Source organism: Lithobates pipiens, unplaced genomic scaffold (genome assembly GCF_037356315.1).
Source record: "Lithobates pipiens isolate NorthernLeopardFrog02 unplaced genomic scaffold, aLitPip1_a1.2 Scaffold_30, whole genome shotgun sequence".
NCBI lineage: Eukaryota > Metazoa > Chordata > Amphibia > Anura > Ranidae > Lithobates > Lithobates pipiens.
In genome coordinates this window covers 132,912,198-133,165,987 of record NW_027507791.1, presented here as the reverse complement: position 1 = coordinate 133,165,987, position 253,790 = coordinate 132,912,198, and the positions used below count along the sequence as shown (strand labels likewise).

At 43.0% G+C, this 253,790-nt stretch overlaps 1 protein-coding gene across 1 annotated transcript; it reads right to left on the bottom strand.

The window, feature by feature from the left end:
• Nucleotides 1-11,714: 11,714 nt before the first annotated feature.
• Nucleotides 11,715-166,185, bottom strand: BAHD1 (bromo adjacent homology domain containing 1). Its single transcript, XM_077464884.1, has 7 exons — nucleotides 166,027-166,185; nucleotides 102,104-103,731; nucleotides 42,553-42,929; nucleotides 38,062-38,221; nucleotides 32,462-32,538; nucleotides 17,907-17,998; nucleotides 11,715-13,187 (listed from the first exon to the last, which is right to left on the bottom strand). The coding sequence occupies exons 2-7, from the start codon at nucleotides 103,617-103,619 to the stop codon at nucleotides 12,998-13,000; spliced, it is 2,412 nt and encodes an 803-aa protein (XP_077321010.1). The 5' UTR covers nucleotides 103,620-103,731; nucleotides 166,027-166,185; the 3' UTR covers nucleotides 11,715-12,997.
• Nucleotides 166,186-253,790: the final 87,605 nt, after the last annotated feature.

The following is a 253,790-nucleotide window of genomic DNA, read 5'->3' as shown; positions in this document are numbered from 1 at the left end:
TGGCTTTTGTAAGCACGTTCCTTTTTTTTCTATCTATGACCCTATTTGATAGATTGCTACATTTTGATAAAACTACCGATTGGATTTATTGTGTAAGAATTAGCTTTGTGGTAACAGATAGGTGAAATTTATATGGGGATAATTTTTCTGTGTGCTTTCAATTTTGGAAGCATGGGATACACCCATGGGGCAACACCCACCTGTGTTTGGCAATGTGTAACATACTACAAACACCTCCCTCATTTAAACCAGACAGCCTGAGGAAGAGCAGGGATGTTCATAATTATATACAGTAGCTGCTGTTGCTGATTTACATGATTTGATAATACCCGATGATTTGAAGATAAAGTAAAGCTATTGTAATTGGAGAACGTATCCCTTTATCATCTTTTAAACAGATATTGGTGGAAGACAGGGAGTCCACCCTGACATTGTTCCAGCCAAAAAAACAGGATAAAGAAAAGGCAGTAACCCACTCAAAGTTTTGAGATGTGTGTATATTATATATATATATATATATATATATATATATATATATATATATATATATATATATATATATATATATATATATATATATATATATTATATTTCTCACACACATATACATACACACTCACACCTATATATACACAGGTATAGTTTTCAAATTTGCAGATGTACTGTACGATTTCTCCACTTGGCTAAGTTTGAAGTTCATGTTCGACTGTACGGACATTTTTTCCACATGTCCAACTTTTACAGCTCACGTTGGCACCTGCACTATAGGGTGAGATTTTTTTTTTCCAGAGACAGAGCTGGTTAGGATAAAGGAAGAAGCCTCCCCCAAACTATTATCCCAACCCTAGGCCCTGGGTCTGAATGGCACACTAAACACCACAATATTGCTCATTACGGTTGACGCAATCTAGCTCCCACTGCGTGCCAACATACAGTTCAGCACTTTTCTGCCTCCACTTTCTAACGCTGGTGTCCCATCCGGGATGCTACGGCAGCCCTGACAAACCCAGAAGTGCCCAGAATACCACAGAACCTCGTTGGGGAAAGGCTGGTTCACACAAAGGGAGGCTTTAGGTAAATAACCAAAGTTAATTGAATATGTATGTGTTTGTATGAATGCGAGTTGGGGACCTTAGATTATAAGATCCTTGAGGGCAGGGACTGATGTGAATGTACAATACACCCGTATATGTAAAGTGCTAAATTGACAGCGCTAAATAAGTACCTGCATTTGTGTGTGTGTATGCGTTTTTTAATTTATATATATATATATATATATATATATATATATATATATATATATATATATATATATATATATATATATACCCCCTTATGGGGAGAATTTTGTTGCCATGATCGGTCTGGCGACAGGGTCCCTTTAAGGGAACCTCTTTTTGTAGTCATGGAAAACGTGCCACAGTCTGACGAGGTTGACAACTATATGAATTGTTAGAAAGCCAACATTCACACCTGTACAAACCTCGATAGAATCGAAACACAAAATATATAAAGGATCATTTCCAAGAATAATACAACCAATGAAATGTTTTTTTTTTTTATTTTAAAGAATTAATTCTAATATATTTTTTCACAGAAGATTATAGGGAATGTTTTCCATTCCATCTGTAAACATTGAAATACAGATCTGGGAGACTGAAAAAAGTGCATTTTACAAAATCATCAACTAAAATAGATTTTACATGTATTCAGTATTTCCCCACCATTTTTAAATCTAACAACTGCATTTTCAGTTTCAAAAAGTTCTAATAGTTTACTGGATAAGCAAATAAAAAAAAAAAAAAAAAAACACAAGAAAAACCAAATCATTGATCTAAGACAAATCTAAACGATTCACAACATGCTGCTTGAAGGAGTGACAGAACTCGAATTCAGCAGTCATTGGCTTGTAACAACTCTTATGTGTACGTTCTGCAGTGAAAACATGCATTGGGTTCACATGAGTGACATTTGTACAAGGAAAGAAAAAAGAAAAAAAAAAAAAAAAAAAAAAACACCCTTAGCAAAAAATCATTGTATAGATGCAGTAATTCAGAACTGGCCAATGCAATTAACATCTTTCTAAACAGACTATGCATAGTAAATATATTTCAAGCCTACTGTAACAAATCCTAAAATACATCCGAGGTGGAGTTAACAAGAGCTGAAGACTGCTTACATATATTTGTCAGGCTTTTCATGTTTTGTAATGTTAAATCCAGCAGCCTCTTGGTTGTTATGATGGCTGCAAATCTATATGATTTGTATTTAAAGCTGAAATGCAGACAGATATAAAAGACAAATTGATTGCAGCTCTGTATACACCAATACATCTTTTTGTTGTTGTAATTACCTGGAATTTATATTGCCATCAGCCTCTTACAGTTCCCTGTACAGCAGAAAAAACACAGAGCCATTCAGTTGTTTTGCAGTACAAGGGAACGTACTGATAGGAGAAGACAGCAGAGTGACACAAATGGGGTCATCAGACTACGTATTATCCTTTCACTGTCCAGTCACAGGGTGGTGAAGGATAAAGACCTGAAAGTATTACTGAACTACAGCTGAGAAAATTTGGATCTCACCTCCTGCCAGGCTGGGCTGTTTTCTGTGCAGATCCAAGGCCTGGATGGACCAAAAAAAAATTATAATAATAATAATAATAATCTTTTGGCAAGTAAAACCGTTCCCTTGTATGCATTTCATCTGAGTAATTATCGGTTTGCCTGGAGTTCAGCTTTAAACATACCATGCCAAGAGCAATAGTGTACCAATCACAATTGCTTTCATTCCACAATGTAAAATATTGAAGGTTATCTGGTTGTATTTGGTTACTGACCATCAGTCTTTTTACACAATGCTATTGACTGCTTTCTACAGAGTAATTCATTGGTTGGGTCAAGATCTTCATAATGCATAAGCCCATTTTAAATAGACCAGCAATACTAGACCCATTATTATGACCTTGTATTAGACAACTGTAGAGTATGTTGGCCAAATTACCAACCATAAATATATTGCGTCTCTCCAGGTTTATGGAATGCATAAATTCTGCTCTCTACATAGCGATCTTTAGGTTTTTGCTATAGTTCTCTATACCTCAGTTAAACAAGATTTAACCTAGTATATACAATTTATCTAAATCACAGGTTGTGGTAAATATTTCATTTTCCCAATTCCATTCTCTCTGTATAATACAGTATAGGATTAGTTTAGCTTTTATACATAAACATAAGTCCAAGTACAACAGAAATGGGTGTCATTTGGTTTTAATAATGCAGTTAAGTGTGGCAGAGAAAAAAAAAAAAACAGATAAGAGGATTTGAAGTATTTTGCTTGGTAATTTTTAAAAACGCAGATTGTTACGGCCACAAAGTGAAGAGGCAGTCTAAATATGCAAGCAAAAAATTTTTAAATGGTTTTGTGATTTGCGATTTAGTAGAAATGTAATGGCTTTACCACCGTTACTTTGCAATTGGCGGACTGCTAAGAGGGTCCAGAAACCTGGATTCTCAGAGCTGTGTGATTTTTTTTTTTTTTTAACGTTGCTCAGCTTTCACCAACGACTACTTTAGGTCATCTTGGATGGTTAGTGAACCAAGTCCAGAACTCATGAAGAAAGAACATGGAAGCTGCCACCACTGATCAACCCCCCCCCCCCCCCAATCTGAAAATGCCATTTGCTCAACTACTGAACCTATTCTAATATTTTCAGTCATTGACCAAGAATGATATGAAATGACCTGTAACTAACTTGTATGTGTAAAGCCCAATTTCAGGTTACAAACTAATTAACAAATCCCTTTCCTACTACAACGTTTTGTATTAAAGGAAAAAAATAAAATAAAAACCCTATTACTTGGTAAGTACCAGAAAAGTACTCAAAAGTGTTAGTCAAGTGACTGCTGCCAGTGTAGAAATATACCATCCTTTAGTGGCCAGTGGGCTGACTGGTACAGTCACAAAGGATTGAGGTGTGGTATGGTGTGGTGCTGTGGGGTTTCAAACCCAAAACATGCATTTCTGTTTTGCAGGTGTAAGAAACTAGGCCAATCTTCCAGAATGAGCATTTCTTGGTGGACTGATTAGAGCCAGTCACACAACCAGAAATGCCCTTGCCAGACAGCATTATGACAGCACCTTTCATAGTTCAAATAACTACATATAGTATGACCATGACTCACTGGACACTAAGGGAGTGTTGGGGAGGAAGGCTATTGAACAGGACAGACGGTGGAAGACAGTGCAGGGGAGAAGGTTATTATTGCAGTAAGGTCTGTTCTATCAGCAAGAGTCAAAGAAATTCAACTATTTAAAAGTGCAGAAGCTGGAATTGGGCCTTATAGCGTTCTAATGTTTCCAATCAGTCTCAAGAGTTTTCATTTTTCTGAAAAGAGGTCAACAATAGCAGCACTTATATTTCTCTAAAGACAGGTGAGAGATTATATATTTTTTTTTGTTTTTTCCTCTCATTATAATAGGTGAATAAAAACTTCATTATAATACTGACTTTGTAAAAAGGTGGTGTTTCTGAATCCACAATGTTAGATGCCAGATACAAGATATATTGATATATAAATGAAACAGCATTTGCATGAGGAAAATCTATTTGGTCTACAACAGAAATTCTGTTCAATGATTAAAATGGTTTCCCCAAAAATAGTTTAAAGGAAATAAAGACAATCTGTATTGACTATACAATAAAAGTGTCACAATATCTAATCCACATGTTATGCTGCCAGCAAAAGGTGATTGCAAAAATTAAAAGGTTGGTTTTATAAAGGCAGTACCAATCCAACAGTTATGGAACTTACTCTTTATATATAGCTTTATTAGCCAAAGAATAAAGAACAGTGTGGACTCCTGTCTGCAAGATGGAAGTGTCAATTTGTAGAATATATGAACTTATTTTCATTAAAAAAAAATGAATACTATAACATTTTTCCAAATGGAAGTAACCTCATGCCGGTGTGAAAATATTACATATTACCCCTGTGGCCCATTTTCCAAGATTGTTAAAGCCCTTGTGCTGTGCATTTCTAACTCCAACTAACCATTTATCAAGAGTACCATTTATGACGCAGAAGCAGAACACTGGCACTCCATTACACCAGACTGTTACTAGTTTTAAACAAATGGACTTCTCTAGTCACCTTGTTTGTGTGGATTTGAGGAATCTTTTTTTTTCATGTTGGCTGAATGAAAAAAAGTGTCAGCTTAAAGAGTAAGTTCAGCTGTAGGAACATGTTTCACCCATATTTAGAGTGTATTATGTAATATGTTACTATGCCGCAGCCCCCCCCCCCCCCTCAACTCCTCAGTTCCCCCATACCATCAGGCAGGGGTTCCACTCCTCAGCAGCTGTCATATTTTGAAATAGACTGTGCAGAGCTTTTTTTTTTTTACACACAGCCGCGTAATTTATTCAGAGAGATCTGTGCATGAATAAACTACAAGTCTCGTCTCGCACCGTGGCAGACAGCTTGTAGTTCTCAATGGATTGTGACCATGCTGATCAGTGAACTCAGTCCATTTACTTTTCCTGCAGATCTGAAATGGTAAAGGCCCAGAGCAGTAGGAAGAATATGCAGGAGCCTAACATTGCACCTGTGATCCACTGATTGCAGGTGCAATACTTTGCGGGCTTCTAAAAAAAAAAAAAATAATAATAATAATATCATAAATGCACTTTTTTTACCTCAAACCTGCATTTTTTTTTTTTTTTAAAAGAACTTACCCTTTAAAACTGATCAAAAATGAAAAAGGTGGGAAGTTTATTTCACCTTTAATAAATGCTATTCTAAATTTCAGATTACATGTTCATAGGAAAGCTTTCTGCATACAGATAGAGGCCTAAGTGACTGCTTCAAAAATTAAACTTCTAAAATCAGATATCTCTGCAAAGAAGAAATGCTTACCTCTCCCCGCTGCTTATACTGCTGAACACTGCTCCAGTGAAGAGGAATTGTCCCCTGATGGCCCTAAAGAAACTGATCATTCTAGAAGGGTCGATCTCCTGTGTCCCCCACCTACACTCAGTGGGTGCTCCAGATGACCTTCACATGCCAGTGAACTAGTGGCTGTAGAGATTAGCAGAAGGAACCACAGAGTGCAGTGGGGGGACACAAGATTGACACTCCCATAACAAAGGGCTTCTAAAAAGATGTTTTCTCTTTACTGGAGCAGTGTTCAGCCACACGAACAGTGAGCAAGGTGGGAGATGGGGGACACTGGGTGAAGTATGTGGATTATTCTTCGCCGAAACATCTGCTTTTTGGAGTATACTTTTTGGGACAGCAGTTTTAACATCCATTCTACCTACACATAATAGTTGGCTTTGTACATCTCATGGACCCCAGAAATGCCCACTAGAATTTACACCACTGTGGTGTTCATCAAAGTCCAATCGATGAGTCCAGCTCCCCAGATGGATTCTTTGTAATATAATTACACAACTGGTATAACTGACTGGTATAAAAATAATTCTATATTCCAGCTGCAAAAAGCATTTTCTTTTTTATATTAAATGCTATAAATCATTCTAATGGATCCTCCAGGAGTTACAAGAATTGGCTGCGTACACAATTCGCTTCAAACTGAATGCACTTGGCTTTAAAGAAGGCTTGGAGGCTGAGGAGCTCATAAAATAACCTTGAAACAGGTCACAGTAGCAAGGAGATGAGGGTAATATTTTACACACCTGACTCACCTATTCAAAACTATGGGTGTACTTCTACTTGATCAAGCAGATTTCATCCCAACCTACATTTTATTTTTTTTGGTTAATAAAAACCATCACAACATGGGCTAAGTTTGAACAATGATTACGTTGAAATGGCTTATGCACCATTCAAAAAAAAAAAAAAAAAGTGTTGCCTAAGTAGCCATGTATTATTACACTTAACACATATTACCAACAGAAAAAAAATGTTTACACATATTTTGTTTAAATTAAGCTAATGAAAGCAAGTAAACAATTTTTCCTACATTAGTGGGACAAACCCATCAAGTGCTGTTTTTGGAGATGGAAAACAATAATATGTACTGCATTTAATGTCTTATGGAACCCTTTAAGATTGTAGTACATAGGGCAATTTAGTGCCGTAATAACTGATATATAAATCACACACATAGGTTGGACTTAATGGACTTGTGTCTTTTTTCAACCTCACCTACTATGTAATAAAGTGCCCCAACCAAAAACATTTTAGTGTTGTAAGCCCAGAGTTAGAAAATATCAACACTTTCTATACTGATACTTTCACTGCAGGTCTTAAGGTTTTGCAGATTTACAACCTAAACAAAACATGTTTCATATTTTTTTAGCCTTCCCCAATCCAACAAGAACTCGCTGTTCTGTAAAAAAAATGAAATGCACACCTGTGCAAGTTCACAATTTGAAAACATTCTGACCATTTGATGGGATGAAAAGTAAAATCTAGGAAAGATCTAATAAAAAAGCTGAAACAATGCAGAGATAAAAAATTACTGAAATGAAGCAATATACAGACTTCACAAAATCGCCCTCCTTTCACACTGGGGCGGTGCGGGCATCGGCGGTAAAGCGGTGCTTTACCATAGTTTTAGCGGCGGTATGCAGCCGCTAGCGGGGCAGTTTTAACCCCCGCTAGCGGCCGAAAAAGGGTTAAAACCACCCACAAAGCGCTGCTTCAGCGGCGCTTTGCCAGCGGTATAGCCGCGCTGCCCCATTGATTTCAATGGGTAGGAGCGTTTTAGGAGCGGTGAATACACCGCTCCTTCACTGCTCCAAAGATGCGCACCGCTACGGCTTTCACACTTGAGTGAAAGGGGCCGGTTTTTTTCAGGCGCTACACAGGCGCTACTTTTAGCGCTGTAGCGCCTGAAAACCGCCTTAGTGTGAAAGGGGCTTTAGAGCTGTTTTTCCAAGCCAGTTATGAAAACTTAGCGTGGATTCAAAAACTGTTTATTTCAGCATAAAATAGGCTGTAATGTTCTTCCTTGAATGCAAAAAAAAAAAAAAAAACGCAAATGTAATGTCAATGTAAAAAACTGGCTCGAGGCATACGAGACTGTTCCTTAAACTTACACCGATTTCATAGTCTGGAAATAGTTTGAAAGCAACAAGGCCAGAAATCACCACTCTTTTTTGGGGTAGAGAGTGATTATGGAACGTGATGTGGAGATCCTCTACAGAATTTCTTCCTTTGCCTGTCAAACCTGTACATCAGCTCCACTGATTTCACAGGTACAGAGATAGTAGAAGCAAGAGGGAGGGAAAGAAGACTGAGGAATTTCACAGAAACAAGTACTCGTGGTCAGCTCTATAGGCAGATAGAGATACCTGCACCAGTCTCCCTAATCAAGCTCTACATAAAACTGAAGGAAATGTGGTTTAGTTTTTAAAATACCGATATGACATCACTGCTACCTGTATTCTAAAGTAAACATCCCCATACTGCAAAATGTAAACCCTACAGCTTGTAGCTTCTCTTATGAACAGTTGGTGGCGCATCTTGCTACACCAACATGAAATTTACCAAATCCTCTGTAAAATTAAGAGCAGTTAATCTTTTTGCAACAGAAAACAAAAACTCAGCCTAATCATACAAAGGCTTTATGGGCAAGACCCGATTAAAAAAAAAAAAAAAAAAAAAAAAAAAAGATACAGGCCAGTGGACTGATGTACAATAAACAGTACAGAAAGTCAATAGTTTTCTGTGATAGAATTTAACTTACATCCAACATAAACATTCACTAGTTTAGCTTTTGGTATGCATGGAATGTCTTTTTAGGTAAACTGTACCAGGAGATTGATGGAGGCTGCCATTTGCAGAGCTATTTTTCATTTGGGTAGCTGTCATAATAGGTAGACATGTTAATCGACATACTTGCTCTAAGTTTAAGACTCGGAAAATAATGAAGCTGTTGGGTCAGCATACCAGTCACAGAACACTCAGGTCAGCAATGGCTGCCTCCATACTTTGGTACAGGTTTGTACTACAGGGTATATGTATAGAGCTCAACACCAAAAGCTGCAACAATTTCAGATAAAGCAAAGTCTGATGGGTGTGTTTTGAGCTTTGTACAACAACGAACACTCTTTAACATGGACCTTCAGTAAAATACATGGTCAGCTTAGTTGAAAAATCTACCTGTAAGAAAAAAAATATATATATATTTGATTATGTACTTGGCTTACTCCCTTCCTCTGCCCTCAGTGCCCTGACAAGGGTGATGTCATATGCTGAAACCTTTAGGTTCGTAACAGAGTTACATCTGTATTGTATACTGACTGAGAAAGGCTAAAACAGGCTCCATTTATTATTCGGTATAGGAGCATCTTCATCCATTAGGGTCAAATAAAGTAAAAATCCATGCAGGAAAAAAAAAAAAAACAAGATAGTACTTAGAAATAGAATGTGTTAATGAGTTTTTCCCTATGCCTTTAGAAACCTCCTCAGGAAATGTTCATTTATTGCTGGTTGATAGAATAAAACACTAAAGCCTGGTATACACCATTCTTTTTTTTGTTCAACCCATCAGGTTGTGGAGGAGCTCACTGTAGTAACTATGATGTTCTCAGCTATATCCCCACTAAACTATTGTGTTCTGACAAGGGGACATGCCTAATTGGCTGCTGGCTCTTTCATTGGACAGGCTGCTGTACACACTGGCCAAATGTCGGCCAGTTTCTGTTGGACCGGCCAATACCGTATGATATTCGAGTCATGTATATCAGCCTTAAGTGCTCTCCCATGTGGTACTTGTGAAAGAAACTGGGAGAGCGTTTCAATACACAGTTTGCAGGGGATCTGTGACTACCTCAAAATCCTCAACAGGGAAAATGTACAGAAAACTAAAATATGGCAGAATTTGGCTAAAAGAGCCAGTGACAACAGGAATAAGGTAGTGGTAATTGCTGAGGCAAGCTCTGAGGGTATCATTCTGTGATATATATATATATATATATATATATATATTATACCAAATACGGCCACAGAGATCCCAATCGTGGGTACCAACCCCAAATGTATGCAAAGCACTATACACTAGGGAAATGGGGAATGGTGAGGAGCACCAGGGTTTTAGGATACCCAATAACAGGTAAGAGTAGACACAAAATTGGCATAAAAAACAATTTTGTGTCTACACTTACCGGTTACTTTTTGGGTATCATAAAACCCCAGTGTGCCTCACCATTCCCCTAGTGGATAGTTTTTTTATTGAATGCATAAATCAAAAATATAAAGTCATGGTGACAGCTTCCACAAATATACCTTCACAGGCTCACTTGACGTCATCTTGGATGGAGTTAAATGCCAATATCTCAGCTGACTGGTCTAAATTTGATCACAGCCCTCCAGTCCTGAATTATTAAACAATGCAAACGAATATCACAGTATTAAACAGGCTATATATATATATATATATATATATATATATATATATATATATATATATATATATATATATATATATATTTATTTATTTATTTAAAAAAAAAAAAAAAGTTCTGCCAGGTGGCTCAGTCAGTAATAATGTCTTATAAGTATAGAACTCTTTGGTACTGTCAAAATATCCAAAATTTCTCTGGGAGCACAGAATTATTAAAGCGTGTTTCTGAAAACTCTTTCCTACGGCCCTGGTTTTTGTGTTCCAAATTTGGCTTGGCTAAAACTGAAAATGCAGATCTCCAATTTAAACTAGTGATTACAGAATCTAGAGTATGGATACAGTGTTATTTATTCATTAGTGCAAGCTACAGAGTTCATCTACCAGCAATCTCATTTCATGTTCCCTGGTATAAATGTCCTTTGGTTTTTTTTTTTGTTTGTTTTTTTTTGTTCTTTTTTGTGGGTTTGTTTTTTTTGTTTCACTCATTAAAATTGAACAGCTGTCTTTCTGATAAATAAAAGTATATCTAGATTGTATACACATAAGGCAAATGGCAAATTGAGCAATCAGGTAGCAGATTTTTTTTACAATGCAAGTCATATCATTAGTCTCTTGTAATGGCCAAGGAAGGTGACATCTTTCTTTCAGAAGGCCAAGTCAGTAAACTTTGATAAAACACTACCTTGAAAATAAAGCATCCTTCAAGTCATTATTGGTTTAAAGTACTCTTTTCCCTGAAAGGGCTAAACGCTGCTACTGATCACCTCTGTGCAGTGGAGTGTTATGATCCTTTTTAGGTAATTACCCGGCAAGTTTGCCTACGCACAGAGCAGTTCATTACCAGGGTTCTTCCACTGTGAGAAAGGCTCATTCAATGTGAAAATGAAATGTAGGATTAAAACGAAGTCTATGGGTGTTACAAAAAAATATTATATCCCCGGTATAGCAAAATAGAAAATCTCACCACCCACCCCTGGCCTTTTGCGGTTTCTAGTTATTCTGTAGCTATGAGGGCCTGACAGACAAAATTCTGTCCATTACAATAGTGAAAGAATACCATTATGTCAGCACACAGCTTCACTGAAGATACACACGGATGCTCTAGCTTTGGGTAAAGGGAGTGGTATGGGTAGAGGATACACCCCTTTTGTTACATTGAAGGGATAGAGGTCAATCAAAGAATGTTTCTATTATCCAATCAATGCCTTTAATTTGAACTTGTAAAAATGTGTACAGACTTGGAGCAACCTAATGTGGGCTGAGCCAATCATAAAGGGTAAAGTGGACTATGAATTCACTAGGAACCAATAAGAATGAAGAGACATGTTACGGCTGTGTACAGAATAACATACCCTATATCTGTTATGACAGGTTTTCAAAACTTTTGTTTCAGCTAAAGAAATAACTGCCACTATTATGTTCTGCATTTATATCCACTGTAAATCTTGCAGCTGAGTTGCACCTGAAAATAATGAACAATTTGCTGAAAAGTAATTTCCATTTTCTGTGACTGTATGCATCTTGTGGCAGGAAACGCAAGCTGAGCAATGAAAATGTCATCTGGTTCCTGTTAAACCAACATTTGCCATGTAGGTGACCCTGTCATCAACCTTCCTGCCCAACATTTGACTGAAAAATGTAAGGAGTAAAGCAGGAATTATCAGCCTAACAGTGGCTGCATCCAGTAAGATGCAGCTACTGTTTAGGTAATATTCTGACAGCCATTGGTGCCAGCTGTTAGAATACGATAGCCGCAACAGGAGATTCGTCCATTCACATTGTATAGAGTTGAAAAAAACGCGTTAAGAATATCTAATACTGTATGGCCGGCTTAAACCAGCCAACCACAGCCAAAAGAATAGGAGAGCTTTAAACTGCTCCACAAGTCAGAAGGAAGCAAGGTACATTTTATATTGAGGAACCCTTTAAATAATCCATTGCAGACAATACTCAAAGTAATTAAAATAGCAATATATAACTAAAATTGACTTGGGTTCTAGTAGTAACTAAAACATATATGGTGGTAAATTGATCACTTCATTGCTGGGGTGTGCTATAAATTAATAAAAGGGCAGCAGGAATGCTTTATAAGCAACATATACTTCTCAACACAAATGAGGAGAGTCCGCACAAATTAAAAACAAAACCTGTATAAATGTGCAGAACTAATGTCACTTCTATGTGGATTTAATGGGACCTGTGTGACATATTAAGGCATTTGAACCAAACTAAGTCCAGTCATGCACTAACGCATCTCTACACAACCTTGCACACATGGTTCCTGTCCTGATTTACTGGCTTATTTTTCCCCAATATATATATATAATATATATATACTTTAATATATTTATATATATTTATATGTTACATATATATTTTCTCATTTTCTTTTTAATTACTGCTCATCTCTAACGAAGTGCTGTGCTTTCAAATGCTGAGTACTGAAACCAGTGTCTGTTCCTGAATCCAGAGCCAAGTGGCTACTACAAGACGTTCCCATCTCCCCTCTGTGCTTGGGGTGTTGCTGGGATGTTGTCTGAAAGAGTCTTGGGCTGTAAAGGCCTCGCAATCTGACGACAATTTTGCATGTAGACGCATTCACCTGAAGCTCAAGTTTATATTATTGTGGGTTCTTCAGGATTCGACCATGTCTGAAATCGTACACATGTCGGCAAAGGAATACTAACTCGGAGTCGGTGCTGTCTGGAACCCTGCGATGTATGGGGGTGCAATACTCTTCTGAGGGCGGGACAATCAAGGCTTTCCTGTTCGGACAGCCCTCCCTTCGACGCTTTACCAAGGCACAAAATCTATGGGGGAGGGGGGAAACAGAAGTCGTGAATTAGTATATGTACACACACACATAGTTATTACATAAAAAACGATTGAGTATATATACACACACAAATATTTATTACATTTATAATGCATACATACACGCTACTGCGCAAAAAAGTTTAGGTAGGTAGGGAAAAAAAAAAATGCCGTAGTTCAAGACTGCTTTCAGAATTAGAAGTGTTAATAATTTTCATCAATTAAAATGGAAACCTAGAGCATTTTGCACCCCCCCCCCCCCCCGCCACTTTAAAATGTAAAAAACACCCCCCAATGTCTTTGTCACTACTGTGTACCCCTCTCAACAACGGCACCTCTGGGCCCCTTTACATTACACAACACCCCCTACAGCTCTGGACCCCTTTAAACAGCCCCCCACTCCCCCCTTTCTGGAGCCCTGCATGTTACACATTGCCCTTAGGTGCCCCCCCCCCCCCACATATTACACATTGCCCCTTTCTACCTTACAGGGGCATGCATGCAGAGCTGGAGACACAGCAGCGCTAAACAGAGGGCGAGAACTGCTAGAGTTAATTTTTTATATTAACCACTTCAGCTCCGAGCCTCTTTTGGATACTTGCTTACAATTTAAAATAGGATTTATTTATTTTTCCCTCAGTCGGCAGCCAAGCAGCCACAGGAGAGGACACGATCATCTCTGCCTCTACCGGCGGGTCTGGTAAGCGGTGGAGACAACCAGCACACAGCGAGAGGGGGTTGGTACCTCTTCCGCAATGATAAAAGTGATCTCGTGGGGAATCCACCCGAAGACCACTTTTATCTTCACGAGAAACGCACGCCGCTCCCAAAAATACTGGGGTTATGGCAGCTAGCTTCTGCCATAACCCCTGTATTTAGTGCCAAAATATCGACATAGGTGCATGGCGAATTACGTGAAGTGGTTAACCAGCTGACTGGTTGCTAGGACAACCTAGCAACCAATCACCTGCTGGTTAACTTAAAAAGCAGAGTGAAGCCGGCGGACGGCCCTGGGTGTCAGTCACCCAGGTACGGTCTGCACTCGGGCACCCTGTCGCAGCTCACCTCTCCCTGCCCTGGCTGTCACAGCGCCGCAACCGGTGCCTGGCACTCCGCTGTCACCGCTTCACTCACATGGGGGGGTTGACATCCCCCCCATATGTGGCACCCGGTGTGGACAACAACCCCCCCCTTTGGTATGCCACTGACAGACACTCACATGAAGTACACGCGTGAGTACGGACATACCCCAGAGTGTACATAAAGTGTCTCACAAATATGGACAGTGGCGTCGCAGTACTGGGACCCCTTGAGTCACCCCTATTCCCTCTGGTGCATACTTCTGCTGAACAAACTTCTGGTAAACTGGTGCAGCCTATGAGAGCCAGCTTCATGGAACGACGGAGGACACCACAGGCTTGTCTCCCAGCCCTGTTCCTTCACAGAGATCTCCCTCAGAGCCCATGGAGTGGAATGCTTTAGCTCCCATTAGCAGCAGCACAGAGCCAAAGCAACAAGAAACAAAGTGCTGGGAGGGCAGCCGGCCACAGCACTCTATGCTTTCTCACAAACTACAACAGCCAGGTGGGCACAAGTGCCAAAGCCAGACCATGCTAGCCGGAATCTACATCAACCTGACCCTGCGCCATGGTAATAGTGAGCGAGACCACCCCACCTCCCCAGGGGCCATCCCATCCCTCTGGGGACAGAGAGCATCCCACTTCCCCTGGGGACAATGACTACCCCATCCCCCCTGGGGACAGGGACCTCGGGGAGCCAAGACTACAACATATCCAATTTTGGGATCGGACAGGTTGCCTAGGTAACCAATTATGCCTGTAAATGACTACTGTAATGCAGTACATACATTGAAAAGTGAAAAAAAAGATATTGCTTCACTTTAAGTATATTTTCGTTTTACATACATGCTCTGGTCTCATTGTGTACTGAAAAGTCGGGTATGCCTGTATGTTAACAAACAGGGCTCTGGGGGGGGGGAACCATCACTTCCTGGACTCCTTCATGTTCTTAGAGGAGTTTACATTTGAAAAAAATAAATTAAAAAAAAAACATTTTTAAAAAAGTCAGCAGCTACAAATACTGCAGCTGCTGACTTTTAATAAATCAGACACTTACCTGTTTCAGGGTCCAGCGATGCGGGGGGTGGTGGTCGAAGCTCCGCTCGTCCCCCCCCCTCCGCTTGTCGGCGCCGGCATTGCAACTGCGGGCACCCGGCTGTGGCTTCACAGCTGGGCACCCACTGCACATGTGCGAGCGACAGTGATTGACCGCTCAGTCATCTGGGACCTGTCACGTGTACCAGATAACTGACAGGAGGGAGCAGAGCTGAGCCCTTCCTGTGCCAAGGGGAAGTGATGTCAACCAGTCGAGGCACTGAAGGAGGCAGACTACGAGGGACCCCCCTAGCAACAGGCATTTAGAGGTAAGGTAATACTTTTTTTTTTTTAGGAATTGAATTTTTTTTTGTGTGTGCGCACCACCATTGGGTGTATGTTTGGGATCTTTGGCTGCACAATAAACGTTGGGCACACCTCCCTAATGGTATGGCAGGATGAAAAAAAATTTGCCTGACTAATTCTTCAACTCCATTTGCAGACTTCCAAACTTTCAAGGAACCCTCAACATGCTTCACGGCTGACTACAAACACTCATTGTATCGGTCTCCATCCCTTTGGTGAACAAACTACCTCCTGCCAAGTCAAATAATTCAAATTTTGACTTATCAGCCTAGAGCACTTTCTGCCATTTTTCTGCGCCTCAGTTCCTACGCTTTCATGCATAGTTGAATTGCTTAGCTTTGTTTCCACGTCGAAAGTATGACTTTTTGCTGCATTTCTTCCATGAAGACCACTGCTTGTGTACCTGGATTCCCTTGGTTTCCACCAGGTCTGTGGTGATGGCACCGCTGGGCATTTTTCGACGAATGAAGGGAACCAAGGTTGCACCGATACCACTTTAAGACCGAGAGGGGATATGATAGCGATGTACAAATACCATACTGGTGGCCCTAGCATAGGGGAAAAACTTTTCACATGCGACCATTCACTAAAATTAGAAGAGAAGTGGTTTAACCATAAACTGCATAGAGGGTTTTTACTCTGAGTGGCAAGGATGTGGAATTCTCTTCCACAAGTGGTGGTATCAGCAGGGGGCATTGATTGATTAAAAAACGATTAGATGGGCACCTTAACTGTCACAACATACAGGGATATGCAATGTACTATTAACAAGCACATTCACATACCACAGGTGGAACTGGATGGACTGAGGTCTTTTTTCAACTTGCCAACTATGTAACATCATCCTCTCCGTCATAAGACAGCGATTGGACCACTTGAATCATCAGATATACACTTTCATACGTTAAAGCTGTGGGTATGTTGCGCTGGCTAAGCTAGAGAGGTAGGAGGGGCTGGGGAGCAGTGTAGAGATATGAATCAGTGGGTTGGGGGCCTAACAGAGCAAAGTGACAATGTTTCTTTAATGCGCATGCGGTAATGCACTGCAACACACCAAGTTTGGGAGCACCGTCTAGGAGCAGCGTCACATGCACCATATGGTAGTGGACGATATACCCACTATGCAATACATCGGAGCACATGCTGTGCATTGTGGTGCACTGAATTAAAAAAAAAAAAAAAGGTCATGTGCATTATTGGGTGTGTTCAAAATTAATGCATTAACAGGCTTCTGGTGTTATGTAATGTATGCACTGCACTATGTGTATGCAATGTGTGGTTGAGTGTAACGTGTTTGTTGGGGAAAGTGGGAGTTTGTTTTGTTTTCCCCCATTATGATTGCGTGATGACAGTGTATACACCAGGCGAGACAAATCATCTTTTGGGAAATACTGTATCTGAGGTATAAACAGAACCCATATGAGCTAGAGAAATAGATTGAGGATAGATCATCTACTTGGCTGCAACTTTGAGCACTTTTGAAATAATTTAGAAATGAAAGCGATCAGTGTGTATACTTAGCATTCTGAAGGTATGCTGAAAATGAGACTGGCAGGAAGACAGAACACCAGTCTGTTGACTGGTGAGGAGGGAAGAGCAGAAGGCAGAGACCCGGTTGGGGGGGACAGAAGGCGGGGGCCGGGGGATCAGAGGGCAACAGAAGGCGGGGGCCGGGGGATCAGAGGGCAACAGAAGGCGGGGCCGGGGGATGGAATGCAATGGAAATGGAAAACATCAAAAGACAGATGAAAGATTCTTAACATAATTAGATGCAGGGCTTTTGGTTTGGTGGATAAATCGGCAACAAAGATTTGCCACAGGGATAGCTTAAGGAGCATAAACATTTTGGTGTCTAGTTGCAATATGGAGACTCTGGGGTATTTTCCTGGACATTGGTCAGGAGGTGGTAAAAGTTTGATGGAACATATACTGCTTTAACCTACCTCAATGTGTAACTTGATACTGCATTTGCATTTGAGTGATTTGGAGGTTTTACAGGTGTAACAATATATCATTTACAGTTTAATAATAAAGAGCCTATAGTTTTACTTGTAAAACAGTCAAATATATGTAACAATATACTTACTATTTATACACACAGTTTAATAAATGAGTAATAAAGATCCTATAGTTAATTTAATTTGTAATAGTTTACTTTGAATTAGAATAATTGCTTACAAGTGAAAGATCTCCTGTTTGGAAGGAAACAATGTATGGGGGATGAGCACTCCCTACCTGCAGTACTCTGCAAATGTCAGGACGTAGCACTTCTCTTCGATACAGGCAATACTGTTTTCATCCTGATGACGGGAGGCAAAGATCTCATTCTATGAGGAGAACAAAATGAAGTGGGTTCTTTTTGTTACCTTCATACATTCATAAACAACTGTACAGTGAGGGGAAAAAAGTATTTGATCCCCTGCTAATGTACGTTTGCCCACTGACAAAGAAATAATCAGTCTAACTTTAACAGTAGGTTTATTTTAACAGCGAGACAGAACAAAGATATCCAGAAAGACGCATTTCAAAAGATATAAATTGATTTGCATTTTAATGAGTGAAACAAGTATTTGATCTCCAACATATCAGCAAGATTTCTGGCTCCCAGGTGTATTCTATATAGGTAACGAGCTGAGATAAGCAGCCCTTAAAGGGAGTGCTCCTAATCTCAGCTTGTTACCTGTATAAAAGACACCTGTCCACAGAAGCAATCAGATTTCAATCTCTCCACTATGGCGAAAACCAACGAGCTGTTCAAGAATATCAGGGACAAGATTTTAGACCTACACAAGGCTGGAATGGGCTACAAGACCATCGCCAAGCAGCTTAGTGAGAGGGTGACACCTATGGTGCAATTATTTGCAAGTGGAAGAAACACAAAATAAGTCAATCTTCCTCAGTCTACATGCAAGATCTCACCACATGTAGTTTCAATGATCAGGAGAATGGTGAGAAATCACCTTAGAACTACACGGGAGAATCTCGTCAATGATCTCAAGGCAGCTGAAACCAAAGTCACCAAGAAAACATTTGGCAACACACTACTCCATGAGGCCGGGTTCACACTATAGCGATGCGGGAACGCCGCGAATCCGCGGCGTTTACCCGCATCGCACACCTCCCGCCGGCAGTTCACACTGCCCTATGCGGACGGCTGGGAGTGTCAATGTTATGTTGATGACACCCCCAGATCCGTCGGCATATCGCAGTGCGATCTGCCGACTCGCACAGGAATCGGATCGCATGGTGTGAACCCCCATGCGATCCGATTCTGTTGCGGACCCAAAAAAGGGTCCCGTGCGAGTTTGCTGCGGGAGCGCTGCGAATTCAGCCATACTATCTGTATGGCTGAACTCGCATCGCTACGGAGATCGGATGTGATTTGCTGTGCGAATCACATCCGGATCTCCCCCCGCAGCGGTGTGAACCGGGCCTGAAGGAATGAAATCCTGCAGCACCCGCAAGTTGCCCCGGCTCAAGAGAGGACACATACAGGCCCGTCTGAAGTTTGCTAATGAACATCTTAATGATTCAGAGGAAAATTGGGTGAAAGTGTTGTGGTCAGATGAGAGCAAAAATCAATCTCAACTCGCTGTGTTTGGAAGAGGGGGAATGCTGCCTATGACCCCAAGAAAACCATCCCCACCATCAAACATGGAGGTGGAAACCATTATGCTTTGGGGATGTTGTTCTGCTAAGGGGACAGGACAACTTCACCACATCAAAAGGGACAATCGACAAGGCCATGTGCTGTCAAATCTTGGCTGAGAAATCCCTTCCCTGGGCATTGAAAATGGGTTGTGGATGGGTGTTCCAGTATAACAACGACCCAAAACACACAGCCAAGGCAACAAAGGAGTGGCTCAAGAAGCAGCACATTGAGGTCCTGGAGTGGCCGAGCCAGTCTCCAGACCTTAATCCCATAGAAAATATGTGGAGGGAGCTGAAGATTCAAGTTACCAAACATCAGCCTCAAAACCTTAATGACTTGGAGAGGATGTGCAAAGAGGAGTGAGAAAAAATCCCTCCTGAGATGTGTGCAAACTTTGTGGCCAACTACAAGAAAAGTCTGACCTCTGATTGCCAACAAGGGTTTTGCCACCAAGTACTAAGTCATGTTTTGTGAAGGGGTGAAATACTTATTTCAGTCATTAAAATGCAAATCAATTTATAAAACTTTTGAAATGAGTTTTCCTGGATATTTTTGTTGTTTTTCTGTCTCACTGTTAAAATAAACCTACCCTTAAAATTATAGGCTGATCATTTCAGTCAGTGTGCAAATGTACAAAATGAACAGGGGCTCAAACACGTTTTTCCCCTCTCACTGTATACACAAGTAAAACATGCTAATTTAGTGCACGCAGTTTACACAGACAAGCACCTTTACAAGAAGCAAATACAATAAATCCAGTTGGGAGCAGTGACTAGAACTATGGCATATAAACAGCAGGGGTGTAGGGTAAATTAAAAGCATCTACATGGGAAATCATTAAAAACAAAACCATATGCAAAATGCAGAAAAAAAAAATGATATATATGACATGAGAATGTGCATAATAATTACAGACATACCCCGCTTTATGTACACTCGCAAATATGGACACATTGGCGTTTATGGGAAATCTTGGTTGGCTTCACACGACACTGCTCCCGAAACATAAGTGACAAGGATACATAACTTGGGGTGCACCAAGAGGGGACCCCGAACATCTGATTTGAAATCAAAATCTGAATCTGATTTTGGGGTCGGCCAGCTCGCCTAGGTAATCAGTTATGCCTGTAAATGACTATTGAAATGTAGTATATGCACTGAGAAGTGAAAAAATGATTGCTTCACTTTAAGTACATTTTTGTTTTTTCATACATGCTCTGGTCCCATTGTGCACTTAAAAGTGGGGTATGCCTGTAAATTATTTCTAATGTTTGTATACTCAGTTATCACATTAGCTTCTCCGATTACACATTAGGGAGGAAAGCTTATGACTTTTTCAGAATATAATACAAGTTATTTTCATTTAGTTTGCATTAAAGTAGAGCTGCATGATTAATCGTTAAAGAATCAAGATCACGATTCAACCCTCCTCTGGATCTTAAAAGCATTTCCTCAATTCAATGCAGAGCCATTCTCTGCTTACTGCTGACCGCTGTCTCAAAAAGCAAAAACAAAACAAAAAAAAACCTGGCAGCCTACCAAGTTTATCACAACATCGCTTAAGCTTAGGCTTAGGTGGAGTTAAAGCGGGAGTCCGCCGGGACTCCGTGTTTTTTTTTTTTTTTAAAAGCCAGCAGCTACAAATACTGCAGCTGCTGACTTTTAAAATAGTGAAACTTACCTGTCCAGCGCGCCCGCGATGTTGGCACCCGAAGCCGATCTCTAGATCGTCTCTCGGGTGCTGCCGCCGCCATCTTGGGTATGGGAATCAGGAAATGGAGCCTTTCGGCTTCATTTCCCGGTTCCCTACTGCGCATGCGCGAGTCGCGCTGCGCAATAAGGACGGTCCCCGCTGCTTCTGGGATCTCTGTGTTTCCCAGCAGGCAGCGGGGCACTTGCGGAAAGGGGCGAGCACTTGCGGAAAGGGGCGTAATCTACGCCCCTTTCCGCAGAGAGCTATCCCGGAAGTGGGTGCCGATACCTGTACTGTACAGGTATCTGCACCCCCCTCCCCCCTGAAAGGTGCCAATTGTGGCGCCGGAGGGGGGGGGGAGGGTTCCGATGAGGGGAAGGTCCACTTTAGGGTGGACCTCCGCTTTAAAGAGAAACATCATACATTTTCGTTTTTAGCTCAAAGGAATGAACCATTTTAGTGGCGCTTTTCGGCTGCTGGTGGGTGCTTTTAACCCCCACTAGCTGGCAAAAAGGGGTTAATAGCACTTTGCAGGGGGCCTCAGTAGTGCTGGCCATTGATTTCAATGGCAGGGGTGTTTTAGGAGCAATGTATTCATAACTCCCGCAATGCCTCTAGGCTTTCACACTGGAGAGGCAGGGGAGCCTTTAGCTAAACCTTTTTCTGACACTTGTTGCTTATAAGTTAAAATCTTTTTTTTTTGCTAGAAAATTACTTAGAACCGCAAACACTAAAAGGCTAAAATTGTGGTTGCAATATTTTATGTCACATTATTTGCGCAGCAATCTTTTAAACACAATTTTGGAAAAAATACTTTAACCACTTTAGCCCCAGAAGGATTTACCCCCTTAATGAACAGGGCATTTTTTGCAATACGGCACTGAGTCGCTTTAACTGACAATCGTGCAACATTGTACCCAAACAAAAATTATGTCCTTTATTTTCCCACAAATAGAGCTTTCTTTTGGTGGTATTTGATCACCTCTGCAGTTTTTATTTTTTGCGCTATCAAAAAAAAAAAAAAAAAAAGTCAATTTTGAAATAACATTTTTTTTTTACTTTTTGCTATAATATCCAAAAAAAGTAAAACAAAAAAACAAAAACAATTTTTTCATCAGTTTAGGCCAATAAGTCTTCTACATTTTTTTTTAACCAAAAATATCGCAAAAAGCAAATATATTGATTAATTTGCGCAAAACGTATAGATTCTACAAAATAGGGGATAGATTTATGGCATTTTTATTATTATTTTTTCTTTTAGTAATAGCAGTGCTCAGTGATTTTTAGCGGATCTGCGACATTGTGGTGGACAGATCAGACACTTGACACTTTTTTGGTACCAGTGACATTTATACAGTGATCAGTGCTATAAAAGTGCATGGATTACTGTATAAATGACACTGCCAGGGAAGAGGTTAACACTAGGGAGCGATTCAGGGATTAAATATGTTCCCTGGGAGGTGTTTAACTGTGGGGGGAGTGGACTGACAGGGAGTACAGGGAGATCGCTGTTCCTAATCACTAGACTCCTGACAGAACGGGGATCTGTTTGTTTACATTGACAGATCCCTGTTCTGGCTCTCTGTGGATCCATCGCGGGTGGGCGGCAGACATCATGGCCATGCGCATCGGCTCTAGCGATATGCGCTCGCCTACTGTAACTATTACACAAAGCGACGTACACCTAAGGAGATTCTCGCAATAGAGCCGACCTGCTGCAGTATAACTACAACGGCTGGTCAGAAAGTGGTTAAAACAGTAAAGTTAGCCCGATTTTTTTGTATAAATGTGAAAGATGTTATACCGCGAGAATCGTGATCTTTATTCTAAGCAAAAAAATGTGACTTATTTTAGCCAGAATCATGCAGCTCTACATTAAAGGTATGCAGATAACTTTTGGTGTCAATGAAGCAAATTTCAGTTATGTTGCATTAAAATGTAGAGAAGAGAGAGACAATAACCACGTCATCAGCTTTGCAAGTTTAAAGTGGGAAAGAAATTTGGATATAATAAAAAAAAAAAAAAAAAAAAAAAAAAAAAGATATGCACAATGGAAACACCCAAAGAATTGAAATAAAGGGTCTCTCAATTCAGATGAATTGAGGCAACTAAAAGGCAGACACGTGTGAATACAGCATGCTGTACAGATGCAGCATAGGGATAATAAAACATGGCGGTTGAAGGACCGACAGTCTCACATTTACAAGGAGATAGAGGACTTAAACCCAGATCACATCTGCAGTCACAACACAAACAGAAACTACTTGGTTAAACGACAACTGTACCTTTATTGTTGTCCTTTAATCAGTTCTCTTCATAATAAAAACCAGAACGTGCCTTATGGAAAGCAGCTCCCAGTACAAACACTGGCTAGACACACATTTAACCCTTTGAATGCCCTAGATGTTTAAGCCCTTCCCAGTCAGTGTCATTAGTGCAGTGTCGGTACATATTTTTAGACTGATGAAGAGTGTTTTTCCTTGAAATGAGTAAGCCATTTTTGGATCCTGGATGGCATCTGCTTGGCGTTGGACTACTCTAGGTCCCACAATTTATTGCCCCATGAGATGACATTACGCTGTACATCTGACTGTATGCGAGTAGGTTTTTAAATTTTACTTAAAGTACCCCCTGGGATAATGCACTAGGCTGGTGAGCCCTCTTGTTTTTTCACAGTGGTTACCCCAGTCACTAGAGGTCAGCAGTGCCTGGCACTTTCCTTGGCCTTTTAAGAAATGAGGCACATGTGAAAACGGACCTTAGCCCACCAGTTATGCACAAGAAGTGTGGTATTATTCTAAGTGCATATTTTTAGCAATGATCACTACTGTAAATTAGGGTTACTGGTTCCCATAAAGTGTCAAATTGCCCACCATACTATTGCAGTCCCTCTACAAGCCGCTGAGAGAGTGTGAGCGTTATATCTCTATCTATATAAACATAAACACACTCAAACTAATCATTATACACTTAATATATAGCAAAATGCATATTGGCCTAAATTTATGAAGGCTGACTGTTATCGAATAGATTTTATAGCAGAAAGTAATATCGTTTTTTTCAAAATGTTGGCATTTTTTAGTTTCTAGTGAAAAATAAAAAATAAAAAAATAAAAACCCAGTGGTAATCAAATATCACAAAAAGAAAGCTCTATTTGGTATCCGTTTATGAAGCAGTGGAAAATACCTACTACTCCATTCACAGATGAGATCAGATCTCACTCCTGTGAGTGCCAGTTTATGAAGCGGTGTACATCGCTTCTCCTTTTGTATAGTGAAGCGATCTACAGACGCTTCAACAAATGGACAATGCTCCCCGATACTGGAATCCTGTGAGACTTAACGAGATTACAGTACCAGAAATTCACCAAAACAACGAGGTGTCGATTTATTAACCACTTCACCCCTGGACCATTTTGCTGAAAGACCAGACTATTCGGCACTGCGTCGCTTTAACTGACAATTGCGCGGTCATGCAACGTGGCTCCCAAACAAAATTGACATTCTTTTTTTCCCCACAAGTAGAGCTTTCTTTTCGTGGTATTTGATCACCCCTGCGGTTTTTATTTTTTGCACTATAAACAAAAATAGAGCGACAATTATTTTTTTACTTTTTGTTATAATAAATATCCCCAATATATAAAAAACGTTTTTTTCCCTCAGTTTAGGCTGATACGTATTCTTATACATATTTTTGGTAGAAAAAAAAATAAAATAAATCGCAATAAGCGATTGATTGGTTTGCGCAAAAGTTATAGCGTTTACAAAATAGGGGATAGTTTTATGGCATTTTTATTAATTTTTTTGTTTACTAGTAATGGCGGCGATCAGCGATTTTTATTATGACTGCGACATTATGGCGGACACATCGGACATTTTTCACACATTTTTGGGACCATTGTCATTTATACAGCAATCATTGCTATATAAATGCAGTGATTCATGTGTAAATGACACTAACAGTGAAGGGGTTAAGTGTTCCTAGGGGTGTGTTACTAACTGTAGGGGGCTGAGCTTTCATTTAGTAAACACTGATCTCTGCTCCAATCACATGGAGCAGAGATCAGCGTCACTAGTTGCTAGGCAGAACGGGGAGATGCTGTTTACAAAGGCATCTCTCCGTTCAGCCACCCCGTTAGACGATCACGGGTATGCCCGCGGCAATTGAGTCCGGCCACCGGCGCGCTCGTGATAGCAGTGCAGCAAATTTAAAAGGACATACAGGTACGCCCATTTGCCTGCCCGTGCCATTCTGCCGACGTACACCGGTCGGGAACCGGTTAACCACCTCGCGCCCGCCCTATAGCCGAATGACGGCCGTAGAGCAGGCGCGTTCGTCCGGGAGGCCGTCCCTGGACGTCCTAATGTTTATTTCCGCAATGCGCGCTGCCGCGGGCGCACATCGCGGAAGTTCTGTGTTCGCCGTGTCCCCCGGGGACAGGCACACATATCGCTGTAAACGGCCAATCACAGCGGCCGTTTACAGCGTGATCGGCGTGTCCAATGGGAGATGATCTCCCTCCTCACACAGACCGTGTTCTGCCTTGAGTTGATAAAAAAAAAAAAAAGTGCCACCCGCCCCCAGCAGTGCCACCTGTCATCAGTGCCACCTGTCATCAGTGCCACCTGTCATCAGTGCCACCTGTCATCAGTGCCACCTGTCATCAGTGCCACGTATTAGTGCCACGTGTCTTCAGTGCCACGTGTCTTCAGTGCCATCTGTCATCAGTGCCACGTGTAAGTGTCATCATTGCTACGTATCAGTGCCATCTGTCATCAGTGTCATGTGTCATTGTCCTGGTGCTTCAAAAGTGTAATAAATAGTCAACAAGTTAGATGTGTAATTTATGTTCCTAGAACACATGATGGCGCTACCTGCATGTTGGGCCTCTCTATGTGGCCAGGCTGTGAAAAAGTCCCACACATGTGGTATTGTAATACTCAGGAGGAGTAGCAGAATTTTTTGGGGGGGTGTCATTTGTGGTATACACATGCCATGTGAGAGAAATAACCTATTACAATGACAATTTTGTGGAGAAAAAAAAAAAATAAAAATCTTAATTTTGCAAAGAATTGTGGGAAAAAAATGACAACATCAAAAAGCTCACTATGCCTCTTACTAAATACCTTGGAATGTCTACTTTCCAAAAAGGGGTCATTTAGGGGGTATTTGTACTTTCCTGGCTTGTTCGGGTCGCAAGAAATGAGATAGGCCACCAGTACATCAGATGTGATCAATTTTGTGCGATTCGCACCACAGCTTGTAGACTCTCTAACTTTCACAAAGACCAAATAATATCCACTAATTTGGGTTATTTTTACCAAAGATATGTAGCAGTATAAATTGTGGCCAAAATTTATGAAGAAAAATTTATAATTTGCATAATTCTGTCACAGAAACAAAGAAATATGCGTTTTTTTTCAAAATTTTCGGTCTTTCTTCATTTATAGTGCTAAAAATAAAAACCCCAGAGGTGATCAAATACCACCAAAAGAAAGCTCTATTTGTGGTAAAAAAAGGACAAAAAGTTCATTTGGGTACCGTGTTGCATGACTGAGTAATTGTCAAAGTGTGAGAGCACCAAAAGCTGAAAATTGGTCTGGGCAGGAAGGGTGTTTAAGTGCCCAGTAAGCAAGTGGTTAAGCAGTGATATTATCACTGCTCAGTATACGGACAGACAGCCCACTTAATGTTAATAAAATAGTCCCTCGACATTTTTGAGTAAATTTTATATATATATATATATATATATATATATATATATATATATATATATATATATATATATATATATATATATATATATATATATATATATATATATATATACACACACACACACACATACACACACACACACACACACATAAAATGACAGGGGGCCATGGTTACTGTCTTGGGGGGTCTGATCGAGGTGGAAGGAAGTTGATAATCTTCTTTATCGTACATCACAGGACACAGTAATAACTGTATTAGGAACTTCAGGAAGTTCAATTCCCCATACCAGGAGTACCTCTGTTTTTTTCCCCCAGTGTCTTAGGTGTTGGTCACGTGGAAAGATGTGCTATGCTGAGCTTCACTGAACTATTCCTTACTGGGGCAAGCCATATAACCGGATCCATTCAAAGTGTCTTTTCTAGGCCCAATTGAATGGTACCCGGGCCTTGTGTCCGAAACAAGGTTTTGCTTGTAACGCTTCTTTTTAGAGAGCTGGACTCCGGGATCCAGTATTTGTTTTCTTCAGCCATATTCCTGACAGGGTGCTTTTTACAGGGCCAGGGCTGTGGATCCCCCAATATAAAGGTGGCCCCAGTCCCTGAAGGTTTTTTAACGGTGCCCACCTTGAGAGGTGAAGATTGGGTCTGTTATCACAGAACCCTGTAGCTGGATAAGGTAAGGGAGACTAAGGAATTTTTTTAATTATTGTGGGTTTTCTCCTTTAAAGTAAAATGTTGCTATGCCTATAGTCACCACCAGGGACTGTAAAGAGCACGTACCTGTTCCATGCTTGTCAGTGTCGGCTCTGTGTACAAGCTTCACGCTTTCTCCGGCCCAGGCTCAAAGTAAAGTTGTGGGGGGGTTTCTCCTAGGAATGTCCCCCAACCTGGATAGCTTTCCTCCGCTCACGTGGGAAACCATTCTATTTTAAAATAGATGGGGGGGCACGATGGGTGGATGAAGGGCGGGGCTTAGCGGCGCTGGCGTGCTTCAGTGTCCACAACGTGGGCTGCATAGCTATAAAATGCGCCTCTTTCAGCTGCATACAGCTAGGAGGGACACAGAGCGGATGGGTGGCATGTGAGTGGGTGACACGGGCATTTCCAGGCACATTTACTTAAAGCATCAGGCTGAGTTTAATAGCAGCGGCAGTTGCTGGACTATTGCTCAGTCGTGGGTGCCTTTTTTGGTGGTACCTCTGCATTTGTGCTCAGCACTATGACCAGAGGAGGTGGTTCAAATGCCACAAAGACCAAGGACACAAAGGTGTCGCCCTCAGGTCCTAAGGACCCTCCCTCTGCAACACCATCCCGTTCTAAGGAGGCTGGTAAATGTAAGCCATCAGGGTCATCAGGGGCTGCAATTGCTTCCGACACTTCAGCCCCTGTCTATATAACTGAGCAGGTTTTCTCCTCAGCTACGAGTGGTTTAGAGGAAAGATTAGTGGCTTTAATCACATCTTCACAGAGTGGAAGAAAATGCATTAGGTCCCCTTCTACCACCCAGGATCCTCAAACCGAGGAACTGTGGGAGGGGGGAAGATTAAATCACCCTCAGGGGACCGTGAACAGGCTGATGATTCCTCTGCCGAGGAATCAAGTAGTTGAAGAGCCAACTTCCCGTTTGGGTTCATTAAAGCTTCTGCAAGCCTTGTGTGCCTTTCCTGTCAATTCAGTACTAGAAAAGCTTATGTATTCCGAGTGGAATCACCCAGATAAGCACTTTTTTCTTCCTAAAAAGTTTTCAATGCTTTATCCTATCAAGGAAAAATATACTAAGATGTGGAGTATACCAGCAATTGACGCTGCTATATCCTCTGAATAAAAGTTTGACTTGTCCGGTTGACAATGCGCAAATGCTTAGGGATTCAACTGATAAATTGGAATTCCTGTTAAAAACAAACATTTTCTCCCTGGCAAGTTCAGTGGCTCAACCTGCAGTGCCCGCAATTGTAGTATGTCAGTCCTTGAGAGACCATTTGAAACAGGTACTCAAGTGTTCCCTGAACAGCAGGCCCAGGAATTAGCTGAGCTGCCAGCAGATTTGTGCTTTGCAATTGACACAATGAAATTCTATTCTTCAAACTGCTCACGTTACACTTGGGTTGGTACATATGTGCAGAATCTTATGGTTAAAAAGTTGGTCAGCCGAACCACCATGCAAAAAGCTCTTTGTTGGTTTCCCTTTCCGTGGTGAAAAGCTGTTTGGGGAGGATTTGGACAAATATAGCCAAATAAAATAAATAAATATCAAGTGGGAAAAGTACCCTTTTGCCAGGTTAAGAAAAAGAGTAAAAACGCCCCTCATCTAAACGGGCTCTTTCTCCAGTGCCAGGGGCATCAGCCTCCAGGCAGTCGCGACTGCCTCCACCATCAGGTTTAAGAGGTAAACCTCAGGATCAACCCCAGGGACATAAGAAGTCCTGGGGGAGGAAACCCCACAAGACAGAACGCTAAAGCCTCTTTATGGAGCGGTGCCCCTTCTGCAGTTCTCAAAGGTCTGGCAGGAAGAATTTCGGGACAGATGGGTGGTCTCCACAGTAGCTCTATGGTACAAACTAGAGTTCCAAGAATTCCCGTCTCCTCAAGTCAAAATGTCCACAAAGATCCAGAGAAAAAGTAGTTTCTTTCTAGCGTTAGACCGACTTGTCGCAAAAAGCGATCATGGTGGTTCCTGTGGAAGAGCAGGGGTCAGTCCCCGGGTTACAAACAAAATTGTATGCAAGGTGGAACAGGTAAGTTTAAGTGTGGCATATTTGAGGTTACCGGTTTTATACACTGATAGAACCGCTGCAAATTAATTCATTTTAATTTTGAATGAAAACTGGCTTGATTAGTATACCACACTATGAACTTTGCTTTTGGTCTTTCCTGTGATATTCCCTGGAGCAACAGAAGGCAGATATAGTGGTTTGGAGAGTGAATTTGAAAGGAGGAGGTAGGTGCCTGGGAATGTTGCATTACTTCATGTCTGATACAGTGCCTGGAAAAAGTATTCATACCCATTGAAATGTTCCCTATTTTGTCATGTTACAACCAAAAACAAATGTATTTTATTGGGATTTTATGTAAAAGACCAACACAAAGTGGAAGGAAACATTTTTCAAAATTCTTTACAAATATCTGAAATGTGTCGTGTGCATTTGTATTCGGCCCCCCTGAATCAATACTTTGTGGAACCCCTTTCGCTGCAATTACAAGTCTTTTTTGGGGATGTCTCTAGCTTTCTACATCTAGAGAGAGTGACATTTTTGCCCATTCTTTGCAAAATAGCTCAAGCTTTGTCAGATTGGATTGAGAGAATCTGAACAACAATTTTCAAGTCTTGCCACAAATTCTAAATGTAATTTAAGTGTGGACTTTGACTGGGCCATTGTAACACATGAATAATTCTCAAAATATAAAAAGGCACCAACCCTGTGCAAAAAAAATGTGTGACAGCTGCCCCTTTAAGGGCTCCTTCACAGGGACATCTCCGTGTATGGAGCCCGCTCTGCTCAGTGGGGGATCGCTCCCTCGATCCCCGCTGAGCAGGCAGATGACAGGTCTGTCTCTGCACACTTTGAATGGACAGACCTGTCAGAGCACCGCTGTGCCATATGGGGGAATCGGATGAAGACAGACCATAGAGTCCGTTTTCATTCGATCGGAGCAGGTTGGATGTCAGCAGACATGTCACCACTGACATCCATTGTTCATTAAAGGTCTATGGAGAGTCCGTTCAGGTCCGCCTCAAAAAAAAACTGACAGGCGGACCTGAACGGATCACCCATGTGAAAGAGGCCTAAGTGTGAACCACACTAATGAATTAAACCAAAAAATATGAAGTAGGCGCTATTATAAACTACATGCATCTTTGGACTTGTATGTACTATGACAACTTCTGCAAACTGTGATAATCAAAATGCAATAAATTATTCCAAAAAACAACAGATCCTGTGAATAAAATCAGTTATTATATTCATGATGGGTTTGTGCATATAGTTGATTTAAACAAACTAAAGTCCTTATTGTGCTTTGTCCACATTCAAATCTGCATCCACAGTGCATCTTTGTATAATTCCAAGATAAATGTGCTCCACCAACAATAATGCCAAGATGGAATTCCCGGTTGACGCCTCTCCAACTCACAAACGCTCCTTCCCCTCAGCGGGATGTACATAAATCACCCATAAAGTAACACGATCGTGCAACACAGTTTTATTTAAAAACTTCCACTTAAAACCCTTCCCCAAATGTATGAGTTTACATGTCAGGGTGCCCAGACCAGCACTAGCTTGACCAACAAAAATATATGAAAGGACAGTGCCATCCCCACAACATAATACTGCCACCACGTTTCGCAGTGGGTATGGTGTGTTCAGGGTGATGTGCAGTGTTCGCTTTCCAACACACATAGCATTTTGCTTTTAAGCCAAAAAGTTCAACTCTGGTCTCATCTGACCAGAGCACCTACTTCCACGTATGCTGTGTTCCCCACATGGCTTCTCGCAAACTGTCTTCTTATGGCTTTCTTTCAACAATGACTTTCTTCTTTCCACTCTTCCATAAAGGCCAGATTTGTGGAGTGCATGACTAAAAGTTGCCCTGTGGATCTCTACAGCTCCTCCAGAGTTATCATGGGCCTCTTGGCCACTTCTCTGATTAATTCTCTCCTTCCCGGTCTGCGGTTGTGCCATACTCTTTCCCATTTTCAGATGATGGAATGAACAGTGTTCCGCGAGATGTACAAAGCTTGGGATATTTTTTATAATCCAACCCTGCTTTATACTTCTCTACAACGTTATGCCTGACCTGTCTGGTGTGTTCATTGGCCTTCATGATGCCGTTTGTTCACCAAGGTCCTCTAACAAACTTCTGAGGGTTTTACAGAAGCTGTAATGAGTAGCTATAATGAGTTTCAATTACACACAGGTGGACTCTATTTGCTAATTAGGTGATTCTGAATGCAATTGCTTCCACTAGATTTTAGTTTGGGGTACCAGAGTAGAGGGGGCTGAATACAAATGCATGCCATACTTTTCAGATATTTGTAAAAAAAAAAATCTGAAAACCATTTATCATGTTTCGTCCATATCACAGATATATGCCACTTTGTGTTGGTCTATTACATAAAATCCCCATAAAACACATTTGCTTTTTTGGTTTGGCAACATGACAAAATGTGGAAAATTTCAAGGGGTATGAATACTTTTTCAAAGCACTGTATGACACACTAATATTCAAGGGTCTGAGTATCTGGTGAGAGAGTATTCGCATGTTGGAAAGAAGATTGATGGGATGAGTTACTTGCACCTTTCTCCATGTCACTGGTGATTAGTGCTGTTGCACATTAACTTCATGTAAGCATATCATTTTGCAAATTTTATTGCAATAATTACTACACTATGGTTTTGGTCTCAAACTTTTTTTTTTTTTTTAAACATTTCCTGGAGCTACCTGGGACATGGATGTTTAGAAGGTGGACTCACCCACTGACTTCTCAGGGTCTTATTTGACTAGTCTAATTTTTATGTGGTGTACTGCATGAATAAAAGTCACATATTGCATAGAGTTGTGAATATTTTGTAATTGGGCACTAATTTATGGACACAATCAAATCTCAAAAATAACGTATCCACAAACAGTATGTACATGCACCCCCCCCCCCCCCCCAAAAAAAAAAAAAAACAAGAGAAACTGTGTAAAGCTATAGAAGCCAGCATCTACAGTATTTATTCCAATTACCTGGTGCATACTGGGGTTACGTCCTCCCTGAGTGTGCTCTGGCCTGTAGTACCAAAAGAGACTCATCATCAGCTCACCTGGTAGGAGAATATGAAAACATTAAGGCCAATTCACAGAAGCATCTTAAATCTGTCCCTGCCTTCATTTATATGCATCACTAAATAATGGACATCATTCATAAGTTATAATAATCAATAAATCACCCGCTCTGGATATAGTGTCACCTAGTGTTTGGCTTGTTGCTGCTGTTCATGATAAAGGGCAAACATATGTAAAAAATGGTTGAGATGTTTGATCATGCATAAGTTCATCACTTTATATTGTTGTATATATTCTTTAGCAATATCATTTATCACTTTATTTATATTTAGATACATAATCTGTTTATGTGCTGCACTTTTTGAGGTTTATTTTCTCTGTGCCTGCTATCGGAAGTATAGTGTTCAGCAGCTGTGTGTTTTATTTACCACCAACGAGGATATTGCCTTATAATATACATACAAAGTATCTCAAGCAGCTACTCCCGTTTAAACAGACCTTACATGAAACAAATACAATTTAGCAGTATAATTGACATTGCTTCCTCAGCTAGTTAAACTCGTAAAATTATTTTTGGTCTCATGTGCAGACTATGGCACAATGCAGTGTACCTAAATGCAGCTCGGCAAAGGTCTACACCTAACAGAAGTCTGCCACATTCAATAGGATTGCGAACATAGGCAAAGAGCTGCTACGTGTGCCCGAAGTCTCCTAGGATTTCAAAGACTACAAAGGATATATAAAAAATAGAAAGGAAAAAAAAAAAAAAGTCACCTTGTGTAGTCTGAGGTAACTGAAACATGACAGCTCCAGAACACGCTCCTCCAAGAATAGTAAAACATATAGCAGTGCTAGAAATTCTGGTATGTAATTTTATTAAAGGGAATGAGTAGTACTTTTGTACATACAACAATCAGCCATAATATGAACATCCATAACCCATTGAAGCATGGACGCCACTAGACCTCTGAAGGTATGCTGTGGTATCTGGCACCAAGTAGCAGATCCTTTAAGTAATTTAAGTTGTGAGGTCGGGCCTCCATGGATCAAACTTTTTTCCAGCACATGCTACAAATGCTCGAATGGACAGAGCTGGAAAATTTGGAGGCCAAGTTAACACCTCAAACTAGTTGTGTTCTTCAAACCATTTTAGCATTCATCATACCAGGCCACTTTCTTCTATTGCTCAGTGGTCCAGTTCTGATTCTTACGTGCCCACTGTAGGTGCTTTTGGCTGTGGACACAGATCAGCGTGGTCACCCTGACCAGTTTTCAGCCACACAGCTCCATATGCAACAAACTGTGATGAACCGTGTTTGTGTCACCCTTCAATCAAAATCAGCATTAACTATTTCAGAAATTTGAGCTACAATAGCTCTTCTATTGAATTGGACTACAGGAGCCAGCTTTCACTTCCCAAGTGCATAAATGAGCTTCGGCCACAAAAGACCTTGTCGCAGGTTCACCCGTTTTCCTTTCTTGGATCACATTTAGTAGGTCCTGACCACTGCAGACTGTGACCATCTCACAAGAGCTGCAGTTTTGGAGTTTTGCTCTGACCCAGCCATCTATCCATTACAATTTGGCACTGGTCAAACACGCTCAAATACTTACTCTTGCCCATTTTTTCTGCTTTCAACACTAATTTCTGGGACATGTTCACCTGCTGCCTAACATATACCACCCACTTTCAGATGACATTATAATGGCATAATCAGTGTTATTCACCTTTATCCGTCAGTGGTCATAAAATCATAAAATATTATACAATACCCTTTTTAGTTACTTTTTATGTATTTATTTTTGCTGGTAATTTTAGCTAAGTGCATATTTGCAAATGAACATACTGCATTCTTGCTTTCAGCCAGCAGGGGAAGCAGTAAGCTGCTTTTTACATGTGGCTCTCTGTCTATATATTGTACACAGCCTGTTTGGAGGCTTTGTATGTCAAGCTGCATGTTTACACAGATTAAGGCCTCATTCAAACAAGTGACTACACACTGGACCATTCGTTGTTTTGTGCAGCCAAGAACATCATCTCTGGACGCAAAACAATATTACAAGGCCATTAAGTAGTGGATGTGTATGGAATATTTTTGGAGAATAAGGAAAGTATTTAGCATCCCTTTAATCAAAATCAAATGAAGCGTCAGATAACTAAATAAAATGCAATGGTAAGACAGGGTCCATGTTAACGATGACTTGATAAGCTATACCATGTGCAGGTTAACAAAGTTGATTTGGAAAATAAGGCCTGCTGTTGGCAGAAGTTTAAGCAACCTTCACCAATGGCAAAAAGAATGTAGCACTATCTCCGCAAAAGACAAAAAATTAAGTTTATGGTAAAGGACCATTTCTATACTGAATTCTTAAGGACTGGACATGTAGATTCTATATGTTCTTATAGGTATACTTCAAAAATATCCTTCTACAAATTCCTCTGCTCTGATCCGACTTTGTTAGGCCACGGCTACGCTCATTCCCCATACTCCCACTGTATGTAGGAATGCGGTCACCCTCTCTTGCTTGCTCATGAGATGGACTATGGAATTTGTAGTGCATAAATGTGCACAGCACCCCTTGCCCAAAAGCACCCTACCCCCCCCCCATGTTAAGGGCATGCGGCCTGGTATGGTTCAGAAGGGGCTCGCTCGTCCCCTCCCTTTCCTGCCTGGCTGCATGCTCTGATAAGGGTCTGGTATTTATTTATTTTGGGGGGGGGGGGGGGGGACTCCATGGCATTTAAAAAAAAAAAAAAAAAAAAGTTTTGCGACAGCAACGGACATATGGAACAGCCATGTGAAAAAGGGGCCTAAAAGGGACCTAACAATGTTAACTGCTTCAGCCCCAGAAGATTTTACACCCTTTCCTGACCAGAGCACTTTTTGCGATTCAGCACTGTGCTCTTGTGCTCGCAATTGCTTTAACTGGCAATTGCGGTCTTGTGATGTTGCACCCAAAACAAAATTGATGTCCTTTTTTTCCCACCACAAATAGAGCTTTCTTTTGGTGGTATTTGATCACCTCTGCGTTTTTTATTCTTTGCGCTATAAACAAAAAATATATATATATATAGACAATATTTTTAACCTTTTGCTGTAATAAATATCCCCCAAAAATATATTTAAAAAAATTAAAACAGGCTGAAATGTATTGTTCTACATATATTTGGTATTAAAAAAATAAAATCGCAATAAGCATATATTGATTGTCTTGCGCAAAAATTATATTGTCTACAAAATAGGGGATAGTTTTATGGCATTTTTATTATAATTATATACAGTACAGACCAAAAGTTTGGACACACCTTCTCATTCAAAGAGTTTTCTTTATTTTCATGACTATGAAAATTGTAGATTCACACTGAAGGCATTAAAACTATGAATTAACACATGTGGAATTATATACTGAACAAAAAAGTGTGAAACAACTGAAAATATGTCTTATATTCTCGGGTCTTCAAAGTAGCCGCCTTTTGCTTTGATTACTGCTCCGCACACTCTTGCCATTCTGTCGATGAGCTTCAAGAGGTAGTCATCTGAAATGGTTTTCACTTCACAGGTGTGCCCTGTCAGGTTTAATAAGTGGGATTTCAAGTCTTATAAATGGGGTTGGGACCATCAGTTGTGTTGTGCAGGAGGTGGATACAGTACACAGCTGATAGTCCTACTGAATAGACTGTTAGAATTTGTATTATGGCAAGAAAAAAGCAGCTAAGTAAAGAAAAACGAGTGGCCATCATTACTTTAAGAAATGAAGGTCAGTCAGTCCGAACAATTGGGAAAACGTTGAAAGTGTCCCCAAGTGCAGTGGCAAAAACCATCAAGCGCTACAAAGAAACTGTCTCACATGAGGACCGCCCCAGGAAAGGAAGACCAAGAGTCACCTCTGCTGAGGACGATAAGTTCATCCGAGTCACCAGCCTCAGAAATCGCAGGTTAACAGCAGCTCAGATTAGAGAACAGGTCAATGCCACACAGAGTTCTAGCAGCAGACACATCTCTAGAACAACTGTTAAGAGGAGACTGTGTGAATCAGGCCTTCATAGTAAAATAGACTTGTTTGGGCTAAAGAACCCAAGGAATGGACATTAGACCAGTGGAAATCTGTGCTTTGGTCTGATGAGTACAAGTTTGAGATCTTTGGTTCCAACCACCGTGTCTTTGTGCGACGCAGAAGAGGTGAACGGATGGACTCTACATGCCTGGTTCCCACCGTGAAGCATGGAGGAGGAGGTGTGATGGTGTGGGGGTGCTTTGCTGGTGACACTGTTGGGGATTTATTCAAAATTGAAGGCATACTGAACCAGCATGGCTACCACAGCATCTTGCAGCGGCATGCTATTCCATCCGGTTTGCGTTTAGTTGGACCACCATTTATTTTTCAACAGGACAATGACCCCAAACACACCTCCAGGCTGTGTAAGGGCTATTTGACCAAGAAGGAGAGTGATGGGGTGCTGTGCCAGATGACCTGGCTTTCATAGTCACCGGACCTGAACCCAATCGAGATGGTTTGGGGTGAGCTGGACCGCAGAGTGAAGGCAAAAGGGCCAACGAGTGCTAAGCATCTCTGGGAACTCCTTCAAGACTGTTGGAAAGCCATTTCAGGTGACGACCTCTTGAAGCTCATCAACAGAATGGCAAGAGTGTGCGGAGCAGTAATCAAAGCAAAAGGCGGCTACTTTGAAGACCCTAGAATACAAGACATATTTTCAGTTGTTTCACACTTTTTTATATAATTCCACGTGTGTTAATTCATAGTTTTGATGCCTTCAGAGTGAATCTACAATTTTCATAGTCGTGAAAATAAAGAAAACTCTTTGAATGAGAAGGTGTGTCCAAACTTTTGGTCTGTACTGTATATATTTTTTTTTTTACTAGTAAATGGCGGTAATCTGCGATTTTTAAATAGGCACTGACATTATGGCAGACAGATCGGATAATTTTGACACATTTGAGACCATTACACAGTGATCAGTGCTATAAAAATGCATTGATTACTGTAAAAATGTCACTGGCAGGGAAGGGGTTAATACTAGGGGGCGATCAAGGGGTTGTGTTCCCTGGTGTGTGTTCTAACCTAAGGGGGGAGGGGATTGTGTAGGGGAGGTGACAGATCGCTGTTCATACTCTGAATGAACAGACAATCTGCCTCTTCTCCCTTCAGAGAATGGAAAACTGTTTACACACACACACAGATCCTGGTGCTCCGTGTGTCAGCAGCCATTGCGGGAGCCCCGGCTGTGAGAGTGACCGCCAGGCACTCGCATCGGCTCCCCTAGTGGCCACAGGGCAAAGCGACATAACCTTGTTTCATTCTGGCGCAGTACAACTGCAGCGGCTGGGCTAGGTGGTTAATAACTTAAAATAGTGAGCATGGACACGTAGAACATAAATTAAGCTTCTATGAGCAGAAAAAAATGCTAATAAAAGCTTTTAAGAGCTTAAAAAAACGCTAGTGTGAATGGAGCCTAAATCTACCACAAAGCAACATGTGCAAAGCATATGTTCATGTGTACCCCGATGTTGGCAACAAACAGAATAGAAGTTTACTGATACCGGTTTTTGGTTCTTCCCAGAGAGCAGATATCTTGGCCACATATGGCATGGATTTTTTCCTTGGACCGGACTTCAGAAGGACAGTGTCTCGGACTCTTATAATCTCTCCATTTCTCTCCACAGCTTGGTAACTTCTCCGGAGAGCAGGCTCAGGCTCATTCTGTGAAAATAAAAACACACACTTATGAAAAGTGCTCTCTGTTCAGTAGGGTCTCAGTTAGGAATCTACCAGCAATCTTTAAATGTCCTCTAAACTTTAAGAGTTGCTGGGGTATTATTATTATTATTATTATTATACTGGATTTATATTGTGCAGCTCTTTACAATATAAAAACGGAGACCGTACTGTTACAATACAATATAATACAAGAGGGTTAAGAGGGCCCTGCTCATGAGAGCTCAAAATTTAATAGGGTGGGGAAAGTGGCACAAAATGGATGAGCTGTAGAAAGATGTAAAACTTCAGTTGTTAATTGGAAGCTGGATAAGGTTCCCTCAACCCTGAAGAGTTTTCATTGGATTGTATAAGATAAGTCCCTCCCGCCAGCTTTATGGAAAGGTAGAAGGGACACTGGATAAAACTGGCCTTACAATCTAATGGGCAATTCATTACTGCTCTAATAGCTTATGGGCAATTATTTTCTTTTTACTCTCGAATAATGTGCTCAGCTCTAAGTAGTAAAGGAATGTCAGGAAATATTGAGCTGCAAATCAGTGGCGGCTGGTGAAGTTTTTGGATGGGGGGGCGCCAGACCCCGCCCATCATGACCCCGCCCACCATTTTGGCCCCTCCCACTTCTCATAAAACACGCCCCTTATGTAATCTGAAAAAAATTTTGACGTGGGTTCCCCCTCCGAGAGCATACCAGGCCCTTAGGTCTGGTATGGATTCCAAGGGGAACCCCCTACGCCGAAAAAACGGCGTGGGGTTCCCCCCCAGATCCACACCAGACCCTTATCCGAGCACGCTACCCAGCCGGCCAGGAAAGGGGGGTGGGGACGAGCGGGCGCCCCCCCCTCCTGAGCCGTACCAGGCCGCGTGCCCTCAACATGGGGGGGGTGCCTTGGGGGAGGGGGGCGTGCGGCCCCCCCACCCCAAAGCACCTTGTCCCCATGTTGATGAGGACAAGGGCCTCTTCCCGACAACCCTGGCCGTTGGTTGTCGGGGTCTGCGGGCGGGGGGCTTATCGGAATCCGGGAGCCCCCTTTAATAAGGGGGCCCCCGGATACCGGCCCCCCACCCTATGTGAATGAGTATGGGGTACAATGTACCCCTACCCATTCACCTGTGAAAAAAAGTAAAAAAAAAAAAAAACACAACACAGGGTTAAAATATTTTATTGCACAGCTCCGGGGGTCTTCCGTCTTCGGGGGTCTTCTCGCCGGACTCCTCCGCTATCTTCTTGTAGCTCTTTTACTAGCGGAGGAGCCCGGCATTCTTCCTCGCCGCCGGCCTCTTCTCCCGACTTCGGGGGTCTTGTCCCCCTCTTCGGTTCTTCTGCCGGGCCACCGCGCCTTCTTATAGCTCTTTTACAGGCGGTGGCCCGGTCTTCTTCTTCTTCTTCTTCTTCGACGATCTCCCTGGCCGGAATGCCAGGGACGCGCTGTGCTGCCACTTATATAGGGACAATGGGGCGGTGTCACATGGGTTGGTCACATGGGTTGATGTCACATGGCGACTGTGACATCAACCCATGTGACCAACCCATGTGACATCAACCCATGTGACACCGCCCCATTGTCCCTATATAAGTGGCAGCACAGCGCGTCCCTGGCATTCCGGCCAGGGAGATCGTCGAGGCAACATCTCCTGAAGAAGGAGAAGAAGAAGAAGAAGAAGAAGGAGAAGGAGAAGGAGAAGGAGAAGGAGAAGGAGAAGGAGAAGGAGAAGGAGAAGGAGAAGGAGAAGGAGAAGGAGAAGGAGAAGGAGAAGAAGAAGGAGAAGAAGAAGAACAACAACAACGGGCGGCGGCAGCGGCAGCAGAAGACCGGGCCACCGCCTGTAAAAGAGCTATAAGAAGGCGCGGTGGCCCGGCAGAAGAACCGAAGAGGGGGACAAGACCCCCGAAGTCGGGAGAAGAGGCCGGCGGCGAGGAAGAAAGCCGGACTCCTCCGCTAGTAAAAGAGCTACAAGAAGATAGCGGAGGAGTCCGGCGAGAAGACCCCCGAAGACGGAAGACCCCCGGAGCTGTGCAATAAAATATTTTAACCCTGTGTTGTGTTTTTTTTTTGTACTTTTTTTCACAGGTGAATGGGTAGGGGTACATTGTACCCCATACTCATTCACATAGGGTGGGGGGCCGGTATCCGGGGGCCCCCTTATTAAAGGGGGCTCCCGGATTCCGATAAGCCCCCCGCCCGCAGACCCCGACAACCAACGGCCAGGGTTGTCGGGAAGAGGCCCTTGTCCTCATCAACATGGGGACAAGGTGCTTTGGGGTGGGGGGGCCGCACGCCCCCCCTCCCCCAAGGCACCCCCCCATGTTGAGGGCACGCGGCCTGGTACGGCTCAGGAGGGGGGGGGCCGCCCGCTCGTCCCCACCCCCTTTCCTGGCCGGCAGGGTAGCGTGCTCGGATAAGGGTCTGGTGTGGATCTGGGGGGGACCCCCATGCCGTTTTTTCGGCGTAGGGGGTTTCCCTTGGAATCCATACCAGACCTAAGGGCCTGGTATGCTCTCGGAGGGGGAACCCACGTCAAATTTTTTTTCAGAAATTTGGCGTGGAGTTCCCCCTTCAGAGCTCATTCTCTGATTGGCCACGGCAAAAGTCGCCTGGCCTGGGGAAACCTTTCTGGCTGTGAAAGCTTTTTGCATTCATTCAGCTAAATGCACGAACATTCTCCACAAAGTAGAGGCTAGAAAGCCTTTATGCGGTGACTCACCTCTCACTGTCTGGCAGCTCCGCTCGGGCTAAGGAACGGAGCTGCCTACGTCACTTCCGGGTTTCGTGAAGCAGCCGAAAGCCGGAAGTGACTGCCTGTCTAAGAGTGACAATGCTCCCGCCCGTAGAATCACAGTGATTTTACGGGCGGAAGCTAGTCGGCGTTCTGCTGTGCGCCGCAAGGCGGGTTTTTAACCCGCAAATGAAGCGCCATGAATGCAATCTTGTGATTGCATGGACGTGGCGCTTCTCATAGTGCACTGTGACCGGCGCCACAGTACACTATGTTAAATTGTTAAATGACATTTTTTTTTTTTAAATGACTTAAAGGGCCCGTTTTTTTTTTTTACTTTTTTTTTTACACCTAGGGAGAGGGGGGGCGGCGCCCGGGCGCCCCCTATGGGCGGGCCGCCACTGCTGCAAATACTGACTTATTTCTAAGGGAAAAGCTCCAAGGCCATCAGCCTTGCCTTTGCATCACTACTACTACTAGTGATTCACCTGTAACAAGGATGATCACTTCAACTATCCTAATATGTGTTATAGTCACGCCTGTTCTGGGTTACCAGCATAGCAAGCAGCGAAGCAACATAAAAAAACACACACACACACACACACACACACACACACACACACACACACACACACAGTGTACCTTCAAAATTTGAGTCACAGATGACAAAACAACTTTTATAGATAACCTGTCACCAGACCCTTCAAGGAAAAGCTCACTAAGATTATCTGTGCATTTAAAGTGATACAAGGGATACATTTGTTAAAATAAAGTTATACTTAACTACTCTGTACAATGATCTTGCACAGAAAGATCCCTTATCTCTTCTTCTGGAATTTCCCCATGGGCGAGGTCAACTCTTTGCTACTCTGCTTGCCTCCTAAACAAGCTGCGCATTAAGGAGGCACCTGCATGTGCATGCTCTCTATCCAGGCTATGTGCATCCATACGCACAACACACCGGTAAGCCACGCTCCCTTGCCTCCTCTCACGAGTTTGACTGACAGCAGGGGATGCTTATGGCTCTGTTGCCCTCTGTCTCCTGTGAGACCAGGGAATGAGGGGAGCAGTGCTGCTGCAGAGACCATGCTGGAGCCGTGACATAAGTCAGGTGTTTAGGAAAGAGGGTGAATGGGGTAATTGCCGAGAGTGTGCTCACTGCGCGCTCCCAGCACAGAGACCAAGCTGTCAACAACCGCTCCTGTTCTCCACTAATAATCGGTAGCCAGTGGGATTGGCTTCATGAACATGTGACTACTGTGATAGTCTATCACAGTAGTCAGATGATTGCACAGAGAGTGAGCTGCCAAAGACAATTCTCGGTCTCCACCAACAATCGGTAGCCAGTGATGGCCAATCACAATGGCCACGCGATCGCCAATTTTTTTTTTCTGCTCATCGCTCACCCCCATCCCCTTTCTGCTCATCGCTCACCCCCATCCCCTTTCGGGTGTATTAAAGGGGACACCAAGGTTGGTGGACAGGTGTAATTATGATACAGTGGTGGTACAGTAACAATTATGGTACAGTAAAACATTTATATGGGAAAAATATTTAAGGATTTATACCATATTGATTTACAGCAACTGAATACTTACTACCACATAGACTGCTTTCTCACAAGCTGTACCCAAAGGCATCCAGCCATTTGTGGCTCTTCTCCTGCTGATCCTCTGCTGTTTGGGGTGGTTGTGGCTTTTGCTTGTCTTACTGTCAGCTGCATGCACACACCCCGGTGTATTTCGGACTCCCGACTTGGACCCACTTGGGGGCTTGGAGCTCTGCGGACACTCACGAGCAGTTTTCAGCATGGCCATTGTCTGAGGTTCTGAGTTGGGGGTCTGCAGGTAGGGGACAGGCTCAGCAGCAGGTGGAACGCTGGGAACAGGGCATCCTGAGTGTGGGTGAGCAGGAGACACTGGGTGACCTGCTGTGGGGATTGTTATGCTGAGCTGGTCCAGTGATTTGTATCCCTCTAAGAAGCAGGAAATAAAGGACACTGATTAATGGCAGTGATAGTTTGAAGATTTTCTTTTACCTAACACACAAGCAAGAAGATCTTTGTTCTAAATTAAACAATTATTTTACAATCATAACCAGTTCTTACTTTTACCCTGGTAGCTTACTCAATTAGATATGTTGTGTTGGGTCCAATCCTCCACCACATGATGGGAGCCGATACAGAAAGCAAAATAGAAAAAGCTATTACTCCATAGGATCCTTTTTTGTTGAGTTTTGTGGGTTCGCTCAGCTATGACATGCTGCATATGAAACGTGTAGCAATATTAAAACACAAATACAAAAAATGGCTGTAAAACTCAGACATGAAATATAAACAAAGCATATTACTCTTTAGTGTGTACTTGACTCAGTCCAGAGCACTGAATGCCATTTCTCTCTGCAACCTCATTCCCCTGCTACAGTGGCATGAAAAAGTATTCATACCCATTGAAATTTTCCACATTTTGTCATGTTACAAACAAAACTGTAAACGTATTTTATTGGAGTTATATGTGATAGACCAACACAAAGTGGCACAAATTGGGAAGGAAAATTATAAATGGTTTTCAGATATTTTACAAATATGTGAAAAGTGTGAGGTGCATTTGTATTCAGCCCCACCGAGTCAATACTTTGTAGAACCGCCTTTCACTGAAATTACAGCTGCAAGTGTTTTTGGGTATGTCTCTAATGCCCTGTATACACGACCTGAAAAATCAGACAGTCCATTTTTTTGGCATACCAATTTATAGAGAACCTGAAGAGTTTACTAAAGTCACGAAAATTTTCGAACGACAGAATAAAAAATGGGAAGGGATGTCCTGTGTTGTAGTGTATTTTTATTGTATTTTTGGATGACAACTCTACGGATTCAACTAAAATCGTATGATCTGGTATTGTACGAGAAACATTTTCGTGCATGTCCGATAAAATAACAGACGAACTGTCGTGATCGGCTCTCGAAAGCTCTGTACTAATGATCTGATTATCGTACAATCTTGTCGAAAGCGGTATTTTTCCATCCGATTTTCAGATCGGGTGTATGGGCCATAACAGCTTTGCACATCTAGAGCGACATTTTTGCTCATTCTTTGCAAAATAGCTCAAGCTCTGTCAGATTGCATGGAGTGTGTCTGAACAGCAATTTTCAAGTCTTGCCACAGATTCTCAAATTCGATTTAGGTCTGGACTTCGACTGGACCATTCTAACACGAATATGCTTTGAACTAAACCATCCCATTGTAGCCCTCACTGTATGTTTAGTGTCGTGGTCCTGCTGGAAGGTGAAGCTACGTCTTTTACAGACTAACAGGTTTTCTTCTAAGATTGCCCTGAATTTGGCTCTAGCCATCTTTCCATCAACTCTGACCAGCTACCCTGTCCCTGCTGAAGAAAAGCACCCCCACAACATGATGCTGACACCACCATGGGGATGGTGTGTTCAGGGTGATGTGCAGTGTTAGTCCTCACCCTTCCAGGGGAAAATAGATAAAAACAAAAATAAAAACCACAGGCACAAAAATACCCCTATCTCGCAGGTATGTCCCTGTGAATTTACCGCCATGCCATCGCGTGCGCCGGTCAGGACCCCCGTGAGTCCGACCGCGGGCCCCACAGACTCGATCACCACGGGAACACCCGCGATCATCTCATGGGGAGGAAGAACGGGGAGATGCCAATATAAACATCTCCCTGTTCTGCCTAGCAACAAGTGACACTGATCTCCGACACTGGAGCAGAAATCAGTGATCTCTAAAACACAGCCACACCCCCACAGTTAGAAACACGCCCCTAGGACACACTTAACCCGTACACTGCCACCTCCTGGTTAACCTCTTCACTGCCATTTACACAGGAATCCATGCATTTGTATAGCACAGATTGCTGTATAGATGACAATGGTCCCAAAAATGTATCAAAAATGTCCGATGTGTCCGCCATAATGTCGCAGTCACAAAAAATAAATAATCGCTGATCACCGCCATTACTAGTAAATAAAAAAAAATTAATAAAAATGCTATAAAACTATCCCCCATTTTGTAAACGCTATAACTTTTGCGCCAACCAATAATCGCTTATTGCGATTTTGTTTACCAAAAATATGTAGAAGAATACTTATCGGCCTAAACCGAGAAACTAATTTTTTATATATTTTTTGGGGATATTTATTATAGCAAAAAGTAAAAAATAATGAGTTTCTTTCAAAATTGATGCATTTTTTGTTTATAGCGCAAAAATAAAAAACCGCAGTGGTGATCAAATACCACCAAAAGAAAGCTGTATTTGTGGGGGAAAAAATACATTGATTTTGGTTGGGAGCCAAGTCGCACGACTGCGCAATTGTCAGTTAAAGCGACGCAGTGCCAAATCACAAAAAGTGCTCTGGTCTTAAGCCAGCAAAATGGCCCAGGGCTTAAGTAATTTTTGACCATCCCACATTTCCATATAGCGCTTAGATTTAAAAAAAAAAAAAATTCCCTTATCTTGCCCAGATGGCAAGGTACTTTCTCCAAGGAGTGCTCCCCCTTATGCATGGTTTCTTCAATGGCTCTAACCCACTCTACCTTTGCAATCCATTCCCCCCCATGCTCGGGATATCTCATGTTCTCCAATACCTCGATATCAGGCTATTGGCCATGTTTAATAAATGCGGAACTAGAGTGTTCCTATATTGAGCTGCTGTTATTTCTGTGTCCTGGAACAAACAGCACCATGGATCTGCTTTTTTGTGTTCACCTGTAATTTGATAGATTGCCTTAATAATCCCCTCCCAGGAAGGCTGTACCTTTGTACAGTCCCACCACAGATGCAAAGGTCTCCAAATCACCGCACCCTCTCCAATAAGGGTGCACCGAATGGGTTTTTTGGTGGCAAAACCGATACTGAAAATAAAAAATACTACGCAGAAAACCGAAACCGATACCAAAAATGACTTTTTAAAAAAATATTTTCATACAGGAGATGGCCAGAGACTGCGGACACACTACAGGGGAGATGGCCAGAGACTGCGGACACGCTACAGGAGAGATGGCCAGAGACTGCGGACACGCTACAGGAGAGATGGCCAGAGACTGCGGACACGCTACAGGAGAGATGGCCAGAGACTGCGGACACGCTACAGGAGAGATGGCCAGAGACTGCGGACACGCTACAGGAGAGATGGCCAGAGACTGCGGACACGCTACAGGAGAGATGGCCAGAGACTGCGGACACGCTACAGGAGAGATGGCCAGAGACTGCGGACACGCTACAGGAGAGATGGCCAGAGACTGCGGACACGCTACAGGAGAGATGGCCAGAGACTGCGGACACGCTACAGGAGAGATGGCCAGAGACTGCGGACACGCTACAGGAGAGATGGCCAGAGACTGCGGACACGCTACAGGAGAGATGGCCAGAGACTGCGGACACGCTACAGGAGAGATGGCCAGAGACTGCGGACACGCTACAGGAGAGATGGCCAGAGACTGCGGACACGCTACAGGAGAGATGGCCAGAGACTGCGGACACGCTACAGGAGAGATGGCCAGAGACTGCGGACACGCTACAGGAGAGATGGCCAGAGACTGCGGACACGCTACAGGAGAGATGGCCAGAGACTGCGGACACGCTACAGGAGAGATGGCCAGAGACTGCGGACACGCTACAGGAGAGATGGCCAGAGACTGCGGACACGCTACAGGAGAGATGGCCAGAGACTGCAGACACGCTACAGGAGAGATGGCCAGAGACTGCAGACACGCTACAGGAGAGATGGCCAGAGACTGCAGACACGCTACAGGAGAGATGGCCAGAGACTGCAGACACGCTACAGGAGAGATGGCCAGAGACTGAAGACACGCTACAGGAGAGATGGCCAGAGACTGCAGACACGCTACAGGAGAGATGGCCAGAGACTGCTGACACGCTACAGGAGAGATGGCCAGAGACTGCAGGCACGCTACAGGAGAGATGGCCAGAGACTGCAGGCACGCTACAGGAGAGATGGCCAGAGACTGCAGGCACGCTACAGGAGAGATGGCCAGAGACTGCAGGCACGCTACAGGAGAGATGGCCAGAGACTGCAGGCACGGTACAGGAGAGATGGCCAGAGACTGCAGGCACGCTACAGGAGAGATGGCCAGAGACTGCAGGCACGGTACAGGAGATGGCCAGAGACTGCAGGCACGGTACAGGAGATGGCCAGAGACTGCAGGCACGGTACAGGAGATGGCCAGAGACTGCAGGCACGGTACAGGAGATGGCCAGAGACTGCAGGCACGGTACAGGAGATGGCCAGAGACTGCAGGCACGGTACAGGAGATGGCCAGAGACTGCAGGCACGGTACAGGAGATGGCCAGAGACTGCAGGCACGGTACAGGAGATGGCCAGAGACTGCAGGCACGGTACAGGAGATGGCCAGAGACTGCAGGCACGGTACAGGAGATGGCCAGAGACTGCAGGCACGGTACAGGAGATGGCCAGAGACTGCAGGCACGGTACAGGAGATGGCCAGAGACTGCAGGCACGGTACAGGAGATGGCCAGAGACTGCAGGCACGGTACAGGAGATGGCCAGAGACTGCAGGCACGGTACAGGAGATGGCCAGAGACTGCAGGCACGGTACAGGAGATGGCCAGAGACTGCAGGCACGGTACAGGAGATGGCCAGAGACTGCAGGCACGGTACAGGAGATGGCCAGAGACTGCAGGCATGGTACAGGAGATCAAAGCAGCCTCACCAGTTACCCTCAGATGCAACCTGCCTGATAAAAATACATGCACAGCGTTTTCCATGTATTCCAATGGCTTTAGTTCACACCATGCAGTCAGTATCCGGTGTGGAAACTGACTGCATGGTGTGAACTAGAGCCATTGGAATACATGGAAAACACTGTGCATGCATTTTGTGCAAAAAAAAAAAAAAAAACACACGGAACTGCATCTGGTGTGAACTGGCCCCAAGCAAGCTGCAAGCTACCTGGTTCCGTTCCAACAGACTTCTATTGGGAATGATCATATCGTTACCTCTACTAGCAATAACCTTTCCCCATTCTATCACATGGCGATAAAAACCTAGCTGGGTCAAAATCAAGATTATTATTTTTTTATATGGTCAATAAAAGGGAGTACAGCCTTTGTCCTGTGACCTAGTTTTATGTAGCATGGCTACATTCACACAAGTGGCCAGAGGTGGATAGTTTCAGAGGCAAACAAATGACTCTTTTGGATGCAGCAGCACTGTGAGCACAAAAAACTTGTAGTTTAGCTGCGGAAAAAACTCTGCAATGCTTGCCCTGGGCACACTCTTTCCCCCTCATGCAGCTTGCCAGTGTCTGAATGCAGCCTTACCCATGCCCGGATCAGAGCGGTGATCTCCGTGTGTCACGGAGCTGTGCATTAAATTGCCCGGGCGGCTGCAGTAACAATGTCAGGCTGATTCAATGTCCCGCCATTGGATCAGTGTACCGTCTGTCACAGGAGGCGGGACATTGTTACTGCAGCCGCCCAGGCAATTCAATGCACAGCTCCGTGACACACGGAGATCACCGCACTGTCGGGCAGGAGGAGGGAGGAAAGGAGGAGGGAGGACTAGGGACGAGCCAGGAAAACACCCCTGCAATGGGCGGCACCAGGGGGCGGAGGCCCACCCAGGCCCCGCGCCCATTTTCGGCCCCATTATCGGCAAGATTTTCCTTTCGCCAATTTGCCGAAAAACACCATTTTCGCCCGATATGTTTCGGCGGCCGAAATTTCGGTGCATCCCTAGTTAAAAGTCCCTGACCCTTTCAGATGTGAACGTGTCCCATAGGAAACCATGTAAATGAACTGTAGTGCATTTCTGCAAAAAGCACCAACACATAGATGTGAACCAGGTCTAACGTTTAGTACATAATGGAGTTAAAAAAAAACAAAAAAACTTAGCCTTTTATAGTAGAAAAAAGCAAAAAATCCCTACTATAAGGGGTTCATTTTTTTACTGTAGAACAGTGAAATCAATATTTACAGTAGCGATTATTTGCTCTTTGTACTATAAAGGGCTCATTTTGGTCTTAACACCATTAGGTTACTGGCCGATTAATCGATTATGAAAATAGTAATCAATTAATTTCATAATCGATTAGTTGTTTCAGAAAAAAAAAAAAATAAATTATATATATATATATATATATATAACGCCATTACAAAACGACATTGGGGAGAAGATTCCTGGTCTAGTACCCTTAAAATAATTCCGGGGGGGTAGTTCTCCACTTACTATGATTCTTGCAGTCGGGTGGAAATAAAACACTGAGATCCATTGCATCATCTTATTGCCAATACCTAGATGTTTTAAAGTTTCTAGCATGAAGCTCCAGTCTACTCTGTCAAAGGCCTTTTCGGCATCTATTGACAGAAGTACGACTGTATCCTCTTTTTCACCTATTTGATCACAAATCGTGATTTGAGGCAGTCGGCCCAAATCCTATCTGATTGTTATGAATCCATCTTGTAATAATGGTTTTAAACTTTCTGCTATTATTTCGGCAAATATTTTTGTATCAGTATTTAATAATGATATTGCTCTATAACTCGTAGCAGCAGTGGGGTCCTTTCCCTCCTTTAAGATAAGGGTTATATGAGATAGCAATGACTCCTCCCATAGGTTCACCCCCTCCCCGAATGAGTTCAGGTATATCACGCAACAGAGGGACTAATCGTTTTTGAAATATTTTGTAATACGGTATTGGAGTACCCATCAGGGCACAAGCTCTTCCCTAGCGCCAATTTATTGCCCATAGCACCTCCCTTTGTGTGATTGGATCCTCAAGCGTTTCTAGCTCCTCTTTGGGCACCATTGGGAGGTCCAGTCCCTGAAGGTACTCCTGTATCCCAAGTCCACCATTAAAACTTCCCCCCCCCCCGGCCTGCCTCTCTCTAACATTGTACAGCTGGCTGTTTCTCTCTCTCTCTAGCCATCCATCCCCCTCACTGCTCTTGCCAGCCATTTTCCTGGTTTGTTCCCCCATTGATACCTCTCTTTTGTAACTATATGAAATTAAGGTTTTGTCTCTTGTTGCAAGAGATGCCAACTCATCCTTTTTCTCAATTCCTGCTTCTCCAGGGTAACTTTAGGTCTTTGTTGCCAACTCCTGGATTTCCCTACGAGGGGAATTTACCCCCTTTTTCTTTTGAGTTCTTATACCCATTAGTACCCCCCTTATAAAGGCCTTGTGGGATTCCCACAAATTTCTGGTGATCATTGATACAGAAGAACTCTGAGCTCCTGTTCCATCTCTTCAATTACCTTACGGTCCTGTATAAGAGTCATTTTGTTTCTTTTTTTTCCTTCCAATTCACAATTATGTGCCACTTTATGTTGGTCTATCACATAAAATGGTTGTAGCATGACAAAATGTGGAACATTTCTTTCAAGGGGTATGAATAATTTTTCAAGGCACTGTATTTGAATGAGCCACTTCTGACAGGTTTTCTTGACACCAAGAGAAAAAAAGGTGACAGGGCCCTCTCCAGCACACAGCCTGCAATTGACAGGTTCAGTTCTGTTCCTGTGTAAAGCGGGATGTGACCCTTTCCTCCAATCAGCTCCCACTGAGTTCTGCAGAGTGCAACTTTAGTTCCCCTCCTCGTGCTTTCTGAAAACTTATATAAGCTGTATAAATTCTGCAATTTTGAAGGATTGTAGAGAAGAGTGCCGCAGATAAATAGGTGCAACTTATGTCAGAGGGTTGGTTTAATCTCTGTGGGAGGCCAATCACATCACTGGGTATATGTAAGGGTTTACAGCCATTTTAAATTGTGGGTTACCGATAACTAGACAGGGCAGGTCCTTTTTCCCTTTATTTTATCCTGGTGATTCTGCCAGTAAGTTATTTTTCAACAGTCCAAGCCGTTCTGACAAAGTGTCAGAGAGTTGGGATAAAATAACACTATAACGGCCAGCTTTGGTCTACGTAAAATGATTATTCCCAAAATGAAACAAAAAGCACAAAAACAGTCTGCTGTAGCTGCCTATACAATGCTAGCAGGAAGAAAAAAAAGCAAGCCTAAAAAAATAAAAATGAATGCAGCCACATCTAAGGATTGGTAAGCTGCAATACAGTACATTTTGTTTTTGGGTTTGATACTGCTTTATGTTGGAACTCTGGGATAAGCAATCATTGTCTAAATGCAAGAGGCATGCATATTCCTACTTGGTGTGCTTTTTCTTCTAAATTTGTGCAGCAATCCATTCGAACTGTGTATGGGCAGTCTGAATGTACCAAGTTGATTGATCAACTTGGGTATAGCCAGCCTGTCAGATTCTACTTGCAATTATTGCTTGCGATTGGTACAGCCACTAGCAATAAGTACAGTCTTCTCCTTGCCAGCCGGAAGAATAAAAATAAATCAGGAGGGATTCCCACACCCACTTATAGGTTGGACTTGATGAACTTGTGTCTTTTTTTTCAACCTCAACTACTATGTACTATGCAACACTGTGTTGATGGGGGAATCTAACTTCTTTCCTGCAACCCATGGTTACAGGAAAGGAAAATTTGCACTATGACTGGCATTTGCCTCCTGTGCAGGAGCTTCCCTGTAATAAAGACCAGTCCCTGCTGCTCCCTCTCCTTATGCAAGATGATGGTCTTGCCTTCACCCCCTTCTATAGTTTTCTGCAGGCAGCCTGTAGTGGGGGTTGGGCTTGCTGGGTTCCTTCCGCAGCTCTGCTCGCTGCACAGATTGTGTGGCACAGTGATGTCACTGCTACTTTTACAAAGAAATGTCTGGGTTAGCAAAGACATTTTGGTGCACACCAAGTGGATTTTTTATTGTGGTTATAGAGGAATATATTTGAAAGAAACCATTTGTCTGTAGAGTTCAGCTTTAAATCCCTGTGCCCATACAACAAAGACATGGTGCCACCAAAGTTTCACAGAGATATTTTTCCAAATCAGGGATGGTCCCTCGAAATCAGGGACAGTTGGGAGTTATGCAGACAGAACTGGCTGCCCGAGCAGGGCCTGCTTTCCCTTGGGGTTTTGGAATGGAGGAAGAGGCAGTGGCTGGCCCAGCCATAGTCCATTTGGAGAACCAGTAAGTACTTTAGCATGGAGCTTAGCTTAACAAGGGGAGCAAAGAACCAAAGTCTATTTTTTTAACTTTACATCTGCTTTATGTTTACAATCACCGTGTACCAAATGTTTAGGTCTTCATTTATGTACCACGATTCCTGACTATTGCTGTTCATCTTGGAGTCTTGGCTTTTTAACCTCTTCCCCACTGGCGCAGGACGATGTACGTCGGCAGAATGGCATGGACAGGCACATGGGCGTACAGGTACGTCGCTTTAAATGTGCCGCCGCGCCATTGCGCGTGCTGGTTGGGACCTCCGTGCGTCTGATCGCGGGTCCCGTGGACTCAATCGCCGCGGGGATACCAGTGATCGTCTCATGGGGAGGAAGAACGGGGAGATGCTATAGTAAACAAGCATCTCCCCGTTCTGCCTAGCAATAGTGACACTGATCTCTGCTCCCTGCGATTGGCGCAGAGATCAGTGATGGGTAAAACACAGCCACGCCCCCCCCCCCACAGTTAGCAACATGCCCCTAGCACACACTTAACCCCTACACTGTCACCTCCTGGCTAACCCCTTCACTGCCATTTACACAGGAATCAGTGCATTTGTATAGCCCTGATTGCTGTATAAATGACAATGGTCCCAAAAATGTTCGATGTGTGCCATAATGTCACAGTCACACACAAAAAAAAAAAAAAAAAAAAAAAAAAAAAAAAAAAAAAAACGCTGATCGCCACCATTGCTAGTAAAAAAAAATAAAAAAAATGCCATAAAACGATTCCCCTATTTTGTACACACTATAACTTTTGTGAAAACCAATCAATCGCTTATTGTGATTTTTTTTTACCAAAAATATGTAGAATAATACGTATTGGCCTAAATTGAGGGGAAAAAAATTTTTTTATATATTTTTGGGGGATATAGCAAAAAGTAAAAAATAATGCGTTTTCATAATTATCGCTTTTTTTTTGTTTATAGCGCAAAAAATAAAAGCCACAGGGGTGATCAAATACCACTAAAAGAAAGCTCTATTTGTGGGGGGGGGAAAAAAAAAAAAAAAAGACGTCAATTTTGCTTGGGAGCCACGACGCAATTGTCAGTTAAATTGACGGACTGACGCAGTGCTGAATTGCAAAAAGCCAGCAAAACAGTCCAGTCTGAAAATGGTTAAACGTATCCTGGAAATTTCATTGTGCTCATGTGGAATTCTCCATAACAAACATGGAGAATAGGAACCCTTCATACAGACCTCACCACCAGGTTTCCAAGGAATACTTTGCCCAATGGTTTAGAGGTGTACGTGGAAGCAGGATGATGCTCAGTGGGCTTCTCTGACATTAGTCCCCCAGCTAACAGATTTCCTGACCCGTGCTTAGTCATCATCTGATAACCAGTGACAGGAACATCTAGCTATAAACATCCTATTGGGAGGACAGCTTTATATTTTACACCACAAACATTCTCCCAAAGAGCTTAATGGCTTGTTTTCTGTCAGCAAAGTGAATGGTCTGAGTATTACCATTGATTATCATGCTGTGTGGGAGTTCACAATCATACTGTGAAGGCAAATCACAATCACAGCGAGGCTGGATAGATCACTCATTTATCACCCAAGCCCACAATAAAACTGCCTGTAAAAGGCTGGGTCATGTGAAAACCACATTTGTTAACTTGCCATAGATCACCAAAGTGAAATTTTCTCAATCAGCTGCAGATCCCTTTTGCATTTAGCCAAGAGGCTTCTTAAAACTGCATTAAGACCGAATTTCACATCAATTTCTGCCTCCTCTCAGCACTCTGCTCATTGCTGGGCTTGTGACTGGCTTCCAGCTGCCTACTGGCTGCTTCATATGCCCATAAACAGTCACTCGGTAGTAATATAGTACAATCAAGAGGATTCTATACAACGTTAAAATAAAAACTTATGATAAAAAATACATAAATTAGCAGTAGTATTGTCACTACAAAAACTTTACCATCAAACACCATTATTATTATTCTTAATATTAAAGCTGAACTTCAGGCAGATGTAAAGTGACTAGGGTTGTCCCGATACTGAGCACTTGCCCAAGTACTTGTACTCAAGTAAATGCCCCCGATGCTTCACCCGATACCTGGACAGTCAGCAGTGATCGGTGCGTGGGGGAGTTACAAGCTTCTCCCCCCACGGCTTTCAGCTGCTTTAGTGAAATCTATTGCCGTTTGTAACTCTCACACACAATCACCGCATCCCTCCACACCCCCTCCGTTCTTCCTCCATGTCCCCCTCCGTCCTTCCTCACAGCCCCCCTCCGTCCTTCCTCCTATGCGGACGCCGCCCCCCGTTCCCCATACGTGGACGCCCCCCCCAGTTACTCCCACGCGGACGTCCCCCTCCGTGGCCCCCTCCATTCTTCCTCCACGACCCCCTACATTCTGTTCTCCCTCTCCATTGTCCTCCTCCTTCCTTTTCTGTATGAACAGTCAGTGATCACGGACTCTGTCCATTCACATAACTGAAATATTGTAACCTTCTGCGATTACGATTTCTCAGCTTATGACTGGAGAAGAGTCGCTGTCTTCTCTCCATTAATTTTCAGTGCAGCTGAGGCTGCAGAGAAAGGAACTGGGAAATCTCTATCCTTGGTCTCTTTCTCTGACTCAAGGAGGAGATATCAGGGGTCTGTTAAGACCAGGGCTGATAAAAATTAAAAAACAAAAAGTATTGCAATAAAAAAAAAAAAGTATCGTAATCGGTATTGGTGAGTACTTGGGGGGGAGTGTATCGGTACTTTTACTCGGTCTTAAAGTGGTATCGGGACAACCCTAAAAGAGGCACCAATTAATGGAGCTTATTCATTACATAAGTAAATGTTTAATTCATTGAATATAAAATTTAATTTAAAATGTAAACTATATGTAAAACTTTACTCAAGTATTTTAAAATGCAAGAAAGTACAAGTACTTGAGCTGTTTCAGCCTTTTGCAGTCCCTGTATAGCAGAGCCGACAGATAAGTATCTCTTTTCAGCCCTGGTCCACACTACAAACTGCATATATAATATATAATATGCATATATAATATATAATATAGTGCGATTTGAGACATGCATACAGAAATGTTGGCACTGCATGGTCATTTTGTACCATGTGATACAGTACCAGCAAACGCACTTTAAGATTGCAATGACACCCACAGCAGATCTCAAGGGCAGTGCAATTTGAATGCAGTGCAGGAAATGCACAAGGATTGCCTGTTAACATCTGCCCCCTCCACAGAGAAGAATGGCCCTTCCGATCGGATCCCCCTGAAAAACTGTCAGGTGGACCCAATCGGAACGTCCATGTGTGAAAGGGGCCTAACTTTTTGTAAGTAATACAGGTGGGGCAACACTTGGGCCCCTTTCACACTTGTGTGACTTGTCCTGCAAAGTCGCATGACAAGTTGTACCTCCACGATTTCCAATGAGTACCATTAAGATCTGTGCGACTTCAAAGTAGTCCCACAAACTTTGATGTCCATAGACCTCAAGATTACAAAGGCATTGCTTCAAGTTGCACGACTTTCAGGTCGTACAAGCGTGAAAGGGACCTTAAATAGCTACTGTAATTAATATCAGCTGAAGCACTTCAGCAGCCTTGGGCACTGCATTATAACTTGATTGTATGGAATCTCAGCAGGGCCTTGTAAATAAAACTGCTCTGGCCAAACCACACCTTAGCACCATAACCATGCGAGATCACTCAACTCTTAGCCAAGCTTTGTAGTGTCCCTTAAAATTTCACTCAATTTGAGCTTAAAGCGGAGGTCCACCCTAAAATGGACCTTCCGCTCATCGGATTCCTCCCCCCCCTCCGGCGCCACAATTGGCACCTTTCAGGGGGGAGGGGGGTGCAGTTACCTGGATAATCCAGGTAACTGCACCCACTTCCGGGCTAGCTCTCTGCGGAAAGGGGCGTACACTACGCCCCTTTTCCGCAAGTGCCCGCCCCCTTCCGTAAGTGCCCCGCTGCCTGCTGGGAAACACACAGATCCCAGAGGCAGCGGGGACCGTCCTCATTGCGCAGCGCGGCTCGCGCATGCGCAGTAGGGAACCGGGAAATGAAGCCGAAAAGGCTCCATTTCCTGATTCCCATACCCAAGATGGCGGCGGCAGCACTCGAGTGTCGATCCAGAGATCGGCTTCGGGTGCCGACATCGTGGGCGCGCTGGACAGGTAAGTGTCACTATTTTAAAAGTCAGCAGCTGCAGTATTTGTAGCTGCTGACTTTAAAAAAAAAAAAAAAAAAAAAAACACGGAGTCCCGGCGGACTCCCGCTTTAAATGTAAAGCCCCAAATACCCCTAATGGAATTGTTAGCAGGGTGGCCCAGCAACTAACTTGAAACATTGTGACTATTGCTTACTTCTTAGATCAAAGGGAAATAACTTCTTGTGTAAACAAATAATCTGGGCAGTCAGCCAAGCTTTCAAATATGCGTAAATGCTGGAAGTTTAACCACTTAAAGTCTAAAACCTTTTTCTGACACTTCTTAAGTTAAAATCAATATTTTTTGCTCGAAAATTACTTGGAACCCCCAAACATACATATTATGAATATATATATATATATATATATATATATATATATATATATATATATATATATATATATATATATATATATATATATATATATATATATATATATATATATATATACATATACATATACATATACATATACATATACATATATATATATATATATATATATATATATATACACACACACACACACACACACACACACACACACACACATATATATACACGCACGCACGCACATACATACATACATACGTGTGCAGAGCCGGTGCTTCCACTAGGCGAACTAGGCAGCCGCCTAGGGCGCGCTGCTGCCTAGCAAGGGTGAAAGGCAGCTCGGATGGATCATGGCTCACTTATGTGGTTCGCCTGCCCAGCAGCAGCCGGCGCGGCTCCGCCGGAATAGTGCTGCTGACTGTGTGTCATTTACACTGTGCAGGCCTGGACCGTGGCGGCGCAGCAGGCACAGCGGGAGCAGTGAGATGCGAGTGCCCGGGAGGGAGAAGAGCTCCCTGACCACCAGAGAGGTAAGGACAAACAGCATCAGCAACCCGACGCGGCAGCGTCCACCAAGAGACTAGATTCCTCAAAACCTCCTCTCCGGTCTCCACTTCCAGCTCCGTCAGAGGTCGAATGGCGAGCGGATCGGGCCCTCCCCCCATTTATCATCCTCCCCCTCTCATATCCCCAATCGCCCCCTCCCTCCCTCTCATATCCCCAATCGCCCCCTCCCTCCCATATCCCCAAAGCCCCCCACCCTCCCTCATGTAGATAGTATATGGGCAAATAACGTATACTTTTTTTTGGGGGGGGGGGGGGCGCAAGTAGCTGGTCTTGCCTAGGGTGCAAAATAGTGTGTGAGTGTTCCAAGTAATTTTCTAGCAAAAATACTTGGAACCCCCAAACAGATATACACTTTTTTATATATATATATATATATATATATATATATATATATATATATATATATATATATATATATATATATATATATATATATACACACACACACACACACACACACACACACACACACTTATATTCAGAGACCCTAGGGAATAAAATGGCAATTGCTGCAATATTTTATGTCGCACTGTATTTGCCCAGCAGTCTTTCAAATGCAATTCTTTGGGAAAAAATACACTTCAATAAATAAAAAAATAAAAAACAAAAAACAGTAAAGTTAGCACAAATTTTTTTTGTTTTAATGTGAAAGATGATACGCCGCGAGAATCGTGATCTCCTAAGCAAAAAAAAAAAAAAAAAATCGTGATTCTCATTTTAGCCAGAATCGTGCAGCTCTACTAGCTGGACAATAATAAAGCACCGCTAAATATAGTGGCGCTTTATCACTGATACCCCAGTGCCTCAGTGTAAAAGTGCCCTTAAGGTTGGCCAGAAACCTCCCTTTGAATGCCCGCTGGACAAGAGAGCAGTCAGCCCGATTGCTTTTTGATTTTATTGTAGTTTGCCAACATTCTTGATTCCGTACAACATGTTATACCCGTCTCATCTCCTGAAAAAAGGAACTCTTCCTGAAACATATGGAGATTCATCCTTATGACTATGTACAGACTGACAAAGTTGCCATTTGTTGGCAGCTCCTATTGGTATAGCATGGACAAGAAGGGTTTCCCTTACCATGCACTGTAACATGTTATACTTCTACGTCACGACTATTTTTTGTCATAATTTTATTGATTTATGGCTTTTGAAAACTTTTGTAATAAAAGATGTGTAATGGTGTATAACTACTGCGCTACCGTTTGTGCTCTAATATTACATATACACAAATGTAAAGTGTAAGTTCCCCTTTACAGAAAATCTGCCCCCCCCCCACGCTGTATCCTGGAAAACTAATCTGACTGGAGAGAAGTGAGCTGATATTACTGCACATCCATGTATACTACATTATTGTAGTGAGGGCAAGGAAAGCACTGAGGTGATTGGGGAAGAGTCAAAGATTTTTGTAAAGAAGTAATCAAGTTTACTTCATGTTTTATGAACTGCAATACCTTTGTTTTCATTACTGCATCATTATTCACGATTTATAATTTAGTACATGTATACACCGATGGTGATACAATGATTCATTTGGGGACATACCAAACTGCATATTGGGATGATCAGATTATTGGCTGCAATGCTTACAAATCTCACTAGGTGTCAGTGTACTTGTTACACACACATGGTAATGACTCAAAATATGTAATTCTTTCTTGCAGTGCTTGATGCCATGTTGCAAGAAGCAGTTCCTAATTTTAACTGTCCACCTGCTGATTTATATACAGGCAGCTGTACAATATTAGTAATTATTTTTCTACATGGGGATTATGGGTAGAATATCATGGATACACATCCTATGTAATGCATTTGACCGGTTTCTTACAGGAATGAGAGGGTATTAGGATTGCATATTCCAGGGAGCATATTTAACCCATTTCTGATTAATAGAATACTGGCCATTTATTTTTCTACATGGGGATTATAGGGGCAATATAGTTACACCAAATTCCAAAAGGAACATTTAACCTATTTCTGACAAAAATATTCATATGATAATTTTCTACATGGGGATTATTGGGGGAATATCTTGGTTACACATTCCAAGGCGCATATTTAGACTATTGATAATAAAAATGTGTATAAATATTTTTCTACATGGGGATTATGGGCGGAATATCATGGCTAAACATGCCTAGGAATGAGAGTTGGACGAACATTTGAATTTGTGTGGTCCCACTGAGCGCCCCACAATGCACTGCGTGCTGTGCATAGCTGGTTGTTGAGGGTGACGGGAAGCCAACCTTCTTCGTCCTTAACAATGGATGATTATCAGCTGTCAACTAACTTCCCTGCTGACAGCTGAATGAAGGGGGAAAAAAACAAAAAAAAAAAAAAAAAAAAAAAACACAACATTGCCAGCAAGTGAAAAAAAGTGGCATGGTGGCCATGCAAAGTTTTTTTTTTTTTTGAATGGCGTGTGGTTCTCCCCAAACCAGACCCTTATCCAAGCATGCAGCCTAGCAATCATACCAGGCCACATGCCCTCAACATGGAGGGGGGGGGGGGGGGTGCTTTAGGTCAGATGGGGACAAGGGTCTCTTTCCGACCATCCTGGGCAGTAGTTGTGAGGGTCTGCAGGCAGGGGCTTATACCCATAATGTTTTCAGAAAGAGATTCCATATGTAGAAAAATAATTATACCCATGTTCTTATCAGAAACAGGTGAAACGCATTACATAGGACATGTATCCATAATATCCCACCCATTATCCCCATGTAGATAAATAACTATACCCATGTTCTCATCAGAAATAGGTCACCTGTGTTCCTAGGCATGATTAGCCCTGATATTCCACCTATAATTCCCATGTAGAAAAATTAAATGCATATTCTTATCAGAAATAGAAATGCTACATATGTTCCTTGTTAAGTGTAGTAGAGCTGCACGATTAATCGTAATAAGATTGCGATCTCGATTCACCCCCCCCCCCCACGATCTCCAGGCTGGTGACCTGCGATTTTGATATTCCCGCCAGTTCCACATAACCAGCGGCGCCATGTAACACTGACGTCAGCAACCGGAACTGATGTCAATCAACAGAGAGCGTGATGCGGAGCAGTGCACACACTGATGGAGTGGAAGTCGTGATGCCTGGGCGGTGGCCGGAAAACGAACACAGCACAGCAGTGAGTGCGCACTGTGTGCACGCCGCGGATCTGATTTCCAATTCCAACACGTGAGTGAGCTTCCTCCTTCCTTCCACCACATGTATTGTATTGTGAGCCTGTGTGTGAGTGATTGAGCCGAGCAAGGAATGGATCACTGTCCCTTATTATGATTATTATTACCACAGCAGCACAGTCACACTCACTGTCACAGTGACATTCTGAGTCAGCTATGCTACCCAATGCCCATATTATGATTATTACCACGGCAAACACAGTAAAGTGACAGTCTGAGTCAGCTACCCTACCCCACATTATGAATATTACCAGAGTCAGCTAGTTGCGACCCAGAGGATCAGTCTGGGGGTAGCTGACTGACTGTGCTAATATTTATAATATAGGTAGCTGACTCAGACTGTCACTGTGACTGACTATGGTAATATTCATAAAATGGGTACTACTAGGCTAGCTGGCTCAGACTGTGGTAATATTCATAATATATTAAGGGACAGTGGTTATTGCCAGTATTTTAAGTCCACGCCTCACATGCCCCTCTTTAATAGCCTAGCCTGTCCGACTGTCATCTGCAATCGGTTTGGGGCCCAGCCATGACAGCACCAGGTTGTGTGACTAAAAAACAAAAAAAACACAAAACAAAAAAAAACAAAAAACAAACACGGTTTGTTGCCTTTTAAATGTCAGTGCAATAGTGCATGCATGTGCAATGTGCATATAGCTAGCTGCAACTTAAGACAGTGTTTTCAAACTAAGGCAAATGACCTCATGGTCTCAATTTGTTTTCTCTAGGTACATATAACATTGTCAGATTTGTCTGCTTCGGTCCACCACATCACACCTAGTTGAATTTAAACGGAAAGAGAGAGCTGCAGCAGCACCTTAGCAATTTGGAGAATATACACATGACTCTTTAGCCCAGATGGGGTCTTCTGTATCAGCACAATCACTGGTGGTGCCTGCCTGCAGTGAGCGGTCGTAGAAAAATGACTGAGGCAGAGGCCGGTGCAGACAATGCAGACAGTGCAGAGGCTGCCGCAGGCACAGACTCGGAGGCAGAGCAATGCGCAAGTGAGTCTGATAAAATAAAAAACCCAGATGTTTTTGTTCCAAAAAGGGGAGCTTATTATTTCGGATTCAAACCAGATGATGACACTCAGCAAACCATCTACTGCAAGCAATGTTTAGCTGCCGTTTGTGCACCAAAGGGTAACACCACCAATCTGTTTAATCACCTGAAACTTAATCATACAAGAATATGAGACCGTAGGGAAAAAGAAAACTGCTTAATCACAAAGTACCTGCAAGCATACGAAACAAACGTCAACTAAAGGAACATTATTTAATGCAACACCGTACCAAACAAACTCTCAGGCGCAAAGAAATAACAGAAGCAATATCACATATCACCTGGCTAAAGACATGGCTCCCATGACCACTGTTGAAAAAAGAGGGGTTTAAAAAACTCATTCAAACCCTTGATAAGCGCTTTCAAGTGCCCTCTCGTGCTTTTTTCACATGTTGCAATCCCTGGTCTATACGTCAAATGTCGTTAAGAGTTGCAACGGAATTGGGAGATGTACTTAATTTTGCAGCAACTTCAGATTTATGGTCCAGCAGAGCAATGGGACCATGAGTTTAACAATCCATTTCATTATTGATTTTGAGATGACAAGTCGGTGCCTACAAACTGGGTTTTTCCCTGAGGACCACACTGGTGAAGCTTTGGCGCAGGGATTAATGGATGCTCTCATCAACTGGAAATTGGAGGAGAAGAATCTTGTGTGCATCACCACAGACAACGGAAGCAACATTTTAAAGGCCATATCCATAAATCACAGGACACGATTGCAATGTTTTGGCCATAGGCTTCATCTCGCAATAGAGAATGCAATGAAGGACCCACAAATTGCGCGTGCTATGGTTTTGTGCAAAAAGCTTGTCGGGTGTTTTAGCTATAGTTGGAGGAGGAAGAGGGAGCTTTCTGAGGCACAAAAACAATTCTGTTTACCAGACCACAAGCTCAAGACAGAGAGTGCCCAAAAAGGTGGGGATCTAGGCAGGCTATAGTGAGGAGGATACTTGAGCAGCAAGCTGCCATCACCCATGTCCTCTCTTCTGACCGCAAGGCTAGACACCTCTTGCCAACATGGCAAGACCTAGAGATCCTGGAGGCTGTGGACAAGACTCTCACCCCACTGGCAGACTTCAGATGCTCTTTCAGTAGAGTAGTATGTCAGTGTCTCTTCTGTGATACCTGCTCTACACCTATTTCAGTCTTCTGTTTTGGCTGTTAAGGAAGATGACTCTGATCTTATTTGCACAATGAAATCAAAGATAAGGTATCTATAAAATATCAGGACCAAAAAACACAAGACCTTCTCGACATAGCCACAACCCTTGATCCCAGGTTTAAGATGACTTACGTTAATGAAGATAACAAAACTGCTGTCCAGAACAGACTAAAAAAGAGGCAATGTCAAAGCTAACAACAGTTAAGGAAAGCCCCCTACAACTCCTAGTGGTCAATGTCATGCCAAGAAGGCTCGAAAGAGCTTGGGTAGATTTTTCAAATCAGCAAGTGAAGGGGCACCAGATCCAGCCTCAGGCTCACATCAACAACAACCTGAAAGCTTGTCCTTGGAGCTACACTCTTATCAGTTCTTAGGCAACACTGACCGTGAAGATGATCCGTTAGTCTGGTGGAAGACTCACAAGGAGCAGTATCCGAGATTGTCTGCACTGGCCAGAAAATACCTTTGCATTACTGCAACCAGTTCCCCTTCTGAAAGGGTTTTTATAACAGGGGGCAACATTGTCACTTGTCGCCGTTCTGCACTGAAGCCACAAAATGTGGATAGGCTCGTGTTTCTAGCTAAAAATCTTTAAATCTGTTATCTTTATCAAACATTACAATTACATTCAAAAACATTCAGGTAGCATCATGAGGACACAAACACATTCAAAAAACATTCAGGTAGGTAGTATCATCATGATGCTACCTGAATGTTTTTGAATGTAATTGTAATTTCTTTCACATTGTTTTTCATTACATTCATTGTCATTTCTTTAAAATTTGTTTGATTGAAGTCAGAGTACTATGGCTTGTTTTAGAACAAAGGACTGTTTCCCAATCCCCCTTGGATGGGACTTTTAAGGCCACAAACACTGAAGTGCATTAGAAAAATTGATTTATTTTTATATAAAAAGATAGATCATACAACAATGATGATGATGGTTAAAAGGCATAAACCACTAGATGTGGTATAATACATGTGACAAACAAATTATGCTTTTTAACCATTGATCATTCTGTGATCTATCTAATGTAAAATAAATCAAATGTCTAATGCACTTCAGTGTTTGTTTGTTGCCTTAGTCCAATCCGAGGGGGAGTCACAGTCCTTTGTATGTTCTATACAATCCAGGGATGTGGCCACTACATGCAAAATAACATTCATGTGTTATCCAATGTTATAGTGATGATCTCCCTTTTCTGTATGGCTTATTTTATTGCCATTTGGTTTGATAACCTAATGTTCTCAGAGATTGTAAATTTTTCAAATAAAACAGTTTGAGAAATCGTGTTCTTCATTCTAAGCAAAAGAATTGTGATTCTCATTTTTCCCAGAATCGTGCAGCTCTAAAGTGTAGCCATGAAACTGCACCCATAATCCCCATGCAGAAAAATTATATGCATTTTCTCATCAGAAATGGATAAATACACATTCGACAGCACACCATGGATCTCGAAATTTAGTCCAAAGCTCTTATTGCAGAAAGGTCACATCACAACAGAATAAGTGCATAGTTTCAGAGCCACGCAGCAACTCTTCATCAGGCATGTGAAGGGGTCCAAATGTGGCTCCGAAACATTTATTCTGTTGTGACGTGATCTTTCTGCAATAAAACCTTTGGACTGAAATTCGAGATCCATAGTGTATTGGCGAACATGGTATTTATCTGTGATATATCCAGTGTCCAGCTGGTAGTTGCTGCAGCACCCATCACAGATGAACCTTTAATCCAGGAACATGTGCGATGATGGGAATATGAACAAAAAAAAAAATAAAAAAATATCAGAAACAGGTCAACTGTGTTCTTAGCCATGTTTAGCCATGATATTTCACCCATAATACCCATGTAGAAAAACTATACCAATATTTTCATAAGAAATTGGTTATGCTCCTTGGAATGTGTAGCCATGACATTCCCTCATAATCCCCATGTGGAAAAATATATATGCATATTACTATAAGAAATAGGTTAAAATAAGTTCCTTGAAATGTATGCATAATGCATATTCCCCATGTAGAAAAATTATACCCATGTCCTTATCAGTAACAGAGCAACTGTGTTCTTAGGCTTGTTTAGCCATGATATTCTACCCATAATAACCATGTAGAAAAATTATACATATTTTTATCAGAAATAGGTTAAATATACTCCTTGAAATGTGTAGCCATGGATATTCCACCCATAATCCCAATGTGGAAAAAATTAAATTGTATGCATATTACTATCAGTAACAGGTCAACTGTGTTCCTTGGAATGTGTCGTTATTAATCCCCCCCCCCCAATCCCCATGTAGAAAAATAAGTATACCCATATTCCGATCATAAACAGGTAAAATGCATTATATAGGATGTGTATCCATGATATTGAACCCATAACCCCCATGTGGAAAAATAATGATATGCATATAAGTAGGGATGCACCGAAATTTCGGCCGCCGAAACATATTAGCCGAAAATGGCCCTTTCGGCAAAAAGCCGAAAGAGAATTTCCGCCGATGCTGGTGCCGAAAATGGGGCGGGGCCTGCAGGGCTTGGTCCCGCCCCTAGTGCCGCCCGTCACAGGGATGTCATTCTGTCTTTAGCTCTCCTCCTCCCCCCCTCCCTCCTCACCCATGCTGCAGTCAGCCTGTGGGGTCTCGCTCTAAAGTCCCCCTCTCCACAGCGATGGCTGCATATGTCTCCTCAGCCGATGTGTAAATCAGCTATGCAGGAGCTGGCCACGCTGTTTACTGTGAAAGTGAAAGCAAATGAGAGGCGTCTAGCAGTGTGTGCTGTGCTCTCTGCCTCCCCCTAGAGTGCAGTATCCAGCATGGAGATTAATGTACAGAGCTGCAGCTGCCAATAAAAATATATATGTGTGCGCTATGTGTGCGCTATGTGTGCGCGTGTTATATGTGATAGAGATAGAGAGCAGGCTACATGGCGGGCACAGTGAGGCTGCATTGATCTCCTGTAGCATGTCCCCAGTCTCTGACCATCTCCTGTAGCATGTCCCCAGTCTCTGACCATCTCCTGTATAAAAATATTTATTTAAATATAGTCAATTTTGGTATCGGTGTTGTTTCAGTATCAGTTTCGGTTTTCGGGATCAAGGAAGATTTATTTTCGGTATTGGTTTCGGCACCAAAAAACCCCCTCGGCATGTGTATGTAACCATGATATTCCACCCAGAACTCCCCTATGTAGAAAAAAATATTATATGCATATACTTATCAGAAACAGGTTAAATATGTGCCTTAAGTGTAACCATGATAATCCCCATGTAGAAAAACAATTATACCCATATTCTTATCAGAAACAGCTCAAAAGCATTACATAGGATGCGTAGCCAGGATATCCCACCCATAATCCCCATGTACAAAAAGAATTACACATTTTTAAATCAGATTATTATATCGGAAAACATAGCCATGATATTCCACCCATAATACCCATGTAGGAAAATTATACCCATGTTTTCAGAAACAGGTTAGTTAAATATGTTCCTTGTCAAGTATAATCACAATATTCCCCCCATAATCCCCATGTAGAAAAATAATTAGGGGTGCCGAAATCGAAAACAAACTGAAAATGACAGGTTTAAAAAAAAAAAAAATGTATTTTTAAATTGTAGTCTATTTGACTTTTAATAACAGCAACTTAAATATGAATTTTAGGCCATTATTGGCACCTTTAGTGCAAGAAAGGTCAAGAAAAATGCAGTCTGCAGTCTCTAACCATCTCTTGCAGGGTGGCGCCAAAACACTTAAGCATCACCGTTCCTCAGCCTCTACGATGCTAAAGTCTGTCCAAATACAGAGCTGCAAATGCACCCATACTTTCTGCAGGCCTCTCCGCCCCTTTCAGGAAAGAACAGACTCTCCCGGGCACAGGTCCCTGACAGGCTGGATCAGAAATTGAGAGCTCCAGTATAGGTGGGCAGAGCAGGTAGAAAACACTACACTGCAGCCACAATCACCGATTCCTGCTCAGCACACAGAGCTTTCCTCTTTCCTCAGGCAGACAGAAGATAACCGACTGTTTTTTTCCTCCTGCGAGTCCAGACCTGTTGCTCCTTCCACACTGCGCAATGTGGTGTAAACCCATGCCAACCCTTGTAGTGCACGTTTACTAAAGTGAAAGTAAAATGTTTATGAATAGTTTAGAAATATACTGGGACTCTTCAGGCTCTACGTATATGCATTGCACATACAAACTTATCCTAATGAAAATCATGCCTTTTAAAGCGGAGTTCCACCCTAAAGTGGAACCTCCGCTGATCGGAACCCTCCCCCCCCCCCCGGTGTCACAATTGGCACCTTTCAGGGGGGAGGGGGGGTGGAGATACCTGTCAAAGACAGGTATTTACACCCACTTCCGGGCATAGACTCCCGTGGGAGTCTACGCCATTTCCTGTCCTGCCGCGCTGTCTGCTGGGACACACACGGGTCTCAGAGACAGCGAGGAGAATTCCCATTGCGCTGCGCCACTCGCGCATGCGCAGTAGGGAACCGGGAAGTGAAGCCGATTCGCTTTACTTCCTGATTCCCTCACCTAGAATGGTGGCGGCAGCAGCCGAGGCCCGAGCGGTCGATCGGCCTCGGCTGCCGGCATTGCTGGAACCCGGGACAGGTGAGTGTCCATTTATTAAAAGTCAGCAGCTGTAGTATTTATAGCTGCTGGCTTTTAAATATTTTTTTTTGTGGAATCCCTCTTTAATAAAATATAGTGTGTACAGTTGTGCTCAAAAGTTTACATATCCTGGCAGAATTTATGATTTCTTGGCTATTTTTCAGAGAATATGAATGATAATAAAAGGCTTCAGCCAAATACTAACTATGAGTGAAAAGTTTGTGTTTATCAACTGTGTTTACTCTTTTTAAATCATAATGACAACCGAAACTACCCGAATGACCCTGATAAAAAAAAGTTTACATACCCAAGTTCTTAAAGCGGGAGTCCACCGGGACTCTTTTTTTTTTTTTTTTTAAAGCCAGCAGCTACAAATACTGCAGCTGCTGACTTTTAAATAGTGACACTTACCTGTCCAGCGCGCCCGCGATGTCGGCACCCGAAGCCGATCGCTCGCTCGGCTGCCGGGTCCCGCCGCCATCTTGGGTATGGGAATCCGGAAATGGAGCCTTTCGGCTTCATTTCCCGGTTCCCTACTGCGCATGCGCGAGCCGCGCGGCGCAATCCGGACGGTCCCCGCTGCCTCTGGGAGCTGTGCGTTTCCCAGCAGGCAGCGGGGCACTTGCTGAAGGGGGCGGGCGCTGCGGAACGTACGCCCCGTTCCGCAGAGAGCTAGCCCGGAAGTGGGTGCAGTTACCTGGATTATCCAGGTAACTGCACCCCCCTCCCCCCTGAAAGGTGCCGATTGTGGCGCCGGAGGGGGGGGATTCCGATGAGTGGAGGTCCATTTTAGGGTGGACCTCCGCTTTAATACCGTGCATTGCCCCCTTTAACATCAATGACCACATGAAGTCTTTTGTGACATTTGTGGATGAAGCTCTATCTTCTCAGATGGTAAAGCTGCCCATTCCTCTTGGCAAAAAGCCTCAAATTTCTGTAAATTGTTGGGCTGTCTTTCATGAACTGTGCGTTTGCGATCTCCCCAGAGTGGCTCAATGATATTGAGGTCAGGAGACTGAGATGGCCACTCCAGAACCTTCACTTTATTCTTCTGTAGCCAATGACAGGTGAACTTGGTCTTGTGTTTTGGATTAGTGTCACGTTGGAATTTTCAAGTATGTCCCATGCGCAGCTTCCTGGCTGATGAATGCAAATGTTTCTCCAGTATTTTTTGATAATCTACTGCATTCATCTTGCCATCAATTTTGACCAAATGTCCTGTGCCTTTGTAGCTCACACATCCCCAAAACATTGGCAATCCACCTGTGTACCACAGTAGGAATGGTGTACCTTTCATCATAGGCCTTGTTGACGCCTCTCCAAATAAAGCGTTTATGGATTTGGCCAAAAGGCTACATTTTCATCTCATCACTCCAAATGACTTTGTGCTAGAAGATTTGAGGCTAGTCTCTATGGCAAACAGCACATTGTATGCAGGATACTTTGTGGCATTTGTGTAGTAATGGCTTTCTTCTGGCGACTCAACCATGCAGCCCATCTTTCTTCAAGTACCTCCTTATTGTGCATCTTGAAACAGCCACACCACATGTTTTCAGAGAGTCCTGTATTTTACCTGAAGTTATTTGTGGGTTTTTCTTCTTCTCCCGAAACAATTTTCCTGGCAGTTGTGGCTGAAATTTTAGTTTGTCTACCTGACCGTGGTTTGGTCACAACAGAACCCCTCATTTTCCACTTCTTGGTTAGAGTTTGGCATTCTCAATTCCTTGGATATCTTTATATCCCTTTCCTGTTTTTACAGTTCAACTACCTTTTCCTGCAGGTCCTTTGACAATTCTTTTGCTTTCCCCATGACTCAGAATCCAGAAACCAGGGCTCGACAAACCCCAGGCGCCAGGTCGCCAATGCGACCAGAAATCGCAACCTGGCGCCTAATCTGCCACCAGCCCACTCACTATTGATGCCCCAGACATGCAGCAGCATTAACACTGACTGCCGTCGTCCTCCCTCCTCCACACTCAGCGGCGCTGCGCTAAGTGTGTGAAACTGACAAGCAATGGAGAGAGGAGGATCTGTCAGAATTCAGCTTGATGTCGGGGGTGGGCGGGACCCAGCCGGCGTGGGCGGGACCTGGCAGCTATCAAACACCAGCCAATGCAATCTGGGCAGGCCGCTATGTGTATGTGGCCCGCCCCTTTTCTTAAGCAGCCCAATCATTGGCCGGTGTTTGATGGCTGCCGAGTCCCGCACACCCGGCCGGGTCCCGCCCATTCCGACATTAAGCTCAATTCTGACAGCTCCTCTATTGCATTTCAGTAACAGAGTGCTCCGTGTGAAACCTGCCAGTGCCACCTGCCAGTACTAACCAGTGCCACCGCCAATCAGTGCCACCTGCCAGTGCCACCACCAATCAGTGCCACCTGCTAGTGCCACCAATCAATACCACCTGCAACCACCAACCAGTGCCACCTGCCACTACCAATCAGTACCACCTACCAGTGCCACCTGCCAGTGCCACCGTCAGTCCCGAGTGTCACCGTCAATCAGTGCCACCTGCCACCCCTAATCAGTGCCACCTGCCAGTGACAACTAGTGCCACCGCCAACCAGGGCCACCTTTGGGGGCAATTAGAATGGACATCTGTGCATGAACTCGCACAGATGTCTGTCAAATCAACCCTGAAGTCCGCCTGCTTTGCTGGTTTGAAATTGTGCATGTTCAGCTGAAATTGCACAATTTCTAACCCACAGCGGTATGACCCTCGTCTTACACTTTTTGGGGACGAGTGACACAAATACAGTGATCAGTGCTAACAATTATGCGCCATCACTGAACTAATGACACTGGGAAGGGGATAGCACATCAGGGGCAATCAAATGGTTAACTGTGTGCCTATCTAGCGTGTGTACTATGGGAGGTGGTTTTATCCTGTGTTCCCGCTTTGCAGGAACACAGGATCCATGCCTTCCCTACTGAGAGAACTGCAATATGCCTTGTTTACATAGGCAGATTGGCAGTCTGCCTGTATAACATGACTGGCAAGTGCCAGCAGACAGCAGAGTCCGCAGTACCAGCTGATCGGCTCCCACTGTGTATAATCAAGCGTGCCCCCTACCCGGAAGAGCTGGATCACGTACGTATACACATGATCCAGCGTACAGCTGCTGGCCTGTAGCAGAAAAAGTGCTATAGGGCGGACAGCAAGTGGTTAAAAACGGGCTTCAGAATTCATTTTCTTCAGCAACGAAGTCTTGCTTGATGAGCATTCATCCAGTACATGGTTGAGTTCTCTTTGAAACAATAGTACATGCTAATTCCAGGTCTTTCTGAAACTCTCCACAAGCAGTCATTGGCTCTTGGACAACTTCTTATAATTCTTTTCACTCCTCCTCCTGTCAGAAACTTTGTGGCGAGATGTTCTTTCACCTTTTCTGGATTATGGCCCCAACAGAGTTCACTGGAACATTCAGAAATCCTTCTGTAACCAATGCCATTGGTAAGTTTTGCAACAATAAGGTTGCAAAGGCCTTGAGAGATCTTTGCCTTTAACCATCACGAGATGTGTGACACGTTGGTAACGAGACGCCTTTTCATGGACCATCAGTTGAAACTGAACCAGCTGATATATTTTCACAGACAAGGGGCAGGATTGCTTATTACCAATAGATTTCAGCCGGTGTCTTGGTTTTCCACGTCTTTTTGAACCTCCCTTTCTTCAGGCGTTCAATACTTTTTCCCTGTGGAATTAAATTTTATTATACATGACTTAATCTCCGAACGTATCCGTTTTTGTTTCTTTGTATGTATAGATTGCATGGGTTCTTACGGACGTGGTGAAAATTTCATGTCAATAGCACCTTAATAAATTACCTAGAAAAATGGTGACATGTTGAATACTTATTTTACCCGCTGTATTAAGATTAGTATGGAGTTCCTTAAACTGCCATAACATTTTACACACTGCAGATAAAAAAAAATGCCTGAAGTTATTACTGTATTTATTGGCATATAACACACCTTTTCTCCCTTGGGTGCAAATAGTGTGTGCGTGTTACATGCCGATACTGCAATTTGGGCTGCCTAGGAGGGAAGGACAAGAGCTGTCAGATTACATACAGCAAGAATCTCCCGTTTACTCAGTGGCCTCTGTAATAGGAAGTCACGTCTACTGGGCCAGCATTGGACCAGTGTTCTGTCTATCACAGAAGCTGGTCCAGGAGGCGGGACTTTGTATAAAAAGAGGCCGCCAAGTAAACAGAAGATTCTCGCTGTATGTAATCTAACGTCGCTCGTCCTGCCCCCCTCCCTGTCCCCTCCAAGGCAGCAGTAATCCAAGGAGAGGCTGCAGATGGGCATTAATCTGGCTGCATTCATGGCAATGGTGAGGCTGCAGATGGGCGCTGATAAAGCTGCATTGATGGGCAATTGTGAGGCTGCAGATGGCACTGACCCTTCTTTTGCTTCAAAGTTCTTTATATAAAATGTATTTTTTTCCTGAAACTTCCCTCTTAAAATGAAGGTGCATGTTATACACATGTGCGTGTTATAGGCCTATAAATGCGGTATTTAAGAAACCTGATTCTGATAAAATTTCAAATGACTATAAATCGTACAAGTTACATATTGACCAAATGCAAAAAGGCTCATTTTTATTATGAAGAATCCACTTAAATGCATGGGTTTCACGCATATCATGTACACAGGTATGAATCCAGTCTTAAAGAATATTCACCAAATATACTTTTAATACATTTATAATATTTGTTGATTTTCTCGAGATTTATACCATGCATTGCCAACCCTTGGCCTCCTGAAGCTCTCAGTCTGTATCTAGTGACTCAAGAGGGATCACCGGTACCTCAAACGAAGAATTTAAAGCATCAAATTTTACTAATTCCCCATAAAACAATCTTAACCGCTTGTCGACCAGCGTGCGCCAATTTACGTCGGTAGAATGGCACTATTGGGTAAAAGGGCGTACAGGTACGTCCCCTTTAAGAAGTGGCACTGCGGTCACACGTCCGCCGCATTCTCCGTGACCGCAGGTCCCGGTGACTCGATGTCCGCCAGCGGTGCCCGCGACCATGTCACAGAAAGGTAGAACGGGGAGATCCTTTTGTAAACAATGCATTTTCCCATTCTGCCCAGTGACGGGACAGAGACCACCGCTCTGTCATTGAAAACAGTGATCGCTGTCATGTGTTTTGTAGCCCCCCCCCCCCCCCCGTTAAAATCACTCCCTAGGACACACTTAACCCCTTAATCGCCCCCTAGTGGTTAACTCCTTCACTGCCATTTACACTGTAATCAATGCATTTTTATAGCACTGATCGCTGTAGAAATGACAATGGTCCCAAAATAGCGTCAAAAGTGTCCGATCTGTCCGTCATAATGTCAGTCACGATAATGGTGGCGATCTGCGATTTTTAATAATAAAAAAAAAAAACAAATGAATAAGAATGCCATAAATCTATTTCCTATTTTGTAGACGCTATAAATTTTGCACAAACCAATCAATATATGCTTATTGCAATTTTTATTTTTTTTTTACCAAAAATATGTAGAAGAATACACATCGGCCTAAACTGCTGACATTTTTTTTTTATACTGTTGGGGGGATATTTAGGATAGCAAAAAGTCAAAAATATTCCTTTCAAAATTGTCGCTTTTTTGGTTTATAGTGCAAAAAATAAAAACCGCAGAGGCGATCAAATGGCACCAAAAGAAAGCTATTTGTGGGGGGGGGGGGGGAGGGGGGACGTCAATTTTGTTTAGGTAAAACGTCGCACGACCGCACAATTGTCAGTTAAATGACAGTGCCGAACTGCAAAAAGTGCTCTGGTCGGGAAGGGGGTAAAAGCTTAAAATCTACCAGGGCTGAAGCCATTAACATGAATCATATACAAATGCAGCACCAGCATTTCATACACACAAATTACATTTTGTCAACATGGCTCATAATATACGAATTCAGAACAGGGATAGGGAAATCACTTTGTAACAAGCTGTAATTTCATTCATAAGTAATAAACTATTTTTCATTTTTTGGCTAAACCCGCCTAAATTTCTCATTCTAGTGCTACTGTTCCAACTGCAAATATAGAAATGCTAAATTGTCTTCCCTTTTATGGACAATTTATCTTTCACCATTACATCTGTAAACATGAATTATGTATTAGCATCCCCATGTTTGCTAAACAATCACCAGCAGATGGTGAGCCTAATCAAAAAAGCAGCTGTCTGTGCAGGTTCAAAACAATTGCCATAGGCTCATAATTGGCAAAGACCAGTCTGACCAATCTGGCCTGTTTGTATGGGCAGAACAAGCAGTGGTTGCCTCCCAGAACAAATGCGCTGCTGTGCTGTTTGGACAGAAAATCAGAGAATGCATACTGTATAGACATTACATGGTGTTCAGAGAACAGCTTACATATACTGTATGTCTCCATTAAGTTAGATGTGCACAAGCTCTGGGCACCCTTAGGCCTCATGTACTCGGCTGCTGGTAAACGGACACTCAGAGGCAGTATTGGATGCTTTTTTTCAGCTGCCAAAAAAACTCATCCAATGTTATCTTATGTGTACATGTACACAGGTTTGTTTAATGTCTTTTTAGGCAGTTGCCTTTATAAACTCTTATTTGAAGGAAAAAAATTAGTTCAGACACTGAAGTTTCCGCGTTTCAGATGCCAAATGCGGCTAAACGTAGTAACTTGTGTAGGGCTGCAACTAACGATTATTTTCATAACCAATTAGTTGGCCGATTATTGTTTCGATTAATTTTTTTTTTTTTAAGTGGGACAAATTGAAGTTCATTTTCAACAACAGTGACGGGAAAATTTGGAAATAGAAAACTGATTGGTCAAAGGAATTCTCAGACAATGCATGTGGTTTTTCATTCAGCAATTACATAAATTTTAAAAACAGAATGTTAAAAACAAGTGAAACTTCCAAACGACATTCTTTCATTCAGCGAATGTACAAAGATTTTTCATCTGAATACTCTCATCTGAAAATTGATCCGTGTGGCCAGCATACGGCTCGGTACATACCTACGCAGTTTGCTTTTGATCAGTTTCTGCAGTGCTTTTTGCTGCGCGTTTGATTTCTGCACACGTGATTTTACTGCAGTTTGCGTTTTTGCATTTTTTTTGGCAGATTAAAAAACACAAATTGCTTCAAAAATGCATTACATGCTTTTCTGCAGCTTCTCCATTGAAGTATATTGAACCAAAGAAGCACCGCTTTGCGTTTAAAAGTCCCAGACCGTTTACAAATACGCAGCGGCTGAAAAAAGCAGATATGAACGTGTCCCATAGGAAACCATGTAAATGAACTGTAGTGCGTTTCTGCAAAAAGCACCAATAAACATATAGATGTGAACCAGGTCTAAGACATTTAGTAACATAATGGGGTTAAAAAGACTAAAATTAACCCTTTATAGTTAAAAAAATAAAAATAATCACTACTTTAAGGGGTTAATTTTTTACCATAGAACTGTGAAAGTAATTTACAGTAGTGATTATTTGCTCTTTTTGTACTATAAAGTGCTCATTTTAGTTTTTTTTTACCCCATTATGTTACTGGCCGATTAATAGATTATGAAAATAGTAATCGTTTAATTTCATAATCAGTTAGTTGTCAATGAATCGATTCGTTGTTTCAGCCCCAAACTTGTGTTTAGCCGCGTTTCATTTACAGACATTTTTCATTTATGACTAGTTAAAAAAAATATATATATTTTTCAAATGCTTCTAAAAACGCAAACACGGCTAAAACACGACATGTAAAGTGGCAAAACGGACGTTTTAAACATGGGTTACTATCAGTCAAGTTAAATCATTCAGGAGAGGTTGTAAAACATCCCGCGTACATTGAGCCTTATTTATAAGACCCGGCTGTCTCCAATTGGGGACCAGTCAGCATGGTACTGATCATGTGATCACTGTTTGTTATATTAGCCTTAAATAAGCAATCCGAATAGGGGATGTATTAAACCTTAAAATATATTTATAATATTAATATAGAATTTTACACATACAGGCATACCCCACTTTTAAAGTGCACAATGGGGTTTACTTTCTAAAGCTGGAAAGTGCAAAAATCAGGCTCCCTTCTGCATAGAAACCAATGAGCTTCTAACCTCGGCTTGTGCAATTAAGCTTTGGTTATAAAACCTGGAAGCTCATTGGTTTCTATGCAGAAGTGAGCCTGATTTTTCACTTTCCAACTTTAGTAAATAAACCCCACTGTGTACTTAAAAGTGGGGTATGCCTGTATTAAAAGGCCAGTATGGTGGCATGAATTTATGGGAGGAGCCCGGTGGGCATTTAAACTAGCCGATCGCCCTTGCTCTGTCGGTTCCAGTGCGCGATACTACACGTCGCTGGGCCGGTTCTTCCCAGCTCACCTCGTGTTCGTGAGTCTGTTTGATTACATAAGTCTTGCAGCTTCCTCATACGTGCTCTTCATCGGCGGTTCTTGCTCGCTGTTGCAGGTAGTTTGTACCTTTTCGTTCATACGCAATGTTACGATTCGTTAGGTTTCTTAACCTGCATCCCTTTTGTGCTTAGCTACCCCCAATTTGTTGTCGGTCATGTCCCCACATCATTGTACAGCACACCAATATGTAGCAGTTCGTACCATACCCTACAATTCATCATTCAGATCATTTTCTGACTGATTCGGATCACGTCGGCGGCAGCATGTATCATAATCCAAATCGAACCTAGTCGTGTCAGAAGCACAAAAGTTTGCATCACTCGCATCCCACGCTCCAATTTGTAGCGGTTCGTACCATACCCTATGTTTAATAAGGAGTCTTGCTGCACTTCTAGTATATAGTAGGTGAGGGTGAAAAAAAAAAAAAAAAAAGACAAGTCCAAACTATGTGTGATTATATGTCAGTATTACATTGTATATACCTGTATGTTGTGGTCGTTCAGGTACTTATCCATCAATGCCCCTCGCTGAGACCACTGCCTGTGGAAGGGAATTCCACATCCTTGCTGTTCTTACAGTAAAGAACCCTCTAGGCAGTTTAAGGTTAAAACTCTTTTCTTCTAATTTTAATGAGTGGCCACAAGTCTCGTTGGGCTCCCTTTTGCGAAAGAGTTTTATCCCTATTTTGGGGTCACCAGTATGGTATTTGTATATTGAAATCATATCCCCTCTCAAGTGCCTCTTCTCCAGAGAATAAGTTCAGTGCTCACAACCTTTCCTCATAACTAATATCCTCCAGACCCTTTATTAGCTTTGTTGCCCTTCTTTGTACTCGCTCCATTTGCAGTACATCCTTCCTGAGAACTGGTGCCCAGAACTGGACAGCATACGCCAGGTGTGGCCGGACCAGTGTCTCGTAGAGCGGGAGAATTTTCATTTTATCTCTGGAGTTGATCCCTTTTTTAATGCATGCCAATATTCTGTTTGCTTTGTTAGCAGCAGCTTGGTATTGCATGCCATTGCTGAGCCAATCTACTAGGACCAGCAAGTCCTTTTCCATCCTACATTCCCCCAGAGGTTCTCCCCCCAGTGTATATATTGCATTCCTATTTTTGCCACCCAAATGCATTAGTTTACATTTTTCTACATTGAACCTCATTTGCTCACCCCTACTGCAGGGGTTCTTGGTCAGCAGAGTTTGATCCTAACCAGGACCTCACTACTAGAGCGTCAGTCAGGTGCATAGTTCGCGGGTTTCTCCATCACACACACCCTTTCTCTATACTGTTTACTTTACATACATCATTGGACATGCTCTCCAGGCATTAGTTTCTGTCACATATGTCTATACATGACACCCTTTTCGAATGGTGACCCTTCATCTCGCAGACCAGGTCGCTTAACAGTAGGCTTGCTGACAGTGAAAGTGTTAGCAGGCCAAGCATACGTCACACACTACAGAAAGCAACATTCCTACGTAGGCCATACAAGACTTCAATTCCACGCTCCAGTACGCCCTGGGGTTCTGGTCTTCAAGTTTGTGCTCGCCACAAACAGGCACCCAAGCTATCGGTTATCTGGCCAGTCACCTCCTGGCCTACCCCGCACTCTTCTGAAGTTTCTAAATGCTCATTCTACATAGTTCTGCCACAAAACAACACTGTCAGCTCCTGTTTATGCCCATCATTCTTTTTTCCTATTCTTCCCCCCCCCCCCCCCTTTTTTCCCTCCTCTTTAAGTTTACTCTTTACCACTACACTCTCTATCCTATGGCTAGGACTCCTTAACATGAGCAACCCCGCCTAGCCGGAGCCATGCCACAGGCTGGCAACAAGCACGTAACTCCTGCCCCTTTGCAGGCTCAGAGCGCAGCAGCGTACAGTCCCTCAGGGGGGACCATCCCCAAATGCATTTCTGAGCTGAGAAGCAGGGATATTCCGTTTCCCGCTATGACCAGGAAGGCAGAGCTGTTCTGGCCCAGCGTCAGACATCCCTACATCTCCAGGGCCATTTCCCAGCTGCATACTCTGGACTCCTCCTAAACCGCAACAGTTTGGACATCCAGACCACACTTTGGAAAGTTCGCCCACCCTCGACCGATCTTGGTCCCGATGACAGCTTCTTCTGTATGTATACCAGGGGGGAAATCTCAGTGCTTGTCAAGTGGAAGCTTTCAGCCACCGCGTTCGCACTGACCTTCGGGATTGTTCAGAGACATCCTTTTGTTCAGCCTCCCCCAGCAGGAAGGAAGAGCTGGACTTATACCTTCATGCAGCATTACATCTTGCTTACAAATATGGTGCTTTTGCCTTCTACAACTGCATTCGGTCTATCTCAGCCTAAGCAGCGGTAGGGCTTGCCCAGCTCCCGATCAGTACTGACTAGAGCGTCAACAACAAGCAAACTGGTTTGTTGTCACTTTGCTGGTCTTCGTTCCCCACTCTGTGCAATTTGCCAATCTTCCACCCAAACAATAAATTGGTGCTCTCAGGCAGCCACAAGATGCCACTTCATAGTTTGCGACTTGTCTGCGCCTCATTTCTCACATATCTCTAGTCTGAAGTCCCTGAACCCTGCCGAGGAAGTTTCTCTCAAATACGCATCAGTCGACCTGGCCACCCAGTCCATCAAGATAGGCACCGATGCCTGGCTATCCAAAGCGGATATCTCAGACACATTCTAGCTCCTGCCTATTGAGCCACCCCTCTGGCGGTGGCACGGCATGAAGCGGATGGATTCCTACTATTTTGCAACAAAATTATCTTTGGGTTTAAAGACAGCCCCTGGTGGTTTGGCATCTTCATCCAATCCCTCACTTGGATCCCATCACACCAGGCCCAGTGCCACAGGGTTATCCATCTCGGCAACTTTTTGCTAGATATACCCCGGATAGATCTAGACAAGCTAATAGTGGTCTTCAACAATCTCAATGTGCCACTGCCTATAGACAAACACAAAGTGGAAGGCCCAGCACATTCCATCACCTCCTTAGGCATTGTCCTGGACACGCAGGAAATGCAGGCTAGCCTGCCTGCTGACAAACTAGCCTGCGTTAGGTCGGTCATTTGCGATTTTACCCGGTCACAGGACTGTATTAAAAAAAATAAAAATAAAAATAAATAAAAAAAGGACAGCTGCAGTCCTTGATAGGGATCCTCAATTTTGCGATGAGGATTAATTCACAGGTGCGGTCACTCATCTCACAGCTCTTGGTCTCTTGCCCGAGTACAGGACCCCGACCAAGTCCTCAGACTAGACCCAGCAGCCATAGCAGACTTAACTATGTGGAATGAGTTACTCAGCAACTATCAGTATCAGCCCAGTCATCACAAGTAGTCACAGAAGCTGCAGCCTCCACAGGCTTTGCTGCTATGCTATTTTTGGCCACCACTGGTTCACCAGTCCCTGGCCCCCAGAAATCTGCTTGATTCCAGGTTTCACTCAATCCTCGTCTTTGTTCAAACTGTGCCCCATCGTGGCAGCAGCCCAAGTCTGGGGCCATACTTGGACAGGTCAGACAGTTCTCTTCACCAGAGACAACCAGGCAACCTACGGCTGACATGATTAATAAAATGGTAGATCCAAGGAGCTCCCCGTCATGTTCTTCCTGCAAAGGCTGGTGCAATTATCACTACATCAATTTAACATTTACTGAGAGCATATCCCTGGCAAGTGCAATGCCGCAGCAGATGCACTGTTTTGCTTCAATTTTGTCTCATTCTTCCAGTAGGAATCCGGAGCCGACCCATCATCCACTCTTATTGCACCTTGGTCTCAAGTAACAATGGGTTGAAGGCACATCTTACTAATGTAACCCGGCTCATCAACCTCTCGCTGTTTAGCAGCACACTTAAGGCTTACTGCATGGTCTGGAACACCTACTGCAGGTTCCCAGACGCTTGTCCCGGAACCACAGCATAACACGTCACTCACATCCTAGCCTTCATATCTTATTGTCATACACAGCTGGCTCTCACTCATAATACTATCAGGCTGTACCTAGCCGGTATTCAGCATTTCCTGTCCTTACAGAATCCCGGAGAGCCATGTGTGCTCACAGCCCATACAGTGAAAGCCCTGCTGCATGGAATTCAGAAGCAACAGCCTGCTACCAACAGCAAACGCTTACCCATCACAAGCGCTATATTCAGGGGCATGTCTGAAATCCTTACATGCTACCCTTTGGGCTCTTGCCCAGCCTGGTCATCCAGGGGGCCATCTACCTAGCCTTTCTTTGACTTCCTACGACCTAGCGAGCTCACCTCTAGTAGTATCAGTAATCAGGTATTGTACAGATACCTGCTGACTCACTTTCCAAACTAGGGCTGCAACTAACGATTATTTTCATAATCGATTAATCGGCTGATTATTTTTTCGATTAATCGGATAAAAAATAAATAAATAAAAACTGAAAAAAGGGGAGAAATATACACACACGTTCCCCCCCCCCCAGTAAAGATGACACATTACTCCCCTCTCACATGGTGTCACTGTCCCACCTAATCTGAGTGCTCCCCTCCCCCCCCCCCCTTCGGTGTCTCAGGTTTTCTCACCCCTTCATGGTGACAGCGGCTCCTCCTCTGTGTGCTGGGGTGGTGTGGGGCAGAGTCTCAGTCCGGATACACCACACGCGACTGGGCCAACTCCTCCGAATGGAGCGAGGGGCACCCCGAAGCCGGGAGATGGATGCACGCATGTGCAGAGCACAACCTCCAATCACGGTAGCGCTGGAAAGCGGCCCGGCAAGGGCTTGCCGCACCTGCGCTATGCGGCGGGTCTATCGGAAGGCTGCTGGGTAGAGGGGGAGGAGGAGCCGAAAGCAGCGCAGGCGCGTTGCTGGCGGGACGTCAGCTGGGTGGAGAATGCAAGCAGGCATAGCTGCGTGCTCATGGACGTGGCGCATGCGTAGGACACGGGAGGATACACAGGATTCTAACGGACCGGCAGGGGGGGGGGGGACGGACGGAGGTGCGGACTAGGGGTGCAACAGATCAAAAAACTCACGGATCGGATCGTTCCTCGGATCAGAGTCACGGATCGGATCAATTTTCGAATCAGGAAAAATAAAAAATAAAATAAAAAATAAAAAAACACCATCCCCGCCCCCCACAGCCACATTTTATTTAACCACTTTCAGACCGGACCATTTTGCTGGTCAATGACCAGAGGTCTTTTTACAATTTGGCACTGCGCTGCTTTAACTGGTAATTGCACGGTCATGCAATGTTGTACCCAAACAAAATTTGCGTCCTTTTTTTCCCACAAATAGAGCTTTCTTTTAAAGGTATTTGACTGACTCTGCGATTTTTATTTTTTGCGATATAAACGTAAAAAGACCGCAAATTTTGAAAAAAAATGATATTTTCTACTTTTTGTTATTAGAAAAATCCAATAAACTCAATTTTAGTCAAACATTTAGGCCAAAATGTATTCAGCCACATGTCTTTGGTAAAAAAAAAGTCAATAACTGTATATTTATTGGTTTGCGCAAAAGTTGTCACATCTACAAACTAAGGTACGTTTTCTGGAATTTACGCAGCTTTTAGTTTATGACTGCCTATCTCATTTCTTGAGGTGCTAAAATGGCAGGGCAGTACAAAACCCCCCCAAATGACCCCATTTTGGAAAGTAGACACCCTAAGGAAATTGATAAGAGGCATGTTGAGCCCATTGAATATTTTATTTTTTTGCCTCAAGCGATTGAATAATGACAAAAAAAAAAAACCATACCACATACATATGTGGGACTTTTTGGGAGCCTAGCCGCGTACAGGGCACCGAAAACCAAGCACCGCCTTCAGGCATTCTAAGGGCGTAAATTTTTGATTTCACTCCTCACTACCTATTAGTTTTGAAGGCCATAAAATGCCAAGATGGCACAAAACCCCCACAAATGACCCCATTTTAGAAAGTAGACACCCCAAGCTATTTGCTGAGAGGCATGTTGAGTCCATGGAATATTTTATATTTTGCCACAAGTTGCGGGAATATTACAAACTTTTTTTTTTTCACAAAGTTGTCACTAAATGATATATTGCTCACACATGCTATGGGCATATGTGAAATGACACCCCAAAATAAATTCTGCTGCTTCTCCTGAGTACGGGGATACCACATGTGTGGGACTTTTTGGGAGCCTAGCCGCGTACGGGGCCCCGAAAACCAAGCACCGCCTTCAGGATTTCTAAGGGTGTAAATTTTTGATTTCACTCCTCACTACCTATCGCAGTTTTGAAGGCCATAAAATGCCAAGATGGCACAACCCCCCCCCAAATGACCCCATTTTGGAACGTAGACACCCCTAAATTTAGGGGTACACTAGTGAGACTCGCAGGTAAAAAAGCACCTAGGCTGTCAGCGACTGTATCAAAACGCTACAAAAAAAACTGTTAGCGATCGCAGGGATCAGGCCTGACTCTGCGAATGCTGCAGTTATGTGTGTTGCGTTTTGTAAGTGACAGTGATCGATCGATACTGCACTTGGGTGGGCTGGGCTTGGCGGAGGGGCTAAACGCAGGTGCTAGCAGGTATCTGGGCTGATCCCGCTAACAATGCGTTTTGGGAAACCTAAACTGCTGGCGACGCTAATATAGATCTGATCAGATACTATATTACTAAGGGAGGTGTATGCTTTGCGCGTAGGTGTTAGCGGTACTGGCACTAACCCGACGCTGCCTGGGGCGACGCAGACCTTATCTGACCCTCAAACTTATATCATCCGCCGGGTGATCAGGGGGTTAAACCTTTATTAGGTAATAAATGGCGGGTGCCCTGAAACTATAAAAAAAATAACTAACCAACCAGCGTCACCTGTAACAGTTATATGGTGATCACTGGTGAAAGGGTTAACTAGGGGGCAATCAGGGGGCTTTATGCGGTAGTATATGGGGGTCCCTGGCGCTATAAAAAGCTGCGGCGAACCTAAATACCTACCTGCCTAACTAGCATCACCTGTGACACTAATACAGCGATCAGAAAAACGATCGCTTATTAGGCTGGGTTCACACTGGAGTGATGCGGGAACGCCACGAATCCGCGGCGGGTTCCCGCATCACACTGCCCTATGCGAACTGCTGGGAGTGTCAGTGAAAGGTTAATGACACCCCCAGATCAGTTCGCATATCGCAGTGCGATCTGCAAACTCGGACAGGAATCGGATCGCATGGTGTGAACACCCATGTGATCCGATTCTGCTGCGGACCAAAAAAAGGGTCCCGTGCGAGTTTGCGGTGGGTGCGATGCGAATTCAGCCATACTATCTGTATGGCTGAACTCGCATCGCACAGAGATCGGATGTGATTTGCACTGCAGTGCGGTGCGAATCACATCCGTTCTCATAAACCGATGCAATGTGAACCCAGCCTTAGTGACCCGCGGGAAGGCAGGGACGTACAGGTACACCCATATGCCTGCCCGTGCCATTCTGTCGACGTACATCGTCGTGCGGCGGTCGGCAACTGGTTAATTAAAACAAGGTATAACACTATCTCCCCCACAATAAAATGCAGCTTATTACAAGCATAAAAACATAGCATATCACTGATTTGCGCCAAGCTCACCACCGATCAAAGTTCCTCCAAACAGACCGCCGTGATGAGTCCCGGGATGCCTATTGGCGCAAATCATCAGTGATATCCTATGTTTTTATGCTTGTAATAAGCTGCATTTTATTGGGGGGGGGGGGGGGGGGGGGGAGAGATAGTGTTGTACCTTTTATATAAATCAACAATGTGGCTGTGCCGAGCAAGTGGAAAGGCTTAGATAGTAGTTAGTTATTATCTAATCCTATCTAATAGATAGTAGTTATTAGGTTAGATTAGGTAATAAATGTAGTGGTACCTGCATAAAAGAAGTTTTGAATGAGGGCAGGCAAGGCATCCAGCGTGACTCCTCCAAAATTCCTTCACTTGGGCTGGCACAGGCTGAACAACGCGCTGGGGGCGACGTCAGTGCGCAGCTCGCCGCCGGGTGTACCAAGATGGCCACCAGCTCTGGAGCTTAAGAAAGGCCGCGGCCCGCTCCGCGGATCTCATGGTGCGGACCAACTAATCGATAATGAAAATCATTGACGATTTTCATTATCAATTATTATCGATAATAATCGATTAATCGTTTCAGCCCTATCCCAAAACATTATGTCCTTCATCTTACAGTCTCCAAAACACAACAAATCGGACCCAGAGAAGCCTGGTGCCCAGTAATGATCTTTGACTGTCTCCTCTCTCACATACCCAGCCAGCCTCCAACCCCTTACTGCCTTTTCCGGTCAACCCCCTGACTGGCAGTCAGTTTATCAAACATGTCAGGGTGCTACTGCTCAACTAAGGCCTAGACCCCAGGCGGTATTCTGGACATTCCTTCTGGATCGGCACAGCCTCAACACGAAGTACCAGACCATGTGATCAAGAAGCTAGGCAGATGGAAGTCCGCCTGCTTCGCCAGATATATTTTCAACCTTCAAGTGGAGATGGCCATAGCTTTCTCCAAGCTTACCAGTCTCTGACCATTTCCTATTACCGTATATACTCGAGTATAGGCCGACCCGAGTATAAGCCGAGGCCCCCAATTTACCCCCAAAAAACTGGGAAACCTATTGACTCGTGTATAAGCCGAGGGTGAGATATGCCTGTCCATCCCTGTGTGTGTGTGTCCATCCATCCATCCATCCCTGTGTGTGTGTGTGTGTCCATCCATCCCTGTGTGTGTGTGTGTCCATCCATCCATCCATCCATCCCTGTGTGTGTGTCCATCCATCCATCCATCCCTGTGTGTGTGTGTGTCCATCCATCCATCCATCCCTGTGTGTGTGTGTGTCCATCCATCCATCCATCCCTGTGTGTGTGTGTGTCCATCCATCCATCCATCCCTGTGTGTGTGTCCATCCATCCATCCATCCCTGTGTGTGTGTGTGTGTGTGTGTGTGTGGCCTTGTGTGTCCAGCCTACCTGTGTCCCCGTCCCGAGCCGAGCCGAGCCTCCGTCCGGTCCCGTCCCAGGATCACCGCTCTTCGTCGGCGCCCATTCCCCTGTTCAAATGCCGCGCCTCCCTGTCTGTGATAGGCGGAACACAATTTCCCAGCAGTCTGTGTTCCGCCTATCACGGCCATCCTTTCATCCTCGTCCGTAGTACGAGGATGAGACGATGTCCGTGATAGGCGGAACACAGGCTGCTGGGAAATTCAGTGTTCCGCCTATCACAGGCGAAGGCGGAGCCGGAGGCGCGGCTTTTGAATTATAGAATGGCCGCTGTCTGTCTGCTCGACACGCTGATCGAGCAGGCAGACAGCGATGACTCGAGTATAAGCCGAGGGGGGCACTTTCAGCCTCAAAAAAGAGGCTGAAAATCTCGGCTTATACTCGAGTATATACGGTATGTCTGCAGTCCATATCGTTTGTATAAAAATATATTTTTTAAAGTAATTTTCGGTATCTGTTCTGGCACCAAAAACCCATTAGTTGCACCCCTAGAAGGCATTATAGGGCAGGTTTATATATAGCACCGATGAAAAGCACCATTATCAGCGTGATTTATTTCGGCAAATTGCGGTGGCCGAGATGTCAATGCATCCCTAGCTTTTACCAAACGTTATTCATTGTTATTGCATACAGTAGAGAGAAAAAAAAAAAAAAAAAAGTACTTTTTAGACATATAAATATGAAACACATAATTAAATATTTTATGCTCAACTCGGGCACAATAAGGTGGCGATGGGAAAAAAGGCACCTTCACACTACTGCATCACATGCATTGTGCTTGTTAGCCCCATATGATGGCTTTCAATTTAAATAGCAACCTGATTCACCTTGTCAACAGACATGTTGTGCAAAGCAGCATAACACATAGCAACATACAAATGCAATGCATTTGCATTTGGTGCATACTGGTGCGTTAGGCAATCCAAATAGGCCGTCTTAACGCAACTCCCAATAATGTGTGGCATAATTTGCGTTTGTGTTGTTTATATCAATGTAACCCAAAAGCAGGAATGAGCTCCAAGTGTAGTCTGCAGGAAAGCATAAGGGTAGGGCAGGGTTTCTTTATTATAAAGCCCAGCATGCTCAGCAAACAGTGCCATCTAAAGGTCCTCAATGTTTATTTGTAAAATAAATCAATCTATCCACACACACACAGCATTTCACAAAGGTGAACACACCACCCCTCACAGTTTTGTTAATATATGATAGCTTTTCATGTGACAACACTGAAGAAATGACACTTGTCTACAATGTAAAGTAGTGAGTGTACAGCTTGTATAACAGAGTAAATTTTCTGCCCCCTCAAAATAACTCAACACACAGCCATTAATGTCTAAACCACTGGCAACAAAAGTGAGTACACCCCTAAGTGAAATTGTTAAACTTGGGTCCAAAATGCCAATATTTTGTGTGGCCACCATTAATTTCCAGCACTGCCTTAACCTTCTTGGCCAATGAATTCACCAGAGCTTCACATGCTGCCACTGGAGCCCTCTTCAACTCCTCCATGAAGACATTATGGAGCTGGTGGATGTCAGAGACCTTGCGCTCCGCCACCTTCTGTTTGAGGATGCCCCACAGATGATCAATAGGGTTTAGGTCTGGTGACATGCTTGGCCAGTCCACCACCTTTACCCTCAGCTTCTTTAGGAAGGCAGTGGTCATCTTGGAGGTGTGTTTGGGGTCGTTATTTTGGAATACTGCCCTGCGGCCAAGTCTCTGAAGGGAGGGGATCATGCTCTGCTTCAGTAGGTCACTGTACATGTTGGCATTCATGATTCCCTCAATGAACTGTAGCTCCCCAGTGGTGGCAATACTCATGAAGACCCAGACCATGACACTCCCACCACCATGCTTGACTGTAAGCAAGACACACTTGTCTTTGTACTCCTCACCTGGTTGCCACCACACACTCTTGACACCATCTGAACCAAATAAGTTTATCTTGGTCTCAGACCACAAGACATGGTTCAAGAAACCCATGTGCTTGTCCTCAGTAAACTGTTTGCGGGCTTTCTTGGGCAATATTTAGAGAAGAGGCTTCCTACTGGGAAAACAGCCATGCAGACCAATTTGATGCAGTGTGTGGTCTGAGGACTGACATGCTGACCACCCCCCCCCCCCACCCCTTCCCCCTCTGCAGCAATGCTGGCAGAACTCATACGTCTAGTTCCCAAAGACAACCTCTGGATATGACGCTGAGCACGTGTACTCAACTTCTTTGCTCAAACATGGCGAGGCCTGTTCTGAGTGGAACCTGTCCTGTTAAACCGCTGTATTGTCTTGGCCACCATGTTGTAACTCAGTTTCAGGGTCTTGGCAAACCTCTTATAGCCTAGGCTATCATGTACAGAAGCAATTCTTTTTTTCAGATCCTCAGAGAGTTCTTTGCCATGAGGTGCCATGTTGAATATCCAGTGACCAGTAAGAGTGAGAGCGATAACACCGCATGTAAACACACCTGCTCCCCATTCACATCTGAGATCTTGTAACACTAACGAGCCAGTTATTTTGAGGATGTAGAAAATTTACACTGTTATGCAAGCTGTAAACTCACTACTTTACATTGTATCAAAGTGCAATTTCTTCAGTGCTGTCACATGAAAAGAAAATATTTACACACACACACACACACACACACTTTATAAAAAATTATATATTTATATAAACAAACACACACACACACTTTTTTTTAAATAGGCACCAAAAATGATACATTTTTCCTTTTGGATAAAGGGTTAGAACTGTCAATTCCTTTGTATTGTGGTCTGTGTTCCTGCTGCAAAGATCTACCCTCTCTGGCCACGCCGGTGACCATTGTCAGAAAGACAAGAAAGTGATGGGGCATCCAGAATTTTATATTAGTTTTTTCTTCATTTTGCTGCTACAGTTTACCAAAGTCACAACTTCATTATTTCTCATTTTTACTATACATTTTTCTTAAAGAAATGTACACTTTGCCATTGTGTTGTCTACACTAAACATTTAAACTCTAAAAGCCTGGAGGGGGAAAAAAAAAAAAAAAAAAAAAAAAAAAAAAAGAGAAACAAGATCACCTATCTCCATGAATGCCAAAAAGAAAAGGATTCATATGTTTGGGTGGAGGTGTCAGGTAGGAGAATTTTTTAGTTGAATAGCCAATTATCCTCCGATGCTCCTGTTGTGAAGGAGCTTTCACCTTTTTGTGGACACTTCTTTAGACTGCTGCATTTCCCACCAGGCTTCTGTGGAACCCTGGGATTCCAGCTGATGTAGATGGGGGTTTCTGGAGTAATGAGCAATGGTGGGCTAATCTCCTACCTACAATGACCACCAATACAAGGAGGCCGTTTTCCACTAACTACCAAAGTAAAGGATCACTTCTACATTGTTCGAAGACACCATATTTTCTTTTCTGCTGTTTTTTCATTTTAAAAAAAATGCAGAAAATAACTAGTAACAAAAAACAGTCTACACTGGGGAACAAATATGCGAGGTATGCCACATTAATCATTTTTATTTAAGACTTTAAAGTTGATCATACTACTGCACTGTGAGCGTGCATTTTATTTTATTTTGTTTTTAAAAGGGTTCCCCGAGTCCCTGAAAAATAATTTCATGGGTTTCTTAGGGTGGTAAAAGGTTGAGAAAGACTGCATAGAACAGCCTAAAGATGGTTATGGTTGCACCCATATTGCAAATATATGAGGGAAAAAAAAAAAAAGGTACAATTTTTGGGCATAACATTGTAACCCGAGGGCAATGGATCACAGGTGCAATGCTCCGGCTCCTGCAGACTCTTCCTCCAGCTTAGGTCCACACCAAGGTATACACCTTAAGTTACGGGGCTGGAGGAAGCATCAATGGACCACAGGTTTGGTCACCATACTTGTGCTTCAATGGGAACCCTGCCACTCACCCACCGAAGTGGCAGATAGGACTGTAGCTTTTTTTTAATTTTTATTAATGGTGCGGTTGTGTAGGTGAGGCCACGTACAGGTGCAATAAATTCAAACATGGCAGCAGCTGGTGGGAAGAAAGCAACTCCCAATAATGTGCGGCATAATGTGTATGCAAAATTGGTGCAACAGCTCCAGGATGGATACCGCTGTGACATGTGAGCAGGTTGCCCTTCTGGAAGCTCGCATTAGAGATCAGGAGAAGCAAGAAGCAACACTCAGCAGAAAGGACAACCTTGAAAGGGGTCCTCTGCTCGCTGAGCAGGTGGTCAGTATGGTTGATGTGGAGGGTGGAGGGGCAAGTCAGGAGTATCAGATAGGAAGATGGGTTAATGTAATGTAGTTAGAGGGAGTGCAAGGGGCTCGCAGAAAAGCAAGGCCATTCCTGTATTTGTGCATCAAAACAAATTTGCCAAGTTGGGTGAAGATGGCAAAACACAGAGGTGGCAGCCCTAGATGTCACGGCTACCCCTAACAACCGGGAGAACAACCCATCTAGTAGAGGTGGTGAGGGGAGTGCAGGTAGGCCTAGACAGTTGGTGGTTATAGGGCATTCTATAATCAGAAGGACCGAATAATTTGTCGCCAGGATCGCCTCAATCGAATGGTTTGCCGTCTCCCTGGTGCTAGGGTTCGGCATATGGTGGACTGGGTGGATAAATTACTGGGAGGGGCTGGGCATGACCTAGCTGTCTTGGCCCACGTTGGAACCAATGACGAAATACATGGAAGGTGAAGGCTGCAGGCCAATGACCAGACCACTTTTTTCGATTCGGCACTGCGTCGCTTTAACTGACAATTGCACGGTTGTGCGACGTGGCTCCCAAACAAAATTGGCGTCCTTTTTTTCCCAAAAATAGAGCTTTCATTTGGTGGTATTTGATCACCCCTGCAGTTTTTATTTTTTGCACTATAAAACAAAAAAGGAGCGACAATTTAGAAAAAAGAAAAAAAAAATTTTTATTTTTACTTTTTGCTATAATAAATATCCCCCAAAAATATATATATAAAAAAAAAATTTCCCCTCAGTTTAAGCTGATACGTATTAAAAAATAAATAAATAAAAAACCCAATTGATTGGTTTGCGCAAAATTTATAGCGTTTACAAAATAGGGGATAGTTTTATGGCATTTTTATGAATTTTTTTTTTTTTTACTAGTAATGGCAGCGATCAGCGATTTTTATTGTGACATTATGGCGGACACATCGGACATTTTTGGGACCATTGTCATTTATACAGCAATCAGTGCACTGATTCCTGTGTAAATTACACTGGCAGTGAAGGGGTTAACCAGGGGGTGGCAGTGTAGGGGTTAAGTGTGTCCTAGGGGCGTGTTACTAACTGTGGGGGGCTGGGCTGTGTTCTAGTGAACACTGATCTCTGCTCCAATCACAGGAAGCAGAGATCAGAGTCACTTGTTGCTAGGCAGAACGGGGAGATGCTGTTTACAATGGCATCTTCCTGTTCTTGGGTATCCCCGCGGCGATCAACTCCACGGGACCCACGACTGGACTCACAGGGGTCCCTACCAGCACGCGCGTGCCCCGCCGGCAGCACGCTCACGATGGCAGGGCGGGAGATTCAACTGGACGTATCTGTACTCCAGTTTGCCTGCCCTTGCCATTCTGCCGATGTGCCTAGTCGTGCACTGGTCAGGAACTGGTTAAGAATCAATTTAAAGAACTAGGCTACAAGTTGAAGGGAAGGCCCTCCAAGGTGATATTCTCTGAAATATTGCCTGTGCCATGCAAGGCAGGGGGTGATTAGAGAGCTGAATGCATGGCTAAAGACCTGGTGTAGGGAGAAGGAATTTGGGTTTCTAGAGCATTGGGCTGACTTTTCATTGGGGTGCAACCTATATGCTAAAGACGGTTTGCACTTGAATGGAAGGGGGTCTGCTGTGCTAGGGGAGAGGATTATGGGAAGGCTGGAGTATTTAAACTGGGGGGGGGGCAGAATTACATCGGGCAGACGGGTCAGTTAGGGGTCAGACATTAATGGGGGGTGGAATGGGGATAGATGGGGGGGGGGAGGTTATGGCAGGTGACAAGAAATTTCCCCATGTTGCAAACAACCATTGGAAACTATAGTGTCATTTGTACTACTAAAAATGTATATGAAAAACACCAGAGCAAAATGTAATAATGCATTAAAGTGTTTGTACACCAATGCCAGAAGTCTGCCAAGAAAAACAGGTGAGTTGGAAGCTCTGGATTATGAGGATAGCTATGACGCAATCGGTATTGCTAAAACTTGGCTTCAATCCTCACGTGACTGGGCTATTAATATTCCTGGCTATGCACGCTTTCGAAGACAGGGTAAAAAGGAAAGATGGCAGGGGTCTGTCTCTATGTGAGAAGTGATCTCAAAGCAAGTGTGAAAGAGGACTTGGTTGATGGAGAGTGTAATGAGTCTGAAGCATTATGGGTGGAACTGCATATAGATGGACCAAATTCAAAGTTAATCATTGGAGCTTTTTATAGACCACCCAATGAGGAGGTGGAGACTCAGCTCCTTGCACAGATAGAAAGGGCTGCAAAGGCCGGGCCAGTAATAATAATGGGATATTTTAACTACCCCGAAAAATACTGGAGTAATGGCACTGCTGGGACAGTTAAAGGGCAAAAAATTATAAGACTATTACAGGACAGTTTTATAGTCCAGTTTATTGAGGCCCCAACTAACAATGAAGCTCTCTTTGACCTGGTAATCTCAAACCATGCAGAGCTTATTACTAATGTCCACATAAAGGAACATCTGGGTAGCAGTGATCATAACATGATTTCATTTGATGTTAGCGCTAAACAAGAAATACATTTAACTTCAAGAGAGAACATTTTCCAAGGATGAGGGCTGCTCTCCAGGATTTTGACTGGGTGGGAATATTTGCATTGATAAACACAGAACAGAAATGTGAATTCTTCAAAAAGACTGTTTGGCAGCTCTCTGCAAAGTATATTCCCATGGGCAGTGAGTTTAAAAGGCTAAAAAAACAAAACCCATGTGGCTCACGGCCAACGTTAAAGCTATAACCTATAAGAGAAAAGCTTTTACAAAAATAAAAATGAAGGAAGGAAAAGTAGTGTTGTTTATATGTAACAAAGAATTTCACAGAATATGTAAAAAGGAAATTATGGAAGCAAAAATTCTAAACGAACGACAGATTGCAAAAGATAGGACAAACCCCAAAAATGTTTCAAATATATTAATAGTAAAAAGGGTCAAGTCTGAGCATGTAGGTCCTTTACAAAATAATCTGGAGTGGGTGACTGGGGACAAAAAGAAGGCTAATTTATTAAATACTTTCTTCAGCTCTGTATACAAAATAGAGGTCGACCGATATATCGGCCGGTATTTGCCGTTTTTTAATTAATCGGCATCGGCCGATTGTGCTGATAAAAAGCCGATTTAGAACTACAGCGGGACTTTGAAATGACTTCTGTAATAGAGTCTGGGCAGGCTGCCAAGAAAAGAACAGAATGATACAATGTTTACACTTCAATGAATGAACTAATCTCTGTGTGTAGAAGTTCTCAGTTTAACCATTTAAAGACTAAATCTTTTCTGACACTTGTTGCTTACAAGTAAAAATCCTGTATTTTCTGCCAGAAAATCACTTAGACCCCCCAAAAATTATATATATATTTTTAGCAGAGATCCTAGGGAATAAAATAGCGGTTGTTGCAATATTTTATGTCACACGGCATTTGCACAGAGGTCTTTCAAATGCATTTTTTTGTGAAAAAAAATACATTTAAAAAAAAAAAAAAACAGTAAAGTTAGCCCATTTTTTTTTCGGCCAAAAGTTTTGACTACGTTTTTATTTAATATATAGGTTTTTTTTTTTTTATCTAAATCATACATACAAGTAAACTGATTGGAGGTTTGTTTTGTTTAATAAATGTTTAAATGTAAGACATTTTCTGTATCACTTATGAAGGCTGCTTTCACACTGGAGCAGGCAGGTGTTTACAGTAAAACGCAAGTTTTAGCAGCTCTTTACCATCATTTTAGCGGTGCTATTTGGCTGCTAGTGGGGCACATATAACCCAGCTAGCGGCCAAGGAAGAGGGTAAATGCGCCCGTGAAGCACCGCTGCCAAATCGCATTGCATGCGCTTCGGCAGTTGTGCCCATTCATATCAATGGGCAGGAGTGGTGGAGGAGCGGTATACACCACTCCAAACGTGCTGCTTGCAGGACTTTTTTTTTTTTTTTTTAAGATCCTGCCAGCGCATCTCCTCAGTGTGAGAACACACTGTCTTTCACACAGACTGCAGGGGAGCCATTTTGCAGGCACTTTACAGGCGCTATTTAGCCCAAAAGCGCCTGAAAAACAGCCCAGTGGGAAAGGTGTGTTCGATTTTATGAGATCAAGGGGGATTAAAAAAATAAAAATAAATAAATAAAAAAAATTTATAAAAAAGGAAAAAAATAAATAAAAATCGGCCTAACATATCGGCATCATATATCGGCTATCGGCCGCCATGATTTCTGAATATCGGCATCGGCCAGAGAAAAACCCATATCGGTCGACCTCTAATACAAAAGAGCACGACACCGGCCCCAAATGATCCACAGTGAAATATTTAGACAAAATAAAAAGGTGGATAAAGCACCTGGACCTGATGGCATTTACCCATGGATCCTAAAAGAATTGAGCTTTGTAATTTGTATCTAATAGCCATTGTATATAATTTTTAGGGATTCATTAATGATGGTAATAGTACCACTGGATTGGCGTAGGGCGAACATGGCACTAAAAAACTAACTAAAAAGGGATCAAAGTCTTTACCAAGTAACTATAGACCTGTTAGTTTAACTTCTATAGTTGGGAAGATACTGGAGAGTTTAATAAAAAAAGACCACTAGTTCTTTCTGGGGAAAAAAACATTTTAAAAGCGGAGGTCCACCCTAAAGTGGACCTTCCGCTCATCGGAACCCTCCCCCCCTCCGGTGCCACAATCGGCACCTTTCAGGGGGGAGGGGGGTGCAGTTATCTGGATAATCCAGGTAACTGCACCCACTTCCGGGATAGCTCTCTGCGGAAAGGGGTGTAACTTACGCCCCTTTCCGCAAGTGCCCGCCCCTTCCCGCAAGTGCCCCGCTGCCTGCTGGGAAACACACAGATCCCAGAGGCAGCGGGGAGCGTCCTTATTGCGCAGCGCGATTCGCGCGTGCGCAGTAGGGAACCGGGAAATTAAGCCGAAAGGCTCCATTTCCTGATTCCCATACCCAAGATGGCGGCGGCAGGACCCGACAGGCGACCTAGAGATCGGCTTCGGGTGCCGACATCGCGGGCGCGCTGGACAGGTAAGTGTCACTATTTTAAAAGTCAGCAGCTGCAGTATTTGTAGCTGCTGGCTTTAAAAAAAAAAAAAAAAAAAAAAAAAAAAAAAAAAAAAAACGCGGAGTCCCAGTGGACTCCCGCTTTAAGCAACGGACATCATGGATTCATGAAAGACAGAAGTTGTCAAACAAACCTGATTTCTTTTTATGAAGAAGTAAAACCATGGACAGAGGGGTGATAGTGGACGTGATCTACTTGGATTTTGCAAAAGCATTCAACACAGTTCCTCACACACGGCTCATGTATAAGGTAAAGTCTACTGGTTTGGAAATATCAGTTTGTAAATGGATAGAAAATTGGCTAAAAGACAGAATTCACAGGAGTAGTGGTTAATGATTCTTACTCGGAATGGTCTAAGGTTATTAGTGGTGTACCCCAAGGTTCAGTGCTGGGACCCTTACTTTTTAATATCTTTATAAATGATATTGGGTCTGGGATCAAAAGTAACATTTCCGTCTTTGCAGATGACACCAAGATATGCAGTGGAATAACCTCCTTACAGGATGTCCGACCTTAACGCTCTGTCTAATTGGGCGACTATGTGGCAGATGAGGTTTAAATGTTGAGAAATGTAAAGTTATGCACTTGGGGGACTAAGAATATGCATGCATCATACATGCTAAGGGGGGGGGGGGGGGGGGGTAGAACTGGGGGAATCCATAGTGGAGAAGGATCTGGGGGTTTTGGTAAATCATAAGCTCAATAATAGCGTGCAATGCCAAGCTGCGGTTTCCAAAGCGAGCAAAGTCCTTTCTTGTATTAAGAAAGGTATGGACTCCAGAGAGAGATATATAATTTTGCCCCTGTACAAATTAGTAAGAACTCATCTTGAATATGCAGTTCAGTTTTGGGCACCAGTTCTCAAAAAGGATATTGGGGAACTGGAGAAAGTGCAGAGAAGGGCAACTAAACTGATAAGAGGCATGGAGCAAATCAGCTATGAGGAAAGATTAGAGGAACTGAATTTATTCACTCTTGATAAGGAGAATAAGGGGGGGATATGATCAACATGTTCAAATATATAAGGGGTCCATATAGTTGTTGAGTTATTCTCTTTACAGTCAACCCAGAGGACACGGGGGCACTCTTTACGTCTAGAGGAAAAGAGATTTTATCTTCAAATTACAGAAAGGTTTCTTCACAGTAAAATCTGTGAAAATGTGGAATAGACTCCCTGCAGAGGTTGTTCTGGCCAGCTCAGTGGATTGCTTTAAGGCCTGGATACTTTCCTAAATGTACATAATATAACTGGGTACTAACATTTATAGGCAAAGTTTATCCAAGGAAAATCCGACTGCCTCTTGGGGGGGGGGGTTGGTCAATCAGGAAGGAATTTTTTTTCCTCTGCTGTAGCAAATTGGATCATGCTCTGCTGCACTTTTTTGCCTTCCTCTGGATCAACTGTGGGTATAAAATTGGCTATATAGGATTATACGATATTTATTGTTTTAAGGTTGAACTGGATGGACTAGTGTCTTTTTTCAACCTGACTATGTAACCTCCAGGTTCTATATGTGAGTGGGGGGGGCAGTAGTTTGAGGGTGGGGGCTGTGGACACTGACTATGTTTCATGTTACACCCTAAAATGTGGGAATTCCACTTTTAAAAGGTAAAAAAAAAAAAAAAAAAGTTTTTTTTCAAATATACAAGTGATCGGCTAATGGCAAATAAAGTTATTTTTATATGAATGATGCCTTATACATTTTATACTAAATATTTCCATTCCTTCTTGCTCTTTGGGCCCTCTTATCTTGGTGTAATCTATCAGACTGTTCAAACTGAAAAAAGTCAACATACTGGAATTACATAAACTGGTCACATCAGAAATCTCATTAAAGCCTAAACTGGGAGAAACTTATTACATGGATTTGGCTTATATTGTCAGATAAAAGCCCACTATACACCATTTCACATTGTTCGGTTTATTGAAATTATTTTAAGATATTGTAAGACCCCCCCCACATTGAGGGCATGTGGCCCGATATGGTTCAGGAGGGGGGTGGGAGGTGCTCGCTCATGACTACTTTTTATTTTTTTTCCCCTTTGTTGTATTGCCAGCAAGGGCTTGAAGCCATGAGTCAATTTAAGTCAGGGTGGATAAAAATCAATGATTTTTTTAAAAAAAATCAGATTTTTAAATCAAATTTATTTTAACTAAAATGCTTTTGGAGAAAAAAAAAAAAAAATCTAAAAATAGTTTTCTATTTAAAGATACATTAATAATTTTGTTTATTCAGCATGAAATGGAGCTTAGTTATGCATGAGGCTGTATGCAATATTTACATTTTTGGTCCATGAATCTAAACTCTCCAAGCTGAGATAACATGCAATGCATTGAGGCAGTCACACAATTTCACAGTAACCAGGAGATAAAACAAAGTTCAGGAATATTCCTTTAACCCATTGTTTTGCAAATCTATGTACACTACAAACTGTACGATAGAATATAGCCGTTTTACTAACCTCACAGCTTACTATTCTTAAATAGGAAACCTTAATATAACTACCAACAAGAATAAGTCCTTACACTTAACCACTTAAGACCCGGACCAATTGTCAGCCTAAGGACCAGAGGTCTTTAAAAATTCGCACTGCACTGCTTTAACTGGTAATTGTGCGGTCATGCAATGTTGTACCCAAACAAAATTTATGTCCTTTTCTTCCCACAAATAGAGCTTTCTTTTGATGGTAATCGATTGCCTCTGCGATTTTTATTTTTTACGATATAAAAAGGAAAAAGACTAAAAATTTTGAAAAAAATATATATATATTTTCTACTTTATGTTATAAGAAAAATCGAATAAACTAAATTTTAGTCATACATTTAGACAAAAATGTATTCAGTCTTTAGTAAAAAAAAAAAAAAAAAAAAAAAAGTCAATAAGTGTATATTTATTGGTTTGTGCAAAAGTTATAGCATCTACAAACTAGAGTACATTTTCTGGAATTTACACAGCTTTTAATTTATGACTGCCCATCTCATTTCTTGAGGTGCTAAAATGGCAGGGCAGTACAATCCCCCCCCCCCCCCCCCAAATGACCCCATTTTGGAAAGTAGACACCCCAAGGAAATTGCTGAGGGGCATGTTGAGCCCATTGAATATTTTTTTTGTCCCAATTCAATAACGACACACAAAAAAAAAAAAAAAGTTTACAAAAAAGTTGTCACTAAATGATATATTGCTCACACATGCCATAGTTATATGTGGAATTGCACCCCAAAATATATTCTGCTGCTTCTCCTGAGTACGGTGATACCACATATGTGGGACTTTTTGGGAGTCTAGCCACGTACGGCACCCCGAAAACCAATCATTGCCTTCAGGATTTCTAAGGGTGCAAATTTTTGATTTCACTCCTCACTACCTATCAGTTTCGAAGGCCATAAAATGCCAAAATAGCACAAAACCCCCCCAATTGACCCCATTTTGGAAAGTAGACACCCCAAGCTATTTACTGAGAGGCATGTTGAGCCCATAAAATGTTTTATATTTTGCCACAAGTTGCGGGAATATTACAAAACTTTTTTTTTTTTGTGTTGCACAAAGTTGTCACTAAATGATATATTGCTCACACATGCTATGGGCATAAGTGAAATTACACCCCAAAATAAATTCTGCTGCTTCTTCCGAGTACGGGGATACCACATGTGGGGGACTTTTTGGGAGCCTAGCCACGTACGGAACCCCGAAAAACCAAGCACCGCCTTCAGGATTTAAATATAAAACGCTACCAAAAAAAAAAAAAAAAAAAAACGTAGCAATCGCAGGGATCAGGCCTGACTCTGCGAACACTGCAGTTATGTGTTTAGTGTTTTGTAAGTGACAGTGATCGATCGATACTGCACTAGGGTGGGCTGGGCGGAGGGGCAAAATGCAGGTGCTGGCAGGTATCTGGGCTGATCCCGCTAACAATGCATTTTTTTGGAACCCTAAACTCCTGAGGACGCTAGTATAGATCTGATCAGATATTGATCTGTTCAGATACTATACCACTACGGGAGGTGTATGCTTTGCGCGTGGGTGTTAGCGGTACTGGCACTAACCTAGCACTGCCTGGGGCGATGCAGACCCTACAACCTAATTGATATCACCCACCGGGTGATCAGGGGGTTAAACCTTTATTGGGTAATAAATGGTGGGTGCCCTGGTGCTATAAAAAGCAAACTAACCAGAGTCACCCGTAACACTTATACGGTGATCACTGGTGAAAGGGTTAACTAGGGGCAATCAGGGGGTTAAAATCTTTATTAGGTAGTATATGGGGGTCCCTGAAGCTATATAAAAACCTGACAGGGAACCTAAATAACTAACTGGCTATCCATAATCACCAGTGACATTTATACGGTGATCGGGGTGAAAGGGTTACCTGGGAGCAATCAGGGGTTAAAAGCTTTATTAGGTAGTATAGAGGGGATGGGCAGAAACCAACAGACATCCCCTCATCCCGGAACGCTCCTGAATCTAAACGGACCGCCGCAGCCAGCTTGTGCCCGTACATGCCATTCTGCTGACGTACAATTACATGCGGCGGTCCTTAAGTGGTTAATGAGCACCTGTCATTTCAGATCCATTATAGCAGTGCCAGTTAGCGGAAATCCACTCATCTGCTGCCACCACATCCCTCACCTTGTTGTGTCATTGCTGCATCACCAGCTGTCCCACTAAAGCGAATGGGACTGTCAGTGAGTCAACAGCGGGTCAGAGGAGGAGCCACCACCATGGGACAGAGAAGACAGTTGCTCTTTAAAAATTATGATTTAAATCAAGCCTTTTTACTAGCGATTTAAATCAAATCCATCCCTATTTAAATGTCAATTTTTTTTTTTTTACTAAGGCCAGTTTTGCTGCAGCAGGTTCTATGCCCCACTTTACAGGCATATTAAGGGTACTCTATTTCAATTTTATATTTGTTTTATTTGTATTTAAAAATTTTCATTTTTATTGGTTCACTTTAAACATCATTAAACTCACTGCTCAGTCAAAAAAAAAAAAATAATAATTATGGGCTCCCATATCTTTTTTATGGCCAATAACATGCGTATATGGCTTCAAAATTGTGACTTGATTTTTCATGTTCGCATCCCATAGACTTTAATAGGGTTCTGAACCGGGTCCAAACTTTGGGAATTTAGGTGCAAACTGAACTGGTGGGGGGAGTTTGGTCCATCACTACCCCAGTAGGAAAAGCTTCTGACCAGAATGGGGGAATACAATGCCAATTGGTCTTGTGCAGCACCTGAGAAATAAGCTACTGAATGGGCTGCTCTGCAGACACAGATGTTGCAACCAGTCCTGCTGGAGCAGAGGACTGCATACGCTTGCAGGCTACACTGGGGAGACTACCAAAATCTATATACCTGGCCTGTCATCCAGTCAGCAGACTGTAGCAAAAGCAAAGAAAAAAAAAAAAAAAACACAACACACACCAGCCTGTTCAGTTACAAAAAAGGCAATCTAAAGCCCCATACACACGATCAGACTTTGTACAACAACATTTCCCATGGATTTTGTACAAAGGGTGTTGGCCATAAGTTTGTATTGCATACACACAGACTTTTTAGGCAACAAACATTAACGTAGTGACATTTCAACATACTGACGACACTTCAAAAGAGGACATTCAATTACTCCAGCGCCACCTTTGGTCAACTTCTGTATTGTTGTCTGATCTTTTGCATTGGTTCTGAGCATGCGCGTTTGTACTTTGTACAAAAGTCCAATGGTTTTGTGTACACGCGATCGGACTTTGCTCCATCGGACTTATTTTGTCAAAAAGTTTGTCCGTTCGCACAGCTGACAAAAGTCCGATGAAAACCAAAAAAGGTTGTCCGATGGAGCGTACACATGGTCGGATGTTGCTCCAAAACTGCTAATTTGCATGTTTGTTGTCAAAAAGTCAGATGTGTATGGGCCTTAAGATTACATTCAGAAAGACATAGACCCTTCATGCTAGTAAAAAAAAAAAAAAAAAAAAAAAAAATTGGTGGAGGGAATCTATTGTTTGTACCTAGCTTTCTACTCCTGCAGGTGGTGCTATAACCCATTGGTCAAAACCTAGAGATCCTGCTGTGTCTTTCAACGAATGGAAGAGAAAACTGCATTTAACTCGGGCTCCATGCACAATGAGCTTTAAAAAAAAAAAAAAAAAAAAAAAAAAAAAGTCTGTTCTCTTGGGAGTAAAAAACTCACAGCATTTTTTGTACAACATTTGGATGAGTTTTAAATTTTTACTGCCAGTAAGCTCCAATCAGAAAACATGAACCAGAAGGGTTTTTCCTTGCCTCTAAACGTTGAGCTCAAAATATGCCTGTAGAGGTCCTACTGTGCATGGACACATAGGATAATATTGAGTAGCTTCTACGGGCAGAAAACAAAACTCCTGTAGAAGCAATGTTTTTTAAGCCATGTGTGCATGGAGCCTAACAGTTCAGAACTATGTAGGGTGAATGAATAAGGCCTATTTTACACAACAGACATCTGTCCCTAACCATTCTGTGTGCGGCTACACGTTAACAGCTGCTGCTAATCGCATGATCTGGTCATTCCAGCAACAAGAATTCGGCAATTCTTGCAGCAGGAACCTAGCGGCTGCATGACATAAATGGCCGTGTGAGGGAGGCCTTAGAGAAACCGGCATTTTTTTGTGATGAATTCAAGATCTGAAAGAGAGCCTAGCCTTACCTTCCTTTACATTTGTTTATTCCTGAGAGACTTACCCTTGTCTTCTGTCTGGTTGATAATGATTTTACCAAAACAAGAGATATAATGCTTTTCTGCTCTATCCAAAACGTAGAAAAAAAAAAAAAAAAAAAAAAAAAAGTTTCAAGTTTTCTTTAATAAATTAATCAACATTTACGGTATTCATTGAGACACACACACACACACACACACACACACACACACACACACACACACACACACACACACGATACAGACCATTGTTACCATATTTCTCAAAATGATGGTTGCCACTGCATACACAGAATGCCAATGAGAAGTGAATGGAAATGTGCAGTTTAATGGTTCTTGCTATGGGAATTTAGATGCTTGGAAGACTGGTGAATTTTGATGTCTCTCCAACAATTGGTATATACAGCAGTACAATGTGTGCAATCATACTAAAAAGGAGTGTAACAAAACAAATGTTTGGTATAATTTTAAACTGAAATAAAAAAATTAAGCGGAAATAAAAAAAATTAAAAAAATCTGCAAGCAAAAGCACCGAAAAATCAAAATATTTGAAATGCTTACTTGCAGTGTTTTTTCTTTAACCATATACATTTTTATGCAGCTGCAATGTGCCCTTGAACTTACTAGAATATTTGACTACTCCAAGAAGAGTAGTTTGTGGGGGAGCAGCAAAAGTGAAGACTATTGAGACTAGAGTGTCACTTGAACGATAAGCTCTAAATCTGCTGGTATCACATCCAATATGGGAGCACCCAACAGCAGTCTTGGGACTTTTGGAGCACATACAACCTTACAGAAAGATCTTTGTTTAAATTAATGGTCTTCTGACTGGGGCTCTGATCTTAATGGAGTCACATGATTGGTTGCAAACACCACCTCCCACTATTGCACGTTGTTGCAGCTTTTACTGCAAACACAATGAGATGAGATAACTAAAGCTGGGTGCACACAGGTGGAAATTTGTATGCTTTAGCACAGTCTGGCCAAATTTCGATCGGTGTGTAGCCCTATTAGTAACTATAAGCTTCTATTGGAGTAGGACTGCTGGGAAACCTTGTTTAATCAGAAGCTGCAGCGCTGACCACCGTATTCTGACATTGAGCAATCCCCACCATCAGAATACAATGTCCAGGTGGGGAGGGGGATTCCTGCATCCATCTTGGTTGTGTGGATGCAAGAATCTGTTAGTTCTTTCATACAAGCCACAGGCTGAACAAAAGAAACGGTGCGCATATCCAGTTTAAAAACACATCCTTTGCTCTCCACAGATTTATCAGTGCTAATCTATCCATAACCAGAGTAGAGTAGAAAGCCTAAGTCCTTTAATAAAATGTACAGAATTCAAATGTAATCGGAGACATGATATAAATAAGTCTTGGGTTTTCATACACTCCGGAAATACATTTTTCAGTACCCAAATGGTTGTATGCCATAACAAGAGCTGGGGATATTCCCCTACATAAGACACCTAAGCCAAGTCACCCTTTCAAACCAGGATGCCATTTGTTAAAGGACCAGATAAAAGACCAAACATTTAATCACTATAGGGAAAAAGACATCACAGAAAAAAAGTTTTAAAATGAGCACATACCTGCTGTTAAAGGCTTTTTGTATAGATAGCTATTATGTCCTGTGTGAGTGTTGAAAACCCTGCCAAAAGGCAGCCGTACTACTCCACAAAGGCTATCTGTATTAGTCCCGGTGTCTTCTCCATAGGAAAAGCGAGAGTTGCACCATGGAAGATGCTCAAACATTGCACTGGGGTGTAAAGAGCTCTGCGACACCAAGAGTTCTTCGCAGTGCTCTGGCTGTGACAACACTTCGTCTTTAGGGTACGTGGAAAAATCTGAATACCCATTATAAGGTAATCCACTTTGGCCATAAGAAATGTAGGTTCCATCCAATGAAGAAGCTAAATCTGGTGAGCCATAAAAGCAGACACAATCTGTGTGGCTACCTGGAACTGGCAAGTGATGAAGTTGCTGTACTGGAAAAGAAGGCTGCTGGAAGTCTTGTTTGGGAGTGGGAGACTTTTCACCTGGCCTTCCATACTCAGGCTTCATGGAAGCTTGTCCTCCCATTAATAAAGGCAGTCTGTGGTACAAAGGTACTGAGCCATCATTGCAGCTGGAAGACTGTTCCACATGAACACTCTCCTTTTTACCCAATGACCTTGTAGACTCTCGATGCTCTGGTTTCAGAAATCCAGTCTGATTAGATCCCCCTTGTAAGCTATGGTAGTCCTCTGTCTTCCTATGTAGTAAGTCTTTCTTAGGCTTGACACAATTCTTTTTGCGAGACCTTTTTGATTTTAGTTTGGACTTTGAGCAATTGCTGGAAGACTGTCCATCGTCTCCACAGGACTTGCTCCTTTGTTTCAAAGGATGACCTTTTTCATTTGTGAGCTTCAAAAAAGCCACCGCATTCAAACTTGCCAGTCTTTTTGGAGCAGGAGAATAAGATACTTCATTATCATCTCTCTTTAAAGTATCATCAAACACATCGTCCGATGATGCTGACCTGTTGTTACGAGCTAAGCATTTCTGTTTGCTCTTTTTACCAAGAGGTGCATTGTCTGCCCTTTTTGGGGAAGTCCAGTGTACAGTGGCTTTGCAGTTCTCAACAGGTTTGTTTAGATCTTTGTTAACTTTCCTGGAAGAATTATCCCTCATATCCCTCTCAAAAAGTAAATTATTTACTGCTTCAGCATTGAGAGAAGCTAGCCGTCGTTTGCGGGGTTCTTGGAAGTCCATTTTGGAAATAGATCCAGCAGATAGCCCCGTGAAAAGTTTCTCTTTTGGACTTATCCTTCGAGATTCTGAGGGCAAACCAGTATGAACTTTAAGAGTTCCAAATTCATCCACCCAGCAAGAAATATTTGGTGCTGTTCCACCCTGACTGTCCATCATACGAGAGCCAGTCACATCCTCCAGTCTGGTGAGAACAACACTGCAGGTTTTCTTTTTCATGTTTGGCGAGAGCTGTCCATGAAGGTGGTATGACTTTCTAGAGTCCTGGTTAAGCATTCCTCTATTCTGAATACGTCCATGGCAGTTTAAATCCTTCAAAAAAGTTTGCCCTTTGTAACCAGTCTGTGTTCTATCCATTGTGAAGCTGTACAAGTCTCACACTTTGGCCTGCAGAAGCAACACAGCGTTTCTGTTAAACTTCATAGAAACGATAATGCTCCTGGTTAAGCATGGTGGTTACTGCGTGTACCTGCAGACAAAAACATGAAATTGGTTAAAAGTCATCCAAACACAAAATGCTAATAAAATGCTTAGAGCTAGCTATTCTTTTACCATTTCTTCAACAACTGTAGCTTTTTTTTTTTTTTTTTTTGCTTTCTGATCAGTGATCAGCTTAATGCAAGAAAATGTATAAATTGTTAAGGTTTTAAAAACCTTGTTTCAGTTTATAAATTGCCATTATATGTGTACATAGCAGTAGTCATATGTGTCCATTACATATGCGGTCTCTGCTTCCTGCTTAGTAATGTCATGAGATGACCCTCACTCCTACAGCCAGTTTTAGCAAGACAGCATTATTTCTACGTGGTCAGTCACATGACCTGCCACCCTGCCTGTTTCAACACTTGTTTCCTCTCTGATGATGGCCAACAGGGTCTGCCTGTCCATACTATTCCTAAAGCTAAGCAATGCCTTTACAATTCCAATAAATAAAACTCTAAACAGCTAGCAAGTAAAAATCGTGATATGAAGTAAACTGTGGATAGAAATCTTTCCATAAAGGAAGAAAGGGTCCACCGCCTACTGGACATCAGCAAAAAAACAAAAATGTCCTGTAGAGTGTGGGAAGGTTAAAGGGATACATCCAAAGAGAGGTGTCAGGGTCCACTCACCTAAAAAGTATCAACCTATAACCCCAGGCTCTATGAATAACCAGCCTGAATCATGCACTAAAAGATTAAGATAAAAAAAAAAAAAAAATTACTTTCAGGTGCTACAATAAATATAATAAATCAATAAACTAAAAGGCACTATTGTTTCTCTTTAGATGAGCACAGGTATCTGCCAAGTTAAAACACTAGTACTGTACTATGGAATAACATGCAAAATCATGATGTACTCTAGATCAAGATCAGAAAAATTGTCAAATAAAAAGAAAGAAAAAGAAAATAAATAAATGAAAATATCAATGGAGGAAAGACGTGTCTTGAGTAGAGCGTCTCCTCTCTAACTTTACTGCCTAGTGAGTATGACAAAAGCATAAATGCATGTACAAAAACTTTTCAATTACTAAAGACCCAAAAAAGTCCATGCAAAATGCTTTGGGTTCTGAAAGTATCACCATTGGTATTAGATGCATAAAAGGTATCCCATTACGTTAGTACTTTGTGGTCTGCCCAGTTAGTCTAGGAGTTAGAACGTGGTGTTTTGAAAAGAGTGAGTGTGTGTGTGTGTGTGTGTGTGTTGGTCTGTGGCAGCTGCTATCCACGCTACAGTGCTCCAGTTCCACCAGTCCTCCTCCTCTTCCGTGTTGTGAATTCCCTGGAAAGTCAGCGAGACTAATTCGAGAATCACAGGGCATTCTGTACACACCCTGCTGGGCCTGCTATCCCAACCTTTATCTCTAGTCACAAAACCCTGGTCCTGTGTCACAGTGTGTCCTGTCATTTTGTGCCTGACCATTTTATGTCAGCAGTACAATACTACACAATAGTGACATTCTAGTATACACAAGGATCCTGGAGTATGGTCCATCAGCTGTGTAGTAATCTAAAGTGCACATCTAGTGCCAAATATTTGGGAAAGCAGTGTCAACCAAGAACTGATAATACAGTTTAGATAACAAAACATGATATAATTAAATCGGGCTGATTAAAATAAATTTAGGTTTACTCTGCTGATAGCTGACAAATTTCTGCATAACAAAGCCACCGATGTGCCTTAATGATATCTGGACACAAAAGATAGATGCATAGAAGGCAAGATAGATGATCACCTCTGCCAATGTACAAAGTCAGCCAAGTGGCATTAGTCTGGAAAACAGTACAGAATTTATCTGACGGTCTAATGTTTTTAAGAAGTCCTGAGCTAGGATAAGCAGTACATTTTCTTCTATATGGAAATAAAGTTCTGAGTCAAGAGAAGGCATACATCTTATAGTAGATGGGTCCAACATGCTGAGCCAAGACCAGCAGCACATTTTAATTGTTTTGGGCACAAAGTCCTGAGCTAAGACACGCAATGTATCTTATTGTATATGGGAACCAAGTCTTAAACTAGGAGAAGCAGCACATTTTACTGTATATGGGCACCAAGTCTCAAGCTAAGACAAGCAGCACATCTAGGTGTATACAGGCGCTATACGGCCAACGCTCATTAAATAGGACAGAAGTCTACCAAGACTACGATGTGACAAGGACAGATTTCAGCAACAATATCAGATTTGTTAGGGTCAGCAATCAGCCTGTAAAAGTTGCAGTTTGTCTTTTTTTTTAGGCAATTAACATGTTTTGTTTATACTTTTGTTCATGACTGTTTAAAAAGGGGGGGGGGGGGGGACCAGGAACAAAACGGATGTACAGTGCCTTGAAGAAGTATTCATACCCCTTGAATTTTTCCACATTTCGTCATTTTACAACCAAAAAAGTATATGTATTTTATTGGGATGTTATGTGATAGACCAATACAAAGTGGTACATAATTGTGAAGTGGAAAGAAAATAACTGATGTCTAGTGGAACCAATTGCCTTAAGAAGTCACCTAATTAGTCAATAGAGTCCAACTGTGTGTAATTTAATCTCAGTATAAACACAGCCATTTTGTCAAGCCCCTTTCACACTGAGGCGGTTTTCAGGTGCTACAGTGCTAAAAATAGCGCCTGTGTATCACCTGAAAAACTGACCCCTTTCACTCCAGTGTCAAAGCCGGAGGGCTTTCACAATGGAGCGGTGTGCTAGCAGGACGATGAAAAAAAGTCCAGCTAGCTGCATCTTTGAAGCGGTGTATTCACCGCTCCTACCCATTGAAATCAATGGGGCAGCAGCGCTTTGCGGGCAGTTTTAACCCTTTTTCGGCCACTAGCGGGGGTTAAAACTGCCCCGCTAGCGTCCGCATACCGCCGCTAAAATGACGGTAAAGCTCCTCTAAAAATACCGACGCCAGCGTGTGAAAGGGGCCTTAAAGAACCTTAGTGAGCAAACTGCATCATGAAGACCAAGGAACACACCTTTGAAGATTCTTTGTATATATGTTGACTAAAAGTAATTTTATATACTTATTTGTGTCACAGGGTATGCCTAAAAAGTCCCACCTATTGTAAGGGGAAAAATATGTGAGACAAATTTGCTTGGAATCTAGAAGGCAGCTAAAAAAAAAAAAAAAAAAAAAGTTAGGAGCCAGGTTTTTTTTTTTTTTTGGTCGTAAATAAAAAAGGCTTTATTTTCAATATAAAAATTAAGCTCCATCTTAAATTTACACAGAAAGAAAACTAACGAATGTGATTACTTTTATTTGCTGCCTTGTACGGACACAAAACCGCCATATCCCCACTAAGGGTCCGATCAGGTCCGCCTGAAAAACTGACAGGGGAACCTGATCAGACAGCCCGTGTGAAAGGGGCCTTTTTAACCCCATATCTCATATTTAAGAGGACCTGTCATGCTTTTTTCTATTACAAGCGATTTTTACATTCCTTGTAACAGGAATAAAAAGTTAACTTTTTTTTTCAAAAGAACAGTGAAAAAATAAAAAATAAAAGTTAAAATAAGAAAAAAAAATTTAAATGTGCCCTGTCCCGTCGAGCTCGCGCAACATTTTCACAATCTAAAAAAAAAAAAAAAAAAAAAAATTGGGATAACCGTTGTCTTTTTTGATTTTTTTAAAAAGTATTTTTTTACCAAAAAAGTGCTCTTGTAAGTCCACTGCGCAAATACGGTGTGACAAAAAGTATTGCAATCACCGCTATTTTATTCTCTAGGGCAGTGATGGCGAACCTTGGCACTCCAGATGTTTTGAAACTGCATTTCCCATGATGCTCAACTATACTGCAGAGTGCACGAGCATCATGGGAAATGTAGTTTCAAAACATCTGGGGTGCCAAGGTTTGCCATCACTGCTCTAGGGTGTTAGAATTAAAAATATATATAACGTTTGGGGGTTCTAAGTAAAGGGAAGGAGATGGGCGGGCAGTGAACAGGCAGGGGAAGCTCCATTAGCATTGCCGGATGTCATACCAACGGCCACCACAAGAGGGTGCCAGATTCCAGAAGGAACCCTAGGACTGCAGAAGGCCGCAAAGCCACAGCCGGCGCGGCCCAACACGATTGTGCCGGGGGGGGGGGGGTGCACAGAGACAGGATACCCCAGCTGTGCCGCGTTGCTTATTCTAGTCACAAATCCAAATGGCGCCCAGGGTTTGTCGAGCCCTGCTCTAAGGATTACTGGCTCCACCCATTAATTGTCTTAATTGACTGCAGGCAATTATCCAAAAAAGGGGGATTAGCTACACTGCATATAGGGTGATCCATATGTATGCCACCATTTCTCGCACACCTTATGGTGATAATAAGTACATGTATGCACACACTCGTGCATGCACATAAACACAATTCAAACACACCATGAAATTCAAAAACATTAAATACAAAAAATAAAAATGATAATCTAGGTATGTGAAAAAAAAGACACCAAAAGGAGGAAAAGAGAAAGAGAAAGAGGAGGCTCTGGGGAGAGGCATTCTTAATGCAAGTGCCACCTTAGGTTTAACCCCTGAGGCGATCTAGTTTTCAATCTAAAGATCCACCATGCTTCTCTCCCCATCACCTCCTCTGGGCGAGTGAGAACAACCGTTCCTCTAAAAACAGAAAGAGGAGAGATCGCCCTGATGACATTCCCTAAAGTGACGTGTTGCATTTGAAATATTTCTAGGGTTTGGATTATTTGTGTCACAATGTTCCCCTATACGGGCTCTCAAAGGACGTGTGGTACAGCCTACAAATTGGAGGCTGCATGAAATACAGGTGATCAGGTAAAATACATAATTTGTGTCACAGTTGATGTATTGCTGTATAGTAAACTCCATATGTAGTTGTGGCAACAAATGTTTTACCCTGGAGCATACAAGTTACAGTACCTACAGGTTTTTACATTACCAAAATAAATGATGTTTCAAGGTATGAACATTTTATACATAGTTACATTTGACCAGCTTGAACCATTGTAACTATGTATATACCATTCCTGCTCAGTACCCCTTGAAGCTGGAAATCACTGAAGTAGACACCACTGTTCCAAAACTTGCTTCCGGATCCAATGTTGAGCAACCAGCTGCAGCATTATTCTGAACACAGGAAGTTTGGTGCCCATTCTGAGCGGCTATTCAGAGAATGCTTTGTATTTTCTGAAGGAATAAAAGCTCTTTGATTGGATGAGGGTAAGAGCATGAAGTCACCACCCCACCTCATCCAATCAGAGAATGCTAGGTTGGTATATACAGTTACATTGGTCCAATATAACTCAGTATGAAATATTCATACCTAGAATTCTTCAACCACTTGACCTCTGGAAGATTTCTCCCCCCCCCCTCCTTCACGACCAGGCCATTGTTTGCAATATTACACTGTTATTTTAATGGATAATTACCGGGTACACAAATAAAATGCCTCTTTTGGTGGTATTTGATCACCTCAAAAAAAAAAAAAAAAAAAAAAAAAAAAAAAGAAGGATAGATTATATATATATATATATATATATATATATATATATATATATATATATATATATATATATATATATATATATATATATATAGATAGATAGATAGATAGATAGATAGATAGATAGATAGATAGATAGATAGATAGATAGATAGATAGATAGATAGAGAGATAGAGAGAGAGATAGATAGATGGATGAGAGATCCAATACAGAGTATCGGTATTCATGAAAATGCACAGATACATGAAACCGGTACTTTCAGGCTCCTTTTTTTGAGCCATCAATGGGTCTCCCCTGTTGACAGCTGAAGTGTTAACCGCTTGCAGACCAGCCTCCGCAGTAAAACTGCAGCAGGTTGGCTCACCCGCCGCGAGCTCCGCGAGTCTGACTGCGGATTCCGCAATCGTCTCACGGAGAGGAAGAACGGGGAAATGCTAATGTAAACAAGCATTTCCCCGTTCTGCCCAATGACACTGATCACAGCTCGCTGTAATCGGGAGCAGTGATCTGTGTCGTGTCACACATAGCATAGCCCAGCCCAGCCCAGCCCAGCCCAGCCCACCCCCCCCCACAGTTGGAATCGCCCTCTAGGACACACTTAGCCCCTTGCAGTGCCTGGTTAACTCCTTCACTGCCAGTCACATTTACACAGTAATCAGTGCATTTTTAAGTCGCACTGATCGCTATGTGAATGGTCCCAAAATAGCATCAAAAGTGTCCCGCCATAATGTTGCAGTCACAGAAAAAACAAAACAAAAACACAACAAAAACCACACACTGATCGCCGCTATGACTAGTAATAAAAAAAATAATTATAAAAATGCCATAAAACTATCCTCTATTTTGTAGATGCTATAACTTTTGCGCAAACCAATCAATAAACTTATTGCAGTTTTTTTTTTTTTTGCCAAAAATATGTAGAATACGTACCGGCCTAAACGGAGGGAAAAATAATTTTTTATATATTTTTTTGGAGATATTTATTATAGCAAAAAGTAAAAAAAAAAAAAAAAAAAAAAAAGAAGTGCTCTCTCTTTCAAAATTATCAAGTTTTTTGTTTATAGCACAAAAAATAAAAACCACAGAGGTGATCAAATACCACCAAAAGAAAGCTCTATTTGTGGGGGACCTCAATTTTGTTTGGGAGCCATGTCGCACGACTACGCAATTGTCAGTTAAAGCAATGAAGTGCTGAATTGCAAAAGTGCTTTTTTTTTTTTATTTAAAGCGCCCCTGTCCCCGTGAGCTTGCACACAGAAGAGAACGCATACGCAAGTCCCGCCCACATATGAAAACTGTTCAAACCACACATGTGAGGTATCGCCGCAAACATTAGAGCAAGAGCAATAATTCTAGCTCTAGACCTCCTCTGTAACCCAAAACATGTAACCAGTAAAAAAAAAAAAAAAAAAAATTAAAGCATCGCCTATGGGGATTTTTAAATACCAAGGTTTGGCGCCATTCCACGAGCGCGTGCAATTTTGAAGCGTGACATGTTGGGTATCTATTTACTCGGCGTATCCTCCTCTTTCACATTATGCAAAAAAAATTGGGCTAACTTTACTTTTTTTTCAGAAAAAAAAACGTGTTCGAAAAATTGCTGCGCAAATACCGTGCGAGATAAAAAGTTGCCACGACCGCCATTGTATTCTCTAGGGTCTTTGCAAATTTTTATATATATATATATATATATATATATATATATATATATATATATATATATATATATATATATATATATATATATATATATATATAATGTTTGGGGGTTCTATGTAATTTTCTAGCAAAAAAAAAAAAAAAAAAAAATAGGAATTTTACATGTAGGAGAGATATGTCAGAATTGGCCTGGGCGCGAAGTGGTTAAAGAAGTCCAGTAATTGGAGCTGAAGAGAGAAAAAAATAAATAAAAATAAAGCAGCCTCAGTGTTTATTAAAAAGAAAATGAAATATTGTTTTCTTTTTGAATCTGTCTCTTCATCTGCAGATCAAAGAGATACTCTGTTTAACCCCTTATAAAACCTTACTCTAATCAGCGTAAATTAACCCCTCATTTCTCTCCATTTAATTTTCCTGCTTTATTTATTTTTTTCACGTCTATTTTAAATGATAAACAATTAAGATCCACCCTGTTAAACCCATTGTAAAAAAAAAAAAAAAAAAAAAAAAATTATATAGAACCGATATAAAGTTGAGCTCAAAAGTTTGCATGGCAGAAAATGTTGGCATTAGTATTGAAAATATGACTGATCATGCCAAAAAAACTGTCTTTTATTTAAGGATAGTGATCACATGAAGCCACTTTTAAAATCACATATGTTTTTAAAAAAGATCCAAAAAACTAACAGAAATCGCCCAAATGGCGCTGTGATCTATGGCTGCAACTAACGATTATTTTCATAATCGATTAAATCGGATAAAAAAAAAACTGAAAAAAAAGGGGAGAAATATATACATACACACACACACACACACACACACGTCCCCCCCAGTATAGATGACACATTCCTCCCCTCTGGAGGTGGGTCACTGCCCCACCTCCTCTCAGTGCTCCCCCCCCCGGAGTCTCGGGTTTTCTCACCTCTTCATGCTGACAGCGGCTCCTCCTCGGTGTGCCGGGGTGGTGTGGGGCGGCGTCTCAGTCCGGACCCGCCACACGTGACTCGCCCGACTCATCCGAATGGAGCGAAGGGCACCCCGAAGCCGGGAGATGGATGCACGCATGTGCAGAGCACAACCTCCAATCACGGCAGCGCTGGAAAGCGGCCCGGCGAGGGCTTGCCACGCCTGTGCTCTGCGGCGGGTCTATCGGAAGGCTGCTGGGTAGAGGGGGGAGGAGGAGCCAAAAGCAGCGCAGGCAATTGCTTTTCACTTTGTGGAAATTTAGAGCCTAGGATTTATAGGATTTTGCAAAGACTTGTTTAATTGTGGTGAAAATAAAAAGGTTAAAGTGACACTAAAGGATAAACATTTTTTTTTTAAAAAAAAGGTTATATTTAGCCACTTTGTGCCACGATGAAGCACAGAAAGGTTTCCACACTTCCTCCTCTGGAAATCTTTTGCTTACGCTGTCTGCTCCTCCCACCTTCGGGTGTCTCCTTAGCAAGCGGGATACTAAGCAGGTACTAATGCATTTGCATTCCCAAGCCAGGCTGCGTGTGTTCATAAGACACAAACAGTGCTGGTAAGCCACGTCTCTGCTCCCTCTTCAAATAAGTTGGATTCACACCTATGGCATTTTTAGTGCTTTTTACATTTTGCAGATTTGCACTACAGTCCATTTAACATGGTTTCCTATGGAACACGTTCTGTATTGCAAATCTGCAAAATGCAGTAAAAATGCCATAGGTGTGAATCCAGCCTGACGAAGGCAAGCATAGGAGGAGGTAACAAGGCAGCTAGAGAGCAGGAGCATAAGCATAACAAAAATACCCTGTGCAGCTCTAGCATAAAACAATTTCTAGCAAGTGCTTATATTTCTCAATAGCTTAAGGTTTAAATGATGTGTAGCTTTGATATGAAATCATTTGCAGCCTAAATCTTCATACTCTGGTTTACAGTGCTGACATCAATGTTAAATACAATGATAATTCTCTCATCCAATTTCTCATTAGCATTACAGTATGCAGCATGCCACACTGGGGGTGACGATTAATCGTTTCAGCCCTACCCTGATCAAAAGTTTACCCTCGAATGTTTGTAAAAAAATGTTTACATGACACAGAAGGTGGCACACACCAGGTTAAAATGGCAATTAAAGTATTTTTTTCTCACATGTGTGGCTTTTTAAATCACATAGTGTTTGTATATAGTCAATGAGTTTGTTATTCCTCACATATATGCCCTAATCAGGCTAGACACTGAGCCATGAGGAGGTAGAAAAGAAAAAAAGTCAAGTCAAAAGACCTGCGTAACAAAGTAATGGAACTTTATAAAAAAGGATATAAAAAGATACCCAAAGCCTTAAATATGGAAGTCAGTATGGTTTAACCCCTTATTAAGAAGTGGAAAATTAGGGGCTCTTTTAAAGCCAAGCCAAGTTCAGGTAGACCAAGAAAGATTGTATCGCCAGTTGTGGCTGCAAAGAAAAACCCACAGGTAACCACAGGAGAAATACAAGCTGCTCTCCAAAAAGATGGTGTGGTTGTTTTTAAGGCGCACAATTCAACAAATACTTGAACAAAAAAGAGCTGCATGGTTGAGCTGCCAGAAGGAAGTCTTTACTGCGCCAATGCCACAAAAAGCCAATGGGGCATGTCACGGTATTGTTGGGCATATTCTAATCAGCCTTTTTGTGGAACTTGTGCAGTAAAGGCTTCTTTCTGGCAACTTGATCAAGCAGCTCTTTTTTGTTTAAGTATCATCGTATTGTGCTCCTAACCACACCATCTTTTTCCAGAGCAGCCTGCATTTCTCCTGAGGTTACCTATGGGTTTTTCTTTGTATTCTGAACAATTCTTGTGGCAGAAACCTTTCCTGATCTACCTGACCTTAGCATCAAGAGATCCCCATATTTTTCACTTCTTAATGGATTAAACAGTACTGACTGGCATATGCAAGGCTTTGGATATCTTTTTATATCCTCTCTAATGTTTGTAAAGTTTCATTACCTTGTTATGCAGGTCTTTTGACTGTTCTTTTCTACTGACCATGGCTTAGTATCTAGCCTGCTTAGCGCATCCATGTGAGATCTAACACTCGACGATTTATACCCACACTCTAATTGCGATTTAAAAGGCCACAAATGTGGGAAATAAACATTTGGTAGCCATTTTAACCTGTGTCTGTACCAAGGGCAAGCATTCCAGGGTATGTAACCTTTTCATCAGGGCCATTTGGGCGATTTCTGTTGTCATTATGATTTTAAAAGAAGTCAAAAAACTATGTGATAAAAAAAATGGCTTCATGCGATCACTATCCTTGAAGACTTTTTGGCATAATTTTCAATATAAATGCCAAAATTTCTTCCAGGGTGTGCAAACTTTTGAGCACAACTGTACATTATAGATCAATAGTCAATGAAACTGGAGGTTTCCATTTTAAAGCTGAAGCAATGCCACTTATGTCCACTAGAGGCCACAAGACAACTTCTCAAGTAGTAGCAGGGCAGAGTAAATACAACGTAAATTTGTTAAACAAATATATTTTGTGTCTTATAGAAAAACAAAAAATATATGATGACAAGAGAGAACCTGCCATGAAGCTAAATGCTTGTATTAGAATGCTGAACTAGATGACAAACTTTACCAGTCTTAGAAGCCACAAGCTAGCCCACCAGCGGGAATGTTTAACTCTTTAACCACTTCAGCTCCGGACCAATAAACACCTTAAAATGGAAGTAAACCCTTCCAAACAACTTTGACCTACAGGTAAGCCTAGATTAAGGCTTACCTGTAGGTCCAAGTAATATCTCCTAAACCTATATGGTTTAGGAGATATTTGCCCGAAAATGGGCACCGCTGTCTACGGCGCATGCGCCGTAGACAGCGGCGCGCAGGCGCACTAAATGCGGCAAGTCCAAGAATGGATTTGCCAAATTTGTCTACTCCCGTGCGCATGCGCGGGAGTGACGTCATCGCGGCTCCGGCGAATGGCAGCGTCGGAGCTCCGAGACGCGACTCCCGTGCGCATGCGCGGGAGTGACGTCATCGCGGCTTCTCCGCTGTCATTCGTCGGAGCTGCGAGAGACGCCACAACCAAGATGGATGCGGCGGACTACAGGTGACAGCGGCGACTTCGCTGGCTCCTGTGTCAGGTAAGTGACACATAATGAGCTACTATGCGATGCATAGTAGTCCATTATGCTTTACCTTTGCAGGGAAAAAAAAGAGGAAGTAAACCCATCAGGGTTTACTTCCTCTTTAAGGACCAGAGGTCTTTTTGCAATTTCGCACTGCGCTGCTTTAACTGGTAATTGCGCGGTCATGCAATATTGCACCCAAACGAAATTTGCGTCCTTTTCTTCCCACAAATAGAGCTTTCTTTTGATGGTATTTGATTGCCTCTGCGATTTATTTTTTTTGCGATATAAATGGAAAAAGAGCGAAAATTTTGAAAAAAAAAGATATTTTCTTCTTTTTGTTATAAGAAAAATCGAATAAACTAAATTTTAGTCATACATTGAGGGCAAAATTTATTCAGCCACATGTCTTTAGTAAAAAAAAATGTCAATAAGCGTATATTTTTTGGTTTGCGCAAACGTTATAGCGTCTACAAACTAGAGTACATTTTCTGGAATTTACACAGCTTTTAATTTATGACTGCCGATCTCATTTCTTGAGGTGCTAAAATGGCAGGGCAGTACAAATCCCCCCCAAATGACCCCATTTTGGAAAGTAGACACAAGGAAATTGCTGATGGGTATGTTGAGCCCATTGAATATTTATTTTTTTTGTCCTAAGGGATTGAATAATGACAAAAAAAAAAAAAAAAAAAAGATATATTGCTCACACATGCCATGGTTATATGTGGAATTGCACCCCAAAATATATTCCGCTACTTCTCCCGAGTATGGGGATACCACGTGTGTGGGACTTTTTGGGAGTCTAGTCGCGCACGGCGCCCCGAAAACCAATCACCACCTTCGGGATTTCTAAGGGTGCAAATTTTTGATTTAACTCCTCACTACCTATCACAGTTTCGAAGGCCATAAAATGCCAAAATAGCACAAAACCCCCCAAAATGACCCCATTTTGGAAAGTAGACACCCCAAGCTATTTACTGAGAGGCATGTTGAGTCCATGGAATATTTTATATTTTGCCACAAGTTGCGGGAATATTACAAACTTTTTTTTTTTTTGCACAAAGTTGTCACTAAATGATATATTGCTCACACATGCTATGGGCAGAAGTCAAATTACACCCCAAAATAAATTCTGCTGCTTCTCCCGAGTACGGGGATACCACATGTGGGGGACTTTTTGGGAGCCTAGCCACGTACGGGACCCCGAAAACCAAGCACTGCCTACCGGATTTGAATATAAAATGCTATAAAAAACAAACTAACCAGAGTCACCCGTAACACTTATACGGTGATCAGTGGTGAAAGGGTTAACTAGGGGCAATCAGGGGGTTCAAATTTTTATTAGGTAGTATATGGGGGTCCCTGGCGCTATATAAAAACCTGACGGGGAACCTAAATAACTAACTGGCTAACCAGCGTCACCAGTGACACTTATACTGTGATCGCTGGTGAAAGGGGGTGAAAGGGTTAACTAGCAGCAATCAGGGGGTTAAAACCATTATTGGGTAGTATATCGGGGTACCTAGCGCTATAAAAACCTGGCGGTGAACCTAAAAAAATAACTAGCTACCTAGCGACTGTAGCGACACTAATGCAGCGATCAGAAAAACGATCGCTTAATGACACTGGCAAAAGGGGGTGAAAGGGTTAACTAGCGGCAATCAGGGGGTTAAAACCATTATTGGGTAGTATATCGGGGTACCTAGCGCTATAAAAACCTGGCGGAGAACCTAAAAAAATAACTAGCTACCTAGCGACTGTAGCGACACTAATGCAGCGATCAGAAAAACGATTGCTTAGTGACACTGGCAAAAGGGGGTGAAAGGGTTAACTAGCGGCAATCTGGGGGTTAAAACCATTATTGGGTAGTATATCGGGGTACCTAGCGATATAAAAACCTGGCGGTGAACCTAAAAAAATAACTAGCTACCTAGCGACACATGCAGCGATCAGAAAAATGATCGCTTAGTGACACTGGCAAAAGGGGGTGAAAGGGTTAACTCTAGGGGCAATCAGGGGGTTAAATCTTTATTGGGGGGTGATAGGGGGCTACCCTGGACCTAACACTAACTGTCCTGACAGTTTTTACTGTCACAACTGACACTGAATGCATTGATCAGTAAAGAAATGATCAATGCAATCAGTGACACTGTGACTGGGGGGGGAGGGGGGGATCGGGGGGCGATCGGGGGGGGGGGGGATCGGGGGGGGTTTGTGTGCCTGTGTGTACCTACATGTCAGTGTAGTGTTGGTGCACACTTACTTTTACTCTTCTCCTCGTAGTCCGGTCAAAAAGACCGCCCCGAGGAGAATGACATCACTTCCTCCTTCCTGTGTAAACAATACACAGGGGAGGAAGCTTCTCATTGGCCAGGAGCGATCCAGAGGGGGTGGCCGAAAACCAACGGCCATCCCCTCATCACGGAGCGCTCCTGGACCGAATCGGACCGCCGTAAACAGCGGGAGGGGGTCCGATCGGACCCCCCACCCGCTGGAAGGCAATCACGTAGATGTACGTGATTGTGCCTGCCTGTGCCATTGTGCTGATGTACAATGGCAATACGGCGGTCCTTAAGTGGTTAAGAAGGACCACTTAAGAGACAAGCCCAATCCTTGCATCGAATGCACTCCTGAGCAGCACACATTCACCGTTCATAGGGATTAAACTCTTAAGAGCATTTTGTTAGCCCAAAGAGGTCATTTGTATGTCGCTAAAACCAGTCTTACTAAATTTTAGGGTGTAGTCTATCCGGTTTGTGTGATTACTTTAAAAGGGCAAGTTTACCTTTGTACACCTTTTTTCCCCCTTCTAAAAATTGCAGCTCCCCTATGCACTAGGGGTGCAATGGATCAAAAAACTCACGGATCGGATCGCTCCTCGGATCAGAGTCAGGGATCGGATAATTTTTCGGGTTAAGCAAAATAATTAAGTTTGCAAAAACCTGTAAAAATTCCACCATATAGTCTCCACTGTAATATTGGCTGAGCACGGCAGGGTATCACAGAGTATTGGCAGGGTATGGAGGGATGGCTGAGCATGGATGCATGGGACTGTTTACATGTTACATGTTTACAAGTGATCGCTCTGTCAAATCACATTGTAAATGGCTGCTGGGTGTACCAAGATGTCCGCCATTCCGGAGTCTTTCCTAAGGCTGAGGCAGCAGAGGTTGACCCGTTCGGATCACAGATTGGTGACGATCCGTTGCACCCCTACTATGCACCAACATAGCATTTGTTGTGTACCTTTTTTGCAAAATAATCAAATATTTCCATTAAAATCTAGAGTCACTTTTCTTGTCCAAATCCACATTTTCATTAGTAAGGTCTTCTTCCTTACAGACTGTAGGCCATGACACAGGAAGGCGTTGACAAGCTGATCTCATTAGCACACACTCTGCATCATCCACCCATCCATTCCCAGGTGCAAGTTTTTTTAAATGAAATGCCAGCAATCAGTGATAACCGTCTCACTAAATACAGGCTGCATAGTGTATGGCCATCTTTACACAAGTACATAGGAGGGAGTGGACCAAAACACTCAGCTGTCAGTCCCCATTAACAACTCTGCATAGCGGGAACTTGCATTCCCAAATGTGCACCCCCCCCCCCTTTGGTGGAGTGTTTTGGAGCAATTTCCTTCATTACACATCGGGGAGTCCATCCACCTTAATGGGCTGCCCCTACACACAGCAAACTCCCCAAAGAAGTTTCAGAACTTTGTTTAAAGCGGGAGTAAACCCACTGACATTTTTCTTTTTTTTTTTAGACCTGCAAGGGAAAAGGCATAATGAGCTACTAGTATGCACCGCATATTAGCTCATTATGAAATACTTACCTTAGAACGCGACCCCATTTCGCCCGATCCACTCCAAGGGAGCTGACCTGTTCCCTCAGCGTGTCTTCCAGATATCGCAGCTCTGTGAGTGGCCTGAGTCGCAATATCGTCACTAACGCGCATGTGCATGGGAGATTTCTTTCCGGCAAGGTCCAGCGTCTGCTGGGCTTTCAGCCAAAAATCCCGTGTGCATGCGCCGCTGTAATCAGCGGCTTATTGCGAGGGGAATATCTCCTAAACCATACAGGTTTAGGAGATATTTTTTTTAACTACAGGTAAGCCTTATTATAGGCTTACCTGTAGGTAAAAGTAAAAAACAAAAAAAAACAACACACAAACACTACACAACCGCTTTAAGAGTGGAGTTTGATGCGTTTACTGTGATTTTTGGTGCAGCACATTTCTGAAATGCAAGGAAACGCACAGATGTGAATGGAGCCTCATTGTTCTTGTGTTAACCCATCAATTTCACATCTAGCATAGTGGGAGTACACATATTGTGTCTTGTTTTTCCTGTGACCCGCATAGGGCAGCCCACTGATTTCAAATGGCTGCACTACATGGGACATTTAGGCATTTTGTGGGTTGCGCTTTTTTTTTTTTTTTTTTTTCCAACTGCGTTTTGCCCCTCGCTTTTTCACATGGTGCAACTAGTAATTTTAGGTGTATAAACATGGCCCATACACTATACCAGTGATGGCGAACCTTGGCACCCCAGATGTTTTGGAACTACATTTCCCATGATGCTCAAATACACTGTAGAGTGCATGAGCATCATGGGAAATGTAGTTCCAAAACATCTGGGGTGCCAAGGTTCGCCATCACTGCACTATACAATCTAACTATATATTGTGCATTTCATTTCAAAAAAACTTGCACCTGGGAATGGATGGGTGGATGGGTGGATGATGCAGGGTGTGTGCTAATGAGATCAGTTGGTCAACGCCTTGTGTCATGACCTACAGTCTGTAAGGAAGAAAGACATTACTAATGGAAACAAGAAAGACTATATTGTATAGTTAATGTATTTTTCATATACATTTTTTTCTTTTGCAAAAAGTACATGAATGCTATATTGGTGCATAGGGGAGCTGGAATTTAGAAAAGTGAACTTCCACTTTAAGGAAAGTAGATCATAATGAGCTAGTATATTATGCATACCAACTCATTATGCTTTTGTCTTGCAGGTTTTTTTTTCCCCATATGGGTTTACAACCACTTTAAAGAGGGAGTCCGCCGTTTTTTTTTTTTTTTTTGTTTGTTTTTTTAAAGCCAGCAGCTACAAATACTGCAGCTGCTGACTTTTAAAATAATGACACTTACCCACCCAGCGTGCCCGCGATGTCGGCACCCGAAGCCGATCTCTTGATCGCCTCTCGGGTGCTGCTGCCGCCATCTTGGGTATGGGAATCAGGAAGTGGAGCCTTGCGGCTTCATTTCCCGGTTCCCTACTGTGCATGCGCGAGTCGCGCTGCGCAATAAGGATGGTCCCCGCTGTCTCTGAGATCCGTGTGTTTCCCAGCAGACAGCGGGGGACCTTCGGAAAGGGGCGTAGATTCTGCAGAAAGGGGCGTGGCTTCTGCAGAATCTACGCCGGAAGTTGGTGCAGATACCTGCACCCCCCTCCCCCCTGAAAGGTGCCAATTGCGGCGCCGGGGGGGGGAGGGTTACAATGAGGGGAAGCTCCACTTTAAAGAACACCAGTCCAATGATCGTGATACCATAATATCGCATTATGAGGGTGTAGATTTAATTATCAGGAAACAATATGACTGCAGGTACACTTTCCGGGCACCTCTGCTTTAAGGTAGTTGTAAACTCTCACATACACCCACTAAAGGGACTATCCTCAGGTGATGCACAGAAATAAAACAAATACTCCTACATAAGTTGTGTCTGTTTGTCTGCAGTCTTCCATTGTCTACATCCACTTAATTTATAAGCTTTTCTGAGAGTCCAGAAAAAAGGGGGCAGGGAGCTGAAGTTACACTCTGCAGAGCACCGCTCCTCCACACAGTGGTGACCTCTTCAGTGCTATGCAGAGAAAACTCAAACACATTATGCTGCATTCATTTTATGAATACAATGTAAATTGTGAAGTATTTACTGTGAGGTCCTGCAGAGCAGACAGCGAAGTACGCTTCACTTAAATTTACGCTTTACTATACGTGGGGTCCATACCCTCAGTTTATTTTAAAATTGCTGTCATGACTTCTACAAAATTACAAGTTAGGTTGTTTCTAAAATCACATAAATCATAGAAAATATTCTCTATGAAAATCAAATGCCGTTATTACAGCTAAATAAATGCAATTGTATTCCAATACAAAAACGCAAATCTACATAGTCAGGTTGAAAAAAATAAATAAATGACAAGTCCATCTAGTTCAACTAACCTACTCACAGATTAAAGTGGAGGTCCACCTTCAGGAAGATATTCCAAAAGTTCCCATATGCATATACTTCATTCCCTGAATAGTACATACCAGTGCTCCTCCTGTGGTAAATGGTGTACTTTCTCCTATTACAGATGGAGATGAGGGGCATCTCTATAAAAACACTAGACTCATTTCCCTCCATTCTGTCCTGAGCTCAGCTAAAGACTCCAATGTAAAAATGCATATAAAAGCAAAGGAGAAGGCCTTCAAAAAAATACAAGGTTGAGGGATCATCAGCATTCAGACTTTATAAGGAATGCAACAAGAAATGTAAGGGTGCAATAAGGACGGCTAAGATAGAACATGAAAGGCCCATAGCGGAGGAGAGCAAAAAAAAATAGAAAATCCCAAGAAATACAGTACTTTAAGTATGTAAACAAGAAAGAAAGAAAGAAAGAAAGAAAGAAAGAAAGAAAGAAAGAAAGAAAGAAAGAAAGAAAGAAAGAAAGAAAGAAAGAAAGAAAGAAAGAAAGAAAGAAAGAAAGAAAGAAAGAAAGAAAGAAAGAAAGAAAGAAAGAAAGAAAGAAAGAAAGAAAGAAAGAAAGAAAGAAAGAAAGAAAGAAAGAAAGAAAGAAAGAAAGAAAGAAAGAAAGAAAGAAAGAAAGAACCATATTGGCCCCATAAAGAATGAGGAAGGACATATGGTTACAAAGGATAAGGAGATGGCGTAGGTATTGAATTTATTCTTCTCAGTCTTCACGAGGGAAACGAGGGGGCTTCAGTAACCAAAACTGCAGTGTTTATCCTCATGACACATCACAGGAAGCACCTCCATGGCTAACAGAGGACAGAATTAAAATAAGACTTGGGAAACTTAACATTAATAAATGACCAAGACTGGATGGCTTTCACCCGAGGGTAATAACAGAACTCAGTCAAGTAATTGCCAGACCATTGTTCCCATTTTTTACTGACACTCTGGAATGGTACCAGCTGATTGAAAAAAGCCAATGTAGCACCAATATTTAAAAAGGGCCAAAAATACATCCCTGGGAATTACAGACCAGTTAGCCTAACATCAATATTATGTAAACTCTTGGGGTGGGAGGGGGGGGGGGGGTGAGAAGGTACTATATACACACACACACACGAGATTTTAGTAATGAAAACTGTATCATTAGCAGTAATCAGCATGGATTCATGAAGAATCGTTCTTGCCAAACCAATCAATTAACCTTATATGAGGAGGTGAGTTGCCATCTAGATGAAGGAAGGCCCGTGGACGTGGTGTATCTGGATTTTGCAAAAGCATTTGACAGTTCCCCATAAACGTTTACTGTACAAAATAAGGTCCGTTGGCATGGACCATAGGGTGAGTATATGGAATGAAAGCTGGCTGCAAGGGCGAGTTCAGAGGGTGGTGATAAATGGGGAATACTCGGAATGGTCAGGTGGAAATTGGGGTCCCCCAGGCTTCTGTGCTGAGATCAATCCTATTTAAATTTGTTCGTAAACGACTGATGGGGCAAACAGTTCACTCTCTGTATTTGCAGACAATACTAAGCAGGGCAATAACTTCTCCGCAGGATGTGGAAACCTTGCAAGATGATCCGAACAAATTAATGAGGTGGGCAACTACATGGCAAATGAGGCTCAATGTGATCAAATACCACCGAAAGAAAGCTATTTGTGGGGGAAAAAAAAAAAAGGACATGAATTTTATTTGGGTACAGCGTTGCACGTACACGCAATTGTCAGTTAAACAATGCAGTGCCGTAATACAAAAAAATGGCCTGGTCACGAAGGGGGTAAAACCTTCCAGAGCTGAAGTTGTTAATGTATCCAAAGTGAAAAAAAAAAAAAAAAAAAAAAAAAAAAAAAAAATTACAAAACAACATGTTGCCTTCGTTCTACTTTAAACATCTTTTTAGGCCAAGATATGCTTTACAATGCAAGTCTAGGTGTTAGCCAACTTATGGACAGCAATGCAATGTGTGGCTGGCATCTCATTTCAGGAGAACGACTGCAGAACCACCAAAAGCTGCTAGTCTGCAAATCTCTAGGATTTAAATTTTTAGAGAAACAAAAAACAAAAGTTGCAATTATGAAAATATGTAATACGTTTGAAACACTCAAAAATTAAATGGAGGTCTGGAAAACTGTTGGAGATGTAGAAAAATCAATGTAGTCATCCATGCTATATACCGTGCTAGCGTACCCTCTGTATACTGAACACAGGGACCTTGCTTGGCACCACCTCCAGTTAGAAAATACCAGCCCACTGTAATGCACCCAATCAGAGAATTCACTGAAAAAAATTAATTTACTAAATGAATCGAGCGGACGAGCCCCTGTATTCAGTGTGCAGAGGGAAAGCTGCTGGAGCAGCACCTAGAAGATCACGTCTAGCACTAACTGTAGCATCGGCTCAGTGATTTGCAGCATCCCCAGCAACTCGAGGGATATCAGACTTGGCTGTATAACAGCCTGGAGCGTGATTAGAACTCCTGTCTACAAGCCACCGTATATAAAGAGCGCTGGTAGACAAGTGGTTAAATGGAATCTGTTATTAACCTCTTAATGCTGGTGGGCCAGTAGGGGGGCTCCTGTGACACAGCGATTGGCTGCAAGGTGCTGATGTCACTGGGAGCCTGTCCTACCAGAAGGTGGGTGCAAAGGCAGACACACCCTGCTGCCACATATAGCAGTCACAAACTGAATAAAATTATTATGTTTGGGGGGGTTCCACTCAAAACCCCGTATCCAAGACTATAAAGCAGGCCATACACCCATCGAAATTCATTTGGTTCAGCAGGGACTGGCCAAACTTCAATCAGCATGTGGCCAGCTTCACAGAAGTCGATTGTTTGAGAATTTTTCCAACGTGTCCTTTCAACAGAAGTCGGTCAATCAGCAGCTGCCTAATTGGTGTATCCCGACAGCAATGGGTTCCTCTGCCGGAATACAATGGATGGTGAAGATTCCTCCATACACCTTGTCTGTATGAATGGTGGAATTCTTTTTTCCCCCCCATTTAATCAGCAGGCTGAAAACTAACAGGGTATTGCCAGCTAAGGCACTTAATAAAGTCCATTTGCTTACAAAGCCACAAGGCAGACAACCTGGAAATAGTTGTATTTATACTAATTATGTTTCTCATGCTTTGCTCAACTTTACTACAAGCATTTCATCAATAGCAGAGAAGTCTCCCTTTGACAGCACATTGCAGCCAAGAGGAACTTATTGATCCACCTTCTTCAGCCACAACAATTACACACCATGGAGCTCCCCTGGGAATTAAAGAGCAACTGAACACATCCATCGGAAACATTCCTCGGGGCTCATTCACATCCCAAAGCTGAATTAACCCTTTAGATTCATGTGGGTTGCAGTTTTTTCTGGTTAACTGGAGTCAGTAAATGGCTAATGAAATGCAGCATCAGTGCAGTACAAGGCAGCACACTGGTGGGAATAAGCCCCACTGACTGGTTGCAATTTTAGAACACCGGAAAATACCTTTATTATGAAGGAGCCCTCAGTGACTGATTCACACCTCAGGAATGTGATACCTCTCAAGTCACCAACAAGAGAGCAATAGTACAAAACCTAAACTATCTCAAGTATGTCATTTTGTATACACATAAGATCTAAATTCACATCGTATATGTTATACGCATTGAACATCTGCGCACAGATCTAAAGACAAAACCTAGGAACATTACAAAGCGGTTTCATACATAGAACTTGCTGGACCCCTTCACACTGCAATCCAAGGAAACCATTGTTTGTGTACTTGCTGTGACTGGCATCAATCAGGTACCGAATATCACACATCACAGCACATAGCGTGAATAAGCCCTACAGAGCTTCGGTCACAAGAAAAAAAAAACATGAGATGCAGTCTGAATGCCATTCATTTTTCCCAGTCCAGCCATAATTTAGTTGCATTACCTAGTCATCCGGCCAGCAAGTCAGTTATTGTTCAAATTCATTTGTGTTTACCACTGACAAGGGTGCTTTCAGTGATCAGCGTTTATGTGAAAACTTTATCCCCAAACAAAAAAAAGCAAAAGGATTTTATATGCAAGTATGACGTAAAAATCCCATTTTCGTTTTCATACATTATGGGACACAGAGTCAGGTTAATATTCATTAGCTACTGGGATGTCCCAGAGCAATAGCCTTGAGGGGACGGAGACACCCTGCTAAACAATAGCCAACAGAACATTTACAGCAGCCCACAGTACGTTGCAGGCCGAAAGCTGAATCCTTGGCTGCTCCAACATCCACTTGATAAAATTTTAAACGTATGCACATTCTTGGTCTTGGGCCCTTAAAAAAAGACCCAGTACTGGTGCTAGGACCTTTTGCGAACCCCCAGGGAGCTGTAGCAAGCCCAAAGGGTAGAGCCACAAACTGAAAATGACATTCCTCTACTGTAAAAACATAGGAACCTCCGATGAGGCTGAAAAGATATAAAGAATGCATACTTGCATGTACCTATCGATGGAGGCTAAAAAGTCTCCCTTCTGGAGTGAGTTACTACTAGGGGTGCAACGGATCAAAAAAAAAAAAAAAAAAAAAAAACTCACGGATCGGATCAGAGTCATGGATCGGATGATTTTTCGGATCAGCAAATAATAATTTAATTTGCAAAAACCTGTGAAAATTCCACCACCATATAGTCCCCACTGTAATATCCACAATCTCTCCCACTGTAATATTGGCTGAGTATTGGCAGGGTATCGCAGAGTATTGCTAGAGTATTGGGGTACTGCAGAGTATTGCTACAGTATTGGGGTACTGCAGAGTATAGGCAGGGTATTGCTGGGTACTGCAAGGTATGGAGGGATGGCTGCTTCCATCTCAGGATCTCTCCCCTCCACAGTACAGGTTAGTACAGAGAGGGGAGAGAGGAACCGGTGTCATGCAAACACTGTAAACAGCCTGGGGGTAGAAAGATGGCCGCCGCTTCGGAGCTAGGCCGAAGCCGCGGCCTTTCCTAAGGCAGAGACCGTGGAGCACTCCGCGGATCGCGGCATGTGCCGATCCGAGCTGGGTGACCCGTTTGGATCACGGATCGGTGACGATCCGTTGCACCCCTAGTTACTACTGAGTGGACAGACTCCATCCGAAAGGACCTTAGGTCCAAAATGGGCCTCGTGTCCCCATTTGGTTTCTGAACCATAAACAGGTACGAGTAAAACTCTGTGCCCCTTTCAAATACAGGAACCTCTACAGTCACTCTTTGATGCACTAGATGATGTAGTGCCTGAAGCAATACGTTTCTTTTTGGAGGATCTGGGGGAACGCAGGATCTTAAAAACCTCTGGAGATATAATTGAGGTGACCTGAATTGTTATTTTCCAAATGTCCACAAAGTGCAGCAGCCCTCCCCCCACCTAAAGGAGTGGGGGCATCCCCTCAAAAGGAGGGCTTGGTGCTGGGTTTAGAAGAATTTTGGTCTCAGGGCCTTTTCTGGCCCTGGACTTGCAGCCTGCCCCTGGCCCTAGCGCCCTGTTGGCGGCAGAACTGCCCCGACACAGACATTTGAGGCAGCAGTCCCTGGGTTTTTAATCGAGGGACATTTGGTGCTTTTCTTCACAGGAAGTAGAGAACTCTTCCCTCCAGAAATCTTTTGGATAGATTTGTCCAAGTGATCACCGAATAAACGTTCCCCATGAAACGGGAAACCTGCCAATAACTTTTTACAAGGAAGCTCGGCTAACCAGTTCTTAAGCCATAAAAGTCTGCGCATATGTACAGACAAGAGTGCCAGGCGAGAAACCTGCTGTATTGAATCCTTTAAAGCATCAACCGCAAAACACAGTGCTCGAGGAATATTTGTCTTACTTTCAGGCAGATCATCCTCCCAGTTAAGCTTATCCGGCCGTTTGACCTGATCTTTTACGGACTGGCAAATATCAATTGCTGCAACAGCCGGCTGAATAGCCGGACTGACCAAAGAAACGGAAGCCTTTAATAACTCCAATTTCTTGTCAACAGGGTCCGTCAAGCCCTTTGCGTCATCTACCAGACAAGTTACCTTCTTGTTTAAGGAAGAGACTGCTGCATCTACGGCTGGCATGCTCCATGGGATATAAAAGGGAAACCCTTTAGGAGGCAAAAAAGGTCCTGTCAGGATGTTCCCAATCAGCATACATCACCTATTCCAATAGGGGGGTGTAGTGGGAAAGTCTGTGCGACCTGAAAAGGTCTCAGAGTTCCCAAAGAGGACCGGGGGGGGGGGGGGGGGGGGTGACGGCGGCTCAGTCACCTCTGCAAGAGACAACTTAAAAAAGGCAGAACAAACCATTTCGGGCCAAAAGCCTCAGAGTCTGAAAGGCAGATATCGACTGGATATCTTCTTGTCCAGATTGCTTGGAAGCAGCACTCCACGAATCCTGAGCCTTCAGCTCTTCCCCATCCTCAACCCATTCCTGCTCCAACCTAGGAGACTCCAGGGAGGGGGGGAGATCTGTCACGCTTTCTGCCACCCTGCATAATGGAGGTAATCATGCTGGCAATCCTGTGCTCTAACCCGGCTAGGGCCGAGGACAGTTCATCCTTAGTGATAAAGAGTGAAGCAGCAGCATTGACTGTAGACCATATAGGCGCATCGGCTCAGATTGCCCGGGAGCCTCTGGTCTTTCACGGGATACAACACTAAGGATATGACTAGGTTCATCAGGAACTACTGACATAGGTGTGCCTTTCCCTATGGTCTTAGTCCTACTCCTCTTTTTGGAAGACATTCAATGCCACAAATGATTACTTGGGTGTAGTTAAAACACCCCAGAAGGGAGACCCTTTAATATGGCTCCCCAAGCCCCTATGCAACAATCCTGCTAAGTACTTTTAGCCTGCCAAGCAACACCTGGTGACTCACTTGACCCGGGTAGGGAAAAATGAACCACTGCAAGTGTCTGTTCAGAGGCTGGTCTGCCTTCTTGAAGCACCACATGCTTGGCCTGCACAGCTTAAATAAGCTGGGTGTGCGCGCGGTCCCGGCGAGTGGGTGTGACTGTGCTCACGTACGACGCAAATCTTCGTGTGCTCAAATTAAGGCTATGGTGCATGTTTAATCGAACACGAAAATTTTAATCAGTAACAGCACTACAAAAAAAAAACACAAATTGCTGCAAAAAGCACATTACATGCTTTTCTGCAGGTTCTCCATTGAAATATATTGAGCCAAAACATCCTTGACCCTTTCCAAATATGCAGTGGCTGAAAAAAAGCATAGATGTGAACGTGTCCCATACAAAACCATGTAAATGAACTAATGCATTTCTGCAAAAAAAAAAAAAAAAAAAAAAAAATCACCAAAACACACATGGATGTTAACCAGGTCTAAGACGTCTAGAAACATAATGGGGTTAAAAAAAAAAAAAAATTGGTCCTTTATAGTACAAAAAATAAATAGTTAATCACTACTGTAATGGGTTAATTTTTTTTACTGTAGAAGTGTGAAAGTAATATTTACAGTAGCAATTTGCTCTTTTTGTACTATACAGGGCTGATTTTGTTTTTTTTTACCCCATTATGTTAGTGGCCGATAATCGATTAGTTGTTTCAGCCCTAGCTGAATATTATCAATTATGGTATTTTGCATCAGATTGGCGGCACAGAGATAATTTGTTCATAAACACAAATATTTTAATCGATCAGATTACTACATTACATGGTGGAAACAGATGAGATCAATGAGTTACAATCCTATTCTAAATTTCGTTATCTTTGATGTGAGAGAGAGCGAGAGAGACTATAATATAGATTACAATGCAACATCCTGCATATTTTCTACAGTGTACAACCACGTGGTTGTTTCTGCATGGCACTGTGTGCATGGTGTGGCACACGCCCAGCTGATTAATGGAGTTTAAAGCTCAGTTTCGACTGCAACTCTGGACACAAAGTCACATGACAAATCACAGCCCATTGATTTCAATGGCAAACATTCCAATCTATGTGCCTTTACTACTGATGCGACTTTGAGCCAGAGTGTAAAGTTGGATCAAAGCTGCAATCAAAGTCGCACTAGTGGAAATGTAGTCTAAGGCTAAAGTGCAAATTTGAGACAACTTTACACTCGCTGGATCAAAGCGTTGCAGGTACCTTTTCAAAGACTCTGATCTTTCAAAGTCGCATAGATGGCAAAGGGTACCATTCAAATCAATGGGCTGGGACTTGTCAGTAAAGGGTGCGGTGCGCTTGAAGCATGTTTGTAGTGTGTTCCCTGCATTTGTGGTGTGTTTATTTTTTTTATTTTTTTATGCTTGAACTGCAATGCAATGATGTGCCCTATGCCCATAGGATTACCTTGATTTTGGGCTGTCTATGCAGTTGGAGTGCAGTTAAAAATGCATACAACTGCATTCAGCGTGAATGAGCCCTTAGACTTCTGTCACTACATAACAGCGACCTCTTGTTGCTTCTTACAGCAAAGATTCTGTGCCATGGGACATAGTTAAGAAGTCTCTTGGCCATGGACTGCTCATCTAACATGACCCTTAGAGTCATCACTGCCAAATGAGCTGCTGACAGCAGCTCTGCATTATTGGCCATGCATGTATTGATTTGCGATCTATCTAGGTGAACCCATTTGGGGACTTGAATGTCAAACTGATGGTAGGTCCCTGCAGATACATGCACAGGCTTGCACCCTTAGCCCTTGTACACACGGTCGGAGAATCTGTTTGAATGAGTCTTATCGGACCGTGTCGTCAGATAATCCGACTGTGTGTGGTATGCATCGGACTGATTCCGTCCGAATCTCCGTCCGACCCAATTTTCCAACATGTTGGAAATATTTCCCGACCAACTGGGCCGGACGGACCTAATCCGATCATGTGTAGAGCATTTTCATCAGACCAAGTGCCACGCATGCTCAGATCAAATTCCTACATCAAAGCTATTGGCTACTAGCCTGAATGTAGTCCCATCGTAACGAAATTACGTCATCACGTTCTGAAAGATCGGATTTTTCACCAACTTGGCCTGACCGTGTGTATGCAACAGTTTCGGACACAATCCGTCGGACTAAATCCGATGGATTTGGTTGGCAAAATCTCTGACCGTGTGTACGTGGGCTGAGGGCTCATGCAAAGTGCTGCTCCTACATGCTTTTGAGCTCATTATGAAAGGAACCTCTATAATTATAGAACAACCCTGGGAACATTTAAATTATCCCTTGCAGTGGGGCTGTGCCAGCACTGCAGGGGTTAATGGCTCCTTTTGTCTAGGGGAGACACCATTTTACTTACCTAGCAGATGGCACTCCCCCACACTTCAGTAGAACGTTCCTCAGCCAATGCACAGATCTGGACCCTGCTTTGGCCCTGATGACATCAGGACCCTAGACTGCTGAAGCTTGGGGGGGGGGGGGGGTTTGGGACAAGAAAGTGCAGGGGACTGGTCTAGCTGTGGGGAGGAGCAGAGCATTGGGTAAGACCCTAGACCAAAATGAGCAATTAAGGGTAGCCTTTAAAAATGAACCCCAGCGAACGAATTCCAATTTTAACATATTTGTCATTTTATTTAGCCAGTGAATGTGACTGTCACACCAGTCACAGTACTAAGCAAAAAAATGTGACACTACTATTTACAGCCTGCAGCTTTCTTTGTTAAATTCCCAGCTCCAGCCTGCTTGAGGTCCTGGTGAGGTCCTCCCTGTGATCCTCTTATGTGAACGTGTAAGGACAGAAGTATAGGATCTGACAATGTTGGCTTTTTTTGATAAAGGTGTAAATGCCAGAGCAGTCGTCCCGGTTCCACTTAAAGTAGCCGTCACCTGCGTAAAAAGATGCAATGCAGGAACTGCATAAGAATTTATACTCCCCTATACAGTCAATCCATTTCTCTGATCTTCCATCTAAAGAATTTTTATATTTGACATTTCCAGGCATTTCTTATGATTATGCCCCTCAACATGCACTGTACATTACTACCATGTGTATCTGTGGTCTCATGGCACACAGGACAGACATCCCCAGGAGTCTGCTGGATATGAAGAGGCTGTTGCTCTGTAGGGTAAAACAGACTGCAGGAACAGGCAGTGGCACAGGGGAGTATAAAGCTATTAGCCATGCAGATCCTGCTTTGTTAAACCAAGCTACAGGAGCTTTAGGGCTCATTTACATGAGTGGTGCACTCTGACGTGGATCACTTTTCAGAGTGCATTTGATGGGTAGTGAAAAGGCTAAACGTCTCTGTGGTGCAGCCCTATAGACCTGGATTATTCTCATCTGGTAGTAGCAACACCTGATGAAAGTGGCATGCTGGGGCTGCATGTCTGTTCAGGCAGTGGTTCGAGGGCAGAAAAAAATAAATAAATAAAAAATTGTGGCTCAACCTCCTGGTCCCCAGCTGTACACATGAGCAAATACTTAATGAGTCAATCACCGAGTCAATCAAGACTCCTGTTCTGAATGCTTGTTAAAAGGACAGTGCCCACTAGATAATGGAGCCTGCAAGGTAAAAGCATAATGTGCCAATATGCATCTCATACTAGCAGATTATGCAAAATTTACCTTAAAAATTAAGCTCTTCCAGCGCCGAGATGTCAGTGCTGCAGGCGGTCTCATCTTCACCGAGCTTGCTTCCCAGGTTTGCAGACTCTGGCTCTGTGACTGGCCAGAGCCACAATGACATCACTCCAGTGCATGCTCGCGGGAGCCAACATTCACAACACAGGACTCAGAATGCATGCGCCAGGGATATCACTGGCTTCATGTACACTAAATATCTCCTAAATGGTGCATATTTACACTACCTATAGGTAAGCCTCATTATAAGCCTACCTACTGGTAAAAGTTTATGTCCACTTTATAAATGAATGAACTGTAAATAAAGCATCACCTATTGATAATTTTGGGCATCTTAAAACATCACTGTTTATGGCCGCACACAGTTTTGCAGCTTGACATGCAGCTTGACATGCAGCTTGACATGCAGCTTGACATGCAGTTTTGCAGTTTTGCAGCTTGCAGCTTGAAGGGGCTGGATGAGCCAGCCCCTTCCATCTGGGCAGATCTTATCTGGAGGGCCCATAGAGTTGAGCGGGCTGTGTGTGTCAGCTCTGCATATGCAGAATGCACTTGGACCTGTCATCCGCCCGCTCGTTGTGGCCCGTGACTAGTTACCAAGTTGCTTACATGGCCTTCGCTCTTCAAAAGTTTGGACACCCCTGGTTTAGGATATTCTAACCAGCAAAATACTAACTATAAATATCAATACTGTCAATTGTGCAAAGCCTTTGACAAGGATCTGCCTGGACTCTCAACATCATTCTGCACAATAAAACACAATACATACGGCACATTAAGAAGGCAGTTTAATAGAATTCGACAAACTTCTTTGCAAAGGAAAAATAACATTCCAGAAATCCAAGTCAGTTACACAGAAAAACATTTTGGACCGGTCCTTTCAGGATAGTACTTTCTCCTCTCCACAATAAAGTAACAAATATTAAAAAGGAAACTCCCAATAGGCTTAAAAGGCAAAAAGAACAATGATAAAAAAGGAGGGAGTCTCCTCTGCATATTAATGTTTATGAAAAGGAACTGGAATGTTTCTGAAATTCCACCATGACTACTACTGCCATTGATTTTGTCTGACAGAAAAGGAAAGAGAAACTGAAATCTGAACTCCAAGCCAGCAGCTAAACACCATTAGTATATACACAGTATACGGCATGTGACTCTAAAGAGTCTATTCAGCCAGTCATAAGATCCAGATACCCTGCGAGACAGCAGTCCCAGGTCCCCATTTTGTTTGCTGCACCACAAAGTCCTCTGTAGTTATAGGGTCTGGTTTATAGCCCCACAACTACTCCATACTCCCCCATAGTAATCCCTTGCTTCTCCTTCCATAGGTGCCACCAGTGGATTTGTGACCATCTCCAATGACGCAGTAGAGCCAAGCACTGTTACATGTCTGAGGGGACACCAGCCAGTGTGCGGTATTTTGTAGTGGCGGACACTGGAGGAGAAGCATTGGGGAGAGCTGGGAAAGGGAGAATAAAATGGTCAGGCGGTGGGCTAAAGGCCCCTTTCACACTGCTGTGACTTGAAAGTCGTGTGATTTTGAAGCGATTCCAGGGAATGCCTGTAAACTTCAGGTCTATGGGCCTCAACTCACATCAAAGTCAGACCAAAAGTAGTACAGGGACTGCTTTGAAGTGGCACAGATATGAATGGTTATCATTGGGACTCATGGGGTAAGACTTGTCATGCGACTGATGTCCAAAGTCGCAGGAAAAGTCACACAAGTGTGAAATGGGCCTTAAGGCTGGATTCACACCTATGCATTTTGCACTACAGAACGTGTTCCATAGGAAACCATGTTAAATGGACTATAGTGGAAATCTTAAAAATGCAAAAAGCACTAAAACTGCATAGGTGTGAATCAAGCCCAAGAACCCATCACTTTGCCCCGAATGGGTTAGGTAACAGGGTCTCTTAGGCAGTATTCCCAGGTCCTGTACACATCCTAGCTTGCCGATCGGACAGTGAAGGAACATTGTTTTGTAACAGTGCAAGTGGAATTATTCGTTATATGAATATTTCATTTCTCAAAGCATTCTGAATATGTTGTCATGCTCACCAAATATAAAACAGTACAAGAAAAAAAAAAAAAAAAAAAGGGGGGAAGGAAGGAGTACATTCCTAAAACAGTGACCCTCATTACATTATCTTGAGAATGATGAGGATCACTGGTTTAGGAAGGTACTCCTTCCTTCCTTTTTCTTTTTGACAGAAGAACTTGTGGCCCTACAATTCCAAGCACTATGAAGACATTGGGGGGTTATTTACGAAAGGCAAATCCACTTTGCACTGCAAGTGCACTTGGAAGTTGGAAGCTAAGGGGTAGATCTGAAATGAAGGGAAGCGCTGCTGATTTTATTATCCAATCACGTGGAAGCTAAAATATTGTTTATTTTTCTTGCATGTCCCCCTTGGATCTACAGCAACTTTACTTGCAAGTGCACAGTGGATTTGCCTTTAGTAATTAACCCCCATTAACTTATTAGTCAGGTTGAAACAAGACATAAGTCCATCTAATTCAACCAATACAAAGAAAAGAGAAAAAAAAAAAACACACACACACACACACCACACACACACCACACACACACCACACACACCACACACAGTTGATCCAGAGGAAGGCAAAAAGCCAGAGCAAAGCATTCTCCAATTTGCTACAACTGGCAAAAAAAATCTGTCCTGATTCCAAGTGGCTCAACCATGGTTAAAAAAATAAATAAAAATTGTTAATTTATCATAATCTTATTCAGGTTGGTATAAACCAAATGTACTAGTAGGTCAAGTAAGTGTCACCATTTAAAAATTAACCATCTTGCAGGCAATTCAGAAGGGTCAGTGTCAAAAGGAGAAGGCAAACGCTTTTTTGGTCATCATACCTCCCGTAGAGATCACAGAAGTGCACTTAGTTCTGCATTCCCATGACCCATATTCAGCCAACCGTGGGCTAAAGTCCACTGCCAGCTGATGTCACAGCTTTGGAGAGACCCCGACTTTAATTACAGGATCCATCCAGATGCCTGGACCGGCAGCTGGCAACAGCCTCCCAACATGCCACTGAGAGCCTGGTGGTGGTGGAGGACACATCCAAATGCTGCACCCACCTAGTGTGAAATTGAAATAAAAAAATTATATATAGATATACATACATACACACACACTGGAGACAGAAAGTATTCAGACCCCCTTACATTTTTTACTTTGTTATAGTGCAGCCATTTGCTAAAATCATTAAAGTTCATTTTTTGCTCAATGCACAGCACCCCATATTGACAGAAAAACACAGAATTTTACATTTTTGCAGATTTATTAAAAAAGAAAAACTGAAATATCACATGGTCCCAAGTATTCAGACCCTTTGCTGTGACACTCATATATATAACTCAGGTGCTGTCCATTTCCTCTGATCGTCCTTGAGATGGTTCTACACCTTCGAGTCCAGCTGTGTTTGATTATACCGATTGGACTCGATTAGGAAAGCCACACACCTCTCTATACAAGACCTTCCAGCTCACAGTGCATGTCAGAGCAAATGAGAATCATGAGGTCAAAGGAACTGCCTGAAGAGCTCAGAGACAGAATTGTGGCAAGGCAGAGATCTGGCCAAGGTTACAAAAAAATTCTGCTGCACTCAAGGCTCCTAAGAGCACAGTGGCCTCCATAATCCTTAAATGGAAGATGTTTGGGAGGACCAGAACCCTTCCTAGAGCTGGACGTCCGGCCAAACTGAGCTATCGGGGGGAGAAGAGCCTTGGTGAGAGAGGTAAAGAAGAACCCAAATATCACTGTGGCTGAGCTCCAGAGATGCAGTTGGGAGAAAGTTGTAGAAAGTCAACCGTCACTGCAGCTCTCCAACAGTCGGGGTTTTATGGCAGAGTGGCCCGACGGAAGCCTCTCCTCAGTGTAGGACACATGAAAGACCGCAAGGAGTTTGCAAAAATACACACACCTGAAGGACTCCAAGATGGTGAGAAATAAGATTCTCTGTTCTGATGATACCAAGATAGATCTTGTTGGCCTTAATTCTAAGTGGTATGTGTGGAGGAAACCAGGCACTGCTCATCACCTGTCCAATACAGTCCCAACAGTAAAGCATGGTGGTGGCAGCATCATGCTGTGGGGGTGTTTTTCAACTGCAGGGAGACGACAACTGGTTGCAATCGAGGGAAAGATTAATGCGGTCATGCACAGGGATATCCTGGATGAAAACCTTCTCCAGAGTGCTCAGGACCTCAGACTGGGCCGAAGATTTACCTTCCAACAAGATAATGACCCTAAGCACACAGCTAAAATAACGAAGGAGTGGCTTCACAACAACTCCGTGACTTTTCTTGAATGGCCCAGCCAGAGTCCTGACTTAAACCCAATTGAGCATCTCTGGAGTGACCTAAAAATGGCTGTCCACCATGTTTACCATCCAACCTGACAGAACTGGAGAGGATCTGCAAGGAGGAATGGCAGAGGATCCCCAAATCCAGGTATGAAAAACTTGTTGCATCTTTCCCAAAAAGACTCCTGGCTGTATTAGATCAAAAGGGTGCTTCTACTAAATACTGAGCAAAGGGTCTGAATACTTAGGACCATGTGATACTTCAGGTTTTTCTTTTTTAATAAATCTGCAAAAATGTCAACAATTCTGTGTTTTTCTGTCAATATGGGGTGCTGTGTGCATTAATGAGGGAAAAAAAATGAACTTAAAATGATGTTAGCAAATGGCTGCAATATAACCGAGTGAAAAATTTAAGGGGGTCTGAATACTTTCTGGTGTGTGTGTGTGTGTGTGTGTGTGTGTGTAATAAATGTACACTAACATATATCCATCACAAACTTGAGCAACTGATTACTGAAAGCTTATTATTAGGTGGAAAGGTGTGATCAAGCTGAATAGAAAAGCTCCAGGAAAATGGTTTGCTCAGTCTGAATTACCCAGGTGATGACAGGTCTACTGTAAAACATCAATAAGCTCCAACCTGTGAGAACTTGAGAAAATACACAGGCCGCCATTAGCAGACTCTCCTTTTCATAATGCTGGTTGCATTGCTGTTCTGTTACTCCAATTACTTAAATACTTTGTCAGCGACATGAAACAAACATGTAACTCAGAAATTGTGTCATCTAGCTTTGTGGTCGTTTCAAGTGTGCAACGAACTATTGAGGCCAGAAACAGCCAGGCAACTAGCATTTTGAGGAGGACAACAATAATGGCAGGCTCAGTATTCCTTTCAATAAGGTAACCTGGAAGATTTTAGAACACAAGCACCACAAGGTTTCTAAAAGTATTCTGAAGCCTGCTATAAGTTTCACCCTGAACTCCAATGAAAGAAAACTGGAAGCTGTGCCCAGAAAAAGGCAGAGGGCACAGAAGGACCAGTCAGCACTACAGGCTGTGGTTCCCCTGCAGCTGAGATTGTTCTTTTAGTTTAGGTCCTCTTTAAAGTGAAAGAAAATCCTCACCTTTTTAAAAAAACAAAAAAAACAAATAAGGTTAAAAATAGAAATGAAAATGCAAGACATGCATGTATAAATAAAGAGAAAAAAAAATAAAAATTTATAATATGCAACTGATTAGTTTCATAATCAATTAGTTGCCCGATTATTCTTTCGATTAAAAAAAAAAAAAAAAAAAAAAAAGCAGATAATCACTACTGTAAGGGGTTCATTTTTTACTGTAGAACAGTGAGTAATATTTACAGTAGCGATTTGCTCTTTTTTGTACTATAAAGGGCTCATTTTATTTTTAACCCCATTATGTTACTGGCCGATCAATCGATTAGCATGGTCAGTTTCTAATAGAAAAGCAGAGGGACTGGCAGGAACAACAGGAAGCAATATAAAAAGAAAAGGTTACTTTTTCAAATAAGTACATGGTGCAGCAGGCATATATTAGGTAGGTTGTGTTTACATCATTCACATCATTGCAGTGCAGTTCAGCAGTTAAAAAGTAGAGTATGCTGCATTTTTCCCACACCGCAAACCGCAGGTACATTCTACAAATGCACTGCACCATGCCTTTTTACGCCAAGCCCAAAAACAAATTGAAAGATGCAGTGCAAAATGCATGCAAACCACACGTCAAGCGCATGTCAAAAACGCGCATGAAACATGCTTCAAATGCATGCAGTAAAAAAAAAAAAAAACACAGTTTTGTGCAGTTTTTGATGTGAATGGGCCATAAAGCTGCTGGAGACTTGTTAAATGAATTTGGAATCACCAGCCTGAAGAATCAGGTTCAATAGGCATTTGCAACTAAAACTAAAGCCTGGTACACGCCAACAGTTTTGTTTTCGTTTTTTACGTTCAACCCAGCGGGCGAAACCGGGGAAAAAAAAAAAAAAAAAAAACAACAAAAAAAGAATCAGGAGGATCCACTGTACTAACAATCTGATCTTAGTACAGCGATCTGCCCTCTGAGCTATTTTGTCCTGACAGGGGGATTGCAGCCCCCCCCCCCCGCCAGAACACACTGGTCAGCACCATATACATAGGGCAATCAACAGGCCGGTTCAAGAGAAATCAGATCACATTCGGCCCAGGTGTACGGCAGCCAGGCCAGCTTCTGTCAAAGGGGCATGATCAAAAAAGGTCTGCCGATGCCACGCATCATTTCGGCCTGCATGTAGGGCCCCCAAATGATACCCAGATTAATGATGGCTTATGGAAACATTCCTAATACTTACTGACAAAAGTGGCTTGGACATCCACCTTATTACACATTCTGAATATATTCATTAAGAAACTCAGCATTTTGGATGCATTAATATGACCAAAACCCGAACAGATTGAAACAAGCCCACAGCTGCAGTTTTATTGCCGTCTGTGCCCATGTTGGGGAGATTTATCGCTTTTAATTGTCTATTTCCTTTCAGAGCGAAAGTGAAGAAAATCCCAGGAGCAGGAATAGAGGGGAAATCTGGTGATAGCCTGGGATTCCGTCACTTTGGAGGGATTTCCAATAGCTTGGCTATGGGACAGGAAGAGAAAAAAGGGAAACCTCCCCATTGAAAAAGATGACAAAAAAAAAAAAAAAAAATCAGACATAAATAAGATGTTCTGGTGGCTTTCTGCAACTTTATAGCCAAACATGCAGCGTTTTACCACGCACGTTCTACAGATCTATAATGCCGCTACTGGTTAGAATAAAGTATTGTGGAGATAAAAATGTGCGTTGTTGCCAACAGTTACCCGGATTCTTGTTTATTTCCCCATAGATTTAAAGGAGAGATCAGTGTATTTTGATTGTTATAAATAGAATGCCAAGTGTAATCTCTCTCTAAACAATTGTTTGTTTCATGTATTTTCCCCATTTGGTGCACTCGGGCATGCACAGAAGCTACTTGAAGCTAACCCAACAGATGTCCTCTATTACACAGCAGAGGAAGCAGTAGACACGCCGAACACTTCTATTCACAGAATTTCAGCTCTTCCCTCTAATACAGGGGTGCCCAACCAGTGGCCCCCAGAGCCCTCTGATGTGACCCACGACCTCCTGATCTGGGATGGCGGGTTGTCTAACACCATCCCACAGCATCCGTGTTGTGAATGAAGCTGGCGGTAGAGGAAAGAAGTGCCTGTGGAGCAGAGCCTCACAAGCCGGTGCTTCCTGTATAGTGCCAGCTCCTGTCACAGGTGGAGCAATACCAAATGTGATCTGCCTGGGACAGCAAACGCCGGCAATACCTCCATGGAAGACAGTTATTAAAAGGTCAGTTTATTAATAAAATCACATTGTATATATGAGCATCTCTGTTCTGCAGTGGTTACTGGGCTGCTCTCAAACTGATCCGCAGGTGCAGCACAGCATTACCTGCACTAAGCCTTAAGCCGCGTACACACGGGCGGACTGTCTGTCCAACTTAGTCCGCTGAAACACATTTCGGCGGACAGTCCGCTCGTGTGTGGGCTTCAGCGGACTTTCAGCGTGCAGTCTGGCGGACTAAGTCTTTCGGAATTTCCGTAATATTGTCCGTCCAACTTTGGTTTCAGCGGACAGTCCGCTCGTGAGTAGGCAAGTTGGACAGACTAAGTATGGCGCATGCTCAGAAAGGATTTACACGGCGGAAGGTTGCATTGCTGTGTATTGGACGTCCCATTTCTAGTCCCGTCGTACGTGCTGTACACGTCATCGCGCAAGCTTTCAACGGACTGTCTGTTCATCGTGTGTGGTCAAGTCCGTTCATTCAAAAGTAGGACGGACTGTCCGTCGGATTGTCTGACGGACTTAGTTGGCCAGACAGTCCACCCGTGTGTACGCGGCTTTAGACTTCTGTTATTACCTGCGGGTTGGTGCGTATTCAGAAAGTGCAGTACACCTGCAGGATAGAATAGAAGTCTATGGCAAAATGCAGATAACCCGCAGGAAAGCCACAGGTGCACTGCACTCACAGTGCAGGTAAACAGTAACGCATCACAGTGAAAGCAGCCTTCTGCTGGCCATACACTATACGAAAAATCGCTGGAAATTCGGTCATTAGACCGTTCATTCGTTTTTTCGGCCAGTTAATGGGCACAAAATCGATAATCATTTGGACATTTTTGAGCCGAAAAAAAGCGAACGACAAGTTTGTAAATTCTATCCAGTGATGTCCACCAGTGCCTCAGCCATCCGGGACTATCCCCCCCCCCATTGGCTGAGACACACAGCAGTGACACCATTGGCTCCAGCTGCTGTCAGTCAGCCAATCCGGAGGGAGGAGGCGCAGGGCCATACTGGGGCTCTGTGTATGAATGGACACACGGAGCAGTAGCTCTGCTCAGGTGCCCCCATAGCAAGCCGCTTGCTGAAGGGGCACTCGACAAGAAGGAGGGGCCAGGAGAGCCAAAGAGGGACCCAAGAAGAGGATGTGGGCTGCCCTGCTCAAATCCACAGCACAGGCCAACAGGTAAATATAACATAACATGTTTATTATTTTTTTTATAGAAAAATACCCAAGACTTTTCAATGACTAATCTTAAAGGATATACAAGCAGGTATAATACAAGCAGGTAGTTACTGGCCTTATTTTGAAAAAGGATAGTTGCATAGCTGCAATGCTTCCCAATTCACTGACCCAAAGTACGTACACAGATCAGGAGTTCTGACTTTAGTCAAGCAAAATACTGGACAGCCAGGCAATCAGTATTTTCAAAAGACAGCCAGTAAACAACCACCTCCCTATGCATCTCACTGTGTTTCCTTTAAGTTTAACATCCAATGTACATAAAAGAAAAAAAAAAAAATCTTTAAGTCTAATCCTTTAAAAAAGGAGAACATTTACAAAATATATGTTAAAGCATAACTGAAACCTCCCATCAATTACAGCCAGGGAAACTGCCATCTTAGCCTCGGTTTCATCTGCAGTTGCCATGGTGCTGCATATGTGCGATACGAAATGAGCCAATTGAGGGCTTCATAGTTTAGCTGAGAGCACAGGAAACGGACAGTTCTTAGGCATGTCTTGAATGGAACCATTTGAGAAGACAGTCCATTGTTGGGTTTAGTACTCCAATCTGTGAGGAACACAATCTAGTTGCCATTTAACTCTATTATGTATACTACTAAATTATATTAGATGCTATGGCAGGCTAAATAAAGCCTAAAATTATTCTATCAAGCATTACTTAAAATCTACAATTTTCAAAAATAAAATGAAAACATGAAAAAGAATTTTAGGCAAAACTTTCTCTTCATTTTGGACAGAGCTTACCTTAGGTTATAATCCTTGTTGATTCTCTCTACCCCCCCCCCCCACCCTCCATCATCATCATCTGTGTCCCCATTGAAAGATTTCCTCTCTATTACATTTCTGGGGACAACCCAAAATTTGGGGATTCTCTTTTACGTTCACTTTCAATAATTATAAAACAAGACCAACAGAGAGGGTGAATCTCCTTAGACATCAATAAAAACTGACAGGGGGTTCTAATCCCTCTTTACACCATCCAAAACTTTAAGTTAAAAAAAGTCTTTAGTTCTACTTTAAGTTTAAAGGCCCCTGAAAAACATTTTTTGGAAGATGAGCTGCAAGTGGCCCGTCCCCCATATCAGCACATTATACCTGTCAATGGGTGGCAGAGGACACAGCCCGGCTCATATGGATGCATCAAAGCAGCAGCATTCCATTGTTTTGGGTGGCAGGTTTAGGAGAACAGTATAACTTTACTGCACACAAACAAAAAAACATTACCCGTTTTTGGAAAAATATAAAGATGGGGTTTCATCAAGTAGATACAGTGCCTTGAAAAAGTATTCATACCCATTGAATTTGTTCCACATTGTCATTTTACAACCAAAAATGTAAATGTATATTAGGATTTTGTATGACAGACCAACACAAAGTGGCATAGAATTGTGAAGTGGAAGAAACATGATAAGTGGTTTTCAAACTGTTTTACAAATAAATATCTGAAAGGTATGGCATGCATTTGTATTCAGCCCCCTTTACGTTGATACCCCCAACTAAAATCTAGTGGAAACAATTGCCTAATTTCTCAGAATAAAAAACAGCTGTTCTGTGAAGCCCTCAGAGGTTTGTAAGGCCTCTTTCACATGGTCGATCCATTCAGGTCCACCTGTCAGTTTTTCAGGCGGACCTGAACAGATGCTCCATAGACCTCTATGGAGTGTCGGATGTCAGCAGTGACATGTCCACTGACATCCGACCCGCTCCGATCCAAAAAAGTGCGGAGGAGGAAAAGCCTACTTTTCCATCAGTCATCGGATCGGGTGATGACAGACACTGCGGTCCATCCCTGCGGAGTATGCAGAGACGGACCTGTCATCTTCCTGCTCAGCGGGGATCGACGGAGCGATCTCCACTGAGCAAACGGATATCCACGGGGCGGATCATCACTGATCCGCCCCGTGTGAAAGGACCATTAGTGAACAAACAGTATCATGAAGGCCAAGGGACACACCAGACAGGTCAGAGAAAGTTGCGGAGTAGTTGTTTAAAGCAAGGCTAGGTTATAAAAACATATCACAAGCTTTGAACATCTCACGGAGCACTGTTCAATCCATCATTCGAAAATGGAAAGAGTATGGCAGAACTGCAAACCTACCAAGACATGGCCGCCCACCTAAACTGACAGGCTGGGCAAGAAGAGCATTAAATCAGAGAAGCAGCCAGAATGCCCATTGTAACTCTGGAGGAGCTGCAGAGATCCACAGCTCAGCTGGGAGACATTTCACTCTGGATGTACAAAGCTGGTAGAGAGACATACCCAAAAAAGACTTGCAGCTGTAATTGTAGTGAAAGGCGGTTCTACAATGTATTGACTCAGGGGGGGCTGAATACAAATGCACCCCACACTTTTCACATATTTGTAAGAAAACAATAAATAAAAAATTTGGAAAACCATTTATAATTTTCCTACTTTACAATTATGTGCCACTTTGTGTTGGTCCATCACATAAAATCCCAATAGAAAAAAAAAATGTATGTTTTTGGTTGCAACATGACAAAATGTGGAAGTTTTTTTCGTTGGGATAGGAATACTTTTTCAAGGCCCTGTAGAGACCAAATATGTTAAGACTTAAAACTGCACACACCAGTATAATGGCAACAAACTACAGTACCTATAAAATGTTTTTCATGTGCCACTTTAACTACTTAAGGACAGACTAATGTACACACACACACATCCATCGGTACTTTGAAGAGGGATATCTCGGTAACGGCAGCAGCTGCTGCCGCCACAACCAAGATATCCCTTCAGAGGAGGCGGTCCTGTATGCGATAATGGTGATCTCCGCGGCGGGTTCCCTGAGAGATCACTATTCTACAAGCAGGCGCAATTTTGAAGCGTGACATGTTGGGTATCAATTTACTCGGCGTAACATTAGCTTTCACAATATAAAAAAAATTGGGCTAATTTTACTGTGTGTTATTTTTTATTCAAAAAAGTGGATTTTTTCCCAAAAAAAAGTGCGCTTGTAAGACCGCTGTGCAAATACTGTATGAAAAAAAAAAAAAAAAGTATTACAATGACCACCATTTTATTCTCTAGGATGTTAGAATTTTTTTATATATATATATATATATTATATATATTATATATATATATATATATATATATATATATATATATATATATATATATATATATATTCTAAGTAATTTTCTAGCAAAAAAACCTGTTTTAAACATGTAAACACCAAATATGAAAAAGAGGCCTGGTCCTTAAAAGGTAAGTAAGTGCGACAGTGCCTGCGCCCCCAGCCCCCTAGCCATGCCCCCCCCCCCCCATTTTACTTTCCTCACCCCCGCCATCCTTACCACCGTTCAGCCTGGCCGCTGATTGGCTGGAGTGGATGAAAAGCAGCGCAGCCACTGGCTCGCGCTGCTGTCAATCACATCCAATTAAGCGGGGCCATGTAATACAGCAAGCGGCTATAGCCACCGGCTGTATCACGGGAGCGCGCCCGCAGGTGTTTCTCACCATGCGAAGGAGCTCGCATGAACGTGAGAAGCACCTGCAGGAGGAAGCCGAGACAGCCGCCGAGGGACCCCAGAAGAGCAGGTTCGGGGCCACTCTGTGCAAAACGAGCTGCACAGTGGAGGTAAGTATAAACATGTTTGTTTGTCATTTAAAAAAATAATCACTTTACAATCCCTTCAAATGGTTAAACCCTTTAGATTAGAGGTTATCACATATGGAGACCTAGACATGCACTCGCATTTGTATGTGTGCACTGGGGAAGAAAGGGGTGCTTTTATTTATTGCATTCACCATCTCTTTTTCACCTCCAGCTCTGACTGCAGGAGTGGTTTCTTGCAATCCTAGGCTCCAAAGAGAAAAGGAAGAGCCTGGGAACCACCATGGGTGCTACTGCCAAGGGGTTTTATATTCAGATCCCAAAAAAAGTGGTCAGGCAGCTCCTGATCTGCCCGGATCTCTTTCATCTTAAAGCCCTTCGCTGGCTGGTAAAATCCACACCAAGATTTCAGCTGCAGTAGCAGCCGCCCATGAGCTTGCTTTAACCCCCTGTTCACCACGTACCTTGGAAGAGTGCTGTATATAGCACGCGTTGTAACCAACACACGTAGATGTAAGCAGGCTCTTTTAGTTTCCCTTCAAAACACACTAAACTGCAGCACATGGATGTGAAGAAGCCACATAGGAAGTACTGGAGTTTCTAGAAACATTGCTTTCAAACCCATGTGAATAGGTCCCAAATGAGTGCTGGCTGTTAGCTCAGCATGTTACATGTGATCCCTCGTACAATGACGCCACCCCTCGTACAATAATGTAGCAGGCAAAAAGGAGAACAGAGACAAGAGCTCAATGAAAAAGTCACTTCTAGGCAGATTCCAATGCAGTAGAACACCGGCCTCCTAAGAGTGGAAGAAAACGTTTCTATCTGGAATTTGGGATTACACCTTTTGGTGAGTATTAGGAGAACCATTTATAACATCTTTATACAAGGCTAGAAAATAAATTCCAGCCAATTGGGAAAGGAAGGGCGATGTCATTGTATCCAGGCAGACTGCCTCTCTTTAGGTCTGTTGAAGTCCACCTCTCTCAAAAAAATAAAACACCCACACACCACACAAAACAAACAAAAAACACCACAAATGTGATCAAGCGTTTTCCAAATGCAATGTACATCTCCTGCAGCTCTGTGTGTAGTGATGTATGGACTTTGGGTTACGGAGCTGGGAAGACATGTCAATGGACAAGGCCTGATTGATAACTAGAAGTCCCTCTGCTATGGTGGAAGCTGCAATTTATTCACAGATATGCGAGTGAAGTCCCACACAGTCACCAGATGTACAAAGTGACAGGAACCACCGAGGAGAAGGAACCTGCCATCATGAAAGGGGGAGAGGGCTTGCCACCTTGTTACACCCTAAATATAAGTGTACCATGTTATAAAATGTGGACTTAGTCTTTAGCCTCTTGCCACCCATGTAATGCATATGGTGTCGGGTTAAAAATGTGTGAAAGTGTTTTATCTGTTGATTTTGTCAAAAATCCAAACGCTGCCCTGGGTACTCCTTAGTGCCATCTTCTTCTGTGGACTACATGAGGACAGGGTAGGGCTTTCTGTAGTCCTAACAAACCTACTATCCTATAGGCCAAGTTTAAAAGTGCTGGAAGGTGAGAATTCCGCAGTTGAGGCGCATTTTTATCGCCTGCCAATTGCCCCCCTTAAGCTGCAGCAGGGAATGGACCGGGGTGTTTACATGCAGCAGTCACACTGCTTCACGCCTACGGAAAAGTTTACCCAACATGTAGCGATCGGTGGGCAGCAAGCCACCACACATTCAAGTAAAATGGGGACCCACCACAAACTTAAAATGACAGTGAGGAAGCGTTGCATTCCTTTCTCATCACCAGTCAGTAGTCTATGTGGGATCTGAGCACACATCGGGCTTAAAGCGGAAGTAAAGCCATCAATTTAACAGTTTCAAAAAACATGTTCCCGGCATGCCAGGAATGCTAACTGTCACATTGGTTGTGCTTTCAACTAAACTGTCAAACCATCCAATGGCTGGTGTTGTAACTGATGACATGTGCAGCACTATGGCAGTTGAAAATTAAACAGAGGCCAAGATGTCAGCTTCCTTGGATGAAAAGGCTAGGCGGATTTACTTCAGAGGCAAGGGACGCACGTCTAACTCTACTTTTGGTGACATCGCTTCTCCATACATTCAGTACAATCAGTAATGTACACAGGAGAGCTTTTTTTTTTAACCAGCAGGTCCAACGGGAAAATAAAATAACTCACAAACCCCCACATCCACACAAGATATGTAGATGCAGGGATTCTCCTCGCTGCTCCATTCTCCATCCTTTCCCTCCCAGAATATACACGCCTATCGAATGATGGTTTTCCAGCAGGATCCCTCGACATGGGTACACAGAACCGCATTCAGACAATTCCTGCTGAACCGACTGATTTTTGGTTGGTGTACACCCAACTTTAGCATAGTCACTGTAGGACAGGAAGTGTGCTATTGGTAGGAACACTAGGAGAAAAGGTTATTGCAGCCAACACATCCAAGGACTGGTTAGCTACAATATATTAAAAAGGTTAGATCTTGGGTTTAGATACACTTAAAAGAACATTTGTTTTTAAAAAAAATTACATTTTTTTTGCTAGAAAATGACCCCCGAAAATACACATCTTTTTAATCAGAGACACTAAAGACTAAAATGGCAGTTGTTACAATATTTTATGTCACATTGTATTTGCACAGCGGTCTTTCAAATACAAAAAAAACCCACAATTAAAAAAACTAAAACCAGCCCAATTTTTTATAAATGTGAAAGATGTTACACCGAGTAAATAGATATCCAACATGTCATGCTTTAAAAATTGCACATGCTCGTGGAATGGTAACGAACTACGGTACTTAAAAATCTCCATAGGCGCCGCTTTAAACATTTTTACAGGTTACCGGCTTAGAGTTACAGAGAAGGTCTAGAATTATTGCTCTCACTCCAACAATTGCGGCAATACCTCACGTGTGGTTTGAACATTGTTTACATACGCAGGTGCAACTTATGTATGCGTTCACTTCTGCATGTGAGTGCAGAGGGACGGGGTGCTTTAATCTTTTGTTCACGTTTTACATTGTGGCAACATCACCCACAGCCCTATCACTGAGACCACTTTTATCTGAAAGTTGCCCACCTGCTGTAAATGATACCAAGGTTATGGCAGATAGTTGCTACTCTGCTATTTGATGTCAAAGTAATGATGTACATTTACAGTTAGGCGGTCAGCAACTGGTTAAAAGAAACCACTTTAAATACACATTGGGCCCACTCACACCACAGTGCTTTTTTTTATGCAGAAGAAGAAAAAAAAAATGGAGGTTGTATGGGTTTTAATGGCATAGTTCACACCAGTGTAGTTTCAGGAAAAAAAATAAATAAAAAAATACCAACATGCTGCATTTTTCCTGCACAGAACTGTACTGGAACATGGTAAAAAGCATTAAAAATGCATCATAAAAACAATTAAAAATGCATCTGGAATACATCCAAAAACACATTGAAAACTCATAACACAACAGAATGCATCAAAAACAAAAAAAAGTGCATGCAGAAAACGCATACGGAATTGATCTGGAGGACTTTGACGTGTAAACGGGCACTTTAGGGGTATCAAGCATTTATGTGCAAAAAAAAATAAAAAAAATAAAAAATGCAGCATGCTGTACACATGAAAGCATTACAATGGTATAAACTGGGCTCATTAACCACTTAAAGACCGCCGCATAGCAATGTACGTCGGTGCACCGACAGGCACAAGCACGTACATGTACGTGCCTGCCTTCCAGCGGGTGGGATGTCCGATCGGACCCCCTCCCGCTGGATGCGGCGGTCCGTTTCGCTGCAGGAGCGATCCAGGATTAGGGCATGACCGTTGGTTCCTGGCCATCCCCTCTCGATCGCTCCTGGCGAATGAGAAGCTTCCCCCGCTGTGTATAGTAAACACAGGCAGGGAGGAAGTGATGTCATTCTCCTCGGGGCGGTCTTTTTGACCGGACTACGAGGAGAACACAGAAAGTAAGTGTGCACCAACACTACACTGACATGTAGGTACACATAGGCACACAAATCCCCCCCCCCTATCCCCCCAGCCCCCTCCCAGTCACAGTGTCACTGATTGCAGTGATCATTTATTTACTGATCACTGCATTTAGTGCCAGTTGTGACAGTAAAAACTGTCAGGGCAGTTAGTGTTAGGTCCAGGGTAGCCCCCTACCCCCCCCCCCAATAAAGGTTTAACCCCCTGATTGCCCCTAGAGTTAACCCTTTCACCCCCTTTTGCCAGTGTCACTAAGCAATCGTTTTTCTGATCGCTGCATTAGTGTCACTGATGCCGCCAAGTAGCTAGTTATTTTTTTAGGTTCACCGTCAGGATTTTATAGCGCTTAGGTACCCCCATATACTACCCAATAATGGTTTTAACCCCCTGATTGTCCCTAGTTAACCCTTTCACCAGCGATCACCGTATAAGTGCCACTGGTGACGCTGGTTAGCCAGTTAGTTATTTAGGTTCCCCGTCAGGTTTTTATATAGCGACAGGGACCCCCATATACTACCTAATAAAAATTTGAACCCCCTGATTGCCCCTAGTTAACCCTTTCACCAGTGATCACCGTATAAGTGTTATGGGTGACTCTGGTTAGTTTGCTTTCTATAGCATCAGGGCACCCACCATTTATTACCCAATAAAGGTTTACCCCCTGATCACCCGGCGGGTGATATCAATTAGGTTTTAGGGTCAGGGTCGCGTCGCCCCAGGCAGCGCTAAGGTTAGTACCGCTAAAACCCACGCGCAAAGCATAAACCTCCTGTAGTGGTATAGAATCTGAACAGATCAACATCTGATCTGATCTATACTAGCGTCCCCAGCAGTTTAGGGTTCCAAAAAAAAAAAAAAAACGCATTGTTAGCGGGATCAGCCCAGATACCTGCTAGCACCTGCGTTTTGCCCCTCCGTCCAGCCCACCCAAGTGCAGTATCGATCGATCACTGTCACTTACAAAACACTAAACACATAACTGCAGCGTTCGCAGAGTCAGGCCTGATCCCTAACAGTTTTTTTTTGGTAGTGTTTTATATTCAAATCCGGAAGGCGGTGCTTGGTTTTTGGGGTCCCGTACATGGCTAGGCTCCAAAAAAGTCCCCCACATGTGGTATCCCCGTACTCGGGAGAAGCAGCAGAATTTATTTTGGGATGTAATTTCACTTATGCCCATAGCATGTGTGAGCAATATATCATTTAGTGACAACTTTGTGCAAAAAAAAAATAATAAAAAAAAAACAAAACTGTAAATATTCCTGCAACTTGTGGCAAAATATAAAATACTTCATGGGCTCAACATGCCTCTCAGTAAATAGCTTGGGGTGTCTACTTTCCAAAATGGGGTCATGGGGGGGGGGGTTGTGCTATTTTGCCATTTTATGGCCTTCGAAACTGTGATAGGTAGCGAGGAGTAAAATCAAAAATTTGCACCCTTACAAATCCTGAAGGCAGTGATTGGCACCCCGAAAACCATACGCAGCTAGACTCCCAAAAAATCCCACATATGTGGTATCCCCGTACTCAGAAGCAGCAGAATATATTTGGGGTGCAAGTCCACATATAACTATGGCATGTGTGAGCAATATATCATTTAGTGACAACTTTTTGTAATTTTTTTTTTTTTTTTGTGTCATTCAAATTACTTGGGACAAAAAAAAATAAAACATTTATTGGGGTCAACATGCCCCTCAGCAATTTCCTTGGGGTGTCTACTTTCCAAAATGGGGTCATTTGGGGGGAGTTTGTACTGCCCTGCCATTTTAGCACCTCAAGACATGAGGCAGTCAAATTAAAAGCTGTGTAAATTCCAGAAAATGTACTCTAGTTTGTAGACACTATAACTTTTGCGCAAACCAATAAATATACACTTATTGACATTTTTTTTTTTTTTTTACTAAAGACATGTGGCTGAATGAATTTTTCCCTAAATGTATGACTAAAATTGAGTTTATTCGATTTTTCTTATAACAAAAAAGTAGAAAATATATTTCCCCCCCCCCCCCCTCGAAATTTTTTCCCATTTATATCGCAAAAAAATAAATAAATAAATAAATCGCAGAGGCAATCAAATACCATCAAAAGAAAGCTCTATTTGTGGGAAGAAAATGACACAAATTTCGTTTGGGTACAACATTGCATGACCGCGCAATTACCAGTTAAAGCAGCGCAGTGCGAAATTGTAAAAAGACCTCTAGTCCTTAGGCTGACAATTGGTCCGGGGCTGAAGTGGTTAAAATTTATTCATTGTTCTTACAGATGCGTTTATACTGCATTTTAAAAACACATTGGACTGCATCTGAAAACAAACAAGCCCATTTTAGGAGTTCATGTACATAAAAAAATTCCAGCTTTTTTATTCATTCTCTGTAACAGTTACAAAAATCCAACAGGGATTAACACTGCAGATAAGCAAAAAACTCAAGTTTTATATGTCATTAGTGGAGTCCCTGAAAGACAAGAAAACAGCCAGGAGATGTAATTCTCCTATTGCTAGTTAGACTTCATACAGGAAAAAAGGCTACTTAAAAACCAAAAACAAACCCACGGTAAAAGCCGCATTTTTCACATGCATTTGTGTGGGTTGCCACACTTGGTGCATTCTATTGGTCCGAATATTCATTTATTCTGCCCATTAGAAACACAAAAGGCACACTTTTTCCTGCCCAAGCGCTCCTCTAAACGTGGCAAGTGATGGTTCCCATCTTTACACACCTGTAAACACCTTTATGTACACAGAGCCTAGTGATGAGGGGCATTTAAATGCAGAAGAAAAACAAACAAGCCTTTGCATACAAGCCGGAAGATCAGCATGCCAGGAAACTAGCATTTTCAGCACTTGCAGCCAATGCATTTATCAGAATACAGTTTACGTTACGTTATTTTTAGTGCTTATAATCAATGAACAGATGAAGAAGTCCCATCTACAACCAGACGGACTATGGGTCCTCAGATCACCATCAATGTGACATTTCTAGGAGGAAGCGATCCGCTTTTAATTCTCCTTTATAAATCTTGTACAGGTAAAATAAAACTATTTTACAAGGAGCCAGATGTTCAGGAGGTGAAGCTGTAGAGAATTATAGAGCATATATGACAGAACGATTCAAAAATCAATCAATATGGTTTAACACAGATAACGATCCGTATCATTTCACCCACCAATTAGAAGGGTGTCCAGGAGAATCAGCACAACTGACACTGAGCTCATCATTTAGCTGCTTTGATGATCTTACACCAATCTCCCAGCGTGAGGTCATTACCCTTCCCGTGACAGCAGATTTATTATTCAAATTCCCATCAACACCGCATTAATCAAGAAATCAGAAGGCAAATGCCCCAGGCTGACCAGGTTAGACAGCACCCCCCGGCACTTGTATAACAATGACAGCGTGAGGTTGTTTACACCTGTGCTGCTCACTTCTCAGAGCAGAGAGTTACTGTCACCTCCACAATCTCTGTTGTGGGGTTTTTCTTCCTTTTTTGACAGTCAAACATTTGAATGGGAATATTGCACTACTACTGTGAGCCTAGCCCTTGGCTCATGGTTGAAGAATTGCCCAAACAGGTTGCATTTGGCAGCAATGCTGTTTTTACCACCCCTGAGCTACAATGAAAACTAAAGCTGGCTACATAATATACAAAACCATAGAATATGGAGGTCAAACCTAAATACTTTCAAATTGTATGCAATCAGACAGGCCCTGGCACTACATAGTTGAAGGTAAATCTAAAGGAAATTGAACAAAAAAAATTGTATAACATGTAACAGTTAAACTGCTTCCAGACCAGCGCAAAACCGCGCAACTATATGTTGGCTCGCGGGTTGCGGATAACAGGCGCTCCTGCTGCACAACGGGGGGTGTCAATGCTTGGGACGAGTGTGTGTAAATATACACTTCCCTGGTCTGAGAGGAGTGACAGATCGTGTGTTCCTATTAGCTAGTCCCTCCCCCTTCAGTTAGAATCACCTCCCAGGGAACATAGTTAATCCCTTAACTGGCAGTGACATTTTTACAGTTATCAATGCATTTTTAATTGCACTGATCGCTGTATAAATGTCAAATGTTCCAAAAATGTGTCAAAAATGGCCGATGTGTCCCCCATAATGTCGCAGTCAAAAAAAAAAAAAACACAAACCAAAAAACACCCAGATTGCCGCCTTTACTAGAATACACAGCGGCCTTAACTGGCTTTTAAATGGGCTATTATAGCAAAAACTAAAATATAATGCATTTTTTTAAAATTGTCACTTTTTTTGTTTTTTAGTGCAAAAAATAAAAAACAGCAGAAGCGATCAAATACCAAAAGAAAGCTCTATTTGTGAGAAAAAAAAAAGAAGGATGCCAATTTTGTTTGGGTACAATGTCACACGACCGCGCAATTGTCAGTTAAAGCAATGCAGTGCCGAATCGCAAAAAAAGTGCTCTGGTCAGGAAGGGGGTAAAATCTTCCGGGGCTGAAGTGGTTAAGCCTTAATGCAGTATTAAACCCCAAAAATGTAATATGTTACAGCCCATCAATTGTTAGATGTGATGGCTGTATTCATTTTCTTTTTCTCCCTCTGCTTTCACCTAGTGATCTGGCCAGTAACAACTGCTCTATTAGTGAGTCTGCATTTTGAATGGAGCAACAGAGACACCTTTGGATAGACATTGTCAATCTGGGGGGAGGGGTGCGTTACATGTACTAGTAGATTTAAAATTACACTAAATCAAACTGAAACTGAACTACAGCTAACACTTTATAAGGAAATACAATATTTTTAAGCCTTGGTTCACACTATGAGCCACAAGTGAATCGCTCAGGAATCACGTGGAATGGGCTCAAATCGTAGAAGTGCAGGCAACTTTTTTGGAGCCGCACCACAACCACACTGCATGGTCATTTTGTACCATGTGATCTCCAGCGTGGGCAAATTTCTGCAATTGTGATGCTATTGGGGTGTCTTTCACTTTGTACTGACACCTGCAGCGGATCGCAAACAGTATATTTCAATGCAGTGTGGTAAAAGTGCAGGGCTCACTACATTTCCCGCACCACATAAGTGTGAACCGGGGCTAAAAGTTGACCATTGTAAGCCAGTGCTAAATGGTTTGTCTCAACCCTTTAACTGCTACATCTGCAGGACAGTTTGTTCTGTTGAAAAACAACAATTACTGACCAGATCACCAGGTGAAAAATTAAGTAAGCCTAAAAATGAAAACGAACGCAGACATCACATATAAGAATAGGTAAGCTGCAATATAATAAATATTTTCCGACTTGAGCGCATGTCGCATCATAAGTCGCACCCCATTGCAATGGACCCATTCTAATAGGAGCGACTTGAGTCGTTCCCACTTAGAAAAAATTTCCTGCACAACGTGCATGGACTTCTGTTAGGCCGGCTTCACATGGAGGCAGTTTTCAGGCTTGTTAGCGCTAGAAATAGCCTCTAAATAAAGCCTGAAAATAGCCTCTCATTTCAGTGTGTCTTCAGTCCTTACGGGACATTCGGAAAAAAAGTCCTGCAAGCCGCATCTCGGGGCAGTTTGGGAGCGCTGTATACAAGGATCTCAAAAATCCCTGCCCATTGAAATTAATGGGCAGCACTGCCAAAGCGCCTGAAAAAAAAAACGCAGAATGCGCTTTTAACCCCTTCTTCAGCTGCTAGCATGGGTTAAAAACACCCCGCTAGTGGCCAAAAAAAAACAAGCAGCGCATTAGCGGCCCCAGTGTGAAAGTAGCCTTATAGAGATCGTATGCAAGTCATGCTGAAGTCAGGCTGGGATGTTGGGAGGAAGTCATGGTAGTGTGAACTTGGCCCTAAAGGCAAAGTGATCCAACAGCTGAATAGCCGCTGATTACTTTCACAGTACAGGCAGCATGGTCCACCCCGCCCCCCCCCACCCCGCCAGGGCCTCCATTGTGGCTCCCGGGCTCTCCAGATTATATTGAGAGCCAAAGACCCACATCGGAGGGCTTCAAAATGGCAACCGGAACATCCACCCCTTGATCTCCTCTGTACAGAATTAAACCAGAAGCAACAACGATTCAGCCATTGGCTGATACAGCCAGGGAAGCATGTACCCGGGCATATCTCTGTAGCGCCTGCTACAAATGCCAACATGTGCCCATGTGAGGTATAACCATGAGTGAGAGCAATATTTCTAGCACCAGAGCTCACAGTTAGCTCTAAACAAATGAGCTGTAAAAGATTTTTTATAAATGTAGATTCTTGGGTACTGTAGTCTTTTGCAATATCACAAGACTTTCATGTAGAGCTATAGGCAAAAAAAATTTATTTTATTTATTACCTTTCTGGGGGCAACCTAAAATTTGAGATATTTTTACTTCCAATGATAAACAGGACAAATAGAAGGTGACTCTCCTAATGGGGACACAGACAGCCATAAAAACTGTCAGCTGGCCTAATCCCTCTCCACTCTATCAAAAAATAAAAGTTTTGCCTACGTTATAACTTTTAGACTTGACATGTTTCATATCTAGTTATGCGACACCACCTCATCTTTTATATTTTACCAAAAATGTAGTATTATTTTGTGCAAGTTTACGCGAAAATATATTTTATCTTGGAAATATGCTTATTACAAACGGTTGTGCAAATACTGTACAAAAAACAAAACGCTTTTAGAAAATGTATAATGCTCTGGGAGATTTAAGGAATTGTATAGCCAAAAATGCAGATGTTTACATGTGTGCAAAAAATTTAAGATCATGCTCTAGTGCCAAAGTGGGTAATACACACATTGGCAAACCACATACAAAAATGGAGCTAGCACCATTATCTACTACTATTAAATGTAACGGTCTATGTTTTCAGAAAATGTTGTTTGGTGGTTTAACTAATCTTCAGGTCTAAAATGTGCTTTTCAAAACAACTGTGCAAAAAACAAAAAAACAAACAAACAAAAACACACACATGCGAAGCTCAAACAGGGGCGTGATCATCTATGGCACATTTGTCACTGGTGGGGCAGCCCATTGTAATTAATGGGTTTCCTAACACACACACACACACACACACACTAGAGCGGTGCCTGAAGTCTCACAGCGCTAGTGTGAAAAAAAAAAAAAAAAAAAAAAAAAAAGGAGGAACTGCTTGCTACACATTTATTAGCGTTCTCAGCAAAACGAATGTAAGATGCAGGTGAACCATAAACTGAGATACATGCACAAATCACATAGAAGGGTGACTGCAGCCTTGTGGTACAGCTAAAGTTTACAAAGATTGGTCTTATTGCAAGAAAATAAACCACCTGCCCAAGTGACAAAGTTAAAGAAAACCCGTATTTTAGAGAAATATTTTAAAAAGAAAATAGAAAGTCATAACAGTCCTCCCCTCTCAGGGAAAGGTAATACATACTACTGCCGACACGCCATGAGATGACAAGCAGAGCCGTCAGCCTGGAACACCTCCATGCATGCCAAATACAGGCTCAGCCATCTAAGCTGTGTTATTTGCCAAATCATCATCATTTTTAGTGGCTTATTTTCAACACCCATTGGCTCTCATTACTGAAAATATCAACTTTTAAAAAGGGAGTCATAAAAAGGCAGAAGGTTTATCTTAATGCATTAAGAAAAAAAAAAAAATAATAATTGTGTGTAGCAGCCTCCCCAGCACCCTCCTAATTACCTACTTGAGCCCCTTCTCTCTCCAGCGATAAAGTTTAGTGAATAGAGTAGTGTATAATGCAATCAACTAAAGCTGGAAATTCCTTCAGTAGGTGTCCCTGTCAGCAATCTTCCAGCCAACATTACTTAAGCCCCCTCTCTGTCCAGCGATCTCCACAAATTGCTCAGCCGTCTGGGACTCTCCCTCCTGATTGGCCAAGACACAGCTGCGGTGCCAGTGCTTCAGTGCTGATGACATTGGCACATGCAAATACAGGGAATCTCTCCTAAACTGTTCAGGTCTAGGAGATATCCTGAGTAGCTACAGGTAAGTCTTATTATAGGCTTACCTGTAGCACACGGTGGTCTGCAATGCCGCCTACACACGATCACACCAAAGTTTGTTTGTTTAGAACGCAATGACATACGACGGGACAAGAAAAGGAAGTTCAATAGCCAGCAGCCAATAGCTGCCCATGTGTCGTATTTGGTCCGTCAGACCAGCATACAGATGAACGGTTTTCCAGATAGGAATTGATTCTGTCGGAAAGATTTAAAACATGTTCGAGATCCGTCAGAATTTTTGAAAAATAAATAAATGTCTGCTGAAGCCCCCCCCCCCCCCCCCCCCAACACACGGAATATCCAATGAAATGATTCCGTCACAAAGTCCGGTCGTGTGTACATGGCATTAGGGTTTACAACCACTTTAAGTCTCCCGTCTCAAGCCTAAGCTCCTGGCTGCTAACAGACACACAGCCTGCTCTACAACATTGGGAATGAACAAAGCAGTTGGTTTACTTTCATTTAACACTGACAGCTCCCTATGTTATGACAGATTTCTGTGTCAGTGAATGTCTCTGAGATTAAAGGGAAATCTGATCCCCTGACAGGGGTGTCCAACCTCCAGCCTACACAAAATCACAAAAAAACTTACTTAAAAATGTTGATTTTTGGAGGGGAATTTTTTGGGACAAAATGAGTTTATACTTAGAGAACAAAATACAAATACAAAATATCTGATGAGCACCTTGAAAATGCATTGAGAATTGTCACTACATCCAACCAGATATTGATGCGTTTATCAAAAAAAGTCAAATATCGCACTAGTTTTAGGTTGTTCTTTTATACTTACCTATCCCAGGGTCCAGCGACTTCAACAGCCAAAGCCGATCAATCGCTCGGCTCTCGGCAGCTGCCACCACCATCCTCAGTGAGGGAATCAGGAAGTGAAGTGTTTCGGCTTCACTTCCCTACTGCACATGTGCAAGTCCTACTATTATATTTTCGGCAGACTTGTCTTCAGATTTAACAAAACCATGCAGTGCAAGGGCCAGCCTGATTGCATACAAACTGAAATGCTAAAGCCACACACACACACACACACACACACACACACACACATTTTCTGCTGATTTTTTCCTTCAGATTTACCAAAACCATATAATATGAGGTCAAACCTTAGGAGTTTCAAGGAATTATTTTCCCCTGCTGTAGCAAATTGGATCATGCTCTGCTGGGGTTTGTTTTGCCTTCCTCTGGATCAACTGTGGGTATAGAATTGGGTATATTATATTGTATGAAATTTTATTTATTTATTGTTTTTAAGGTTGAACTGGGTGGACTTGTGTCTTTTTTTCGACCTGACTAACTATGGGGGCTTTAGGATGCCTTCACATAGAGGCATTGACAGTAAAGTGCCGCTATTTTTAGTGGCACGTTACCATCATTTTAGCGACGCTATTGGGCCGCTAGTGGGGTGCTTTTAAACCCCTGCTAGCTGCCAAAAAAGGGTTAAAACCACCAGCACTTTGGTTGCGCTGCTCCATTGATTTCAGTGGGCAGGGGCGCTACAGTGCTGAAAAGATGCTGCTTGCACAGGACAGGTCCCTCAGCTCTAAAACCCTTGCGGCACCAGAAGATTACATCAGTGAGGTGGAGGAAATCAGGGGACTGAAGATTTGAGCAGCACAGTGGCTGAGTGGTTGGCACTTCTGCCTAGCAGCACTGGGGTCGTTGGATTGAATCCCAACCACGGCACTACCTGCCTGGAGTTTGCATGTTCTCCTCTGTGCCTGCGTGGGTTTCCTCCCATACGTCAAATACTTGCTGGTAGGCTAATTGGCTCCTGTCTAAAGTTGTTCCCAACATGTGTATGAATGTGAGCTAGGGACCTTAGATTGTAATGGGGAGAGCCTTTGTGCCCATACATAAGAAGCCAGGTCGGCTCATTGACTCAGATTCTATTTTTATTGCCTAAGGCTGGGTTCACACTATCCTTGCACGTGGCTCACAGCAGGGGTCCGATGCATCCCCCCTTCACAATTTCAGGTCTGATTTCAGCCCAAATTTGTGGCTGAATTAGAACCTGAAACAGACCAAAAGAGGAACAGGACCCCTATGCAAAATTCACACCGGAGCCACAGTGGAGATATGTAAATGGACTCCATAGAGAGCCCATCAAAATCTCCCGCTACTGCAAATTGGATGCAGTGAACATGCATCCAATTCCCAATAGTGTGAAACCAGCCTCAACTGCTTTGTCCTTTTATACTGACTTAAATTTTACCTTAATATTCAATTAGTCATAAACTATATAAAAAAAATAATAAAAAAGGTAATTTAGCTGGTAGAATTTAGAGATGTATGTCCATCTACTCCTGCAATCTATTTTGTGGAGTCTCCATCTATTTACTTGCTACCCTCAGATATCAACCTGGCACACTGGGTATACAGTTAGATACTTCTGTACCAAGAGGACCGTCAAACAGTCAGATCATCACTGTAATGTCAGAAGCCGGGATGAGCATTGGTACCAATGTATTCCATAGTTTTTGTTCTGAAGCTTTCAAGAGGCAACCCAAAAACTGTAATATATTGAAGCTTACACCATTAGTAGAGGTGATGGCTGCATTGGCTTTCCCCTTTGTTTTCATCTGGTGATCTGGTTAGGGACACACACCTCCTGTATTACTGAGCCCCCACTCTGGATGAAGGAGTATAGGAGGGAGGGGAGTGGTAAATGCACTAGCAGATTTAAATACACTAACAACATTTAAGCCAAACTCCAACTTACACTTCATAATCAATTACAGGGGCTTTTTTTTTTTATCCTCTTAGGATAAAGAGAGAATTTATATATATATATATATATATATATATATATATATATATATATATATATATATATATATATATATATATATATATATATATATATATATATTTTTTTTTTTTTTTTTTTTTTTTCTCTTCTTCCTTAAAACCTATGCACATTTAACCTCCCTGGCGGTATTCTCGAGTGTGGCTTGGTGTAAAATTTCAGTACCATTAGCAGTAACCCCGAGCCACACTCAAGATTGCATCTCAGGATCCTGGTCCAGGTTACTTACCTTGTCCCGAGGATCCTGCGATGTCCCCCTGCTGTGTGCTCCGCCCAATGCCTCTGTGTGCCAGGCTCCGCTTTTGCAAGCGACGCATGGGGGCGGAGTCTGGTGGCAAACTCAAAAAGTACAAAATTCATAACACATCCAGTAATGTAATCTATAAGATTACAGTGTACTGCATCAAATCATTTCACATCAGTTCCTAGTGCTTTGTTTTATATATACTGTTCTTTCTGCCTGGAAACTTGAGATTGTCCATGGCAACCAAATGGTGTCCCTTTACATCAAAAGTGGTTTTAGACCAGCTAGAAAACAGCGATAGTAAATTAGAACACTTGTAGAATTGAGCAAAAGTGAATTATGAGGAAATTAATTGTATTATAATTTATGATTTTGTGTTTCAAAATGTATCATTCCCGGGATATCTACTAGACTCTTGTTTGGACAGATTCAAGTGTATTACAGGCCTACAATATAAAAACGCCAAATTTCTATGCAAAATATTGTACCGCTTTGAGACAAACAAATCTGACATAATCATACCGCCAAGGTGGATAAAAACAAAAGAATGTTTTCCATTTAAGATAATCATTTAGTTTATTCAGCATGAAATGGAGCTTAGTAATAGTTTCATAGTTAGTTAGGTTGAATAAAGACACCAGTCCATCCAGTTCAACCTGAGTGAGTGTCTACAATTGTCCCTTTCCCTGTACAATTCTACACCCACATTGGTCCCTATCCTAAAGGAGCCCACAATCCACGGTCCCCATTCACATACTAGGGCCAATTTTGGACAGAAGCCAATTAACCTACCTGCATGTCTTTGGATTGTAGCACAAGGCTGTATATATTGCAATATTTACAATTTTGGTAAACTCATTCAATGAATCTAAGCTCTCCAAGCTAAGATAACACGCACTGCATTGATGCATTTGCACAATTTAACAATAACCATGAGATAAAACAAAGTTCAGGAATATTCCTTTATACCATCGTTTTGCAAATCTTTGTACGCTACAAACTGTATGATACTGGATGCCCTGACAGCTTTGCTATTCTAAATAGAATCTTTAATATTTGCAAACAAAATGAAGGTTTCCTAACTACCAGAAAGAATAAGTTCTTACATTTAACCACTTAAGGACTGAGCCTCTTCTCAGATTTGGTGTTAAAAATGTTTTTTTTCCCCCAGAAAAAATTACTTAGAACACCCAAACATATTTTTTTCCTAACACCATAGATCAGTGATGGCGAACCTTGGCACTCCAGATGTTTTGGAACTACATTTCCCATGATGCTCACCTGCACTGCAGAGTGCATGAACATCATGGGAAATGTAGTTCCAAAACATCTGGAGTGCCAAGGTTCGCCATCACTGCCATAGAGAATAAAATGGCAGTCATTTCAATACTTTCTGTCACATTGAAAATTGTACCTGCTCATGAAATGGCAACAAAAATCTCCATAGGAGACATTTAAAAAAAAAAAAAAAAAAAAAAATTCTACAGGTTGTGCGTTTTGCGTTACAGAGGTCCAGGGCTAGAATTATTGCTCTCGCTTTAATGATGGCGGCGATTCCTCACATGTGGTTTGAAAACAGTTTTCTTATTTAGTCAACAGCGGTGAGAGGAGGAGCCGCTGCGGGACAGAGATGACAGTTGCTTTTTAAAAAAAGATTTAAAATCGACTTGATTTAAATCAAATCCACCCTGATATTTAAAAATAAATAAAACAAGCTGAAAAGGGAAATGGAGTGTGGATGACAGCAGTTTAATGTCATTTGATTACACAATATTAGAGGTAAAGTTGCTGACTTAATGTAGGAAAGAAAAAGTGCATGAAAAAAATATATAAATAATGAGCTAGCTGCACATCCCTTAAAGTTCTAAAGAGAATAAAAAGATGAATTCCCCTTGGGGTTTTCAGGCAGCGGCAAGAAGCAGAAATGAATATATAAAAGTATGTTTATTTTGTTTGTTCAAAGGGCATAATCGTCATCATAGATTTAAAGCGGGGTTCCACCCTAAAGTGGAACTTCCGCTGATCGGATCCCTCCCCCCCTCCGGTGTCACAATTGACACGTTTCAGGGGGGAGGGGGGGTGGAGATACTTGTCAAAGACAGGTATTTACACCCACTTCCGGTCATAGACTCCCGTGGGAGTCTATGCCTCTTCCTGTCCTGCCGCGCTGTCTGCTGGGACACACACGGGTCCCAGAGACAGCGCGGACAATTCCTATTGCGCTGTGCGACTCGCGCATGCGCAGTAGGGAACCGGGAAGTGAAGCCGATTCGCTTCACTTCCTGATTCCCTCACCTAGAATGGTGGCGGCAGCAGCCGAGCGATCGATCAGCTGTCGGCATTGCTGGAACCCGGGACAGGTGAGTGTCCATTTATTAAAAGTCAGCAGCTGTAGTATTTATAGCTGCTGGCTTTTAATATTTTTTTTGTAGGTGGAATCCCTCTTTAAAATATGGACTCTGGTACATGTTGTTACAGCATATCAATGGATAAAAGATACATGCATCACTTGATACAAAAGTAATTGCAAGAACAATTTACAAATACAGCAATTTTTCAAAAACTACAGAAAACACCCCTGCTACCCCGATGCATTTCGACCTGCAGGGTCTTCTTCGGGGGGGGGGGGGGGGGGAACAGAGCCAGAGAGGGTGATTTAATTATGTATTCTGCAAACAATCAAAGGGAAAAAAAAAAAAAAGTTGCTGACTTAGTTTAAAATAAATAAATAAATAGGTACAAGCCATAGTCACCCTGATCACGAATCTGGATCATGCATGCAAAATGGGAGTTCAGTCTTCACTGGCTGCATGCTTGTTCCTGGTAGATGAAATAGGATCAGGATGACTCCCCAAGTATTGATCTTTGGGCAAGTTGCACGCTGACAGAATTTTACACTCAGGATCTTATAAACAGAAAGCTCCCGTGTAAGGGCTGGTTTACACCATAATTGGGTGTGCAGTTCCTGCACTTTCCCCTGCAATGCAATTTTGCAGAATATTCATTTAAATGGGTTGTAAACCACCCCGAAAAATAAAGAGAAGCACGTGTATGACTTTTGAACAAAATGCACTGCACCAAATCACATGGAATTGCAGTACTAGGTGATGTGGTGCTTGCAAATGCACAGTGATCGTTACCGGCACGCAAAACGCAAATTGCAAACAAAGTACGTTCTGAATGTGGTGCGGAAAACATGCGCTGAACGCACCTTTCCCACTTCTAGAGGGAACCGGCTGAAAGATGTTTTTTAAAGGCTTTGTGTAAAACGCAGATGTAATGTTTCATTTCATTGCCTGAGTTACAATACACGCACGTAAACATTATAGACGCACAAACATGCGTATTCTGGTAGATCATAAGCTTAATAATAGCATGCAATGCTAAACTGCGGTTTCCAAAGCGAGCAAAATCCTTTGTATTGAGAGGTATGGACTCCTGAGAGAGAGATATCATTTTTCTCCTGTATAAATCATTAGTAAGAATATGCAGTTCAGTTTTGGGTACCAGTTCTCAAAAAAGGATATCGGGGAACTGGAGAAAGTGCAGAGAAGGGCAACCAAACTGAAAAGAGGGCATGGAAGAGCTCAACTATGAGGAAAGAGGAACAGAATTTATTCACTCTTGATAAAAGGAGATTAAGGGGGGATATGATCAACATGTACAAATATATAAGGGGTCCATATAGTGAACTTGGTGTTGAGTTATTCACTTTACGGTCAAGGCCGAGGAAAAGGGGGGCACTTTACTTCTAGAGGGAACAAATAAAAAAATTAAAAAAAAATAAAATAAAAAAATCACTCTCCAAATCTGGGAAGGTTTCCTCACAGTAAGAGCTGTGAAAGAGGTGGTTCTGGCCAGCTCAGTAGATTGCAAAAAAAAAAAAAAAAATTATAATAAAAAAGGTGGGGGGGGGGGGGGGAGGGGGAGGCCTGGATTCTGTCCTAAATGTACACAATATAACTGGATACGGACATTTATAGGTAAAGTTGATCCGGGAAAAATCAGGCAGGAATCATTTCCCCTGCAGTAGCAAATTGGATCATGCTTTGCTGTTTTATTTGCCTTCCTCTGGATCAACTGTGGGTAAAGGATTGTGTATAGAGCACTATTTTTTGGGGGTTTTGTTTCCCCTTTTTATTGGTTTAACTAGATGGACTTGTGTCTTGTTAACCAGACAATATAACTGTAAATGACTGCATTCAAACACATGATTTTCTATTTTTGTGTTATGGCTCTGTACTCATCACTGTATTACAGACAACAAACATCTATATCCAGATCAGTATTAATGTGGCTTTTCTACATCCATGTGAAAGAGGCCTTTAAAAAGGTCAATTACCTGGAAGAGAAGAGCTTATATACTCATCTCTCAGACAGCCCAGGTCTTCCACCTTCCCTCTGCTCCAGTACTGGAGCCTGCATCATGTCTGGAAGTGTTGGCTGCTTTTGTCCCCTGCCATGCACAGTGGTTTCATCCTTTGACCGCTATTTTATTACAGCACCCAGCAGTGACAGAGGGCTCAAAAGGAAGAAACCACAGGAAGTGGCAGGGGACAAGGACATCTCACACCCCCGGCTATTTTGCATGCTGAAGATTTTGACAGAGGCAGTGGCTCTTTCATGGAGCCAAGGTAGAAGACATGGACCGCTGGAGAGGTGGGGACTTCAGCGATTCCCTTTACAGAAAGCCAATATATAGATGCTTTTGACCCCTTGAGAAATGAGCAACGAAACGCAGTGGGCGGAGCCTTTTGACATCATCACGCACTAACAGGAAATACACCATCTCCCAGAGCCAAGTACTTGTGGATATCTCTTTATGTCTGTTAAGGGGGACATTCACCCCCAATTTGTATTTACTCAAGTGCACTGGAGCCAGTGCACCTACAAATGTGAGTGTCATTCTGAATTTTATTAAAAGGAAGAGATTTTATACAGTTCAGCACTATGTCAGTTTCTCTCATTTTATGAGCACATCATTTGAGATAAACCATACAAAGGGAAGCAAGTGTCCCAGGAACAATAGGGAAGCCAGCAGCTATACTCCTAAAAGAGAAGGCTTTTATGGACCTTTTGAACACTTTCACACTGGGGCGTTGGCAGTAAAGTGCTGATATTTTTAGCGGTACTTTATGGCCCATAGTGGGCCGCTTTAACCCCCGCTAGCAGCCGAAATGGGTTAAAAGCGCCCGCAAAGCTCAGCTGCCAATTGTTGATTTCAATGAGCATGGGTGCTTTATACACCGCTCCTAAAGCGCCACAAAAGATGCTGCCTGCAGTACTTTTTTTTTTTTTTTTTTTTTAAACATCCTGCAAGTGCACCGCTCTAGTGTGAAAGAACTCGGGCCTTCACATTGGAGTGACAGGAGAAGCTCTTTACAGGCGCCATTTTTAGTGCTATAGCGCCTCAGTACGAGAGTGGCCTTTGGGTCTTCCTATGAAGCGAGTGCCTAGTGTGACTGGTGGAGGGCACATGCTATTCAGCACTCACACAAGCTCGATATGTTTTAAGGATCGTTATCACAGATTGCTTGGCACGCTCACTTTCTGGACTTTGGTTCACATCCATTAGCTGTTCACATAGACCTTATGTCACTTGTGTCATAGCCAGTAGAGGCTTTATTATCACAGTTACTGTAACACATTCAATTGTTTATTATTCTGATCACTGAACCAGACAGTTTTTACATATATTGTGGGCTTATTTAGGGGTTAGCACCATTATTGCACCATTGCAAGTATAATAGCAGCACTTGGTATACTCCCTGTCCCTTCACAATTGTGATATTGTTATTTCACTTTGTTATACAGGTAGCACTTCACTTTTTATTGATGTTTTAGGTCACTGACAGGATCACTTCAAGAAACAGGTTAACAATGGCAGTGCCCATCCCTGGCAGGAAAGGTACATCACACTATTCTAGAAGTGCTGTGCGCTGTGTGTACATTCCCTGTACAGATATCACCGGGTTGTACATCAGGAGGAAATGAGGGCAATAAAAACAAGCAGACAACCTTCAGGGAAACTCATCTCAGCACACAGCTATGAAAACCTTCCTGACTGTAATGTGTTATTGGAATGGCAGGACCTGTCAGAGACATACAAAGGGACTGGCGGGGACGGGGGCAACAAGCAGGGACAGCACGCGGGGACTGGCGGGGATGGGGGAGCAGCACACGGGGACTGGCGGGGATGGGGGCAGTACTGGTGGGGACGGGGGCAGCACACGGAGACTGGCGGGGACGGGGGCAGTACTGGCGGGGACGGGGGCAGCACACGGAGACTGGCGGGGGCAGTACTGGCAGAGACGGGGGGGCAGCACACGGGGGGACTGGCAGAGACGGGGGGGCAGCACACTGGGGGACTGGCAGAGAGGGGGGGGGGGGGCAGCACACTGGGGGACTAGCAGGGACGGGGGGGGCAGCACACGGGGGGACTGGCAGGAACGGGGGGGGGGGGGCAGCACACGGGGGGACTGGCAGGGACGGGGGGGACTGGCAGGGACGGGGGCAGCACATGGGGACTGGCAGGGATGACGTGCGGCGGTTGCGGCAGGTACATGACGTACATGTGGATGTGCGGACTCCGCTCCTCCGCCCCTAGGGGCGCCACCTGCTCCTGTCACCATCTCCCCACCTGAGGTCCCCCCATACCCGCTCCGCTCCCCTCACCCAGCACTGCTCCCCACACACCCCGCCCCCTCCCCTCTCACCCGCGGGGGTCCCTCGTGCTGTCACCATATTCCCGCCCACGCCACTGTCACGCGCCTACCTGTCACGCAGTGAGTCCTCCGGGCACTGGTCCGGGGAGGGCGGCCGTCTGTCCGCGGGGATGAAGTGAAGGTGGGAGGGCTCCGGGTGACAGAGAAGGGAGGGTTCCCAGCCTCCGGGATCCGCTACGCCGCAGCTCGCACTGACTCTATCTTCCTGCTACGCCCCCTGCAGCCAATGGCTAACCTCCGAACAGATCCAGCCAATGGCTGAAGGGAGCTCGGCTAACTTGACCGGCCAATAGGAGTAGGACGGACGGAGGTCCTGACCAATGACGAGAACGGACCGTGCAGGTAGCCAATGATTAAGTTACCGTAGCGGAGGGCCAATTGGGAGGGCAACGGAGTGTGACAAGCAGCCAATTATAGAATGGGCTGTGGCTCTGCCTGACACGCCCAGGAGATGGGGAGCTCGCTGAGTAACCCTGTCACCAAGGAGAACATCGTAGCTCCTGTCACCTGGCCCCGCCCCTCTTCGCGTGCCAGCACACCCCAACATCCCGGCTAGGTGACCCCCGGGCACAGCGGGCTGCCCGGAATGTCACTGCCTGGCACTCAGAGCCCATTGCGGGACTCCATTCATTCCAGCTGTCAGGACTGATCTCCACCAGCGGTGTCCATTCTTAGAAAGCAGTACTGGAAATGGACCGATCACATCCACACTTCTCTCATGTAACCCTCCATGGTACAATGTACATCATCATCATCAATACTATCATCATCACCACTATCATCATCACCACCAATACTATCATCATCCTCATCATCAATACTATCATCATCATCATCATCAATACTATCATCATCATCATCATCAATACTATCATCATCACCACCAATACTACTATCATAATCACCAATACTATCATCATCATCAATACTATCACCATCAATATCATCATCACCAATATTATCATCATCATCACCAATACTATCATCATCCTCATCATCAATACTATCATCATCAATACTATCATCATCTTCATCATCAATACTATCATCATCATCAATACTATCACCATCAATATCATCATCATCAATACTATCATCATCACCAGTACTATCATCATCAATACTATCACCATCAATATCATCATCATCATCATCACCAATACTATCATCATCACCACCAATACTATCATCATCATCATCATCAATACTATCATCATCATCAATACTATCATCATCACCACCAATACTATCATCACCACCAATACTATCATCATCAATACTATCATCATCATCATCATCATCATCAATACAATCATCATTATCAATACTATCATCATCACCAATACTATCATCATCACCACCAATACTATCATCATCATCATCATCAATACTATCATCATCATAAATACTATCATCATCACCACCAATACTATCATCACCACCAATACTATCATCATCATCAATACAATCATCATTATCAATACTATCATCATCACCACCAATACTATTATCATTATCAATACTATCATCATCATCATCAATACTATCATCATAATCACCACCACCAAAACTATCATCATCAATACCATCATCATCATCACCACCACCAATACTATCATCATCATCATCACTACTATCATCATCACCACAAATACTATCATCATCATCAATATTATCATCATCATCATCACCACAAATACTATCATCATCATCAATATTATCATCATCATCATCACCACAAATAATATCATCATCATCATCAATACTATCATCATTATCAATACTATCATCATAATCACCACCACCAAAACTATCATCATCATCATCATCAATACCATCATCATCATCACCACCACCAATACCATCATCATCATCACTACTATCATCATCACCACATATACTATCATCATCATCATCACCACCAATAAGGATGAGCTCTAGCGTGTTCGCACACTCCACATGCAGAGCCTGCCAGGAAGTCGGCACAGCGCTGCACTAATCACAGGCAATAAGGCATTGATAAAGAAATGTCTCACTGCTTGTGATTAGCTCAGCGCTGTGCCGACTTCCTGGCAGGCTCTGCATGTGGAGTGTGCGAACACGCTAGAGCTCATCCCTAACCACCAATACTATCATCCTCATCACCACCAATACTATCATCCTCATCAATACTATCATCACCATCACCACCAATACTATCATCCTCATCAATACTATCATCACCATCACCACCAATACTATCATCCTCATCAATACTATCATCACCATCACCACCAATACTATCATCACCATCACCATCACCACCAATACTATCATCCTCATCAATACTATCATCGTCCTCATCATCATCAATACTATCATCTAGGGCTGAAACAACTAATCAATTCATCGACAACTAATCGATTATGAAGTGAATCGATTAATATTTTCATAACCGATTAATCGGGAGGTAACATAAAGTGGTTAAAACAATTAAAATGAGCACTTTATAGTACAAAAAGAGCAAATAATCGCTACTGTAAATATTACTACATTACTACTATTACTACATTAAAAAATGAACCCCTTAAAGTAGTGATTATCTGCCTTTCTTACTATAAAGGGTTCATTTTAGTCTTTTTAACCCCATTATGTTACTAAATGTCTTAGACCTGGTTCACATCTATATGTTTATTGGTGCTTTTTGCAGAAACGCACTACAATTCATTTACATGGTTTCCTATGGGACACATTCATATCTGTGCTTTTTTTCAGCCACTGCTTTATTTGGAAACGGTCTGGGACTTTTAAATGCAAAATGGTGCTTTATTGGTTCAATATACTTCAATGGAGAAGCTGCAGAAAAGAATGTAATGCATTTTTGAAGCAATTTTGTGTTTTTTAATCTGCCCAAAAAAATGCAAAATTGCAAATTGCAGTAAAATCACGTGTGCAGAAATCAAAACGCACAGCAAAAGGCACTGCAGAAACAGATCAAAAGCAAACTGCATAGGTATGTACCGAGCCATATGCTGGCCACACGGATCAATTTTCAGATGAGAATATTCAGACGAAAAATCTTTGTACATTCGCTGAATGAAAGAATTTTATTTGAAATTTTCACTTGTTTTTAACATTCTGTTTTTAAAATTAATGTAATTTCTGAATGAAAACCACATACATTGCCTGAAAATTTCTTTGACCAATCAGTTTTCTATTATTTCCAAATTTTCCCCTCAATGTGGTTGAAAATGAACGTCAATTTGACCCGCTTTTTTTTCTTTTTAAGGTTATTAACCGATTAATCGAAAAAAATAATCGGCCAACTAATCGATTATGAAAATAATCGTTACTTGCAGCCCTACTATCATCCTCATCATCAATACCATCATCATCTATACTATCATCATCCTCACCATCATCAATACCATCATCATCCTCAATACTATCATCATCATCAATACCATCATCATCATCAATACCATCATCATCATCCTCAATACTATCATCATCAATACCATCATCATCATACTCAATACTATCATCATCATCAATACCATCATCATCATCAATACCATCATCATCATCCTCAATACTATCATCATCAATACCATCATCATCATACTCAATACTATCATCATCATCATCAATACCATCATCATCAACACTATCTTTACCATCAATACTATCATCATCATCAATACTATCATCATCCTCATCATCATCAATACCATAATCATCCTCAATACTATCATCATCATCATCAATACTATCATCATCATCATCAATACTATCATCATCCTCATCATCAATACTATCATCATCATCAATACTATAATCATCATCATCAAAACTATTATCATCATCTATACTATTATCATCATCATCATCAATACCATCATCCTCATCATCAATACCATCATCCTCATCATCAATACTATCATCATCATCTCTATGTAATAAAGATGATCACTCAGGTTACCATACAAATACGTTCGGGATCACACAATATGTATTCATAGTGGTCACATGACTATGACATTTGTACATCCGATGTCTGCACACATAGACTACAATCTCTTCTATCCAATTCTTCACCACACAGCTTACAGTCTGATTGTACAATCTCCAGGTTTGGGTCACATCTGCGAATCTGGAGAACGTGTGTAGAAATCCACATTTCTGCACACATTTTCAGAAACGCATAAAGAGTGCACCAATCACGCTTGAGGTGCACTATTTCTTAATGGCTGCCCACAACATGTCTACCCGACGTGCGTTTTGTCCAATGACAATGCAAAGAAAAATGCCAAATGGTGTGGTACATACCTGCACAAGGCTCACCACCCAATAAGAGTGCAGGAGCTACCTTGGCACCCTATTCAAATGAAGAGTCTGCCCTATGATGTTATACAACAAAACACAAATAAAGAGAAAAACAAGTGCATAAATATGACATACAGGTGAGAATGGGGCCCAGTCACACAGGAACGCTGTGGTAAAGGCGCATTCCACGCACCGTATGTGAATATGCTGCCCTTACAAAACATACGTTGGTGCCAAATACTTGTTAATTCCTCCCCAAACACATCTCACAAACACAGCACGTTCACAGCCCCCAAACCACTTGCTACTAAAGTACAATACTGGCACAGCGAGATCTGAAAAAAATGATGCTTGCACTATTTTTTCTGCATTCTGATATATTTAGCAGCCAATTAAAATGAATGGGCTGTCAAAACGCAAACACACAGGAATGCACGCATTCAATGGACATACAGAACGTAGCTGGGGATCGAGCCCGCATGTGTTCCACCATTATCACTATATGCTTCCTATGGTGGCACATGGAGAAACCCAAAAAGGGGACTGCTTGCAAAACCCTTGCATAGAGCAGGTAAGTAAAAAAAAAAAAATCAACTTTAAAGTTACGGAAGGTTGTATAAAAGAGAGAGAAAAACACAGGCGCCTCTGAGTAAGGACTTTGGTTTGGATCACGCTCAAGCGCCAAAGATTTCTGCTGGATAGGATGCCGGCCCCATCTGGACTGGTAAGACGTGGTTGCAGCAGACAGCCTGGACGGTGACAGTGCGATCCATTGGACATTTTTGTGCCTTCACACAGACACCTCAAATGTGAGTTTTTAATGCACCCTTTTACATAAAAAATTACAGGCCTTACTCAGAGCTGCCTGTGTCTTTCTCTTTTTTACAAGTTTGGAGTGTGGCTTCCACTTCCTTTACAAGGCTTGCCCTGACACAGTGGACTGTTTCTTAGCATAGAGCTGGTTAGCTCAAAGGACTCCCTATGGACTTGTACTTCATGTAAAATATATCACAGGTTGCGACACTACCCCATGTATTTTTACGGAAGGTTGTATAATCAGTGATCAGGAACAAATCGCGAGATCGGGAGTTCTGACCTCTGACTGCATTGAATTGCCTCTGCCATTAGAAAAACATATTTTTTTCAGTGAATACAAAACATTCTCTGATTGGAAAAGGTGGTGTCAGCAAGTGGAACGAAGGGAGATGAGCAAACATCCATTCAACGATCTTCCCTCCCAGTGAATGAACACAACAGCGACATGTTATTACCTCACTTCTGGGTTCAGAACTGTCATTCCCTGATTGCTGAGCACAAACTGTGCTCCATTAGCTTCAGTGGAAGGCAGGGAAGATAATAGGGATCCAATAGACCCCTGACGTCTCATTAAAGTGAACCTGTCATTACAATGTGCTAAGGCAGGGAAGATAATAGGGATCCAATAGACCCCTGACGTCTCATTAAAGTGAACCTGTCATTACAATGTGCTATCACACAGGGCAGTGTTTTTCAACCTTCTTCAGTCAAAGCACCAGAATCTCAGGGCACACCAGTAAACAATTTAAAAAGTTTGTAACGCAAATTTCAGATTTCAGTAGTTTGTAAGGCAGAGATCTCTGCCTTACAAACTAGGGAACTATGCATCACAAACTACTGAACACTCAAATCTGCGTTACCAACTTCTACTGAAATCTGCCTTACAAAGTACTAAACTCTGAATGCAGGGTTCAGTAGTTTGTAATGCAGAGTTCACTAGTCTGTAATGCAGAGTTCTCTAGTTTGTAATGCTAAGTTCACTAGTTTGTAATACAGAGTTCACTAGTTTGTAATGAAGCGTTCACTAGTTTGCAAGGTAGAGTTTACTAGTTTGTAATGCAGAGTTTACTAGTTTGTAATGCAGAGTTTACTAGTCTGTAATGCAGAGTTCACTAGTTTGTAATGCTAAGTTCACTAGTTTGTAATGCAGAGTTCACTAGTTTGCCAGGCAGAGTTCACTAGTTTGTAATGCAGAGTTCACTAGTTTGTAATGCTAAGTTCACTAGTTTGTAATGCTAAGTTCACTAGTTTGTAATGCAGAGTTCACTAGTTTGTAATGCTAAGTTCACTAGTTTGTAATGCTAAGTTCACTAGTTTGTAATGCAGAGTTCACTAGTTTGTAATGAAGCGTTCACTAGTTTGCAAGGTAGAGTTCACTCGTTTGTAATGCTAAGGTCACTAGTTTGTAATGCAGAGTTCACTAGTTTGCCAGGCAGAGTTCACTATTTTTTAATGCAGAGTTCACTAGTTTGTAATGCTAAGTTCACTAGTTTGTAATGCAGAGTTCACTAGTTTGTAATGCAGAGTTCACTAGTTTTTAATGCTAAGTTCACTAGTTTGTAATGCAGAGTTCACTAGTCTGTAATGCAGACTAGTTTGTAATGCAGAGTTCACTAGTTTGTAAGGCAGAGTTCACTAGTTTGCCAGGCAGAGTTCACTAGTTTGTAATGCAGAGTTCACTAGTTTGTAATGCAGAGTTCACTAGTTTGTAATGCAGAGTTCACTAGTTTGTAATGCAGAGTTCACTAGTTTGCAAGGTAGAGTTCACTAGTTTGTAATGAAGCGTTCACTAGTTTGTAATGCAGAGTTTACTAGTTTGTAATGCAGAATATACTCATTTGTAAATCAGAGATCAGTAGTTTGTAAAGCAGAGTTCAGAGCTCAGTAGTTTGTAAGGCAGAGTTCAGCAGTTATGAACACAGAGTTCACAGACAAGTAGCAACCCCTATATAAATACAGTTATATTAAAAAAATACACATACACAATTCAAAGTTCAAACAAAATGTGTTAAAAATGCCTAACTGTGCAAGTTTTATCACTTCAAGATCTCCAAAAAATAAAATGCCAATCCAAAAACTGTGTAAGATGAAAAGCAATACTGCCCACAATTAGCCTTGTACTTTCAAGAGCTCAGAGGAACTCATGTGCAGCCCACTGACCAGCTCTCCACCGGTCTTCCTCTCACAAAAGAGTGTCAGAGCTGCAGAAGTGCGGCACCCTGGGTTCCCAGAAAGCACCTGTGCTCAATATTCCCAGTAAGCTGTGCAGTGCCCAACACATCCTTAGCAACTAATGATTTAATTGATTGACAAGACGCTGCACACAGTACTTGTGTAGCTTTAATGCCAGTTTTAAAAAGTGCCAGACCGACAGCGCTATAAAAATAAATGCTGCATCTGCAGGGAAGAAAGATTAATAATGCAACTGCCTGCTTTAGTTGAGGTTGTTTTTTTTTTTTTTGACTTTTGCCACAGTATCTCTGAGGTCTCTTTTTGCACCCCAGTTGAGAAAAGCTGGCATAAGGGACTATTGCCCCCCCCCCCCCCCCCGTGCAAAAATAGGAAACAGAAAAAAATGTAAAAAAGACACAAAAACATTTATAAATACCCCATCCCCATGTACATGAACATAAGAACATAAATGCATGCAGTGGGTGCAAATGACTGCCATGTGACACACATGTGAAGTACCACCAGAAATGTTGCAGCAATAATTCTAACTCTAATTTGTAAAGGCTTTTAAAGCATCACATTTGGACAATTTTGGATAAGTTTATCACATTTTGACTTGTTTGGTATCTATTTACTCTTTGCCACCTCATCTTTTCTAGTTTACCAAAAATTGGGTACTATATTGTGTTTGCGCGCACTAAGATTACCTTAAGTGTGTTTTTTTACTGAAAATTAGCATTTAAATAACTCTGTATGCAAATATCACGTATCATAAAAAAATGCAACTATGACCATTTTAATCTCCAGGGCCTTTGCTTTCAGAGAAAGGGCTTTGGCAGCAAATGGTTAAACAGAACCTGTCATCAGATAGTGTTAGAAGAAATGACATTGTTTATAAAAAATGATTGATTGTAACAATAAGGATTATAACATGACATTGTGCAGCCCCCACTTCCTTTACCTAGTGTACCTTTGCTCACTTGAGAGATTGAGGGCCCATGTGAAATCCCGTCTTCTGGTTCAGTAAGGAGTTGTCTCAAAACTCTATTACACTTTAATCTCTCCTTCTAATTTTAATAAGCTTCCATACATGATAAAATGGGAAATAGATCTAGGAAAAACCCTAGATCTCCCAGAATGGAACAAAATATGGATTGCAGCTGCCAACCGTTCAACCAGCATCGTCACCCAGGAGTTGACTCATTACTGCAGAAGACTACTCCCCCTCCTTTTATCATATGATTATATGCTTTCACAGGTGGCGCCAGGTAAAAGAAACAGGGATGTGTCACCATGCTCAATTATCTATGTAGAGGGACATAGGGAAATCATTATTACCAACATTTGTTTCTTAGGAACTATTTCATTAAATATATAGCTCATTCAGGACAGGTTCTCTTTAACCACATTTATAGGTATCTAATGGAGTCTATAACTTCCCCAGAACTGCAGAGAAACAATCTAACCATACATATGGAGTTTACCAAGATATAAAAATGTTCAACTGTGGTATACAAATGCAGTATGTTCACCAACAATACCCTAGAACAGCCATTCTAAACCAAGGTTCCATGGAACCTTAGGGTTCCCCCAGAGGTTGCTAGGGGTTCCTTGACCTGTGGCTTAATAGGGTTGACACCCCATTTGATGGTACCCACATAGTTCTGAGGTCAACGCTACTTGCCAAAGTTGGCTTTAAGAACCTAATAACATTTTTATTAGGCTGTCTGTAAAGAAGGCTGTTCTGACCAATACTGTAAGAGGGGCATTCTTCCCAGCAGCCACCAATGTAAGGTACATTCTTACCACTGACTACCAATGTAAGGAACATTCTTCTAACTAGCAACTGATGTAAGGGCCTTTATCCCCACTGACCATGTAATGTAAAGGACATTGTCCAACTAGCCACCAATGTAAGGATTATTGTCCCACTAGCCACCAATGTAAATAACTTTTACCCACTAAACACCACTGTAAGGGACATTCTTCCCACTGAGCACCAATGTAAAGGACATTCTTCCCATTAGCCATCAATGTAAAACAACATTCTTTCCAATATCCTCAAATGTAAGGAACATTTTTCAACTGGCCACCAATGTAATGGGTATTCTTCCCACCAGCCACAAATGTGAGGAACATTCTTCCCACTGACCACCAGTGTATAGGAAATTTTTCCCACTGAGCACCAAAGTAAGGAGCATTTTTCCCATAGACCACCAATGGAAAAATTATTTTGACCACAAGACACAATGTAAGGGAAAAGACAATTGAAGAGCTGCGCCAATTACACTAATTAAAATAATCAATTAATAAAAATAAAAATACCCATAAAACGATTGAAGTATTTGACCAGTTCAACTACATCTATAAGTCCATTTCCGTTAATCATCAATTGCAGATAATGACAATGCTATGGAAATATTTAATTAGCAAGGATAAGAAAATTGTGTTTTCAAAAAGCAAAAAAGTCCAAATAGAAGTCCTGATTAAAACACCATGGTGACTTCACATATGCTTTGTATGGTGAAGAAACATGCCTGACCACCAAGATACTAATGCGCTTACCAGATGGCAAAGCGTAATGAGCATATAACCTGACTAGTCAGCAGCCTGAAGCATGTGTTTATGGACCTTACAGCACACTGGATCGGAAAACCTTGCACTAAGATCAGTACTCAATTATTCCAAAGGGCAATTTCTCCAATAGTTGTTCAAAAAGAAGAGACTGATTTTCTTTCTGTCACTTCTCAGCATGACATAATGGACATTTTTCCCCCTGGCCACCAATGTAAGGGACAATCATCCTACTTACCAACAATCAAATAGTTATTGCAAGGGTTCCCTGAAATCTGAAAAATATTCCAAGGGTTCCTCTAGGGAAAAATATTTGAGAAAGGCTGCTCTAGAGTTACATATTTCATTCATACCATGATCGACTTGCCCATTACTCTTACAATCTGCACACTCTCTACTGAACTCAAATAAAATTTGTGACATTTTACAGAGAACTATTTCCAAACAATAGTACAAACATTATTAGAATTTCTATGTAACCATCAGTGGTGGCTGGTGCTCCATTTTTTGGGGGGCAGCAAACAAACCGCCCGTCACCCCAGCCCCCCTTCCTGTTCGGTTGGTCGGTCGGTCTGTCAAACCACCCCCCCATCGCTTGCCCGTCTGTCCACCAACCCTGTACTATGGTAGCTTTCCCCTGCATCTCCTCCTCCTCGGCGCCCAATACAGTTGCTTCTCCTATCAGCCAATCGGGTCTTAAGACCCGCTTCCTAATTGGCCAAGAGGAGAAGCAAATCATATAGATTAGGGGTCGGGCGCATGGATTAGGGGGGTGGCGCCCCTGCTCTCTTAATGGAGAGGCCACCACTGGTAACCATCACATGAATTAAAATCCTTAAGAAATAAATAACTTGCTGCGCTATCCGTGATATCGTGAAAAATATATATTTAAACAAAAAATAGTGAATTCCAAAAGGAAAAATCACAGTCCAATATACTTTATATAAAGATATATTAGCAAATATTGTGACAGTCCCAGTTATATGGAGGATCACCATATTGTAATATTGTGTTGAATCAAAACTTGTGACCATCACGTGGACCATTACCATCATTAGAAATGGACTGTTACCGGAACAGATAGACCCTATTACAGAGTCATTTGTATAAAAAAAACATTCCTGGGCAATGTTACACAATCCAAGCATTTACTGATACAAACAGGCGTGTCAATGACATTTAGTGAAATATAAGGATGGCACTGACTTAACATACTGGAGACTGGAAGATACTACAAGTGGCATGTGTTCAACCCCTCTATGATGGGATTAACTTTTACAGGTGGTTTGACTCTGTAAAAGCGTCTGTCGGAGTCCATTTTTAATGATGGTGATGGTCCACGTGGTGGTCACAAGTTTTGATCCAACACAATATTTGCTACACCACAGTGGTGACCCTGCATATAATTGAGCAATGATAATGAAGAAAATCTAGAGGCTAATTCTGAAGGTCCTCGCCACATCCAAAAAAAATATTTGGAAATAAGAAGATGTCCCAAGGGACAGTACGGGCAAGAGACCATAAACAGGATATTCAAAAAAATACAAAAAGTATAAAAATGTATACATTTATTAAATGTATAACAATATGGACATCTAAAAACATAAAGTGGGACTGAGATATCAATAGAGAAATATAGTTTGATCAATACTGCAGTATACAATGCAATAAATGGACTTTAAGTCAAAGAATGAATATACTGTAAATATTGCAGGAAAAACCCAATATTTACCGTGTATTCATTCTTTTCACTTAAAGCGGGATTCCACCCTAAAGTGGAACCTCCGCTGATCGGATCCCTCCCCCCCTCCGGTGTCACAATTGACACCTTTCAGGGTGGAGGGGGGTGGAGATACCTGTCAAAGACAGGTATTTACACCCACTTCCGGGCATAGACTCCCGTGGGAGTCTACGCCATTTCCTGCCCTGCCGCGCTGTCTGCTGGGACACACACGGGTCCCAGTGACAGCGCGGAGATTTCCTATTGCGCGGCGCAACTCGCGCATGCGCAGTAGGGAACCGGGAAGTGAAGCCGATTCGCTTCACTTCCTGATTCCCTCACCTAGAATGGTGGCGGCAGCAGCCGAGGGCCGAGCGATCGATCGGCCTCGGCTGCCGGCATCGCTGGAACCCGGGACAGGTGAGTGTCCATTTATTAAAAGTCAGCAGCTGTAGTATTTATAGCTGCTGGCTTTTAATATTTTTTTTTTTTGGTGGAATCCCTCTTTAAAGTCCATTTATGCATTGTATACTGCAGTTTTGATCAAACTATATTTCTCTATTGATATCTCAGTCCCACTTTATGTTTTTAGATGTCCATATTGTTATACATTTAATACATTTATACATTTTTTATACTTTTTGTATTTTTTTGATTATCCTGTTTATGGTCTCTTGCCTGTACTATCCCTTGGGGCATCTTCCTATTTCCATATCCTGCATTTAATTGGGACTGTCACAATATTTGCGCATATATCTTAATATAGTGGTCTATATGATTTTACCTTTGAACTTCACTATTATTTGTTTGAATATTTTGTTTTCACAATATCATGATTTTGCATCAAGTTATTTATTTCTTTTTGTTATACAGTTTGTCTGATTGTTTCTTGCCAGCAGCTTAATTCTGAGCCTGCCAGCACAATTTTCGAATATACTTTTTTATTACAATCCTTAAGCCTGATACACACTAGAAGTGCTTTTTCATTCAACTCAGCTGGCTGAACGAAAAAACAGATCACCATACTAACACAAGCAATGTTAGTGCGGCGGTCTTCCCTGCTGTGCCTTTGTGTTCTCAAAGACAGACTGTCCCCTCCCGTCAGAACATGCTGATCAGCGCTGGAAGCCATTGATCGGATGCTAGTTTTCCAGCATGCCTGTTCAACAGAAGCCGGTTGTGAGAAGCCAGTTGTTCCTGTTGAACTGGCCGAATTCAGATGATTTTCAGCCAGTGTATACAAGGCTTTAGTTTGTGACACAACATCCCCAAAATGTTACAGCCATTGCAAAAACTATAAGGACAGTTCAATAGTTCAACAGTTTTGCAACACTTTTCTACAGATATAGGCCCCATTAGCAAATTCTACACCTAATTTGGCTTTGTAGGTGGTTTTGATATACGTGACAGTTCTTATTTGTGATGCCTGTCACTATAGCTGTGACATATTCAAAAAGAATAATGAAGCTGGAGGTAATTAATACCAACTCTATGCAGGCATACAGAGAAAGGCCTGAGTTATCAGTAGAGGGGTGTACAGATTTGCTTCACTGGCATACTGTTTGCAGCAGACTGAGATGATGAGCTCACAGTGCCTCTCCTCACTTCTTGTCAGAGGCACTGAGCACAATGGACAGCTTGGAGTCTTGGGCCAGTGGTAAAGTACCATTGGTCCCAGCTGTCCAATAAAAATGCTGCAGTGGAAGAACGCTTCTCACCGCAGTGTCATAGAAGGGGCATGTGTCTAAAAGACAAATACTCCCTTCCAGTGCAGCCTTCTTAACTACAAGGAAATACATGTGTTTATGTGTATAAGATTTACCCACAATCCCATGTTTTTCTCACACAGTTAAGAGGGAGAATGAGAATCTGCTGCTGTTGAAAAGGCACTGTTATATTCCAGCTAGATCAGATATTATTATACTATATGTTATAACATAATAATTTATTATTTATCTATTTACTGTGAAATTACTGCTTTGAAGTTATAACTTCAAACTTCAGTAATTTGTCCGTTAAGACACCTACTTGAGTACAGATTTTGAAAATATGGTAAATAACCTTAAAAATAATATACAGTATAATAATTATTTGTATATTACTTATGGTAATTAACCCCTTGCCACCCAGGCCAATTCTGTCACTTCTCTCCTACATGTAATCATAATTTTGCTAGAAAATTACTCAGAACCCCCAAACATTATATATAATGTTTTAACACACATCCTAATGAATAAAATGGTGATCGTTGCAACTTTTTATGTTACAGTATTTGCGCAGTGTTTTTTATGTGGAAAAAAACAGTTTCATGAATATAAAAAAAAAACACTAAAGATAAGCTAATTTTCTTTGTAGAATATAAAAGATGATGTTACGCCAAGTAAATAGATACCTAACATGCCACACTTTAAAATTGCGCACACTCGTGGAATGGCGCCAACCTTCAGTACTTAAAATCTCCATAAGCGGCACTTAAATTTGTTTTACAGTTTGCATGTTTAGAGTTACAGAGGAAGTCTAGTGTTATTGCTCTCGTTCTAATGATCGCGGCTTATGTAACCTGTGTGTGTCTGGCTGATACTTGCCAATGCCCCACCAGCCACTGACCTCACCACTTGTCCGTGCCATCCACTGTCATTCACAAGGGAGGTGTACCTGATGGGGGGGCTAGTCTCTCAAAGTTCCCCACCAGGTTCCACCTATTCAACATAACTCCTTAGCCCAGTGTTTCTCAACTCCAGTCCTCAAGGCGCCCCAACAGGTCATGTTTTTAAGCTTCCCATTATTTTGCATGGGTGATTTGATCAGTTTCACTGCCTTAGTAATCACCACAGCCGTTTCATTTGAGGGAAATCCTGAAAACATGACCTGTTGGGGCGCCTTGGGGACTGGAGTTGAGAAACACTGCCTTAGCCAATGTGTCTGCGTGTGTGTGAGAGGTGCACCAGTTGTGGTGTGAACAGGGCACATAGAGAACAATTGTTTTTTATGCACCCTAGGGCAGTGACTGCTTGGGCATTGGAGGACCCTGCTCTAGGACAGGGATTTAGTACTTTTGGAAGTTGGCGAGGTATGGGGAACGATTTTTGTAACCGCAGCCTCAAGATGGACCAGGACCTACAGTTTATTTTTTACTCCAGGTTTATGTTTGGCTGCCAGACAGTCTGAATTCAGGGCAGCAGATACCCCCCTGTACGCTAGTAATGCTCGGATGTACATATCAGTGTACAGTCACTGCATATTTTAGCTTGTTATTGATTTTGACAGGCTGCTGGGGGTGTGCTGTACGTTGCCCCGGTGACTCCTGAGCAGAGAAGTATCCCTGAATAAATTTTTGATTGAAAATGTATACTTTATTTTGCTTTACCCTGAATAAATGCTGTAGCCCCCCCCCCCCCCGCCATTTGCATTACGCCTCAAAGGAAACTTTTTCAGAGGCAAGCATTCATGCTGCCATGCTGACTCACTTGCACAGATCAACTATACAGATAAGGACTTCTGACTTCTAGAATTAATTCTTGTTCCAGGTAAATGACAAAAAGTATTGAAGCAGGGGTTCAGCATAATGGCAAGTAGCATTGTTCTAAGTAGATTAGCAATGGCAGCCACATATATTACTTAGGAAATGTTTACTTGAATAGGTATAAGGAGATCATTCAATATATAAATGACATTATTACAATTCAGATGCCTATATTGTGTGTATGTATATATATATATAAGAGGGCCAGTATGGTGGCCCGTAATTATGGGAGGAGCCCGGAGGGTATATAATCAGACCACCCACAACGGTCTGTGTCGGTTCCAGTGCAAGGTACTGCACATCAAGGGGCCGACGCTTCTCAGCTCCCTCACGGTCGTCTATCCGTGCGTCCAATCGTAGGTGCACTTCGGCTTCTTCATTCGTGGTCTTCGTCGGCGGTTCCCGCTCATGGTCGCAGATAAGTAGTATCCGAATCTTTTCATATCATGTGCAAACTTGCGACTTATCATGCTTACTATCCTGCACCCCTTTCGCAAAACCTACCTCTGAGTTGTTGACACTCATGTCCCGACATTGTTCGGCACAGGCATAGTACATTCGTAAATTCTTTCTACCAAACGTATGATTCATTCATAGATCCAAGCCTTCGAGTCGCTGTTGGTCGTTCTCCAATATCACTCGCCATAGGCTTCACTGGTTATAAAGTTCACTGTTCTCATCCTTTTTTGAGATAAACAGGTATTGTTTGTATGGGTTTCTGTGGCTGATTGGGGTGTAATTAAACCCACCTGATGTCTTTCCTGCACTTGACTAGCCTGGGGGATGGGTGGTTGATAGGTGTTTGGTTTCACAGTAAGGAATGGCATACACTCTACAACCAATTCGTATCAGATACTCCTTACTGCCAATTTATATCAGATTCATCTCATACATTTTTGAGCTGATTCGTGTCAAATGCATTGCAGAGGCTGACTCTGCCAACTCACTGCATGTCCACGTAGTTGTACCTTCGAGATCGGTCGTATATCTTCATCGATTGTCCCACGCTCGGACCGCTACACACTCGCTGTCGCAGGTAGGACTTTGTTGTTACCGCTCTTCTAAACTCCAATAGTTACCTTATCATGTTCGTTTATCATGTTCGTTTTGCAAAGTCGCACTTACGCCACCATAAGTCTATGTCATCTTTCATGTATTTCATCCTTTCTACCCAACGCGGGTTTACTCGAGCCGATCACTTCACGGTCGATGCGGTCAAATCCGACATTCAAGCCCCTTACTCACCTCGCATCTACGGCCGATTCGAAATCTAGTCGCAACTTCGCTTCTATGTTTCGGATCCTCGGCAATCACAAGCCCCTTCAACCGTCATCACCATTTAGTTGATTTGAACCCAGCCATATCATCGGCAATACGGTCAGATCTGTCATACGAACCCCGTAGTCCCCTCACATCTACGGCCGATTCGAAATCTAGTCGCAACTTTGCTTCTATGTTTCGGATCCCCAGCAGTCATAAGCCCCTTCAACCGCCATCACCATTTAGTCGATTCAAACCCAGCCATATCATCTGCAACACTGACAGATCTGTCATACGAGCCCTGTAGTCACCTCGCATCTACGGCCGTTTCGAATCTAGTCGCAACTTCGCTTCTATGTTTCGGATCATTGACAATCACCAGCCCCTTCAACCACCATCACAATTCAATCAATCCGAACCCAGCCATATCCTCAGCGATACGGTCGGATCCCATATGCGAGCCTCTCAGTCGCATCTACGGAGGATTCGAGTCTAGTCGCAGCGTCGGCGCAACGATTCCAGTCCTTGCCAAACGCAACCAAGCCAAATCCTGTTGCATCACCGACTCAAATGAGTCAAATCTTTCGCAGACTATTCCATGGCCATAGCCCAGTTCAAACTAGTCACATCGACTGTACGAATTCAGCAGTACTTACATTTGACCTTCTCAGTCTATCCATACATTATCGTACACAATTCTCTCCACCAATTTGCTCAGTATTGCGCACGGTCATTCCTACATAATCACATTTCCTCTATAACCTTTCTTTCGCCTTTCAACAAAGCTGCGTTCTTGCAATCGCTGCAAGTCTTTCTGCATTTGGCTCAAAACTGCCAATCGTCTCCAGTAGCAACACTGCTGTTCACCTCATACCTACACACTTATAAATCCGCAAACATTGCTTTCACCTTTCAAATAAAGCTGCTTCCTTGCAACTGCTGCGAGCATCGATGCAATGGCTCAATACGGCCACTCATCTCTAGTAGCAAAACAGCTGCTCTCCTCATTCCTACACACTTATAATTAAATTTATAGATTCAAATAAAGCTGCTTTCTTGCAATGGCTTAATACGGCCACTCATCGTCTCCAGTAGCAACACAGCTGTTCACCTCATTCATTCATTCATTCATTCATTCTCACCTCATAATTCAATTTATAATTCAAATAAGGCCGCTTCCTTGCAATCGCTGCAAGCATTTCAGCAAATGGCTCAAACTGCCACTCATCGTCTCCAGTAGCAACACGGCTGCTCATCGTTTTCTCTGTCGCTTTCCCCTTTTAGGCCAGTTAGTACACCAGTTAGTCCACCCTGCACCAGGTTTGGACAGTATCTTCCAAAAAAAAAAAAAAAAAAAAAAAAAAACCCATTGTCGAGGGCTTGCATCTTCACCAGGGGGCCAGCTTTGCCCCAAACAGCTCTTTGCATTCCCCATTGTCAAAACGAAATTCTCATGTCACCTTACTACAGGCTCCCGGTCAACTCAGTTCTCGCCTCCAACCAGTCAACTTCACAACCAGTGCATAAAGTTAGGTGTGTAGTTCAATGGGATTCCCCCTTTCTCTTAAACACTCTTTCACTACATATTTTTACTTCACATACAGAATTTGACCTGCTCCTGAGGCGTTAGCAACTGTCACATACTTCTGTGCACTTCACTCTGTTTTCGAAGCACAAGCCTTCAACACGCAGACAAGGTCGCCTAATCTCCATACTTGCTGGCAGTGCAAGCATTAGTAGACCGAACCCACGTCAATTAACTACAGATCGCAACATTCCTACTTAGTATACCAGACTTCAGCTACCCACCCCAGTCCGCCCTGGGGCGCTCTGGTTCATTAGTCTGTGCCGAGCACAGACTGACACCCGAGCTATCGGTTACCTAGCCAGTCACCTCCTGGCTCACCTCGGTTGTTACGCATTCTTTTGAGTTTTCTAAAGTCACACTCAACAGCGCTCAAGCGCAAACCAACTGTCACTATGTCTGTCGTTCCTTGTCCTATTCTTCTTGTTTCCTTCCGCCTTTCATCTTATCTACCCAACGCAACTATCCCCTCCTACCTTTACAACTTACCTCAAACATACGCACTCCCCCTTGCTTTTAGTTGATGCCATGTCGCAGGCAGACAGTGAGGACTTTGCCTCAGCCCTGCCATCACCCCTTACGGGCTCAGCAAGCGGCGGTTTACAGTCTCACAAGAGCTTGGACCAATTAATTAAAAAATAAAAATAAAATAAGCTCATAGCAGAACGGTGTCGCAGGAGTAAATTCTACCCTGCTGCAGCCAGGAAACCAAGCCTTTAGGCTACTGTTTCCACCGCCAGTGGCAGCCCTTCCAGGCACCACTTCAGTCTATCTTCTTTGCGACTACTCAGCTGCACTCCTGGGTAACCACACTGTCAGCAGCAGTCGCCGAAGTCCAAGCAGAGTGACAGCCCTGGAGGTACGCCCAGCCGTGCCCCTACCAGCTCCAGTCACCACCGTCATTCCCGTACCTTCACTTACAGATACACCCAACTTCTGCACCATCGTCTTCCCTGCACACCTTGTCCTAGCAGGGCATCTAGGAGGACATCTTGGATGACAACGACGTTAACTTAGCATCCCTCCTCATAGCAGTACACAACTTGGCCTAGAACAAATCATATTCGCGGGGAGATGTCTCCGTCATCCTGAAGGCCAGAGACCCTTTACTTAATCGCAAGCTCACAGAGTTTGTGCGGGCCTTGGGGACAGTCAGAGATATGCTAGGCAGAGCAACCCCAACAGGAGGGTAGAATTGGACCCGTATCTGCATGCAGCAGGTCACAAGTATGCAGGGTGCCCATCCTTTGACTATCACTGCTCATTTTCAGCCAAGGTAGCAGCCAGACTCAAGGGGATCTTTTACCTCCCATCTTTTAGTGTTTCTCTTCCAGGCAAAGACCCTGACTAAATCCTTAAATTAAGATGTGCCAGCTATAGCAGATCTGCCCATGAGAGTCGATTTTCTCACAAATTGGAATGGCATGCCAATGTGTATTCCCTCAGCATCTCTCTTCATCTCAGGTAGTCATGGTCACCGCAGCCTCCACAGGTCCTCACCTCAATTTTGGCCAAATTGGGTTTATAGGGCCATAGCCGTCAGAAATCCTCTTGATTCCTGGGTTCAGTTAGTCCTCCTCTTTGTTCGACCTCTACCCCATTGTCGCAGCAGCTCTAGTCTGGTGCAACAACTGGGCAGGACAAACAGTGACGTTCGCCACAGACAACCAAGCTACAGCAAGTATTATAAATAAAGGAGGTCCTAGTAGCTGGCCATTGTGGCCTTCCTGTGCAGGCTGGTGCCACTATCCCCACAGCACCAATCTAACGTCCTATGCGTCCACATCCCAGACAAACGCAATAATCTGGCCGACGCACTACCCGTTAACTTTGCTTCGTTGTTTTTTGCAGGAACCTGGAACCGACCCGACCATGTCTCTTATCCCACACTGGTCGTAGCTAACCTCGGATTCAAACAACACTTTCACGATGCTACCTGCCTTATTAATCTTTCATTATCTCACAAGACCCTGAAGGCCTACCGGGCAGCCTAGAGGTTCTATGTCAGGTTACTAGCCTCAAACCCCAGAGCAATACCAAAAGTTCTCCATCACATCCTGGTCTTCATATTATGCCACCGCACACAGTTGGCATTGTCACACAATACCTAAGACCCCACTCAGCTGACATCCAGTATTTCATCCCCTTATGAGATCCTAACAAACCGTCTTGTTCGCCGCCCATACGGTCAAGACCATGTTGTGTGGTATTCACAGGCAATGACCCCAAATCAGTATCAAACGGCTACCCGTCACCAGCGCCATATTCCGAGACATGTCTTTCATCCTGTCACATTCCCCTTTTGGCTAAATTCAGCCTGGTCCTTCAAGCAGCCATCTACCTGGCTTTCTACAGCTTCTTACGCCCCAGTGAATACTGTCACCATCCCAGTTGTAAAGTGTTACGTAGACACCACCTCACACGCCATCAGACTTCATCTTGCTCCTCAGCGTGTCCAAAACACAATAGTCCGGTCCAGGGGTTGACATAAAACCTTTCCAAACTCTCAAAGCCTGGTGCCCCGTGTCCATCCTAGATCAATTTTTGGCCCATATGTTTGATCCCTCGCTGGACAGCCCATTACTACCGTTCTCGATTAGTACCCCAGGCAGCAACCAGTTCATTAGTCACGTCAGGTTCCTTTTGAGCACATTAGGCCAGGACCTTGGTCATTTTCTTGGACATTCTTTCGCATTGGAGCAGCATCAGCAGCCTCACGAAACGGGGTCCCAGTCCACGCGATCAAAGATGGGCAGGCGGGAATCCACCTGCTTTACTCGATACATCTCTAATCCACAAGTGGAAATGTCCTGAGCCTTCAGAAACTTTGCCCCGTAGTGTCTTGTTGTACCTAAATTAATAATTACCTCCCTACACCAAATCTTTTGCGGCCTTCTCTTGGCATATCGCCCAGCAGAGCAGGGCTCACCGCCCAGCTCACCAGGGCTTACCTTACAGCAGACCAAGGGCACAACTCAGGTCTATTTTGTGTTGTTAGTCTTGTGACGTGTTTATGTGTTCTTTCATATCTCTTACAGCGGAGGGCTCCGACCATAAATAAGAGGGCCAGTATGGTGGCCCGTAATTATGGGAGGAGCCCGGAGGGTATATAATCAGACCACCCACAACGGTCTGTGTCGGTTCCAGTGCAAGGTACCCACCCACCCATTTCCCTTCTCAGAGTACTTCACTTAAAACACGTTTCTTTACAGAAACATCCATTTACTTTCTTAAGGTATGCGGCCTTCTCTTGGCATATCGCCCAGCAGAGCAGGGCTCACCGCCCAGCTCACCAGGGCTTACCTTACAGCAGACCAAGGGCACAACTCAGGTCTATTTTGTGTTGTTAGTCTTGTGACGTGTTTATGTGTTCTTTCATATCTCTTACAGCGGAGGGCTCCGACCATAAATATATATATATATATATATATATATATATATATATATATTGCACACATTTTCATGCATACCAACCTGTCCAGCAGAAGTAACAGTGATAGAATTTGAACTGTTTTCCAGTGTCAGTGGGCGGTATATGAGGTCAAGCAGTTGGCATGGTATCAAGTACTTCTGACAAAAACTAAAAGTGGAACTAAACTCTATTATACAAAAAATAAAAAACTGCAAGAAGGCAGGCTCTTTATTGTAGAGAAAAAACATGTAATGTCTTTTCTGCAATTAAATAAACGTACGTGTGCAGCTCTGTTTCCATTTTGGCACAGTGCCTGTGTGACGGGATAACTTCACTCCTGTGTGTGTTTTGGTTTGACTTCACTTCTGAGCATGTGCCAGGATGACTTCACTTCTGAGCATGTGCCAGGATGACTTCACTTCTGCCCATGTGTCGGGATGACTTCACTTCTGCCCATGTGCCGGGGTGACTTCACTTCTGCTCATGTCCCGGAATGAATTCACTTCTGCCCATGTGCCGGGGTGACTTCACTTCTGCTCATGTCCCAGGATGAGTTCACTTCTGCCCATGTGTCGAGATGACTTCACTCCTGCGCATGTGCCAGTGTTCTGTCGAGAAGTGCCCCCCATCTAATAGTATCCCCATCGAATAGTATCCTCATCGAATAGTTTGGTATGTACTACGCATGTGCCGTACGGAACAGCACAATAGCTGATTTGCGGAACCAGGGTGCATGCGCACATCGTAGGAGGTATCTTTCGGTGAGAGATACAATTTCACAGGCACAATTTAAACCTATACAAACAGCAGGGGAGACAGTAGTTCTCAGACTGTGCATCGCTGCTGCTGAAGGGCACCTAGTGGCTGTGTTGAAGAGCTGGTTTTTATCTGTGTTGCAACCCGCCCTTTCCCACAGGCAAAACCGTCCGTTCAACACAGCAAACCCGCCCTGTAACACACCCAAAATTGGACCATCAGCACACTGTAAAGCCGGCCCACAACAGCAAGGCGCAATGTGAGAACTATGTTCTCCCCCCCGCTGTTTGTATAGGTTTCAATTGTGGCCAATTGTGGCCAATTGTGGATAGGCATTTTGTTTCTGTTTCTCCTCTTGTCCTATACCTTTATATTGTGATAATGCTCCATTTACATATTCCCGCCCCTAAGGTCCGCCCAAGTAGTTTAAATTAGTCTCATACACACACAGTCATCAGGTTGATAAAGGAACCAATGAGAAACGCGTCCCTCTTTGATGACTGCTTCCTGTTTTGCTTCCTGTTTGTGGTCCACGCTGGTTGCTGGTTATTGTCTCCTGCCGCTGACGTCACTTCCAGGATCCTCGTGTTTTGAGACTGTGATTGCGGGCTGGCCTGTCAGTTCTCTTGGAGCTCCCTGCTGTTTTTCCCGTTGGCATCCCCTGGACCTCCCTGCTACTGGATACACACAGCCTAAAGAACTGGTATATGCCCTGCATTCATGCCGGACCACCTACATGGATATTAATGATATGCTCTGCCAGTCTACATATCTTAGGCGCCTTTTCTTTGTTTTTCTGTTTCCTATTCAGAGATTGCTTCTCTCCATAAGTGCAGCCCTAAGTGTGGAAGATACCCTATTATAGACTTTCTGGTTCATAAAGACATCTGTTTTAGCTTGGTCCTGAAGTTCAGAGCGCCCTTACAAACTGTATTTCAATTGTGGCCGTGAAATGGTTTCTCCCATCGAGAGATGCCTCCTTCGATGTGCGCTTGCGCCCTGGTCACGTCACTCCAGCTGATCGGCAATTCAGCTGAAGTGTGGTTCCGTCCTGCGCATGCGCGGGCACTATTCAATGGGGGGGCACTTCTCAATAGAACACCAGGATGACTTCAATCCTGCCCATGTGCTGGTGATGACTTCAATCCTGCCCATGTCCCAGGATGACTTTACTCCTGCCCATGTGCCGGGATGTGCGATCTGCAAACTCAGATAGGAATCGGATCGCATGGTGTGAACACCCATGCGATCCGATTCTGCTGCGGACCAAAAAAAGGGTCCTGTGCGAGTTTGGGCTGTGTGCGATGCGAATTCAGCCATACTATCTGTATGGCTAAACTCGCATCGCACAGAGAACGGATGTGATTTGCACTGTAGTGCGGTGCGAATCACATCCGTTCTCATAAACCGCTGCAGTGTGAACCCAGGCTGATACACAAAAAAATCCAAGTAAAATGTATACATTCATTAAATTGTATTCGTTCCTTTAGATTTTTTTTTGTCCAGCGCAGGAATAATAGTAAAATATATGCCGTGGCCCTTGTACTGAAAAGTTTGGAGACCATGGTCTAATCCAAGGTCCAGTAAACTATATATCTTGGTTTTGGCTTTTGATAGACTTTAACTTCCGTTTTAGCTCTGCATTAGTGTGCCTCTGAACATGATTCCCTCTGTAATAAACCATGTGATTTAACAATGTACAGTAAATTGCTGCAATAACCATACATTGAATTGTAGGCATTAAGGGTTACAGAGCAGATACTACATGAATAATTTACTTTAGTCACCAATGGGTTTCAATTAGGGAAAATGTGAGCTAATGGTCCACAATTCTCGGCCAGCCGTTAAGACAGGGGACATTTAAAATTCTTCAAACTAGTTCCATGTACTCCACAAGGACACATTACAGGGACAGCGATCACAAAGCAGGAGTCCATTAGGGATAGTGAAGAGGCGTGCGGCCCCACAACACGCACGGGGCTAATGAAGCCTGCTACTGGCTGTTGATTTCCTCTGCACAGTTCATTGACTCTGTAAGTGCATTCTAAGTGTCATTATTCCTCCACCTTTACAATCACATTGATTGGATGCTTGAAATGTCTTGTTCAGGGTTTGATGGTTTAGAATGGTTTTATCAACTCAACCACCAATCAAGAAATTCCCGCATGTCCAATGTTGACGTCTCCTGTTGGCACAGAAACAATCATTTATACAGACAGAGCAGAACTGGAAAAAGAATTGTCAGGGCTCTTCTCTGTACTTGGTTGCAGGGCATGTAAGAACGCTACGATTCAAAAACTCTATCAGTTATAAAGACTCTAAACATGGATTTTATAATAGGTATAATATGTGAACACAAATATATGTAAAATCAAAATGTATTCTTCTTGACATCTTCCTTCATTACAGTGTATAAATATATAAAAAAAATCATTTTTTAATAACAAACATGTTCTACTTACCTGCTCTATGCAATGGTTTTGCACAGAACAGTCCCAATTCTCTTCTCTGATCCCCCGCTGGCACTCCTGGCTCCTCCCCCCTGCTGATTGGCCCCATAGCAGGCCGCTTGTTATGAGGGGCACTCATGCGGGCTTGCTCCTGAGCCACACTCTGTGTGCCCATTGACACACGCAGTGCAGCCCGGCCCTGGCACTGCTCCCTTCTCACTAGCTGTGATTGACAGCAGCAGAAGCTAATGGCTCAAATGAGAAGAGAGAGAATATTGATGCTGCTCTCAGGCACAGGGCTGGATCCACATTGGGCTTAGGTAAGTAAGAGGGTGCTTGAGAGTAAAGGGGGGGGGGGGGGTGAAAGCTGCACATAGAAGTTTTTTTGTGTTACCCTAATGAAAATAATGCATTAATGTAAAAAGCCTTCTGCCTTAATGCTGCGTACACACAATCGGACATTCTGACAACTAAATCCTGGATTTATTTCCTTGGGGCCCCAATCAGGTCTGGTTCTGCCACAATAAGTGAACTTGCAGGATGCAGCAGGCCAACAGTGCTGAGGTGAGGTCAGCTGAAAGGACTGCAGTGTGGTCTCTGTACGACCATGGACAAGTGACAACTAGCAGCGCCAGGGCTTACCAGGCTCAGGATTTGGTTGGCCGCAGCAGCACCACAGCTGCTGGGCTGATTGTCAGTTGTCCTGACTCTCCTGAGCTTCTCTGAGTGAACGCTAAATGTCGGAGGCTCCGCCTCCACGCTCTCCACAGCAGCGGGTTGGATGCAGTGAACTGTACTACCTTTGTAGCTGCCTGTGCTGTTCCTGCAATGTCCCTCACTAACACACACAGCATGGTGCTAGATAGGTGTGTGTGCAGCTGCAGCAGGTGAAACCATCAATAGGAGGAGACAAGGGGCTATAAAATCGGTGAGTCCACTGTCTCCCCTCAACTTGACAAATACTTGTATATGTCCTTCTCCTGTGCTGCTCTGAGTGCCGGTTCACACTATGTGGTGCGGGAACCGCATGCGAGTTTGAACAGGAATCACACTGCATTCCTGTTCAAATCACATGTGATTTTCAGCAATGCAAGTTGAGCCACTATTCTGTATGGCTCAAATTGCATCGAACCTGCACCAGAATGGTGCAGGACCTGGTTTTGGCCGTGGCAGAATCAGATCACATGGGTGTGAATTCTCCAAATCACACTGCGTTTTGTGAACCGATTTCTAGGTGTCGTTGACTTAACATACACACCTGCAGCCGTTCACATGAATGAGGTGTGATTTGCATGTAGTGCAGAATCCGCACAGAATGTCTCACGAAAAGTGTGAAATGCCACTTAGTCTCTTACACCACATTTTGCCTTGTCATGCAGTGGGACTGTGCTGGAATAGCCACCCAATATATCTGGTGTAAATATACCTTAAAGAGGATCTCCATCCAAAAGTGGAACTTCTGCTCATTTGTTTCCTCCACCCTCCGGTGGCATCTTTCGGTTGGGGGGGAGGGACAGGATACCCACTTCCAGGAGCCAGAGCTGTGGATATTGACATCACAGCTCGGCTGACCACTGAACTCCCTCTTCCTCAACTGTCGCCAGGCCAGTAGGAAAGGGGAGTGTAGCCTCGCGCACGCTCAGTAGCACTCCCAGCGTGAAGCCGTAAGGCTACACTGCCAGGTTCCCTTACCCGCAATGGCAGCGGTATGCACCCGAATTTTTGCAGTGGTGGGCGGACCTCCGCTTTAACCACTTGCTACCCACCTGTAGTTTTATTGAGGGTAAGCAGTACAGGCAGGCCAGACAACATACCTGTACATCACCACCTGTCTTCCTGGTTTTTGGGGCATGCATGCAAACTTTTTATATTGTTTGGATAATTGTGTTGATTAATTTTTGATTTATGGCATGTTTTCTTATATAAGTTCAAATCTATCAACTATTTATACTTTTATTCTTGAGACTAGGTGTGTAAAGTGGGAAAGGTTTGTAGGGGCCCCAGTGAATTACTTTGCCCAGGGGCCCCAGTGAATTACTTTGCCCAGGGGCCCCAGTGAATTACTTTGCCCAGGGCTCCCAGTGAATTACTTTGCTTAGGGGCCCCAGTGAATTACTTTGCCCAGGGCTCCCAGTGAATTACTTTGCTTAGGGGCCCCAGTGAATTACTTTGCCCAGGGCTCCCAGTGAATTACTTTGCACGGGGACCCATGATGCTGTTAAGATAGCCTGTCTGCGGTGACAGTGCGTCACTGGAGGGCTTCGTTTTCAGGCAAGTCTTTCATAATATGCTAGTATGCGATGCATACTAGCCCATTATGACACTAATTTGCAGGGATAATCTTTTATTTTTTTTAAAGGTTAAATGCATGTTAAAGTGACGCTAAGCCCTAGTTTTAAAAAAAGGGAAAATTCTATTCTAGTATATATTCTTAACTAAAACAAGTAACTTGCTGTGATCCGACTTCCTGTTAGATGGTGGTTATGTTCGTTCTCCATTGTCCCACTGTATGTTGGAAAACCCGCTCACTCCCGAGATTGGCCAGGGTTTATGGACAATGGGATTTGTAGTGTGCATTGAGCAGTGCATATGACCTCAATTAATGTGCATTTCTCGTTCTATACAAACTAAAGTTAGGGAGAGAAGGAAAGGTTTGGGAGCTCACAGAGGACATTACAAAGAGGCAGAAACACACAATAAGAAACAAATTTATGAAAAATTGATTACAGGATCATTAATTGTGGGAATCAAAACTAACAAACATTAATTCTCACCTAGATGGCCACAGCACCGATTCCAGCTGCAGCTGTCCCCTGCTGCCTCTAGACTTACAACTGAACGATCAAAGACCACTAATCACTCAGTTCTTGGCCTTCAGTGAGCAGAGAGTTGGTGACTATCAGTCATCAACTCAGCTTAAAAGAAAGAAAGGGCGCCAGATCAGAATGGGTTAATGATAACACAAGTTTAATGCAAATGCCAAAATCAGTTCCATGGAAAATTCCAGATTTCGGTGTGCAGGGTAGATGTAGTGAGCAAAGCCGGCTGACAGAGCCACAGAGCTGGTACCCACCACGGGAGACTGAAACCAGCAGCGTCTCCAGCAAACACACACCGCTGTCAAGAAACCAGGAACAAACAGAGGGGATGGGCCACAATGTATTTCCAAGGCTCTGCCTCCTTCGTCAGGCAGAAACATGGTTGCCCGAAAGAAATTCCATAGATTCCCCCATCAACATAGACAGTGTTGGAGCAGGAATCCCTCCTGCAGAGCCATTGTCCTGACATTGAGGGCGGGGAAAGCTTTCCCTACCGGGAGAAGACACAGATTTTTACTAGTGGCTATAGCAGCAACTAGCGATAATCGCAGGTAAAATCCGGCATGCTGGTTGTACCCAAATTGATCGATCAACTTGGTACATTTAGCCTGCCCATATACGGTTCGCATCTCGGGCCATTCCTGTTGAACCAACCCCACAATCGAACCATGTATGGCCTACCTAAGCCATGTTTTATAAATGCATTATAGCGTGTCAGGATTTTGGGCATTTTTTGACCATTGGAATAAATGAACACTCAAGCGTTAACCATACCTAGAATTTAGGTGCTTTTAGGCACGTTTACTCGAGTCTAGTCACATCAAGCATTTTTTCTTCTCAATTGCTCCTCTTCTGAATGCGCAGGTGATGGTTTTTTTAGACTTTAGGGAGTTGATTTACTAAAGGCAAATAGACTGTGCACTTTGCTCCAGAGCTTAGTAAATGAGATAAAGTTTCTCTTTACAAAGAATACCCATCACATGCCAGGATAATAAAAAAAGAAACAGCATTTTTGCTTGCAAATTATTTGCTCATTTACTAAGCTCTGGCACAACTGCAACTTGCAAAGTGCACAGTCTATTTGCCTTTAGTAAACCAACCCCTAAATGCTCCTCTTCTAATACGTCTGTAAATGCTCATAGGGGGTTATTTAGAAAAGGAAAATCCACTTTGCACTGCAAGTGCACTTGGAAGTGCAGCCACTTTAAATCTAAGGGGTAGATCTGAAATGAGGGGAAGCTCTGCTGATGTTATCATCCAATCATGAGCAAGCTAAAATACTGTTTTTTATTTTCCTCGCATGTCCCCCTCGGCTCTACAGTGACTTTACTTCCAAGTGCACTTTCAGTGCAAAGTGGATTTTCCTTTTATAAATTACCCCCTATGTGTGCATTGACACATAGGGGTTGATTTACTAAAGCCAAATAGACTGTGCAAAGTGCAGTTGCTCCAGAGCTTAGTAAACAAGGTAAAGTTTCACTTTACAAAGAATACCCAATCGCATGCAAGGATAAAAAGGAAAAAAAAAACAGCATTTTGCTTGCACATGACTGGATGATGGATGTCAGCAGAGCTTCTGCTCATTTACTAAGCTTTGAAGCAACTGCTCTTACAGAATCTATTTGCATTTAGTAAATCAACCCCATAAGCTAACCTAGAGGGGCATTTAGAGGCTAAAAAATCGTCAAATGCCTATAAAAGTGGAATTGTTTACATCCTGTGTGCACAAGACCTACATCTGAGGAGTGGAGAAAGAGGTGGCATACACTTACCATATTCCCTGCTCCAGCACTCTCTTCTCTCTCATACTCCAGGCTGTGGGTGGTCCCTCTGTGTCATCATGTACATTACAGTACATTGGGGGAGATTTACTAAAACTGGAGAGTGCAATATCTAGTGCAGCTCTGCATAGAAACCAATCAGCTTCCAGGTTTTATTGTCAAAGCAATTGAACTAGCTGAAGTTAGAAGCTGATTGGCTACCATGCACAGCTGCACCAGATTCTGAGTGCTCCAGTTTTAGTAAATCCCGTGCAACCATGGCTGGAAGCACTTTAGAGTGGAGGCTTTGCAGGAGCAGACACACAGATGGAGGGAGAGGCTCCATCCAGCTCCATCCATCCAGCAACTTTGGATTGGAGTTTGGGATTAAAACAGGCAGTGAGGAGGTGACATAAAGCTTCTTCACCACATGTCAAAATGACCTCTAATGAGTGATCTACCACGGATCGCACTTCAGAGGGTGACTTGTGTAAACAATCCCTAACTTCTCCCATACAGTAAGTGATATATTATACGGCCCTTGCCCTGCTAGAATTTCTTTCCCATGACATTTCTTAGTAACTGTCAGATATGCATATGTTCAGTTCCCGTCAAACCACGCAATATTAGAAAATGAAAACAAAAAAGCAGAATTCTGATCATAGGAGCCGTTGTATGAAAATGTCAAAAAACAAGAGCTGTCTGTTGCCCACTGTTCTCCCTTTTATGTTCCTGCCTAACGATATAAGCTATTTTTCCTTTATTCACTTTCATACTTGAGGCCCTTTGTTTACACACCACAAAGAGAAACTACCGAGGGAAAAACGTGCCCGATGTTATTTCAAAACCCACAGGCAGAAGAATCAGAGATGGAAGAAGAAGTACACAAAAAAAGCACAAAAAAAAAAAAAAAAGGATATCAGTGAACACTCTCACACTTATCCAATTATCACCAAAAATATACTTGGAGAGAAATTCTAAACAATATTAAATGTTCACACAATCACTGGGGGCTTCGTGTTTACAAACTGGTGAAAATGAAAGCAAGCCACAAAAACAGCACAAATAACATAAAGTAGCGTTCTCCGATGTCTGTGTATACCTTTCAGTACATTCCTTACACCCCAAATATTTTAATGCTTATAGAAAACGCACCAAAACTGCCCAATGCAATAGAGGTCTATGGCAAAGTGAAGGTAACCTTCTGGAAACCCGCGGGTATACTGTGGTGCGGTAAAACTGCACCGCATCAGTGTGAAAGCACCCTTAGGCGCACCATATACTTGGAATATTTGTTTCATTTTCTCATGATTAGTGGTGGGAAAAAAAGCACCCCTCTTAGAGAGCAGTGACCAGAAATTTTGAAGGAATAGGATGGGAAAATTTTCTCAAACGAATTTACAACTATAGATGTGTCTTTTTCTGGAGAAAACTGATATATTATAATTAAACCAGTTTAAAGTGGTTGTATGGTCAATTTTTTAACTTTTACCTACAGGAAAGCCTATAATAAGGCTTACCTGTAGGTAAAAAAAATATCTCCTAAACCTGTACGGTTTAGGAGATATTCCCCTCGGTATGCGCCGCTGACTGCAGCGGCGCATGCGCACAAGGGGGTTCTCGCCGTGAAAATCCGGCGGCGCTCGTCCGGCCGGACTGAAATCTCCCGCCTGCATGCGCGGGAGTGACGATATCGCGGCTCCGGCCACTCACAGCGCCGGAGCCGCGATACCCGGAAGAGACGCCGAGGGAGCATGTCAGCTCCCTCGGCGTGGATCGGGCCAGATGTCGGGGCCTCGTTCTAAGGTAAGTATTTCATAATGAGCTAGTATGTGGTGCATACTAGCTCATTATTCCTTTTGCTTTGCAGGTTTAAAAAAAAAATAAAAAAATTTGAGGGTTTACTACCGCTTTAATATGTCCAGGATTCCATCAAATAGAAGCTCTGGTTGAAATTTTAGGGCTTTCAAAAAAATGAAGGCAAGAAGGAATGTTTGGGCAAATGATTTTTCTATGAACATCTGAACAAAAATCTAAGACCCCTTTCACACCAAGTCGGCCCGGTCGTCAGCGGTAAAGCAGTGCTATTTCTAGCGCCGCTTTACCATTGTTTTAGCGGTACTATTCAGCCACTTGCGGGGCAGTTTTAACCCTTTGTTGCGGCCGAAAAGGGGTTAAATACGCCTGCAAAACGCCGCTGGAGCGGAAGATCGGTGGAGGAGCGGTTAATTCACCACTCCAAAGAAGCTGCTTGCAGGACTTTTTCTGATGCCCTGCCAGCGCACCACTCCAGTGTGAAAGCCCTCAGGCTTTCATACTGGAGTGCATGGAGCAGCAGTTTTGGGACAGTTTGCAGGTGCTATTTTTAACGCTATAGCGCCTGCAAAACGCTCCAGTGTGAAAGGGGTCTAACTATGTATGGCCTGCTTAACTGATTGCTGTCAGCAGTAAAGCCACTTTATATTCATTCATTATGCATACTGTAAGATCCCTTTCACACTGGGGCGGTCCCATAACAAGTAGCTTGCTATGGGGGGGTGGGCTGTCCGGACTGCTGCTCTGTGTGTCAATTCAGACACGGAGCTGTGGCTTGCCCCCCCTCCTCATTGTTAGGGCCACCGGGACCAGCAGGGATGGCCACCACTGATGACCACCAGGTATGCCACCCATGGCCACCAGGGATGCCAATGTGTGCCCATATATGATGTCAATGTGTGCCCACATATGATGCAAATCAATGCTCATCAGCAGTACCTGCCAGCGCCTCCATAGCAGTGATGTCCATTAGTGCCATCTATCAGTTTCCATCAGTGCCACTCATCAGAGTCCATCAGTGCCCATCCATGCCCATCAGTACCCACCTATCAGTGCCCATCAGTGCCACCTATCAGTGCCCATCAGTGCCACCCATAAGTACACATCAGTGCCGCCTATCAGTGCCACCCATAAGTACACATCAGTGCCGCCTTTCAGTGCCCATGTGTGGCCATCTGTGACGCCTATGAGTGCCCATCAGTGCTGCATGTCAGTGCCGCCAATGAGTGCCCATCAGTGCTGAATACCAGTGCCACCTATCAGTGCCCATCAGTGCCCATCATCAGTGCCACCTCATTGGTACCACCTCATCAGTGCCTATCAGTACCCGTCAGTGCAGCCTCATCAGGGCCCATCAGTGAAGGAGAAAACTTACTTAGTTATAACATTTTCTAACAGAAACAAAGTAAAAAAAAATGTTGGTCTTTTTTTATTTGTTTAGCAAAAAATAAAAACCTCAGAGGTGATCAAATACCACCAAAAGAAAGCTCTATTTGTGGGAACAAAATGATCAAAAAAAAGTGCCTGGTATTGACGTGGTTAAGGCATAGAATGCCTTAAGGCCCCTTTCACACTGGGGCGGGAGCGGCGACGGTGGTAAAACGGCGCCAACTTACCGTCGTTTTAGCGGCGGTATTTGGCCGCTAGCGGGCGGTTTTACCCCCCTGCTAGCAGCGAGAACACTGGAGACACAGCAGCGGATCTTTCAGGGTGCTCTGCAGGCGCTATTTTTAGTGCTGTAGAGCCTGCAACACGCCCCAGTGTGAAAGGGGTCTAAGATAAAAAAATTCTGCCTTAGGCTGGATTCACACCTATGCAGTTTTAGTGCCTTTTGCATTTTGCAGATTAGCACTATAGTTCATTTACCATGGTTTCCTATGAACACTTTTTGTAGTGCAAATCTGCAAAATGCAAAAAGCACTAAAACTGCATAGGTGTGAATCCAGCCTTAGGGCCGGTTCACACTATTGCGATGGCAGACATCGTATGTAATGCGCAGCGCACTGCTGTTCACATTACATGCGATGTCTGTGCGGGTGCGATGTCAGCCATACAGATAGTATGGCTGATATTGCACCGCATTCAGTGCAAAGACGCACAGGACCCTTTTTTCTGTTCGGACCAGAATCGGATTGCATGTGTGTTCACACATATGCGATCCGATTCATGTCCGAACTGTCAGTTTGCAGTACGATATGCAAGCTGAAATGGGGTGTCATTAACATATAATGACACTCTCCAGCAGTTCGCATATGGCAGTGTGAACTGCCGTGCGTTCTGGGTGCAATGCGGGAACCCGCAGTTGATTTGCAGGGTTCTCGCATCGCAAAAGTGTGAACCGGCCCTTACAACCACTTTACGCTTTGTCAAAAACCTGGAGGCTGATTGGCTTCTATGCACAGCTGCCCCAGATTTTGCACTCTAAAGTTTTAGTAACTCAACCGCACAATTTTGTGTGCGGTCACAAAATGCTCAGGTGTGAGGAGGGTAATAATCCTGCATTCACATCCGAGCAGACGGTATTTCTCATGATTTGGAAGTTTCTTATATTACAGATGTTTTGCTTCAGGAGTTTGTTCCCTAGGTTAAGGCAAGTGGGGGGAGAGCAGTTCTTTAGCAGAAGAGAAATTCTCGAGGTGTACAAACACGTGCGTTTACAGGCATTCCCACTGAAGTCTATGGGAACAAAATGCCTAAATACTTATAATTATAATTTTTTTTGAGTGAAGGGCGCAGAGCATAGGGCGACTTGGCATACAAGTGTGAACAGAGACAATTAGAAAGAATGGGATTCTGCATAGTCAGGTGTAGTCGGATGTAGTCGGGCACAGGGAAATGAACAGAAACCGAATAGATTTTCATTTCAGGTCTATAGAAAGTAAAGTGTTATCTGCATCTTTTCAATCCTAAATACAAAGTTACATGATGTATAAAATATGCTATAATATTATTCTCACTTCTTCGGTGTAGAGGATGGTGGAAATGATTGTCGTTCCTCAAGGAAGAATAGCTCCATGGAGAATTTCTTGGTTATTATTATTATTATTTACTATACACAATTTATATAGGTTATGGGACCAGTTCATACTGGGATCACCCCCCCTTCAGTTATAACAGAACTAGGTAGAGTTTATGGTCAGTTGAACTATAAAAACACTTTCTCAGCTCTGTAAGAACCATCTGCTCACAGTAAAAGCAATAATTGGGGATATTAAACTGAAACACATGAAAAGAATTCAAGCGCACATTGTAAGCAGCCAAAACGTCTGGGCTCCAGTACTCCCAGTCAGTGCAACTAATCAAAAGTCTACTTTCATTATAGGGGAACATGTGAAGACAGAATTATGGGCGCTGCCATTGCTGCATTGGTTGTTAAAGCTGCATGATGCTGCCATGAAGACCCTGCCTTTAATACCTAATAAGTCACACAGAGAAACAAGCATGCAGCCAGTGAAATCAGGAAATCTGAGCTTCTGCCAAGTTAAAATGTATGTAAACCCTAACAACAATGTCTATTATTTGCTCCCTTTTGGACTGTTAAATATACCATTAAAAGTGTTTTATTATATCTGTTTGATAAGTTTAAACACAAGTTGGCCATTCATCCCGCCAGAGATCCTATGAGCTGGTAAATTCCAGTACACTCTGCCTCTGGACTGTTATTGGTAAGCATTGTTTCCTGCTATCTCTGTGGACTACAAAACACCTCCCTCTGTTATAGAGACGAGGGGGAGGTGTAATTTGTTCTAACACAGTGTTATGTGGTCCTAACACACATCCTCTACTAGGGTGACAATGTTGCAGCATAATGGTCTGAGAAGACCCCAAAATACACACCAAACTCATTCATCCATGTCTTTATGGAACTTGCTTAGTGCACTGGTCCTGATAATTTGGTGGAGGTGGGGCTTGGGCTTGGACCCTTAGTTCCAGCAAAGGAAAATCCTAAAACGTCAGAATATCAATACATTTTGGACAATTTCATGCTCCCAACTTTGTGGGAATAGTTTGGTGGATGGTCCCTTCCTGTTCAAACATGACTGTGCACCAGTGCACAAAGCAAGGTCCATAGATATGGGTGAGCGAGTGTGGGGTGGAGGAACTTGACTGGCCTGCACAGAGTCTTGACCTCAACCCAACAGAACACCTTTGCGATGAATTAGTGCGGAAATTGCAAGCCAGGCCTTCTCGTCCTCAGTGCCCAACTTCACAAATACGCTTTTGAAGAATGGTCAAACATTCCCATAGACACACTCCTAAACCTTGTGGACAGCCTTCCCAGAAGAGTTGAAGCTGTTATAGCTGCAAAGAGTGGGCCAACTCAATACTGAACCCTACAGACTTAGCCCCTGTACACACGGTCGGACATTCCGATGGACAATGTCCGATAGGACCGTGTTGTCAGATAATCCGACAGTGTGTGGGCTCCTGACTGTTTCCATCCGAATCTCCGACAGACCAAGTTTTCCAGCTGGGCTATAAAAGTTTCCAACAACATGATCCGATCGGACTTTGTCCGATCATGTGTAGAGAATTCCGATCGGACAAAGTGCCACGCATGCTCAGATCAAATTCCTAGACCAAAGCTATTGGCTACTAGCCTGAACGTAGTCCCGTCCTAACGAAATAACGCCATCACGTTAAGTACGATCGGATTTTCTGACAACTTTGTCCGACTGTGTGGATGCAACAGTTTCGGACAAAATCCGACGGATTTGGTTGTCGGAATGTCTGACTGTGTGTACAAGGGCTTAGAGTGGGAGGCCATTAACCACTTGCTTACTAGGCACTTAAACACCCTTCCTGCCCAGACCAATTTTCAGCTTTCGGTGCTCTCACAATTTGAATGACAATTACTCAGTCATGCAACACTGTACCCAAATTAATTTTTTGTCCTTTTTTTCCCACAAATAGAGCTTTCTTTTGGTGGTATTTGATCACCTCTGGGGTTTTTATTTTTTGCGCTATAAATGAAAAAAGACCGAAAATTTTGAAAAAAAGCGCATATTTCTTTGTTTCTGTGACAGAATTATGCAAATTATACATTTTTCATCATAAATTTTGGCCACAATTTATACTACTACATATCTTTGGTAAAAATAACCCAAATTAGTGGATATTATTTGGCCTTTGTGAAAGTTAGAGAGTCTACAAGCTGTGGTGCGAATCGCACAAAATTGATCACATCTGATGTACTGGTGGACTATCTCGCTTCTTGTGACCCGAACAAGTCAGGAAAGTACAAATACCCCCCAAATGACCCCTTTTTGGAAAGTAGACATTCCAAGGTATTTAGTAAGAGGCATAGTGAGCTTTTTGATGTTGTAATTTTTTTCCCACAATTCTTTGCAAAATTAAGATTTTTCATTTTTTTTCTCCACAAAATTGTCATTGTAATAGGTTATTTCACGTGGCATGTGTATACCACAAATGACACCCCCCAAAAAATTCTGCTACTCCTCCTGAGTATTACAATACCACATGTGTGGGACTTTTTCACAGCCTGGCCACATAGAGAGGCCCAACATGCAGGTAGCGCCATCATGTGTTCTAGGAACATAAATTACACATCTAACTTGTTGACTATTTATTACACTTTTGAAGCACCAGGACAATGACACGTGACACTGATGACAGATGGCACTGATACGTGGCAATGATGACACTTATACGTGGCACTGATGACACGTGGCACTGATGACAGATGGCACTAATATGTGGCACTGATGACAGATGGCACTAATATGTGGCACTGATGACACGTGGCACTTATACGTGGCACTGATGACACGTGGCACTAATACGTGGCACTAATACGTGGCACTAATACGTGGCACTGATGACAGATGGCACTAATACGTGGCACTAATACGTGTCACCGATGACAGATGGCACTAATACATGGCACCGATGACGCGTGACACTGATGACAGATGGCACTGATAAGTGGCATTGATGACACGTGACACTGACAACAGATGGCACGTGACACTGACAGGTGGCACTGATGACAAATGGCACTGATACGTGGCACTGATGACAGATGGCACTAATACGTGGCACTGATGACAGATGGCACTATGTGGCACTGATGACATGTGGCACTGATGACAGATGGCACTTATACGTGGCACTGATGACAGATGGCACTGGGGGCAGGTGGCACTGGGGGCAGGTAGCACTGGGGGCAGGTAGCACTGGGGTGGATGGCACTGGGGGCAGGTAGCACTGGGGTGGATGGCACTGGGGGCAGGTAGCACTGGGGTGGATGGCACTGGGGGCAGGTAGCACTGGGGTGGATGGCACTGGGGTGGATGGCACTGGGGCGGATGGCACTGCTGGGGGAGGATGGCACTGCTGGGGGAGGATGGCACTGCTGGGGGAGGATGGCACTTTTTTTTTTTTTTTAACTCGAGGCAGAACGGCTGCCGCTGCAGCCGTTCATCTCTCCCCTCTCACACTGTCTGTGTGAGGAGGGAGAGCGGCGCTGAGAGATGATCTCATATGTTTACATATGAGATCATCTCCCATTGGACATGCCGATCACGCTGTAAACGGCCGCTGTGATTGGCCGTTTACAGCGATCTGTGTTTGCCTGTCCCCGGGGGACACGGCGAACACAGAACTTCCGCGATCCGCGCCCGCGGCGGCGTGCATTGCGGAAGTAAACATTAGGACGTCCAGGGACTGCCACCCGGACGAACGCGCCTGCTCTACGGCCGTCATTCGGCTATAGGGCGGGCGCGAGGTGGTTAAAGAGGAAGTGCAGTCTGCTCACATAATTTGTAATAAAAACATCTTTGACATTCTGAAGCTTCCCTCCAACCACTTTACATATTATTTTATATATACTGTGATTATGTACTTGCCAAATATGCTGCAGAAATTCCCCCCACTGAGTCTGGCTGCATCCATTTTAACTGTGGGTAGCTGAAGCTGCTGCCTGTTCACTTCCTGGATTTACACAGACATACAGAGGCACACCTCCAGCTCTGCAGCTCTCATTGGCTCTCTTATGACTCACCCCCCTCCCTTCCAGGCAAACTTTCACGAGAGTGAGAGGCAGAGCTGTGTATGATGTCATAAGCCTAGGCTTTTTTACCAGACAAGAAACAGGAAGTGAGCTGTATGAGGTATTTACTGACAGCAAAAAAATGTTTTGCTATCCAAGGTTAAAACAACAAGGGCAGAGGATATAATAGATGGAAAGATGAAAAAATGACTGAAGTTCTGCTTTAACCACTTCAGCCCCAGAAAGATTTACCTCCTCCTCCTTTACCCCTGACTATTACTGGGATGCCTTTAACGTTCATGTGTGTCTAAAGGCAGACGTCCCCATACTTTTGTTAATATAGTGTATGTTTTTAGCACATTCTGCTTTTAATAAACTTTCTATCGGGTAATGCACTTGGGTTTTTTGCGCCATCTTGTTTTCTTTTCCTGTCTCACAGTAATAACAGGAAGTGAGAGGAAATTCCTCTAAAGTGAGGGAATCCTTGTTTGTCACCAAAACTATCATTGGAAGATTTCCTCTCTATAAGGCCGCGTACACACGCGCGGACTGTTTGCCCAACCTTGTTCGTCAAACAGTTTCGGCAAACAGTCCGCTCAAAATTTGCATGAGCGGACTTGCCCACACACGAGCGGACTGTTTCAGCGAACTGTTTGCCAAACAGTTCGCTCAACTTTTGAAATGAACGGACTCGCCCACGTAAGGAGGAGGCAAATCCGCCCATCTCGAGCGCGTGTACAGGTAGGCGGGGCCCGCGAAGGAGACGTTGCGGGCTCCGCCGCCTGGAATGGGCTTAAAGGGGAACCCCAACGCCGAAAAAAATCGGCGTGGGGGTTCCCCCAAAGTCCACACCAGACCCTTGTCCGAGCACGCTACCCGGCCGGCCAGGAAAGGGGGGCGAGCGAGCGCGCCCCCCCCTCCTGAGCCGTACCAGGCCGCGTGCCCTCAACATGGGGGGGTGCCTTGGGGAAGGGGGGGCCGCGCGGCCCCCCCACCCCAAAGCACCTTGTCCCCATGTTCATGAGGACAAGGGCCTCTTCCCGACAACCCTGGCCGTTGGTTGTCGGGGTCTGCGGGCGGGGGGCTTATCGGAATCCGGGAGTCCCCTTTAAGAAGGGGGCCCCCGGATACCGGCCCCCCACCCTATGTGAATGAGTATGGGGTACAATGTACCCCTACCCATTCACCTGTGAAATAAAGTACAAAAAAAAACACAACACAGGGAAAAAATATTTTATTGCACAGCTCCGGGGGTCTTCCGTCTTCGGGGGTCTTCTCGCCGGACTCCTCCGCTATCTGTGTGTAGCTCTTTTACTAGCGGAGGAGTCCGGCTTTCTTCCTCCCCGCCGCCGGCCTCTTCTCCCGACTTCGGGGGTCTTGTCCCCCTCTTCGGTTCTTCTGCCGGGCCACCGCGCCTTCTTGTAGCTCTTTTGCAGGCGGTGGCCCGGTCTTCTGTCGCCGCTGCCTTCCGTTCTTCTGTCGCCGCCTTCGGTTCTTCTGCCGGGCCACCGCGCCTTCTTGTAGCTCTTTTACAGGCGGTGGCCCGGTCTTCTGTCGCCGCTGTCGCCGCTGTCGTCGCCGCCGCCGCCGCCTTCCGTTCTTGTTCTTGTTCTTCTTCTTCTTCTCCTGGAGATGTTGACTCGACGAGCTCTCCGGCCGGAATGCCAGAGCCGCGCTGTGCGGTCACTTATATAGTGACAATGGGGCGGTGTCACATGGTATGTGTCACATGGGTTGGTCACATGGGTTGATGTCACATGGGGACTATGACATCGTAAGGGGGCGGGGTCACCATGTGACCAACCCATGTGACATATACCATGTGACACCGCCCCATTGTCACTATATAAGTGGCAGCGGAGCGTGTCCCTGGCATTCCGGCCGGAGAGCTCGTCGAGTCAACATCTCCAGGAGAAGAAGAAGAACAACAAGAAGAAGAACAAGAACGGAAGGCGGCGGCGGCGGCGACGACAGCGGCGACAGAAGACCGGGCCACCGCCTGTAAAAGAGCTACAAGAAGGCGCGGTGGCCCGGCAGAAGAACCGAAGGCGGCGACAGAAGAACGGAAGGCAGCGGCGACAGAAGACCGGGCCACCGCCTGCAAAAGAGCTACAAGAAGGCGCGGTGGCCCGGCAGAAGAACCGAAGAGGGGGACAAGACCCCCGAAGTCGGGAGAAGAGGCCGGCGGCGGGGAGGAAGAAAGCCGGACTCCTCCGCTAGTAAAAGAGCTACACACAGATAGCGGAGGAGTCCGGCGAGAAGACCCCCGAAGACGGAAGACCCCCGGAGCTGTGCAATAAAATATTTTTTCCCTGTGTTGTGTTTTTTTTTGTACTTTATTTCACAGGTGAATGGGTAGGGGTACATTGTACCCCATACTCATTCACATAGGGTGGGGGGCCGGTATCCGGGGGCCCCCTTCTTAAAGGGGGCTCCCGGATTCCGATAAGCCCCCCGCCCGCAGACCCCGACAACCAACGGCCAGGGTTGTCGGGAAGAGGCCCTTGTCCTCATCAACATGGGGACAAGGTGCTTTGGGGTGGGGGGGCCGCGCGGCCCCCCCTTCCCCAAGGCACCCCCCATGTTGAGGGCACGCGGCCTGGTACGGCTCAGGAGGGGGGGGGCGCGCTCGCCCCCCTTTCCTGGCCGGCCGGGTAGCGTGCTCGGACAAGGGTCTGGTGTGGACTTTGGGGGAACCCCCACGCCGATTTTTTTCGGCGTTGGGGTTCCCCTTTAAGCCCATTCCAGGCGGCGGAGCCCGCGACGTCTCCTTCGCGGGCCCCGCCTACCTGTACACGCGCTCGAAATGGGCGGACTTTCCGAGCAGGAACAGTTTGCTCATTTCGAAAGTAGCCTACACACGGGCGGACTGTTCGCTCAAACACAGTTTCAGCGGACAGTTTTTCGGAATTTCCGAAAGACTTTGTCCGTCCAACTGTCCGCTGAAACTGTCCGCTGAAAGCCCACACACGGGCGGACTGTCCGCCCAAACACTGTTCAGCGGACAAGGTTGGGCGAACAGTCCGCCCGTGTGTACGCGGCCTTACTGTTCTGGTAAGAACCAAAATTTGGGATTTTCTTCCACTTTGATTCTTGGTGATAGCAGTCAACAGGACAAATAGAGAGGGTGACTCTCCTTAAAGGGATTGTAAAGTCAAAAGATTTTTTTATCTTAATGCATTCTTTACATTAACCACTTCGCGCCAGGCCAATTCTGACATTTCTCTCCTACATGTAAAATTCATAATTTATTTTCTAGAAAATTACATAGAACCCCCAAACATTATAATTTTTTTTAGCAAAGACCCTAGAGAACACAATGGCAGTTGTTGCAACTCTTTATCTCGCACAGTATTTGTGCAGCAATTTATCAAACACATTTTTTCAGAAAAAAAACAGTTTCATGCTTTAAAAAAAAAAAACAGTAAACTTAGCCCAATTTTTTTGCATAATGTGAAAGATGAAGATACGCCGAGTAAATAGATACCCAACATGTCACGCTTCAAAATTGCACGCGCTCGTGGAATGGCGCCAAACTTTGGTATTTAAAAATCCCCATAGGCGACGCTTTCATTTTTTTTACTGGTTACATGTTTTGCGTTACAGAGGAGGTCTAGGGCTAGAATTATTGCTCTCACTCTAACGTTCACGGCGATACCTCACATGTGTGGTTTGCACACCATTTTCATATGTGGGCGGGACTTACGTATGCGTTCGCTTCTGCGTACAAACTCACGGTGACAGGGGCGCTTTAAATTTTAAATTTTTTTATTGTTAATTTTACATACATTTTTTTAGTTTGACACTTTAAAAAAAAAATTGATTACTTTTATTCCTATTACAAGGAATGTAAACATCCCTAGTAATAGGAATATGGCATGATTGGACCTATTTACAGTGAGATATGGGGTCAATAAGACCCCGCATCTCACCTCTAGGCTGGGAAGCCTAAAATCAAAAAAACAAACAAACCGATCACGGCATCCCAGCCGAGGCGGCGCCGTTATTTGAATGCAGAGGCCGGGCGTGATGTCCTAACATTGCGCCCCTCTCCGAATGATCATAGAGACTCCGGCGACCATCTGATCTGCCGGAAATCTCTATGATCATTATCCAGGGGCCGGCGGATCCTGTGTCCGATGGAAGCGGTGAGTCACTGAAGCACTGAAGGGCGGCGGGGGGGACGTCCCCTCCCGCCGCCCGTAAGAATGATCAAGCAGCGGAACAGCCGCTATGATCATTCTTATAGTGCAGGGAATCGCTGGCTGAAAATGCCGATATCTGAATGATGTCTGTAGCCTCAGGCATCATTCAGATATAACCACGGAAAGTCAAGGCTGTCCCAGGATGTCCACCCGGCGCAAATTGGTTAAGATAAAAAGCCTTCTGTGTGAAGCAGCCCCCCTCGGCCCCCCTAACACTTACGTGTGACCCCTCTCTGTCCAGCGTTGTCCACGAGTGTCTCACCCGTATGAGATTCTCCCTCCTGATTGGCTGAGACACAGCAGCGGCTCCATTTACTCCCGCTGCTATCAATCAATGTCAGCTAGAGGTTCCAATCCTTCCCCACTCTATCCAAAAGCTAAAAAAAAATGTTTTCCTTCAGTTATACTTTGAACTCAAGGGGCTTTCAGTCTAGTCTGACCACTCTTTCTCTTCTTCATATCACTGTGTGCAGGTTTAAAGGATAAGTGGATAAGTTCACCTTTAGCAGCATGTTACATGTTACACCCATATTTAAGGTGTTACATGTAAGATGTTCCTGTGCATCCACCTACCGCTGTCAGAGCTCCCCCCTCTTAGAGCATTAGAGCAGGTGGGGGGGATCTTCTCTCCACACCTGTTGTCACTTTTTAAAAACAGCGCAGCTCCACCCACACAGCTGTCATTCTATCACAAAGATTTGTGAAGAAAAGGCAGACATACTTGTATTGTGAACTGGCTGCGAGCGTGCTGCTTAGCATGCTTGTAGTTTATTAAAATCTTCCTCCAGTTTTGTAACCTGTACAAAGATATGGGCACAAAGCTACAGGAAGACTGTGCAGGATCCTGACATTGTACCCGAGATCTGCTCTGCAGGCGCCAGTAAAACAAAATAACAAATGCACATTTTTTACCTGCAAAAATAAGTGCGCTTATTTTTTTTATTATTTTGGAAGGTCAACTTTGCCTTTAAGCCATAAAATTTTTTTAAAAATCTGGCATTCCCTGCATCCCATCCAATGTGAATGAGCATGTCCTTTTCAGCCACTAAAAGAGCACTGAGCATGTAGCAAGTATGTGATTTGCAGCACCAGTAGAAAAAAAAAACTTGTGATGCTGGAAATACCAAATTTACATAACTCCCGTCCGTCCTCCCCCATTAAGACATGTTATTGTGGTTTCTGGATTTTCCAAGGAGCTCATTTGTATATTGTGGACTCAGGAAGATAGCACAGAGACAAACATTTTCCACTACACTCTGTCTACATGTTTACAGCACGGTTATGCAAATGTATAATGCACTTTGGGCTTTATCTGTAGTCCTTGAACTGCTAGGAAGGCAATTTGCCTTGCTGTTTTCAGCAACTACCTGCCCTGGAGGATCCTCATATCTGGGAACTTGCCAGAAATAACTGGCATGTCTAGATTTTTGTTAAAGAAGAATTCTTGGTATGGATATTTTTGCATAGTTACATTGGTGCAGTTTGGACCAGTGTTACTATGTACTGTAGGTACCATACCCCTAGAATCCCCCTAGAACAGCCTTTCTCAACCTTTTCAACAACTTGAAATAGTTCTTCAGTCTCGGGGAACACCCTGCTAAAAATTAGAAATCTACAACTCATGATACATTAGTGTGATGGTCAGTGGGAAGAATGGTCCTTGCACTTGTGGTCATTGGGAAGAATTACCTCCTAACAGATAGTTAAAAAGATCGATGGTGTCAGTAGGAACTTATCTGAGGGGCAGAAATTGCCCAATGCTGAAGGAACCCCTAGCAACCTCTGGAAGAACCCTAGAGTTCCACAGAACCCTGGTTGAGAATCACTGCCCTAAAAGCTGGAAATTACTGTAGTGGGCACTGTTACTCCAGTGATTTTCACTAACTTCTGGGCCCGGTGCTGAGCCCCTGCCCAGCGGCACTGCGAACACTGAAGGCAGCTACTCTACACATTCAGAGAATGCTTTGCATTTTCTAAATGAATGCAAAGTTTTCTATGATTGTGGTGTATGACTGTGTAACACAAACAAATTCTCTAAATAAAGTGCAACAGTGTATAAAACACAAAACATATGCAATTGAAAAATATGATATAAATTTCCGCTATACAAGCGCAAATCATATGCATTTAGCGGAATGCTATTATACTGCAATCAGACTAGTTATGAATAATACATTAATAAATAATAAAGTGCAAAGTGTCCATAAATTCATAAAACATATAAAGATAGTTCTTTTTGAGCTTAATAAAATATTTCCTTCAAGGTAATAATCCACTACAGTGTAGAAGAGATAAATCCATAAAGTGCTTGTGCTCTCCTCCACCATGTGCTCTAGCCGCTCACCTCACAGGTCATAATCAGATGTTACTTCCTCTCAGGGGATAATACAAGATCTGTATAGTGTGCTGTCCCCCATATCTCCTGTTTCCTCCTGCCAGCTCCCAGAACCTCAAGTGTACTAAGAGATTGATGATGTATAAAGGAGGAAAAAAGCACAGAATCTAGTGTTCTCCTTTTAACAATCTTTATTCTCAGAAGATAAAAAAGGCTCTTTAGCAGTGCTAGCTGATAAAAACGTATCATTTGAATCCTCACATTACGAGATGGCCGTGGGATGACGTCACTCAAGCAGGCTCTGCCCCATACATGTCACGTACTGAGGAAGTCCATGCTCAGGGACGTAACGTGTATGGGGACAGAGCCTGCTTATTTGATGTCATTCCACGGCCATCTCGTTATGTGAAGATTCAAAGGATACGTGTTTAACAGCTAGCACTGCAAAAGTGCCCTGTTTGTGAGTGTATTTTTTATCTTTTAAAAATTTAAATTTGTTAAACAGAGAACACTAGATTCTGTGCTTTGTTTCCCATTTTATACATCGCAAATCTCTGAGTTCACCTGAGGTTCTGGGAGCTGGAAGGGGGAAACAAAAGATATGGGGGGACAGCACGCTATACAGATATTGTATGATCCCCTGAGGAGAACAGCTGATTATGACCCACTGGTGAAACAGGGGTCATCATGTGAGGAGAGCAGCTAGAGCACACAGGTGGAGAAGAGCACCAGCACTTTGTGGATTTTTTCTGCTGTAAGCTTCAGCTCCAAAAACACCCAGCAAGACAAATCCCATTAATTTCAACGGCCCCTGTTCACATCTGAGCGTTTTGTCATCCGAAGCAAAATGCCAGAAGCTCAAAAAAGTACCGGAGCTTTTTTTTTGGCAGATTACAAGCATTTTCTGCCTTTTGGTGACCTTTTGACGGTACAAAATTGCGGCAAAAATCGCGTAACTTTCTGCCTGAAAAAAAAAATTGCCTAGGTGTGACTAGAGCCTTAAAATTAAAGGACTATCTTTATTAAGTTTCATGAATTTATGGACACTTTGCACTTGCACTTATTTATTCACAACTAGGCCGATTGCATTATAATGGCCTGCCACTAAATGCATATGATTTGTGCTTTTATATAGAAACTTTGTATCACTTTTATCAATTGCATTTTTTTTACACTGTTTACACTTCATTTAGAGAATGTGTTTGTGATACACAGTTATACACCAAAAAATTGAAGTAGCTCTGCACTGGATTTGGGGTTAAATTTTAGCACCGGTACAATTTTCATACTTTTTACTCTGTATGCCCCCAGAATAAAATTAAAACGAAACAATCCAAATGAATTTGAAGTGCAGACTTTCAGCTTTAACCACTTCAATACAGGGCATTTATACACCCTTCCTTCCCAGACCAATTTTTAGCTTTCAGTGCTTTCACACTTTGAATGCCAATTACTCAGTCATGCAACACTGTACCCAAACAAAATTTTTATAATTTTTTTCATACAAATAGAGCTTTCTTTTGGTGGTATTTAATCACCGCTGGGTTTTTTATTTTTTGTGACATAAGTGAAAAAAATAGCGAAAATTTTGAAAAAAAACACTTTTTTTTGTTTCAATGATAAAAATTTGCAAATAGGTTATTTTTGTTCATAAATTTGGGCCAAAATTTATACCACTACATCTCTTTGGTAAAAATAACCCAAATTAGTGGATATTATTTAGTCTCTTTGAAAGTTAGAGAGTCTACAAGCTATGGTGCAAATCATTGAAATTGATCACATCTGATGCACTGACGGCCAATCTCCTTTTTTGAGGCTCTGAAATGTTAGGAAAGTACAAATACCCCCCAAATGACCCCTTTTTGAAAAGTAGACAGTCCAATGTATTTATTAAGAGGCATGGTGAGTTTTTTGAAGTTGTAATTTTTTCCCACAATTCTTGGGAAATAGAAGAATGTTTTTTTTTGTTTTTGTTTTTTACAAAATTGTCATAATAACAAGTTATTTCTCATACACAGCATATACATACTTCGAATTACACCTCAAAATACATTCTGCAACTCTTCCCGAGTATGGCGATACCACATGTGTGGGACTTTTACACAGGCTGGCCACACAGAGAGGTCCAAAATGCAGGGAGCACCGTCAGGGGTTCTAGAAGCATAAATGACACCTCTAATTTCCTAACAACCTATTACATTTGTGAAGGCCCTGGAGCACCAGGGCAGTAGAATTACCCACAAAATGACCCCATTTTGGAAAGCAAACACCCCAATGTATATTCTATGAGGCATAATGAGTCTTTTGAATGGTTCATTTTTTTCCACAAGTCTTCGGAAAACGTGGAAAGAAAATGAAAATCTTTTTTTTTTTTTACACAAAGTTGTCCATTTATAAGATATTTCTAACACATAGAATGTTATCTTCCATAGATGTCCAGTCCACCAGCTCACCAGTACATTCTTCTTTCCTCAGAATGTACCAAACTGTTAATTTGCACACAGAAAAAGCAAGGGTCCCAAAAGAGAGGCAACCCAAAAAAGTGAGGCTCACTGAGGGGCAATACACCAGAATCTGTAATCAATCCTTCTTTATTGAAAATTAATAAATATTAAATTTAATGTAATTTACACAGTACAAACTGTTAATTTGGCCACTCGGCCAACTCCTAATGTTGCTACTATCTATCTGATGGATTTATTTCATTTTTGAAGCCTTACAATGGCCTGTTTCGCTTTCATGGATATCTTCTTTGAACGCACAATGTAGGTTCACAGCAATAGATTCCAAATGCAAATACCATACTAAAGCCTCGCACACACACAATCGGATTTTCCAATGTAAAATTGACAAGGGACACCAACATAGTTGTATTTTTGATCTTAAAAACAGGATAATGGTGTTGTGGTAACTTGCCCAAAATAAAACAAAAAACATAATAATATTATTCTTGATATCACTAGAAAAAAAAGCCTTTGAAAATTTGTTTGCAATAACTCCATCAGTATCACCAGCAAAGCAGCTTCATTATTATCCCATTAAAGAAGAAGAGAATGTGTGCTGTATTTCGAGATTTCATATTCTGCCACGTCACGAATATTAATTCTCCATTACGAAAGCTAGTTTACAAGACCGACCGTTTCTGACTCGTTCTTGCTTCCAAGCATGCGTGTTGGTACTTTGGACTTTTGTCCAACAGACTTGTGTACACACGATTGGAAAATCCGACAACAGACATTTGTCCGCAGAGAATTTTAAAACCTGCCATCCAACATTTGTCCACTGAAAATCCAACAAAAATTGTCAGATGGAGCATACAAATGGGTCGGATTTTCCGTCAACAGCCCGTCATCACACATTTCCCATCGAAAAATCAGATCGCCTGTATGCGGCTTTAGAATCAACTCCAGACCTTTTACCTGCTTAATTGATGAAGAAATAACAAAGGTGTAGCCCACACCTAGCCATGAAACAGCTTTTCATTCAATTGTCCAATTACTTTTGGTCTCTTGAAAAAGGGGGCTGGCTTTTCTTAAGAGCTGTAATTCCTAAACCCTTCCTCCAATTTGGATGTATATACCCTCAAATTTAACGTGAGAGTGTGCACTATCAGCCCATATCATTATATAACTATAGCTTGAATATGTTTTGATAAATAACTTTAAAAAAAACTAGAATTGTGCCTGTGTCCAAGTACATATGGACCTAAGGCCGCGTACACACGGGCGGACTGTCTGGCCAACTAAGTCCGTCAGAAAATCCGACAGACAGTCCGTCCTACTTTTGAATGAACGGACTTGACCACACACGATGAACAGACAGTCCGCTGAAAGCTTGCACGATGACGTGTACAGCACGTACGACGGGACTAGAAATACGACGTCCAATACACTGCAAAGCAACCTTCGGCCGTGTAAATCCTTTCTGAGCATGCGCCATACTTAGTCCGTCTAACTTGCCTACTCACGAGCGGACTGTCTGCTGAAACCAAAGTTGGACGGACAATATTACGGAAATTCCGAAAGACTTAGTCCGCCAGACTGTCCGCTGAAAAAGTCAGCTGAAGCCCGCACACGAGCGGACTGTCCGCTGAAACACGTTTCAGCGGACCAAGTCCGTCAGACAGTCCGCCCGTGTGTACGCGGCCTAACTGCAATCTAATTCCCCGAAGGCCATTAGCTATTAAACCACAGCCCTTCCATTTTGACATGGTGCGCTCCGTAAAATGCTTTTAGCACCTCCCCTTGCCACCTCCTACCCTGTCTCAATTTTAGGCTCGCCAACTTTGGAAAGTTACCAGGTATGGGGATCTCTGACAACAGTTTTGCCGTGGTGACACACAGTACATTCTGGCACTGCTGTACAAAAAAAGGATTAGAGTACAAACAGAAAATGTCCAAAACAATTGGCACTGGCAGCCATCCTGCCACAGCCTGTGCTATGTAAAAGATACCCAAAAATGTGTTGGAGGCTGGTCATTAGGCAAGGACAGGTGCTGTTGTAGCAGAGACAGATAATCATGCCATTCCACTACTGAGCTAGGAATATGGAGGGGTATTTACAGGACCACTACTGAGTCTTAAATCAGAGGGTTTGATAGTTCCAAGGACTCTACATGGATGAGGTAGAGATGGGGGACAATTAAAATTTCTAGGTACGATAGACAGATGCGCCAAGGATGGGAGAATGAAATTTCCAGGTACCTTGAGCTGCTGAGACAGAGACTGAGTGAGAAAATATAGAAGAGAAAAAGGTTGGGAAAAATAGTGCATAGGTCTTTTTCCCAACTCTTATTTACTTTTTATGTATTTTTACCATTTAAACTTTTAATAAACAAGAGCATTTGTGCTATCCTCATAACTATTCAGAAAAGATTGTTTATACATAATTTTTATTGTGGGCACCCACTGCGCATGCGCAACCGGTGCCGCACAGTCATCTGGGACACGTGACAGGTCCCAGATGACTGTGCGGCGCCGAGGGGAAGTGACGTCACCAGCCCGAGCAATGAAGGAGGCAGACTACGAGGGACCCCCTAGCAACAGGCATTTAGAGGTGAGTAAAAAAAAAATTTTTTCCAATAATTTTTTATTTTTTTTGGTGGCAACACCACTTTAACTGTAAAGAGGTATGCTCCATGGCGTGCAGGATACTGGATTCTGTAAAAATCTTCACTTGACGGCTGCCCTGTCCTCTTCCTGCTGATGAACTTCTGGTACTGTAGGGGTTAACAGCTTTGGGTCTGCACTAAAGATGATCCTACAGTACATACCCTCACTTGCCCTCTCCTCCATTCAGAAAAGTGCTTTCATTGATTACACTGCCTGCAACACTGTGGGGGTTATTTACTAAAGGCAAATTCACTTTTCACTACAAGTGCACTTGGAAATGCAGTCGCTGTAGATCTGAGGGAGACATACAAGGAAAATAAAAAACAGCATTTTTGCTTGCACATGATTGGATGATAAAATCAGCAGAGCTTCTCCTCATTTCAGAGCTTCCCCTCCGACCTACAGTGACTGCACTACCAAGTGCACTTGTAGTGCAATGTGGAGTTGCATTTACTAAATCAACCCCTATCTTTGTTATCTGGTTACTAATTGGACTCTCCCCCATTCACAGATTGCGTTACAAGAAACATTCCTTGTAACGCAATTACACAATCAGAAGTTTTCTATGTGGAGCAGATATCAGGATGAGGCTTGTCTTGTAGGATCATCTTTGGTGCAACTGAGTCCAGAGACCCAAAGCTGTTAACCCCCACAGTGCCAGAAGTTCATCAGCAGAAAGAGGACAGGGCAGCGCTCAAGTGAAGATTTTTACAGAATCCAGCATTCTGCAAATTATTGGACATACTTCATTACATGTAAGTAATGTAACTAAAAGTTGTAGAGAAAAAAATATATCTTTTAGCTAAAATTCAGCTTTACCATTAATATCACAGTCATTGACTATCGTATAAAAATATTCTACAATACTGAATGGTGCACAGAACAAGCAAATTATGAACATTGGTATATTTTAATTAAACACACAGGAATAGTAACCACATATCAATTATGAAGCAAAAATGAAATAGCAGATAATTGAAATACAAAGCTTAATTCCCATCATGTATTTTGGTTTGTTAACCGAGAAGACCTTTAAATATCTACTGAAACCATTCTATAGTTGGCAATTTGTAGGGCCACAGTAGGAATGTTCCATTTACTTACCATTGTATGTAAAATTTGCACAGGGGAAGGCCCCTGAGAACATCAATAAAGTGACAGAAGTAAAGCTGATTCTCTCCAAAGACATTTTACAGAATACATACATTATTAAAACCTCATATAACAGCTAAATTATTACTGAGATTGGATAATGTCTGTTATAAATGATGCGTATGTGCTTTGTCTGCATTTAAAAGACTAGTAGGATCACCTGAACTGTGTTCATTAATACAAAATTCTCTCTGAATACTGCCACCTGATGCCGCCACTGATTGCCCATTATTGCAGAAGGCATAATGATAGCAGTATTATTATTATACGGCAAAGGTTTATTTGAATGCAAAGTACTATGAAATGCACTTACGTCTATCACTTATGTAGTTTTCCTCATCATGAAAATGCATGTTGAGTAAAGCGCCCAAAAAACTTTTCTTTCCACCTCAGTTTTTACTTTGTTTTGCATTTCTATATACAGAATCTCACAAAAGTGAGTACACCCCTCACATTTCGGAAATATTTTATTATACCTTTTCATGTAACAACACTGAAGAAATTACACTTTGCCACAATGTAAAGTAGTGAGTGTACAGCTTGTATAACAGTCTAAATATGTTCAAAATAACTCAACATACAGCCATTAATGTCTAAACCGCTGGTAATAAAAGTGAGTACACCCCTAAGTGAAAATGTCCAAATTGGGCCCAATTAGCCATTTTCCTTCCCCAGTGTCATGTGACTCGTTAGTGTTACAAGGTCTCAGGTGTGAATGGGGAGCAGGTGTGTTAAATTTGGTGTTATCGCTCTCACTCTCTCATACTGGTCACTGGAAGTCCAATATGACAACTCATGGCACAGAACTCTCTAAGGATCTGGAAAAAAGAATTGGTGCTCTACATGAATATGGCCTAGGACAGGGATATCAATCAGCGGACCTCCAGCTGTTTCAGAACTACAAATCCCATGAGGCATAGCAAGACTCTGACAGCCACAAGCATGACACCTAGAGGCAGAGGCATGATGGGACTTGTAGTTTTGCAACAGCTGGAGGTCCACTAATTATATATCCCTGGCCTAGGATATAAGAAGATTGCCAAGACCCTGAAACTGAGCTGCAGCACGGTGTCCAAGACCATACAGTGGTTTAACAGGGCAGGCTCCACTCAGAACAGGCCTAACCATGATCGACCAAAGAAGTTGAGTGCATGTGCTCCGAGTCATATCCAGAGGTTGTCTTTGGGAAATAGATGTATGAGTGCTGCCAGCATTGCTGCAGAGGTTGAAGGGGTGGGGGGTCAGCCTGTCAGTGCTCAGACCATACGCCACACACTGCATCATATTAGTCTGCATGGTTGTTGTCCCAGAAGGAAACCTTTTCAAAAGATGATGCACAAGAAAGCCCACAAACAGCTTACTGAAGACAAGCAGACTAAGGACGTGGACTACTGGAACCATGTCCTGTGGTCTGATAAGGCCAAGAAAAACTTATTTGGTTCAGATGGTGTCAAGCATGTGTAGCAGCAACCAGGTGAGGAGTACAAAGACAAGTGTGTCTTGCCTACAGTCAAGCATGGTGGTGAGAGTGTCATGGTCTGGGAATGCATGAGTGCTGCCGGCACTGGGGAGCTACAGTTCATTGAGGGAACCATGAATGCCAACATGTACTATGACATACTGAAGCAGAGCATGATCCCCCTCCCTTCAGAGACTGGGCCACAGGGCAGTGTTCCAACATGATAACAACCCCAAACACACCTCCAAGATGACCACTGCCTTGCTAAAGAAGCTGAGGGTAAAGGTGATGGACTTGCCAAGCATGTCTCCTGACCTAAACCCTATTGAGCATCTGTGGGGCATCCTCAAACGGAAGGTGGAGGAGAGCAAGGTCTCTAACATCCACCAGCTCCGTGATGTTGTCTTGGATGAGTGGAAGAGGACTCCAGTGGCAACCTGTGAAGCTCTGGTGAACTCCATGTCCAAGAAGGTTAAGGCAGTGCTGGAAAATAATGGTGGCCACATAAAATATTGACACTTTGTGCCCAATTTGGACATTTTCACTTAGGGGTGTACTCACATTTGTTGCCAGTGGTTTAGATATTAATTGCTGTGTGTTGTGTTATTTTGAGGGGACAGCAAATTGACACTGTTATACAAGCTGTACACTCACTACATTACATTGTACCAAAGTGTAGTTTCTTCAGTGTGGTCACATGAAAAGATATAATACAATATTTACAATAATGTGAGGGGTGTACTCACGTTTGTGAGATACTGTATGTGCTTTTACACATATTAAAATGGGACTAAACCCTAAACAAATAAAATCACTAGTAGGTAGCCTATTTTATTTGGCAGAAGAGACTTTGCAAATCTCTTCTACCAAAAACCATCTTTTTGCATGTTTATACATAGTGCTGTGTACACTTACGGTCCATTCCCACTGTCTGCAAGGTGCAGAGAATAGAGATAATGTAACTTCAGGGCACATCCTCATTGACCACCCAAAGGTCTTAGAGGGAAAAACAGACCCAGGTGACATGGAAGTGAAGATGGCGATGGCGGCAGAAAGATTTGACTACAGCAGGTATGAATCTGTCAGTGCTGGAGGAGAACAGCCTATGAAGTAAGTCTGTCATAATGTAGAGTTATTAAAGTAGTTGTAAACCCTTACAAACCACTTTGATCTACAGGTAAGCCTAGATTAAGGCTTACCTGTAGGTCCAAGAAATATCTCCTAAACCTATACGGTTTAGGAGATATTTACCTGAAAACAGCCACTGCTGTCTATGGCGCATGCGCCGTAGACAGCGGCGCGCAGGCGCACTGGATAAGCCGCAGGTCGCGGCGATATGCTGCGAGTGTCGGCTCCCTGCGCATGCGCGGGAGTGACGTCATCGCTGCTCCGGCGAATCACAGCGCCGGAGCAGCAAGACCCACGGAGACCCACCAAGAAGATGGACGCTCGGAACTACAGGGGACAGCAGTGACTTCGCTGGCTCCTGTGTCAGGTAAGTGACACATAATGGACTACTATGCGATGCATAGTAGCCCATTATGCTTTACCTTTGCAGGGAATCAAAGAGGAAGTAAATCCATCAGGGTTTACTTCCTTTTTAAAATTACAAAGTTAGTCTCCTGCGCTCGAGTGGTAGGTCTGGGGATGTATAGTACAGATAACGTTCTACGCCAACAGCCTTGCTGCCCTCCTCAGGACAATGGGTATCTTTAGAACTGTAAAATAATAGCAAGAGAGGGCGCACAGATCTAGCGCATTACCAAAATACATTTTATTTAAAGATAAAAACGTCAATGTTTGTACCCCTATACAAGCGATGTACATATCACAGCAAAAGCAGATGTAAGCAGTTGCCCTCTGGTCAAATATGAAGAACCAGTATTATAGGAGGACCCAGCAGCGTAAAAGCCACTGACTCGTTTTAAAGTGAGAACCCTCTTCTGCAGAGTCGCAATGATGAACCCTATTCATCATTCATGTCTCTAGGGGTTACCACCATGCTTCCAGGGGTCAGGGGCTTTATTAATTCCAAGATAATGGCTGAATATATTTTTGCTATTGTTTTTGTTAAAAAAAAAAAGATTTTTCCTTGGTATCAAATACGTTGAACATGCCACTGCAATGAAATTTAATGCTGGAATGCTACTTGTGCGAATAAGGCTAAGGCCTGGTTCACACCTAAGCAGGTTGCAGTTTGTATATTCCAGGTGCATTTTGCATTTTTTAACCACTTCAGCCCCAGAAGAATTTACCCCCTCCCTGACCAGAGCCGTTTTTGCGATTCGGCACTGTGTCGCTTTAACTGACAATTGCGCGGTTGTGTGACTTGGCTCCCAAACAAAATTTACGTCCTTTTCCTCCTACAAATATAGGTTTCTTTTGGTGGTATTTGATCACCTCTGCGTTTTTTATTTTTTCCGCTATAAACAAAATAATTGCAACAATTTTGAAAAAAATTCATTATTTTTTACTTTTAGCTATAATAAATATCCCCTAAAAATATAAAAAAAAACATTTGTTTTCCTCAGTATAAGCTGATACATCTTCTTCTACATATTTTTGGTAAAAAAAATCTCAATAAGCATTTATTCATTGGTTTGCACAAAAGTTATAGCGTCTACAAAATAGGGGATAGTTTTATGGCATTTTTATAGATTTTTTTTTTTTTTTACTAGTAATGGTGGCAATCAGACTATCATGACTGCGACATTATGGTGGACACATCGGACAATTGTGACACTTTTTTGGACCATTGGCATTAATACAGCGATTAATGCTAAAAAAATTGCATTGATTACTGTAAAAATGTCACCGGTAGTAAAGGGGTTAACCACTAGGTGGCGCTGTAGAGGTTTAGTGTGTCCTGGGGAGTGATTCTAACTGTGGGGGGAGGGGCTGTGTGTGACACGTCACTGATCAGCGCTCCTGTTTACAGGGAGAGCTTATCAGTGACAGTGTCACTAGGCAGAATGGGGAGATGCTTGTTTACATTAGCATCTCCCCATTCTCCCTCACCGTGAGACGATCATGGGTATCCCCGCGGACATCGGGTCCGCGGGACCCGTGATCGTGGTCACAGAGCTCCCAGCGGGTGCGCCCACTCCCGGGCCGCCTCTTAAAGGGCAGTGTACAGGTATGTTAATCTGCCTGTACCTGCCCTTCTGCCGCAGTATATCTGCGTGAGGTGGTTGGGAAGTGGTTAATACACATTTTTGATCCATTGATGTCTATGGAACCAAAAACCAGAAAAAAGTCCCTGGCTCTTTCCATAAAATGCACATATGTGAACATGACCCATAGGAAACCATGTTAAATGGACTTTAGTGTGTTTCTGCTAAACTGAAAATGCACAAAAAAAATGCATAGGTGTGAATGAGACCTAAAGAGACTCATGACCGAATAAAGACAGAGTATGAGTCTAATCTAAATATAAGATAAGGAAGAATGTGTAGCAACCACACAAATTTGCTGACGTGACTAAACTACTAACCACTCAAAGTATAATGAGTATGTCCATACTAAAGTATGCAGAAAGTTTAAAAAAAATATACATTTTGACAAATATTGAAAGGTTTTGGGGAGTTTCCATCCAATAGTCAATTCTTTTTCGATATAGGACTGGAGACAAGTTAATAACATCTGCTTTTAGGCCCAATCACATTTCGCATAGCGGTAATGCACATTCCCACTCCCAATCTTTCTAAGCGATTAGCATGCGTTTCTACATGGCGCATAGGACCGCTAATTCACTTGAATGGGCTGCCCTATGTGTGTTTGTTATGGCAAAGAAGCTCAAGGACCAAATTTTGGTCCTGTGCCAGGCATGTTTTAACATGAACGTTGCTCTCAAGCTCTTGCACTGCATAGTTGATGGTAGATCTAAAGTGACCAATAATCTGTGGGCCTTAACTAAAATGTAAACCGGGTAAATAAAGTGCACCTGTGTTCACTTTCAAAACATCCATTCAAGTGCACTGGGAGCTGAATAAAAACAGCATCATCTTCACTCGATGTACACTACTAAGACACATATTTCCCCTTACGTTTTGACCATGTGTTGTTGTGACAGGAAGTGGAAAATTAGAACTATTTAGCATAGTCACAGACAGAAAAAAAATGTTATAAAAGAATGTAATTTCTCCCCACTTTACCTGAAACTAAAACAAGATTTGCCTGAAGTTTAGGTTTAGAGCCTATGTGTGCAAACGTTTTGGCGCATTGATGCTCATTGTGGCAGCAGCCATTCATTTTCAATTAATTTCTAATGGGACCTCAACATGTATAAGAACATATGGTAAAACGCACATAAATTGGTGGGAAATGGGAAGCCACCCTTAAATCCCGCTAAAACCATACATTTTTTACTTAAAATGTTTGTTTCTAAGGAATATTTTTTGACTAGCTTTTTATATACATGAAATGGTAAAAAGGATTAAACCATAATTATTAAAAAAAAAAACAAGGATCTCAAAATGCATCCAGTTGAATTACTGACTGTATATGTTGAAATAAATATATTATGATAACAAAAAATTGCAAACGAAAAGGAAAAATGCTGTGACTGACCATAAAGGCACACATTTGGACTGTAAAATATAAAAAGATGTTATCTACAAGAGAGTAAAAATATGTATATATCAGTGACACAAATAGCACCCCCACTCCCAACCATACCTAATCCAACATCAGAATAAAACACAGTTTTTAGATACTGTATATTGCATCTCCTTTTATACTGTATATTGCATTGTATATTGCATATACTGTATATTGCATCTCCTTTTATACTGTATATTGCATTGTATATTGCATATACTGTATATTGCATTGTATATTGCATATACTGTATATTGCATCTCCTTTTATACTGTATATTGTATTGTATATTGCATATACTGTATATTGCATCTCCTTTTATACTGTATATTGCATTGTATATTGCATATACTGTATATTGCATCTTCTTTTATACTGTATATTGCATATACTGTATATTGCATCTCCTTTTAAACTGCATTGTATATTGCATATACTGTATATTGCATCTCCTTTTATTTATTTTCTACTTCCTGGTAAATCCAGACTGAACTACTTCAGCAGGCTGCTGACATTGAGGCGGTTCAAAGTACAGATGCCTCTGACATCTGCGTACTATGGAGAGCTTCCTCATGTATCACAATTAGAGGCATTCAGTGTCACTTTCTCTGTTCATGAACACATACCTATATTTTATCCTTTCACGCCTACCTAATGCAAGATAAATATACGGTTGTTAGACTGACCAAACTGAATGATTTAATTATACATTATGGATGCGCAAATAAATATTTTAATACCTTCACCATTGTGAGAAAGTCAGGAGCTGCGGCTCTGTCTGTAGCATGGAAAGTGACAGTCTGCTGATCCACATATTGGAGGTTTGCGTTGGGTATATGAGATGCAATGGGTGTTCCTGGTGTATTTGGGCCCATGGGTTATAATGGGGGTTATTTACGAAAGGCAAATCCACTTTGCACTGAAAGTGCAGTTGGAAGTGCAGTTGCTGTAAATCTATGGGGTAGATCTGAAATGAGTGGAAGCTCTGCTGATTTTATCATCCAATCATGTGCAAGCTAAAATGTTGGTTTTATTTTTCCTTGCATGTCCCCCTCGGATTTACAGCGACTTTACTTTCAAGTGCACTTGCAGTGCAAAGTGGATTTTCCTTTAGTAAATAACCCCCCAATGTCTGGTAAAATGCATATGGATGCACATTGTAAGTATGCATAGCTTCCAATTGTCCCTGATTTGGAGCAATGTCCCTCTGTCCCTCATTCCACCTCATTTGTCCCTCATTTTGGTCTGATCTATATAGTTGTATATAAAATGCACTTTTTGTCTTTCACAAAGTGTTTCCCAGTGCTGAACCTTTCATCCTATTTCTAAATTGTTGCATTAGTACATTTTAGAAGCCAATATAAAGCAATAGTAGTGGTAAAAAGTCCTTGTGGATTTAATTAACCTTTTTTTGGTTAATTCTGCTTTAACCACTTGACCACTGGGCACTTAAACACCCTTAATAACCAGACCAATTTTCAGCTTTCGGTGCTCTTGCATTTTGAATGACAATTACTCAGTCATGCAACACTGGACCTATATGAAATTTTTGTCCTTTTTTTCACACAAATAGAGCTTTCTTTTGGTGGTATTTAATCACCGCTGGGTTTTTTATTTTTTGTGCTATAAAAGAAAAAATACCGAAAATTCTGTAAAAAAATGAATTTTTCTTTGTTTCTGTTAGAAAATTTAGCAGATTAGTAATTTTTTCTTCATAAATTTTGTCCAAAATTTATACTACTACATATCTTTGGTAAAAATAAGTACAAATTGGTGGATATTATTTGGTCTTTGTGAAAGTTATAGAGTCCACAAGCTATGGTGCCAATATCTGAAAATTGATCACACCTGAAGTACTGACGGCCTATTTCAATTCTTGAGACCCTAACATGCCAGAAAAGTACAAATACCCCCCAAATGACCCATTTTTGGAAAGAAGACATTCCAAGGTATTTAGTAAGAGGCATGATGAGTTTTTTGAAGTTGTCATTTTTTCCCACAATTCTTTGCAAAATCAAGATTTTTTTTACTTTTTTTTTTTTCACAAAATTGTCATATTATCAGGTTATTTCTCACACACAGCATATGCATACCACAAATTACACCCCAAAACACATTCTGCTATTACTCCCGAGTACGGCGATACCACATGTGTGAGACTTTTACACAGTGTGGCCACATACAGAGGCCTAACATGCAGGGAGCGCCATCAGGTGTTCTGGAGCACCCAGGACAATTCTGACATTTCTCTTCTACATGTAAAAATCATCATTTATTTGCTAGAAAATTACATAGAACTTCAAAACTATATATATATGTTTTTTTAGCAAACACCCTGGAGAATACAATGGTGATCTTTGCAACTTTTTATCTAGCACGGTATTTGCGCAGTAATTTTTCGAATGCTTTTTTTTGGAAAAAAAACAGTTTTGTGCTTAAAAAAAAAGAAAACACAGTAAAGTTAGCCCAATTTTTGCATAATGTGAAAGATGAAGTTACGCTGAGTAAATAGATACCTAATATGTCACTCTTCAAAATTGCACACGCTCGTGGAATGGCGCCAAACGTCGCTACTTAAAAATCCCCAAAGGCGACGATTTAATTTTTTTTTCCTGGTTATATGTTTTGAGTTACAGAGGAGGTCTAGGGCTAGAATTATTGCTCTCGCTCTAACATTCGCAGCGATACCTCACATGTGTGGTTTAAACACCGTTTTCATATGTGGGCGGGACTTACGTATGTGTTCGCTTCTGCATGCGAGCACATGGGGACAGGGGCGCTTTAAAAAAAACTTTTTTTTTATTGTTCATTTTACTTTATTTATTTTAGTTTGACATTTTTTTCCCCAAAAATAATTTTTTTGATCACTTTTATTCCTATTACAAGGAATGTAAACATCCCTTGTAATAGGAATATGGCATGACAGGTCCTCTTTACAGTGAGATGTGGGGTCAATAAGACCCCACATCTCACCTCTAAGCTGGGAAGCCTGAAAAAAAAAAAAAGATTCTGGCTTTGATCGTATTAGCGATTCGGGAGGGGGGGGGGATGTCTATGGCTGGGTATTGCAGGGTATCACCAACTATGGCTGGGTATCTCAGAGTATGGCGTTGCAGAGTATTGCGTTGCAGAGCATTGCAGGGTATTGGCGGGTGTTGCAGAGCATTGCAGAGTGTTGCAGGGTATTGGCGGGTGTTGCAGAGCATTGCAGAGTGTTGCAGGGTATTGGCGGGTGTTGCAGAGCATTGCAGAGTGTTGCAGGGTATTGCAGAGCATTGCGAAGTGTTGCAGATTATTGCGGAGTGTTGCAGGGTATTGCAGAGTGTTGCAGAGTGTTGCAGAGTGTTGCAGGGTATTGCAGAGTGTTGCAGAGTGTTGCAGGGTATTGCAGGGTATTGCAGGGTATTGCAGAGTGTTGCAGAGTGTTGCAGGGTATTGCAGAGTGTTGCAGGGTGTTGCAGAGTGTTGCAGAGTGTTGCAGAGTATTGCAGAGTGTTGCAGAGTGTTGCAGAGTATTGCAGAGTGTTGCAGAGTGTTGCAGAGTATTACAGAGTGTTGCAGGGTATTGCAGAGTGTTGCAGGGTATTGCGGAGTGTTGCAGGGTATTGCGGAGTGTTGCAGGGCATTGCGGAGTGTTGCAGGGCATTGCAGAGTGTTGCAGGGCATTGCGGAGTGTTGCAGGGCATTGCGGAGTGTTGCAGGGCATTGCAGAGTGTTGCAGGGTATTGCAGAGTGTTGCAGGGTATTGCGGAGTGTTGCAGGGTATTGCAGAGTGTTGCAGGGTATTGCAGGGTATTGCAGAGTGTTGCAGAGTATTGCAGGGTATTGCAGAGTATTGCAGAGTGTTGCAGAGTATTGCAGAGTGTTGCAGGGTATTGCAGAGTGTTGCAGGGTATTGCAGGGTATTGCAGGGTATTGCAGAGTATTGCAGGGTATTGCAGAGTATTGCAGAGTATTGCAGTGTTTCAGGGTATTGCAGAGTGTTGGCAGGGAATTGAGGGGTTAATTTTCGGTGAGCAGCGATGTGGGCACTGCAAATGCAGCCCACATCGCTGCTGACACCGATCTCTTCCCCCTCCGCTGTACCGATCGGTACAGAGAGGGGGAGGGAGGAACCGGCGTCATAACATGACGCCGGTTTGTTTACAAGTGATCACTCCGTCATTTGACGGAGCGATCACGTGGTAAACGGCCGCGATGAGCGGCCGTTTACCGTGATTCGTGATGCGCCGGGTCCACTGGACCCAGCGGTCACGGATGTTCTCGTGTGCGCGCCCCAGGGGGCGCGCGAGAGCAGAATTCTGGGAATTCTCAGAGCTAAACAACCGCCCTGAAGCCGTTAATCGGCAATGGCCGGTTGTTAAGTGGTTAAGGGAGTGTGGCAGGGGGCGTGTCCTATGCCTACAAACGTTTGTTAGTAGGTGTCCCTCATTCCCAGGTATGAAGTATGAGTATGTATTGAGGTGAATGGTGCACAGTGCAACTATGTCCATGGTATGAAGTGATGAAGGTATTGGGGTGCATGCTGCAGATTTTGCAGTGTATTTGGGGTACATGCCACATTATGCTAAGTGTAATGATGTGCATTGTTGATTGTATTTGAGATGCAGGCTGGCGAGTGTGTAGGTTGCATGGTGTAGTGGACTGTGTGCATTGTGGTGTATGGGGAGATGAGTATCCTGGGGATGTATGACAATGTAAGGTGTCCTGTCTGGTTTTGACATGACCGGTCTGCATGACTGCACTTCATAAATGGACTGAAAGTCCTCTCATCCATAACATGAAAGAGTCATGCTAAGGCAAGTATTATTTTATACTAAACCAACTGCCTTCTAGATGAAGTATGAGAGTAGAGTGATGGGAGAGCAGCAAACATCCATTTCATTTCTCTTCCACTGAATGAACCAGGAATGGCAAGCATTGTGTCACTCCAGGTTCAGAGCTGTCACTCCTTGGCTGCTATGGCCAGGGAATCAGCTGATCAAGAGCAACTGATAGCCCTCTACATGATAGCAATATAGTTAAGGTCCCTTTCACACTTGTGTGACTTTTCCTGCAACTTTGGACATCAGAGTCGCATTACAAGTCGTACCCCATGATTCCCAATGATAACCATTCATATCTGTGCGATTTCAAGTTGCACAACTTCAAAGTAGTCCCTGTACTACTTTGGTTCGACTTTATTGTGAGTGACGGTCCACAGACCTCAAGTTTACACAGGCATTCCTTTAAATTGCATCACATCCGCCTCAAAATTGCGGTAATATCGCACGACTCTCAAGTGTGAAAAGGGCCTCAGTGTAGAAAAAAAGTTTAGCAAATTAAAGTAATATATACCTTATTTATTTAAACTGTAATAGCAATACAGTTAAGTGTAAAAAAAGTTAAAGTAACAAATAATAAATAAAAAACACACACAAAAAGCCTTACCTACAAAAGGCAAATCCACTTTGCACTGCAAGTGCAAACTACAAGTGCAAAGTGCACTTGGAAGTGCAGTTGCTGTGGATCCGAGAGGGACATGCAAGGGAAAAAAAACAGCATTTTAGCTTGCACATGATTGGTTAACAAAATCAGCAGAGCTTCCCCTCATTTAATTTCTACCCCTTAGATTTACAACGACTGCACTTCCAAGTGCACTCTGCACTTGTAATTTGCACTTGTAGTGCAAAGTGGATTTGCCTTGCATAAATAATGCCCACTGTCACATTTTCACAAAAAGAACAAAAATTATTTGTAGTGTTTATAACAGGAGTCTCCAAACTTTTCAAACAAAGGGCCAGTTTACTGTCCTACAGAGTTTAGGAGGGCTGGATTGAGGCCAGCAGGGGTAGAAAATGTTCCGGGCATGAAATCAGTGAGAATAAATATAGGCTCAGGGTTGGTGGTCAGTAGGAGGAGAAGTAGTGTCCCTATTAGTAGGAGGAATAATAGCCCATCATTGGTATCAGTGGAAGAAATAGTGCCCCATTGTTGGTGTCAGTGGTAGGAATAGTGCCTCATATCATTGGGAGGAATAGTCCCCCAAGGGCCGGATAAAGGCTAGCAAAAGGCCGCAGTTTGATGACCCCCTGGTCTATAACAAAAAAAAGTAGTAGTGGGAAATGTGTGTATGTAAATGTAAAATATTAGCAACATAACTGCCTTGCAAAATCTGATAACTATAACAGGATGAAGGCTGGGTCAGGTCTCTAGTGAATAACAGTACTTCAAGGGAATTTTTATGCAATGACTTTAGGGTGAATTTACTTTTGGAATGACTGCACTTACACCTCACATTTATATTTAATAGAGGCTCCTCAGTCGGTTAAGCCACACCACCTAGTATTGGGGTCCCACTTTAGTTTTTGCCCTGGGCCCCATTTTGTCTAAAACGGACCATAGATCCAGTTTACAAGAGTTGGTACTTCTTATGAAGTGGCATTATGCTTAATCCACAGCACAAGCATCTTCTGTTCAGAGAAAAAGCCATGGACGTTAAAATGTAACTGAAATCTGAAAGCTGTGCCCAAAAAATACAGGCAGCAGTCAAAAGGCTATTTGTCAGTATTGCCTGTGGTCTTCCTGCAGCTGAGCTTTCCCCATTACTGCCTTACAATGCCTTTACTACACTGTTTTTCTGTGTGGAAGTTGTTTTGTTGGTGGAAGTGGGGCTTTTCTTCCTTATTTCGGAGCCTCCAGTAAGGAGAACATTGAGCAGCATAGTAGTGACACTGCCAAATTTCACTACAAATCTCCTTTCAATAGGAGTCAGAGGCAGCAGTGCCTTGTATCTCACACTGTAGATATACAACTATGAGGCTCAAGGTACAGGGGTGCCTAGGCATATTCATATAGCAGGAATTGCACTGCTATGTCTCAAGAGGAATTTAGGACAAAAGGTGAATTTTTCAGGGCACTGCTTAGACACAACATATTAAGATGTCACCTATTACACCTCAAACCTCGAGTTCTACTCTGAGAACTACTTTCAATCTAATGTCCTAGGGCAATAATATTTTGCAGAAGAAGTAGTGAGGTGCAGCAGCCCCCTTCAAGACTAGAAAAGTGTAGCCCGATGAAGGAAACCCCTAAAACAAGCTGAACAGGTGAGGCGGCCCCCACACTGCACCCAACAGTAACTCAAACCATAGGAATACAAAAAGAAGTGCCACACCAAAATCGGAAAAAAGAAGGGTCCAAAATAATTTTTATTAGGGCTCAACACAGGAGAAAACATGGGTGGAGAAACCAGTGTCTTCAGAGACTACTCTATATAGGACCAATATTAAACTCTCCTCATGGTGGAACAACTTGACAGCAGTTGCTAAGCAGTAATGGAGCCTTCAGGATTAGTTCTGTTTCAAGTTCTGCCATGCCTTTTGGTTCTCTGGCACCAGACCATACCAGCCAGTACAGACCATAACTATAATAAACTATACATTTACTGTTTTTAACACTAAAATTGTAAAACTCAAGCCTCATACACACAATCGGATTTTCCGAGGGGGAATGTATGATGACAGGCTGTTGGTGGAAAATCCGACTGTGTGTATGCTCCATCGGACAATTGTTGTCGGATTTTCCGCCAAGAAATTTTGGCTAGCAGGTTTTCAAATTTTCTGCAAACAAATGTCTGTTGTCGGATTTTCTGAGCGTGTGTACATAAGTCCGTCGGACAAATGTCCAAAGTACAAACACGCATGCTCGGAAGAAAGGACGAGCCGGAAGCGCTCGGTCTTGTAAACTAGCGTTTGTAATGGAGATCACATTCGTGACGTGGCAAATTATAAAATCTCAAAATACAGCGCACAATTATCTTCTTCTTTAATGGGATAATAATGAAGCTGCTTTTCTGGTGATACTGATGGAGTTATTGCAAATTAATTTTCAAAGGCTTTTTTTTCTAGTGATATCAAGAATAATATTATGCTTTTTTTTTTTTTTATTTGGCCAAGTTACCACAACACTATTATCCCGTAGTTTTTAAGATTAAAGGTACAACTAGGTTGGTGTCCCTTGTCAAATTTACATTGTATTTTTTAAAATGTAACTACCTACGCCCAAACTCTCATTTGAAGTAAAACAAATAGCCAAGTATTATTCTCCACAATTTTTTATTGTGCATTAAAAAAGGAAACAAATAAAATTAGACATTATATCTGCCAATAGAACTAAACCAAAAAAGTTCATTTTATGCATCCAAAAATATAAAAAATATACCAAATCAGATCATTATTGAACCAAAAAAATTATGTCAAAGCAATAACTCCAAAGCCAATAATAAATAACACGTTATTTCCTCCGATTCTACAAAATGTCTGGCTGACGAACGGCCGTTCGGGAACCAACATTAAAAGAGCAAAATAAAAAGTGCGAAATGAAAAGTGTGAAATAAAAAGTGCGAATCAACACTCACCAAACTTCTACTAACACAAAATTAACAGAAGGCACCCAAAGGGTGGAGCTAAAGAGCTGAAAAACAACGTAGTACGTCACTACGTTTGTATTTGTTGGCCAACAATTCCTTGACGTTTGCATGCAACACAAGTTTGGGCCAACGCTTGTTTGTATGTTTGTACGAGGCTTTAGAGTGCAATAAAAACATACCAATCTCAGATTTATCACAAATTATACGTTTCTAGGCAAACCTTTGCTGATTTCTGCCCTTGAGAAAAATTGGCTTAGAAAATTAGCAATAGTGAGAAAATTTACAAAAAGTCAGAAACTATGGTGTGACTCCAAGGCTGCAGTCACAACAAAACTCTTACATTTATCAGCTTGGGTGGCTGGAGTTTAATCTATTTTCAATTATGTGTCAAGTGTTTTCCTTGAAGGTGTACACCTAACATAAAATTAACCTTTAAAATAGATTTAAGATTTGACAGAAAAACATATTGACAGAACAGAGCCCAAACCCCTCAGGGAAAAAATGTACACAAGAGATAATCTATAAAATAAGCAAACACTAGAGAAAAAGCTAATCTAGATAATTTGAGTGTTTATTTTGTAATAGAGAAGGAGGTGTCATGACATGGATTCTCCATGCTTGCCCCAGATCTGGGTTGGCCTGCTGTGTGTCTCCTAAGATCATGTTTACACAACCTGTGTGTTGTCAGGGAATTCCTCAGACACATTAGAGAATAGGTCAGTGCTCCCTTCAGGCTGGAATAACCTTAACCGTTTCCCTAATGCTTCCCATCCCTCCTAACACATGTCTACAGAAGCAAAACTAGGAATGTGCCTTCCACAGGTTAGATCTGAATGTGTCAGCGTCATCACAGCAGTGCCATATAAAAATCAGTGTCTTAGAATCGAACACACTCTACTCTATTTAAATGTCACTCCTCCAATGTTTCATCTACTGCCTGTCTGCAGCAGTTGGAAGATGTAGAGGAACAAGTCAGCTTGCGGCGGGTTTCATTTTCTCATCAAATGACAGCATCTATTTTTTTTTTTAAAACATTTGCATAGCAATTCATCAAGTGAAAATATACTTCTGTGTGAATGGGGTAAAACACAAATGTTATTAGGCTATTTTCTGTGCTGATCGAATGTTTTTCATTGATTTGAAACAAAATATACTGCATTTGGTCACTAGAAGACATATACTGTATGCTTCTTATGATACCTAGCTCCATCTAGTGGCCAAATGCGTTAATTTCTGTTTTAAATCAATTATAAACAATCAATCAGCACAGGAGATAGTCCAATAATATATTTTTTTGTTCCATTCACACTAATAGAATGCACATGCACTTTCATTGGGCAAAGAGCTATGTCATTTTTTCTTTTTTCTTTTACAAATGCACAAAAGTGTAGTTTTAAGATTTGTTTCTAGCATGGAGCACTGAGGCTGAATGTGTAAAGTTGGTTACACAAACTGACAATCTGTAAGAAAATGACCAACAGGCAGTAAACTAGTTAACTCCTATGGGCTTCTAAAGATCTAAAATTATCATTATTGCTAGAAGAGCAACATGCTAGGTAATCATTGCAATCGATCGGTTATCATTCTCTTTTCCTCTCTTCACTGATTGCGTGCTGCCTCCAAACTTCGGCTGAGTCGGGAGGAAAAGCCATAGTAAGGCAGGCAGATGGCCATGGTTGTCAGCTCTTAGTTTACTCAGAACTGATGATAATTCATGAGTTTTGTATGGTTCTCAAGTACTTGGTGATTAGAGCCATCAGCTTTCACCCATACATGATGTATAGGCGTTATGTGAATATGTGATATACCTATACTCTCAGCATTAGAATATTTCTAAAACTGATACAATATTTAGTCATAAAACCCTAAAATGTGAGATGTCAGACTAAATGAAACAAAGATCAATTATCTTCATCCACTGCCTCACAATTTAAAGCTTTGGTGATGCATTATAAGACTATTGGGGTTGTTCTATAATCTACCACACTAAAATATAACTTTTCCAGTACAAAATGGACCTTTGCTGCTCTTGGTTGCACTTGAATAGGAATGAGCCAGTGGTTCCGGCCAAGTCTAAGTGCAGATGGAACTTTGGCTGTTTGGGCAATTGGATGAAGTGGAAGATTCCACAAATCCTGCGCAGCCTGACCTGGTGTCACCCAAATGCGGGACCCCACCATTAACAGGGTATCACAAGTGCCTAAGGCTGAGAGAAGGTTTCCCCACTTCATGGTCATAGGTGATTTGCTGTACCAAGTCACAAAGTCTGGGATGAGGTGGTCGACTGGTTACTGGTCCCCCCACCATTTAGGCACATGTTACTCGATTTGGCCCATAATGATACATTGGGAAGTCACCTGGAGGCCAAGAAAACAAAGCCACGGATAAGAGACCGCTTCTTCTGGCCAGGAGTTACTGCTGCAAAAAAGGTATTGTGGTTTCTATCTAACTTGTCAGCTAACTGTTTCAGCAACGCATTTTTTAACCCCTTGGTGCCTCTGCCTATTATCAAAGTACCATTTGAGCATATTATGTTGGATCTGGTGTGCTCCTTGGTAAAATTGGCTCTGGGTCACCAGTATATCCTCGTGGCACTCAATTGTGCGACAAGGTATCCAGAGTTGGCCCCCCTAAAGTAGACCTCTTCGAAAAGCGATTGCCAGAGAATGATTTAATTATTTATGTTCTCAAGAACTGGGTTCCCTATGGAAATTCAGAAAGACCAAGGTTAAAGGTGATGGCAGACCTGTGCAAGCTATTCCAGATTAAACAGTTGCATACATCTGCCTATCACACAGAGATGGACGGGCAGGTTGAAAGATTCAATAAGACCTTAAAGGGGTTGTAAACCCTCGTGTTTTTTCACCTCAATGCATCCTATGCATTGAGGTGAAAAAACACTTGGCAGTGACCGGCCCCCCATTTTACTTACCTGAGCCCTGGAATTTCCCATGGCGGAGATGCGCTCTTCCTCTGCCCAGGTTCTCGGCTCTTGATTGGATAGATTGATAGCAGTGCAGCCATTGGCTCCAGCTGCTGTCAATCAAATCTAATGACCCACCATGCCAGGCCAAGTCTGGCATTCTGCGTCTATGGATGCCAAATGCTAAACTCAGGAGCGCACCCGCAAGGTAACACCCCCAGCAGAGTGCTTCTCCTAGGGGGTTATACAATGCGGGGAGGATCTACCAGAGCCGCCGGAGGACACCAGAACAGGATGATGGGGGCCACTCTGTGCAAAACGAACTGCACAGTGGAGGTAAGTATGACATGTTTGTTATTTAGAAAAAAAATAAACTCAAAGCTTTACAATTACTTTAAACTCTATTCTCAAAAGGGTGATATAAAGGGGTGGAAAATATTGGGACTGCCTACTTCCAGCTCTTATGTTTGCCATCAGACAGGTACATCAAGCATCTACCATGTTTTCTCTGTTTGGGTTGGTGTATGGGCAAAGACCATGGAGACTGCTTGACCTGGTAGAAGAAACCTGACAAAGCAAATCTTCTCCACATAAGACAGAGGTGGAGCATATAATGAGGGTGAGAATAGGTAAACTGTTGCCTGTGGCAAGCAAGCATTTGCAAATGAGTCACATGACACCGGGGAGGGAAAATGGCTAATTGGGCCCAATTTGGACATTTTCACTTGGGGTGTACTCATTTTGTTGCCAGTGGTTTAGACATTAATGGCTGTGCGTTGAGTTATTTTGAGGGGACAGAAAATTGACACTGTTATACAAGAAAAGATTTACCCTAATGGGGCTTTAAATGAGTTGGGCACCATTTGGCCAAAAAGCATCATACCAGTAATTGAAGTATAAAGTATATGCTTTTATTCAGGTAAAAGTCATGCATGCATTGGTATCATCAGCAATAGCCAGTTGTAAAACAACATACTTGTAAAATAGACAATGGTACATAAATGGATGATAAGCATGAAAAACACGGGTATTGGTATACCTTAAGAGTGGAAAATATGTGATACACAAGAATTTAGTGCACCCGATGTGTTTAGCGAGACCCAGCTTGCTCTTCAGGGGTTGATGCGTGTACAGATGTACCTAAGATAGAAGAATATAAATAGGTAGGTAGTATAGTATTGATGGAGTAGTTGCAGAGCATATCTTAAGTACACCTGTACATGCATCAACCCCTGAAGAGCGAGCAGGGTTTTGCGAAACGTGTTGGGTACACTAGATGCTTGTGCATCACATGTTTTCCAATCTTAGGGTATACCAATGCCCGTGTTTTACATCCTTATCATCCATTTATGTACCACTGTCTATTTTACATGTATGTTGTTTTACGAATGGCCATTGCTAATGATACCAATGTATCCATGACTTTTACCTGAATAAAGGCATATACTTTATACTTCAATTACTGGTATGATGCTTTTTGGCCAAATGGTGCCCAGCTCATTTAAAGTCCCATTAGTGAATATTTTCTTGCATATTTCAGGGATGGAAGTGGGTTACCGGTGACATCAGACCATTCCGTTTTATTGACTGTTATACAAGCCGTACACTCACTACTTTACATTGTACCAAAGTGTAATTTCTTCAGTGTTGTCACATGAAAAGATATAATAAAATATTTACAGAAATGTGAGGGGTGTACTCACTTTTGTGACATACTGTATGTACAGGACACCAGGGTTGTGTCCTGGACAGCAGACATATTTCACAATTATTTGGGTCATGGGCCCTTGAAGGAGGAAGGGGGGGGGGGAAGTGGGGGTGGCGTGGCGATTGCAGTTTGAGTACCCAGGGGTCTTTACCAATGGCAAGTCCTTGTTTGGGACCTGGAATTCGGGGGTTCCGAGGGATTTTTGGGTGAAAAAGAACATTCAATCCCTGATTACAAGGCTTTGGTCCTGAAAGGGTTAACCCTTGTGCATCAGAGTCCAGAAAAGAAAGAGAAAACAGCCATCAGCGTCTGTTAGGCAGAGGAGAACACGGCTGAGTGATCAATGGAGGCTAGCTTGTGACTGACACACGGTTTCTGAACTATGGAGACCTCCAACTTGGGACCCCTCAGGCAGATGGCAGCATTCAAAAGCCCCATTAAGGCATCAGTGTGACTAGTGGTGAGCCGACCCCTTTTTTATACCAACAATTGATAGACTATTTGTGTTTGCTTAGGATAAGCTGTTTTTCTGTTTGGCTGCTTTTATAAAGTAAAAAACTGTTTGCTTTTACCATTGTACTTGGTTGATAATATCAGGCTCCTCAAGGTTACAACATTTAGAATAGAATAGAAAATCATTTTTTACAATTTGTTTTGCATTGGTAAATGTTTCCCAGGGCAGTGCCCACCCCATGCTCTTTGTTTTACAACCCCTTACCAATTAGCCCAGACAATCAGAAAATATAAGTTTTACATTTGGATTTGGCTCCCAATTGATTTCATTAGGATTTGGAATCCAAACTTCCTTGAAGTTTGCCAAACCCTACTCGAATCAAAGCCAGGGCAGTTCAGTTAATCACTACTTACAAATAATGAAAGTTTATGTGACTCTTCATTGGATAGTCATGCATCACTATAATTAATCCATTTAAATACTCAAAACATTAAAGCTTTTGTTACCCCAACACTGCATATTCCTAATATGTGCCTGTTGTACCATGTATGAGAAAGTATACCGTTCTCTTTGTATGCTTCCTTTATGTGAGATCCCTGGTGTTCCTGCTAATCCCTCTGCTTTCTTATTAAAAACTGACCACACTAAGCAGGAGAACTCAGTTCTCTTGCTATGCTGGGAATTCAGTGTACTCTCCTCCAATGATCAGACTTATATTGACACTCCCCCACTGCACAGCCATTCACGAGGAAGCTCAGTGTGCTCCTGCTTCTCCTCCCCCCAGCTCTTATGCAGCTGAAACCAGAGGCAATGTGGTCACTTATAAAAAAGGGGAAAAAAGGGTATTTATAATATTTATTTATCTATACAATTTTTTTTTTTTGCCTTTCATTTATACTTTAAACTGAATGGTTTGTTTTACATGGTGATCATCGTTTAACCACATGCCGACCGGGCCATAGACGAAAGATGGCTACAGAGTGGTCGGCTTATTCTGGGTGGACGTCTGTGGGACGTCCTCCCTGAATCTTGCTCCCACGCGCCCCCTGGGGCATGCATCCGGCACCATCCGTGACGTCAAATGACGGAGCGATCACTTGTAAACAAACCAGCGTCAAGTCATGACACCCGTTCCTCCTTCCCCTCTCTGTACCGCTCGGTACAGTGAGAGGGGAGAGGGGGAGAGATGGCAGCAGCGCTGTGGGCTGGATGTGAAGTGCCCACAGTGCTGCTCAGTGCCAATCCTCTGACCATACTCTCCCAATACTCTGCAACACTGTGCAATACTCTGCCAATACTCTGCAACACTGTGCAATACTCTGCCAATATTCAGGAACACTGTGCAATACTCTGCAACACTGTGCAATACTCTGCCAATACTCAGGAACACTGTGCAATACTCTGCAACACTGCAATACTCTGCAATACTGCAATACTCTGCAATAATCTGCCAATACTCGTCAAATGTTCCACAGTTTGTCATGAAACATCCAGAAATTTGGAAAATGTATTTTATTGGAATTTTATGTGATAGAACAACATAAATTGGCACGTAATTGTGAAGTAGAAGGAAAATGATAAATGTTTTTTTAGAAATAAATATCTGAAAAGTGTGGCATGCATTTGTTGTATTCAGCTCCCTTTACTCTGTTACCCCAATTAAAATTGAGTTGAGCCAATTGCCTCCAGAAGTCACCTAATTAGTAAATAGAGTCCACCTGTGTGTAATTTAATCTCAGTAAAAATACAGCTGTTCTGTGAAGCCCTCAGAGATTTGTTGGAAAACCTTAGTGAACAAACAGCATCATAAAGGCCAAGGAACACAGCAGACAGGTCAGGGATAAAGTTGTGGAGAAGTTTAAAGCAGGGTTAGGTTATAAAAAAATATCCCAAGCTTTGAACATCTCATGGAGCACTGTTCAATCCATCATCCGAAAATGGAAAGAGTATGACACAACTGCAAACCTACCAATACATGGCCATCCACCTAAACTGACAGGCTGGGCAAGGAGAGCATTCATCTGAGAAGCAGTAAAGAGGTACATGGTAACGCTGTAGGAGCTGCAAAGCTCTACAGCACAGGTGGAGAATCTGTCCACACAACAACTACAGGTCATGCACTCCATAAATCTGGCCTTAATGGAAGAGTGGCAAGAAGAAAGCCATAATTGAAAGAAAGCCATAAGAAGGCCTGTTTGCAGTTTGCGAGAAGCCACGTAGAGGACACAGCAAACATGTGGAAGAAGGTGCTCTGGTCAAAATTGGGACAAGGAAGCTGGTCTGTAAGAGAAACCCAGTTAACCAGCGCACACTGGCACATTGCAGGTACATTAGCATGTGCACAAGAAGAAATATGCATTTGCGCATGCGCGTGCGCAAGCACTGGTGCCAAATAGCCTGTTTAAACCAAGCAATGACATGAACACATTGCTGAGTGGTCTTTCAGCTTGTTGCTGTTTGCCTGTGCCCTGATCTGCTTCCTGCCTACCTGTGCTTGACCTGGCTTGATCTCAATCCTCCTCTGGACTTCTGCCTGGCTACCTGTGACCCTGGCCTGTGTTTGACTTGCTGCCCAACTGTGTACCGACCACAGCTTGCACCCTGTTCCTGCTTTAGTCTCACGTTCCTGTACCTGCATTGCCTGGCTGTTGATAACCCCTTGGCTTATGTTCCGGTTACACACCTACCTACTGATCCAGCACCACAAATTTTCAGTTCCGGGTGCCTGTCTGGTGATCTACGGCCATTGGTTCCCTGTCAAGCCTCAGCTGTTGCCACCTGTTATACAGGCCCTTGTGCCACTCTTTGTCCTACATTCCCTGTCAGCTCTACCAGGGGTGTTGGACAGGAGGTGCAAGAGAAGTCCCCTCTACAGCTCGATCTCCACCAGGTACGTAACATGATCAGAGTTGATGGGAAGATGGATGAAGCCAAATACAGGGCAATCTTAGAAGAAAACCTGTTAGAGTCCGCCAAAGACTTGAGACTGGATGGAGGTTCACTTTCCAGCAGGACAACAACCCTAAACATACAGCCAGAGCTACAATGGAATGGTTTAGATCAAAGCTCCGTCAAAGTCCAGACCTAACTCCAACTGAGAATCTATGGTGTCACAGACCCTCTCCATCCAATCTGACAGAGCTTCAGCTATTTTGCAAAGAAAAATTAGCAAAAATGTCACTCTCTAGATGTACAAAGCTGGTAGAATCATCCCCAAAAAGACTTACATCTGTAACTGCAGTGAAAGGTGGTTCTACAAAGTATTGACTGAGGGGGCTGAATACAAATGCATTACACACTTTTCACATATTTAATTTTAAAAAATGTTGCAAAACATTTATCATTTTCCTTCCACTTCACAATTATATGCCACTTTGTGTTGGTCTATCACATAAAATCCCAATAAAATAAATTTATGACAACATTTTTGTCATTAAGGCTTACCTGTAGGTCCAAGAAATATCTCCCAAACCTACACGGTTTAGGAGATATTTGCCGAAAGACAGGCACCTCTGTCTACGGCACATGCGCCGTAGACAGCGGCGTGCAGGCACACTGAGCGCGCCGATGTCAACGGCGATATGCAAGTGGCGGCTCCCGTGCGCATACGCAGGAGTGATGTCATTGCGGCTTCGCCAAATAACAGCGGCGGAGCAGCGAGACCCACCGAGAAGATGGATGCTCCGGACTACAGGGGACAGCGGTGACATCTCTGGCTCCTGTGTCAGGTAAGTGACACATAATGGACTACTATGCGATGCATAGTAGCCCATTATGCTTTACCTTTGCAGGGAATCAAAGAGGAAGTAAACTCATCAGGGTTTACTTCCTCTAACTAGTTGATTTCACAAGTGTTTCCATGAGTTTCCTTCCAGTGATATGCTGCTAATTTTTTCGGCTTCTGTATTAATTGATCCTAGTATGTGAATGTAGGTAGCAACCTTGGATTGTAAGCATCCTGAGAACAGAGATTGATGTGAATGTACAACATCTAAATTGGCCCTAGTATGTATAGGTATGAATGTGAGTTTGGAACCTTTTTAAGCTCGAGGGCAGAGATTGATGTAAATGTACAATATATATGTGTAAATTGCATAAATGTGCGTACATCGTTGGCACTATATAGAGATATCTGAAATAAATAAATATGTAAAAGCGCAATGTAAATTGTCAGCTGTATATAATTACCTGTAATAAATAACACTTGGGCACTATGTACATGAATATAAGGGCTCCTTCCCACAGACGTGTCTGTGTACGAAGCCCGCTCTGCTCAGCGGGGGATCGTTCTGTCGATCCCCCGCTGAGCAGGAAGATGACAGATCTGTCTCTGCACACTTTGAAGGGACGGACCTGTCAGAGTGCCGCTCTCCTCTATGGGGGATCTGATAAAGACGGACCGCAGTGTCCGTAGTCACCCGATCCGATCCTCAGACAGATGGAAAAATAGGTTTTTCCTCCGTCACACTTTTTCGGATCGGAGCAGGTCGGATGTCAGCGGACATGTCACCGCTGACATCCGACGCTCTATAGAGGTTTACAGAGAGTCCGTTCAGGTCCGCCTAAAAAACTGAGGCCGCGTACACACGCGGGGACTGTTCGCCCAACTTTGTCCGCTGAACAGTGTTTCGGCGGACAGTCCGCCCGTGTGTGGGCTTTCAGCGGACAGTTTCAGCGAACAGTCCGCTGAACAAGGTTTTTCGGAAATTCCGAAAAACTGTCCGCTGAAACTTTGTTTCAGCGAACAGTCCCCTCGTGTGTAGGCTTGTTCGTCAAACTAAGTTCCGCGCATGCTCAGAAAGGATTTACACGCCGAAAGTTATAATGCAGTGTATAGGACGTCGTATTTTTCGTCCCGTCGTACGTGCCGTTCACGTCATCGCGCACGGTTTCAGCAAACTGTTCGTTCGTCGTGTGTGGCCATGTCCGTCCATGCTAATTTTGAGCGGACTGTTTGCCGAAACTGTTTTACGGACAAAGTTGGGCAAACAGTCCCCGCGTGTGTACGCGGCCTGACAGTCGGACCTGAAAGGATCTTCTGTGTGAAAGGGGCCTTAATGCTCAGCTAAGCCAAGCATTCAGGTTTATTCCAGTGGAGGAAACAGGGGAATTCAGCCAAGCATGGGGGTTTATTTACAGATATGAATGAATAGGGTTTCTACTTGAGATGTCTTTTAATGCAATAAAAGACATACATTTTACTGCAAGAAAACAGACAAGTGGCAACTGGCCTGGATAATGTAATGGAAAGATAATAAACTCCTGTAGCAAACAGCCATTCAGTGATATTTACATAAAGGCCAGTTCACACCATAGAAACGCAGTCCAGTTGCGTTCCAGATGCTTTTTTGCATGCGTGTTTTTGGTGCGTTCCAGTGCATTTTTGATGCAGTCCAGTGCATTTTTCCCCACGCTTTTATCTTAACCTTAATAAAGGACATGTGGGTTCCAGTGCATTTTTGGTGCATTTAGGTGCGTTCCGATGCACTCCAGTGCATTTTTTATGCTTTTTAAAGCGTTCCAGTACAACCCAGTGCAGGAAAAATGCAGAATGTTCTACTTTTTGTTCTGGAACTGTAAGCACTGGTGTGAACTATGCCATTGGAAATCATATAACCTACTTTCCAAATCGTTTTTGATGCAGAAAAAAAAACGCACTGCACTACATAAGGTGTGAACTGACCCTAATGCCGCATACACACGACCGGACTTTCTGACAGAAAAGGTCAGATGGAATCATTTCATCTGATATTCCGATCGTGTGTGGGCTTCAGCGAACTTTAAAAAAAAAAAATCTGATGGACCTAGAAACAGAACATGTTTTAAATCTATCCGACGGAATCAATTCCTATCGGGAAAACCGTTCGTCGGTATGCTAGGCCGACGGACCAAATACGACGCAAGGGCAGCTATTGGCTACTGGCTATTGAACTTCCTTTTCTAGTCCCATCGTACGTCATTGCGTTCTAAACAATCGGTGAGATCGTGTGTAGGCAAGTCCGTTCGGTCGGAACTCTGTTGGAAACTCCATCGGAAAGACCGTCAGAGTTTATTCTGATGGAAAGTCCGGTCGTGTGTTTACGCGGCATAAGACTAATATAGTGTAAATAAAACATATTGGTGTGGTACAACCGGTTTCAATAAAATTATAATGATTATTATTGATAATAATACAATAATAAAAAATGAATAAAAGCACTATATGTGCTAGATGTGAGAATCATATCCTTAAACAATTAAGTGCTAGCTCAGGGACTGCGCATTGACTTGATAGACAACAGAAGACAGGAAACTCCAAGTAATCTGATCACAGCGGAGACAAATGAGGAGGATATTACAGTCTACAGTCACAGAGGTCTGGCATCTCCGGGAACCTTTTCTGCTTCTCCTCTTGGAAATGTTGGGTTGAAAGTGGGACCCCTGTGTTAGGCTGAGGGAGAGGAGTTCATATAGTTAGTGAAAGAGTACACTGTGGAAAGGAATGATCTACAATGAGCAGTAATTACAACTAGTCACTAGATAAATGACCACTATGAGCCGCGTAATTGTTTATTTCCTCAATTTTTGAAGAAGTGAAGTTAGGAAGCTCAGTTACATCAACTCAGCACCAGAAAAATCTCTTGTACACAAGACATAGCGAGTGCAGAAAAAATACACAACAAAAAAGAAAATGCTCAAAGCTGCTACTTTGGTCATAGCGCAACTACTAAAACCACATAAATGGTTTGTAAAGTGACTTTGTTTTAGTTTTATTAAAGGCAAATCCACTTTGCACTACAAGTGCACTTGGAAGTAAAGTTGCTGTAGAGCTGAGGGGGACATGCAAGGAAAATAGAAAACAGCATTTTAGCTTGCACATGATTGGATGATAAAATCAGCAGAGCTTCCCCTCATTTCAGATCTACCCCTTAGATTTACAGCGACTGCACTTTCAGTGCACTTGTATTGCAGAGTGGATTTGCCTTTCGTAAATAACCCCCTTTGCAGTTGTAAATGCAAAATTTATTGTGTTATTTTCAACAAAGCCTGATGTTGGACGGATCGGTTTCTTCAAAGGCAAACAAAAATTGTTTTGGGGCAACTTTTTTTTTTTTGAAAGTTCTCTAATCTTAAGTTTTATATTCTCTTTCATTTGATATAAAAAAAGGTTGGTTCTGCAGAGAGCACAGCAGTAGCTTTTTGCTGTGTGATGTCTCTTTATCTCTTTAACTCTTTATATTGCCCCCCTAAAAATAGAGTTGGCAATGTAGGGGAGGAGCGGCAGTGACTCCATCGGTTACATAGTTACATAGTAGGCGAGGTTGAAAAAAGACACAATTCCATCAAGTCCAACCTATGTGTGTGATTACAGGCATACCCCACTTTTAAGCACACAATGGGGTTTATTTACTAAAGCTGGAAAGTGCAAAATCAGGTTCACTTCTGCACAGAAACCAATGAGCTTCCAGGTTTTATTAATTGAACAAGCTGGGGTTAGAAGGTTTCTATGCAGAAAGGAGTCTGATTTTGCACTTTGCAGCTTTAGTAAATAAACCCCATTGTGTACTTAAAAGTGGGGTATGCCTGTATATGTCAGTATTACATTGGAAAACTGGTTGTGTGTGTAATGTGAGCTTAAGTTTTTCAGCTCTGTCAACAACAGGCTTTTTGGAGAAAAGCAGCTGAGATTAGCCTGGTAAACAGTTAAAAAGTAACCAAGAGCTCCACTTGCTACTTAGAAAAATATTGAATATTTAATCATTAAAGGGATTCTAAAGGCAGAAGGTTTTTTTTTTTATCTTAATGCATTACGATAAAAAAAAAACCCCCACCTGGATCCAGCAATGTTGCACGAGACCCTCAGCTATCTGGGACTCTCCCTCCTCTTTGGCTAAGACACAGCAGTGGGCGCCATTGTCAATCAAAGTCAGTGAGCCAATGAGGAGAAAGTGGGGGAGGGCCCGAGCCTCGGCTCCATGCCTGAATGGACACACAGAGCAGCAGCTTGGCTTGGGTGCCCCAAAGCAAGCTTCTTGCTATAGAGGTAGGAGAGGTCAGGAGCGCCACTGAGGGACCCGAGAAGAGAAGGATTTGTACAAAGTACATGAGCTACTTGTTGGCAGATTACAGGTGTTTTTGCCCACAAAGACTTCACTAGAAACGCCTGACTTGAGCGTTTTATGAGCGTTTTCTGCTTAAATAGCAGCTCTCCACCCCTAATTTCCTCTATCTCTCCTCCCCCAGTGCTTTCTATTGGCTAAACAAAAACACCTGAAGCTGTAAAATGTTTGTAATACGTTGTGAATGGAGCCTTACAGAGTAGATTGAAACTATGTGTAGCCCGTGGTGCCTGGATGCTTTATCATACTTCTATGATAACATGATCGCTGTCTAGCTGGAGCAGTGTGCATACACATCTGGATCTGAAAAAACCTGGGGTAACCTCCTTAATCCTTAAGACAATCTTGTACCTATACTTTAAAGTATTAACAACATAAATATATTTAATATTTTTTTAATGTAAAAATATTAAAGTTGCAGTGTACCTAAACAGATTTTGCTCCCCTTTTCGTCGCTGATCACATTTTGGTAGGTTTGGTAGGTGACTCTCCCACATTTAGAAGATATCTGTGGCTGCATTGAGCACTGCAAAGTGAGAGAAAGGCAGAAGCTCACACCTTTGCTCATACTCGGAAGTCATGGGCATTTCTGGGGGCTCTGGCTGGTAAATAGGGTGGCGGGGAAGCGCACACCAGGTAACTATTTGTGAGACAAGAGGTGGTCTATAGCTTTTAATCGGTGAAAGTGACAGATTTACCTAAAAAAAGAAATATGGCCAAAGCTCCTCTCATGTAGGTCACAGAAGTGCATTAACATGTGCTCAGTAATGTCAGGATCCACCCAGATGCTTACAGGATGGTTCAGCCTCTGAGTTTGCCACTGAGACCCTGAGCCAGCAACTCCCACCCATCCTTGCCCAGCACTCCAGTGAGCGCCAGAGGGGCATCTTTGGTATTTATACCTTTATAAGACTATACAGTAAAACCTTGGATCGCAAGCATAATTTGTTCCGGAAACAGGCTTATAATCCAAAGCACTTTCCCAATAATGGAAACTCAGATGATTGGTTCCATAACCATTTATTTATTCATAGATCCTTCAGTTTATAGTCCATATAAAAAGATTATAGCAATGTGATAGGTTGTGTAACCATAAAATGTCCATCCACAAATGAAAACCTCCACAAGGGGATTAGAAGCAAAATCCAGCAGGAGCTACAGATTATAAGAGAAGAGAGGTGTAGCAATTTGGTTACATTTAATGAAGGTACAACATTTAGCAACTCCCATGATTGATGATTAGAAGGGGCACATCTAAGTATGTAGGCATGCGGGGTAATGCTGTCCACATAGACCATCCCCCACACCGCCGGCTTTTACTGCTGTCAGTCTGCAATGGTGACTGGAAAGACTACCCCGCAGTAGAGTGATCTGAAAGCAAGGCTTGAAGCGCAGTGTGGAAGGGATGACATTGATGGCAGTGCAGAGGACAGTCTATGTCAGGATTTCTCAACCAGAGTTCCATGGAACCCTAGAGTTCCTCCAGTGGTTGCTATGGGTTCCTTGAGAAATTAGCAATTTCTGCCTCTCAGATAAGTTCCAACTGCCACCATTGATCTTTTTAGGTATTTGTAAGGGGGTAATTCTTCCCAGTGTCCACAATCGTAAGGAACAATCTTCCCACTAACCATCACACCAATGTATCATGAGTTGTAGACATAGTAATTTTTAGCAGGGGTTTCCCCGAGACCAGAAAGTTATATCAAGGGTTCCTCTGTTTTGAAAAGGTTGGGAAAGGCTGCTCTATGTGGACAGCTTTACCCCGGATGCCTACAGACTTAGATGTGCCTATTTAAATCATCAACCATGTGAGTTGCTAAATGTTGTACCCTTATTAAATGTAACCATAGTGCTACACTTAGAGGCATCTTTCTTCTCTTTTATACTCAGTTGTGACATGATGCTACTTGTATATCAAGACATTGCTCGTTTTACGTCAAAATTTATAAAAAAAATGTTTTGCTTGTCTTGCAAAACACTCTCAGGCCGCGTACACACGGGCGGACTGTCTGCCGAAACTAAGTTCGTCAAACAGTCCGCTCAAACTTTTGAATGAACGAACTTGCCCACACACGGCACTTTTTGAGCGGACTAAGTTCGTCGTACTAAGTCCGCGCAACTTTTGAAATGAACGGACTCGCCCACACACGAGGACAGTCCGCTCATTTCGAGCGCGTGTCAAGGTAGGCGGGACCCGCGACGGAGACGTCGCGGGCTCCGCCGCCTGGAATGGACTTAAAGGGGAACCCCAACGCCGAAAAAAATCGGCGTGGGGGTTCCCCCAAAGTCCACAACAGACCCTTGTCCGAGCACGCTACCCGGCCGGCCAGGAAAGGGGGGCGAGCGAGCGCGCCCCCCCTCCTGAGCCGTACCAGGCCGCGTGCCCTCAACATGGGGGGTGCCTTGGGGAAGGGGGGGCCGCGCGGCCCCCCCACCCCAAAGCACCTTGTCCCCATGTTGATGAGGACAAGGGCCTCTTCCCGACAACCCTGGCCGTTGGTTGTGTGGGCCAGTCCGCTGTACTTTCGAAATGAGCGGACTGTTCCCGCCCGGAGAAAAGTCCGCTCATTTCGAGCGCGTCTCCAGGTAGGCGGGGCCCGCGAAGGAGACGTCGCGGGCTCCGCCGCCTGGTATGGACTTCAAGGGGAACCCCAACGCCGGAAAAAATCGGCGTGGGAGTCCCCCAAAGTCCACAACAGACCCTTGTCCCAGCACGCTACCCGGCCGGCCAGGAAAGGGGGGCGAGCGAGCGCGCCCCCCCTCCTGAGCCGTACCAGGCCGCGTGCCCTCAACATGGGGGGTGCCTTGGGGAAGGGGGGGCCGCGCGGCCCCCCCACCCCAAAGCACCTTGTCCCCATGTTGATGAGGACAAGGGCCTCTTCCCGACAACCCTGGCCGTTGGTTGTCGGGGTCTGCGGGCGGGGGGCTTATCGGAATCCGGGAGCCCCCTTTAATAAGGGGGCCCCCGGATACCGGCCCCCCACCCTATGTGAATGAGTATGGGGTACAATGTACCCCTGCCCATTCACCTGTAAAATAAAAGTACCCAAAAAAAAACACAACACACGAGATAAAATATTTTATTGCACAGCTCCGGGGGTCTTCCGTCTTAGGGGGTCTTCTCGCCGGACTCCTCCGCTATCTTCTTGTAGCTCTTTTGCTAGCGGAGGAGTCCGGCTTTCTTCCTCCCCGCCGCCGGCCTCTTCTCCCGACTTCGGGGGTCTTGTCCCCCTCTTCGGTTCTTCTGCCGGGCCACCGCGCCTTCTTATAGCTCTTTTACAGGCGGTGTCCCGGTCTTCTGTCGCCGCTGTCACCGTCGCCTTCCGTTCTTCTTCTTCCTCTTCTTGTTCTCCAGGAGATGTTGACACGTCGCTCTCTCCGGCCGGAATGCCAGAGCCGCGCTGCGCGGCCACTTATATAGTGACAATGGGGCGGTGTCACATGGTATATGTCACATTGGTTGGTCACATGGTGACCCCGCCCCCTTACGATGTCATAGTCCCCATGTGACATCAACCCATGTGACCAACCCATGTGACATATACCATGTGACACCGCCCCATTGTCACTATATAAGTGGCCGCGCAGCGCGGCTCTGGCATTCCGGCCGGAGAGAGCGACGTGTCAACATCTCCTGGAGAAGAAGAAGAAGAAGAAGAACGGAAGGCGACGGCGACAGCGGCGACAGAAGACCGGTACACCGCCTGCAAAAGAGCTATAAGAAGGCGCGGTGGCCCGGCAGAAGAACCGAAGAGGGGGACAAGACCCCCGAAGTCGGGAGAAGAGGCCGGCGGCGGGGAGGAAGAAAGCCGGACTCCTCCGCTAGCAAAAGAGCTACAAGAAGATAGCGGAGGAGTCCGAGTCAGAAGACCCCCGAAGACGGAAGACCCCCGGAGCTGTGCAATAAAATATTTTATCTCGTGTGTTGTGTTTTTTTTTTGGGTACTTTTATTTTACAGGTGAATGGGTAGGGGTACATTGTACCCCATACTCATTCACATAGGGTGGGGGGCCGGTATCCGGGGGCCCCCTTATTAAAGGGGGCTCCCGGATTCCGATAAGCCCCCCGCCCGCAGACCCCGACAACCAACGGCCAGGGTTGTCGGGAAGAGGCCCTTGTCCTCATCAACATGGGGACAAGGTGCTTTGGGGTGGGGGGGCCGCGCGGCCCCCCCTTCCCCAAGGCACCCCCCATGTTGAGGGCACGCGGCCTGGTACGGCTCAGGAGGGGGGGCGCGCTCGCTCGCCCCCCTTTCCTGGCCGGCCGGGTAGCGTGCTGGGACAAGGGTCTGTTGTGGACTTTGGGGGACTCCCACGCCGATTTTTTTCGGCGTTGGGGTTCCCCTTGAAGTCCATACCAGGCGGCGGAGCCCGCGACGTCTCCTTCGCGGGCCCCGCCTACCTGGAGACGCGCTCGAAATGAGCGGACTTTTCTCCGGGCGGGAACAGTCCGCTCATTTCGAAAGTACAGCGGACTGGCCCACACATGGGCGGACTGTCCGCTGAAACCAAGTTTCAGCGAACAGTTTTACGGAAATTCCGTAAGACTTTGTTCATCAAACAGTCCGCTGAAACTGTCCGCTGAAGCCCACACACGAGCGGCCCGTGTGTACGCGGCCTCAGACCAAATTACTCCCAATTCAAGGTGTTACTGTATAGCAAAATGTCAGCTATGTAAATCTCATCTAAGGCATACATCTAACCATACTGTTATATACAAATAGGCACAGTATTCTGTATGTAGCGGATGACATTTTGGACAAAATATCATAAGCATGTAAATTTAGTTTTTGCTTCAGAACAGTAGGGGCTCTGAGAGTTAATTACGTAGGTTGGCCTTGACATCAGTCTGGCCGGGCTGTGTTGGAAGTTCTGCCTGGTCATGTGAGCAGCGGGGTACACATGACAGGCCAGAACCAGGCCTGGTTGGACGTTTTGAGTATCAACCTTCTCGGAACAGATCGGTGGGAGTGCCGGGCCCCGCTGGGGAGTCTGGGAAGGGCTACTTAAGATGTGTGGGTCACGTGTTTAGAGGAGAAGAGTTTGTGAGGCCCGTGTGGTCTGTTCTGGTTCCAGGACTGGGGTAGCCACGCGAGGGGTCCCGGTCACGGGGTGTTCGAGATCCCGCAACATGTTCCTGTTAGAGGCCCCTAATAGACCTGCCTGGTCTGGGGTAGGGATCCGTCTGTTCCCGAGTCTCGGACCCGGCTGGTCCGAGGCGCAGTAACTGAGAGAGGATTCAAGGTGTCCGGGTGTGCTCTCGGCTTGGAGAGGCTACAGCTCGTTGAAGTGACCGGGGGAGGACTCTTCGGAGGAGGGCCGGCAAGTGGCATCCTGGAAAGTGCCTAGTTACTGAGTTGGGAAGGACATTGAAGAATTCAAGTTTTTCCAGTACCACTGAAGAGACAGAAAACGTTCCAGGTACTGAGGAAAAAGGTTCCTGTTCACCCCTAGTTACAACTTGTACACGTTCATAGGATTGTTTCAAGTATTTGAGTCAACGTGCTGACTGCTATGATCTCTGGCTAGAGATCTGTTCAGCCTTGAAGTACCCAGCTGCGGGTGGCTACTCTCTGGGTGGAATTAGAGACTTTGTTAAATCTGCAGTTCAAGGTGCCTGAGTTCTTCACCCATGCCCTCTGTTCCCATGAGAGACTGTGTTATTGGATGTTACCACTGCAAAATAAAACCTTTTAAAAAGGACTTTAGCCTGTCAGCGTTCAAGTCGTTGGGTATCAACCCTGGGAACCCCTAGACGTGGAAGAGCAGGCCAAGAGAAGGTAACTGGTAAGCCCAATAAGTAAAGGCCGTCCTGCAAGGGTTATGGCCGCTACATGTACAATCCCCAGTAATTCATCTGCAAGAGATAAAAATAAAAAATGGACATTGTTCACAAATACATAACGCACCACACCCAATAACCCAGCATGTCACGGACATTTAATCTTTAATATGCACATTAATAATAGTCATTCACCGACATTGACATTCCATGAATTCAATATCGTGTAATCAGTAACACCATCTGCAAACCTCCCAACTTCTGAGCTGAGAAACAAATGTGTTATCTTTGAAAAGCGATCTAGCACTACCCAAATACCAGTACAGCCCGGGGAGTGCAGAGAGATGGTACCAAGGTCCTCTGGAAATGGGAATGGGTAGAGGAAAAAGGGACCCTATGGGTAGGAGACTTGATTTGGGCACAAATCACACATGTTTACAGTTAAAATTCTTCTCTCACCCTCCCACTTGCTGTAAAGGGTTAAAACAAAAGAATGGCATTCTGATTAGGGAGAAAAACAGTTATCAAAAAAGGAATTCTCCATAGAAATGTATGAATATTTGGCCATACTGGCTAGATTCCCATGGTTTAGCCCCCTACAAATAATCCTATTCCACTTATTGCAAGTTTATAACCCTTATGGGCGTTTTTGCCGTCCCCATGGATGTCTTCGGGCACATCCAATGCTCAATACTTGTCTAGCAAATGTGGCTTCATTAGATATTATTGGTGCTCCCAAACTAGTTTCTTGACCACTTCAGCCTCGGAAGGATTTACTTCCTTCCTGACCAAGCCCCATTTTGCGATACGGCACTGCGTCGCTTTAACTGACAATTGCGCAGTCATGTGGCGTTGTACCCAAACAATATTGATGTCCTTTTTTTTCCCACAGATAGAGCTTTCTTTTGGTGGTATTTGATCACCTCTTTTTATTTTATGCGCTATAAACAAAATAAGTGCGAGCATTTAAAAAAAAAAAGCAATATTTTTAACTGTTTGCTATAATAAATATCCCCAAAAATAAATAAAGACATTTCTTCCTCAGTTTAGGCTGATATGTATACTTCTACATATTTTTGGTTAAAAAAAAATCGTAATAAGCATATATTGATTGGTTTGTGCAAAAGTTATTGCGTCTACAAAATAGGGGATAGATATATGGCATTTTTATTATAAATATTTTTTTATTGGTAATGAAGACGATTCGTGATTTTTATCATGACTGCGACATTGCAGCGGACACATCGGACACTATTTTGGGACCATTGGCATTTATACAGCGATCAGTGCTATAAGAATGCACTGATTACTGTGTAAATGTCACTGACAGGGAAGGGGTTAAACACTAGGGGGCGATAAAGGGGTTAAGTGTGTTCCCTCCGTGTGTTCTAACTGTAGGTGGGATGGACTCACTAGAACAGTGATGGCGAACCTTGGCACCCCAGATGTTTTAGAACTACATTTCCCATGATGCTCATGCACTCTGCAGTGTAGTTGAGCATCATGGGAAATGTAGTTCCAAAACATCTGGGGTGCTAATGTTCGCCATCACTGCACTAGAACATACAGATCACTGCTCCTGATGACATGTCACTAGGCAGAACAGGGAAATGCCTTTTTACAAAGGCATCTCCCTGTTTTGTCTCTCCGTGTCACCTTACTAACTATGTAAGATCGAGGGCCACCAGCGGACAACGAGTCCAGGGGACCCACGGGCAAGCTCCCACAGGGTGTGGCGGGCACGCACGTTAGCCGCCGATTACGCAGCGGTGTATGGGTACGTCGTTTTGCGCACCCGTGCCACTTTGCTGACGTATATCTGCGTGAGCCGGTCGGCAAGTGGTTAATGGTCTGTTTTGGTAAATCCAGTGTCACAGTTTCTATGTAATGAGGATTGTCTTTCCCGTTGGTTGAAATTTATGCCAATGAAATATATTCTTTATTGATAAGCATATTAATGTCTTTTTTTTTAATTTTTTTATTGGTACACCTGTGAATTGTAATTTCAATATGCTATCCAATGTGATGTGATGTGATGTTCAAGATTGTATGAGTGCAAAATTTTTCCTTTCAATACAAATTTCCCTGATTAAAATAAAAAACCTTCACTGCTGGGGAGAACTTTTTAGAGAAGAAGGTGAAGGGGCACCAAGCCCCACTGGGATATTGGAAAAGGATGGCACCAACTCCCACAGATGATGGAGAAGGTTTTAGGAGTGTCTGGTCTCATTAGGGCAGAGCCAGAAGAAAGGCTTTGCTTCAAGATATGGAGGGCTTCAACTGGGTACAGAGGCCAGTGCTTGGGGTTGGCACCTTTTGGGGTGAGAGCAGTAACAGTACAAACTAGGGAAGTGTAGTTGTTGATGTACGGCCAGTAGTGGTAAAACTCAGAAGTGTGCTGTAGTTTTGAGACCATTGGGCAAAAGAGCTATAGCCCTTGATCTATATAGACATAATATTGCCCAAGAAAGGCACCTTCCTTTTCACAAAGGTGTTGCAAGTTAAAACAGATATGATGCCTGTGAGTGTGCAAATCTGAGAAGAAAATTAATATATCGACCAGGTTGATTGACAACAACACACTTGTAGAGGAGATCTCAGGAGAATTTGTTGACAAAGTGCTTAAAGTGATTGTAAAGGCAGAAGTTTATTTTTTATCGTAATGCATTCTATACATAAAGATAAAAAACCTTCTGTGTGCAGCAGCCCCCCTCATACTTACCTGAGCCCCATCTCTATCCAGCGATGTGCACAACTGCCTCAGCCAATCCGGGTCTTTCCCTCCTAAATGGCCGAGACACAGCAGCAGCTCCACTGGCTCCCGCTGCTGTCAATCAAGGCACTTTTTTTGGAAAAAATCAACTTTTTTGAATTAAAAAATAAGACCACAGTTAGCCCAATTTTATATTATCGTTACGCCGGGTAAATTGATACCCAACATGTCACGCTTCGGAATTGCACCTGCTTGTGGAATGGCGATAAACTTTTACCCTTAAAAAGGCGATGTTTAAAAATGTCTGCAGGTTACCAGTTTTGAGTTACAGAGGAGGTCTAGGGCTAGAATTATTGCTCTTGCTCTAACAATCGTGGCGATACCTCACATATGTGGTTTGAACACACCGTTTTCATATGCGGGCGCTACTCACATATGCGTTCGCTTCTGCATGCTAGCTCGTCGGGGCGGAGCGCTTTAAAAAAAATAAAAATAATTCTTATTTATTTTACTTTTAAATTTTTCTTTAAAAAATGGGGAAATTGGGACTTTGAATGAGGCGTGCTAGGTGGGAAAATTTTTATTTTGACTCAGTTAAAAAAAAAAAAAAAATTGGGTCATTTTATTCCTATTACAAGGAATGTAATCATTCCTTATTATAGAAAAAAAAAGCATGACAGGACCTCCTAAATATGAGATCTGGGGTCAAAAAGACCTCAGATCTCATATTTACACTAAAATGCAATAAAAAAAAAAATTCTGCTTTAAGAGCTATGGGCGGAAGTGACATTTGACCCTCCGCCCTCCCATGCCATGAAGCCGAACAGGGGCAATCTTCCCCTCAGTCGGCAGCCAAGCATCCACAGGAGAGGACGCGATCGTCTC

Coding starts and splice junctions, on each gene's coding strand:
- BAHD1 (XM_077464884.1), bottom strand. CDS start 103,619: ATGGATAGAACACAGACTGGTTACAAAGGGCAAACTTTTTTGAAGGAT. Junction 32,539..38,061: donor CTGGGAAGAACCAAAAACCG/GTATCAGTAAAC, acceptor TTCTCCTACCAG/GTGAGCTGATGATGAGTCTC. Junction 17,999..32,461: donor GTAACCCCAGTATGCACCAG/GTAATTGGAATA, acceptor TTCTCCTCATAG/AATGAGATCTTTGCCTCCCG.